The sequence below is a fragment of the Callospermophilus lateralis genome, chromosome 7, assembly GCF_048772815.1.
Source record: "Callospermophilus lateralis isolate mCalLat2 chromosome 7, mCalLat2.hap1, whole genome shotgun sequence".
Lineage (NCBI taxonomy): Eukaryota > Metazoa > Chordata > Mammalia > Rodentia > Sciuridae > Callospermophilus > Callospermophilus lateralis.
In genome coordinates this window covers 21,660,687-21,933,299 of record NC_135311.1, presented here as the reverse complement: position 1 = coordinate 21,933,299, position 272,613 = coordinate 21,660,687, and the positions used below count along the sequence as shown (strand labels likewise).

The window sequence follows — 272,613 nt, the reverse complement described above, 5'->3', positions numbered from 1 at the left end:
CAGAAAGAGTTGTCTTTTTATTTGGAAAAAAAGTATTTGAGGGTTTGGGGGCTGGGGCTGGGGTTGTGGCTCAGTAATAGCGCTTGGAGGCACTGGATCCTCAGCACCACATAAAATAAAAAATAAATAAATAAAGGTATTGAATCTGAAGGGAAAGGGAGGAATGAGAGACAGTTAAGTGAGAAATGAAAGCCCCAAACCAAGCAGAGATACACACCAGAGTTTATTTGTGAGACCTGACAAATAAAGGCCATCTCTCTATAGGAGAGAGAGGCAAAACAGGCTTGAGCTCTGGGACTTATGGGGCAGGCTCAGGAATCTATGGGTTGGGTTGGTATGAGGGAGAGACCTTGGGCGGGAGAGTGAAACTTTTTCCTTAAAATGGAGGGCTGTCACTTTAGATGGCCATCCAGATGCTAAGCAAGGACCTTATAGTGTACATCTACAAATTTTTTAAAGAAAAATTTTTAAGTATTTAGATGGGTTTATGCATTATAATGGCTGCTTTAGTATTAGGCTCATAAATTCTTAGTTTTTTGACAATATTCCCAAGAAACTTACCTGTATACTGATGTAAGTCTTTAAAATAAACCACATAAATGGTGACCCATGCCTGAAATACTGAGTCTGTAATTCGCAGACTCAGGAGGCTGAGGCAGGAAGACTGAAAGTTGAGAGACCATCCTTAGCAATTTAGGGAACCCTAGGCAGCTTAAGGAGACCCTGTCTCAAAATAAAAAATAAAACTGAGGGGCTGGAGCTATATAGCTCAGTGGCAGAGCACTTGCCTAGCATGTGTGAGGCACTGGGTTCCATACTCAGCACCACATAAAAAAATAAATAAAGGCATGATGTCCATTTACGACTATTAAAAAATAAATAAAATTTAAAAAAAAAAAAAAAAACGGAGGCTATGGCTCAGTGGTTAAAGGATTCTGGAGTACCAAAAAATAAACCATATGAAACTGTCCATGGTGGCATGGGTCTGTAATCCTAGCTACTTCGGAGGTAGAAGTAGAAGGATAAGTTAAAGGCCATCCTGCCCTATGGCTAAAAAAAGAGAAGAACATTTTTTACTCATTCAAAAACAAGTCTTGGGCTGGGGATGTGGCTCAAGCGGTAGCGCGCTCTCCTGGCATGTGTGCTGCCAGGGTTAGATCCTCAGCACCACATACAAACAAAGATGTTGTGTGTCCGCCGAAAACTAAAAAATAAATAAAATTCTCTCTCTCTCTCTCTCTCTCTAAAAAAAAAAAAAACAAGTGTTAACCTTGTTTTGTGTCAGACTTAGCTGAGATTACAGCAAGAACAAAACAAAGGAGCTCCCTGACTTAAAAGGAATTTACAAAGATGGGCAATGAGGGAGTAGTAAATGCTATGAAGGAAAAAATAAGAGTGAAAGGGATAGATGATTGAGGAATGTCTCTGTTGATTAGGTGAAGGACTCTGTCTTGCAGAAAATGTGTTCCAAGTAGGGGACCAGGTAGCAAGTGTAAAGGCCTGAGGCAAACAGTGATTCTTAGCTTGTTAGAAGAACAAGCAAGGAGTCATTGTGGCTGGAATGCCTTGAGCAAGGTTGAGGGTAGAAAGGCGTAAGATAAGAGAATTATTAAGGAGACCAGGCCAGATACAGAAGTGGTCTTTAATTTTTATAAAATTTTATGTCCATTAAAGAATTTTTGGAAAAAAACATTTTCTCTCCTCAGACATGTTCAGTTGACTCTACAGTTTTTCATAAGTTTAAACTAGTTGCAGTGTAATTTCTGACATTTTGTAATACATTTTTAAATTAAATCTAATGGAAAAATAGACACTAAATGAGTTTAATACCCTCATCCATTTTTTTTTTTCATTAGTAGCTATTGAACCCAAGACCTCCCACCGACTAGGCAAGCACTCTACCATGGAAAAGAAAGCGAGGAACCAGGAGACAGGGGAGCAAGAAATAAAAGAGACCAGGCAGATGGGGCAGGCTCAGGGATTAGAGCCAGGCGGATCCTAATGCAGGTGGTTAAGGATGGGGTGGTATGAGGGAGTGGTGAGCCTTTCTCAGAAAGGCCCATGGGTGGGAAAGTGAAACTTTCTCTTAAGATGGCCATCCAGATGCTAAGCATGAACCTTACATTCTCCCCTTTTTGTTGTTATTGGGCTCCTTAAAGGACAGGGGCATAGATCAATCTTCTATAACTTCTTTCTCCCTGGAAGGGGTGGCATCTGGACCCTTCTTAGGGGCAATGGTGATGGTAAGGACGTGCTGGGCAATGCTGACTCTGGATGGCCCAATTTTGGTGAGGGGTTAAAAGTCCTGTAATAGAAGCTGGTTTGGCTAGAGATCCTTTGAATCTGGTCTTGAATAAATCTAATGACACAGGGGGCGAACATTAGCAAAAGGCCTAAGCAGAGAGGTCAGGAAAGGAAATGCCCCTTGGAGAAGGGGGTTACTTAGCTGCCATCCTTCAGTTCCAATGGCAGTGGGAAGCATTGAGGCCTGAAGGAGACCGGAGATAAAAGGGGCATTAGTAATTGAGTTCTCTTGGAGGTGAGGAATCCACGCTCCTTCCAAATAGCAGAGTGGGAGAGAAGTATGTGGAAAGAGTATTTAGAGTCAGTATAGACATTGAGGGAGCCTCCCTTTGCCAAAGTGAAGGCTCTGATGAGGGCAACGAGTTCAGCTTGCTGATTAGATGTCTTATTGGGGAGAGGAGCCGCTTCCACAACAGAGGTTAGAGAGACTGTAGCTTGCACTGCCCGATGAACTCCCTCCTGAAGGAAGGAGGTGCTATCTGTGAATCATGTGTATGTTGCCTTCCCATTACCCCCTTCCAAGGGGGCTTCCTGTATGTGGGAGGGATATGGGAGAAACTTCTCCAAAGTTTCAGTTCATGAATGGGGAAGAGGAGAAGAGGTGGAAGAGTCCTGAGGAGCTGGGAGGAGAGTAGCAGGATTTAAAGGTGAGCACATATGGAAAGTAAGACTGGGATCTTCTGCCAGGAAAATGTGTAGAGATAAAAGGGGGTTAGGGTAAGGAATGTAAGCCCTTATAAAATGGAGGGGGTTTTTGAGATGAATGTGAATGAGCTCATGGTATAAGGCCCTTCTGGGGAGAAGGAAAGTGTAGCCCCCAACTTTGTGAGAATGTCCCTTCCCATAAGGGGAATAGGGCACTGTGGAATGACCAAAAAGGAGTGGGTGAAAACTGGAGAGCCAAAGGCACAAACAAAGCTAGATATTTGCAAGGGCTGGTAAGGTTTGCCCTCTACCCCAAAAATGGAGGTCATAGAATGAGTGGTAGACCTCCTTGAGGACTGAATATGTAGCCCCAGTGCCTAGGAGGAAGAGACAGGCCTACCTGAAATACACAGAGTTACCCTGGATTCCCACAGAGTGATGATAGTAGTCAGGTGATGGGGACCTGGGCCTTGTCAGTCCTCTGCAGCCAGTCCTAAGTGTTGGAAAGGGGAACCAGAAGGGCTGGATGGCCCGGGCTGCTATGGGTTCAGGGACATTCAGCATCACAGTGTCCCTTCTGATGGCATTTAGGACAAGGGCCCAGAGGCTTGCGAGGCTTAGGACATGTATGAGACCAGTGAACAATCTGACCACATTTAAAACAGGGTCCTAGTGGTCCCAAGGGACCCTTCCATGGGCCAATGGAACCAGGGATAGATGCTGAAGCCAGATGGATGGTTTGAGCAGATTACCTTCTAGTCTCTCCCATTAAAGGCAACTCCCAGAACCTCAGCTTGGAGAGTTAGGGGGCCCCCTCTCAGGGCACCTTAGTTTGGCCTTAATATTGGGGAAACTCTGGGAGAAAAAGTAGGTCATTAGTAGTTGTCTCCCATCTGGAGTCTCAGGGTCCAGATCAGTATATTGTAATAAAGCCTTGGTCAGGTGATCTAAAAATGCTAAGCATTTTCATTTTTATCTTGGATGACTTCCTGGAGCTTCTCATAATTGATAGTCTTATGAGGTACCTTTCTAAGTCCTGCCATGAGGCAAGTAATGAATTGGTTTCTACTAGTTACTCCTCCAGGCTAATTATAATTCCAGTTGGGGTTCCAATCAGGGCCTGCTCAGTGCCAATCAGATGGGGAGGGGAGGTCTGATGTACCACATCAGCATAATTTCTACCTTGCTCCCAAACTCACCTGTGCTCCTCAGGCAGGAGGGTGTTAGACAAGATCATACGGACATCATGGAAGGTCAAATCATATGATTGGGTCAGATACTGAAATTTTGGTGGGGCTTGAAGTATAGGACCCAAGCGGTTTTTCTATCTGTGAAAGATCTGACAAAGAGAAAGGCACATGAACCCAGATTACACCATCGACCCAGGCCACCTCGCATAGAGGACACAGAGATGTGGGTTGGGCAGCAGCAGCCCATGATCGTGTAGCAGGAGGAGAGAAGGGTGGAGGGGCTGAGGGGACATTTGCTGAGGTGGCCTCATCAGAAAGAGAACTGTGATATGGTGGAGGCTCATGAACTAGGTTGAAGAAGGAAGAGTCCTGGGTAGGATTTTTTGTCCCTTTGGAAACAGGCATAGGGGAGGTGAGAGCTAAGAGCACTTGTGCTGGAGAGCAAGAGTTGCAGAAAGAGGGCTTAGAACTAGAGAGGAGAAGGCCTGAATATGATATCCTTTTCATTTTCCCCAATGCTCATAATACTTGAAAAGATCTCTGATAATATTTGGATCTAAAGTGCCATTAAGCAGCCAGTTAGAGTCCAAAGGATATTAAGGGCAGATCTGGTTGCACAAACGGATAAGTTTTGGGGTTTTTAGGTCTGGGATGAGAGAGAGAGACTCTAGGTTAGCCAGGAGGCAACCTTACGGGACAGAATGGATGAGGAGCTGCCCTTGGTGAGATATAGGAGGTGAGTTTAGAGGTGGGGCTTCCCCCAGTCTCTAGTATCACCCAGTCCAGAGGACTGGTTACACTCAGGGGTTGTCACCACCACTGGGTAAGCATTGGGGGCAGGGCCCATAGAGGCACTTGGGTGCCCAGCTAGGACTACGTAGGGCAGAAGCCCGTAGAGATTGAACCAAGCCTGAGAGTTCTCACCAGGAACAATTCCCAATCCCCCCCTGTAGTTTTTCTCAAAACCCAAATAAAAGACCACCTATAGACCCGGTCAATAGTAGGGATCAGCCATAGCTGTGAAAGCTGTGGCTGGGAGTGCTCCCGACTACATGGTAACCCTGGGAGTGCCAGACAATCAATGGTCACTTCCCAGGACCCGTAGTTCATTTAGGTTGACTGGAGATGGGTCTTACTGAAATGTCCAGTGGTGGGTGCAGAGAGAGTGTTCAGCAGAATGGAGGGCCAGGTTCCACGATGGAATTCAGATCAGGACACTCAGAGACCCTCAAAAAGGGGAGTGGGCACACTGGGGAACCTGATCCTGGGTTTCAGCACCAATGAAAGGAAAGCGAGGAACTAGGAGACCAGCGAGTGAGAAATGAAAGGGACCAGGCAGGGATAAACATGAGAGTTTATTTGTCAGAGCTGACAAATAAAGGCCGTCTCTCCAGAGACAGAGGCAATACAGGCTTGGGTTCTGACTTTTGTGGGGCAGGCTCAGGTATTAGAGCCAGGTGGGTCCTAATGCAGGTGGTTAAGGGTTGGATTTGTACGAGGGAGTGGTGAGCCTTTCTCAGAAAGGCCCTTGGGAGGGAAAACAAAAATTTATCTTAAGATGGCAGTTTTCACTTAAGATGGCCATCCAGATGCTAAGTAAGGACCTGCAACCACTGATCTACATCTCCAGCCCTTTTTATTTTAAGACAGGGTCTCACTAAATTCCCCAGAATGGCCTAAGATTTTCGCTTCTCCTGCTTCTACCTGAGTTGTTGGGATTATAGGTGTGCACCAACTACCAGCTCATATCCCAGTTTTAAGACCCCTGAGTGAAGGGACTGGGGTTACAGCTCAGTAGTAAAGCACTCACCTAGCATTTACAAGGCCCTGGATTCCATCCACAGTACTGAAAAAAAAAAAAAAAAAAAAAAAAAAAGCAGAAGACCACTGAGTAAGATGTGAAACCCTGGATGGATTTTTTAGGAAAGACTCAAAGCAGAACTTGTCATCCTCCAGCCTCAGCTTCCCAAATTGCATGCACCACTGCACCCAGCTCAAAGCAGAATCTTGAAAAAAAAAAAAGTCAGTGTGGCTTCTTTCTAGAGAAATCATCTATAAAGGGTAAAAGTGGAAGAAGAAAGACCTGTTGTATTTCAAATACAATATTAATTCAGTTAAGGAATAATGGTTGATTAGACCAGGGTAGTATCTATTCAGGTGGTGAAAAATATGGAATATAAATAAATTTACTTTAAAAAATAAGGTTATTGCTATGTGCAGTGGTGCACACCTTTAATCCCAGCTACCAGTAGGCTGAGGCAAGAGGATTGCAAGTTCAGGGCCAGCCTTGGCAATTTAGGCCCTAAGCACCTTAAACCCTGTCTCAATAAATGATAATAATAATAAGGTTAATGGACTTAATTTTTCAGCCAAAAGTTTTTATTAACCTTTGGATACCTGCTGCTGTTTCCCTTTATTTGGGTTGGGGATATAGTTATAGTTCAGCTGGTAGGCACAAGGCCCCAGGTTCAATCTCCAGCACCAAAAAAAAAAAAAAAAAAAAGTGTGAGGGTGTTTTTAAAAATTATATAACTTGAGCCAGGTGCAGTGGCATATCCCTATAATCCCAGTGACTCAGAAGCTTAAGGCAGGAGGATCATAAGTTCAAGACCCGACTCAGCAACTTAGTCTCAAAATAAAAAATAAAAAGTATTGGGGATGTAGCTCAGAGGTAAAGTATCCCTGGGTTCAATTCTCAATACTCCCCCCAAAATTACATAACTTTAATAAGGAGGAAACAGCCCCTGGAGTACACGGGGTGCTTTGAGAAAGCAGTGCCTGGAATTTAACTGTCATGGAATATGTGTTGACACTAAAATATCTTTGATTTTCTCAAGTAAGATTTCTGGGGACCCAAAAATCTTACTTGAGAAAACATGAAATTCACAGAAGAGTCTGAGATGTGATGTAGAAACCTGTCTGGTAGAGAAACCAAATATCATAGAGGACCAAAATGCTAACTATGAAACCTAGTTTCCCCACCTACTACTGGCTTGCGATTTGGGGCAGCTTACTTAACTTGCTTCATTTCTCAGTTGTGAGAGGGTGTTTCCTCAGGATTGTTCGACAAATAGTGTTTATGGAGTATGAATAATGATACCTAGTGTATGATAAACATCGATATGAAAGTAGACCCAGAGTTCCCTGAAGGAGACAGAACTAGAGTGGGAAACAATCCTTTTCTTATGTGCTATTGAGAGAAAACATTAAGAAGCTAAATCATGCTGTGGGCCTATCCGAGCGGTATGTATAGGGAGAGGCTATGTCCAGCCATTCTCCTTACCTAGCTCATGACCCTCTCAACATGACATTGATAGGGTCTGCTGTGGAGAAAAACCTTCGGACATATCTGGTAGCCAGAAGTGGAATATTTCCAGTTATTCAAGAAAACAGCACTGGAGGTGAGTAGGTACAGAAGGCAGCAGTAAGGCAGTAGCCCAAAGGGTGTCATGAGGATTTGCAAAAGGATTTGCTGGTCTGTACCTCTGTGTGTGTGTGTGTGTGTGTGTGTGTGTGTGTGTGTGTGAGAGAGAGAGAGAGAGAGAGAGAGAGAGAGAGAGAGAGAGAGAATCTGTGTGATTTAACCCAGGGTCACTCTACTACTGAGTCACATCCCTAGGCCAACCCTCCTCCCCACTTTTTTTTTTTTTTTTTGAGTCAAAGTCTTGGTAAGCTTCTGAGGCTAGCCTGGAAACTGTGATCCTCCTACCTCAGCCTTCCAAGTTGCTGGGATTATAGCATACACCATCCACCCATCACACCTGACTTGGTCTATACCTCACAAACAGAGCAACTGTGGTCAATAGACGGTGCAGAACAGTGTCCGAGGATCAGCAGAGGGATGCTGAGCTGCAGTTGAGATTTGGGACATTTCTGTAAATATGCCAAACTTGCACTCACCAGTGGATAAGGTCAAGGGATAGAAAGGTGACATTTTATCATTTAAACTTCACTTCTCAGCATTTCATGATGCACATTTAACTTGCTCTATTATCTGAGTAACTATAAGAACCACTAAGGCCAAGAAAAGCAGGACAGATAGCAAAGTTCTGCAGCTAGTTACTACCTATTGACTTTTCTGTGTTTCAAAGGTCTTTCAGGGACACTTTGGTAATACCAGTAATAAACACATTTTAATAGTACTTTACAATTTACAAAGTGTTTTCATACAATTACATATAGTTCTTGAAATCATTAAGAGACATTCCAATTAGATAATACATAGATTTCATTATGTGGAGGTACTATAATATATTAGCCATAGATAATAAGATTAGATAATAAGGTGGTTTCCAATTTGTTATTAAAAACAATGATGAGGGCTGGGGATATAGCTCAGTTGGTAGAGTGCTTGCTTTGCATGCATAAGGTCCTGGGGACTGGGGTTGTGGCTCAGCAGGAGAACACTTGCCTAGCATGTGCAAGGCTCTGGGTTTGATCCTCAGCACCACATAAAAGTAAATAAATAAAATAAAGGTATTGTGTCCAACTACAACTAAAAAAATAAATATAAATGATGATGGGGCTGGGGTTGTAGCTCAGTGGCAGAGTGCTCGCCTAGCATGCGCAAGGCACTGAGTTCAATTCTCAGCACCACATAAATATAAAATAAAGATATTGTGTCCATCTAACACTGAAATATAAATTTTAAAAGATGAGAATTTTGATGAATGATTTTTGCATATCTATAATTATTTTTTCTGAAGAGTCCTTAAAATAGAAAGAATTGCTGATTCAGAAAGTATGCCCTTTGTAGAAGTTTTTAATGTATGATATAAATTCAAAGAAATCCCTATTGGATTATTAGATGAATTGTTTTGATGTATTTTTCTATTAAATTTATTTATAATGAAATTAACATGTAACTTTTTTTAAACAGATCTTTTTATTTAAATATCTCTGTCACATTCCACTCTTGCCAGGTTTCCACTCCCATCACTCTAACAAAACTACTCACCATGATTGTGGACTACTTCTATATTTTGATATACAATGGACATATTTTACCCCTAATCTTACTTGTCTTCTCCAGGGAACTTAACATTGTTGGCCATCCTCCCTTCTGGAATTACTTATTTCCTTGGCTTTCATGACACCATCCTCTCCCGATTTTCCTCCAACCCCTTGGACTGCTATTTCTAGTTTACAGACTGTGTCAGAGGTCCCCAGGCCCACCTTTAGGCTCAATGATTTGGTAGAGGAACTTATGTAAGTTTGAAAACTGTTATGGTTTATTGAAGTTAACAGACACGGATTTAAATCAGCAAAGGGAAAAGGCGTGGGGAGCAAAGACCAGAAGAAAACAAATCCGAATTTCCAGGTGTCCCCTCCTGTTGGAGTTGCATGAACATTAATTCTCCTAGCAATGATGGGTGACAACACATGTACAGTGTTGCCAAGTAGGGAAGCTCACCCAAGCCCTGATGTCAGAGTCACATGGGCAGGTAACGACTGGCAACTACTTAGACTTCATGCTCACAAGCCTCAGGCATACAAAAAAATATACTTATTGGGATATTCCAAGCACATAGAGGTTATTTCCCAGGAGGCCTTAAACTAAGCTTTTCTTTGGATTTTTTTTTTTTTTTTTTTTTAAAGAGAGAGAGAGAATTTTTTAATATCTATTTTTCAGTTCTCAGCGGACACAACGTCTTTGTTTGTATGTGGTGCTGAGGATTGAACCCGGGCCGCACGCATGCCAGGCGAGCGCGCTACCACTTGAGACACATCCCCAGCCCAGAATGTTCTTAATTTTAGTAATCAGGCCTAATAAGTTAACCCTTTTCTGCACAGGCTTATTAAATGCTGGGTTTTCTCAAATTCTGCCTAGATTTCCTTCTCTTGTCAATAATTTTTCCCTAAGCATCCATTCATGCCACCATCTATACAATGATAACTCTCACATTTTGTTTTGTTCTGTTTTGTTAACTTGCAAGTGGCTTTGTTGTTTTTTTCCCCCTTTATTTATTTATTGGTAGGTAATGGTGGGATTCATTGTTACATATTTGTATCTACACCAAATATAACAATGTAATTTGCCCAGTATCATACTCCAGTATTTCTGGTTTCCTTTTCTCTCCTTTTGGTCCTTTCCCTCTGCTGATCTCCCTTTAATTTTCATGAGATCCACCCCCACACCTTTCTTTTCCTCTTCCTCTCTAGTTTCCACATAAGAGAGAAAACATGTCTCCCTGACCATCTGAGTTTGGCTTATTTAACTTAACCTTCTCAACTTCCAACCCTTTGCCTGCAAATGATATAATTTCATAGTTCTTTATGGCTGAATAAAATTCTGTTGTACATACATACCACATTTTCTTTATCCATTCATCCACCGATGGACACCTAGGCTGGTTCCACAGTTTGGATATTGTGAATTGTGCTGCTATGAACATGACTTCCACGTTTGTATCTTCAGTTCAGATATATCCTTTGAGGTCCAGGCCCTTCTTGACAACAGCCTATTTAATTTTTCCACATGAATATCAAATTCAGCATATTCAAGACTTAATCTACCATGGCGCAGTGGTGCACACCTGTAATCCCCGTGGTTCAGGAGCCTGGAGCGGGAGGAGCAAAAGTTCAAAGCCAGCCTCAGCAATTTAGCAGGACTCTAAGTAACTTGGCGAGACCCTGTCTCAAAACAAAATAAAAAAATAAAATAAAATTTTAAAAAACTCAAGAATCTTCCCCCCAAATCTCTACATTTTCCATGTTTCCTATCTCAATATTATCATGTACTGAGTTATATTAGAAAGAGAGTTAGGGGCGGTGGTGCAAAATGATCATTCCAGCTAGAGAAGAGCATATGCAGAAAGCCCTGAGGAACAGGTAGCATGGCATAGTGAAGAAACCAAACCCAAGGCCAGTGTAGCAAGAATGCAGAAAGCCGGCAGAAACTAGGGCCTGCTGTGTCTACACTGGATTACCATGGCACATGCCTGCAACCCCAGCTGGGCACCATGGCACCGGCCTGTAATCCCAGAGACTGGGAAGGCTGAGACCAGAAGATCCAGAATTCAAAGCCAGTTTCAGCAACACCAGGCACTGAGCAATTCAGTGAGACCCTGTTTTTAAATAAAATACAAAATAGGTATGGGATGTGGCTCAGTGATCAAGTGCCCCTGAGTTCAATCCCTGGGACCCCTCAAAAAAGAAAGAAAGGAAGAAAGGAAGGAAGGAAGGAAGGAAGGAAGGAAGGAAGGAACTAATAATGATAGTTTGGATATCCTTAAAATCTGCAGTTTCTGACTCCTCATATCCAATCTATCACACAGTATTGTTGATTTAGCTTTCTAAATATTGGCCCAAATCCCTCTAATTGTCTCCATTTCCACTATCCTAAATTAATTCCCACCCCAAGACGCCACCCCGCTTAGCTCTGTGAGTTCTGACTCCCCTGCAATAATAGTGATCTTTTCTAAAGGGAGCTGATCCTTGCTCTTCCAAACAACATTCCTGTCTTCCTATTGATCCTAGAGTGAAGAATAAAATCCTTAAGAGCTTATAAACCTATAACATCTGAGCAGGACCGGCTCACTAGACACAACAGGCCCTAGTTTCCGCCGGCTTTCTGCATTCTTGCTACACTGGCCTTGGGTTTGGTTTCTTCACTATGCCATGCTACCTGTTCCTCAGGGCTTTCTGCATATGCTCTTCTCTAGCTGGAATGATCATTTTGCACCACCGCCCCTACAAACTTTACAGATTTAATACCTACCCGAACCTAGAGAAGTTCCCGTCTAGATCAAAACAATTTTTGTTAGATGTTCTTATATATCTCTGTTTCTTTCCTTTAGACTATTTCTAAGAAGCAGTATAGAATAGGAATGAAGAACACAGGCCTGACTGGATTTGAATTCCAGCTGTCACCTACTGTTTGTTTGACCTTGGATGACTTGATTAATCTTTCTCTGCCTGTTTCATCACATTCTCATATAAGCGAAGAAAATAGTTACATGTATTTTTACTGTAGTACATATAATAAATTATTTGATGGCTAAATTGATACATGGAAAGTATCTAGATCAAGGCCTAACACAGAAGAACATAATACTGGGGCTGGGGATGTGGCTCAAGCAGTAAACTCCATGAAAGGGATGATACCTGATTTTGCTTACCATTTTATTCAGATGGCAGATAGGTACTTATTATTACTATTCAGTGATATGCCAAAAAATTTTTCACTAATAACCACAGTTTTCCTGCTTCAGCAGTGCTTGGATGTAATCAAAATTTGGCCCCTAGCCCAGCGGACGCTCAGCTTCTCACAGCCCCTCCAACAGGCTCAATGACATGAATGTACTTAATGTACTGAACTTCAAAATGATTAGGGTTGGGGATGTAGTTCAGTGACAGAGAACTTGCCTAGCATGTGGGAGGCCCTGGGTTTGATCCCCAGCACCATAAATTGAAATAAAATGGTATATTTATTTTGGTACCAGGGACATTATTGAAACAGTTGGTAAAAGTTGAACAGGGTCTAAGGAATTAGGTGGTAGTAATGTATCAGTGTTAATCTACTGATTTTGATAGTAGTACTATGGCTAAATAGGAAAATCTCCTTGTTTGTTGGAAATACATCAACAAATTTCAAAAGTGATGGGGTATCATGTCTGCAGTTTGCTTCCAAATGGTCCAGGAAAAAAGGTTTTGTGCTGTACTTGTAACTCTTTAATAGAACTGAAATTGTTTGTGAACAAATTTTAAAACTAAAAAATAGGAATTATCACTCTGTTAAAACAGAACAAAAAAAGAAAAAAATGAATCTTGGTTAGTTGAAGCATCAGAATTTGAGCACAGACCTTCAGGACTACAACCTTGAATACTTTCCCCTACTATTTAGCCATAGTACTACTATCAAAATCAGTAGATTAACACTGATACATTACTACCACCTAATGCCATGTTAATACAATAACATTTCATTGTAGTATGCATTTTGGATATATAGGGGGTTATTTGCTAAAGATCGTCTTTTCTTACTTTCTAGCACCTTATTATGTAATGAATCACCATCCTCCAAAGTATCCCTAGCAAAGATAGCTATAACTTATTAATAAGATTTTTTAAAATGGGGCTGGGGTTGTGGCTCAGTGGTAGAGCACTTGCCTTGCATGTGTGAGGCACTGGGTTCGATTCTCAGCATCACATATAAATAAATGAATAAAATAAAGGTCCATCAACAACTGAAAAAAAAAAAAAAAAAAAGGAATGGAGGTCTGGGGATGTGGCTCAAGCGGTAGCGCGCTTGCCTGGCATGCATGTGACCTGGGTTCGATTCTCAGCACCACATACAAACAAAGATGTTGTGTCCGCTGAAAACTAAAAAATAAATATTAAAATTCTCTCTCTCTTTGTCTGTTTAAAAAAAATGGAATGGAAATAAGAAAGCAAGTCTGGTGTACAAAAATAATTGTATTCTGAAAATAACTACAAGTGATTTTTTCAAAATTTTGTGATATTGTTGCATTTGTCACAGAGATGTATGGATTTACTAGAGGATTCATTTATGTATGGATTTACTTTGTCACCTCCTTCAGTTGTAAATATACTGTACTATGGTCAAATAGGACTTGTTGTCTGCCCATTTTAAATTACATTTATTTTATTTTATTTTATTTTTTTGTGGTGCTGGGGATTGAACCCAGGGCCTTATGAATGCAAGGCAAGCACTCTACCAACTGAGCTATGTCCCCAGCCCTTATTTGATGTTAAAACTGCTGTGTTTTTATTGTGTAAGTATACAAATTAATCACTACAAAAAATAAAAACAAAAAGGACTGGGAATGTAGCTCAGTGGTAAAACACTCCTGTTAAATTCTCAGTACAAAAAAAGAAAAAAGATTTAGAGACATGTCACAATAATTTTAATAGATATCCATTTAATAATACAGTATATTTTCAAAAAATTTTTCTTTTCATCTGACTTATGCTTCACAAATAGTTCCATTTTATCATACAACTTGGACAACTTTGAAAAATGCCATTGCTAGCCAGGTACAGACCCCAGCAACTCAGGAGGCTGAGGCAGGAGGATCACAGATTCAAAATCAGCCTCAGGAACTTAAAGAGGCCCTAAGCAACTTATCGAGACCCTGTCTCTAGATGAAATATTTTTTTTAAAAAGGGTGGGTTGGGGATGTGACTAAGTGGTTAAGCACCCCTGGTTTCAATCCCCTTATACCACAAATAAAATAAAATAAAAAAGGCTGTGGATGTAGCTCAGTGGGAAAGTATCCCAGGTTCAATCTTCAGTATGAGGGGAAAAAGAGAAGAAAAATGTCATTGCTAACTCTTCAGATTCTTGTCCATTTACACATGTTTCATTCTAAGTAATACAGGAGATTGGCTCACTCAACCTTCTTTCTAAACAATTTTTTTGCGGGTCTTACTCCAACATAGAGAAGTGTGTTCTAGACTCTCTTTTAGCAAAGTGTGACCATGTGACTCAATTCTGGCTAATAAAACTTAAGTGGAAGTCATTTGCTCTTGCCTCTTCCTTTGTCTCCTTGTTTGGAATATGTATAATATTTCATCAATTAGCAAGAAAACGGCAGGAAGATGGAAACAGCCTGGTTTTCTCTGGTGGGGGAACAGGGTAGAGAGGCACTCTACCGCTAAGCCATAGTCTCAGCCTTTTCTATTTTGATTTTGTGTGTGTGTGTGTGTGTGTGTGTGTGTGTGTGTGTGTGTTACTAGGGATTGAGTCCAGGGCCTTGTGCATGCAAGGCAAGCACTGTACCAACTGAATTATATCCCCAGCCCTCTATTTTTATTTTGAAACAAGGTCACAATAAGATTCCCAGACTGGCCTCTAACTTGCAATCCTCCAGCCTCAGCCTCCAGAGTTGAGAAATAACCATGCCTCCCCCTTTTTTTTTTTTGGTACTGGGGATTGAACCCAGGGGGCACTTTATCGCTAAGTTACATCCCCATATCTTTTTATTTTTATTTTTTTAACTTTGAGATAAGTTCTCACTAATTTTCTGAGGCTGACCTCAAATTTTTGACCCTCCTACTTTTAGCCTCCCACATCCCTGGGATTGTAGACATGCACCATCATATCCAGCTGAAGCCTAGTTTTTTCTTTTTAGTTGTAGATGGACACAATATCTTTATTTAATTTATTTATTTATGAGGTCTGAGCATCAAACCCAGTGCCTCACACGTCCTAGGCAAACACTCCACCACTGAGCCACAATCCCAGATCTGAAGGCTGGTTCTTTGATTCCATCTTTCAAATCTTTTAACCAGTCATGGTCTATGTACTAATGACGTTTATAAATAAACTTCTGTGGAGAAAAGGCTGTGCCCTGCCCTGAGTTACCCCATTTTATGAGCAGCAGTTTGCTCAAAATCTGTTCCAACCAACCTGTGACAGGCTTTTTAATATTTTGCAGGTACCTCTTTAGGATCTCTGTATATTAAAGGGTTTACATCAGTAGGATCCTTTAAATCTAATTTTATCTCCTCTGGGGCTGTTATTGCTATCTCTCTTCTAACCTCCTGCTCTGTGGGGTACCATGGATCCCTGAAGACAAGCACCATTTTAGGGCATTTCTTTTTATTCTGTTCCTTATCTTCTTCCTAAAGCTATTTTTTTTTTTGGTTTCCTAGTTTTCTTGCCCACTCAAATAATTTCTTAGTATAATTCTGTTGTCCATCTTACAGAGGAATAATTGTAGATGTGTGAACTGAGGTTTGTTTCTCTTATTTTTGCTACTTTATATGTTTCTTTTTGTAAACCAGTTCTCATAACTGGCTTGAGTGCAGGCTTGAGTGCCTTCCAGGGCCCTAGTTGGGTTTCACCACAAATGGTTTGCCTTAGGTTGGCAGAACTTGGTATGGGTGCCAAAATTTATCTATATTGCCATTTTTACCTATATTTTTAATATTTTCAATTATTTTGCCACTGTTTGATCATTGGATTCCTTCTCTAAGGAATGGAATCCTGCCGACTATGCCAGTTGTGAGTGAGCTATGATGTTAACATAGGCCAGACACGTTTATGTCTTTCCACAATGTCAGAATTTATCAAATAACAATAGATTCACAGGGACCTCAGTGTCATTCACTTTATTTTATTTTATTTTATTTTTTTGATCCTAGGGATAGAACCCAGGGGTGCTCAACTACTGAGCCACATCCCTAGCCCTTTTTATTTATTTTTTTTATTTTGAGACAGGGTCTCACTAATTTGCTTAAGGCCTTGCTAAATTGATAAGGCTGACTTTTTTGGGGTGGGAGGTACCATGGATTGAACTCAGGGGCACTCGACCACTGAGCCACATCCCCAGCCCTATTTTGGTTCCACAGTCTTGCTATTGTGAATTGTGCTGCTATGAACATGGATGTAGCAGTGTCCCTATAGTGTGCTCTTTTTAGGTCTTTAGGGAATAGACCGAGTAGTGGAATAGCTGGATCAAATGGTGGTTCCATTCCGAGCTTTCCAAGAAATCTCCATACTGCTTTCCAAATTGGCCGCACCAATTTGCAGTCCCACCAGCAATGTACAAGAGTACCCTTTTCTCCACATCCTCGCCAGCACTTGTTGCTGTTTGACTTCCTAATGGCTGCCAATCTTACTGGAGTGAGATGGTATCTTAGGGTGGTTTTGATTTGCATTTCTCTGACTGCTAGAGATGGTGAGCATTTTTTCATATACTTGTTGATTGATTGTATGTCCTCCTCTGAGAAACCCAGCCCTATTTTGTATTTTGTTTAGAGACAAGGTCTCACTGAGTTGTTCAACGCCTTGATTTTGCTGAGGCTGGCTTTGGATTTATGATCCTTCTGCCTCAGAGGCTAGGATTGCTGAGCTGCGCCCTCTTGCCTGGCTCACAACACCCATATCATGGCATGGATTCATTCATGTGCCTCTGATTTAATTCAGTGTGTTCACAGGGACAGGTGGTAAACATTTTTTTTTGGTACAAATTATCAGTTTGTGCTTTATAGTTGTGCTGAGCATCTGGGGGTTGTTCCTATCCATAAATTCTGTGTGTATATCCAACCTCTAGTGGTTATCTATCTGCCCAGACAAGTTACCAAGTCATTCTGCCTTAGCGCTTGAACTCAAAATGGAGTTGCTCAGAGCAAAATCAAGAGTGACTGCACGCGCAGCCTGGTGGAATGGGAGAGAGTTCCCGGGGAGTGTGTGTGGAGAGCTGGTGGAGTTCGGGCAATAAAGTTTCCTGTTTGAACATACAAGTGCTTTGTGGCAGCTCGGTTATTTGTGCCCAGCCAGACTGCGGCAGAGACCCTGTCTCTAAATAAAATATAAAAAAGGGCTGGTTAAGTGGTTAAGCACCCCTAGGTTCAATTCCTGATACAAAAAAAAAAAAAGGAAAATATCATATTAAATAAAATTAGCCAAACTTAGAAACTCAAAAGTTGAATGCTTTCTCTCATATGCGGAAAATAGAGTAAAATAAATGAAAGGGGGAGGGAAGGATAAATTTTTACATAAAGCACCAATCAAATACAAAATAATAAACAAGCTAAAGGAAGTCTGGTAGAGTAGAGGGAGGAGAAGGGGAGAGGAGGATGAGGACGAGGAGAGGGAGTGATCATGAACTGAAATCATCCACCGTGTCTGAGTTTGTCAGGAGGAATCTAGCTACTATGTATAACCATGAAGATCTTTTTAAAAAATATACATTTTTTTTTTAGTTGTAGATGGACACGATACTTTTATTTTATTGATTTATTTTATTTTATTGATTTATTTTTATGCTGAGGACCAAACCCAGTGCCTAATAAGTGCTAACAAGTGTTCTACCACTGAGCTACACCCTTGGCCCCATAAAAATCTTAAAGGGGCAGGGAGGCATTGGGATACAGCTCAACAGTGAGGTGCCCCCTGAGTTCAATCCTCAGTACCTAATCAATCAATCAATCAAAGAACCCAGGTTGGCAGGCTCATCCCATGGAAAAACCAATGCCTAAGAGATGAGTGTCGGGGCCTGAGAAAGGCTTTATTCAGTAGCCAAAGTGTGGAAAAGAAGAAGGTTTGCTCCCAAATCACCTTCTCCGACTTCTGGAATAATGAGGAAGAGGAATAGGTTAATAAAGGGGAAGAACATTCATGTCCTTTCTGGGAATAGATGTAGATCTTGGGTGCCACGTCTCTTCATTACGTCTTGGTTTCCAATCATGGTGGCTGCAGGTGCCTTTAGCTTTAAAGTCTGGGTCAAATTAACTCTATTTTAAATTTTTTAAAAATATTTATTTATTTATTTATTTATTGTTAGATGTAGATGGACACAACACAATGCCTTTATTTTTATGTGGTGCTGAGGATCGAACCCGGGTCCCGCCTGTGCTAGGCAAGCGCTCTACCGCTGAGCCACAATCCCAGCCCCTCTATTTTTAATTTTGGACAAAACATTTCTCAAATGTTTAATAGGTCTATGGGCAGAGTTGAGTAGAATCTGATGGACAACACAGGAGACAGACACAATGTGAAGAGAGAGATGCCAAGCCTTTTCATCCCCTTTCAGTCAGGCACCCATCAAACTTGGGCAGGCCTACGTGAAGAGTCAGTGTTTTCAGCAAAGTGGCCTTCAGGTTCCTAAAGAGTAAACTAGGCAACCATTATCATGGTAATCCACACATCAGAGATGTTATCTAGAGGGAGATTAATAAGGGACCACCCGGGGTGGGGCTGTGGCTCAGTGGTAGAGCACTTGCCTAGCATGAGGGAGACACTGGGTTCCATAAACTCAATTTAGTTTTTGCCTTTTTTTTTTTTTTTAATGGGATGCTGAGAATTGAAGTTAAAGACCTGTACATGCACACTACCACTAAGCTATGTCCTATTCCCAGCCCAGTTTTCTTTTTTTTTCTCTCTTTCTTTTTTATTTAGTCAGGTCTCATTAATAACATGGTAGAAAGCAGCCAAATGTGGTGATACACACTTGTAATCCCAGCCACTTGGGAGGCCTTTCCAGGAAGATCACGACTTCACTGCCAGCCTCGGAAAATTGGTGAAACCCTGTCTCAAAAATAATAATAATAATAATAAAAAGATCTCAGGATATACCTCAATGTTAGAGTGCTTGCCTAGTATGTGTGAGGCCCTGGGTTCAATCCCCAGTACTGAAAAACAAATAAAGGAATAACCCCCCAAATCATGCCGTTCTTTTGTATATGTGTGTGTGTGTGGGTGTGTGTGTGGTGCTGGCGATTGAAACAGGGCCTTGTGCAGATGAGGCAAATATTCTACCAACTGAGCTGTGTCTCCAGCCCCCAAATCATGCTGTTTTGATTTTTGTTTTAAAAAACTTCCAAATCCAGCCAGGGTTGTGAAGCACACCTGTAATCCTGGCAATTTGGGAGGCTGAGGCAAGTTCCAGGCCAGCCAGGGCAATTTAGCAAGATCCTGCCTCAAAATAAGAAATGAAAAGGGCTGAGGATGTAGAGTTTAGTTATAAAGAACCCCTGGGTTCAGGGCTGGGGTTGTGGTTCAGTGGTAGAGCACTTGCCTCATATGTGTGAGGCACTAGGTTCAATTCTCAGCACCACATATAAATAAATTAATAAAATAAAGGGTCTATCAACAACTAAAAAAAAAAAAAAAAAAATTAAAAAAAAAAAGAACCTTTTCTGTACCAAAAAAAAAAAAAAGAAAGAAAGAAAGAAAGAAAAATGTTAATGGGTTTTTGTAGAGGTACGAGGGATTGAATTCAGGGGCACTCAACCACTGAGCCACATCCCCAGTCCTATTTTGTATTTTATTTAGAGACAGGGTCTCACTGAGTTGCTTAGCACCTGCCTCACTGTGGCTTTGAACTCTCGATTCTCCTGCCTCCGCCTCCCAAGACACTGGGATTACAGGTGTGCACCACCCACCCAGATATCTGTTATGGTTTTGATCTGGAATTCCCTCCAAAATGTCATGTCTTCAGAAGTGGAGCGTCTAGAAGATGATTGGATCATAAAGGTTCTGACTTCCTTAGTGGATTAATTTCCATTGTATGGATTAATCCATTAATAAATGAATGGAATACTGAGATGTGGGACCTAGATAAAGGTAGTAGGTCCCTAGGTGGGCCGGGGCTGGAAAAGTTCATCTTCCCGAGGCCCTTCCCCCTCCCTCCCCCCCTCCGCCCCCCTCCTTCTCTCTGTTTCCCAAGTGCCTTGAACTAAGCAGTTTTCCTCATTCCCTTCAGATATGATCTTCTGCCTTACCTCAAGCTCAAAGCATGGAGCCAGCAGATTGAATACTCTAAACAAAAAACACTAAACCAAAATAAATATTTCTTCCTAAATAAAAAAATATATATATTCAAATATTTATTTATTTATTTTTGGTGGTGCTGGGGATTGAACCCAGGGCCCTGTGCCTGCGAGGAAAGCACTCTACCAACTGAGCTATATCCCCAGCCCCTCTAAGTTGTTTTTGTCTGGTATTTTGGTCACAGCAATTAAAAAAAAAATGGTATTCTTTTTTTTTTTTTAAACTTGTGATTTCATAGTGATATTAAAAGAGAGAGAGAGAAGCAGATACCATTGATGCCATGTTCCAAATCCTCTCAACCCATCTGACTTCTGTTACAGCTGTCAACAGTTCCCAGTACCTAAGAGATTCCCATTCCAGCGCCTGTGTTTCTGTCCTTCTCCAACAGAGGTCTTTTTCAGAAATCTCCAGGAATGTATAATTGCTGAGCAACACAATCAGAGAGGTGGAAGTGAAGGGACTTAATATCTGTGGGGGAAGGCAGCCACCAACTAATGGGTGTTGGTGAATAAGAATATCAATGCTCAGTCTTATTCAAATGCAGAAAACACACCTGGAGGCTAACCCATAGACAAATTAATGAGCACCAGCAAGGCCTATTTCAATGTAAAAAACCTGTGGCTCTCCTGTCAACACCTCCGGTCAACCCCTTTGTCTCAGAGTTGGAAAACAGAAAGTAAGTGGAGGTGGGGTGTAGCTCAGCGATAGAGCACTTACCTAGTATGTGTGAGGCCCTCAGCACCACAATAAAAAACAAATAATAAAAATAAAAATAAACAAAATAAAGTATTTTGTCCATCTACAACTAAAAAATATTAATTATATATATATATATATCTCAGAAGGTAGGGGTGAACTCGGATGGAAGACAATAGGAAGGCTATAGCCTTGATACTATATATATATTTTTTTTCTTTTTTCTTTTAAGTTGTCAATGGACCTTTATTTATTTTTTTATATGTGGTGCTGAGAATCGAACCCAGTGCCTCACACATGCCAGGCAAGTGCTCTACCACTGAGCCACAACTCAGCCCTTGTTACTTTTTCAGTTTCTATTTAACATACATTTTGCTCCATGATCTCCCCAGAACTATATATAAACTCCTAAGCTGGCACACCAAAATGGAGTTTTTTGCTATCATGCCTCCTCCTATATGGTGGAAGTTCCATCTCTTTTCACTTAAAAAATCCTGCTCCGTTTCCTTTTCCTTGCATGACTGTCCATGGATTTTATTCTTCAAAAATTTGGGAGACAAGAACCCAGAGGAAACTGGTGACTGACGTGGGGAATCTCCTCTCAAACTCTCATCTCAAACATTGAAACTCCGGTTTCAGTGGCATCAGTGGAAGGATTCTGAGGCATTTCACGTGGTTTCTCAGCAGGACCCCAGCAAAACAAAGTCCCAGTTGCCCACAACAGAACTGTTCATCTATAGACACTTTGTTGGCTTTTTTCCTGCCATGTGCCACTCTCTCTGCTTCTCCATCCTTTCTGGTACCCTTTGCCATATAATCTACCTACACTCACAGTCCTAGTGATCAGGTCTGTTTTGGGGTTCATCAAAGCGAAAAGAGTTAAAATAGAGAAAGGGGAAAAAGTAAGCACCCTTACAGATACATGCTAGCTGAAGCCAGGGTGCAGTGGCACATGTCTGTTCATGCCAGTGACTCAGAGGATTGAAAGTTCAAGGCCAGTCTCAGCAACTTAAAGAGACCCTGTCTCAAAATGAGAAGTAAAGGGGCTGGGGTTGTAGCTCAGTGGTAGAGCACTTGCCTGGCATGAGTATGGCACTGGGTTCAATCCTCAGCACCTTGTAAAAATAAATAAAATAAAGATATTTTATTTTATTTATTATTTTATTTATTTTTTAAAAAATAAAATAAAGGTATTGTGTCCATCTACAACTAAAAATTTTTTAAAAAAGTAAAAAGGGCTTAGGGATGTAGCTCAGTGGTAGAGGGCCCTTAGGTTAAATCCCCAGTATTGCAAAAAAAAAAAAAAATCTATCAATCTCTATCTATCTATCTATCTATACTATTTAGGGTGGGGGTTTACTCAGTGATTCTACTACCCATGTTTAGCATATGTGATGTCCTGGGTTTAATCTCCAACATACAACACACACACACACACACACACACACACACACACACACATTTAAAACAAAAACCAAACAGAACAACTTATTCACAAACAAATTATTCATCATTTGTTTAATTCCTTGGCGCTTTGGTTGATAGATATGTCCTCCCCACCTCACACACACACACTCTTTTTGAGTAGTTTTACTTGCTTTCTTTTGGCCTGTGAGTGCATATTTCCTTGAGTGTGTTGGCGACTCTTTCTGGAAATGCCTATTGGAAAAAGATGAAAAGCCAGATCCTAGTCTTTGTTAACCCAGAAAAGTTTAAGGAGAGAGGAGGAGAGTAGCCCTAGGGTAGATATCCCCAGGTACTACAAAACCAATTAATCATACCTCCTCCCTTTCCTTTAAGTAGCAATTCAGAGTTTGAACCTCACTATCAAACCCTCCGGGAGAAGGACCACTGGGGGAAGCCCTCCCTGGATTGCCATCCACCAGCAGAGGGGATTTTTTGGTTAAAGAGGAGGAATAATGCCCGTAGCCAGTCCACCTCCACCTCCCCATTTTTCAACTCATCACTCTAGCAGGGTTTGGTGCTCTGATAAAGCCACCCCTGGCCCAGAGGTATTGGACTGCAGATATTTCTATAGTTGAGGCTGGCAATGATTATCCAATGCCAGGGAGCTGGAGAGGCAAGAAGAGGAAGGAAAATGAGCTGATTTTGACCAAATGACCCTTTTATAGCCAAGGCAATGCTCTGTGTCCCAGCGTGCAACCACCAGTCCAACTCCCCAGTGCACACGTACTAGTTCAAAACAACCTTATCTGCCCAGGAATTTCTTACAGTTTGTTTGTTATCTGGAAACAGGTAATTTCTTCACATTTGCACTTAGGAGAAGGAGCCAACAGCCTATTTCACCATATTGATCAAGAGAGGTCATTAAACACATTAGAATGACGCTCTAACAAAGAAGGGGAGTTGGAACTGAGGTATGGAGTTAAAACAGAATGAATGAGCCTGTAGTCCCAGCTACTCAGGAAGCTGAGGCAGGAAGATTCCAAGTTTGAGGCCAGCCTGAGCAACTTAGCAAGACCCGGTCTCCAAATAAAATTTTAAAAAGAGCTGAAGAGCAAGTCAATGTCACACACCTGTAATCCCCTGGACTCAGGAGGCTGAGAAGGAGGATCACAAGTAGAAGCAAGCCTCAGCAACTTAGCAAGACCCTATCTCAAGAAAATAATATAAAGGACTGGTTAAAAGGACTGGAGGGACTGGGGTTGTGGCTCAGTAGTTGCTTAGCATGTGTGAAGCACTGGGTTCGATTCTCAGCACCGCATTTAAATAAATAAAGGTCCATTGACAACTAAAATAAATAAATAAATAAAAGTAAAAGTAAAAAGGACTGGGGATGTAGCTCAATAGCTGTGTGGTAAAGTACCCCTGCATTCAGTCCCTAGTACCATTAAAAAAAAAAAAAAAAAAGCTGCAGATATGTCTTCATAGTAGAGTGTTTGCTCGCCTAATATGTGTGAAGTGTGAAGTCCTAGACTCAACTCCCTGTACCACAAGAAAAGAACGAATGAATAAATAAGTGAATTAAACAAGGAAGGGGACCTTATGTGGGACAAAAAGTCAAATAGCATCTAGGACTTTTGATAAGAAAGCAATTCCTTGGCATATCACATTCTACCCAGATTTCTTCAGTATCCAACCTTCAATACTTTTTTGTTGTTGTTGTTTTTGTTTTAGGTGGACACAATATCTTTATTTTGTTTGTTTGTGGTGCTGAGAATCGAACCCAGTGCCTCACGCATGCTCGGCGAGTGCGCCACCACTTGAGCCACATCCCCAGCCCAGCCTTCAATCCTTTCAATCCTTTCAATCCTTTGGGTATTTGTATTTCTAAACTCTGAGCTACACTTCCAGCTTTAAACCCTTCTTTCTTTCTTAAATGTTGTTGTTGTTATTATTATTATTTTGTGGTCCTGGGTGAAGGCTATGGAAATGACAACCCCCAACATAGTGTGGTTGAGCAGAGGAAGGAAGGAAGAAGGCAAAACATTGATAACATCGATCCTTTCCCAATACATCCTTTCCCAGTTACAGGACAATCCCTGGGAAGGAAGCAAACATCACCCAACGACAAGACAATCCCTGGAAAAGGGCAAGCATGGGTCCTTTCCCAACATGTCCTTCCTCAGTGACCGTACAATGGGCCCTCCGTTCTTGCCCAGTAAAAACAAGTTGCTAATTTTTGCAAAGTTTTTCCTGAATGCCCATGTCCTGTTGAAGTCTTCAATGGCTAAGTCACCTCCCAGTGTGTAACTTCTATAAACCCAGACCCCTCCTGTAATGGCAGCCATTTTCTCTCCAGAATGTGTGTCCGCTCGATGCCTGACTTTGCTGCTGAATAAAGGCTTTGATAAATTCATGAGGTGTGCACCTGTCTCCGTCATTTGGTGCTCACACTCGGGATTGAACTGAGGGATGCTTTATCACTGAGACACCCTGCTACCCAGTCTTTTTTTTTTTTTTTTTTTTTTTTTTTTTTGAGGCAGGGTTTTGCCAAGTTGCTAAGTCTGGCCTCAAACTTGTGATCCTCCCACCTCAGACTCCTGAGTGTCTAGAATTAATGCACCACCAGATCTGACTTCAAAATCCCATCAGTAACTTTGAACTTGTAATTTTGTATTATTCTTCTTTTCTTCCTTTCTCCCTTCCCTTCCTTCCTTTTTTTTCTAAGGGGCAAGGTCTTGCTAAATTGACTGGATTGGCCTCAAACTCTCAATCTTCTTGCCTCAGTCTCTTGAGTGGTAGGAACTACAGGTACATGCTATTACACCAGTCTTGCATTACTTTTCTTTTTTTAAAAAATATTTTTTTGTAGTTTAGATGAATACAATACCTTTATTTATCTTTATGTGGTGCTGAGGATCAAACCCAGGGCCTCACAGATGCTAGGCAAGTGCTCTATCACTGAGCTTCAACCCCAGCCTTGCATTACTTTTCTTAAAGAATGTCTCCCCAGTTGTATTTTTCAGGCGCTGCAAAACCTGAATTCACCCCTGACATCTACCTACTTTAGACAATGAAGACTTAGCTAACTTGTAGTCTTCCCCCGAACACACCATCACATGTCCCTTCTCCAATCTCCCCAAATATTAAGCTTTTTAAATTTTAGCTTATTTATCATATTTTAACTAAATTATCTTGTTCTTTACTTGTGGATGCAATATTTGATCTCTCTATTAATATCATAACATTTGTTTCATTTTGCTTTTCAGTTGGTTATTTTTTTTTAATCTAGTTTTTCTTTTTTAAAATGTTTTTGTAGTTGTAGATGGATAGAATACTTTTCTTTTTATTTGGTACCAGGGATTGAACTCAGGGGCACTCAACCACTAAGCCACATCCCATCCCTATTTTGTATTTTATTAGAGACAGGGTCTCACTGAGACTGAGTTGCTTAGCACCCTGCAATTGCTGAGGCTGGCTTTGAACTCGAGATTCTCCTCTCTCAGCCTCCCAAGCTGCTGGGATTACAGGTGTGTGCCACCATGCCTAGATTATTTGTTCATTTTTTTTTTAATGTTTTTTTTCTTTTTCTTTTTTTTTTTTTAATAATATTTATTTTTTAGTATTCGGTGGACACAAACAACATCTTTGTCTGTATGTGGTGCTGAGGATCGAACCCGGGCCGCACGCATGCCAGGCGAGCACGCTACCGCTTGAGACACATCCCCAGCCCTTTTTTAATGTTTTTAATATACATTTTTTAGTTGTAGGTGGACACAACTTTTTTAAAATTTTTGTGTGGTGCTAAGGATCGAACCCAATGCCTCAAGCATGCTAGGTGAGTGCTCTACCACTGAGCCACAACCCCAACCCTTATTTGTTTATGTGGTGCTGAGGATTGAACTCAGTACCACAGAAATGCTAGGGAAGCTCTCTACCACTGAGCTACAGCCTCAGGCTCTAATCTGGTTTTATTCCCTGAATTCTCTTTGGTTTTTCTAAGTTCTCTTTTCCTCCATGGTTTGTTTTGGCCTCTCTCTCTCTTATAGTGGAGACTTTCCTTAAATGGGTGGTAGTCTAGCCAGACACATGGTAACACACCTGTAATCCCACCATCTCAGGAGGCTGAGGCAGGAGGATCGCCTCAGCAATTTAGCAAAGCTCTGAGCAGTTAAGTGAGACCCTGTCTCAAAATAATAAATAAAATGGCTGGGAATGTGACTCAGTGGTTAGGTGCCTCCGAGTTCAATCACCAGTACCCCCCCCCAAAAAAAGAGTGGTAGTCTAATTATATTTAAGAATGATCCACTTATGGGCTGGGGATGTGGCTCAGTGGCAGAGTGTTTGCTGAGCATGCATGAGGCCCTGGGTTTAATCCCTAGGGATTGGGGGCTGGGAGCTGATCAAAATCCTCCAGAGGGGGGAGTTTCTAAGGGGTAGTTATGTTTTCTAAGTGGTGAGTGTCATGGGCAACCTTCTAAGATGGTTCCCAATGATCCTGACCTCTTGCTGTTCACCTGCTATTCATGCATGTGTAGTAAAGCACTAACCTTACCCAAAGAGGGGCCTGGCCCTTGCCCGCACCTCTGAGAGGTAATCTCTAAACTCTTGGAATGTTCTGCCTGATAAGAATGTCTTTGTTTACCTGGGGGCCTTAGGCCATGCCAGATAGTCTATGCTGACAATGTGGTTTATGGTGGGGGCTTTGAACCATGCAGTATCAGTTCAAGCTCTGGAGAGGCTGGAGGGTCAGCCACCTAGACAATCAGTGATGTCTACGTGACCAAGTCACAATAAAAATTCTGGACATCAAGGCTCAGGTGAGCTTCCCTGATTGGCAGTACTCCATGTACTTTGTCACACACCATTGCTGTGAGAAATGAAACCTGTCTGCAGACTCCACTGAGAGAGGACAGGTAGGTGTTCTACACCTAAAACTCTCCTGGACCCATCCTACGTGCCTCTTCCCTTGGGTGATTCTAGTCTGTAACATTTATTATTATTATTATTATTATTATTATTATTATTATTATTATACGTGTGTGTTTGTGTGTGTGACTAGGGTAGCTCTCTACCACTGAGCTACATACACCCCCAGCCCTTTTTGTTTATTTATTTATTTATTTTTTAAAAATTCATTTACTCGTTTATTTGGTATTAAGGATTGAACTCAGGGGCACTTTAACACTAAGCCACATCCTCAGCCCTCTTTATTTCTTATTTAGAGACAGGGTGTCGCTGAGTTGCTTAGGGCCTCGATAAATTGCTGGGGCTGGCTTTGAATTTGCAATCCTCCTGCCTCAGCCTCCCAACTAGCTGCGATTACACATGTGCACCCCCCCCACCTGGTTTAGATTTGTTGTTTAAAGCCATTGAGTTGTTGTTAGGTGACCTGGTGGACCTAGGGATGGAGTATTCACCAATGTTTTTAATCTGTTAAGTCTTTTCTCTAGGGTCAATTTCTTTGTAGAAGAATTCCGAGTCTCTCAGAGAGTATATTCCCAACTGCCTAAATTCAGGGTCCAGAGTTGAAGAAGAAAACCAAACTTTCATTGATTCCCTCCATTTTTAAGCCCCAAGTACAGGGTGTGCAAACACCTAAAGCCCAGCCCCTATCGCCTACCTGGACAGGTCTTTGCCTGGCTACACCAAGTGGAGAAGGGGCCAAGTAGTCTAAATGCTTTCCACATTGACTGTCAGCAATTTCCCATCTTCTGCCCAGAACCTTATTCTCACCTTTTAAAGTAACTAGTACCATTCATATAAATCAATTCCAAGGGCTGGGGATATAGCTTAATTGGTAGAGTGCTTGCCTCACATGCACAAGGCCCTGGGTTCAATCCCCAGCACCACAAAAAGAAAAAAAAAAAAAAAAATCAATTCCAGAAAATTGATCTATCAGAAAGACAAAACTAGGGCTTGATGTTAGTTAAGTAGTTAAGCACTTGCCTATCATATGTGTAGCCTTGGGTTCAATCTTCAGCACAAACCAAAGACAAAACTATAAAAATTTAGGTGATACCATATGCATTCATGACCTCTGGTTAAAGAAACTCTTTTTTCATTGTTCTGGGGATACAAGCCAGACAAGACTCTATTACTGAGGTACTGCTAACCCGTCGACAAAGGTGTCCTGATTTTCAAAAATTTTTATTATAGTCCTGGGATTGAACCCAGTACTGAGGCACTCTACCACTGAGCTACATCCCAACCCATTTTATTTATTTTTAAATTAAAAAAAAAAAAAAGTTTTTTGTAGTTGTAGATGGAAGAGTGCCTTTATTTTATTTGTTATGTGGTTCTAAGGTTCAAAGCCAGTGTCTCACACATGCTAGGCAAGCGCTCTACCAGGAGCCACAACCCTAGTCCCCAAACTCATTTTATTTTAATATACTTATTTTGTGGTGATGGGAATTAATCCCAGAGCCTCCAGCATGCCAGGCAAACTCACTACCACGGAGCTATGTAGTCAGCACTTTTTTTTTTTTTTTTTTTTTTTTTGAGACAGGATCTTGCTAAACTGACCAGGCTAGTCTTGAACTGTGATTCTCCTGTCCCAACATCCTGAGTCACTAGGATTACAGATATGTGCCACCTTACCCAGTTTATTTTTTATTTTGAGACAAGGTCTCGCTGTGTTGCCCTGGCTGGCCTGAAACTTAGCATTTGCCTCCCAAGACAAATATTTCTTTTTAATATTTATTTTTTAGTTCTCAGCGGACACAACATCTTTGTTTGTATGTGGTGCTGAGGATCGAACCCGGGCCGCACGCATGCCAGGCGTGCACGCTACCGCTTGAGCCACATCCCCAGCCCGACAAATATTTCTTAATTTAATTTCAAAAAGCATCAGTTGATTTGCATACATAAGACCCTGGGTTCCATCCACAGAAACACACACACACACACACACACACACACACACACACACAATCATCACTTGTAAAGAAAAAGAAAGATAAATTAGTCTATATTAAGCAGAACTTTTGTTCATCCAAAAATATCATCAAGATAATAGAAAGAGCCAAGTGCAGCGATGCATGCCTATAATACCAACTACTCAGGAGGCTGAGGCAGGAGGATCACAAGTTAGAGACCAGCCTGTGCAAATTAGCAAGACCCTGTCTCAAAATGAAAAATAAAAAGGACCGGAGGATGTATCTCAGAAGCAGAGCACCCCTGAGTTCAATCCTCAATACTTCCCTACCCCTGCACTAAGCTATCTTAAAAAAAACAAAACAAAACAAAACAAAACAAAACAAAAAAAAAAAAAAAAACAAGAAAACAAAAGCAACCTATTAGAAAAACGAGCAAAACACCCTGAACAGACAATTCAAACATTAGGGCATTTAAATAGGTAACAAATTCACGAAGGAGGGCTGGTGATCAGTGAAATGCAAAGGAAAACCTAAACGAGCTACAATTTCTCTATTTCATACAACGCCATTATTGGGATTTAGTAAATAGTTGTTATGCTCAGGCAACGGTTTATTATCCTACAAAGAAAACGAACAAACTGCCTACATGTGCAATATAATGGATGCATCTGAAACACATTTTTAAATAAAAGAAGATGGGGGGGGCGGGGGGTGTAGCTCAGCGCAAAGCACTTGCCCAGCATGCACCAGGCCCTGAGTTTGATTCTCAGAGCAGCGAAAAAATAAATAAGATACAAAAGAATAAATACAGTATGATTATAATATTTACAGAGTCCCAAAATAGGCAAGACTAGGAATCTATACATAGTTTGTCAAACTGTAAATTTTTTTAAAAAACCATATAATTAGCATGAAAGTCAGAATAGTAGTTATCTGTGTTGGAGATTATGATCAGGAAAGGAATGCTAGCAATGTTCCGTTTCCTGACTTGGGTAATACTTAATGAGCATGTGCTTTGCAACTATTGATTATTCTGTAATTCATATTTCATGTATTTTTCTGTGTGCCTGATGTGTTAAAAGGGAAGAAGATCAATTCTGTATTTTGTGTTTGCTTTCAATCTCTGTCTCTAAAGACTGATGCATTTGTTTTCAGTGCTGAGTATTAAACCCAGGGCTCTCTCTCATACTAGGAAAGAGCTCTACCGCTGAGCTATACCCCCAGTCCCCTGTTTGTTTTTTCTCATGATTATGTTTGCAATTCTACCTTTATATAATGCCCTCCCTGAGCACTTTTTTTCTAAAACAGTATTGCTTCCCTGCCATGGGCATCGTGGATGTGCATCCTCTTCCTCCTGTTTCCCCTCCCCTTTCTTGAGCCAATTTCAATCGGTAGCATTACCTGACTCAGGGCCTACCTTTATGTCATTCAATATGCTTATTCATCTCTTGCTTTTTTTGTCTCTGCTGTTGGGGACTGAACACAAGGTCTCTTGCAGGTTAAGCATGTGCTCCGTCACTGAGCTATGCCTTAACTCCACTGCCTACTTGATTTATCACACTTAAAAGATACCTTTTGATTCTGAACTATTGCAGACTTACTCTGTTTTCAAGTTACCTCCCCCTTCTCTCGGTTTTTTTTTTTTTTTTTTTTTGGTAATTCAAGTCTTCCTACAATGACAAAGTATGTAATATTGTGTAATATTGTGTCATCTTCATTCCCTTCATTTTTTTCTTCTCCCTAACTTGATTTTGGCATGCTAGTTTGAAAACTAGAATTCAAAACATTAAAATCTCCTGCCAGTCCTTTAAAGTTTGCCCACATTTTCTTGGCTGGCTATTGCTAATTTGCTAGTAGCTTTTTTTCTTTTTCTTTTTCTTTTCTTTCTTTCTTTTTTTTTTTTTTTTTTTTTTTTTTTTTGAGTACCAGGGATTGAACTCAGGGGCACTTGACCACTGAGCCACATCCCCAGCCCTATTTTGTATTTTATTTAGAGACAGGGTCTCATTGAGTTGCTTAGCTCCTCATTGTTACTGAGGCTGGCTTTGAACTGCAATCCTCCTGCCTCAGCCTCCTCACTACCCCCGGCAGTGCTAGTAGTTTCTTCAAGAAGCATGCATGCAATTAATATTCTCTTGAGTTATTGCTGGCTTAAATGTGTTTGTTTATAACCTTTATGTTTGAAAAAGCAGTATGACTGAATAAAAAATAATCTTTGCCCAGCGCTGTGGCACATGCCTGTAACCCCAGCAGCTCAGGAGGCAGAGGCAGGAGGATCACAAGTTCAAAGGCAGCCTCAGCAATTTAGGGAGGTGCTAAGCAACTCAGTGAGACTCTCTCTTAATAAAATACACAATAGGGCTGGGGACATGGCTCAGTGGTCAAGTGCCCCTGAGTTCAATCCTTGGTACTCCCCAACCCAAAAAAATAACAATCTTTTCCTCAGTTTTTTTCCTTAAGTATATTGTAGATGTTACTCTTGTTTTCTGGCATTCAATTTTGCTGTTGGGAAGTCTGTGCTGATCTGAATTTCTTTCCCTTTAAGTGAGCATACCTTTCTATCTAATTTACCAAATTATGCTTCCTTGAAATTTGGATATTTATTTTTTGTTTGAATTTATTTACTGATAATTGGTTCTAGTAACTCTTTTGAAAGTTATTCTGCTTCTTTTGTCCTGTATAGCCAAGAACAAAGACAGAGGCCAAAGACTTTCACACTGGCCCTCCTTTTTATTTTATTCTATTGATTTATTCAGTGCCGTGGCCTCACAGGTGCATAAGTGAGCACATTTGAAATGGACAATCTGGAGCCAGATGCAGTGTAATCCCAGCAGCTCAGGAGGCTGAGGCAAGAGGATCACCAATTCAAAGCCAGCCTTATCGAGGCCCTAAGCAATTTAAGGAGACCCTGTCTCTAAATAAAATATAAAAGGGCTGGGGACGTGACTCAGTGGTTGAGTGCAACTGGGTTCAATCCCCAGTACAATAATAATAATAATAATAACAATAAATAAAAATTAAAAAATAATAAAGTGGACTGTTTGGTGAATTTTGACACCTATGGTTTAAACATATATAGATTTGACGTATGAAAGAGTTGTAGATTTGGCTTCAAGACAAGGAATACTGTAATCCCGTTTATGGTTTGAATGTCTATATCGTCTCCAAAATAATGTTGAAATGTGATACTCAGTGCAGCCTCACTGCGAGGTGGGCCTTCAGAAGGTGATGAAGGTAAGGAGGTCTCTGCCCTGGGAAATGAGAACGGTATCTTACAAAAAGGCTGGAGCGAACTCACTAGGTCCCCTTTCTACCTTCATGGGGACAGAGCACTCAAAGCACCATCTTGGAAATTGACACTGAACCTGCTGGTGGCTTGATTTTGGATTTCCCAGCTTCCCAAACTTTGAAAAATAAATTTCTGTTATTTGTTTTTAAATTTTTTTTTAACATGTTGATGGATCTTTATTTTATTCATTTATTTATATGTGGTGCTGAGAATTGAACCCAGGGCCTCACACATGCTAGACAAGTGCTCCACCACTGAGCCACAACTCCAGCCCAAATTTCTGTTTTTTTTTTTTTTAATACCTTTCACTGGTATTTGTTTATAGCAGCACAAACAAGTTAAGAGAATCCCCCCTGACAGCCTCATTTGACAACAAACTTTCTGAGAAGAAAAAAGAAACACCAAATTTCCTTCAAAGAAAAACTGCAGAATACACACCACAGAACGCCTAGCATCTCAGCTACCATCTTCCAAATGCCACACACCTGGTACAACCTGTGTCTTTTAATTCAATTGTTATATTTAAATCATTGAGAAGTGAAAGAATTATTGATGTAGTAGGGTTTGTATCTACCATATCATCACCGCTTTCTATTCATTGCTTCAGTTATCTGTTCCTATTTTTTTTCACTCTTTTTTTTTTTTTTTTTTTTACTTTTTGTGGTTTTAATTGAGACTTTTATGTGATTCCATTTTCTCCCCTTTTTTTTTTTTAGCATATCAATTATATCACTTGCTTTCTGGTTTTTTGGCTTATTTTGTACTGGGGCTTGATCCCAGGAGCACTTACTTTAACACTTAGCTATATCCTCAGTCCTTTGTGGGTTTTTTTTTTTTTTTTTTTTTTTTGTTTGTTTGTTTGTTTGTTTTGAGACAGGGTCTCTCAGATTTACTTAGGGTCTAGTTAAGTTGTGAGGCCGGCCTCTAATTTGTGATCCTTCTGCCTTAGCTTCCTGATGATTTGCTGGGATTACAGCCCTGAGCTACTGTGCCCAGTTTCTTTCTTCTTCTTCTTTTTTTTTTTTTTCCCGTTACTTTATTTTTATTTTTAGTGTATTTATTTACTTTGTGGGGCTAGGGATTATTAGAATAGGGTTTTGCTTAAGCTACGCAAACATTGTAGTACTGAGCTACACCTCTAGCCCCTAGAGTTTTATTGGTATTGAGTCTTTGCATTTCGTCAGTTTCAGTCTAGGTTTTCCTAAACGAATACTTTTTCTCATGGAGATTTGAGCTCTAGTTGTATCCACCTGTCTGTCCAGTTTTGGGGACAGTTATTTGCCCTGTATCTTCACTTCTCTGACAGACCTAAGAAGGTGTTGGTGCCAGGGGGGGTGGCCCACGCCTGCAATCCCAGTGCCTGGAGAGCCTGAGGCAGGAGGATCGGAAGTTCCAAGCCAACCTCAGCAATTTAGCAAAGCCCTAAGCGACTTAGTGTGACCCTGTCTCAAAATAAAAAAGGACTGGGGATGTGGCTCAGTGTTCAAGCAATCCCCAGTAACAAAAAAAAAAAGAAAAAGAAAAAAAAATTGTTGATATTCTGGGTTTTTCCCCCAGCTGTTTCCTTGTTACAAAAGATAACTTGCAGCTCATTACACGCCATACTCTAAACCAGAAAGTGCAAAGCCATTGTTTTTAACCTTCTTTCTCTCTTTCTTCCTATTTGTTTATGCTGTTGGGGATCCAGCCCCACGCTAAAGTGAGCATGCTAAACACACAGCCTTTACCACGGTGCACACCCCCAACCCCCCAGCAAAGACATTTTAGAGAAACTTTTTAAGTTGCAGATGGACACAATACCTTTGTTTCATTCATTTATTCATATGTGGTGCTCAGAATCGAACCCAGGGCCTCACACATGCTAGGCCAGCACTCTACCACTGAGCCATATCCCAGCCCCCAAACCCAGTTTTGATGTAAGTTGGTGCCCTCTTCCTGCACATTCTTAGAACCACCGTTTTACTGGTACCTGGGAGTGTAGCTTTGTTCCCATTAGATTTCAAAAGATTTTTCTCTATATGCCCCTAATGGTTTCTTTTAACAAAGGTTGAGACTGTGTTGGGCTGGTTCCAAGAACTTTCTACACCAGCCCCAACACAAAGCTACTTTTCTTTCCATTTTTGCAGTGCTGGAGTTGCTATTTAGGGTCTTAAGCATCCTCTGCAGTGCACTACAAAACCAACATTCCCAGTTCACAAAGCTTCCTTTTCTCCTTTTTTGCATGTGTGTTTGAGATAGGGTTTCATTATGTTGCTTAGCCTGGCCTCAAACTCTGGACTAAAAAGATCCTCCTGCCTCAGCCTCTCAGCCTCCCACGTAGATAGGACTGCAGATGTATACCATCATGCCTGTTTCCTTGCTTTCTTTTTAAATTTGTTTTTGCAGTGCTGGGGACTGAACCTAGGACCTTGCACATGCCAGGCAAGCACTCTACCATTGAGCCACATCCTAGCCCCTTGCTTTTTTATATAAACACATGAAATAAAGAATTCAAAGGGGCCAGGGCTGTGGCTCAGTGATAGAGTACTTGCCTGGCATGTGTAAGGCCCTGGGTTCCATCCTCTGCACCACATAAAAATAAATAAAATAAAGGTATTGTGTCCATCTACAACTAAAAATAAATAAATAAATAAAAGAATTCAAGCCAGACCAGGCACAGTAGCACACACCTGAGATCCCAGCTACTTAGGAGGCTAAGGAAGGAGGATCTCAAGTTCCAGTTCAAGCAACTTAGTAAGACCCTGACTCAAAAAAGAAAAAGGCTTAGTGGTAGAGGCTTACCTACCATGTTTGAGGTTCAATCCCCAATACTATCAAAAAAAAAAAGAATTTGCCCAAAGAGAAGTTCTGGCCCTTGCCTTAGGCTTTGTGAAGATTCTCCTATCAGGCATTTGGAATGTTGCGCCTGACGGGAGAATCGTTGTCTGGGGGCATGTGTCTTACTGGGTACTCTAACAGTGTGACTTAGGGCCCTACCAGAAAGACCGACAATGTTACTTCACCCCTGGTGGGGGCTTTGGGTGGTATCAGGTGACCCGGAGACAGAGATCAACCCATCAACAACTCCTCTTATCTATGTAATTAAGTCCCAATAAAACCTGAACACTGGGCCCTGAGTGAGCTCTCTGCCTATACTCCCCGCATACTATCACACACCAGTGCTAAGGGGGAGTGTGTCCTGGCTCAGGAAGAGAGGACCAGAAAAATAGAAAGGAAGACCTTCAACAAAGGAAACCATCAACAGAGAAAACAGATAACTTGAGAAATGGAATGACATATTTTGAAACTAAACATCCCACAGGGATTAATTTCCAGAATATATTTAAGGAATTCGAGTAACTCAGCAGCAAAAAAAAATCTGATTAAAAAATAGACAGGTGTGATCGTGCGTACTTGTAACCCCAGCAACTTGGGAGGCTGAGGTAGGAGCATCGAATGCTCGAGGCCAGCCTCAAAAATTCAGTGAGGCCCTAAGCAACTGAGAGCCTGTCTCAAAATAGAAAATAAAAGGTGGGGAGAAGGGCTGGAATTGTGGCTCAAGGGGTAGAACCTTGCCTAGCACATGCAAGGCCCTGGGCTGGATCCTCAGCACCACATAAAAATAAATAAATAAAATAAAGGTATTGTGTCCAAATACAACTAATACACTAAATATTGAGAGGGAAAAAAAAAAAAGCGAGGGGAAGGCTGGGTATGTGCCTCTATGGTTAAGTGTCCCTGGGTTCAATCTCCAGTACCAAAAAAAAAAAAAAAAAAAAAAAGATAAATAGACATTTTGAAAAAAAAAAAAAAAACATACAGGGAGCTTGGGGTATAACTCAGTGGCAGAAGGTATGGTTAGCATGCTAGAGGCCCTGGGTTCAATCCTCAGCACCAAAAAACAAAAAGATAACTACACAAGAGCATATGATAAATGCTCAACATCACTAATCATTAGGGAAATGCGAATCAAAACCACAGTGAGACATCATCTTATCCCAGTCAGAAAAATGACTACATTAAAAAAAAAAAAAAAGTGAATAAATGCTGGTGAGGAGGCAGAGAAAGGAGAAATCCGAATACACTGATGGTGAGAATGTAAATTAGTACAGCTGTTATGGAAAACAGTACGGAGATTCCTCAAAATAGCTGGGTATAGTGGCACATACCTTTAGTCCCCATGACTTGGGAGGCTGAGGAGGGAGGATCACCTGAGTCCAGGAATTGGAGACCAGTTTGGGAAACATAAACAAGACTATCTCAAAAACAGAAAAGACACATGGTGGTGCAGGCCTGTAATCCCAGCTACTTAATGATATTCTGTCTCAAAATAAAAAATAAAAAGGACTGGGGATGGGGCTCAGTAGTAGAACTCCTCAGCACCACAAAACAACAACAAAGGGAAAATAAAATCCCCAAACAACCAAAAATAGAACTACCATAGGATTCGAGCTATCCCACCACTAGGTCTAAGTCCCGAAAATTGAAATAATGTCCAAGAGACACCTGCACGCCCATGTTTACTGCAGCACTATTTATTTATTTATTAGTTTTTTTAGGTGGACACAATATCTTTATTTTGTTTTTATGTGGTGCTGAGAATCGAACCCAGTGCCTCACGCATGCCAGGTGAGCACGCTACCACTTGAGCCACATCCTCAGCCCTGCAGCACTATTTATAATAGCTAAGGTATGGAATCAATCAAGGCGTCCATCAACAGATGAGTGGAAATGTGGTCCCTACACATCACGGAATACTCTTAGCCATAGAAATGAATGAAATTCTGTTATTTACGGCAACATGGATTGAACAGGACATCCTGTTAAGTGAAATAAGTCAGGCACAGAACGACAGATATTCAGGTTCTCACTTGTTTGTGAAGGCTTAAAAGTTGACCTCATGGAAGTAGAGAGTAGAGGCGAGGAAGGGGCCAGGGGAGAGGGCTTAGGGAGAGGTTAATTCATTCTAGTGTTCTCCAGCACAGTAGCTTGGCCGTAACTTACAGTTCATCGTGTATTTCAAATAACTAAAAGGGAAAAGTCTGAAGCTGCCCAATACATAGGAACAATTAGTGCTTGAAGAGACAGAAATGCTAATCACCCTGATTTGATCATTACACACTTCGTGTACAAATATTGAATTATCAAACTATACTCCACAAATATGCACAAATATTATGTGTCAATTAAAAAAAAAAAAACAACAGTATGCATCTGTGAAGAACATAAACCAGAGGGGGCGAAGTGTTGGGGAGCTGATATTAACCAAATTACATTGTTATGTTGTGCACAGGTATGAATATGTAATAACAAATCCCATTCATCATCAGGTGCAGCTAGAATGAACCAACAAAATATGTGGAGAAAAAAAGACAATGTGCTAATGTAGTAATAAACCCCATGACCCTCACCTGGTCTACATAATCAAACATTGATACGATAATATTTATGTAACTCTATAGCCCCCGAGCGTTCTAAAGGGTCCTATTACTGTTCTCATTTAACATGTTTCACTTCTCTATAATTTGCCTCACTTTCCTTCTTCCTTTGTTTTCTCCATGATGCCACTGAAAGCCCCACCAATGACGGTTAAAACACACACTTCAGCCACCCTCTTCCTCTCTCAATTCTACCACCTCAGCAGTTCGCGGGGTTCTGCTTGGGAAGCTGCTCAGGGTAGTGGTGGCGTGGTTTGAATGGATCCTCAGTTCTTCCGCTGACACCTGCTGAGAGCCATAGCCAAGTAGGAATGATGCATGGCATTTTTGGTTGAAAGGTGAGGCCAGCAAGCCATTGAGATGATATGATTATGTTAAGATCTGCATTCAAATGGATATTAGACCCCTGCTGTCCGCCTCAGCCTGCTACTTTGGAGCTCTAGCGGGACTCCCGGAGAGTTCCCATTGGTTGGGGAAGTGCGGTAGGAGGGATTTCCGGAGGAGGGATTTGTCTGTTGGTGTAGTGTGACCCGGGAGAATGCTGCTTGTGTGGTTTGGCATATTTCCCAGGAGAGTACGTGGCATTGGCGGGAGGTTCAGAAATAAAATTTGTTCCTGCTTCAGTGGCTCGTGATTTTGTGCCCAGCCAGACTGCGGCAGACACCAGTATCTAATCCAGCTATGTATCCCCGGCCTCGGGGTTCACTGGTTTTAATTTCTCCCATTGACAAGCCCAGTTAACTTGTCAAGAAGACATTAGGGACCTCAGGAACCCAGGCCCCTCTGGCAAGAGCTGATTTAAAACACCCAGACTAAACCAGGTCTGGAGGTACACATCTGTAATCCCAGTGACTGAGAAGGTTGAGCCTAGGGGATCACAAATTCAAGGCAGCCTCAGCAACTTAGAGGGACCCTGTCTCAAAAAAAAAAAAAAAAAAAAAATAGAAAGGGCTGAACGTGTCGCTTGGTGGTAGAGCTCCCCAGGTTCAATTTTTAGTACCATAATAAAATGAAATTTTAAAATCAACTAAAATACCCAGGAGAGAGTATTTTGGACCTCGTTCAATGTGTCCATTTTTCCAAACTACGGTGCCAAACCCCCTGAAGTCAAGGTCTGAGGGACACCAGCATTGAATTGGTACCTTTGGCACTTTAAGCTACAATATTCTTGTGATCTTCCTCTGAGGGTGTTCTGGGCACCTAGGAATCGTGCACTCTCTCTCTGCTCGAATTTTAGAAAAACTTCTTCCAAATTACTTCAGAAGCGAGGAGCTTCCAGCCAATTTCACTTCTTTTTTTATTAAAATTTGTTAACTTATTTTTTTCATCTTACATATAAAAACTTGAAAATCATATATCATTTATGGGTTACCATGTGATACTTTGATACCTGAATACCTTGTGCAATGTTTAACTCAAGTTAATCTGACAAACATCAATACTTCATGATGAAAAGCCTTCAAACTCCTTTCTTGTAGCTTTTTGAAATGCATGGCTGCTATCTAAGGCCATCTTGCTATGCAATAACAGAACTGTAATTCTTGCTCCAGTCTACCTATAACTTAGTACCCACTGATCAACCTGGCCCCATCTCTGCCTCCCCTCAGTTTCTCTTCTCATACCAGTCTGTGTAGTTATAAAAGGGTGATGAGGTTGTAATTAATCCAAAGACACCAACAGCCCAGCACGGTGGCACACACCTATAATCCCAAAGGCTCAGGAGCCTCAGCAACATAGTGAGACCTTGTCTCAAAAAGTAAAAAGGGCTGGGGATGTGACTCCATGGTTAAGCACCCCTGGGTTAAATCCCTAGAACCCAAAATTAAAATAAAAAATAAAAGGCACCAACAAAGTCAAGCAAGTAACGCGAGTCCCTTTAATGCAGGTAGATACACAAGAATTTTAATGACTTGAAGACAGTTGCCCGGAGCTGAAGACAGGATGCAGCAGCATACACAGGTACAGGGGACAGCTTCCCTGCCTCCGGGTTCCCCCCTGAGGACATCTGGCTTTTGCTGGATTTACCTGATTAGAGTAGATACCATCAGATCTTTCAAGAAGCTCTCTTGCCATTCTCTTAGGGTTATAAAAATTTCTGGTCCCTTCCTGCTCTAGACGTTGCAGCTATGTGCAAGTAATTGGCCATGACTCCAGCCTCTTCCTCAGTATTTAATGTGAGTTAAGAAAGGAAGGTTGATTTTTTTCAGGCATAACATCCTTCTTAAAAGCCCAAGCTTGAAGTTGACCTGAGGATTGTTTTTGCCATGGAGATAATGGAATTTGTGCAAAAAGGGCAAATAGCATCTTTTAAAAATTATTATTATTTTGAGACAGGATCTCGCTATGTTGCCCAGGCTGGCCTCAAACTCTTGGGCTCAAATGATTCTCTCCCCTCATCCTCCTGAGTACTGGGGATACAGGGGCATGTCACCATGCCCAGTCACATCTCTCTTTTTTTTTTCCTTTTCTGTGTTGGAGATTGAACCTAGGGCTTTGCACATGGTAAACAAGCATTCCACCACTGAGCCACACACACACCCTGATCTTTTGTGTGTGTGTGATGGGGGTGAGGGGTGGGTTACTGGGGATTGAACCCAGGGATGCTTTACCACTGAGCTACATTCCCAGAAATTTATTTTCACTTTAAGACAGGGTCTTGCTAAGTTGCTTAAAGCCCTGCTAAGTTGCCCAGGCTGGCTTCGAACTTGTGATCCTCCTGCCTTAGCTCTTGAGTGGCTGGGATTACAGCGGGTATGCCTTCATGCATGGCATGTGCTCATTTTTCAAACAAGGGAAAACAGACACAGAGAAGTAAATAAATTTGCCTGAGGTCACATACCACTCACATAACACTCAAAATTCACCTCCTGGTAGTTAGTATAACTTAACCACTGGCTTCACTATTGGCCTTTCTCTTACAAGCTTTGCATGCCAGACTAAGAAATATGTTTATTTTGTGGTACTGGGGGTAAAATCCAGGGCCTCACACAAGAGAGGCAAGCACTCTACAATTGAACTACACCTCTAGCCTCAGAAGTTTCAGATTTTATTATAGGTGTCAAAGGGCCTTATTAATTTTTCATGGAAATAACTTAGGTAGCAACTTTGAGGGTGAATTAACAGGAAAAGAAAGATTATAAGGAGAAGGTAAGAAGCTCTTCCTATCATTAAGGGATGAGGAGGACTGAACTCATGGCAAAGGGCAGTGAATACAGGGATCAGAGTTAATGTAGCATTTCCATAGTAAATGAATAGAATTTGGCGATCGATTGGCTGGATACAAGGATTAGGGAGGAGTACATTCCCATAGAGCTGACACTTGAGATACTCTTGGACTAAAGATGAATGAATCATCTACTTTATTGGGGGTCACTGAAGTCTATGGGGATGGATGGCTCAGATTAGCTGACCCAAGACAGAGCCGTAGGGAAGACCAGCATTCAAGCAAAGGGCAAATGAGAAGTAGCTCATAAAAGTCCAGAGAAAGACCGGTACAACAGGTAGAAAGATAATCAAAACACAAACAGAGAGCAATAAATACCATAAACGAGGTACAAACGGAGTAATGTGGGAGTTCAGAGGAAGATTACAACTTATTCTTTCTGAGTCTCTGTTAACTCATCTGTAAAATTAAATTGAAGTCCCTTTTGTTTCTAAATCTCTGAATCTATTCTAAGCCCACCATGTGCCCATTAATACGGCAGATGCCAAGGGAAGGTTCAAGGTACAATCTCTGCTCTAGAGGAACTTTCCATCTACTGAGGATCAGCGTCTGTACTCGCAGGACCCTGGAGAGATGGAGTTTTGTGGCACAGCCTGTGGTCTGCAGATCCAGAGAAGGCAGAGAGTAGAGTAATATGTTTACAGACGTCTCCTGGAGGAAGAGAATAGAGAGGGGCCAATTTAGGTAGAAGGCTAGTATGGGCAGAAATGAGGGTCTGAGTTTATTTATCTGGTTGAAATTGAAAATCTTAGATGGGAATTCATGGGAAGTAAGGTTCTACTATTTTTTTTAAAGCCAAATTTATTTTATTTTTTAAAAATATTTATTTTTTAGGGGTAAATGGACACAACATAATGTCTTTATTTTTTATGTGGTGCTGAGGATCCAACCTGGGTCTCGCCCGTGCTGGGCAAGCGCTCTACCGCTGAACCACAATCCCAGCCCAGGTTCTACTATTTTTTAAAAAATTTTGTGTTATTAGGGATTGAACCCAGGGGTATTCTATCAATAAGTTACATCCCCATTACTTTTATTCTTTTTTTTTTTTTTTTGGTATGGGGGATTGAATCCAGGAATCCTTAACCACTGAGTTACATCCCCAGTCCTTTTTGTTTTTTATTCTTTAATTTATTTATTTTGTGGTGTTGGGGATCGAACCCAGATCCTTCTACATGCGAGGCAAGCACTCTACCAACTGAGGTATATCCCCAGCCCCTTGCCCCTTGTTTTTTATTTTGAAACAGGGTCTCACTAAATTTCCCAGGCTGGACTTGAACTTGTGATTCTCCTGTCTCTTTGGGATCATAGGTGTGCACCACCAGTAGGGTATAAGGACTACTTTAGCAACCAACTCAAACGTATCTTCTTTTTCTTTTCTTCTGTATTGGGGATCAAACTCAAGGCCTTATCCATGCTAGGCAAGCACTCTAAACTGAGCTGTATCCCAAGCCCATATCTATCTTATAAGAATAAGGTATAGAATTGGCATAGACACAGTTGAGAGCTATTGTAGAGTCTTCTTTTTTTTTAAGTTGTTGATGACCTTTATTTTACTTATTTATTTATATGTGGTGCTGAGAATCGAACCCAGTGCCTCACATATGCCAGCAAGCACTCTACCACTGAACCACACCCCAGCCCACAACTGTAGATTGTGATATATTTATGGAACAATATATAGTTTTTTATTATGACTTTGGGGGTGATGCTGGGAATTGAACCTAGTGGCACTTAACCATTGAGCCACATTCCTAGTCTTTTTTATTTTCTATTTTGAGATAGTATCTTGCTAAGTTGTCTAGGACCTCACTAAGTTGCTGAGGCTGGCCTTGAACTTCTGATCCTCCTGCCTCAGCCTCCCAAACTGCTGGGATTGTAGGTGTGCACCACCACACCTGGTTTATTATGTACTGGGGATTGAATAGGGCTTCACACATGGTAAACATGACCTCTACCATGGAGCTACATCCCCAGTCAAGAATACAACTATTTTATTTTTGTACTTAAACAAGGTGTTTTTTTTTTTTTTTTTCAAATAGGGACAGTTATTCAATTTTTATATAAAAATGACAGATACTGTCCCCAACATATTTATCAGCATTTATTTGTATTCTCAATGGCTGCAATTCTAAAGATGTTGAATACACACACACACACACACACAAACAAGCTTGCACGTTTTCCTTTGTTAAGTGTTTAGTTCATTTGTCCATTTATTGATTTAAGTTATTTCTTCTTTTTTGGGGTTAAGTTTTTTGAATTCCAAATATGTTCTTTTTGTTGTTGTTGTTCTAATTAGTTATACATGACCCTATTCTATTTTGACACATCACACATAAATGGAGTGTAACTTCTCATTCTTCTGGTTGTGCTTGATGTCGAGTCACACTGGTCATGTATTCACATATGCACATAGGGTAATAAGGTCTGATTGATTTTACTATCCTTCCTACCTCCTCTCCCCTTCCTGAGTTCCTTGTGTGTTCTTGATATTGATCCCCTGTCAGAGGAGGAGTAGCTGGCAAAGATTTTTTTCCCCATTCCTTAGGCTCTGTGGTTTCCTTCACTGTGTAGAAGCTCTCCAATGCAATGCCATCCCATTTATTAATTTTTGGTATTATTCTCTGAGCTGTAGGAGTCCTATTGAGGAAGTTACTGTTTGAACCTATATTTTGGAATGTTGGCCCTATGTTTTCCTCTAGCAGTTGCAAAGTTTCTGATACATTTTTGTGTGTTTTTAATAGATTTAGCTTTATTATTATTATTATTATTATTATTGTTATTACTGTTGTTATTGTGCTGGATCTGGAATCCAGGACCTGACACATGCCAAGCAAGCTCTTGACCACTTAGCTACATCCCCAGTCATGGATTTTTTTTGTTTTTTTGTGTGATGCTGGGAATTGAACCCAGGGCCTGTGCAAGGCAAGCACTCTACCAACCGAGCTATATCCCCAGCCATGGCTATTTTTTTTTTTTTAATAACTTTATTTTATTTAATTTTATGTGGTGCTGAGGATCGAGCCCAGGGCCTTGCAGATGTGAGGTGAGCGCTCTACTGCTAAGCCTAACCCCTACCCCCATGGCTATTTTTAATGTACAAAATGTCTACTATTTTAATGCCTTTTCCATTGCCAATTTCACACTGTAACGGCTGTGGTAGGTGCTGCCCAGATCACTCACCTGAACGTCCAAAACATTTATGTCCTCAGCTTCTGGGAAGGTAGCCAGCTGGCACCTCTCAGCCAAGTCCCTCTCTGGGACTTGCCTCAGCTGAGGAGAGCCACCTTGCCCATCATCCAGCCACATTACTAGAAGCAGCCCACATTCAATGATTGATTGATGGGTTTTACAATGGCCCAGGTTTCCCACCCCAGTTCAAACTTTAAAGTGCCACTCCAGCTCCAAGGCTAGCTATAGGGTTGGCAGAGGGCTCTCTTGCAAAAGTGGCACAGTTCAACATCTCCTGGTCAATCATGCTTCCTTGGTTCTCCCACAAGTATTCATTCCAACCTGCTCCTTAATAAACTTCTTTAAAAAAATCTATATGTGTACACACATATATATGTTAGAGGTCAGGTTGGGAAATTTAATAAGATTCTTTCTCAAAATAATAATACATATATAATATAAATATTATATATATATATATATATAAAATATATATACATATATATGTGTATATATATTTGCACTTTACCAACCGAGCTATATCCCCAGCCCATATATACATATATATGTGTGTGTGTGTATATATATATATATGGATATATACACACACACATATAGATTTTTTTTTTTTTTTTAGTTGTAGGTAGACACAATACTTTTTTATTTTTATGTGGTGCTGAGGATTGAACCCAGTGCTTCATGCATGATGCTAGGCAAGTGCTCTAACCCTGAGCCACAAACCCAGCCTCCTAATAAACTTCTTGAATGCCAATTTCCATCTCAGAGTTTGTTTCTTGGGGAACCAAATGCAACCAAAATTTGTTGAGTCCTAGTTTTTGGTTTGAGCAATGTTCTTCAACAATTTTGACATCTATAATTTAGGACACTAAGATCTACCTTCTTCTTCTGTTTGTTTTGTTGTACTGGGGATAAAACCCAGGGCCTTATGCATGCTAGACAAATGTTCTACCAGTAGGTCTACCTTTTGTAACACCTGTAATGTCTAAGATTACCCCTTTTTGGCAAGATGCATCATTAAATTTGTTTGAAGAAAGTAGTAGCATAGCATTCATAATGAATACCAATCAAAAGGAAATATCTTGTTGGTAGAAACTATATCTTAGCAGGATATACTCTTGCCTAATGGAGCACATTGCTGAATACCTTGTATAGAATCCCTTGGAGACTACAGTTACTTACTCTACAGAGGTTGTTCATAGCTGGAAATTTTACTGAGTGCTGCTTGGGGTCACAAAGAAATTGTGACACCATTTGATTTTTTTTTTTTTTTTTTTTGCATTTTCCCAAAATATCTTGATTATATATGCTTTGCATCTAGTGCCACTTAAAAAAAAAAAAAAAATCACATATTGGGCTGGGGGAGTAGCTCAGCAGTAGAGTGCTCACCTAGCATATGTGAGGCCCTGGGTTCGATCCTCAACACCACATAAAAGTAAATAAAATAGGGCTGGGGATGTGGCTCAAGCGATAGCGCGCTCGCCTGGCATGCGTGCGGCCCAGGTTCGATCCTCAGCACCACATACAAAGATGTTGTGTCAGCCAAGAACTGGAAAAAAAAAAAAAAAAAAGTAAATAAAATAAAGGTATTGTGTCCAACTACAACTAAAAAATAAATATTTTTTTAAAAAATCACATACTATTTTTTTAAATCACATACTATAATACCACTATAATTCTCTCACCTAAGTCCCTTACTTTTAGTTTCAAAGTTCAGAAATTAAAACTTCAAATAAAAATGGACAACAAAACATTGTCATTCTGAATTTGGTAGTAGTAATGTGATCAGCAGTGTTGAAATGAGTACCTTCAAGTGTCTGTAGTATCATCAGTTTCTATGCAAAATATCTTGATAATACCATTGTCTGGTGTCTTTTCAGAGGGAAAGAAGTAGGGATTGAAAGGAGAAATAGGCCATCAGCTGGGTGTGGTGGCTCATGTCTGTAATCCCAGGGACTCAGGAGGTTGAGGCAGGAGGATCGCAAGTTTGAGGCCAGTCTCAGCAACTTAGTGAGGCCCCAAGAAATGAGTGAGACCCTTTCTCAAAATAAAAAATAAAGTGGACTGGGGATGTGGCTCAGTAGTTAAGTGCTCCTAGGTTCAATCCTGTTACCAAAAAAAAAAAAAAAAGAAAGAAAGAAAGAAAGAAAAGCCATCTATATTGCCAGTGGCCTATGTCACTTACTTCTGCCTTATTATTTAAAAATGTCCTTTCCTCAACAAGATGAGCAGATGCAATTGTAGAGACAAACAGCCTTCAGCCTTCACTAAAATTATCAGGTTTGTATCACCGAAGAGATGGGTTTACATTGCATTCTTTATATTACATACAAATTCTATAAAGGGAAACATGTATTGAAAGTGTTGGGTCTATAATTGACATATTGCCAAAGAATAAATTATATCCTGTGCTGTAATTATGTATTCAGCAATAATGAATACCAGGAGAAAATGGCAAAGTAGTAATTATACCAATTACAATTGATTAGTTGGTATTAACATAAAAAGATGTGCTTAATATATTTTGCTGGATGACACCACAGGAAGGCTCTGATGGATTAAGATATTTGATTCCTCTTTAAAAGTTCTTTTGTGTTTGTGTCCGGCACGGTGTACACACCTGTTTTCCTGGTTACTTGGGAAACTGAGGCAGGAGAATCACAAGCTAGAGGTCAGGTTGGGAAAATTCGTGAGATCTTTCCTTAAAGTAAAATTTTAAAAAGGGCTGGGGATGTAGCTCAATGCTTGCCCATGATGTGCAAGGCCTAGGTTCAACCCCCAATACTGAAAAAAAGAAAGAAAGAAAAGAAATCCCTCTATGTAATTTATTAAATTCAGTGAGTTTGGAAGGCTACCAGGAATTTGTATAAGTATGCACGATAAAGTTTTATTTAATTATGCTACAGTTTTCTTTTTAAAATTATTTTTTCAGCACTAGAGATGGAAATCGGGTGTACTCTACCACTGAGCTACATTCCCAGCCTTTTATTTCATTTTATTTTCTGGTACTAGGGATTTAACCCATGTTCCTTTTACCACTGGGCTACATTCCCAGCCATTTTTATTTTTTATTTTGAGACAGGGTCTCACTAAGTTGATTAGGGCCTCACTAAGTTGCTGAGGCTGACCTCATACCTCAGCCTCAGAGTTCCTGGAATTACTGGAATGTGCTACCATGCTCCATTTATGCTGTTTTCTTTGTTTTAAGCTACTGTAGTTTCTAATTTTCTAATCTATTTCCTCTAAATATTGAAATATTACCACTACATTTAAAAAAATAGAACAAAGTAACCCAGATGAACTATAGTAACTAGAGGACATCAATATCCAATGCCGTTTACTTTTTGTTAGAAATTTAAGCATAATTTAATTCAAGGTAATTGGCATTCAATATAAAGCAGAGTTCTGTTTCTCTGCAGATCTTCAAAGTGTGAATTTGACAGTTTAACAAAAGAAGTTGATAATCTTAGACTTTTTTTTTTTTTTTTTTTTTTTTTGGTACTGGGGATCTAACCCATGGATGCTTTACCATTGAGTTACATCCCCAGTCTTTTATTTTGTATTTTATTTAGAGAGGGTCTCACTGAGTTGCTTACCTCCTCGCAGTTGCTGAGGCTGGCTTTGAACTCTCCATCCTCCTGTCTCAACCTCCGGAGCTGCTGGGATTACAGGCATGTGCCACAGCACCCAGCTCCTCTTTATATTTTTAATAGAAAATGTAGTTCATGTGAGATTAGGTTTAAACTGAAAAAAAAAAAAATTGAATCCTCTAATATGTAAACAACAGAGTAAATTTAATTATTTCCATTTCCTCAAGTCATGAAATGGAGAGCAGATGGGTTTTATGAATTGCTGCCAAAATAATTGAATTTTTTTCCCCTTGGTGCTGGGGGTTGAAACCAGGGCCTTGCACATATTTAGCAAGTGTGTACCACGGAGCTATATCCTCAAGACCCAGTTTTATTTTGTTTTTAATTTTAATTTTTTTTTTAAGGAGTTCTTTGTTATGTTGCTAAGGCAGTCCCCAAACTCCTGGGCTCCTGCGGTCTTCTCACCTCAGCCTCCCAAGTAGCTGGGACACAGGTGCACCACCGAGCTGGCTATTTAACTTTTTTAATGACCTTCTGCCCTCTATGGTCAAACAAGAATACTACAAGAAATAAGCAGTCCTCTTAAAAATTAGAGCGTAATAATGTAGATCTGGAAGGGAGACCTTCAAATGTGAAAAGTACAGGATATAAAATAAGCCAAAGAGGGGCTGGGGATGTGGCTCAAGCGGTAGCGCGCTCGCCTGGCATGCGAGCGGCCCGGGTTCGATCCTCAGCACCACATACAAACAAAGATATTGTGTCCCCCGAAAACTAAAAAATAAATATTAAAAAGTTATCTCTCTCTCTTTAAAAAAATATTAAAAAAAAAAAAAAAAAAAGCCAAAGAGACAGGTATGGGGTACATGTCTGTAATTCCAGCTACTTGGGAGACTGAGGCAGGAGGATCTCAAGTTTGAGGCCAGCCTCGGCAATTTAGTGAGGCCCTCCCCCACCCCCAATCTCCAAATGAAAAATGAAAGAACTGGAAATGTAGTCCTGAGATCAATCCCCAGCACCATAACAAAATAAAAAAAGCCAAAGGACTTTGAAGTGTGGGTAAGTAGATGCTTTTCGGGCCAGATTTAGTGAGTGGTTATGATTCAATCTTAATTATAAGAAAAAAAACTTCTCATTTATGGTCATGAACTGAATTCAGTCTAAGACTAAGCATTAGGTGCATCAACAGTGTATTCCTTTGGAAGAATGTGCTTGTATGGTGTGGTGAAAGAAGGGAACACTTAGGTAAAAAGAAGCCGAGCTTTTTACTGCCTGAATTATGTCCAATTAAAGCCAATAATCAAATTATGTAACCAATTTTTTTTTGATCCATGTTAGGGTACTATGTTAATATCTCTCCTTCTCCTATTATACTTAAAGGATTTCTTTTCACTTGTTGAAATACAGTGAGACTTTTAGGGTGCCTTCCATTTCACTTCTAAGTTCTGCAAAGTGAAATTATGCATCCATGGGAACAAAATTCGATTATAACAAAATGTTGCCATCCCTTTTAAAGGTATTCCTATTTCTAATAAATTGCATATAAATTAATACCACTAGTGTATTTTTTTCTATTTTCTTCAACTGATTAGACATCCTCTTATAATAAATTATTTTGTTTAAGCTAGTGCAAAATCAGCTTTGAGAAAATCAAAGTTTAACTGCAGGTAACCCAAAACGCTAGTGTAAGCCAGGTATAGTGGTGAGCCTGAAGTCCCAGCTACTTAGGAGGCTGAGGCAAAAGGATCCCCTGAACTCAGGGGTTCAAAATCAGCCTGGACAACATAGCAAGACCACATCTTTAAAAAAAAAAAAAAAAAAAAAAATTGCTGGCTAAATTAGTGGATTTTGCAGTACCGTAAAATCTCATTTTAATAAATTTGGCTTTTTATTTGCATGTTTGCTTTGCAATCCTGGGGATTGACTCCAGGGTCGCTGTACCACTGAGCGATATCCCCTGCCTTTTTTGCTTTGTTTTGCTTTGTTTTGTTTTGTTTTGTCTTGTTTTGAGACAGGGTCTTGCTAAATTGCTGAGGCTGGCCTCTAACTTGTTATCCTTGTGTCTCAGCCTCCCTAATCATTGAGATTACAGGTATGAATCTCCATGCTTGGTTCATTGTAATGATTTTGAAATGCCGTGCAAATTCAGTATCTAAATCTCACCAAAATGGAAATTTGCTGCTCTTGTGCATAGATAGAATATTTCATCATTTGAGTAAAATAATATAAGCATAATGTTCCACCACTATCAGCACCGTATTCCTCCTTTTTTTCTTATCTGTACTTTTTCTTCTAATGTTGACTTGGTGGTAATTTGTAGATGACATGGGTAAGTCATCACTATCCAGGCATAAAAAATTCATGGTTAGGGCTGGAGGTGTGGCTCAGTGGCAGAGTGCTTGCCTAGCATGTGTGAGTCTCAGCACTGCATATAAATAAATAAAATAAAGGTCCATCAACAGCTAATAAAAATATTAAAAAAAAAAAGATCCATGGTTGATAAAATGTGGAAATTAAGGGTATAACCTTTGCTTCCTAGCTCACTGGACACAACCTAGTCACATACCATAAGTAAGTAGTTAGATAGGAAACTGGAAAATTCATTTTTAGCTGAGTGTTTATTTATGATCCCAATTAAAACTTCCATTATAGAAGGAAATAACATCAGGCCATAGTGGAGTGGGCTTGTTATCCAGTCACTTGGGAGGCTGAAGCAGGAGGATTCAAAGTTTGAGACTAGCCTTGGCAATTTAGACTCTGTGTTAAAATAAAAGAAATTTTTAACAAGGGGTGGAGATGTAACTCAATGGTAAAACACTTGCCTAGCATGCAGGAGGCCCTGGGTTCAATCTCCAGTACTCGGGGAACACAAAACAAACAGAAAGAGATAACGTATTAGATCATAACCAAGTAAGGTAGATATTATAGGAATAACCTTGAACCTGTGTATTTTTAAAAATAAAGTTATTAAAAACTGCAGATTTGGGTCTGTAGCTTAATGGTAGAACATTTTCTTGGCATGTGTGAGGGCCTGGGTTTGATCCCCAGTACTGGGGGGTGGGCAGAGAGGTGTAAGACCCCAACTGCAGATCTCAACTAACTCCAGTGAATTACTTAGGCAGGTATGGTGGTGCATGCCTATAATCCCAGCAGCTCAGGAGATGGACGCAGGAAGATAGCAAGCTTGGGGCCAGCCTCAGCAATTTAGTGAGGCTCTAAGCTACTTGTTGAGACTCTGTCTCAAAATAAAAAAAAATTAAAGGACTGGGAATGTGGCTCAGTGAATCCAGTGCCCCTGGATTCAATCCCCAGTACCAAAAAAAAAAAAAAAAAAAAAAAAAAAAGGTGGGGTGGTGGAGAATTATTTAACTCATTTTTTTTTTCAACGTATCATGACAACAAAATTTACAGTTTTTGACTTTTATGGTTGTTTTCTAGGGTAAACCACATAATAGACAAGTAATGATTCCAACTCTTCACCATTATAATTAGAGCATAATAAATAAAACACGTCTATTAAATTTTCCCTCAAACAAAACAAAATATAGGGAATAGATGGGCAAACTGCTTATCTTACTGGGCCAACTAAGTGAAAGGTCCAGGGTAGCCAGTGATGGTGGCTCACACCTGTAATCCCAGTGTCTTGGGAGGTTGAGGCAACAGGATTGTGGGTTCAAAGCCGGACTCAGCAAAAGCAAGGTGCTTAGCAACTCAGTGAGACTCTGTCTCTAAATAAAATACAAAAGCGGGCTGGAGATGGGCTCAGTTAAGCAACTGATGTTTAACATGTTTTACAATTCTGATGTTGCTCAATCCCAGGTAGCAAAAAAGTAAAAGAAAAGAAAAGGAAATGTCTGAACTCAGGGACTGAACTCAGGGGCACTCGACCACTGAGTCATCCCTAGCGTTTTTTTGTTTGTTTGTTTTTTTGTTTTTGTATTTTATTTAGAGACAGAGTCTCACTGAGTTGCTTAGCGCCTTGCTTTTTGCTGAGGCTGGCTTTGAACTCACGATCAAGGACATATTATCTTTATCTGCCTAACTTCTTTTCTGCCTGCTTCTTATAGAAGCACCATCTCCACCTTACTCTGGGGAAATAGAACTCCCATTCAATCAACTACCAACTGTAGTACTCTACCTCAAAGACCTAAAATCTTTTGAACAAAAAATTTCTTAGATGTTAATGGATTTTTATGTTATTCATTTATTTATATGTGGTGCTGAGAATTGAATCCAGTGCCTCGCACATGCTAGGCAAGCACTCTACCACTGAGCCACAACTCCAGCCCAAATTTTCTGAAATTTCACAAATGATATGTTTTGGAGTTGGTCTTCTTTCATTCATTGTGTTGGGACGTTTTGAATCTGCAAATTTTTGTTCTTGAGTTCTGGAGAATTTTGAACTATTTTGTTCACAGGTAGGTATGTGACTCAGGCTTGGCCAGTCACAGTTCTCAAGCCCCTGGCCATACCTCTGAATCCAAGGCCTGAACATAGTAGAATCCAGACCAGGTCAATCAGAACCATTCTCTGGAAATATGTATACTGGTAACACTTGCCTTCCTCTAAAATGGCTAACCTGGAATGGTGTAAGCCTGGAACCAGCTGTGATTTGGCTCTTATTGTATACTGAAAACCTACAAGTGGGTGGAGGCAACGAGGCCGGAAAAGGAGAATCAGAGGAAGAGGAAGATAAAAAACAGGATCCCAGAACCCCTGAATTTATTTTATCCTGCAGGCAGTCTCACCTTTGTTCTCACCAGTTAAATAAACCAATCAATCACCTTTTTTTTGTTTAAGGTAATTTAATAATTTTTCTGTCTCTGCAAATAGGAATTTTAAAAAATTTGTTCTTTTTAGTGCAAATAGAAGTTCTAACAGCAGAATTACATGCTAAGGATAGAGGGGATAAAGAGGATATAATGTAATAAATGCTTTCACTTAAAATAGAAAGCAAGGAAAACAAATATAAATTTTCATACATAAATAAGGGTACGGAGTGTCCCATTAGTCCATCTTATTTATTTTTGCAGTACTGGGATTAAATGGAGGACCTTGTACATGCTAGGCAAGTCTCTACCATTGAGCCATGCCCTAATCTTTTTTTAAATTTTAAGATACTGCCTCACCAAAATGCTGAAGCTGGCCTTGAATTTGTGATCCTCTTGTCTCGAGCTCCAGAGTAGCTGGATTACAGGTGTGCAATACCATGCCTGACTAAAACTGTCTTTATTCTACTACCCTCATGCTTGGCAAATAATTGGCCATGTATAGATCCCTAGGTTGGAAATAAATTTTCCTAAGAATTCTGAAGGCACCTCTCCATTGTCTTCTTTCTAGTTTTCGGAGTTGCTGTTGAGACATCTGAGGACATTTTTTCTTTCCACATTATTATTAGTTTTTTAAAAATTTATTTATTTATTTTTTAGTTGACACAACACCTTTATTTCACTTGTTTATTTTTGTATGTGGTGCTGAGAATCGAACCCAGGGTCTCGCAGGTGCGAGACAAGCGCTCTACCGCTGAGCCACAACCCCAGCCCTCCATATTATTTTTTATTGGTGCATTATAATTGTACATAGTGATGGGATTTGTTACATGTTCATGTATGCACACAATGTAACAATATGTTTGGCCAATATTACTCCCCAGCACTTCCCCCGCTCCCTCCAACATTCTGATTCTTGATCCTTATATGCAACAGGCTTCCCATTCCCTGGAAGCCTACAGAATCTTCTTTTTGTTTGATTTTCTGAAACTTCACAAATAATATGTTTTGGAGTTGGTCTTCTTTCATTCATTGTGTTGGAACATTTTGAATCTGAAAATCCTTATTCTTGAGTTCTGAAAAATTTTAAACTCTTTGTTAATGATTTCCTCCCTTCTCTTTTCACTATTCTCTTTTTATGGATCTCAAATTACATTTGGATATTGACATACCAGGCTGATCTTTTTTTTTTTTTTAACTATACAATTTATTTTTATTTTTTTTTAGTCATACATGACAGCAGAATGTATTTTGGCATATAATACATACATAGAATGTACATACATCAATCATATTGTCTATTCTATTCTGCTGCCCTTCCTATCCCCCCTACTCCTTCCCTCCTCTCCCATCCTTTCTCTCTATCCAATCTAATGTGACACACTTTTCTTTTTCTCATCACAACATCATATATGTATTCTGTATAACAATGAGGTTCTCCTTCCATCTTCCGTGCAACTCCCCTTCTCCCTCTTTTTCCCCTCCTACCTCTCTTCCCTATTTAGTGGTAGTCTTCTTCTCATGGTCTTCCTCCCTATTCCATTTTGAGTCACCCCCCTTATATCAAAGAAGACATTCGTCTTTTGTTTTTTAGGGATTGGCTAACTTCACTTAGCATAATCTGCTCTAATGCCATCCATTTGCCTGCAAATGCCATGATCTTGTTATTTTTTAGTGCTGAGTAATATTCCATAGTGTTTAAATGCCACATTTTTTTTTTTGATCCATTCATCTATTGAAGGGCATCTAGGTTGGTTCCACATTCTAGCTACTGTGAATTGTGCTGCTATAAACACTGATGTGGCTGTGCAGGCTGATCTTATTTTCCTATCTTTTCTCTGTTTTCCATATTTCTTTTTGGCTTTACTTTCTGGGAGAGCTTGTTTTGAACCTTTGTTTTATTTATTTATTCGTGGTGCTGAGGATCAAACCTAGTGCCTCACACATGCTAGGCAAGTGCTCTACCACTGAGCTACAGCCCCAGCCCCTGTGAGACATTTTTTGTTTGCCATTTTATTTTTATGCTTTATTTTTTTCTTCAAATGAGAAAAAAAAAAAAAAAAAAAAAAGCCCATAGGTAATTAGCCAGCTGAGGCTATTTATAAAATGTGCACATTGACCTGAGTAGGGAGAGATCCTTTCTTAAAAAACAAAAACAAATACACAAACACACATACATATATATACGCATACACATACACACATATTATCTGGGCTGGCTTTCAACTTCTGTTCTCAAGCAATTCTTCTGCCTCAGCCTCTTAAATGGCTGGTATTATAGGCATGTACCACCATGCCTAGCTGTCAACTTTAATTCCAACTCTTCTATTACATTTTGGTAAGTGCCTGTAATCCCAGCTACTTAGGAGGCTGAGGCTGGAGGACTTCAAGTCTGAGACTAGTCTGACCCTGTCTCAAAATTAAAAAAAAAAAAAACACAGGCTAGAGATATAGCTCAGTGACAGGGCATTGGTGCATGATAATTGTACATAATGAGTTCAATCCCCAGTATTAGGAAAAAAAAGAAGAAAGTTTCTTTCTCTTGCACCATCTGCTGTTTTCTCTATGGCTCCTCCTGGCCCCCACACCCCGTTGTTTGTATTGTTTTGTTTTTTGTCTTTCAGGATGGAGGCTTGTCTCAGCTATCTATCTGGTAATCCTCAATCTTCTGTTAAGATTTTAAAATGGAGAACTAAAATGAAGCTTTTTACGTGTGTAGGTGGAATCTGTTGAGCCTCATCGCTGGGTCATTTTTGGAAGACTCTCAATTTCAACAACTCTAGACCTTTTCTCTCAGGCTAGTCAGGTTGGCCAAAGGACTCTTACAAGTTTCCATCTGAGAGCGGGCAGAGGGTGGAGGATGAAAAAAGGATCACAATATGCCTTCACTGACATAATCCGATTTCAGTTCTGAAATGTGGCTCTCCCTAATGTACCTGTGTTAGTTTTGAGGGCTGCTGTAACAAAATACCACGAACTAGGTGTGCTAGTCAGCTTTGCATTCCGGTGACAAATACTAGAGAAAAACAACTTTAATGAAGGAAAGATTCATTTCACTGTTTCAGAGTTTTCAGTCCATGGTCCCCTGGCTCAAGGGAGACACATCCTGGTAGAAGGGCATGGTGGAGGAGAGCTGTTCAGCTCACAGCAGCTAGGAAGCAGAGAGAGTGAGGAAGGGCCAGGGACAAGATAATCCCGCTCAGGGCTTCCCCATGACCTACTTCCTCCAACCTCCCAATAATCCATTCAAATTAGTAATCCATCAAATGGATTAATTCATTCATTAATGAGGTTACAGCCCACATGATCCAGTCACTTCCAAAAGACTTACCTCTGGACATTGCTGCATTGGGGACCCAGCCTTTAATTGCAAGAGCCTTTCAGGGACACTAGAGATTTAAACCATAATCCTAGGTGACTTAAAACAATCAAATTCATTGTCTCACAGTTGGGTAGGCTCGGAGTCTGAAGTCAAGGTGTCTGCAGGGCCATGCTCTCTCTGAAGGTCATAGGAAGAATCTTCTATGCCTCTCTGCCAGGTGCTGGTGGTTGCCAACAATTCTTCTTCTTTTTTTTTTTTTTAAATAAATATTTTAGTTGTAGATGGACACAATACCTCTATTTTACTTGTTTATTTTCATTTATTTATTTTTTTTTTTAAAGAAAGAGTGAGAGAGAGTGAGAAAGAGGGAGAGAATTTTTTTAATATTTATTTTTTAGTATTTGGCGGACACAACATCTTTGTCTGTATGTGGTGCTGAGGATCGAACCCGGGCCGCACGCATGCCAGGCGAGCACGCTACCGCTTGAGCCACATCTCCAGCCCCTTACTTGTTTATTTTTATGTGGTGCTGGGGATCGAACCCAGTGTCTCACGCATGCTAGTCTAGTGCTCCACCACTGAGCCACAATCCGGCCCTGCCAACAATTCTTGGCATTCCTTGGCCTAGACTCACCACTCCAGTGTGTCTCCATGCGGTGTTCTTTCCCTGGTGTGTGTCTTCACATTGTCTTCCCTCTGGTGTGTGCCTACCCCACCTAAGAACTTTAGGATTCATCATTGGAGAGGGAGTAGGAGGGGTATTAAAATATGAACAAGTTAAACAAAAATAAAAAATAAATTTACAGATTCTTCCTATGTAAGGTGGAGTCTAATTCATTTCCCTTTGTATATGGGCTGGCCTTACCACCTTGTTTCTAAAAAATATAATGGAGAATTTAGCCATGTGCCTCCCAAGGCCAAGACATAGAAGGTGACATATCCTCTGCTGGACTCTTGACCTGTGCCTCTGAAATCCTGAGCTATCATGTAAGTCTGACTACCCTGAAGTCACCATGCTAGAGACAGCATGCAGTCAGGAGTGTCCCAGCATTCCCAACTGTTTCAGCCCCATTTTTATTCCCAGCTCAGGGGCAGATGAGTGGGGGAAATCTTTCAAGGATTCAAATCCCAAACACCACCTGACCTGATCACACTGTAGGAGAAACCTTGAGTGAGTGCTATCCTCCTGAGCCCAGGCAAGTCCCAGATCTATGAAAGATAATAACAAATCGTTTACTTTTTTTTTTTTTTTTTTTTTTTTTGAGAGAGAGAGAGAGAGAGAGAGAGAGAGAGAGAGAGAGGGAGAGAATTTTTCTTAATATTTATTTTTTAGTTCTTGGCGGACACAACATCTTTGTTTGTATGTGGTGCTGAGGATCGAACCTGGGCCGCACGCATTCCAGGCAAGCGCGCTACCACTTGAGCCACATCCCCAGCCCCAATCATTTACTTTTCTATACCACTAAGTTTGAAATGGCAATAACAGATGTTAGGGACAGAAGAATAGGAGAAGTGGAGAGAGAAGGGAAATGGGGCAGGTGAGGAAAAAGGCAAATGCTTTTTGTGTGTGTGCTGGGTGTCAGGGCCCCACACATATTGGGAAGTACGTGTCTTTGATAAAAATTAAAAACAAATTTAAGCTTGGCATGGTAGGTAGACTGAGGCAGGAGGACCTCAAGTTCGAGGCCAGTCTGGAAAAGTTAGTGAGACCTTGTCTCAAAATGAAAAATGAAAAGGGCTGGGGATGTGGCTCAGTGGTAAAGCCTGAGTTCAATCCCCAGTACAAAAATAAATAAACAAACAAATAAATAAATAAATTTAAACTATTTAAGACAAATTACAAACAATCCAGTGAATGTGGTTCTTTTCATGAGGGCGGAACAGCTTCATTTCTCTTGAAGTTGACAGATAAGAGGGACCACTTCCCTCTTCTCTCTTCCCAATATTTTCTCTTATGGATGTTCAGATCCAAGACCCCAAACCTGGGCTTGGTTGTAGCTCAGTGTTACGGTAGTTATCTAATGTGACTGAGGCCCTGAGTTCGATCCCAGAAAGCGAGGGAAAAAAAGATACCCACAAATGTATCTTCTGTACGAAAAACCTGGGTGTTTTATCTTGAGAAGGTTAGAATGGTTTATGTTGCAAGTGAGAGAACATCCAACTTCAAAGTGACTTAAACAGAACTGACAATTTATTGGCCACATATGGAAGATCCAATGGTCGGGCTGGCTAACCTGTTGCAGCAAACCATCCAATGTCACTGGATATGGTGACACACAAATGTAATTCCAGCTACTTGGGAGGCTGAGGCAGAAGGATTGCAAGTTGAGGCCAGTCTCTGCAATTTAGTGAGACCCTGTCTCAAACTAAAAAATAAAAAGGGCTGGCGATGTACCTCAGTGGTAGAGCACCCTGGTTTCAATCCGAAGTACTGCAAAAACAAACAAACAAAAGAACAAAATTCCACAAACTGTACAATTTTGCATAGGCTTATTTTTCTAAAGGCTTGTCGGGTTCACCTGCAAATCCATGTAGTTATTATGAACAAGAGAAATATCTTGATCAATATGACAAAATTTACAAACATGATCTGTTTAAAGACACTGAACTATTGGCTTTAGTGATATCATTTACTGGAACTTCCTGTGGAAAGCCTGAACCTAGTTAATACAAAAGTCACCTAGGCTAAGAAAATATGCAGCTTTGCAAAGTTCTTATATTATGCTACACTAGACTGGAGCTTACTGGCAAAACGGTATAACACAGTCAGGAGTACTTGAAGGAGTCTTGTTGGAGAAACAGAGGGTTTTGGTAAGAGATGAGGACTACTTAAATTCAGCCCCTCAGGAGGGGAAGGGCTGGAGGAGAAATATCTTGGGTTGAGCAGAAAGAGGGGACAACTGGACTAGATAATAATGAAATGAATCTTCCCATGGAGCAATAACATAACTTAAGAAATAAAAATCAAAAGAAAAAGAAAGAAGAGAGAAGAAAAAGAAAATAATTAAAAGATTGCAACAACAGGTCCTTGTGGCAGGTCACTTCAGATTAGGGTTATGATCCTAAACCAGCAACTCTCTATTCACAAGGTGGTATTCTCCCCTCCATTAAAAACTTGAGAGCTGGGCTGGGGATGTGGCTCAAGTGGTAGTGCGCTCCCCTGGCATGCGTGCAGCCCGGGTTCGATCCTCAGCACCACATACAAACAAAGATGTGTCTGCCGAGAACTAAAATGTAAATAAAATATTAAAAAAAAAAAAAGATTACAGCTCAGGGCTGAGAATATAGCTTAGTCAGTAGAGTGCTTATTAAAACAAACAAACAAAAAAAAACAAAACAAAACTTGAGAGCTGGGAGCTGGGTGTGGTGGTCAAGCCTGTAATCCCAGTGGCTCAGGAGGCTGAGGCAGGAGGATTGCGAGTTCAAAGCCAGCCTCAGCAACAGCAAGGTGCTAAGCAACTCAGTGAGACCCTGTCTTTAAATAAAATACAAAATAGGGTCAGGGATGTGGCTCAGTGCCTGAGTGTCCCTGAGTTGAATCCCTGATACAAAAAAAAAAAAATAAAAAAAAAATTGAGAAGCATTATTTTAATTCCATCTTATTTCCTCTTCCAAGAATGAGTTTTTAATCAAGAAAGACAGGGTTCAGTTAAGGCTGAATCTGGTGGAGGAAAAGAACAAGGGGTCACAAGATATGATGGAAGTTTGATCTATAAAGGGAGGGACAGTCTTAAATTATACTATTTTGAGAACCTGATAAAAATGATATTTCGTTAAAAATGCACACACAGACATTTTTACACACTTCTCAAAATAGTTCACATTCAAGCCAAATATGAATATTTAGTGTAAAAGCTTCCAGGTCCATGAGGGAAAGTTACTTCCTTCTCTAAGTAAATCCCTAAATAAGCTTAGAGGGCTGGGGATGTGGCTCAGTGGTGGATTGCTCACCTACTTGGGTGAGATGCTGGGTCTGATCACCAGCATTAAAAACAAACAAAAGAACACCTAAACAAATTCAGAAGAGTCAGAAGGAAAAATGTGGAGACAAGGATGGTTCTTTCTAGAAAGCTAGAACATAAAACAATCCTAAATTATAATCTTCCCCCCCAAGGTTGAAGATTGAATCCAGAGCATTGTGCATGCTGGGTAAGTGCTCTACCACTGAACTACACCTCCAGCCCCTGTAATTTTCCCCTCTACTATATATAATATGTAGTAAGCCTCATCTCCACCAACAATTCCAATATGCTATTAAATTCTCTCAGAATTTAGATCACTAAAATGGATTTTGGATGCTGACTCTAAGCCTTTAAAAATTTTTTACTTTGTCACTGTACCTCTTTGACCATTATATAAATAATTCTCTAATTTACATTCCTCTGTTAACTGTTAAACAGTTAACAGTTTAAGACCAAACCTTCAAAATGAGTCCAAAGATTTTCCCAGTTTTAGCATATCTCATATATTAATTTCCTAGTCATTTGTATTTAAAAAGGGAAATACACAAAAATATTCAATATATATTTTTGTACAAAAGATGGGCAAAACTGAACTCCTGGGTATGAACTCCACTTTATATAATGTGAGGTATTTGACAGCTCAAGAATAAAACTCCATACTAAATGTATACAGAAGGTATGGGAATATAAGTATGCAATGCTTAAAAAAGATAACTGTAAAAAAAATCCTAAATGGGGGTCACATTATACAAATTGCTCTGCAATTGAAACAACTTAAAAAGCACTGGCTGTTATCAATACCACAGGTCAAAAAGTCCTAGATTTATTTTGTAATATGAATGCTAAACATTTTTTTTTTTTTTTGATTTTCTGATAGGGTGTTCATCTCTCAGTACAAGGCCTTTGTACATCGATAGCCTTTGGCTGGGCATGGTGATGCACACCAGCTACTCAGGAGGCTCAGGCAGGAGGATGACAAGTTCAAGCTCCACCGGGGTACATTAGCAAGACCCTGTCTCAAAATAAAATTTAAGGCTGGGCATGGTGGCACATGCCTGTAATCCTAGCGGTTTGGGAGGCTGAGATAGGAGGATAGTGAGTTCAAAGCCAGTCTCAGCAATTTAGCGAGGTGCTAAGCAACTCAGTGAGATCCTGTCTCCAAATAAAAATACAAAATAGGGCTGAGGATGTGGCTCATGGTCAAGTGCCCCAAGTTCAATCCCTGGTACACCAAAATAAAATTTTAAAAAGCTGGAGATATAGCTTGGTGGTAGAGTGCTTGCCTAGTATGCATGAAGCCCTGGTTTTGATTCTTGGTAAAGCACGCATGCACGCACGCGCGCACACACACACACACACACACACACACACACACACAACTAGGTCTTTGCTATGCTGCAAATATTTTTTCTGTATTGGATAAAAAGAAGTAAAAACACCAATCAATTTTGGAGATGCACTACTGGATAAAAAAACATGGCTGACATGTTTTTCTTTTCTTTTGAAGTGCTGGGGATTGAACCCAGGGTCTTGTGTGTGATAGGTTGAGAGCTAAAACCCCAGCCCCAGCCCCCTGACACTTTCTAGTCATAAAATAATTGAGGGAAATTACTTAACTGGTGTCTATTAAACATCTGTATATGGGAACAACAATACCAACCTCTTGAGGTTTTTATGAGGATCAAATGATTTTCTTTTTCTTTTTTTTTTTTTTTTGAGATGGGTCTTGTTATGCTACCCAGGCTGAGTGAACTTATCCTGATCCTCCTGCCTCAGCCTCCCAAGCGCTGGGACCATAGACACATGTCACAATGCCCAGCTCAAATGATTTTTTTTTTTTTTTGTACCAGGGATTGAACTCAGGGGCACTTGATCATTGAGCCACATCCCCAGCCCTTTTTTGTATTTATTTAGAGACAGGGTCTCACTGAGTAGCTTAGCACCTTGCTAAATGGCCGAGGCTGCCTTTAAACTCATCCTCCTGCCTCAGTCTCCTGAGCTGCTGGGATTATGGACATGTGCCACTGCACTCAGGTTTGTTTGTTTTAGTTGTAGATGGACAAATAACTTTATTTTTATGTGGTGTTGAGGATCAAACCCAAGGCCCCGCACATGCTAGGCAAGCACTCTACTGCTGAACCACAACCTCAGCACCCTGTATTATTATTTGGGGTGGGTAATGGGGATTGAACCCAGGGGCTCTCAACCACTGAGTCACATCTCCAGTCCCTTTTATATTTTATTTAGAGACAGGATCTAAGTCGCTTAGTGCCTCACTTATGCTGAGGCTGGCTTTGAACTCGCAATCCTCCTGTCTCAGCCTCCAATCCAGCTCATCTCCCTAACAAGTTCAGAACAATGTTCAGCACCTATGAAGTCTGATGTAACTGTTACCTTTAATGACAATATCATATATGCAGTCACTTATTTCTGGTCATAGTCAGCTTTTGGTGTTAGTCAGCTTTCTGTTGCTGTGGCAAATAGGAGGTAAACTACCTATCAACAAGAAGAGAAAGGCTTATTTTGGCTCACAGTTTCCAAGGCTTCAGTACATGGCTGGCCCGGTTATCTTTGGGCCTGTGGTGAGACACTTCATCATGACAGTGGGAGTGTGTGGTGGAAGAGGCTACCCACATCATGGTGCCCAGGAAGCAAGAGAGAGGGGTCAGCTGAGGTGCCAGGATCTCCTTTAAGGGCATACCTCCAGTGACCTCACTTTCTTACAATAGGCTCCACCTCCTAAAGATTCTGTTACCTCTCAACAGCATCACAGGTTGGGGACCAATTTGTCAATATGTGGGCCTTTGAGGGAGGGTGTTGAAGGTCCATATTATAGAGTTCTGTACCTGGCCCCCAAAAGTTCAGGTCAATTTCACAATGCAAAAAAAGTCTCCAAAGTCTTAATTATTCCAACCTTGCTCAATAATCCAAAGTCTTGCTCAATAATCCAAAGTCTCCTTTGAGACTCAAAGCAAACTCTTAGCTTTGAATCTTTAAAACAAAAATCCTTTGCTTTATTTATTTATTTATTTACTTATTTTAGTCATAGAGAAACACAAGACCTTTATTTTTATGTGGTGCTGTGGATTGAACACATGTGCTAGGTAAGTGCTCTGCCATTAAGCACAACCTCAGCTCTTAAAAAAAAAAAAAAAATCCTAAAAACAAGTTACATACTCCCAAGATACAATGACATAGGGTAAACATTCCCATTCCCAAGAGAAGGAGTGAGGGCATGGACAGCATCAGACCAAGCAAGACTGAAACTTGGCAAACATTAAGTGCTATAGCTTCGTGCCCAGCATCCAGGGCACAGGGTGGTGATGTGACTACCGAACGGCTTGGAGAGTGCCACCCCTACAGCTTGCTGGCTGCAGTCACCATGGCCACTGTCTTCAGTTAGCTCTGCTTGCTGCTTCTGGATTCCCTCAGCAGGCATTCCTCATTCTGGCATCTTCGGCTTCCTGGGGTATCCACTGTAGCTTCGGCTTCACTCTGTGTTCTGCAGTAGGGGCTGCTTGCAGAAACTGACCCTGCCACACACTGCCTAGCCTCCCATGTTCTCCTTTGAAATCTCAGTGGAAGCTTCCAAGACCCCATGAGTTTTGCATTCTAGATGCCTGTAAAACCAGCATCCTGTGGATTATGTCAATGCCTGTTTCCAGCATGAGCTACACCAGGGCCCACTTCAACCAGGCTGCAGGGCCTCGAGGGTTCAACACAGGCAAATCCCAGGGAAACCATTCCCTAAATTGTTCTGTGCACCCTGGGCTCTCCTCAAAAGAACATAAGATTATACTCTGTAACTTTTGAGCCTGTGATAGGTGGAGTCTTGGAAGATTCTGTGATGTTCTCAAGGCATCTTTTTTATTGTTTTGGTGCAAAGAATCTGCTTTTTAAAAAACAGCCCTACCTGGCAACACCTTTAAACATGTTCCTTTTCTAAGGGGAATCGCAATTTTTTGGGGGTGGGTGTGTACCAGGGATTGAACTCAGGAGCACTTGACCACTGAGCCACCTCCCCAGCCCTATTTTATTTAGAGACAGTGTCTCCCTGAGTTGCTTAGCACCTCACTTTTGCTGAAGCTGGCTTTGAACTTGCAATCCTTCTGTCTCAGCCTCCTGAGTCACTTGGATTTTAGGCATGTGCCACCATGCTTGGTGAATCACAAGTTTAAAAAAAATTTTCCACTATTGTCTTATGCTACTGATTCTAACTGTAACTCTGGCTAAAAGTTGCCAGAAATAACCTGAATGTTCTGCTGCCTTAAAATTTACTGTCATGTTAGTCAGTTGGTTACCTTTAAACTCAGCCTTTCACAAAGCCTCAGGCATGGACAAAATGCATTCAAATCCCTTGCCACAGTGTAAAGTGAGTGGGTGGCCTTTAGTCCCAATATTGCTTATTTCCATCTAAAACCTGAGCTTAACCTTTAATATTCACATTTCTATCTATCAGCATTCTGATCTTCTAGGCCCTCAACAGAATCACCCATTAAGATCTGCTTACAACATTCTAAGCTTCAGGTAGTCTGCTTCTACAAACTTTTCCAAATTCCGACTGCAAACCAATTTTGAAAGCTTCTGAACTATATCATTAGTACACTCACAGCAATGACCTCACTTCTTGGCACCAATTTTCTAGGAATTTCTCGATGTAATCAAGCTGACAACCAAGATTAACCACCACATTTGGTAGTAAAAATTGAGTTTAGTACTACTTTTCTCCCCACCCCCCACCCCCGGCCTGGTACTGGGATCAGACCCAGAGGAACTCTACCACTGTGCTACATCCTAGCCTTTTTTATTTTAGCCTTCAATTTGCAATCCTCCTGCCTTGGCCTCTTGTATAACTACTTCTTTATTGTCAAAATCATTACCCCCCAAAAGCTCCCAACATCTTGTACCAGTTGAAAGCCTTGGTTACAAACATGGTCCAAGTAGCTCAAAATTAGTGCTAAGAAACAATACTATTCTAAGGCCATACTTATTTTGAAAGCCTGAAGTTTTTTCCCACAACTATAAAAGTACTACCAAGTTGAAAATCTTTATTTCATTAAGATATACAAATAGAGTTAATACAAAAGTCCACATCGTTTGTGGTTTCTAAACATTTGACCATCAATCGTTTCCACGAAAGGCTGTTCTTCATATTTCAGAGTAAGTTCAGATGTCTGACATTCTGTGAAAGCCCAACTTTTCTTCCTTTCTACCCATCAAATTAGTCTTTTCAGAAATCTTGCCGGATGTTTTCTTTGTTTGCCTCTCCATTTTGCTGCTTAATTTGAAAGATTTCATTTTCTAGTTGCACAATAGTCCGTTCAATTTCATAATTCTTACTGACCAGGGATACCCAACTAAAAAATGAAAGAAAAGAAAATGAAAATATTACTCAAAATAAGATTTCTCTTAGAAGATTTAATTTTAAATGTATGTACAATTTCATTCAGGGTTATAACACTTAACTTTTCATTTAAAAAAACTGAGACACAATTGTGAAAAAATAGGTGAGAGGTACAGAGACTTTCTCTGTATTATTTATTTTTTTGCAGTACTGGGGCCAAACCCAGAGTTCTGCATATGCCAGCCAAGCACTCCACCACTGGCCAGATACTTAGGCCTTTTTATTTTGAGACAGCGTCTCACCTCATCCAGGCTGTCTTTGAACTTCCAATCCTCCTGCTTCAACCTCCCGAGTGCCTCTATATTATTTTTTTTAATTGGCACTTTATAATAGTGAAATTCATTATGCCGTATTTGTATATGCACATAATTTGATCAATCTCATTCCCCCGTCCTGCTTGCTATACTCTACTGATCTCCCTTCTATTACTACTACTACTGTTTTAATTAGTATGTTATATTTGTAAGTGGGATTCATTGTGGTATATTCATACATGGACATAACATATTTGGTTGATTTCATTCCTCATTTATTATTTCTTACAATTTCAAGTGAATCTACAATTATTTCAAAATAAGAAGTATAATTAATAAAAAAGTAAGTAGAAACAAATAGCAAATCAATAAGACAGAAAAGACAAGAAAGTATTGAAAGACAGTATTGGGTTAGTAGAAGAGAAAATAGGGCAGAAGCAACAATTATAGAAAAATGGTGGAAACAATTCTAGAACTGATAAAAAATAAACTGCAGATTTAAGGAAGGTTCGCTTTCCCCTAAAAAAATCTCAAGGAGGCTATAATCTCAGCTACTTGGGAAGCTAAGGCAGGAGGATCACAAGTTTGAGGCCAGTGTGTGCAACTCAGCAAGACCTTGTCTCAAAATAAAATATAAGGTCTGGGAGTGTAGCACTTGTCTAGAATGTGCAAGGGCCTGGATTTAACCCCCAGTACCCCCCCACACACACACAAAGGGGGTGGGGTGGGGCTAGTCATGGTACAGAATGCCAGCTTAGCATGTGGGAGGCCTAGGGTTTAATTCTCAATGCTGACAAAAAGTAAACAATAAAACAATTAGAATACAAGTAGGTCTTATAAAGAGCCAGAAATACTGGACTAAAAACATGACAGGTACTCTAAGACCAGATCATTAGCTGTGGTCCAATTCTTATCTATCTATCTATCTATTTATTTTTTATTTTTAGTGGACACAATATCTTTCTTTTGTTTTTATGTGATACTGAGAATCGAACCCAGTGCTTCATGCACGCTAGGCGAGCACGCTACCATTTGAACCACATCCCCAGCCCCAAGTGGTCCAATTCTTGTTTGTAACTCTTTTTTGCTTTCTACACTCAGAAAGGTGCAGATTTTGAAATAGTGAAGGGCAGATTTAGAAACAGCATCTGCCACCTGTGGAATTCCATGTGAATACTGTTTGAATCTTACTGAATCCTGATCACAGAAAGGGATAAGCAGTTTGAAACATGATGGAATTATTGACACTCACTTTGACTCCATTTCTCTTAATTTAGATCCAGCTGTAAGCTGCATGTTCTTTCGTTGCCAGTTTAAGTCCTGAATATGTTTCCTGCAAAAAGTTATTTACACAACCCAACTACATTTTAACGTTAAGAGTAAAATAAACAGAAAAAGTAACAGTCAATGTGAAAATGTCTTTAATCTCTTTAGAATAGACACATACACAAATAGTCAACATAAGAATACCTTTAATGTCCTTAGAACAGATAGATACACAATCATGGACTAGTTTTAGGAGTGAGCTTTCTTCTAGTTAACATGTACACATAAATTACAAATCAGAAGTCCTTCCTCCCCTGCATTTCTCCCACTTCCTAGTAAATGCTGTTGAGTTTTTGGTGGGGGCAATGTTAAATATGGACTGTCCCCTCCAAAATTCATGTTGAAGTTTAACCTCCACTGTGCATTATCAACAGTCAAAAGTTAATTGAACTATGGTGGTTGGGGTGGGCCTTTGCAAGGTGAGAGATGATTAGGATTAGACAGTAACAGTGTGGAGCCCCAAATACTGAATACACCAGGTTTTTTAACAGTGAGAAAGGGACCTGAACACACACATGTGCCACTTCCCCGTCTCTTGCCATGTGATGTCCTGCACCACGCTGGGACTCTGCCAGCAAGGTTATAACCAGATGTACCCCTTGACCTTGGATTTCCAGAACTGTAAGCCAAAATAAACCTCTTTTCTTTAAAACATACCCAGAGTGAGGTATTATGCTGTTTGCAACAGGAAACAAAAAGACAGTGGGTGTCCTAGGTTCTTTCCTCTGTGCACACGTATGCAAAGACCGGTTTTTATATAAATCAGGTTACACGTTATTCTACAATGTTCCCCCTCTTTTAAAGTCCCTTTTCTATGCCTGCAGACTTGCAAGTTGTATGACCTGGTAGAAATGTTTTCAGATTTTAAGCCTATTTCCCTTCCTCTCAGGAAGGACAAATCCAGTGCTAGATGCTGGACAGACTGACCAGTGTTTACTGTCATATGGCTATAGTCTTATTGCTTTCTTTTTTCTTCCACTGTCTATTAAGGGTTTGCTTAAACTTTATTCTAAAACAACAGGAAGAACAATTTACCTTAACTTCTGAAGCTCTTTCTGTGCGTGTTCAATCATATGGACTAGATTTCTAAAGAAGGAGAAAAGGAAAATCAGATTAAGGAACATTAAGACCTCATGGTACCAGCTAAACTACCTAGGTTCACACAAAGTTACATTTTCCTACTACTAAACAATGAGATCTCTGTGCCCAATACATTAGATACTCCATAAACATTAACTAATTTTATTCTCACAGGAATTGAGATAGGGAATGATTTATTATTCCAGTTACACATGTGAATAAAACGAGGCTTACAAGGATCAAGTAACTTGATCAAGATAATACAGGTGTTAGACATTTCAGGTTGGTTATTTTGTTTTTTTCATATTAGGGACTGAACCTAGGGGCATTTCACTGAATTAAATCCCAGCCAGCCTTTTCTGTTTTATGTTGAGACAGGGTCTCATTAAGTTGCAGAGGCTAGCCTTGAATTTGTGATCCTCCTGTCTCAGCCTCCCAAGTTGCTGGGATTATAGGCGTACACTACCGTGCCTGGTTGGATTTCAGGTCTTTTAAATTCTAGAGCTAAGCAGCTTACAGATACTTTCATTTTGAGTACTTATGTCATTTCTTAAACTGTTATATGATTTTTTTTTCTTGGAGATAGGTCGACTATGCTTTCCAGGCTGGCCTTGAACTCCAGGGCTCAAATGATCCTCGTGTCTTCAGCCTCCTTGGATTACAGGCACTGAACACTTCTTCCTGGCTTATCATAACTTCTTTTCATCAAGAAGATGAAAAATATCTGATATACCTATTTTTCAATATGGAGCTTCTTGAGGATGGGAATCATGTTGTTCTCCTTGTGAAACAAGTTTTCTTAACTGACCTGTCTCTTAAATTTCTTCACCATCCAGATCTCATTCTCAATATTCTTTTATATCTCGATTTTCATATCTACATTAGTCTTGTCTTATTCAACTCTGGTTTCTACTAAAAACTGAAAAAGAAGCTGTAGTAGGAGGCTAGAGATTCAGGTATCAGTCCAGGTCACTTCTCACTAACATAGGGGAAAAGTTCAATAGAGTACCATGTGATCATTATTACTGGAAGTGATTTGATGGTAGACTTCAATAAACTTAAACAACAGCTTTACTGAGACATAATTCACAAGCCACTTGAACACCTCTGGCCTGATGGTACTGTTGCTCCAGACTAACACTGTTTCCTAGTTGTGCTGCAGGGCTGGGCATTGAACCGGAGCTTCCCACATGTGTTTCCTGATTTTCTAACTCAAATTTTCTGCTGTTGCCCTGAGTCAACTTCCTACCTCTACCGACTGGTTTTCTTGCACTAAATGCAATTCTCTCATGATTTGGTCTTCAAACAGCCTCTCCCTGAAAGGTTATTTGTTGTCTTCTTCCTGTTCCATCCTCCTTCTTAAATTTATTTTGACAAAATATAGTATTTTTGCATAGTATTCTTCCTCTGGAAAAGCTTCTATTGAGTTTGGAGGAGACAAAAAAAAAAAAAGCTTAGGACAATGTTCAACAGTGAGGAATACTATGTGATTAAAGGAAAAATGAGTAACGTCCACCATAGTTACCAAGAAGAGGCACAGAGTACGATAGGCAGAATTTCAATCAGGGAAGACAGGCAGACCGGAATCAATGTTCTCTTGAATTTAATGGTTCCTCCCCTGTACCTATGTTCTTCATTTTTGGACACCCAAATCGCCGATTACTGGTTCCTTGGCCTAGAATTTGTTTCCTTAACGATATACAGAGCTCCTTGAGGACAGGAATCATGCTGTTCTTCTTGTGAAACAAGTTTTCTTAACTGATCTCTCTCTTAAATTTCTTCATCATCCAGATCCTATTCTTTCTTTTGACCCTTCCTTTCTTTTATATATTCATAAAAGAAGCTGAAATGTTTGTCTTGTAGTTTCCCAAATTCTGGGTTTTGTCCATTGGATCACGATTTGGCAATAGAAACTTATAATTCTGAAGATCATACAAAAGGTATCTATTATGGCTTTATTTTATACAATTGTTTAAGGAAACAGTCTAACAGTTTTACATATACTCATGAAGCTCAAAGGAACCACAGAGATAATTTCTTTTTTCTTGTAGTATTGGGGATCAAACCTAGGACCGTATGCTTACGAGGCAAGCACTCTACCAGCTGAGTTATATCCCCAGCCCCTCACAGAGATAATCTAACTATTGAATTTTACAGACAAGAAAACTGAAGTCTAGATAGAGAATAAATACTAAAGCTAAAGCTCATTACTTGGAACAGAAATGAGAGCTCAATGGGTTGTTTTGCCAGCAAAATCCTTTCTGGTATTAGTTCTCTATTTATAGTTTGATTGTCATTATTAACAAACTCCATATTTTGAGTCTGTGTACCTACTTTATTTATAGCCCCCAAATTACTATTTGCAATGTTTTATAGTCATTCATGAATATCTGTACACCAGTGAAAACTCTTGAGATCCTAGGTATGCACATTCCCAGTTGAGGCTGAGCAAGGAGATGCTCTGCCTTTTTATTTTTGCTCTCATAAAGAGAAGCCCAGAGGACAGAGTTTACGTTTCAAGTTTGGCATCTATTAGCAAAGCGTCTTAAGCGTGATACTTTATACTTCTTAAGTTCATTTTCTCTCTTTTTTTTGGATACTGGGGATTGAACTCAGGGGCCTCAACCACTGAGCCACATCCCCAGCCGAATTTTTGTATTTTATTTAGAGATAGGGCCTGAGTTGCTAAGTGCCTCGCCATTGCCGAGGCCGGCTTTGAACTCATGATACACCTGCCAGGTGTGCACCACTGTGCCCAGTTTGTTTTCTCTTTTCTTTTTCTTAATTTGTTTTAATTAGTTACAATTAATTAATTAGTTACAATTAATTAATTAATTAATTAGTTTTTTATTAAAAAAATCCACTAGAATTAGTTGTTTCTAAAATAACTTATGTGAGATGTATGTGTGTATACATATAAATACTTCTAGAGATACGATATGGTATTTAATTCAGTGTTCACTGGGACTAATGAGAATCACTAATGAGAATCCCTAACATTAAGGATTACAGTCTGTCAGGTGATTTGTATACTGGCCCTCACAACCCATTTTCTTACATCATTCTACAGTAAATGTGGTAGTTAAAAGTCAGGCCTCATGAGCACTCTTAAATTTAGATGGGTCTCAAAGTACTGGCTTTTCATAGGGATTAGATCTAGGACACGATCCCAAGTCAAATCTAGTTTTATTATTTTTTTATCCCTTGTCTGTTACCCAGTCTCCCATACTTTTAAAAAATATTAAAGTTTTGGGTAGGATGGGTGAAAAGCAGCTTACTCATTATATACTTTCCAGGCATTACATCCATGCTGAGACATTAGTTCCAGATTCTCAATTCGAACTGCCTGATGCTCTAACTGGGCCATAGAATTGTTTACACATTCTTGCCATGCGGTAATGTCATTTTTCTGACCAGAGGAAGGGGCTGGAAGTTCGTATCTGAAATTAAACAACAAAATAAAATAAACCCACATTTACTGCCAAGTTTTTATGCTTCTTCCCAATAAAATGCCCCATGCATTCACGCACACTATATAAAACTACATAAGACTGAAGATGCAGACCTTACAAAAAAAGAAACCTATTAATCCTAAGACACAATCAATTTACAAATGAGATTTATTTATTTATTTTTAAAATATATCTTTATTTTATTTTATGTGGTGCTGAGGATCGAACTCAGGGCCTCGCACATGCTAGGCGAGTGCTCTACCACTGAGCCACAATCTCAGCTCCTACAAATGAGATTTAGCACCATTGTATATGGTAACAAACAAACAAAAAAAGTTTACATCAATGTAAAAATTTACATCAATGTAAATCAGTTAAGTAAACTATATCATATTCACATAAAGAACTACCATATTAGCTATTAAATGTGACTGGAAGTTCAGTCCAATCTCTCTTCATACTTGCAAGACCCTGTGCAGTAGTAGCTCAGGGGCACTGGACCACTGAGGCACATTCCCAGTCCTATTTTGCATTTTATTTATTTAGATAGGGTGTCATTGAGTTGCTTAGTGCCTAGCTGTTACTGAGGCTGGCTTTGAACTTGAGATCCTTCTGCCTCAGCCTCCTGAGCTGCTGGGATTACAAGCATGAGCCACCATACCTAGCTTCTGCCTCATCACCTTTTCTTTTTAAATTTTGTGGTGCTGGGGATTGAACCCAGGGCCTTGTGCATGCAAGGCAAGCACTGTATCAACTGAGCTACCTCCCCATGCCTTATCATCTTTAAAAAGAAAAATGTTTCTGAAAAAGTCTTAATATATAAAAGAAAAACCTAGGTTCCAAAAAATTTTGCTACCAGTTTTTGTAAATGATATCTGTTCTAGAGAAAAAAATTGGTAAGGAACATAATACTTGTTTGCGTTTAGAGCCTACTCTGTTCTCAGTATCTTTACACTGTCAATACAGCCAGCAAATACACTCTTCATAAATTTCAGCTCATTATTAATGAGTTACTACAAATAACTTCTAAATTTCCATTTTAACATTCTTACCGTTTCATACTGAGCAATTCAATTGGTTGTCGGGCAGCCAGTCTTTCAAATTCATTTCTCATTATGTCAGTCTAATATATAAATCAGAGAAAAAATTATTTCCAAATTCATACTGAAATTAATAATCAAACTGAAATTAATAATCACCAAATAATGAATTTAATCTACTCAGGTATTTATATTACCCATTATAATGGATCATTTTCCTTCTCCCAATTCTTCTTTTAGGTGCTGGGGACTGAACCCAGGGCCTAGCGCATGCTGAGTACATGCTCTCCCACTAAGCTACACCCCAGCCATCCCTAAATCCTTCTCTGGATTAAATGCTTTCCAGGCTGGGCATGGTGGCACACACCTATAGTTCCAGTGACCTGGGAGGCTGAGGTAGGAAGATTTCAAGTTTGGTTTGACAGCAGCCTGGGCAACTTAAGGAGATCCTGCCTCAAATAAAAAAAAATAAATAAAAAGGGCTGGGGGTACAGTTCAGTGGTAGAGCACCCCTGGATTCAATCCCCAGTACTGGGGAGAAATTCTTTTTAGGATCTGAACATACACATGCTTTAATCATACTCAGGCAGGAAAGGTGGTATATATAAAGAAGCCCACAAAAGAAAGGAATAATTCTTCTTCTTCTTCTTCTTTTTTTTTTTAAATAATTAAAGCTTTATCATTGTACATAGTAGCTGGGTTCATCCTGACAAACTCATAATAACATGCATGGAAATTAATTTCAGTTCATGATCCCCCCTTTTTCCCTCCCAACCTCCCTCATCTCTCCCATTCTTCTTCCTCTACTCTATTAGACTTCCCAAGAAAGGATTACTTAAAAAAAAAAATAGTGTTTCTGGGACTCTGCAAATAATTTTAATCCCAGTAATATCTCACCCCTGGACTGGGGAGATAGCTCAGTAGGTACACTGCTTGCCTCGCATGTACAAGGCCCTGAGTTCAATCCCCAGCACCACAAAACAAAAACAAAAAACCCCCAAACTCACCCCTCTTTTTCTTATTCCCATTTAATTGGTCTCAGGTGGAGCCTAGACATGATCCTACTTATTTTTGGTTCAGTACAGGGGACTGAACCCAGGGCCTTGTGCATGCTAGGCAAATGCTCTACTACTGAGCTACATCCCAGATCTTTCTTAAGTTTTGAGAGATGGTCTTGCTAAATTGCTGAGGCTGGCCTCAAACTTGGAATCTCCTGCCTCAGCATCCCAAGTAGCTGGGATTACAGGCGTGCACCACTGAGCTCAGTTGTATTATTTTTTTGGGGGTACCGGGGATTAAACTCAGATACACTTGACCACTGAGCCACATCCCCAGCCCTATTTTGTATTTTATTTGGAGACTGGGTCTCTCTGAGTTGCTTAGTGCTTCATGTTTGCTGAAGCTGGCTTTAAACTCACAATCCTCCTGCCTCAGCCTCCTGAGCCACTGGGATGACAGGTGTGTGCCACCATGCCTGGTCTTATTTTTGTTTTTAACATTAGTTGACTGTCAAGTGAAGCTGGGTTAAGAACTATCAACCTGAGCACTTTTTGACAGTGGAGGAAGAAGGGAGAGGACTTAAGGCATAAAATACTTTGCTTTAAGATTATGAGCCCAACTCTAAAATACTTATTTATAGTAATACTTAGGTCACTTCACACAATTTCAGTTGTCTGAGGGCTTCAACTATCCCAACAATCTCAGTAGAAGAAGTTAAAGAAGGCCTTCCAGAAACCCACATTTCTTTTGACAAATTTTACATTAAGCATTTCTTGTTGGAGAAAGCTGTTCTGGGGTTTGCTGAACTATACACAACTCTTAAGAAAAAAACATACGGTTATCTTGTTTTTTTTGCACAAAACCAGGGCTTTTTAGCTTCAAGATTATACACAATGACAAAGAATAACAACTAACAATTAGCTAAGAGAGAACCTACAAAAATGCAGGCAAGTTACAAAGGAGCCTTTTTCTAACTTACATGGCCAGTAAGCAAAAGATTTATCAAAACACAGAACAAAACAAAGCAGAAAACTCTAGGCATGTTGAACACATGGTAAGCATTCACGATATAAAACTGCCTTGGAAGCTGTTTACACATCCATTGATCATCATCTGGACCTACTGTGTGCCAGGCAATGAAGATGACAAAAAGGTTCCTGTTCAGGGGGGAGTTGTCACATTGCAGCTTAAAATTAAGGCCTCCCTCAACCACCCAATCTAGAGTAGTCAATCAGTCACTATCACATCACTATTTTAATTTTCTGTATAGCATTTATCAAGAATTTGGGATTTCCTGATTTGTCTGTCTCAATACTCTAGAATACAAGCTCTGTGAGGGTATGGGCCTTGCCTATCCTGTTCTCTAATACTCAGCACAGATATTAAAGGGAGAGTAGTTTTCAAGGCAGTTTGAAAAGCAATCAATGTCTTGGTGAATTAAGTTAGTTTTTCTAAACTTCAGTTTTACTATCTAAAAAATGGGATATAAATAGCTATCAGCCTGGAAGAGTAGTTTATGCCTCTAGTCTAGCTATGTGAAAGGATGAATCAGGAGGAATCTGAGCCTAGGGTTTGCAGCCAACCTGGGCAACAGAGCCAGACCCTGTTTCACTGAAAATGGTAAATAAGGAGTTATATAGTTCACAGGGCCATTCTGTAGACTAAGTGAGATAGTGAGTCCAGTATACTATTACCAAGTATAATTGAGAAAGGGTTAAATAATCATTATGCTAGTTACTAACACAGGAAGTATGTTATATTTAAGAGAGGGAGAGAAAATGATTAAACAAATTAAAGTATTAAAAAGTTTGTGATTGAGGGCTGGGGTTGTGGCTCAGTGGCAGACAGCTTGCCTAGCATGTGTGAGGCCCTGGGTTTGATCCTCAGCATCACATAAAAAATAAACAAACAAAGGTATTGTGTCCAACTACAACTAAAAAATAAATATTAAAAAAAGATTATGATTGAATGTTATTATCTGAAACCTCCAGAAATCAGAATAAGGAAGCAATGGTGGTATGATGGGGCATGATTGTACATGGCTACAATCACAGCTACACGGGAGAATGAGGCAGGAGGATCGAAAGTTCAAGTCTAGACAGGTGCAGTGGTGCACCTGTAATCCCAGCAGCTAAGGAGGCTCGGGCAGGAGGACTGAAATTCAAAGCCAGCCTCAGCAGGTTCGTGAGGAACTAAGCAACTCAAGAGAGATGCTGTTTCTAAATAAAATATCAGAAAAGGGCTGGGGATGTGGCTCAGTGGTTAAATAGCCCTGGGAGAAAAGAAAGAAAGGAAGGGAGGAAGGGAGGGAGGGAGGGAGGGGGGGAAGGGGGAGGGAGGGAGGGGGGAGGGAGGGGGGGAGGGAGGGGGGGAAGGAAGGAAGGAAGGAAGGAGGGAAGGAAGGAAGGAAGGAGGGAAGGAAGAAAAAGGCCAGTCGGCCTTGGAAGTTGCCCAGGGGTAGAGCACTTCACTACCATGCATGAGGACTTGGGTTTGATCCTTGGTACCACCAAAACAAACAACAACAAGTAATAATAATAATAGACAACTTAAAGAAAACATGGGAAAATAGCAATGATGGGCCACATATTCGAAGGTGACACCAAACGATTACAATGAAGCTGAAAAATATCTATGTCTAGTGTCATATTAATGTCATAGTGCAATACATGTGTTTGTGGAGATGCTGTGCAAACCTATGACACTGTCAGTCATTATTTAAGAATGACAGTATACAACTATGTTACTAGTTGAATGTATTTACTATACTTTTTTTTTTTTTTTTTAATGGTACTGGGGATTTAACCCAGGGCCTCCCACATGCTAGGTAAGCATTCTACTACTGAGCTGCACTCCTAACTTCTTTAACTTTTTATTTTGAGACACAGTCTTGCTCATTTATTGCCCAGGCTGGCCTTAAACTTGTTATTGTTAGCCTCTGGAATAGCTAGGACTATAGGCATGTGCCACCATGCCCAGGTATACTATGCTATTGTGTGTACTCCTATTTACTAATGACTTTATACCCCCTTATACCAGCAGCACCCTCATATATATGTTTCCTTCTCTACTGACTGCATCACCAGGTCATCTGAAGTGACTGACCTGTGGTATCTAGGATAGGATACTTGGTGCAACACGAAACAGACCAGCAAATAACTGGTACCTTGGGTGTTTGTGTGCTTGTGTGTGGTGATGGCCATTGGACCCCCAGCTTTGCCGGGTTCCACAAGTGCTCTATCATTAAGCTACAGCCCTAGCTCTGTACTACCTTTTGATAACACAATCCTTTCATAAATAAATGGTCACATATTTGGGGAAAATAAAACCTCTAAATATGTTGAAATGTTATCCAATAGTCCAGAAATGACATTTTACATTTTGGCTAGCTGATTAGATCCTAACTAGTATCTTGGGTGCACTTCTACGTTAAACATTTAAAATGGTATATACTTAGACGTGGTTTGTCCACTCATTCACACACATTTGGTAAATATCTAGGCTTTGATAAAAATGTCGCCCTCCAGTGGTTCTAAAGAGCATTGGCAATTAAGCCTACATATATTAAAAACCCTAGATTACTTGCTGCACAGTGGATCTGGAGGGAAGAGGATCCCTTTGAGAATATATCCAGAGATTTTTGCAATAGGAGCGTTCGAGGAGAGTTTCTGCATTAGGAGAGTTCCTTCTCCGGTTCTCAGATAAGAATCTCGGACAAGGATTAGCTATCTGCTGTTTTCAGAAGTAGCAGCTAAGAAAACAACAATTAAGCTGGACTTTAAAATTCACATTTACGTAGCTAAAGCTCTCAATCCAAAATAAAGATCCATGGGAATCCTCGTTCGTACGCAGGGCTGAAGCCTCACACTTACTTCAAATGCAGAATAATCCGGGGCTGTGAGGTAGCTCAAGTAGTTCTTGGTAGGTCGGTATCTGCGAGTTTCCTCCTCCACCAACGCTGCAGCCTAAAAAAAGCAGGGGCCAGGTTACAAGCGACAAATTATAACGCGCCTCCTCAGCCACCGGCCAGTGAGCGCTGTCAGCCACATGGGCAGCCCGCACTCACCGCTTCTCGCACGCCAGGCGCTTCATAACCTTGATCAAAATACGGAAGCGCGTCCACCACAACCTCGCCGGCCACTAGCCCCGTGCCCGCCATTCCAGAGACTTCAGGTTCTCCTGTGCTTTCTGAGTCTGCGCAGGCTCAGTCCCGTTTGATTACGCCTGCGCCCTGCGCTGATGTAATCCACGTCACCCGCGCAACGACTTTTAGCGCATGCCCAGTTGCTAAATCTGAAGGCAAGCTAGCTCTGCAGCTAGAAATCGTAGGGCTATGACGTTTGGGTCGGAAGTGACGTCATGCGCCGACGTCTCCGCGGAAGGACCCAATTTTCAGTCTTCGGTTTGCTGCGTTTTTTGTTGTGTGTGAACGGCAGCAGTCTAGTGGAGTTGGGACTTTTGTTACCTCCAGGAGGTCGATTCCTGTCAGGAGAGCCCCTTCAGATTTTTGGAGGAACTGGATGCAGGATATGGCAGGAAATGAGAAAGTGGTTTCCCAGCTCAGCTCGATTTACTCTAACCTCCTTCTCCCAAGCTTTTCACTCGTGTGCTGGGATTTTCGTGCACTTTGTTGCCCACTTTTTTTTTTTTTTTAATTAATTTATTTTTTAGTCTTTTCAGCGGACACAACATCTTTGTTTGTATGTGGTGCTGAGGATCCAACCCGGGCCGCACGCATGCCAGGCGAGCGCGCTTCCACTAGAGCCACATCCCCAGCCCTGTTGCCCACTTTTAAAAGCCCTGCCATTTTGTCTTTAGAGCACACAAAAAACCCAGTCATTTTGCCTTTAAGACTGGGCGCAGTGCAGCACCCCTGTAATTCCAGTGACTCAGGAGGGAGGCTGAGGCAGAAGGATCACAATTTCCAGGCCAGCCTCAACAAATTAGCTAGACCTGTCTCAAAAAGTAAAAAAAGCTCAGGATGTAGCTCTGTGGTAAAGGGCCCCCTGGGTTCAATCCCCAGTACCAACTGGGAAGGAAGACCTAGGGTAATAGAAAAGCACTCATTGCCTCCTAACCATTCAAGCTGCTTCCAAAGCCATATTCTTTGCTACTGGCCCCCAGATTAAGCTGCCTCCCTTTGACTAAGCAAGTAAAGGTCAAAGAAGATTCTCAGACTACATACCCTGTCCATTGTGTAAGCGACCCAGTCTTGTTTGCGAAGACCTTTGTAAATGTTGGCCACGGTATTTAAGACTGGTTAGTCTACGGTGGATTCGGATTATTATTTTTCTAATTTACCATTAAGTAAATGTGCTACCTGTAGATTTAAGTGAAGTAAAAACATCTTTACATCTTAAACAATTTTGTTTAAAATTCTTCGAGAGATTTGTGCGTTTTTTAAATGTTTTTATTCATTAAAAGAACATTTTATACAAATCTTGAGCAATTCTTTTACAAACGTATCCAGAATTCACAATACATTACGAAAACAAAATAAAACAGACCAAGGAAAGGAAGTGACTTTCAGATTGCAAGGATAACATAAGACTCATCCCTGAAGGAGAGTAAGACTCTCATCCCTGAAGCAAAGTCTCCCTGCAGAGGGATAACCAGGATCCACCACAGTAAACCTTTCTACCCCCATGGTATAAACACTCAATGACTAATTGTTCCCTCAGGCTTAAGAGTATAAGAAGAGATTAAATGGGGAGGAGTATGGTAAGCTGCTTAATCAAGATTTTAGAAGACACAGGCTAAGTTCTATTCCTGGACCCACATCTGTAGGAACTATACACAGCACCAGCCTTAAATGGCATCTACTCCAGATTCATTGAAGCACACCCAAATGGGTTACAATGACAATACTGTACAAGGATTTTAAAAGTATGAATAAATATTTTCTATGGCAGTTAAAACCATGAGCAAAAGTTAAAAAAAAAAAAAACTGACATTTTCTATAATATTATCAATGAAAATTGCACCATCACTGACAAATTCCTCTTTCCAATCACTTCTACTTTTGATATTAAAGATCTGGGTGACTAAGTTGTTATGCTCAGGAAATGTTTATATTCAGAGTCAAATTTAATTAGAGTTAAAAGCCCAATGATGTTAAGAGAATCAAAGAAGAGTCTTATGGTGGGGGTGTAGCCCAATGGTAGAACCACTGTGAGGGGCCCTGAGTTCTATCCCCAGCACCACAAAAACAAACCCTCTCTTGGCCCATGTACTTTAAAATCCCTTATCCTCAGAGCTGAATATTCACTCTAGTATGTTTAATGGAAAACTGTTTAAATAGCTATAATCCTAGAGAGTTCAAATTTCCATCTGTAGGACTAACAAATTTCTCTGTGTTCATAAAATAAAAGTTCTAGCATCAGCTCTGAATTGCATAACTTTGGCCAAATTATTATGCCTCTTTGAATTCCAGTTTCTTCATTAGCAAAATGGAGACACAAAATCAAAACTTTAAGACTTGCATAAGATGACATACATACATATGCTACAATGCATGGCAAATGGTGAACACACAAAAATGTCCTTGCAAGGACATTTCCATATTAGCTATAATTCCTCAAAATTTAATGCTGATACATGAGGTATAAGTTATTCAAGTGCCACACATTGTGGAGGAGAAGCTGCAAAATATTTACTTTTATAAAGAACTCAATTAACAGTACTGAAAAAATAGGGTTTCCACATAAAGTGAGGTTACCCTCGGGAAGGCATTAAACAAAAAAGCCTGGAGACAAATGATAAGTATATTCCAGTTTGTAAGCTCCAACATCCCATGGGTTTCAAGCTGCCATGATATTTCAGAGATGAGAATTACATGTATAAGGCTAATGTTTTCCATTTCAATCAGGCCTCTCTAGTACTTAAAACTCACCCTTTCTCTCATTACACTCATCTTTAAGCTATTGGATAAATGCAATACCAACAAGCCTTTCCCTTGCCTTCACAGACTAAGCACAAAACACAGAGAATGAGCCCATAAAAGGCCACAATAGAAAAGCTGGAGGCAGAGTAACGAGCATCAGTTCCAGATCACTCCCAACAGTTCTCCAGTAATTACTCAGCAGCAACAGGAGAGTCTTCTTCTTCAGAGCCTGACTTGCTCCTTAACCTTTTAAAATTTCAAGGATTTCGTAGAATATTTCAATGCCTCCTGCCCTTAGAAAAAATATTTTTTTGGCACTTTCTGTTCTATTTAGGATGGAGACATTCAAGTAAAGATTTCATTTCTTCTGTAGAAATTTCATTTTGCTTCCTAAAAGGCAAAAAAAAAAAAAGTTAACTCAATTTATTTTCACTTAAAGTAAATTATTTGAGGTAAGGGATTAATAATTCAACTATTCAAAACATCCCAAAAATTGAGCTTTCATCTCAAGTCCTATGGTTTGAATAAGCGTACCCCAAGGCTGAAGCAGTAAAGGTTTGTTCCCCAGCTTGTGGCACTATTATGAAGTGGCAGAACTTTTAAGAAGAAAGTCAGTCATGGGGGGCATGTCCTTGAGGGGATATTAGAACCCTGGCCCCTTTCTGTCTCTCTTTGCTTCTTCCATGAAGTAAGCGGCTTCCTCTCCCCTGCACTCCCACCATGCCCCAGGCCCCAAAGGAGTGGAGCCAACTGACCATGGATTGGAGCCAACCTCTAAATCTATGAGTCAAAATTAATCTTTCCTTTTTTAAAGTTGATTTTTTTGGGGTATTTTGTTATGATAATGAAAAGCTGACACACCAAGATATCAACTGATGTGTTTAACCATCAGAACATCCCTGTTTCTAACTGCAGAGATAGAAAAAAACTCAGACATAATCCAATTCAGTGATTTAGATTTAAAATCACCTAGCATACTCCCCAGAGATTTCATAGAACCTGAGGAAATTTCTTAGGCTCTCTGGAGATTAGTCTTTAGTGCATCTGAGAACCACTGATGTAATCTAATCCCATGGTATAAAGATGAAACAACAGCCCAAGGCATTATTTGTCTATGGTCTCTCAGCTAGTTAGGTACAAGATCAAATGTGGGACATACATTTTAAAGACCAGTATAAATATTATGCAATACAGGTTCTTCGCTGTTTTAGGGTAGCCCACCAATGTTCTTATACCATACTGGATAACTATTTGAAAAATCATAAATAACTGTTTCTTTATGAAGTGCATAATCTTTTGCCTCAGAGTTCCTCTAAATCAGGTGTTTTTATTTTTATTTTTTTGAGAATTTTAATATTTATTTTTTTAGTTATTGGCGGACACAACATCTTTGTTTTGTATGTGGTGCTGAGGATCGAACCCGGACCGCACGCATGCCAGGCGAGTGTGCTACCGCTTGAGCCACATCCCCAGCCCCCAAAATCAGGTGTTTTTAATCTGAAGTCTATGGATAGGCTTGGGGGAGTCCACAAACACCCTAAAATTATATGCACAATTTATTTGCATGGGAAAAGGGGCCACAGTTTTTATAAGATTATCCAAGAGACATAGCCTAAAAAGAATTAATAATCATGGTTTGGAAACTTATATCATAAAGGGACAGTTCAGGGAGCTTCATCAGAACAGGCTACTCTGATGGGGGTTCCAACCTTTGAGAGTTTTTCTCCCAAACACTTTGGAACTAGGGTCATGCTTTCTGCTCAAGTCTACTTGAGGTTACACTAATCTGATTATAAAGCCTTTGGGATGAGCTTTGCTTACTGGAGAGCATTTTTCCCCCCTTCAGCCACATTTCTCTTATAGTAAATCACAGCAACTCACCAAGACTCCGCAAAATTCTATTCACCCCACTGGGCTCAGACTCAGGAATTGTTTCCAAGTACTGGAGCGCCCGGACCTCAAACAAACCTATAAAGAAAACTCATGTTGGTAAACCCGTTCAATGCTCTGGAAATTAGTTAAATAAAACTTTATTCTTATTACCAGTATATTATTTCAATATTACAAAATAAATAATTCTCAAACTGAACAATTCCAAGTTTGAGCCCTTATAGCTTTACATTGTTTTTGGATTATATTATTATATTCACGCTATTTAAGCCATCACTAAATAAAGAGAACTCTAGGATTAAAACTGACCTTTAACTCCACTTTTCCGCAGCTCTCGGTCCTGGATGAATCCTGCAAACATCTGAGTCTCCATGAAAAGATCAAGAAAGTGGCGTACACTTCGGGATGTGTGAGATTTACGGAATGGTTCCCTTTGGAATACTCGCTCCCCACGCTCAGTGACAGTCATGTTCAAAGAATAATGTCCAACCAACTCCACAAAAAACCTGACAAATGCTTCAGACACCAGAGAATTGAGTGTCACATCTGCTGCAAAATGAAAGAAAAAGAAGAAAAGAGAAAAATCTCCTAAATGTTGAGTATCTGGGAACACGGGCTCTCGGGATGGAAGTCATACATTAAGAGATGGAGAATAAATTGAGGAATGCTCATTCTTAGCTTTCTTGCATGGTCCATGACCACCAAAAAGCAAAAATAGCTCATATTCTGACCTTCATTTTCCTCCCACACATACTCTTATTACATCTTTTTTTCCCCCCCTCGGGGTGGGGGGGGTAGGGGATAACCCGGGATTGAACCCAGGGGTGCTCGGCCACATCCCCAGCCCTATTTGTATTATTTTGAGACAGAGTCTTGGTCTCGCTGAGTTGCTTAGCACTTTGCCATTGCTGAGGCTGGCTTTGAACTCATGATCCTCCTGTCTCAGCCTCCTGAGCTGCTGGGATTACAGGCATGTGCCACCATGCCCGGCTCTTACTACATCTTGCTTTGGACATCTATGGTTTCATGGGTAACTGCTCTTTCAAAGGTTACCAGCGAGAACCAACCAAATCTAATCGACTTTTCTATTTTTACCCTTCTTTAAACTCTGTGCTTCATTCCTGCCCAGCACCATGTTTCTCTTCTCTCAACTTTATACTCTCCTGATTCCCTGATTCTTGTCTTGCCTTTAAGACCAAACATTTATTTTTCTTTACCTCTTCATCTTCTAAGTATGATCCTCAGAACACTTCTCTTCAACATTCCCTTTCTTAAAAAGCAAATTGGCACACAGAAAGAACTGGTTATTTTGGTGATACTCAGTCTTAGATCTCCAGCCTGGTTTTCAACCTGTGCATTTTCTGGCTATCTATGGGTGATCATTGTTTGGATGTCCCATTAGCACATAAATTCCATTTATTTAAAAATCACCATATCAGGTTCCTTTTGGAAATTGGCAGATTATGAATCAATTAAACAAAACACATTTAAACAAATAAAACACATCTAAAGCCAAATTTACTATATTTCCCACCAAATGTTTCCCTTTCAACTTTTCACCTCATATTTCACCATGATTATTCCATAAAAATAATTTACACACAATAAAGGGCTGGGCTGAGGGACAAATAGAAGTTTATTGCATTAGACAAAGAACAATGAAGGGAAGGGAGGGTGAATAGGAATAGGAAAGACAGTAGAATGAATTGGACATAACTTTCCTGTGTTTATTTATGAATACACCACCAGTGAAACTCCACATCATGTACAAATGCAAGAATGAGATTCTAATTAGAATAAGTTATACTCCATGTATGTATAATATGTCAAAATACACTCTACTGTCCTGTATATCTAAAATGAGCAAACAAAAAAGTAAAAAAATAATTTGTTGAGAGCTTAAGAAACACCAGGCATTATATTAAATGCTTTTAACAAACACAATAATGAGGTAGGTATTACTATATCTCTTTCATAGTTGAGGAAAATAAAGCTCCAATGGTCAAAGGAATTCTTCAGGGTCATGCTATCCAGGTAAGCAAAGATGCTGGACTCTCAAGTACCACGATTTTTTTTGTATTGAAGATTAAACCCAGGGTACTCTACCCCCACTAAGCCACACCCCAGCCCTTTTTATTTTGAGACAGGGTCTCAGTTGCTGAGGCTGGCCTTGAACTTGTGATCCTTCTGCCTCAACCTCCTGAGTAGCTAGGATTACAGGTATGCGTCACTGAGCCTGGCCAAATCAGGCGATTCTTTTAATTGTTTCTTAGTTGTAGATGGACACAATACCCTTATTTTGCTTATTTATTTTTTTTAATGTGGTGCTGAGGATCGGACCCAGTGCCTCACACATGAAAGGCAAACGCTCTACCACTGAGCCACAACCCCAGGCCCTGATTCTTTAACTACTATAATATACAGTTGCAATCTGTAGTATACTCTACCTCCAGATCCCAGGCTGAGATTTCATATTCATCTTAGAGGCCTCACTTTTCTTCCATCTGAATAGTCCTCCCACCCCCACCTTCATAATGTCTCCTTTATCTGGGTTTCACCCTGGATTGGGAATCAGGAACCTATGTATAGTCAGTTCTATCATATCATAGCTGTAAAATAGTGGGTACCCTCACTTTATCTCTCATGGCCTGCCCCTACCTGTATAGTGACGGGGTGCTGATTAGGTGACTTCATTTGTTCTTTCTTCCTTCCTTTCTTTTTGCAATACTGGAATTTGAACCCAGGGTCTCATGCATTCTAGGCAAGTGCTCTATCACTGAGATATACCCCAGTCCTTTAGATTACATTAATTAATTGATTTTGGGGGGGCAGTGCCAGGAAATGAACGGAGGGCCTCACTCACACTAGGCAAGTGCACCACCAGTGAGCTGCATCTCCAGCCCCTTTTATTTTATTTTGAGACAGGACTCCCTAAGTTGCCAAGGCTGGCCACAACCTTGCTATCCTCCTGCCTTAGCATACTGAGTTGCTTGGATTACAGGCATTTGCCACCATGCCTGGCTAGGTGATTTCTAATGTCTCTTTCTGCGTTACACAGTTTGATTCTAATCTAGGTTTTTATTTTGTCCAACGGACTTTCTTCTTATATCTCTTCTTCTGTGGTTGAGAATCCACGGGCCATTACTGCATTTATTGTCAACGTTTTGCCCCACTTTCCCATTCCTTCCAGTGACTGCCCCATTTCTCTTCCACTTCACAACAATGTTTCTTAGAAGAGTTGTCTATACATGTTGCTTCTGCCTTCTTATATCTAATTCCTTTTTTAAAATCTTATGTTGTTCTTTCTATAACTTTTATTCCATACCCTTCTACTCTTTAAAAAAATCTATTAATGTATTATAGTTAGATTTAATATTAAGGTTGATTTTTACATAATTATATAAGCATAAATCATAATTTGTTCCAATTCAGTCCACAGTACTTTGTTTATATTTTAAGGTATCTACTTTATACATTTTTTGCATGTATGAATATTTCATAAGATCAACAGTGGAATGAACACTCAAGAACTTACCACAAAGCTTAGAAAAAAAGACACAACATGTCTCCAAAGCTCCCTGGGTGACTCCCCTACTCTAATAGAGGATTACCATCATTTGTAATTTTGTATTTGTTATTCTCTTGCTTAACATGAGAGTTTCATTCCACATGTATACACTTCAACAACATGCTGTTAGGGTTTTTTTTAACGTCTTTGAACACTATATAAGACTATGTTCCTCTTCAACTTACTGTTTTATTCAATGTGTGTTTTAAACATTCATTTTTAATATTATATTTTTCTGTCAATGTGCATTTAGATTGTTTTTAGTTTTTACTATCACATACAGTTTCACTATAAAAAATTATTGTATTTGTTTCCTAGCGATCACATGTAATAGGTTCTCTAGGGTATGTATCTAAAAACTAATTTGTTAGCTTGTGGAATATGTATACCTTTAATTTACTTTTAACTGTATTAAGTTAGGCCAATTTGTTTTTCCAAAGTGATTGAACTAGTTTACACAATCTCACCAATACTTGAGATTGTCAGACTTTAACATTTTTGCCACTATAGTGAGTATAAATATGGTATTGCATTGCATTTGTTTTATTTTTTGGTACTGAGGATTGAACTCAGGAACACTCTACCACTGAGCTATATGCTCAGCCATTTTATTTTTTACTTTGAGACAGGGGCTCACTAAATTTCGAAGGTCGGCCTTGAACTTGAGATATTCCTGCCTCCCAAATTGCTGGGATTACAGGCAAGTTGCTGGGATGGCAATCAAGTGCCACCATGCCTGGGTGCACTGTGGTTTTAATTTATATTTTCCTGATCTTGATGAAGCTGCACACCTTTCCACATGTTTTTGGACCTTTCATATTTCCTTCTTTTCTTTTTTTTTTTTTTTTTTTGGTGCTGGGGATTGAACTCAGGATTTCACATATGCTAAGCATGTGCTCTTCCACTGAGCCACATCCCTAGCCCACGTTTCCTCTTCTACAATGTTAGTTGGTACATTTCCCTCATTTTAACATAGGATTGTTTATCCTTTTTTTTAATATTTATTTTTCAGTTTTCAGTGGACACAACATCTTTATTTTATTTTTATATGGTGCTGAGGATCAAACCCAGTTCCGCGTGCATGCCAGGCGAGCGCGTTACTGCTTGAGCCACATCCCCAGCCCTGTTTATCCTTTTCTTGTGGACTTATGGGAGTTTTTTTAAAAAATAAATTCTAGTCACACAATTCTTTTGTTAGACTTGTTGAAAATGTCTTCAGCTTTTTTTTGTTTTCAATTTCTTTTTCATGGTGTCCCTTGATGTTATTTCTGCGCCAAAACCAAACCATCTGAATTTCTATAACTTTATAATAGATTCTGATGCCTATTAGTACAAGCCCTTCAATTATGATCTTTTTCAAGAGTGTCTTAACTATTTCTGGCTTAAGAATGATTGTACTTTCATTTTACTTTTTTTTTTTTTTGTGGAGCTGGAGATTGAACCCAGAGCCTTGTGCATGTGAGGCAAGCACTCTACCAACTGAGCTATAGCCCCAGCCCTTCATTTTAAATTTACATATACTTCATATATGTATAACATGTTAGAATACACTCTGTCATATATATCTAAAAATAACAAATAAAAATAAATTTAAAAAAATGTCTTTTCTCTACACGTGGTTTTTTACACGTATATGCTCCTAGTTTTTCTATAGTTGTTCCTCTAAGTTTTCTTTGCTGGATCTTCCTCTTCTTTCCAACCTCCAAATATCATAACTCTAACATTATTGTCCATCAACCCAGGGCTCAAATCTTAAACCTCATCTGGTCCCATAGCTTTAAAATAACAATTTATTTTTTAAAAAAATATATATATTTATAGTTATCAATGGACCTTTATTTTATTTATTTATATGTGGTGCTGAGAAATGAACCCAGGGCCTCACATATGCTAGTCAAGCACTCTACCACTGAGCCACAACCCCAACCCCTAAAATAGCAATTTCTTTCTTTCTTTTTTTTTTTTTTTTGGTACCAGGGATTGAACTCAGGGGCACTCAACCACTGAGTCACATCCCTGGCCCTATTTTGAATTTTACTTAGAGACAGGGTCTCGCTGAGTTGCTTAGCACCTTGCTGCTGCTGAGACTGGCTTTGAATTTGAGATCCTCCTGCCTCAGCCTCCTGAGCTGCTGGGATTACAGGTGTGCGCCACTGCCCCAGGCTAAAATAGCATTTTTTTTCCTTTTTTAATTGTAGATGACAATACCTTTTATCTATCTATCTATCTATCTATCTATTTATTTATTTATATGTGGTGCTGAGGCTTGAACCCAGTTCCTCATACTTTCGAGGCAAGTGCTCTACTGCTGAGCTACAGCCCAAGCCCCATAAAATAGCAATTTCTTAATGCATGTCTCTAGCCCAAATTTTTTTCCTCTGAATCCCAAATTCACATATATGTGCATATATGTGCATATATATATATATATATATATATATATATAAATGCCTACCTAACATACATAAATGCCTATGTAATATCTCTAGTTGGATATCTGCAAGGTATTAGATGTCCAAATTAATACCTAAAACTTAAAAAAAAAAAAACTAGATTTTTTATTACTCCTCTAAATCTGTTTCTTCCTTAGTGTTCTCCATCAGTAAATAGCCTTAGCTTTCTCATCTGTGAAATAGGGATTACATAATGATACTTGCTTCCTAAGTGTATTAAAAGAATGAAATAAAATATATGCTAAATGCTTAGTATAATGCCTGGTACAGAGTAAGCACCCAGTAAATACTATTTGCCCATTTATTCAACAAGTGCTTATTAGATGGTGAAAAGAACCAATGGGGGGAATAAAAGAGGCAAGGAAAAGGCTAATGAGCTCTAGGAAAGTGGGTGAGAATTTTAAGCAGGATGTTCAGGAAGAACTCAGAGAGATAATGACATGAGCACGGACCTACAAGAAGAAATGGTAGGGGTCAGGTAGACATCTGGGGGAATAGCATTCTATAAATATAACGGAGCAAGCGCAAAGGCCCTGCAGTAGGAGGAGGCCTGGCATACACAGAATTAGCAAGGAAACTGATAAGAAGGCTTTCAAGGTTCAGGGAATCTAATAGAACTTTTGTACAACCTTTAACAACAGCGTTGAACTTTAGTATTTACTGCCTTAACTTTTAAGACTTTGGCCCATATATCTCCTACCTTGTGAAAAATTCTTCTCCTGAGCCAAGATTTCATTTCGATCTTCCAAAATCTGCATCAAGGCAGCTTGAAGTTTAGATGGTAGAATTTCATCCTCATCAGATACCTGAGGGGAAAAAAATGGAATTTCGTATGAGCTTTAAGGGAGGTCTCAAACAAGCACTAGTTAAGTCCCCAAAATTCCACAAGTAATTTTGTATAATCTTAGCTGAAGAATCAGCCTGAAGTTTCCTTCCTTCTATGGTGTAGAATCCGTGATATTCATGGTATATATATTTAAATTTTATTTTTAAAAAGCAAATAAATCTTATAAATTTTTCTGGCATGTTTCCATCAAATATCAGTCACGTACTAGTCTTATTCTATATCTCTAAGATTGTCCCCAGTTGAGTGCAGTAGTGCATGCCTGTAATCCCAGTGATTTGGGAGATTGAGACATCAATCACAAGTTTGAGGTCAGCCTCAGCAACTTAATGAGACCTTGTCTCAAACAAAAGCAACAACAACAACAACAACAACAAACCAAAAATATTTAAAATAATTCTCAGATAAATGTGATGAGCTAATTTTTTTTGGTGGGGGGGAGGTTACTAGGGATTGAACCGAGGGGCACGCTACCATTGAGCTACATCCCAAACCCTTTCTATTTTTTATTTTAACACAGGATCTAACTATGTTGCCCAGGCTGGTCTTGAACTTGTGATCCTCCTGCCTCAGCCTCCTAAACAATCGGGGTTATTGGTGTGTGCCACTACACCCAGCTGGAATTTTTATTTACATTTCTAAAACTTTACATATATGTATCCCCGCTTAGTCTCTAAGACCTGAGGACTCAAACTTGTCTTAGATATCTTTATATTCAAACTGCTTAACAGAGTATCTAGAACTAATCAGTGCTTAACAAAGGCTCTCTCTCTCTCTCTCTTTCATTTTTTGTGGTGCTGTTGAACACAGGCCTCATGAATATTAGTCAAGCACTCTAACGCCAAACTACATTCCCAGCCTAAAAGGTGCTTTTTAAATTTAATTAAATTAGAGCTTTCTGTCAACTCATCTGGAGTTGAAGGATGATTACTTCTTTTGAGAATGGCATTTATTATTTATTCTGTTTCCTCCTTCCTTCTTTGGGATAGATAGCTATAAACCTACACCAAAAATTTTCAGGTCAATCTTGTCTGAGTGGCCACAATGTCAATTCAAGTGTGGGTAGGAACTAAAACTTTTGGCTGAGTCATGTTCTCTAAGTACTTTCACATATTTTCTGTCTAATTATCTACAGAGAATTCTATATCCCAAACATGTAATCACCTCCTTGTCACTCACCTCCTGTAAGAACTTGTCTGCACAGAGATCAACTATCAGCACCTATGGAATAAAGGAGTCAGGCAAGTTTAACCAGAGACACATTCACAGGCAAATACATTAGGCACTGCTAGATCAGGAGGGGTGAGAACAATTTCAAACAGAATTGTCTTGAAGTTGTAGCCCATTTAAATTAATCCATCAAAACAACAGATTGCAAAACTATTAATAATAATGCATGCATATTTATAGACTAAAAGAGACTTAAAAAGGGTTAAGGCAACAGATTAGTAGGGTAAGAACAGTCTTTTCAATAAGTGGTACTGGCACAGGTGGTTATCCATACCAAGAGGGGGAAAAATGAAATGACCCTACCTTACATTGTATACAAAAAAGTAAAAATACCAGGTGGATTAGATGGGCACAGTGGCACACACCTGTAATCCCAGCAACTCAGAGGCCAAGGTAGGAGGATCACCAAGTTTGAGGCCAACCTCAGCAATTTAGCAGGACCCTAAGCAAATTAGCAAGACTCTGTCTCAAAAATGAAAACTAAAAAGGGCTGGGGATGTAGCTCAGTGGTAAAGCACTCCTGGGTTCAATCCCCAGTATGGGAACAGGGTCGAGGGATAAAAACAAAACAAAAAAGAAAACAAACAAAAAACACACATCATTTTGGAAAGTGAAAAGGCAAGCCTCAAAGATACTGGTTTCCAGAATATAAAAACACATCAAAGCTGGGGGTGTAGCTCACTGGTGGAGTGCCACTTAGCGTGTGTGCAGCCCTGGGTTCCATCCCTAGCACCACACATACAGCCACCTTACAAAAGCAGTAAGAGGATAAGTAATCCAGTGGAAAGATAGACAATACGTTTTATAAAAGTTGATATTCAGATAGCCAGTAAACATATCCTGAAAATAATCAAGGAATGTAAATTGAACTAAAATGAGAAGAATATTACCTACCCACCAGATAACATTAAATTATACAGACTGATGATAGTGTTGACAAGGACATGGAGCAATAGGAACTCTCATACACTATTGGAGGGAGTTTAAATTGGCAAATCTATTTTGGTAAACAGTTTTACTTTATTTATTGAAGCTGAAGATATGCTTACCATATCTTCAATTTCCAAGTAATTGAATTTCCAAGCATATACCCACATGACTGAATGCATGTGTGTGCCAAGGGTCATGTGTAAAAATGTCTATAGTAGGATTATTCATAATAACGTCAAGCGGAAAACAATTCAAATGTTCATCAACTATAGAATGGATAAGAAAATTGTGGTCAATTCACACAATAGAATACAATACACAATCTGAATGACCCAACTAATGTTAAACTCATTAATATGAATGAATCTGATACATAAAATATTGAGCAAAAGAAGCCAGACAAAAACTATACTATATGAATCCATTTATATCAAGATTAAAAATAAGCAAAGCTGTATTATACTGTTTAAGGATGCATGCCTATGAAAAAACCCAAGTAAATGAATACTATAAAAGTCAAGATCGTGGTGACCTTTTGTGTGGAATGGGGAAGGGATCAGAGATTAGAAGAAGGCATGCTGGAGATTTCTAGGGTGCTGACACTAACTCCATTACTAGAATGTGACATTCCGTTCCAATTCCATGTTATGGAAGTGTTCATTCACTCTGTGATAATTCACTGTGCTGTGTATTTTGTTTAGGGCACTTATAGATACATATATAATCAATCTTATTATATTTGAAACAATTTTTAAAGTTAACCAAGGGTAGTTTTTGTATTTGACTTAAATATGACAGCATAATATATTAATAATTCTACCATTTTTCAAGAGCACTTAGTTTCATTTGTCAGTGCTCTCAGATTTTTCACAGGTGCCACTTATTCCATCTTACCTCTTCAATGGGTAGATCCTGGAGCTGTGGTAAGGAGCAAGACAAGATTCCAATGAGGAATGGAGTGGGCGAGCACACAATGTCAATCATAGATGCTGGCAGGACCGGGATGTAGGTGTGCTGCCAGGTGAATGGATACAGTGTAGCAACCACAGCATGGCCACATTTCGACAGGGTGCTAGACAGAGGAGAAAGCAAATGTTGTTACACTCAGAGCAACCCAGGGAAGGTGTTCCAGACATTATGTTCAAGAATTACAAACAGAGGCTGGTTACAACTTGATGAATACTCATTAATTTTTGCCATTCTATTCAAAATTTTAATTTACTGAAAATATTTAATATCAACCTATTATGTTGATATTATATATCAATATCAATATCAATATATATATATATATAGATAGATAGATATTGATATTATATTATATAAATGTTCCCCCAAAATTATCAAGCTAAAAATTAGTGTGCAAATAGAAAAGCAATACTAATTTTTTTAAATTTTTGTAGTTGGTGTTTGAGAGTTGAGTCTTGCTATGTTGTCAAGGCTAGCCTTGAAGTCCTGGGCTCAAGTGATCCTCCTGCCTTACTTTCTCAAATAGATGAGAACCACAGGCAAGAACCAGACTGGTAATACAAATCTTTAATGACAGTTTAAGCAAAAATTCATTTTGAAAGGAAATCTATTAACCCAAAAATATCATTGTTATAGACTAATGTAAATGGCTATCTAGTTAGCATTTGGAATCATTCATGTCTCTACAGCATTAGGTAACTGAGAGGCTTATTTTAGATTTTTTTTTAATATGCCTAAGTTTTAAAATAGAAAGAACAACAGCAAAAAATGAAGAAATGTAAAAAAACAAAAGAACAAGCACCAAGGTAAACTAACATTTTTCATTTATTTCTTACCTTAGGCTGTTAGCAACAAATATTACCCTCCGCTCTAAGAGGAGAGAAGCACAGACTCGGATGAGATGACACACGCTCAGACACTTAAAAAGGCATTCAAAGTCCACATGTTCCAACCTTGAATCCAGTGGTCGGCAGAGTTCAATTGACTGAAATGCAAGAACTTGAATCAGGAAAGCTGATGTTGGAAAACAACCCATAATGGCAACACTAATAGATACTCTCATTCTTTTACAAGTTAAGTTCCAGAAAGAGGGTCTGCTACAAAGTGTTTGTGAAATTGTCTACACTAATCCTAAGATCCTATAGCTTTTTTTTTTTTTTGCTATAAATTTCTGGTCAAAACTTTATTCCATCTGAAAATAACATGGATAATCATCATTTATCGCACTGAAATTGTCACTACAGTGGGATCTAATCTAATCTAGGATTACTTTGGGTCTTGGGTTGAGGTTCAACTATTTCAAAACAATTGGATATTTTCCAGTGCTTTATGGGAATAAAAATATTATTTACAGTTTATGAAAAGGGGAAACTATTTCTTTAAGTTCCTGGAAACTCTCCCTATAGTACAAGGCCTGCTCTCTGTTAGCTATGAAATCTTTTCAAAATGAGCTAACTTACCCCATCTCCAGCTCCAGGGAGGTAGCTCTTAACTGTGATGGTACGTCCAGGAGCTGGGAAAGGAGCTTCCATGACACTTCGCATGAATGGATAAACAAGGGCAGGAGACATTTCTCTTCTCTTCTCTACTTCATCCAGAATCTATACATGTAATGTATGTTATTTTATTTTGAGCTCAGTTCAAAGATAAAAGAATCCTTCCTATTGTCGGAACTGCCAAACTTGGTGTATATATCTGAATTTACGATAGATAAGCTTCTGAAAGCAATAAAATTTCATTATAGCATCATATCTGTTGAGGGTTTTTTTACAATCCTAAGAAAATTTACTGACAAATCAGATTATTTTTAGAAGATGAGTCCCTTTTCATTTCACTAAGGAAAGGGCAAAGACGGTAACACTGAAAATGATATCCTGCAATTTGGGGTCTAGGAAAAACATGAGAGAAGAAAGGAGACGCTTCAGGCCATAGTCTTTAAAAATTGAGTTTTAGCAAACCAAAATGAGAATAATACAGCTACACCCACAGCCCCTATGGGGAACCTTTCTAAAATAATTTGTCAAAGTCTTAGTGTTTCTCAATGAAGTCATCAGCAACAAAACTTTCTTGGAGAGCAGAAAGGATATCAATTTTCAGAGAGTCCATTCTTCACTCACCTTTGAAAAAAGATTGAAGCAGCCTAGGCGACTAACCATGCAGTAGACCTCCGGGAGTCGCTTTCCTTTGCCTTCTGGCTAAAAGAAAAAGCAACAAAGACAACAAAAATCAAGCAGCACAAGTCTTTACTAATTCTCACTATTAATATTCTTTTTGTGACATGAGTCTTACTATTTCACCTAGGCTGGCCTCAAACTTCTAGGCTCAAGCAATGCTCCTGCCTCGGCCTCTCAAGCAGCTAGCCTACAGGCATGCACCACTGTGTCCAGCTTCTTTTAACTAAGTAAGTTCATACAGAGAAGGATCTAAGGGTCTTATCTTTAGTGAACACTGAAAGATAGGAAAAATGCCAAAAATGATAGCTTGATGTATTCTAAAAATGACAGCATAATTTACTCTAAGTTAAGTGTAAGCACTTATAAGAAAGCCCTCAAATGGCTGGTGAGTAACTCAAAGCTCCATTGATTGGCTCCTTGTACTCCATTCCTCAAATATATCCACACTGATATTCAGCCACTATGTTAGAAGTTACTTTATTATAAACAAATAAATTTTTTAATATCTTTATTTCTATTTATTTATTTTTATGTGGTGCTGAGGATCGAACCCAGGGCCTCATGTATGCAAGGCAAGCACTCTACCACTGAGCTACAACCCCAGCCCAACAAATAAATTTTTAAAAAAAATCCATACCCTTTCTATTCTATTCTTTCTATTCTAAAACTAACTAAACACATAAATTTTATTCATGGCTAATCTCCATCTTGCTGTTGTTATGTACACTTAATACAATTTCTTTTAAATACAGATCACTGAGTAGTCCTCAGACACATCTAGAGATAGTGTTTCTGAAGTCTATCTATTATTCTTTGACCAACTCACTAACACAAATCTGGTACTTACCAACAGCTTCTTACAGTAACCAAACCACCGACTTCCATCTTCACCAGTCAAGACAAAGGAAAATGTTTCACTGAAAAAATAGCCAATAGTTATTCTGAGATAAAAACAACTGCTTATGACATTCCTCATGGAACAAACAATTGAAAATTAGGGTTCAACAGCAGTCATTTGTGATATTAAAGGAAGCATTAATATTACATTTATTTCAAGTCACACTCCTCCTGAGGAATGTCCAGGCCTTGAGAATGTCTTGCCTTGTACTGGAGTAAGCAAATAGGTGTAGGATATGCTATTGGTGCTGTTGTCCCTTCTAATTTTTTATTTATGCAATCTAGCTATGAATCAATCCATTTTCATTTTACTAAATGTCCAATTTAGTCAAATATACAGGTAAGTGATAAAGGATTTCAATATGCCATTTCTCTCTTGCAAATTCTTCTATTTAGCTGTGAGAGGCTACATGGAACAGTAATAGAAAAAAAAAAATCCTTAATCCATACAAATTAATAGGAGAGTCTGGGGCTATAGCTCAGTGGCAGAGAGCTTGCCTAGCATATGTGAGGCACTGGGTTTGATCCTTAACACCACATAAAAATACAAAAACACATAAATAAAATAATTATTAAAAAATTAATATCAATTCCTCATTAGAAACATGGGCAAAAGACATACATAGATAATTTACAAAAAGAAAAGGACCCAAAGATGCCTAAGAAAGAAACTCAGTAATAATCAAGAGGTCCACGTTTAAATAATGAATATAGATTTACATATGGCCAAAAATAAAGATTAGAAAAGAATATGCCAAAGTATTATAGTGATTATTTCTCAGTAACCAGATTGACAGTGATTTCTAATTTCTTCTTTTTATTTACTCTTCCATATTTTCTAAACATTCTGGAATAAACATCTTAACCTAGGGGAAAAAGCCAGACCAATCTGAAAGAAACTGCTGTGTGGCTAGTGCTGCCACGGACAGCACTAGAGTACCGAAGCTTACGGCTGAGATAGAGAGCATAATCAGGCTAAACTGGCTATGAGAGCCCTGCCAAGTCTGGAGGCAGGGCAGGGCCACTTAGGTAACAGCTGAGACTATCATGTAGCAGGCCACTGGCATGTGACATGGCTCACTTAAGTATTTTCAACCTAAAAAGCACTGTTAATAGTTACAGGGTTCTTTTTTATGTGTTTTGGGGTTTTTTGATATGAGGTCTCACTACATTGCCCAGGCCAGTCTCAAAATCCAGGGTTCAAACAATTCTGCCTCAGCCTCCCAAGTATCTGGGACTATAGTTGCAGTCCCACCTGGCTTAATAATTAAAATTCTGAATAAGGCAGTTATATCTATTTATAAGCAGAATTCAGAGATGATAATGGTTTATTAATTAAAAATGATAATTTCTACCAGGCACAATGCACATGCCAATCCTAGTGATGATGCAGGAGGCTGAGGCAGGAGAATAGGAAGTTCAAGGCCAGTCTTGGCTGTCTAGTGAGACCCTATCTCAAATAATAATAATAATAATAATAATAATAATAATAATAATAATTGGGATGTAGTTCAGTGATAACAGCACACCTGAGTTCAACCCCAGTACCACCAAAGAAACCAACAAAAACATGCAATTTCCTCTTTAATTCTTCCCTTCTTAAATACACCCACACCTCACAAACTGTAGCCTCCCTCAATACAAGTTCCACAGGGGGGATGGTATAATCTAGGCTGTGGCTTTTTTATCCACTTGAAAAAGAAACAAGATGAGAACATTGTCTTTTTTATCTTTGTTTCTAGGACTAGAGTCCCAAAGACCAAGACTTTTCATTTCCTGTGCACTCTGGGCCATTCCTTATTGTATGTAAGGTAGAACTATTTTCTTCATCAAAACCAACAAACCAAAGAGACCTTCAAACTTGTTTTCTCTTTGACCCTGAAATTACTGTCTTCTTTTTTTTTTTAAAAAAAACTTCTTTTTAAAAATATTTTCAGTTGTATAAGAACACAATACCTTTATTTTATTTATTTATTTTGATGTACTGCAGAGGATCAAACCCAGTGCCTCACATGTGCTTGGCAAGCACTCTACCACTGGGCTACACACCCAGCCCCTGTTTTCCTTTTTCCTTTTCAAGTCCCATATAGGAAATGTTCTGATTCTGTTTCTTCCTTTCCTCCCACTGTATCCTTGGTCTGCCACAATGTTCACAAAGCTTTATCCCTAGTTCTACCCATTTCTCAAATACTCTGGTTCTGTTTTGGCAATCCCAACAAATAGAAATCAGATAAAGTATCCCATTCACCTCTTTAGTTCTGAGGTTGGTGCCCAGTCCTTCGAATCAGGAAAACAAAATTTTGGGATAACTTTGAGCCTCTCTTCAGTGTCTTTGGATTGCTTAAAGCCATGATCACCCTGAAAAAGATAATAACATAGGTGACATTATTCTATGAAAGTAGAGACTAGAAATAAAAACTCAGCCTGGTCTCAGGAAAAGAGATGTCTGATAAGCCTGAGCAAATGTCTCAGTGTGGTTTTGTGCTTAACAAAACAGGAAGGCCAAGACCGAGAATCACGGAAGATGCACTGAGAACAGTTACTAAGAATAAAGAATCCTATTTTTACACAGAAATGGTGCTTGTGGAGATCCTATAATCTAGTGTAAAAAAAGTGGTTACAAATAGTTTCTTATCTAGAAACAGACTCTTAATTCAGGATTCACACACTAGTAGAAACCCAGTATTTTTATGAGTCAGAGACTCATTCTCTAAAATTACTAATAGCAAAAACCTAGTCATCTCAAGACATCCTCTGATCAATCATCAAGGGTGCTTTGAGAAGGCAGATGAATGTTATTTAGAAAAATGCTATTTTTAGAATTCATCCCATATATAATCATTTCTCTTAGCATATAATCTTTGTTACCTAATTACTGGTTTGCAACTTCCTGTAAAATTTTACCATGGAAGTATCTTGTGTAAAAGTGGCATTGCATTTTAAAAGACAGTCTAAATTTAGTTAAACCAAAAGACATTTAGAAACTAGTACTACCTGTCCTCTATAAAAATAAGCACATAAGTCCAATTATCACATTACTTTTAGATTATTAATATCAAGCTCTTAAAAACAGAAAAACATCAGGGCTGGGAATGGAGTTCAGTGAGACAGCACTTGCCCAGTTTGTTCAAGACCCTGAGTTCTATTCCCAGCACCACAAAAAGGAAGGAAGGAAAGAAGGAACTAATAAAAATATAGTTGTATCATAACCTTTAATTTTTACATTGTTAAAATATGAACATACTTTCCACAATCATTATCATCCAAGATTTCCACAACAAAATCCAAAAGGATCAGGTCTTATAACTGGGAATGCCTACAGCACAAAGATGGTAAGTGACTTACTTAGAGTTAGAGATGTTCCTGAATCACTGCCAGAATTAACTGTGTCCTTATCTGGTTGAGTTTCTTAATTCACACTTAGCTTTCCCTTTCCAATTGTAAGACTAACTGAAACCAGGAAAAATAATTAAGCTCCTCTTAGTGGCAAACTTGATATCAAGCTATCTAGATAACCTTATTTTAGCCTATATATTATAGTGCATTTTATTAAACAATGCTATGACTTTGTGCTTTCAGGCTAAGTGAAGGAATTTTATGAGAAATTAAACTTATGAGAAATTATGGATTTATTCACTGTAGGGATATTGTTGAGGCATTTAAAAAATAAGAATCCATGCAGAAAAATAGTTCTTAGATTCCAGTACAGTTGTGTTTCACTAATTTTTTTAGTGAAACACGTAACTCAGGGTTATAAATCCAAAGTCTCAAAGAGAATCAGCAGATAAATGAGAAGTGGTGCAAGTAATAAGCTGGAGAGTCAGTAAATGTCCTTTTTAAAGGGATAACTTCTTCTTTTTTTTTGGTACTGGGAATTGAACTCACGGTTGCTTAACCACTGAGCCACATCCCCAACCCTTTCCTACTTTTTATTTTGAGACCCTCTGCTGGGTTTCCACCTTCGCCAGCAGCAGACCATGGGGCCACCATTTTAACCAAAAGCAGTTGGGCAACCCCCAGGGGTTACAGTCTCCATACTGGGATGTGCTTGGTACTTGGATACTTGGTACTTTCCACACTTGGAAAAGGCTTGCTTCCACTGATGTCATCCACTGAAGACATGTGGCCCTACCAGCCCAGGGCAAGGCAGGAAAAACTGCCCCCATGCTTTGCATAGAGATGCTGCAGAGGAATGCTTGCCTGAGCCCACCCTCCCCCATGCCTATGCTCAAGTCACTGCCAGGGACAGAAGAGGGCAGCAGTCACTCTACTGGGATGTAAAGGAAGTCAGACAGGATCCAGTAAACCCACCCCAGGAGGGCAACAGGAGGTGAGACCAAAGAACTGAAGCTTTAAGACCCTGGTACAAGCTGGGAACAGTGGCACACACCAGTAATTGAGGCTACTCAGGAGGCTGAGGTAAGAGGATCACAAGTTTGAGGCCAGCCTGGGATTCTTAGTAAGAAACTATCTCGGGCTGGGGATGTGGCTCAAGTGGTAGCGCGCTCGCCTGGCATGCGTGCGGCGCGGGTTCGATCCTCAGCACCACATACAAACAAAGATGTTGTGTCCACCGATAACTAAAAAATAAATATTAAAAATTCTCTCTCTCTCTCTCTCTCTCTCTCTCTCTCTCTCTCTCTCTCCTCTCTCGCTCTCTCTTTAAAAAAAAAAAAAGAAACTATCTCAAAAAAAAGAAAAAAATATATATATGTAAAGAGCTGAAGATGTAACTCAGTGGTAAAGGGGCCTTGGGTTCAATCCCCAGTACCTCAAAAAAACAAAAACAACAACAACAACAAAAAAACAAAATGTCCTTGGCACAAGTCCAACTGTCCTATCAGACTTCAATTAATAATAAACACAAATTCAAAGATAAAATTATTAAGCAATTCAAGATGGTGACTACAGAGCACTAAATCCCCCTCAGAGGGCCCTCCTGAGTGAGGGGCCTTATAGACTACACTGGCCCATGAAGTCTTGCTCTTTACTCGGTTTCAGTCAATTCCTGCCACTTTGGAATGCAGGCTTAGTGTTGCTACTTTTTCCAATTTACATAACAAGGCAGAAATACAGATTTGTATGTGAAATTTGATTTGGGTAGAGGCTGAGGTACATCTCTAGCCCCTGAAATTTGATTTTTTTTGAGCTACTAGAGATTAAACCCAGGGTCTCTCACATGCTAGGCAAGTGCTCTACCACTGAGCTATGCCCCCAGTCCTTTTTTTAAAAAACTTTTTAAAATATTTATTTTTTAGTTTTAGGTGGACACAAATGTCTTTATTTTATTTTTATGTGGCGCTGAGAATCGAACCCAGTGCCTCACACATGCTAGGCAAGCGCACTACCACTTAAGCCACATCCCCAGCCTGCCCCCAGTCCTTTAATTTATTTTATTTTGAGGCAGTTTCTTGCTAAGTTTCCAAGATGGCCTCAAACTTGCCATCCTCCTACCTCAGCCTCCTGAGTGGCTGGGCCACTGCATCCAACTGGAATATTTTTAAACACCTGCAACAAAAGTTGTTTGGGTTTTTTTTTTTTTTGTTGCTGTTATTGGGGATCAAATCCAGGGGTGCTTCACCACTGAGCTACAACCCCAGCCCTTTGTATTTTGAGACAGGGTCTCACTAAGTTGCTTAGGGCCTTGCTAAGTTGTTGAGGCTGGCTTTGAACTTGTGATCTCCCGCCTCAGCCTCTGAAGTCACTGGGATTACAAGCATGCACCACTGTGCTCAGCCACAAAAGTTATTGATATCATTTTTATAAAAATACTAAAAGAACCAGAAAGAAAGGAAAAAAAAAAAAAAAGGAAGGAAGGAAACACATGTGCTTGGGTTAATTTTCTCACAGGCTCAAAAGGCTCTCTGAGAGCACAGACTAAGAAAGCCTTTTTCAGTTGCACTCCCATCATCTAATCCTGGCAAACAGCAGGTACAATATTTAATTAAATGAATGAATTGGTTTTTTTTTAAAGTAGAGTGAACCAAATAATAGCTTTAATAACAGCTATCATCTATTAAGTACATTCTTTGTGTCAGGAACTGCACTAAGCACTTTACTTATATTATCTCATTAAATTCTTACTAATAATGGATAACAATATATAGAGTTCACTGCATGTCAGACACTGTTCTAAGTGCCTTATATAAATCAGCTCATTTAAACTTACTATATCTCAAAGGGGTAAATACCATTATGATTATGCCTACTTTACAAATGAAGAAACCAAGGCATGGAAAGGTTAAGAAACTGCTCAAAGGCATTGGGCTAACAGATGGCAAATACAGTGTTGGCTCAGAGTCCAAGCTATCAAGCAACACACTATTCTGCCTCTTATTAGAGATCAGAAAATTGAAGCTTTGTTACTAAATGGTGAAGCTAAAAATAAAAAATCTAACTTGGAGAAAGAACTAATTCTCCCCCAATTTCCATTTGCTTATAGTTTATGCCTGGTGAAAGATGTCATCAAAGTCGCTTACCAGATCCTATAAGTATGATAAAAGCTGGTCGAGATAACAATAAACAAAAAGAAAGGAAATAAATATACATGGCATGCAGGAACCTTCCTGAATGCTTCTTGGCCTCCTTGTACCTACCTTGCTAGGGAACTGCTGTATGACCTGGGGAATGTAGCTTATTCCTGATGCCTTCTTCTGTAGAGACACCACCACAAACAGTTCAAACAGCTGCTGTTCCTGCAATTCAATAAGATCCCGCTCCAAGGTTTGGTAGTGAGGATTCCTCTTGGAAGACTGCTGCAATTGTGCTAAGCGTTTGTGGCGATCTGTAATAAAACCACAGAGAAAGGGTTTTCCCCTGAGACCTTCTAGTCCCAAGGTCATGACCCACACAGGACCAATCTTCACAGGTTCACTGCTGAATGCACACTGACTAAACAATATGTGCCACACACAAACACACACACACCTACACCTATTAGGATTGACACATTCAGGGAAAAAGTGCAGACCCTTACAAGTGCCCAGGGACCCCACTCCACTTCCTGCCAGCAGAGAGAATGACATTGCATATCCCAACTGATATGCTATGTATGTCCAACACACACTATGCTATCGTAGGGCAGCACACCAGAATACATGGAAAACAATAGACGCCACTGCTGGGAATGCCCGGAAATCAAGGGGGAGGGGAATACCTGATGAAAGAACCAAGTCTTACAGAGCACAAGTACGAGGGATTAGTTTGATAAAATTGAAACAAGTTATTTTTCTTTCTTTTTTTTTTTAAACTTTAGTTTTTTATTTTTATTTTTTGAGAGAGAGAGAGAGAGAGAGAATTTTAATATTTATTTTTTAGTTCTCGGTGGACACAACATCTTTGTTTGTACGTAGTGCTGAGGATCGAACCTGGGCCGCACGCATGCCAGGCGAGCGCGCTACCGCTTGAGCCACATCCCCAGCCCCTGAAACAAGTTATTTTCACATTGAAGAAATGTCCTTTTCCCTTCTTTCCTTGGTACATGTTACTAATAATGGATATATTTTTATATCAATAAATGGTGTTAAATTCAAGAGGAAAATAATGAAGTGGAAGAATACATCCATATTAAAAAGCTATTCCTCAAAAGAATGAAATTTTGGAAGCATACTATTTAAATAGTACATGGCAAATAAATAGTATATACCACCCCAACTGGATAGAATCTATTTTCTATTCTCATTTATCTCTGAATTTTTAATAATTTGGGTGGTGCGTTTGCAGGAGAAAGAATCTGCACACTCCAGAAATTTGTTTCTGTGTCATTCTGAGTGACTGACCAAAGGACTTAGCCTCTAACTTGTCTTTTTGAGATATGATGCATTCTTCCCTAAAAGAAGTTACACTGTACAATCACAAAAAACCAAAGGCCCAATGTTCTCCCTGATATAGAGATGCTAACACAATAAGGGGGTGAAGGGAAGAACAGAAGTTCATTGGATTAGACAAAGAGGAATGAAGGGTGGTGGTGGATGGGAACAGGAAAGAAAGTAACTTTTCTATGTTCACATATGAATACATGACCAGTGTAACTCCATATCATGTACAACTGCAAGAATGGGAAGTTATACTCCATATATATATAATATGTCAAAAAATACTCTATTGTCATGTACATCTAAAAAGAACAAAATAAAAATAAGTTTAAAAAAGATAAAAAAGAAGTTACACTGTAGATTAAAATACTAAAGACATTTAAAAAGTACCACTAGAAATGGCTCCTTAGAATTAATTATCCAATACATTTAGTGTTCTAGGCAAAGCTTTATGTACCCCAAAGGTTTGAGTTCAAGTTAAGGCCAATTTTAGGTCCTGTTTCTCATTAGCAATAGCACTAAATTAGTCATCCTTACACACCAAGGTTGAATCTGATGATGCTTTAAGTTTCATCTTCAGTTAGGCTTCAGAATGAAATACCTGAAGCAATTCAGGAGAGTAGAAGGAGCATAAGACTATTAATCATAAGATTAGAGTATCAGACTTGGAACTACCCTGTACTCAGCTTTGATAATTTACATCTCTTATTCTTCTAAGCCCAAGTTTCAGGTAGTTAAACAGGAAGTAAAGAGCTTGCTTTGACAGTGCATTAAATGAAGACACAGAGTACCATGAAATGCTTGGACAAACAGTGCCAGGAATGCATCATGCATTCTGTACTCTAACATAAAGTAAACAGCATAATAATTTGGAATATAAGTGCCCATGAAAATAGATAAATGTGTCCTTTTTCAATGTCAGAGATATTAGAGTCACTTAATAAGTATACTTGAGTTACTATGAAAAAAGCAGATATTTGACACTAGGTATTTGTCTCAGCAGGTGACTCACATACTCTGTTTTGGCTGCCACGAAACTACTGTAGATATGTCTAGACATGCAGCTCTCTGCTGTTCCCCTAAGAATATTCCATCCTAAGAGCCATGTTGGTCTACTTCACTCCACTATGGGAGATTTCTAATGCTGTAAATGACCGATGGTGTACTGTTCAGTTCTCCAAATTGCAACAGGTTCTAAAAATGAAGAAATCACCTACAAAATAAAACTTCATGTGGGGAAAATCATGCTTAATCACAAAGGCAGGTGGTGCCACTCCACCCACAACCAGAATCATCACAAGAAAGGGAGCACCCCATTGACTCACTCACTCTTTGGCAGATATTCAGCATCACTTTCGTTCCCACTGGTTTCACCTGAAAAGAGAGGAAGCGATTCCATTTGTATTGTACAATAGTAGGAAGTACATGAGAATGAGAACAATATAAAACCTCCAGAAACCTGGGGACTTGAATTTTAGGAATAAGATGCTAAGCCTTTCTTTAAACCACTTAGTTATGTCACGTTAGGACAGTTGTCAAAAGAGAAACAGTAAAGCTGGGTTTAGTGGTACCTGCCTATTATCTCAGCCACTGGAAAGGCTGAGGTAGGAGGATCACAAGTTTGAGACCAGCCTCAGCAACTTAGAGACCCTGTCTCAAAATTAAAAATTTAACAAAGGACCGGGGATGTACCTCTGTGGCAAAGTGTCTGGGTTCAAATTTCAGTATCAAAAGAGAGAGAGAGAGAGAGAGAGAGAGAGAGAGAGAGAGAGAATGAATATGTAGTGGAGAATATAGTTGTTCCCCTTTATTTGCAGGGGATATGTTCCAAGACACCCCAGTGGATGTCTGAAATTGTGGACAATACTGAATCCTATATATATGTATTTTTTCCTGTACATACATTCTAAGAGAAAACTTAATCCATAGTAAGAAATTAACAATATACTATAATAAAAATGTGAATATACTATATAGCAATATATTATAATACATTGTAAGATGTAAGATGACACAATGTCTATGTGATGAGATGAAGTGAGGAGAATGAGGTAGGCGCTGTGATGTATCATTAGGCTACTACGTAAGGATGACTTAACATAAGCACTGTGATCCAAGGACAGTTGATCTCATAACCCAGAGGCTACTGATTGACTAACAGATGGGTAGTGTACCCAGAGTAGAGGGCTGGACAAACAGATGATTCACCTTGTGGGCAGGAAGGAGAGGGACAGCTTGAGATTTCACTACCTGCTTGGAATGGTGCTCAGTTTAAAACTTGTGAATTTTTTTTTCTTAGAATTTTCCACTTAATATTTTCCAACCTCAGTTGGTCAGTGGTTAAGTGAAGGGAATATCTTTTTTGTTTTTTTGGTGGTGCTGGGGTTTGAACCCAGGGCCTCGTGCATGCAAGGCAAGCACTCTACCAACTGAGCTACATCCCCAGCCCTATGAAGGGGATATCTTAAAAGGCTCAGAGAAGAAACTGCTGTATTACATCTTCCTTTGTTTCACTCCTCTGTTCCCTTCCTATCTCTAATTCTGGGCATTGACCACCTTTCTGATTAGTTTTGTTGTGGTACTTTTTTGGTGGTAGGGATTAAACCTAGATGTACTTTATCACTGAGATCCATCCTCTGCTCTTTTATTTTTTATTTTGAGACAGGGTTTCACTAAGTTGTTTAGGGCCTTGCTAAGTTGCTGAGGCTGGCCTCAAACTTGTGATCCTCCTGCCTCAGCCTCCTGAATTGCTGGGATTACAGGTTTTTGCTACCTCACCTGGCCTTTCTGACTAGTTTTAATAAGTTTAGTTCAGAGTGGATTCTAATTTTACATTCAACTCTTTATTTGTATATTCCAAATAAAGTATCAAAGGGAGAACAATACTGAGCTGTCTAAACAAAAATCTCAATACTAATCAATTATGAATTTAGAATAATAAAAAATGTGGGAGAGTTTTGAGAGAGAGATTACCAAGTTTAAGAAGTAACAGTCTACCTCTTTTATGAAGCCTCAACAACCTCTAGCCCATACAGATTTTCCCTTTACTCTGAATTCTTACGGTCCTCAAGCTGCTTTGAACTGTTCTTATTTTTCCCAATCATATTTTATGTATCTTGAGGATAAGGAGCTATGTTGCTTTCACAAGAAGTGTTGGTTGGGTTTTTTTGTTTGTTTGTTTGTTTTGCTTTTTGTTAATTTTTTGAGACAGGGTCGCCCTAAGTTGCTTAGGGCCTTGCTAAATTGCTGAGGCTGCCTTGGAATTTGAGACCCTCCTGCCTCAGCTTCCTGAGACACTGGGATTATAGCTGAGCCCAGCTTTTGTTTTGTTTTCTGTTATTTTCTTTTTCTTCTCTTGGTGCTGAGATTGAATGCAAGACTTCACACATGCTAAGCACGTGTTCCACCACTGAGCTACATCCTCAGCCAACAAGGCAGTGTTTTGTACCATAATTCAGGGCACACAGACAATTTATCAAAGGGAGGAGGGGAAAAAAGTTTAAAAGGGATGGGCATGTAGCTCAGTGATAAAGCACTTACTTAGTGTATGTGAGATCCTGGGTTTGATCCCAAAACTTGCAAAGAGGTGGGGCAGGGGGAATAAACAAAATCCTAGATTATGTGTAAAAAGCTAAAGCAAAATAAGAAAAATGCAAAGAAAGGGAAAACCTTTAAATGTATCAGGAAAAACAATGCTTAGGAATCAAAGACGAAAATATATGCAAGTTTGAGTATATACAATTGTAACATTTTTATCTAATCAAAAACCCATTAGTATACTAAAAAAAGAACAATAAACTGGAAAAATATTTATCAACATTGCAGATATAAAGCCAAGTTGTTACAAATTGAGAAGAAAAAGAATACAGGATAGGAATGGATAATTTGTAGAAGATTTATAAACAATTGATAAACAAGAAAACTGCCCAAATTTGAAATGAAGAAAGTAAATTAAAATGATAAATAAAACACAAAACTTCAAACATCTTATTAACAACAACAACAAAAAAGAAATCTTAAACAACTTAATCAGTATTGGTGAAGATTATGGGAAAAGAGGCATATTCAAATGCTATTCACAAAAACAGAAGCTGTTACAATCTGTTTGTGTGACAATCTGGCAGCAGCTATAGAAATTTTAGATCCATATTTTCTTTGAACAAGTAAGTCCACTACTTACCAGGGATTGAACCAGGGGCACTTAACCACTGCTACACATTCCCAGTCCAGGAACTTATTTTAAGATATATTCTTACAAATATACAAAAATATAAGCAAAAGGATGCACGTTGCAAATAGTGTTTGAAAACACACTCATATTAAGTATTTATATTAATTAAAATGTTAGGAACAACCAAAATATATACAGGTTAAATAAATATTTTTTCTTGTTTTCATGGTACTGGATATCAAACTGAGGGTCTCACTGAGTTATATCCCCAGCCCCAATAAAATTATTTTATACCTATATAGGAAAATACAGTACAACTATGATGATCTCTGTGTAGATGCTGAAAGACCTCTGGAATATACTAAATTTTTTTTTTTTTTAAGAAAGGCATATAAAGTCAGAACACTATAAGACTATTTGTGTAGAAAAGATGTTTGTATCCTTAGCACCGGGTACCTCTTAGGAACTTATAAAGCTTTTCAAAAGAAAGAAAAGAGGAAAGGAAGAAAAGGCAACATAGCTGGAAAAAGATCTTACAAAAGATCATTTAAGTGGGTCTAATATACTGATGTCTATGGGCTTTGCTGACATCATTTCAAAACAGTGAGTGAAGGTTAAGGGGATTATGAACCAAAAGGGAAATTTATAGGGATCAAAAAGTACCGGGTTGTCACTTTTTATCTGTGACTTCAACAAACAAAATTACAATGACAGAATTGAAGAAGGACAATAAATCATTTTGTAACACTAGAAAATTGAATGTTAAGAAATGTTTAGGTTGGAATGTACTGAGTAAACCCTAGCTTGTACTGACAGAGTTGGCATATATAATTAGCCAGTTCTATAGACATTGTTCATATGCAGACAAAAGATTAAGGAGGAAAATGAAAATTTGAGAACTGTGACCTTGGAGCCAGGAGATCCTCAGGCATGAGAAAAACTCCTCCAATCCCCTGAAGAAACTGGAGTTAGTCACAGATTCTGGGTAAATGCCCTTTTTTGCTGAGCTACACAAAGGCAAAACAACCTTTTAGGGAAGAATTATAATGTAGGGACTGCTCCTTTTTATTTTTTGGAGCTAGAATTTGGAAATTCAGGCGGTTGAATAATTTTTTTCTTCTTTTCAACAATGAGATAGTTTTTTTTTTTTTTTTTTTTTTTTTTTAAGGATTTGACTCTTCAAATTTTTCTTAAGCTAGGTGTGGTGGCACACATTTGTAGTCCCAGTTACTAGGGAGGCTGAGATAGGAAGATGGCTTGAGCCCAGAAGTTTGAGGTCAACCTGGGCAACAAAACAAGATCCAGATCTCAAAACAAAACTTGTCTTACAGTAAATTTACTAAACTTCTCATCCACAAGGGATAAAACACACATATAAAATAAAGGAAAATGATAATGTTTTACAAACACTTGGGTTGGCCCCTAGGATCTTGATATTTTGCATAATTTGTAATTTATAATTTCTTTCTTTATCCATTAAACAAAAATATGTATGACACAGGGTTAGAAAACTAATAATACATGGGAAGGGATTCAAAATAATATCTGGCAAGAGTTTCCATTTTGTGTATCTAGTTCTGAATTAAATAAAAACCTGTTGATAATATTCTTATTGAGAATAATGAAATACATGGAGAAGAGGTAGTTATTGAACTGCTAAAAATCAAAATTTATAACAAAAATTGAGAGTAACTAAGTTTGCTAAGAGAAGAGGATTAGTAGTTTGTAGAGCCATAGTTCTTGACTTAAATCTATGCTTCCTCCTCTGGCTCTGCTTCTCTGTACATTTAGATGGATCATCTCCAACTCCTAATACTAATGTTACAAAAGAGGGTAAAGTCTGTAAATAAACTATTACCTCATCCCATAAATGGTAACTATTATTAAAAAGCAACCAAAAGCATTTCTTCTCCAGAGAGGACTCAAACATGTTTTAATAAATGCTTCTGAAAATATGAAAACTCACACTAAAAACGGTAACCAGCTGATTTTGTTGTTGTTGCTGTTGTTTTATGTGCTGGGATATTTTTTCTTAATGTGCTGGGATTGAACCTAATCATTACAGAATAAGAATAGAGTCTTCAGTTGTAACACAGAGGATTTTGTCTCCAGAGAATTAGTTGTTGGAATGTAGAATAGTTTTTTAAGAACAATTTTAAAATTTCTATTTTTAAATGCCTACAAAAATAATCAACATTCTCCTCTGGTGTGACTTGGCTGCTATTTCTCACTTATGAATATTATAAACAAAATTACTAAATTCTATATATTTCTTGCCAGGCAACCAAGTTAAGAAACTCACATGAATTTTTCTTTATTGTGGTGCTAGGGATAAAACCCAAGACCTATACATGCTAGGCAAGTGCTCTATCACTACTTAGCCCTCATATGAGTTTTTATGAAAATTCTAATAACTCATCATAGATGTTCAAAGTTTTTTAATGAAAGCAATATAAGTGTTACTTAGGCATCTGTTGGATAAAACTACTGAATTTATGCAAAGACTACAAATTGAGTACCACATACCTTCAATCTATGATGTACATAATGTTTTCATTTCTCTACTTGTTCTATATTGATAAATAACTATAAATCAAAGGTCTACAAAATAATTATTTCAAATTGCCTGTGAAAGTTAATCACATTGTTTTATGATTTTTTTCATTTACTTATTCACCCAATACTTATTACTTGGTACAGAATTAAATAAAAGGGATTTTTTAAAAAAAATCCTCATTCTAAAGAAGTTTATAATTAAATTGGATATAAAGGAAAGTAAATCAAAAATCATGATACACATCAAATATTAAGTCATACAATAATTCTTCCTTCTTACATTGACAGCTATGGACAGCTGAAACAAATATAAATAATTCTTACCTTTTGAGGGAGGTACATCCTTTACATTGTAAGGATGTAACTTTACCTTCTTCTTCCCTCTCTTAGATTCAAAAATGTCATCGATTTTCAATACAAGCTAAGGAAAAAAAAAAAAGATTAGAAAAACACAAGTTAAAACTAACATCTTGGGGGGTTAAGGCTCAGTGGTAGAGTGCTTGTCTGGTTTGTGAGAGGCACTGGGTTCAATCCTCAGCACCAAATCAAATCAATCAATCAATCAATCAATAAAGGTATTGGGTTCATGTATAACTAAAAAGTATTAAAAAAACTAACACTTGTGAAGTATACATATTAATAATTAGTGATTCTCATTTAGAGAAAGATCCATTTTATAAATAAAAACCCTCTTCATATTTTCCAATTTTGAATCTAAAAAATGATCTTCAATTAGATGATACACTGTTCTAATACCAAGTCCGTATATCAAAGTAAGGGAAAGGTTATCTCCTTTCCAGATGAGCCCAGCTCAGTCCTCTTAAGAAATATTACTTAAAATCAAACCTAGAGCGCTTCTGTCAAAGGTACTCTTTGCTACTGGGAGTACTAACATCATAATTTATTTTGGAATTGTGTCATAAAAATCAGGAGACTCTCAAATATGTGTTCGAGTAAAAACTTCCCCCCATCATTCATTAATATACATCTCAAGCAAGTCCAATTCACATGTTTTTAAACTGTTATATAACTATTTCATATGCATTAGTAAGCTTTTTTAAAGTTGTAGATGGATAGCATGCCTTTATTTATTTATTATTTATTTATTAATATTAATTTATTTACTTCAATTAGGTATATATGACAGCAGAATGCACTTTGATTCATTGTACACAAGTGCAGTACAACTTTTCATTTCTCTGGTTGTATACTATATAGTGTCACACAGTATGTGCAGTCATACATGTACCTAGGGTAATTATGTCCATCTCATTCCAATATCTTTCCTGCCCCCATGCACCCTCCACTCTCCTCCCTCCCCTTTGCCCAGTCAAAGTTTCTCCATTTTTACCATGCCCCCTCCCCACTTTATGGATCAGCATCTACTTTTCAGAGAGAACATTCGCCTTCTGGTTTTTGGGGATTGGCTTACTTTGCTTAGCATGATATTCTCCAACTCCATCCATTTATCTGCAAATGCCATAATTTTATTTTCTTTTAATGCTGAGTAATATTACATTGTGTATATATACCACAATTTCTTTATCCACTCATTTACTGAAGGGCATAGAGGTTGCTTCCACAGTTTAGCTATTGTGAATTGAGCTGCTATAAACACTGATGTGGCTACGTCACTGTAGTATGTTGATTTAAGTCCTTTGGGTATAGACTGAAGAGTGGGATACCTGGGTCAAATGATGGTTCCATTCCAAGTTTTCTAAGGAATCTCCATACTGCTTTCCAGATTGGTTGCACCAATTTGTAGTCCCACCAACAATGTATGAATGTGCCTTTTCCCCCACATTCTTGCCAACACCTATTATTGTTTGTATTCTTGATAGTTGCCATTATTTTATTTATTTTTTTATGTGGTGCTAACCGAGTTGCCTCACATGTGTTAGGCCAGTGTTCTGCTACTGAGCTGCAGCCCCAGCCCAAGAATTCTTTTTTTTTTTTAAATACTTTTATTAGTTTTTGATGGACCTTTATTTATTTGTTTGTTTATATGTGGTGCTGAGAATCGAACCCAGTGCCTCACACATGCTAGGCAAGTGTTCTACCACTGAGCCACAACCCCAGCCCCCAAGAATTCTTTTTTTTTTTTTTTTTTTGTGTGTGTGTGTGTGTGTGTGTGGCGCTAGAGATTGAACCAAGGGCCTTGTGCAAGCTAGGTATGTGGTCTATCACTAAGCTACATCACCAGCCTAATAATAACTCCTTTGCTGCTGGAAAAGGGTGTGAGAGTGTGCGTGTGTGTGTGTGTGTGTGTGTGTGTAAGAGAGAGAGAGAGGTAGAGAGATTTGGATGAAAAAGAATAAAAGATGATCAATAGACACTTAAACTGAGGAACTGATTAATTTCCAAACTGGTTAGATTCTAAATGTCTAAATATTAATCCTGATTGAACATATTTAATGCCCAGAATTATAATTGTTAAGGACATTATATAATAGTCACAAAGTTGCTGGAGAAAAATGTTCTATTTTCTCTTTTGTCTTTGTTTCTCCAGCAGTTCTGGCAATTAAAAAGCAATGAATCAGACCAGTGCAAGAAAAAAACATATGAGAAACATGTGCTTCCAATGTGCAGATTATTCCCATATTTCTGGGTGAGTTGCTTCTCTTAAGATTTTTATTGTTGCCATTCAAGTAAAAAATTGCCTGTTTTTAAATAATACCATTATAAAAAAATAAGAGAAGCCAAAATAAAAAGATATCATTACAGGCTTCAGTAAAGATATATGGGAGTAAACATATTTTGGGGGCATAGAGACCAAAAATTACATAATTATTAGTGTGCATGTAAAAAGTGTAATCTAAAGTATACTCAAATATTACAAAGGAAAGGAAGCTAGTATTCTAGAAATATGAGATAATGTAACAAAAATTAAATTTTGGTTATGAGCTAGGGACAGGCACCTATATTTACCTTCTGGTTGGAGGAAATACTAAAGAATATTCTAAGAAATGACAGAATCTATACACACTTAACACAAACAATATCTAACAAACAGTCCCACAAAGGCTCCCACAGCAGGGAAAGAAAGGAAGGGTGGGGAAAAGGCATATGGACTAGATCAGTGATCTTCAAACTGTAAAAGCAGTTTCCTTTCCAGGGACAGCGGGAGTCATCAGAGGGGAAATAAATGAAAACTGCTTTTCTTATGGAATGTTGTTCCTGAAGACATTCCCCAAACAAACTGCCTGTGTGACATCCTGAAAAGATTTAATCCAAGGCAGGCCACAGGTAGAATACAAATAGTCTGTTTTGGCATGATAGTCAAGAATTCATCACCATTTTCTCTCTTCTTATTTTTCAAAAACCTCAGGAAATTCTAGTGAAGGAAGAGCTGGATCCTATCACCCATCATCAGACAGGGAATAGGCTTTGAGTACTTGAGATTAATAGTACATAAAAAGCTGAGGAATGAAATTGAAAGCAATGTAAAATCTCCTGTGGTGTCATTTAACTCTATACTACACAATTACTACCAAGATTTAGGAATCGTCCCTTAGGTGTTTGTATATTTCCCCTTATGAACCATGATCTGTTGTTTCTGGGCCATGCAGGAGGCTGCTTTGTTGTTCCAGCATGATCTACCAGGGGAGAGAGCTACTGCAGGACTTCTGGCAGTTCTTTAAACTTCTGATTTTTAAAGAGGAAAGGCAGGAAACAGATCAGAAGAATTAAAGTAATTGTGGAACAGAATATTTCCCAAGGAACCAATCTGAGTCACTAAGCCAAAAAACAGCTGTGACTTTTGTTTAAAATCAGGTACAAAAATTGTGTGCTAAACGAATACATGCAGCTAATTCAGACTGGATTAAGGAAAGGAATAATATTTAAAAGATCTGATTCTTCATTATTGAATATTTTCTGCATAGAATTTTGTCAATCTTGAAAACACCTTGAATGAATGAATGAAGTAACACAGAGAATTTAAAAATACATTCCTGTAATCTCTTATGTGTCTCTCCTAAAAGAAAATATATCTACAAGTAACCTCAATTTCATTTGCCTTTTCTCCTTTAAAGGAGAAGTAAGTCATTTCAGTCAGTATGGCTGCTGATACTTTTCAGTCCCAGGTAACCATTCATTTTTTTTCTCCTATGAATGGAAATTTTTGTCCCAAATGAATGGCATATCTTCATCATTACTCAAAAATTTGTAAATTCAGGCACAAAACTGAACTTACTTTGCATATGAGTGAGAACAACACTGAAACCAGCTTGATAGAATGTCCTTTTGTATGAGAGTTTGGTGCTTTCCTGAAACAGGCAGCTTTAACTAGAGCTAAAGCAACTGAAGAAAGCATTCCATGTAATTTGGGTTTTCCAAATCCATAGGGAAACCCTGGTAAAAGCCACTCATGTACTTTTCTTGCATGAGCAAAGAAGTTTATAACTTGTTTATTTTCATTTATGGAAATGTCAAAGTGAGATATGAAGAATGGAAATACTGGAGTCCTCACCCTTGGAAGATTTCTCCTTTTCCTGTTAGCAACTTCTCCAGCTCGGAAAAGTTTCCATTCAGTTAAAGTGACAGGCAAAGTGGTATCCTTTGTGAGCTTTGATCGTAAATAAGCTTGGGAGCTTTTCAGTTCCATAGTCTTCCGAAGGAACTGTGGTTTGGGAGGAAGCTAAAAAAGGAGAAGATGTACTGGTAAAGATAAAGATAAAGATCATCTAGGTAATGCCTGTGTTTTTTTTTTTTTTTTTTTTTTTAAAGTTGCTACAAGAAAGTTTATTAACCACTACATTCATTCATACTACATTTAGTAAACCATTATCAAATCTCTGCCATATGATGCCTGTGTTTTTCATGCAAAGGCAAAGCTATCCCCAAAACATATTTATCTTTCCTTTAAAATGAGGACAACATAATTTCTTCTGCATTACGGCAAAATGGCTCCTGGGGTTTCTAATCCGACATTTCTCCTGTTCCACTGTAATCAAAAACCCAGAGAACAAAGCTCTTAGTTTTCACTGAGTCATGGGTCTCAAATGCTTTCAGGCATCACACAGTTAATTTAGGTCACAGGCGGATGTGAGACTAATAGGGAGTTGTAGGAATAACAGTGAGCTGAAAAGTTTGTGGCCCATCTAAAGGCACTCATATTCTTGTTAGGTTTTGCTTTTTGGTTTTTTTTTTTTTGTTGTTGTTGTTGTTGTTTGTTTGTTTTTTCCTTTAATACTAGGGATTGAACCCAGAGGTGTTCAACTCCTGAGCTATATCCCTAGTTGTTAATTTTTAATTTTGAGACAGGGTCTTGCTAAATTGCTGAGGCTGGCCTAAAACTTGGAATCCTCCTGCCTCAGTCTCCTGAGTAGCTGGGAATACAGGTGTGCAACACCACAATGGCATATTCATTTTTTTTTTCACAAGTGCTAACATAATAACAACCAAACCAAGAAGACAAAGGAAAAAAAAATAAACCTTTATACTTAAAAAAAAAAAAAAATACCACCATCACCAACAAAACGTGTCAGTGTCTCTTAGTTTTGACCTCAAATAAACCATTTTAACTTTTCTGTAGAAATTCTAAGTGAGAGTCTAATATTTTCTGTGATTTTTTGGTTGTACCTTGGGTGCTCTGAAAGCACTTTTAGGGGGTGGTAGCTTCCATGATGAAGGCGATCTCCACATGGGTAAAGGCTGCACTGGTATATCTTCATATGGGTTTTCTTTGGTGGGATCTTGAAAAAATAACGAAAAAAATTGCTTAGAGGAACATAATTAAGTGGAAACAAAGGGACTGCAGCTAGCAAAAGAAATAAAAATAAAAGGGATACAGTCTCAAGATCAATGGCCCTTTAGTTTATAAACCCCTTGGGTGTTCAACCAATCTAAACAACTTCTCAAAATATTATACTGTAAACATTACTTCTGAACTGAGCAGTCTATTACACTAGATATAAAAATCATTCAAGAATAAAACAATTTATACACTAAAGGCTCCATATTACAAAGACAAACCTAGAAGGAGATATGTTTGATTATAAAAGAAAATACTATCCTACAGTTAAGGACATCACCAAATACATGCTTATTAAATTTAATTGAAAAGCTGTGGACACCTACATAAGATATCCTCATAGATATTATCCTCAGACTGCGTGTAATAAAGTGCTGAACCAGAATTTCTTCCAAGTTCTTCATGGATCTTCTGTGAGTTCCGATTTCGAAAGTGCTGAATATCCTCAAATTCAAAGGATTTCCTTAAGGAAGGAGATACATTTTATTTAAAGTCATATCTTTCAAAACTCTTATCTTCTTTAAATTGGTATGGGTAGACAGAAATTGGTAAGTAAAGGACTTGTGTGCAAAATTACAAAGGTGTTTTTATCAGAGATTTAAGAATAATAAACTAGCCTGGTGCCCTCTGCACATGAGAAAATTGGAGGATTTAACCAATCATATTCATGTTCTCTTTTAGGTTCTCTTATTAAGTTCACTCCCTAATTAAAAGTGGGGCTAAGGCCAGCATGCCCTAAATGAAGTACAAAAACATACTTGCTTTCCTACAATTCTTTTGCTTTCCTTTTTTTTCTTTTTGGTGTACTAGGAATTAAATCAAGCACTCTACCACTGAGTTCTACCTACTATCCCCCTACAGGGCCTCACACATGCTAGACAAATGCTCTACAACTGAGCTACACCCTTGGTGCTTTTTAATTTTATTGTGGGACAGGGTCTTGCTAAATTGTCCAGCCTGGCTTCTAACTATGTGATCCTCCTGTCTCAGCCTCCTGAGTAGCTGGGATTACAGGCATATACCACCCTACAAATTCTTAAAGATACAAATCGGAAGGTTTTCTGATGCTCTTATGTCAGCAGATTGTCTTAGATATTACCTAGCCTCCTACTTTGCCTTCTTATTTTCCTTTCATGTTAATCAATATTGGTACACTGAAATCAGTGACATAACCTAAGCTGGAAAATGGAAATTGGTTTAAAAGGGGGAAAAAGCTCAATAATTCTAAAAGGAAAATATTTACAAATCATTATCTATAGGCTAAATACATACCTTTTAGATCTACCTCTGATTTTTCCACCATATTTCTTTGGTTCAGGTTCCTGAGAAGAAGCCAAAGAAGATTCTGCACAAGAATTATTTTCACAGTATTTTTTGTCACAGTTTCTTTCTTTACACGGCATAACACCAGATTCAGATAAATATCTGAATGTCCTACGAGGTTTTGGCAAAGGATTTATAGAAGGTCCACATTCTTGCCCCTCAGGTTCAGAGTAAATATTTTCTAAGCTCTTGGTTATTCCATATGAACTATCCAGAACTCTGAAATTCAATTCTTTTTCTGAAGAGTCACAATGTTCTAAAGTCAAATTTAAGACTTTATCTGGGGGAATTGCTTCTAGTTTTTTCCACAATATCTGTGAGGTATAGAAATTTCCTGGAGGTAATGAAGTCTCTGGATCCAAAACAAGTTCTTTCCAGTTTTCAATCTGTTTGACCCTAGAACATACCCAGTTGGATTCCGATTCATTTTTAAAGCAGCGTGTGTCATCATATTCCTGATTCTCACTTTCATCCCCATTTTGATGGTGGCTTTTGGCATTTTCATTCGTATCTAAACCTACATTTTGAAAGTTGGTTAGACCCAACTTTTTGCTTTGACCTTCAGGAACACAATTTTTCTTAGGAAGAATCTGTTGGTGACAATTATTATATCTCACTCCAAAGTCTTTAGGACGCCATTTGGCTGGATTAGATATACCATTAGTCCTTCCTTCCCACTGAGAAATTTTTTGTTTTATGTTTTTGCAGTGGCTTCTTGACAGTGTCTGAACAGTGGAACGAGAAAAACCAACATCCATGTTCCCAGTTGGGTGCATGACAAGTGATGAATCTTACAAAGCTTCCATCACAAATAACCATGAAATATTATATTCTTTATACTGTCAAAATCAAAGTGATTCCAATATTTTTCTTTCATGTTGCACTTGAAAACGTCTCTTTAAAAAGAACAATTTTGATCACTGATCTTCATTGAAAATGGCTACAATTCTATCTTGAATATTCCTATTAAAATGAGACAAGAATATGTTAACACAGTTTAATAATTTCCTGATTTAAATCCCACTAAAACATTGCCCACCTTATCACTAAATAATTCACTTACATAACAAATGTAAAAATGTGCTTACAATTCAACTTCATGAAGGTATTCCAGATATGGTGACCTAATACTGAGAAAGCATTACTTGTGGTATTTCTCAAGTTGTCAGTCTTTATAATCAGGCATATTTAATTTCCTGAAGTTAAATACAATGAGATTTTATAAGAGATTACACACACACACACACACACACACACACACACAGGGTTGGGGTTGTAGCTCAGTGGTAGAGTGCTTGCCTCGCATGTGTGAGGCACTGGGTTCGATTCCCATAAAAATAAATGAAGATATAAAAAAACAAAGAGGTTACACAGAGGTATACAATATTATTTTACAATAAATCAATTCATTATGAACCCTCTCTTAATGAAACAAGGACAACTGGACTATTATAAAAAGGACACATATACAAAGATACATCAAGGAACAAAAAAGTTTATGTATACATCCAAAGCAAGAGCCAGTTAGTTTATAAACACACCAAATAATTAATTTATTCTTCCTTCCTTACGTTGATAGATAATGTCAGTCAATCATATATGCTTATATCAATTTTACTATTAGCAGCACAGGATTCCATACAGACAATGCGAAAGAGAATCCAAGGTGCCATGAACTATCATTCTTTTAAAATATAATAACCTATTTTGTCACTGACTGAACTTCCCACCTCTGCCACCACACCCTTGAATGAAATCAGCAAAAATACTTACAGTCACTGTCATGTTCTTTCCTTCTGTAAAGAGGTTTCACTCAGTCAGGCCCATAAACTGTTTCCTCAAATGTAAAACTTGGCAGAAAACTTTTCCTACCAACTGCACAAAGACCTGCTCTCAAGTTCTACTGTATGCTAGTTATATATAGCAATTGACTCAAAACTTCCTGAGGTAGGAGTCATCCTTCCTTGAGCTCTGTCTGTGTGGCCTTGATTAACAGGCAGGAAAATATCTTCGCCCAGCTCTGTCCGTCCAGCTGACCAAAACTGATACAAACACAACACACACACACACACACTTTTATTCTTGGCACAACAGCTGCTCTTCAGGACCTCAATCAACTTTCACTTAAACCATTCCCACAGTTGGTAGGAAAACCAGCCTTGCCAGCAAATAAACTTTGGGGATGACCTATGCAAAGAAAATCATTCTCAAAAACCTTAAATTAGTCGCTGGGCTGTGGCTCAGTGGCAGAGCGCTTGCCTAGCATGTGTGAGGCACTGGGTTCGATTCTCAGCACCACACATCAAAAAATAAATAAAATTAAGGTCTACTAACAACTAAAATATTTTTTTAAAAACCCTTAAATTAAACTCATGCAGACAAGGAAAACCATAACAAACAATATGAAATCCCACAGAACTCCTAATAAAAGTAATGCATAGAATGTGAAAATCCTATCTATTAAAACTCCCAAAATCCTTTTCTTGTTTCTAATGCTTATAGGGGATTCCTAAGGATTTCAAGGTGTCTTTAAGACTCATGTTTTCTTCACTAATGACCAGATAGGAGTTGTTATCTCTGGCTCCTGTAAGCCTTGAGGTTCCTATCCTTGTTAACCTTTTCTTTATTTTTCCATGGTCAACATGCTGTAAGTGTCAATAGGTCAAACTGAGGGGGAAAAAAAAAACCCATGAAGATTGTCAGGGTTATACAACATTTTTTTTTTAACTTGAAAATTGCTGGTAACAAATGGCTAAATCTATGGAATTCAAACACAAGTATAAATGCTGTGTATGAACTGATAATGTTTTAGTGGCAATAGAGTAGCACAGCAGCATAAGCCACTCCTCTCATCTGCAGGTATTACAGAGAAGGCCTACTTACACTTAATGTATGTACTAACTCCTTGCAACTTTCAAAAAATGAATAAACTATTTCAAATATAAAAAAGTGTTAATGCGTATTAACTACATCTATGACTGCATTTAAACATGGAAAATCTGTCTTTATAACTGATTTTATAGTTCTAATTTTTGCCAAATTAAATTTATTCCCTTTATAATATAACACACAAATCCTCACACACAAGTTGTGATATGGTCCCACCAAAAAATAAATAAATACATAAAAACCACTTGTTAAATAAAAGTTGCTTCAGACCCCTCTCATGTTCTGAGCCACCTTGCTTCCTAGCACTTCTTCCCCAGGCCCTGCCAGTTTTTTGTCTTGACAGCCACTATTGATAGACTTTCTACCCCTAAGTGCTGGCCTAATTTTCAAGTGCCACCTCTCTCCCAAGCTTCATCATTTGAAAACTTCCTAAATTTAGCTAACTTATTCATATGTACATGTGTCCCTGCAGATTGCTTTTTCACCCTTGCTTCAATAGTGCTAACTGAAACAGAGGTTGCAAAAATCAACTCTTTTAAGAAACGTTTTGTTTCTTTTCTTAATAGCACAAAATGAGTCAAAGACTTCTCCAGACTACTAAATCAAGCAGGACACACAAAAAAGAGCACAGGTAACTACAATGGATAATCTCCACAGAAGAGCAGGTAGAAGTCATTCAGTTTCTCAAGAGAACAGAAGAAGTATAAATAAGAAAAATCAAGTGCAACAAGTTTCTTGTTTGTTTGCATGATAGGCAAGCACTCTAAAGCTGAGCTACATCCCCAACCCAAGCATGCTTTTTAAAAGTATAATAAAACAAAATGCTTGAAGGTGATCCCCCACAGTCCTAGGGATTGAACCCAGGGGTACTCTACCACTGAGCTACATCCCCAGACCTTTATATTTTTTATTTTGAGACAGAGTCTCACTAAGTTGCCCAGCAGGTCTTGAATTTGTGATCCTCCCGCCTAGCCTCCCAAGTAGCTGGGATTATAGATGTACACCACCACGCCCAGGTGGTGATTCTAAATCATGTTCCTTTGTTTTTATTTTCTATTGCTCTTCTGGGTATTTACTTTCATCTAAGAAATACATCAAGTGTTTGCCAGTTTAAAATATAATCTATAACAACCTATCACATTTAGGATTTTGTTTTTACTATAGTAAAAGTAACCAATCTAAATCCATTCACATAAATGAAGTTCTCTTGGAGAACTTTTCACTGACTCAAGTCAAGTTTCTCCAAACCTTTCAAAATATTTTATTTGATTAGACATAAGTACCTGATATAAGAATTGAGAAGAATTTGGAACATTCTCAAAGCTGATTTACAAAATGAAGGAGCAAAATGATTAATTTCACAGTATGTAAATTTTAACCTCAAGTAAAAGAAAACTAATGAAAGGGACCAGAAAGACACTCACTTCTGGCCAAAACAGAATAACTGAACTAGAAACTAGACTAGACTTCCCCACATAAATAACTACAAAACTGGACAAATATATATAACAAATGTTTTCCTATCCTACATAACCAACATCACAGAGCTGTAGTCCCTGAAAGAAGGGAGACAAATGAGACAGACTCTAGCTTTCTCCTTGGAAAATCCACAAAGCAGGATTGAGAGGGGAACCCAAACAGTACACAGCAACCTTGCTAAATTGAGGATGAAGAGATTTGAGTTTGGAGAGACTGAAAGAGATAGAATTTTCATTTTCGAGGCAGATTATCAGAAAGGAAGGATTAGCACAGAGAAAAAGTTTCAGAAATTTACACAGGATCCCCTGAAACCTGGGGCCAAACACTAAGGTGCTATGCATAGGGTACTACTACTTAAGACCAGACAATAAACAACAGATGGGAAAAGAATAAGTACGTGGGAACCAATACCCAGAGTTCCCACAGTTGTGGGAAATAATCAAATTTCAACAGCAGAGCAATGACCTCAAACATACAGATAACTCAGTAGAGATGCCAGGAAGTTATGACTTACCAGTAGGACTAAACCAGAAAAGCCTAATTCAGAGCCACCCTAACAAGAATTAAGCTGACTCATAAGTAAGTTCTCACAAAATCCAAACTCAATAATTTTTATATGAAGAGAGCAACATTCAGACATGCAGCAAAGTAACCTTTATAAAACCAGCATTCAATCAAAATTACTAAACATGCTAAGAAAATGAGACCCAAACCAGCAGAAAAATCAGTCAACAGAAATACAATAAAAAATGAAAGACAAGAGGGAGTCAGCAGAAAAGAACTTCAAGTTGGCTGTTATAAATATATTCATAAATTTAAAAAGAAAGCACGGCATAGTGAAGAGAAAAATGGAAGTCTTTTTTTTTTTTTTTTTTTTTAAAGGGTGAGTTCAGCCCTCTCTTTTTTTTAGAGAGAGAGAATTTTAAAATTTATTTTTTAGTTATCGGCGGACACAACATCTTTGTTTGTATGTGGTGCTGAGGATCAAACCCGGGCCGCACACATGCCAGGCAAGCGCGCTACCGCTTGAGCCACATCCCCAGCCCATGGAAGTCATTTTAAAAAGACAATAAATGAAAAATTCATTACATGGGTTGAATGATCAATTTTTTAGATATTTCAGAAGAAATGACCAGTGAAGTTGAACAAGTAACAACAGCAACTATTAAAAAAAAAAAAAAAAAAAAAAACCTTCTGAAACACAGAAAGGCTAAAACAAAACAAAACAAAAACAAACAAACAAACAACAAAAAAACCCAAACCTCATTGAAACAATATCCAGTGATTTACCTTACATATAACTGGAGTCCCAGAAATGAAGAGGAGGGAATAAAAACTAAATATTTTGGGGCTGGGGTTGTGGTTCAGAGGTAGAGTGCTTGCCTAGCATGTGTGAGAGCACTGGGTTCAATCCTCAACACCACATAAAAATAAATTTTAAAAAATAAAGGTATTGTGTCCACCTACAACTGAAAAATAAATGTTAATTAAAAACCTAAATATTTCAAGTAATAATGCATGAAATTGTTCTAATTTGATGAAAACTCTAAACTCTTGAGATTCAAGAGACTCAACAAACCCCAAATGAGATAACCACAAAGAGAGCCACAAGGCAAATCATAAATAAAGTGCTAAAAAACAGTGATAGAAAGAAATTTTTTTAGAAGTGGCCAGAGGATACTCAGAAGTCTGAAGAAGGTAGGATGCAAGTTTCTGAGGTTAATCTGGATAAGTTAGCGAATCCCTGTCTCAAAATAAAATCATTTAAAAAAGGTTCTGGGGAGCTGGGGATGTGGCTCAAGCGGTAGCGCGCTCGCCTGGCATGCGTGCGGCCCGGGTTCGGTCCTCAGCACCACATACAAACAAAGATGTTGTGTCCGCCGATAACTAACAAATAAATATTAAAAAAAAAATTCTCTTCTCTCTCTCTCTCTCTTTAAAAAAAAAAAAAAAAAAGGTTCTGGGGATATAGCTTAGTGCTTGTCTAACATGTACAAGACCCTGAGTTCATTTCCTAGAGCGCACACACACACACAATTAAATAAACAGTAACCAGTGTAAAATATGCATAATTTCAGGGCTGGGATATAGCTCAGTTGGTAGAGTGCCTGCATCACATGCACAAGGCCCTGGGTTCAATCGCCAGCACCACACACACACATACACACCCACACACACAAAATATACATATACACACTCACATAATTTCCCATAAGGAAAATAAAGTAAGCCAGATAACTAAGTAAACATTTTAAGGTGCTGATGGAAAAACCATTGAATCTAGAATTCTAAACATATTCTTCAAAATGAAGGTAAAATAAACACACTTTTTATAAATTTTCATCAGTTTTTTCAGTCAAACAAAAGTTGTGAGAAACGGTCAATAGCAGACCTGCACTTAGGACAGTGACAATTCACAGGTCCAAGTGCAAATTACTAGTGTGAGGCTTTTTTTAAAAAGGCAGGGAAAGTGCCTCTATTTTTTTCTTTCTTTTTTTTCCCTCCTTCTGCAACCTCTCTTTCAACTTATTGTGTATATTTTATTTGATATTTAATGTTGTAAAAAAATATTATTAGCCTGAACTTTACAATTTATATATACATATGTATATATATGTATATATATCACAATGCCCATTTTAAATGCAACTATCAGTGCATTTAACTTGTATGAAGAATCAGTGAAAGTAAGTAATTAATATTTGGCTTATCCTGATGGTTGCCTCCAGTTGCCAGATGAAACAAACAAAAGCCATATTCACAGAGAGACAAAGTATCCCCAGGCATGGAGCCAGCCAAGAGAAGGTTCCCAGGCCTCGGGATAATTATGGGGTGAGTGCAATTCTTCATATGAACATGGGAGCCCAGCCCTATGCTGGGTCTAATGGCTACTGAAGTCCCCCTTCTGCCAGCTGCCAAATCAATATGCCATTGTGCTGGCTGGGGCAGAGTCCAAGGAAGTTCAATCAGGTGTCTGTCTCCCCATCCCATGGACCTGCTGTTCCAACCTATGATGAACAAAAGCCCTCCAAGATCTGTGAACCTCTGCCCAAGTGACGCTCAGTGTCTGGATGTCTAGAAAAGGGGATGGAGCCTCTGTAAAGCCAAAGTCCCCACCTGGTTGACCCCAGGATACACCTTGGTGCTGCCATCATGGGGCCAGACAGACACTGTCATGCCCTACCTGAGACATTAAGGGGCATGTGTGACCAACTTCAACCCTCCTACACCCAGGCTGCATGGTACAGTGACTGCAGGTTGGAGACAGAGAAGGCGAAATCAGGCAAGTGCAGGTCTGCCAGGAGGCTGGAGAAGGTAGTGGATAACCCACAAAGAGGAAGTGACAGGAGGTAGAACCATGCATGAATTGAGGCTCCACGGCCCTGGTGCATGCTCTATTGCCTCAACAAATTTCACTATAAACAGAAACTCCCAGTGCTAATCCTGCATAAAATGTATTACTGTTTTCAATATTATATTCTTCTATATATAGACAACAAGGAAATTTGAGTGCCATCATTCCATCTAAAAATAACTGAATTTAAAAAAAAAGTCAATGGTTTAATTCTCTTTTAAACTGGGAACGGTGGTACCTGCCTGTAATCCCAGTGACTTGGGAGGTTGAGGAGAAATATTGTAAGTTTGAGACCAGCCTCAGCAATTTAGAGGCCCTAAGAAATTTAGTGAGACCCTGTCTCAAAAATAAAAAGTTAAAAGGTCTAGGGATGTGGCTCAGTGGTAAAGCATCCCTGGGTTAAATCCCCAGTGCCAAAACCAAACAAACCCTACCTGATTATCTTAGTGGATGCAGAAAAAGGATTTGAAAAAATCATACTCATTTGTGATTGGGGGGCAGGGGAAGAGAAAAACCTCTAAAGCAAATCAGAAATAGAAGAGGATTTCCACTATCTGACAAAGGATGTTTAAGAAACCACTGCTAATATATTACGTGATTTCATTTAAAAACGGGAAAGAAGACAAGGACATCTTCTCTCACTATTTTTTTAAATATTTATTTCATTGTAGATGAATACACGGTATCTTTATTTATTTTTATGTGGTGCTGGGGACTGAACCCAGTGCCTCACACATACGAGGCAAGCACTTTACCACTGAGCTACATCCTCAGCCCATTCCCTCACTATTTTTATTTAACATTATATAAGAAAATGCAATGCAATATGGCAAGGGAAATTAAGGATCAGAAAAGAAGTAAAACTTTCCTTTTTTGCAAACAATGATTGGACATGTAGAAACACCAGCAATTACAAACTACCAGACTCCATTTAGCAAGTTCTCAGGTTACACAGTTAACATACAAGATTTAAATGTACTTCTACACACTAAGAATAATTAGAATACAAAATCTGAAATAACATGTAGCATAAAAACCATGAAATATTTACGAGTAAAGATTTGTACAATGAATGCTGAGGAAAAAAAATCAAAGAATAACTAAACAGAGAGATATTGTACATAAACGAACTAGAAGATTTCATTCTGTTAAGATATCAAATTCTGGGATGGGAATGTGGCTCAAGTGGTAACTCGCTCGCCTGGCTTGCGTGGGGCACTGGGTTCGATCCTTAGCACCACATAAAAATAAAGATGTTGTGTCCACCGAAAACTGAAAAATAAATACTAAAAAAAAAAAAGATATCAAATTCTCTCAAAATTGATCTATAGATGCAACATAATTCCAATGAAAATCATAGCAGGCTTTATTGTAGAGATCAATAAGTTGATTTTCAAATTTAAATGAAAATACAAAGGATTCTTCAAAAAGAAGAATAACGTTAGAGGGCATATACTACCTGACTACAACACATAAAGCTACAGTAATCACAACAACATATTTTTGTGATAGAATAGACAAATGGATCAGTAGAAGAGCACCGAGTTCAGAAACAGACCCACAGTTATACAGTCAATTGATTCCCACAAAGCTGGGGAAAGAATAATCTTTTCAATATGGCACTGGAACAAATGGATATCCATATGAAAAAAATGAAGTCCACCATTACCCACACCATTTACAAAAATTAACTTAATGTAGATCATAATCCTAAATATTAAGAACTAAAACTACAGATTTTCTGGGAGAAAAAATAGGAAAAAAAAATCTTTATTACTTTAAGGAAGAAAAAGACTTCTGGTATTGGGGACACACACACACAAACTGGTACCTGCGATTGAACCCAGGGGCACTTAACCAGGGAGCCACACCCCCAGCCCTTTTTATACTTTATTTTGAGACAGTGTCTCACTAAGTTGCTTAGGGCCTTGCTAATTTGATGAGGCTGGCCTTGAACTTGCAATCCTCCTACCTCAGCCTCCCACAACACTGTGCCACCACACCCAGCTATAAAATAAAACATGTCTGATGATAAAGAAAAAATAATTGATAAACTGTACTTCATCAAAATTAAAACCCATTTTGCATCTAAAGATGTTGGTTTAAAAATGAAATGGAAAGTCAAAGACTGGGAGAAAATATTTTGTATGTATATATATAATGTATACATATATATAGCTACTATATAGCTATATATGTAGATATATATTTGACAATGACTTATCTAGAAATATATTAATATATCCAGATATATTAATATTAAATCCAGATTGTATTAATTATTATGACTGCATAAGTCAAACACCACAATTAAAATATGAGTAAGGTGTGAGCGGGATACTTTACAAAAGAATTACGAGTAGCCAATAAGCACGATAAAACACATGAAAAGATGAACACCATACCTACCAGGATGGCTAAGACAGAAAGATAATGATAAGTGTTAATGAGCAGGTGGAGAAATGAGAACCATGGTTCACTGCTGACAGGAATGTCAAATTGGACAGTCACTACCATGGGGCCCAGGCTTTCAAATTTCTTTTGGGGATAATAAAACTATTTTAAGGGCTGGGGATACAGCTCATTTGGTAGAATGAATGCTTGCCTCCCATGCATAAGGCCCTGGGTTCAATCTCCAGCACCATCAAAAACAAAAAAAAAAAAAAAAAAAAAAGGCAGAAAGAAAGAAAGAAATTATTTAAAAGTAGTGGTGGTTAGAGAGCTCTCTGAATACACTACACCTACAGTCAAAGCCTAGTTTGCCAAAATATGAAAAGTTATAAAACAAAGCAAATTGTCAAATTAAAACCTGTTCCTACCAAAGTCCAAAAGACACTTGTTAGTCTGTTGTATGTTACTTTAAAACTTTATCAATAAGAAAAAGAATGCAGAGAAGACTAGTTTTACATATCCCATTAACATTTCTTTGTGTAGCTCAAAGTGATTTGACATCAGGATAAAATGTAAATATCTTCAAAGTCCACTTTGATATAGAATTCCATGACAACTTCTACATCATTAAAAAATTATCTTTTTCAAAAAAACATGCACACCATTATTAGTCATGAAAGAAATGAACATTAAAACATGAGATATCACTACACACCCACTAGAATGGCTAAAACTTAAAAAAATGATAATACAAAGTACTGAAGCATCTGGAATTCAAACATCACTGGATGCAATATGGTACCCAACTACTTTATTTTTTTTTCATTTTTTAATTTTAATTTGTTATATATGCAGCAGAATGCATTATAATTCATAATACTCATCTAGAGCACATTTTTCATGTCTCTGGTTGTATACAAAGTAGAGTCACACCATTCATGTCTTCATACATGTACTAAGGTAATGATGTCCATCTCATTCCACCATCTTTCCTACCACTGTGCTCTCTCCCTTCCCCTCCCGCCCTTCCCTTTCCCCCTTTGCCAGATCTAGAGTTCATCTCATCCTCCCATGCTCCCCTTCCCATTATGAATCGGCTGTCTTAAATCAGAGCCCAACTACTTTAGAAAATAGTTTGTCAGGGTGTTTTTGGTTTTGGTTTTTTTTTTGTTTTGTAGGACTAAGGATGAAACCCAGGTCCTCAAACACGGTAGACAAGTGCTTCTCCCATTAAGCTACTTTCCCTGACCTTTTATTATTTTTTTCTTTGATACAGGGTTTCACTAAGTTGTCCAGGTAGACCTGAACTTGTGATCCTCCTGCCTCAGCCTCCCAAGTAGCTGGGATTACAGACTTGCAATGCCACATCCACTCAGTAGTTTCTTTTAAAAGTAAACATGACTGCCATATAACATAGCAATTTCATTAATATTATACATGAAAGGAAAACATGTTCTTATAAATACCTTTACATGAATATTCATAGCTTTATTCATATTTGTAAACTAGAAATAACCCAAAGGTCATCAACAGATGTATGCATAAACAAACCATGATATATTTATACAATGGAATATTACTCAGCAATAAAAAGGAATAAATTAAAGATATATGCATGATAACATGGATATGTTTTAAAAACACGGAGAAACAAAAGAGTGCATATTTCATGATCCAGCTTATATGAAACTCTAGATGACATAAAATCACATTTAATGAAAGAAAGTTTGACCAGTTGCACAGGACCAGCAGGTGAGAATTAACTACAAAAGAGTATGAGGAAACTTTCTAAGGTGATGAAATATAAGCTGTAGAAGTGGTAGTTATGTAAGTAAACACAATTGCCAAAATTCATTGACAATACTCTTCAAATGGATGCACTTCACTGTATGAAATTATATCACAAAAGTGCTAATTTCAAAAGTGAAAAAAATGATGAAGGATAAAATAATATTGTCTTGAAATTTTTACTTTTAATATGAATGAGAAAAATCATCCTGATTTTTTTTCCCCCAATTCTGGGGGTTGAACCCAGGGATGCTCTACCACTGAGCTCTATCCCTACCCCTTTTTTAAATTTTTATTTTGAGACAGAATCTCACTAAATTGCCTGGGCTGTTCTGGAACTTGGAATCTTCCTGCCTTAGCCTCCCGAGACACTGGGGTTACTATCAGGCATCACCAAGCCTGAGGCATTCATTCTGACTTTTAAAAATATTTAAAATATGTTATTTACTTCATTCTTAATTTGCACAGTATTGTCAGTTATAAAGCAGTTTCAGTTAATATGCCTCTTTTCCTCTTCATAATAACTTCAATATATATTTTTATGCACATATTTATAGGTGAACATACATAAGCTCAAAGATAAATGTTATTACTAAGGTTAAAAATGCCAAGGTTTTTCTTTTACTTTAAAGCTGGTATTAAAAATGACAGTAACTATGGTTTGTTCTTCCTCTGCCAGAGTCAGAACCATTGAGTTCTCTGATTGTTTCCTAGGGGAAAAAAAAAAAAAAAAAAAAACAGCAATAGGATTTAATTTCTTGAATATGAGTGTTCTAAGGGAAAACACTGCCAGTATCAAATTTAAAAACAAATGGCCCAGTTTTTTTTTTTTTTCTTGTTTATTTTTGGTGGTGCCCATGGCCTTGTGCATGCGAGGCAAGCAGTCTACCAACTGAGTTATATCCCTAGCCCAACCAAATGGCCACTTTTGTTGAAGTTACTGTACCTCAAAGTAATCAGTACTGGTCTTCTGTATCCTTAATAATAAAATGGGAATCACTGAATTGAACAGTATTAATAAATGCATTACTGCAATAAGCAAAATCCAAATATGGTGAATTTCACTTTGGAGAGAATTTGACTAACTTTCATAAAACAATCATATTTTTAATTTTCACATTAGGCTTTCTGCTTTGGGAGCGAGGAAAAGGAAGCTCTGAACTTATTAACAAGGCCCTATATTTATGAAGAATTTCAGAATAACATTTGGAAGAAGTGAATGTATGCTGAATAAAGTTTGCTAATTACTCTAAACAAAAAATCACTATATTCAAGCAAAGATTCTATAGAACCAGTATTAGCTTCCTCTGAACAGATTTTGATGAAGAAATCCAAAATACTTCTAAAATAAATTGTCACACAACCATATTATTTCATTTTCTTTTCTTTTCTTTTTAGGTGCTGGGGGTTAAACCTAGGGCTTCTCACATGCTAAGCCCAAACTCTACCACTGAGCTATATCCTACCAAAACTATATTCTTAAACATCTGAATAATCAAAAATTTCTTTCTTAGAAATACATTCAACCCCGAAGGAATCTTATGTATGCTATTCATTGCCGTTTTACCCTGAGATTTCAGCTCTTTTTGTCCTGGGAAAGAGGGAAATTAGGTGCAAATGCCTATTTCTACAATACCAATTTCATGTTTAGTGCCAAAATGATTGTTCATTTGAGAAACAAATAATAGTTGCCAAAAGGATTCCAATCTACTTAGCTACTAGAAGGAACATAGTCCAATGGAAACAGAATTATTCTTGGTGTCATAAGGATGACTGATTTCAGGAAAGAGATGAGATACCCTTCTCTGGGAAAAATGGCCTTTCCAAAAAATTCTCCACTGATTAAAAAAGAGGAGGGCAGCATAATACAGTAGACAGAGGAGAAGAGAACTTCTCTATAATACGCAAGGTACTTTAACAAAGAGTACAACCCTCCCTCAACCACATAAAGTAGGTAATAATCCCTTTTTGACATATTTTTCATCTGAAAGATGGAGATAAATGACTTTCCCAAATAGTTCAAGGTCCCAATAGCTAGTGGAGCTGGGATTCAGATCTGAATATGATTACTCCATTTGCTTTTTCCACTCAATATGCTACACGGTTCCCCAAAGAGTAGTGGCCTAAAAATCAGAGGAAACAGAGTTTAGTCATAATCTTGCAACTCATTAGCTGTGTGACCTAAGAAAGTCACTTCTTCTTTCTGGATTTCAGTTTTCTTGTCTGTAAATCTTGATTATTCACTTATTAATGATGATATTTAATATATTTATAATCATCTTAAAGTCCTAGTTATTTAACTTCATGTTTCCTTATAATGACTCCATTTCCTCTTTTTTTATGGTTCACATTTTTCTGTTTCTTCTTTTGTCTTGTGATTTTATTTTATTTGGTGATAGGGATTGAATCCAAGGCTTGACACACATTCTACCACAGAGCTACACTGTCTTGTAATTTTAAACTATATTCTTAACACTGTCCAAAAAAGACCAATAGAGTATAAGGTGCACTTTTCATTTATTTGTTTTACTTATTCCTAAGACTTCAAGCCTTTCCTCTGGCAATTAGATTGAAGGGCTGATCATTCAGCTTTCTCCTTAGTCAAGTGGAGCTAAGTTTGGGTGACAGGACTTATTACAAGGAATTTTCCTGCAATTAGTCAAATCTCTAACCTCTTGAGTGACTGCTTTTAAATCTTGTCAGTGTTTGGCAGGAAAGAGCTCAGTTACAGTTTCAAATATTTATGATTGACCCTATTCAACTCTGACGAGGCACCACTGCACAAATACATGGGTCTATGGAATCTCTTCATGTCCTCCTGCAATGCTGCTTTCTTAGCAAAAACTGAGAGAAGGGTGACTCAGAAGACAATTCTTGGGCCAGTTGGTTTTATACTTGGAATTTTTCCAGATTCCAATCCACATTCCGATTCCCACAGTTGACACTGTTAATTAAGGCTTTACTGAACTTCCCGAATATGTCAGGGCTATTTGTATCCAGACCATGTATAAGTCTCCAGGTATAAGAGTTTTTGTGGCTCTCAGCCCACTTTTGAAGGGCTCATTTTACTTTGGAATTGTGTCCACTGCTATTCACTGGCTCCAGAGAAATATATTATTTTTATTTTGTCTATGTTTTTGTTACTATGGGAGCAAAAGTCTTTCAAATCTTTCTATATTCTAACTGAAAGTTTTTTAAATGTTTTCAATGAAATGAAATAGTGTAGAACAAAAAAAGTGGAGTATGCTTCATGTGAGTAAGAGTAATAAGTATAAGCCCAGGAATATTGGTTTCAGGTGTGTGTGCATCCATCCTATTGAAAATGTGTTTATTTTGAGGTGTGTTCAAAAAAATCTGGGAAGTCTCTGTTCTAGAAACATTAAAGTTCACTTCAGTGCTAAGCAAGAAGGTTAGAGAATAGATAGTAGGACACCAATCCTTAAAGAAAATAATAATCTGTTACTAGATCCAACACCTGCACTCAAGTTGTTTGGAAACCTAAAGGTAAATTTTACATATCAACATAGAACAAAATAAGTTCTTGGAAAGTATACAAAAACATAAATTGGGTTTGGGGATGTAGGATGTAGCTCAATAGGACAGTGCTTGCCCAGAGCCCACGAGGCCCTGGATTCAGTCTCAGCACTACAAAAACTAAAAACAAACAAAAACCCCATAAATTATCACAATAAGCAATGCTGTTAAGAGAAGAGTATAATGCATCCAGATATTGTAATAACAAATAGCCTTTGGGTTTTTATTAAAGTTTTGGTGTTTATTACTGTAATTCAATTTGTTACTTACTGATTGCTATTACTAGGTTGACAATACAAAGATTCTGAGGAGAAAATATGCTCCTTTTATGTTTGGACTCCTTACTAAAAATCTTTTTTAAGTTTTTTTTTTTTTTTTTTTTTTTTTTTAAGAGAGTGGGAAAGAGACAAGAAGATTCTCTGAATGTAAGAAATCTGTTCCTAGAGGAACAGAATCACTCAACTCAGCAGTTAGTGAGACCAACCACAGAAACAGGTACACTATAAAACTTAGGCAGAGACAATGGTATTGAGTTTATAAGGGAGGTATCATGATAATATAGTACAGGCTTTGGAGCTAGACACCTGAATTTAAATCTTCTGGATCTCACTTAGCCATATGGCTTTGTACTCAACCTCTCCAAAGCCTTAAAATCCTCATTTATAATAATGTAATATGACTCACCAGTGGAATTATTAGGAGGATAAATGAAACAATATGTAAAGTGTTTTGTACAAAGTAAGTGGTTATTAATGGTTATGACATTATTATCAAGTTTATTTAAATATTACCCATATGTGGATATCAGTACATATTCTAATCAATTTAACTTCCTGGATGTCTTTTCACTTCTATCCCCATTACGATGATGTTAGTGCTCCATAATCTGCAGAGGTGGTTAACAAAATATACTGCCAAGGGACCGCAGACTTTCAAGAACTTGACCAAGTTTTTGCTGTCAAAACATTATACTATTACCAGTTTCCAGAAAAAAAATCAATCTAGTGGACATAATTTCCTCAATATAGTTAGTTCTCTGCATCTGGAAGTTTTGCAATTGTGGATTTAACTAAATGAAGATTGAAAATCATCTGTCCTGAACATGCATGGACTGTTTTCTTGTCATCATTTCCTAAACAACAGAGTATGACAACCATGTGCACAGCAGTTACACTGTATTAGAAACTATAAGTAATCTACAGATGATTTAAAGCATATACAAGGATGTCTATAGGTTATATGCAAATATGATACTATTTCATATAAGGGAGCTGAGCATCTACATATTTTGGTATCCACAAGGGGCCCTGGAACAAATCCCATGGACATGAAGAGATGAATGTATTAAGTTTTTTCTACACAAATTTATCTTAATCATTTGACACTTACTACTATTTAGGATGCAAATCAATATTAACATACTGGTAAAACAAGCAAATGTACAAATATTAATGAAAAAAAAACTGAAAAAAGAAAACCACACAGACTTTTAAATCTTTTAAAAATGTCATGGGGGCAGGAAGGTATAGCTCAGCAGTATAGCACTTGACTAGCAGGTGTAAGATCCTGGGTTTGACCTCTAACATCACAAAAAATAAAAACAACAACAACAAAAAAATTCACCTGTAATTTTTATAGTGCATACACAAAATATGGTCAGAGTTTTACTACTTTTTAAAATGGTTTCTGGTTTAAAAGATAAAATCAAATATGCAAATATTTCATGGTATACAAGAGATAAGATAAAGTCCAAATTCCTTAAAATGACATAAGAGTCTTTCATCTTCTGGGGCTGTGGTTGTAGCTCAGGGGTAGAGTGCTTGCCTAGCACTGGGTTCAATCTTCATCACCACATTAAAAAAAATCAATAAAATAAAGGTATTGTGTTCATCTACAATTAAAAAAAAAAGTCGGGGCTGGGGCTGGAGCTCAGTGGTGAAGCACTTGCCTGTACATGTGAAGTACTGGGTTCAATCCTCAGCACCACATAAGAATAAATAAAATAAAAGTATTGTATCCATTTACAACTAAAAAATATATATTTTTAAAGTCTTTCATCTTCTGATTCCAGCTTTGACTCCTGCCATTTGCCTTGCTGACCTTCTACATATATTCCAATATTACCAAATAATTTGCAATTTCTAGCAGTCCAGAGATAGAACACTGGAATCACACAGAATTCAAATACCAGCAAATTTGATGCTTGGATATGAAACTTAGTCAAATTACTTAATTATTCTAAGCCTGATTCCTTATCTGTAGAATAATAATAATGATTATACTATAGATAATACTATGCAGCACTTACTATTAGGCAGATATAATTCCCACTTTATCAATATTAACTCATTCTTATAACAGCTCCATGAGCTAGATTCTACTAAAAACAGTTGAGGAAATGAGATATAAAGAGATTAAGTCTTAACATCCCAATATCTGTCATATCAGACACAGATATTTATTTTAAAAGGTGGTTTTCAGATTTAAATATGAGATATAAATACAGTATTTAAGGTAGTTTCTAGAATATAAAAACTACTGAATAAACGACAAGCAACTATTAATTTTTCTCTGAATGTACCATAAGACCAGTCTAAAGTGTTTCTGTGAAACCATCCTTAGCCCTTTCCCTTGAATCTGCATATTTCTATTATATGTTAGTATATTGCAATACCCTTCAAATACCCTTAAAACTAATACTTCTGTACACCTTTGCCATGACCTCAAGCCTTAAGACTCTGAAAAGAAAGGTGTGTGTGTGTGTGTGTGTGTGCATACCATGAAAATCAAAGGGAGATCAGTAGAGGAAAGAGCCTGGGGGATAGAAGGAGTGAAGGGAGAGGGGAAGTGCTGGGAGTAATACTGGCCAAATTATATCGTTATATGGTGTGCATGTACAAATATGTGACAGCAAATCTCTCATTATGTACAACTATAATGCACCGATAAAAAATGAGGAAAGAAGCTAGAAACTCAGGAGGCTAAGCAGGAAGATCATGAGTTCAAAGCCAGCCACTGCAACTTAGCGAGGCCCTAAGTAACTTAGTGAGATCCTGTCTCTAAATAAAATACACACACACACACATACACACACACACACACGGCTAGAAATGTGGCTCAGTGGTTAAGTGACCCTGGGTTCAATTCCCGCTACAAAAAAAAAAAAAAAAAAGTGGAAAGAGAAATAAAAGAATCTTAATGATTCTGAAGTCATTCTTACTGGGGATACTTAAAAAAAGAGAAAACTTCAAGGATGAGACTGAAAGGGGGTTAGCATAATTTGTCAGAATTGAGTAAACTCTTCAGTGCTGTCTGAGAAGACTGAAGTAAACCTAAACCTCAGAATGTCACTCCTGTACTAGTTATAGTAGAAGTAAGTTATGTCTCAGAGAAAAAGTAAACATAATAAAATCTACTCAAGTATGGGTGTGAAGCCAGATGTGGTGGCACATATCTGTAATCCCAGTGGTTTGGAGGCTGAGGCAGGAGGATCACAAGTTTGTGGCCAGCCTCATCAACTCAGCAAAGCCCTAAGCAACTTAACGAGACCCTGTCTCTAAATCAAAAAATATAAAAAAGGCTGTGGATGTGGCTCAGTGGCATCCCTGGGTTCAACCTCCAATACAAAAAAAAAAAAAGAATGTGGGAATTTCAATTGATTACATTATTTGCTTCTCTTTTCTATTAAGTATATTTATATTAAAATATTAACATATTATTTAAGTTGTAAAGCCTATGGGCAAATTTTTAATAAAAGCTATAGGAAAAATTTTTCTCGGAAATACTTAATTGACTTTAACTAAAAATATTTTAAGGCAAATGAGAAAGGACCAAACCAATGGAGGAAAAAAACAAGTGCCAAACTGGTTTCTACTTTTCGACCTTAATCATCTTGTTGACTGTTCCTTGTATAACAAATCTTCAAAGCAAGCACATACAGGATATCAGCATTTTATCTCACTCCTATCAGAGGAAACAGCCTTATTAAGTAAAAATGGTTCCCAAAATAGCAAAGAAAAATTTAAAAATCCTAATACTCGTAATATACAATATAAATTTCTCCAGCAGTTATTGTGCCTAATTGCAAAGCAAGAAACATGAAAGATTCTTCAAAAATAAATCTTTCACAGATCTATCAATCCTGTTGTGACATGCCATGGGATTTTTTTGAATTTTTTAAAACAAAGAATAAAAAAAGATAGTTGATATCATGCAAATTATATTTAGAATATAAATATGTAAGTCCTTGAGGCACATGCCAAGGACTTACAATAATGCTAACTTTGTTACTATGTTACATAGTTGGCTGTCCACATTACTCACAAAACTTTCCAAGTGACCACAATCCTCCTTCTTTGCTGCGCACTTACTTTAACAAGTACTACTGGAGGTTTTAATAGCCACAGCCATGTGACCCCCCCAGGACTTATCCCCAAAACTAACCAATGGTAATTAATACCTGGGGGCTCTACCTTTAAAATATAACTCTTGGCTGGGCATGAAGCATGCCTGTAATTCCTGCGGCTCGGGGAGCTGAGGCAGGAGTATAGTGAGTTCAAAGCCACCCTCAACAATTTAGCGAGGCTTTAAGCAACAGCGAGACAGTATCTCAACATAAAATTTTTTTAAAAGGGCTGGGGATGTGGCTCAGTGGTTTAGTCACCCTGTATTCCTTCCCAGTTCCAAAACAAATAAAACTCTCAAGCTGAATATTTTTTTATCTTCACTGGTAACATACTAATCTAAGCTAGCATCATGTCTCCTTTTTTGACTTCAATTTTAACTCAGTTTTCACCTTTCCTATCTATCCTGTCTAACCTAAATCTCCTTGCCAGCAGTGGTGGCGCAATCCCAGTGGCTTGGAAGGCTGAGGCAGGAGAACTGTGAGTTCATATACCAGCCTCAACAATTTAGGGAGGTCCTAAGCAAATTAGACCCTATTTCAAAATAAAAAATAAAAAGGACTGAGGACTTAGCTCAATGGTAAAGCACCGTTGGGTTCAATCCCCAGGATCAAAAATAAATAAAGCGGGCTCCGTGGCTCACGCCTATAATCCCAGCAGCTCGGAGGCTGAAACAGGAGAATTGCGAATTCAAAGCCAGCTTCAGCATAGGAAAGGCGCTAAGCACCTCGGTGAGGCCCTGTCTCTAAATAAAATACAAAATAGGGCTGGGGATGTGGCTCAGTGGTCAAGTGCCCCTGAGTTCAATCCCGGGTACCAAAAATATAAATAAATAAATAAATAAATAAACAAACAAACAAAGAATCCTTTCCCCACATGATTTTTTAAGTCTGTCTCCATAAGATTCTTTTTATTTTTTAAGTTGTAGATGGACACAATCTTTATTTTTATTGTCTATTTTTTTTGTGTGTGGTGCGGGGGATGGAACTCAGGGCCTAATGCATGTGAGGCAAACACTTTACCACTGAGTCACAACCCCAGCCCTCCACAGACTTTTTATTATCTGAGACTATATTTGTTTACTTTTTTGCCCCCCTCCATGTCTATTTTACCTATTATATTCCCAGCACCCAGAAGAGTATGAACAGTGTAGTAATCCCTCAGTAAATACTTGTTGATCAAATTAACAACATCCTGAATTACAGGAATGTTTTTTTTTTTTTTTTGAATTTTTTAATATTTATTTTTTAGTTTTCGGCGGGCACAACATCTTTGTTTGTATGTGGTGCTGAGGATCGAACCGGGGCCGCACGCATGCTAGGCGAGCGCGCTACCGCTTGAGCCACATCCCCAGCCCTACAGGAATGTTTAAAAAGAGTTTCATGAAAATTCTGTGATATCTATTACTTTAAGTATCTCTAAAGTTGCCTCATTTATAGAATTGAAAAACATCTGAAATATTTTAGGTATAAAATTAATAATGCTAACATACTTATTTAAATATTTAGCATCACAATAATAAAAATGTTTTTGTATATTTACTATTTGCCAGGCATTATATTCATGACCTCATTTGAGCCTCCCAACAATACTTACAGAAGGCATCTCCATTTTCTAGAAGAGGAACTGAGGCTAAACAAGATTAGATGACTCTCAAAGGTCATATACACACTATAATCAGGAAAGTCAGAGATTTTTCTCTCCCCCACCCCCTAGTGCTGGGGATTGAACCCAGGCCTCAAGTATACAAAGAATTTGCCACCAACACCTTAAACTTGGACTTGTTGTCAGAATATCAATTTCTATTGTTGAAGCCACCCAGCCTATGGTACTTTGTTTATGGCATCCCTAAAAACTAACACAAGGAACCACAGTGAGTAAACTACATAGAACCAGAATGCATAGAGCCAGTGAAAGAACTTCACTGAGGGGCCAGGTGCAGCTCAGTGGTAGAGCGCTTGCCGGGCACGCCGCACAAGGCCCTGGGTTCAGTCTCCGGCACCAAAAGAAAATAAAAGAACTTCACGGACTGAATCAAAATACTCATTTGTCAATTCTACTCACCTTAAGTTAAGTAGGTTGCTACATTTGACTAGTAAATTATATCTTCTGTAATGTTTATCAACTATAATTGGGTACCTGGTTTTTTTTATCGGTTTTTTGAAAACCTATCTCAAAATTAAATAAAAAGGGCTGGGAATGTAGTTCAATGTTAAAGCATTGCTGGGTTACATACTCAGTACCCAGTATTGGCAAGGGGCGGGGGTAGGTGTCAGTAGGTATGAATCCCCCTACCCAACTAGACACATACAGATGGCTCTATGTTGCAATAAGCTAAAAGTGAATAAATAGGTGAGGATGATGTCACTGCCAACTCCTTTTTATTGGGAAATGCCCGCTCTTCCCTTGAGATTTACTTCTTATGAGTATGACTCAGGGTGAAAGCATCAAGGTATAGCTGAATATTAAAAATTCAGTAATGCTTAATTCATTTTCAGATGCAAATTAATTTAAACAGCAATTCTAATTTTTTTTCACACCCTAATGTACCATCCTATGCACCCTTGGGAGATCACAGGTACAGCATAAGATATTCCAATACCAGATGGATTAGCCAGGCACAGTGACACACACCTTCAATTTCAGCAGCTCAGAAGGCTGAGGAAGCATTGCAAATTCAAGGCCAGTCTCAGCAATTTAGCAAGGCCCTAAGCAACTTAGTGAGAACTTGTCTCAAAAAAAACAAAACAAGGACTGGGTACATGGTTCAGTGGTTAAGCACCCCTGGGTTCAATCCCTTGTACAAAAAACAAACAAAAAACCAGGAGGAACAGAAGAGACGTTTGTATATTAATGATATTAAATGATAATAATTATTATTTGTTTCATCTTAAATGTGCCAGGCATTATGCTAAGCACCTACTTTCATTACTGCATGTAATTCTCTTGACAACCTTGACAGGTAGTTATTATGACCTTAAATAGTAGATAATTTTATTATACTGTGAACAAGGAAGCTGAGGCTGAACTGGGTAAGAAACAGCTTTACTCCAAGGCTGTTTACTTAACCAGTATGTATTACTTGTTCATGGGTAGACATAACAATAATATCAGCCAATATAACAGGATGTCAAATGCAACTTTTCCTGTCTTCTCTTGAGTTTTGGTAGGGTCCTCAAAGGCCAAAAATCAAAACAACAGGCATCAAATGCTCCACATCTAAGAGCTGTGCAAGTGTTCAAAGTGGGGTAGCCAAAAACCGGCTTTCCTGACATCAATTCATTACCCTTCTCAAAGCTATAAAGACAAGAATTGGTATTAGTTAATTGTGAGGATTATAAGGGACAATAGAGAGGACTTATTTAAAGAAACTAGGTGGGGGTAGGGGAGGTGTTTTCTTGCCTCCTAAGGGGAAAAGGCAAGATATGTCCTGCCCACCTGAAGCCAAGGGACTACCTCAAGGAAACCAACCAGAGTGTTTAGTGGGGATCCCCAGACGTATGGGAGTTTGAGGGACACAGGGACTGGTATCACAAGCTCAACTCAATTAGCTCATAGCTAGGTCTTAAAAATAACTTAGGTGAAACAGTCAAATGAAAATTCTGAATAGAAGGGGAAGTTTTTCAAACTGTCACAATATGGAATATTACATATAAAACTAACATGAATAAAACAAGCTTAAAATTTCATTATATTAATTCAATGATAGGAAAAAATTTGATCTAATTATTATTTTTAAAAAACTTCCTCTAAGGTAAGTAATAATTGTCCCAAACTAAAACTTTTCACTTATACAAATTATTTAAATTTTCATCTAATCTAGTTTCTAAATCACAAATTCATACTCAACTAGGTTTTTCTAAGAAAGCCACTGGAAAATAAAAGGCAGAAAAATCCTTAATTCCTAAAAAGTGTTCAAGGTTGGGAAAGTCTTCCCAGACACTATAAAAAAGCTTTACTCTTTAAACTTCCAAAAGTCATAAAGTAATACTAATTTTATTTTTAGAAATTTTGAAATAGAGAAAATAGGAAAAAATGCCTGTCTACCACCTCTAGCATAATCACTGGTATACTTTGGTATGTTTCCTCCATGTCATTTTCAGGAGCATATTTTTATATCATCACAATTATAGTATATTTATAATTATAGCCTACTTTTTTCATTTATAGGTATATACAATTTTCAAGGAGCTGAAACTATGGGCACAACAGCTCTCATAAAAACATAAGTTCATATTGAGTGTAAAATGTAACTTTCTCATTCTACAACTAAAAAATCTAGAAGATGAAATTTTCAAATTTTCAAATCACATCCCCAAATATACATTCTTTGTGTATTTCATTTCACTTGACAGTATAAAAAGAACACTACTAAAACTGCATTCATATGGTTATTAAACACATGTTTCAGTCCACAAAGTACCATTTAAAATACAGGGAGACTTTTGTATTCTCAGCTGCTCGGGAGGCTGAGGCAGGAGGATCTCCAGTTCAAAGCCAGCCTCAGCAATTAGTGACTCAGTGAGACCCTGTCTCTAAAATACAAAAATGGGTTTGTTCCCCTGTCTGGGCACAAAATAACTGAGCCGCCACAAAGCCTTGTAGGTTCAAACAGCAACTCTTTATTCCCGAACTCTCACTGGCACTCTACACATACTTCCCGGGAATACACTCCCTCCACCGGGCTCCGCGCGCCAGTTCCGCAAAAACTCAACGGGAACTCCAAAGTAGCGGGCGCCTCTACCGAGGCAGCAGGAGCCTCCCTATTCCCAGAGCAGGGTCACCTTTCAACCATTCCCTCTAGCAAAATGCCAGGCGTCATTCCGACTAAACTGTGGCTCTCAACAGGTTGGTGTGGCTGGTTGAGTGCCCCTGAGTTCAATCCCTGGTACCCACCCACCAAAATAAAATAAAAAATGAAAAACAACTCTTCCTCTTTCTAAACCATGCCTCATGCTAAGGAAGAAGGTAGGGAGAGCCTGTGTGGAGGAGGGTTGCCCTTATGAGCTGTCAAGGCCCAGAGAGAGGAGATGAGGTCCCCACCCCCAGGAGCAGCCCAGAGTAGGGTATTAGAGTGTGAGCAGGGAGGAAGACCTCATTAGATGCCACAGTATAGGTTATCAGAGGCAGAGCAGGGTAAGAATAGCTTCCTTCTAGGAGGCATACCCTAACACAGAGTACTGACAATACTCTGTACCAGTCTATGATTATTAAAAAAGATAAGGTTGAGATCTGTGTGCAGATACGCAAAGGTGTGTAAAACAGAAGTGGGGGGAAAGCCAGGCATAGTGGTGCATGCCCGTAATTCCAGCATCTAGGAGGCGAAGGCAGAAGGATACCAAATTTGAGGCCATCCTGGATAACTTAATGAGATCCTGTCTCAAAAGAAAAACTAAAAAGAGCTGGGGGTATAGCTCAGGGGTAAGGCACACTTGGGTTCAATCCCAGAATCAATTAAAAAAAGAAAAGGAGGGAAAACTTTTTCTTTAATATGATTCCCTTTTCTATAGACTTTAAAAAAAGTATATACATGCATCTATATTCTTACCCCCCATGCAAACACACTCATTGCCATAATATGATCTTGGACTTTACACACTGACTCCTATCCTCTCTCTAGTCCCTCTTCTCAAAGAAGTTGGTGTGGGCTAGTTCTCATTTTCCTCAAAGCAGAGGAAAGGAATACATAGGAAATGGTCATCTTGTGATCATCTGGACCTTCTCAGTTATGCTGTGGTCAGTTATGCTGTTTTATTATCTTCACATTGGTACTTTTTATCTTATTTTTATTAATTTTTTTTCAAATGTAGGTGGTAACGGAATTAGGGTTATATTTTTATCTTTTATATCTTATTTTTACACCATATTTTTAAAATACTATTTTTCATTATCCTTATAACAATATGACTCAATGTTTTTATAAGATTGAATTTTAGAGGCCCACTTACTGATTTATGGTGAGTGGCTACATAAGAAATTGTCAACAATATGGTACCAGTGAAAAGGATCTATTGTTAGGGGACCAAGTTTTCTATCTCCCATTTTATGACTTTTTATAATGGTTGAAATTTTTTACCAAGGTTATATATTTTTTCTTGTTTTTCAGTGTTATCAAATGATCTAGCTGGATGGAGAAATCATAAGACTTTAAAAATTATATTTGTTTTTCTATAGTAAATAAACCCTATTAAATTATTTTTTATATTAATATATAATGATGCAGAAATACCACTTCTAATAACTTATTCTAAGGAAATAATCAAATTCACAAAGATATATGTACAAGAATAGATTCAGAATATTATAAAATTGAAAATAAACTTCTAAACAGGAATTTAAATATACCATTGTAAATCCATACACTGAAATATTAGAAAGTTATAACATGCTCAAGTTCTCTTAAGTAAAAGAAGAACTTACAAAGACTGAGTAGTATAAGGTGATTTAAAAATCTATATGGGCTCTTTGTTGAGTGGGCTCCACCAGGCCGAAGTTTAGGCAACCAGGTAAGTCCTGCAGGTTGCCATTTAAAAATCTGGATCCTAAACTTCCTCTGTATGTTCTAGATTGAGGGCTGTCCCTTACACAACGCAGAAAGATGGTGGCGGCAAAGATAATGAAAAAGTCACTGGACTTGATTGACTCTAGGCTCCTGCTGGGGTAGTACAAGGGGACTCTGCAGATGATTAGACAAGGCAAAGTGAAACTGGTCATCTTCACCAACAACTGCCCAGCTTTGAGCAAATCTGAAACAGAGTACTGTGCCATGATGGCCAAAACAGATGTCCAGCCATCATTGCAGTGACAATAATATTGAATTGAGCTCACTGTGCAAAAAGTACTAGAGTGTGCACACTGGCGTCATTGAACCAAGCGATTCTAATATCATTATAAGCATGTCAGAACAGACAGGTGAAAAGTAAACCATGTGAATCTTTTCTTTAATAAAGCTTACCAGAGTTTGTTTGACTTCTTACATCTGTATACATAAATGCATAAAATCTGTAGTTAATATAGACATATATCAAAATGCTATTATAATGCTATCTGATCTCCAGATGATAGAAGTGTAGTGGAGTTTTCTTTTAGTTTATCTATATTTTTTAATTTTAAAAAACAAACAGATTGTTTGCATCATGCTTGCTTCAAAAAAAGATTACTTTTTAAAAGATTTATCAAGTACATTCTCAATACCCACTTCATCCATAGCACACTGAGAATAAAAACAGCAATAACAGCAGTTAAGCTTTATTAAATACTATGTGCCGGTCATTTCAATCATAGTATCTCAATGAATATTCATAGCACTCTTTGGAGTAGTATACCATTTAGGATTAGGTTTGGGTACATGTAATTGAAAGTGAAAATAGCAGGTGTATTAACCAATACAGGTTCCTATATTTCTGTTATGTTATCCTCAACACATGACTTCTATGTTCAAGACTCTTCATTGTCCACACTAACTACAGAACACCAGCTATTACACCCACATTCCTGGAAGTAGAAAGGAAAAAAGATAGCTATATTTATTCAGCCTTCCTGGAAGTCCCCTATAACACTGTGTTTATGGCTAACTGACCAGAGTTCAGTCATATAGACTAAATGGAAGCAAGGCCAGGAAGTATAATCTCTTATCCTGTAATGTGCTCAGCTAAAAAAACTGGGCTCTGTTACTTAGAAGAATGGACATCAGAGTAGCCCTTCCCACAAAGAAAGTCTCTGCCACAAACAGGTATGATCATCCTCATTTGCACACTAGAAACAGAGGTGCAGACTCAAATGGTTGAATTTTAAAGCAGTCTATGTACTTTTCACTATATATTCTGTATTCCATTAGAAAAACATTTGCACAAAAATAAAATACAAGCCCACTCACAGCATATTCACATATATGTTTACAAGGTAGTTTATTATTAAATGAGACTATTGATAGATGAGAAGGCACCTACTGAAGAGGCATTCCTGGCAAATTGAACACTAATAATAAGTATTTAAGAAACATCTAAGATGTACCAAAGATAACCTAAAGCCTGTAAAATTTTTAATGTAACTTAATAAAGCATATAAAGCCCACTAATCTAATATGAATAATTCAGAGACTAAGTGTATTTATAAAATCTTGTTTAACCATCACATAGTACCCCAAAAGGTTCTTTCATCTCCTTCCCAATCAATAAATATACCTCCAGGGGCTGGGGTTGTAGCTCAGTGGTAAAATGTTTGCCTAGCATGTGTGAGGCACTGGGTTTAATGCTCGGCACCATATAAAAATAAATACATAAAATAAAGGTATTGTGACCATCTACAACTAAAAAAATAAAAATAAATAAATAAATAAAAATAAACACAGCCCTGGAGGGAATCACCATTCTATCTTCTATCCAAGAATTATTTTTTCCTGTTCTTGAATTTCACTTAAACAAAAATAATATAGTATATATGTATGTGTACAGCTCATTTTGTATAAAATCTTTATGATTGATTCATTTTATTATGTAATAACAACTTTACTTTTTATTGCTCTATAGTATTCCATTTAATGAAAATACCAATATTTAGCCGGCATGGTGGCACACGCCTGTCATCCTACCAGCTTGGAGGATTTTTGAGTTCAAAGCCAGCCTCAGCAACTTAGCAAGGCCCTAGGTAACTCAGCGAGACACTGTTTCTAAATAAAATATATAAAAGGACTGGGGATGTGGCTCAGTGGTTAAACACCCCTGGTTCAATCCCCAGTACCAAAAAAAAAAAGAAAGAAAGAAAGAAAAGAAAAGACAATATTTATCCCATTCTCCCATTGATATATTTGTTGATTGTTTCAACATTTTGGCTATTGCGAATAAAACTGTTATAAACATTTAGGTTGGGTATTACCTAGGAATAGAACTGCTGGGGTACAGACTAGGTATATTTTTAACTTTAGTGGACATTGTCAAAAAGAGTTTTTCCAGAACAATTGTAGTAATTTACACTCTCACCAGCAATATATCAATTCTAGTTACTCCTCAGTCTTGCTACCACTTGGAATTGTTAGTCTTTTTAATATTAGCCATTCTGGTATGTAGTGGAATCTCATTGCTGTTTCCATGTAAACTTTTCAAATTCATTTATTTCATACCATACTACCATAGCTGCTTGATTATTATATAATCATAATTTATTTCTTTAAATTACTTTTCCCCCTAGTATTGGGGACTAAATCCAGAGACACTCTACCACTGAGCTATGTGCCCCTTTTTCTTATTCTGAGATATGGTATCACTAAACTGCCCAAGCTGGCCTTGAACTTGTAATACTCCAGCCTCAGCCTCCCATGTATCTGGGATTATAGGAGTGTGACACCATGCCCAGCTTTAAAAATGACGTTTATACATCAGCATGCTCTGATGAAATTAACCGCTCATCTAGAACTGGTCAGTTCTCAGGCATTCTAGATCAAATGGTAATTTAAGTCATAAAGGTAGACAAAAGATGGGAAAAATGCCAAAAATGTGTAGAACAATGGAAGCCAAAGCAAGAAGGTCTTTTAAGAAGAAAAGAGTGAGGGGCAGGGGCTGGGGGGTTAGCTTAGTGGTAAAGTACTTGCCTACCATGAGATGGTTCAATCCCCAGAACAATAACAACAAAAAAGAGAAAAAATTATATATATATATATGGTACAAATATAATGAAGTATACAATAAATGCAGACAAAAAAGGAGAAGAAAGTTGTCTCAAGTAAGAAAGATGCTGGGATTCCATGAGGATCTGAGAAGGATAGCAGTTCTTGTAGAAATAGAAGGAAGGTGAGAAGATACGTGCATAATGAGGACCAAGATCAAGTCAAGTGAACTTGCTCATACCTTGGGACCTTAATCTATTAAAATAAAAATAACCATGAATTAGAGAAAAAGTTTGGTAACTTGAGGATATAATCTTTAAGATCTGCTCAACAAAAATCTGGAGTTAATAGGAAACAAGAGAATATTCAATTGAAGGTGAATAGCATGATTCATACAGAGTCTGGTGTCCCTGTTGTCTTTCTTTCTTTCTCTCTCTCTCCTTCCCTTTTTCTCTATTTCAGTACTGGAGATTGAACTCAAAGGCACTCTACCACTGAGCTACATCCCCGGCATTTTTTATCTTTTAATTTGAGATAGGGTCTTGCTTAACTGCCCAGGTTCACCTTGAACTTGTGATCCTCCCTCTCCCAAGTAGCTGGAATTACAGGCATATGCTACCACACCTGGCCTTGCCTATGAGATTCTTGGGCCAAAGATAGTAAAATTAGTGATTATCCTCACTGGGGAAATTCCTTGATTCTCAATGTGCATACAGAAAGTTAATAGAGCCAAGTAACCCAGTGATATCAGGACAAAACTGAAGTCTGGGGCATTGGGGATAGAAGCGGGTGTTAGTGGAGAGAAACTCAATTTGAGGGAAGCAATAAGGAAGGAGGAACACATAATATTAAAAGGGCAAGAGACAGAGTGAGCAGTCACAATTTTTGAGGAGGTGGGATGGAAAATAAAAATTTTTCTAAGGACAGTAATAGCAGAATATATTAGTATGGTTTTATACAAAACCATACATGCGCGCGCATGCACACACACACACACACAAAAAAAATTCTAAGGATCTGGGTCACCTATTGCATAAAATCCTCCTACTCTTGAACTACAGATCAGTGTTTCATGAACCTTTTTGATCAAAATTCATGGTAAGAAATACATTTGGAACCTACAGAATGGGAGAAAATCTTTGCTAGCTTTTCTAACAGAGGATTAATATCTAGAATATATAAAGAACTCAAAAAACTTTACACTAAAATAACCCAATTAATAAATAGGCAAAACAGACATTTCTCAAAAGAAGAAATACAAATGGCCAACAAATATATTTAAAAAATGTTCAATATCATTAGTAATTAAGGAAATGCAAATCCTACACTGAAATTTCATCTTACACCAGTCAAAAGAATGGCAGTTACAAAGATACAAATAATTATAAATTCGGGCTAGGGATGTGGCTCAAGCGATAGCGTGCTCGCCTGGCATGCGTGCGGCCTGGGTTCAATCCTCAGCACCATATACAAACAAAGATGTTGTGTCCATGGTGGCATGGAACCATGATATGACCCAGCCATGCTACCGCTTGGTATTTATTCAGAAGAATTAAAGTCCTTTTACTATAGTATAATGCATATCTATGTTAATAGCAGTACAAGTCACAATAGCCAAACTATGGAACCAGCCTAGGAGTCCATCAATGGATGAATGAATAAAGAAAATGTGGTATATATACACAATGGAGTTTTATTCAACCAAAAAGAAAAATGAAATTATGTTATTTGCAGGAAAATAGATGGAACTAGAGATCATTATGTTGTCAAACTCAGAAAGGTTGTATATCTTCTTTCCTATGTGGAAGTGAGAGAGCTAAAAAGGAAAAGAAAGGTGGGGGTGGATCTCATAAAAATCAAAGGGAGATAGGTAGAGGAAGGAACCAGGGAGTGGAAGGCTGGGAGGGAGGGAGAGATGCTGAGTAGTGATACTGGCCAAATTATATTGTTATATTATGTGCATATGCAAATATGTAACAACAAATCCCATCATTATATACAACTACAATAGACCAATAAAAAATGTGGGGGGAAGAAATACATTTGGTATCAGAACACACAAACACAAAACTGAAACAGAAGTTTCATTAAAAAAAAATTACCCTTATCACATGACAATGTACAACATAAAGTTAAGATCAAATAATATTTTATCATTATTTAAATAAATTTCAAATTCTAAGATAAATAATATTAAAATAAAATAAAAGATTCAACTTCATTAAATAGTCTTTCCTGTTCATAAATTAAATCGAAGTCTGGAAACACAGGACAATGCCATATGCTTATCAGCTTCACTTAGGAGTCTGTTTTATTCTTTTCCTTTTAATTAGGTCAGGGTTGAAAATCCTAAATGGAACAATAAGCTGTTGTGGTTGGTAAAAATAACAGTGTACTCTACTTAGCAATGGAAATTCTTCAGCCTTAAAACAAAAATGATAATTGGCAATGTCACATAATCATTCTTGAGAATAAATGAAGAAAAGCTGCAAGATTAATTTTCCTTTTAGAATATACATTATTTCAATTACTGATGTGATGAGAGAGGTAAGACTAGTGGATCTTTTAGCCAAATCTTCTTGAAAATTTCAGTTTCTTTTCAGGAAAATAAAATGAAAAGACACAGAAATGAGATATAATGACATCTACACATTTTATTTTTTTTTGAACTTTCTTTACTAAAAATGCTGTCTTGGAGATGTAGAAATAATTTTGAAAGTTATAATGGCTAGATATTGACATAGTGGCAAGTCTGTCATGTCTAAACAGTAGGCTTCAACAATATAGCTTCAAAGTTAGTTAACCAGATTGTCAAAAATATTACGTAAATGTGGAAATTTTGTTAGTCAAAAACATTAGAGGGACTGGGGCTGGGGCTCAAGCGGTAGCGCGCTTGCCTGGCATGTGTGTGGCCCGGGTTCGATCCTCAGCACCACATACAAAGATGTTGTGTCCGCTGAAAACTGAAAAATAAAGATTAAAAATTCTTAAAAAAAAAAAAACAAAAAACAAAAAACATTAGAGCCAGGTGTGGTGGCACACACCTGTAATCCCAGCAGCTTGGGAGGCTGAGGCAAGAGGACTATCCGTTCAAAGCCAGCCTCAGCAAAAAAGCTAGGCACCAAGCAATTCAGTAAGACCCTGTCTCTAAATAAAATAGGGCTGGGGATGTGACTCAGTGGTCTAGTGCCCCTGAGTTCAATCCCTGGTATAAAAAAAAAAAGAAAGAAAGAAAGAAAGAAAACGTTTGCCAAATGAGCCTTTCAACTAGAAAAATTCTGGATTCTTACTACCTACTTAGCTCCCTCTCTCAACAGCTATTAAACTTTGATCCAAGATGGTAAATAGGTATGATTAGCTCTGAATAAAATATTCAACATGTCCATGAAATTCAGAGGTTTTCTGTGTGTACTAAAGCTTTGCAATATATAAAACAACAATTTCAAACAGCACTCTAAGCCCTTAAAACAAATGGGATGGAAAGAACCCAGCAATGACTTGCTGGGCAGTACATTCACCTATGTCCAGACTATAGTTTACTCTGGAGAAAGCTCCAAATAGTCCAGTGGTCCTGCTGTCCTGGACATTCAGCAGAGAGCAAGAAGATGTCTATACTGTCAGCTGTATTGCTTTAACCATCCACTGTACCTCTGTTCCCCTCACTGTAACTCCTTGCCTCTCCCTGGGCACTGGTAGGTGCTTTGAGGAGGTAGTCATTAAAATGTAAGCATGAGCCTTGGGGAAAAAAAACAAATCTGTTATCAGCAGCTTCAAACAATGCTTAAAATATCTGCCTTAATTTTCTGATCATATTTGCTATTCTATTAACTATACTTATTTAAAAACTTTTTCTACAGGGGTTGGGGATGTAGCTCCCTGAGATGTAGCACTTGCCAAGCATGTGCAAGGCCAGTTCCATTCCCAGCAATGAAAAACAAAACAAATTCCCGCACCCTGGTTAATTTATGAAGATCAACAACTCACTTTTAAAATTCTGTAAATATCCCCATACATGAAGCTAAACATGTAGTTAAGAAGATGTAGTCAACAACACAAGAAAATCCTCCTTATTAATTATCTTCACCAACTAAAATCATAATGCAGTTTCTGATTTCAGTGATCCCATCAATGTAGACTGTAAAATCTGCACCAGACTGTAGCTGCTCCACAAGCACTGCTGAAATGTTCCATAATGGCACAGAATAAAGGTATGCCATCATTAAGAAGGATTTTTTGTTTTGCTTTCTTTTCTTTTTGCAGAGGTGGGGATCAAACCCAGGGCCTCACACATAATAGCCAAGTGGTCTACCGCTGAGCTACACCCTAAGTCCAGAAGGCCAATTTTTAATTTTCGTCTGATTTATCATCAAAAATCATAAAAACAAAATTCATGCATTCTAAATGAACACTTCTCTGTACAAAAAAGATACGTTGCCATTTTTCTTTTCTGCCAGTGATATGCAACTATTTAGGACATACGGAATCTTTCTCAAGAATGGTGTTTGAATAAATAGGAAATTGTGGTAAACTTATTTTTTGTTTTTCTTTGAAAGTATCTAAAAGGTCTTATTTAAAAAGTTTAGGGGTTTGGTGTGTCACTCAGTGTAGAGTGCATGAGGTCCTGGATTTGATCTCCAATGTACTGACAGCCCCCTCCCAAAAAACTGAAAAGAAAAAAGAAGAATCCAGTATGCTGTATTTCCAATAATCCTTATCATTTTAAAGATTTTTAGTTTTGTTTGCAACATTATTACAAATTCAGGGAGGCTGTCATTTTAGTCAAGTTTTTCCATTTGATAAAACTGGATTTTAAATAATCTTCACTAAAAGTCTTACACTTGTTCTCAAGTCATCCATTTCCTCAACATTTTTTTTACTTCCAAAATCCAACTACTGAACATGCCTCTGTATTTTTTAACTCATGCCCTTTTTCTTCTAATAATAAAATAATACATTTTAAAGGCAAATTGATCAAATTTGCTTTTAAAATTACAGTTAGTGTCAAACTCTTGAAAATGCATTAAAATAGAAAAATGTCTTTAAAGTTCAAAAATAAAACTTGTTTGAACACATCACCATTTTTACTAACAGTAGATAAAATTCTCCCACATTCTGCTTGACCTTGAACTATGTTAATATAAATTAACTTTGTAATGATAACCATGGAATTACAGTGGTGATCAAGTTAACCATTACTCTAATCCTCATAATTATTTTGTTCCATATTATCTTTATAGTTTAAATAGGAACCAGAGAAAAGGTGATTTTCAGTAAATACTGTTGTGGAACAGGCTGTGTCATTTCCTCCCAGCAGGCCCCATTATTACAGTCTAAACAGACCCTTATTTAATAAGAACATCAAAAAGTACAGATGAATATTTAAATACAAAATTAAGCCTCAGATTGCTAAGTAACCAATTCAAACATATCCCACACAGCTTGGGGGTTTTGTTTTTTTATTCTAATGGAGAAAAAAGAAAAGAGAGGAAGAAAAAGAGAATAGCTTTTAAGATGCAGCAAAAAATAATGCACACACATATATTCACCAAACTGCCCAAAATTTTAACTTTCATACAGGAAAAATTCATAAATATATAATTTCTAGGAATTCAAACTTCATAGGAAATTAATAAATTCCCTCCATGTCAACTGATGTAAACATTTATTTCTGCTTTGAAAATTATGAAAAGTCAGAAAATTTAACTTTAAAAAAACGGAGCACAAATAATAATCTTTAAAATAAATGGATTAATATGGTCTGAACTGGATGTTAAATTTTTTTTCAAGCTGCTAACCAGGAGTCTAAGATATACATAAGGAAAAAAAAAATCTTGAATTTCTTCCTCGAAAACCTTGAAACAACTAGGATAGCTAGATGTAAAAATAAATAAATAGGGCTGGGGATGTGGCTCAAGCGGTAGCGCGCTCGCCTGGCAAGCGTGCGGCCCGGGTTCGAACCTCAGCACCACATACAAACAAAGATGTTGTGTCCGCCAAAAACTAAAAAATAAGTATTAAAATTCTCTCTCTTAAAAAAAAAAAAAAAAAGATTCTAAAAATAAAAAATAAATAAATAAATAAATAATAGGTCCTTTAAATTTTTGAAGAATCATGATTTTTTTAAGTGAATTTAAAAATCCAAATATTTTGAAGAACATTCCTTAAGACAGGGTCAGTATGACCTGCCTGTGGATTAACTCTGGCTGCCTTTGTAAGGCCTCTGAGTTAAAAGTGGTTTTTATGTTTTTAAAAGGCTGGAGGAAAAAAAGTAAAAGTATAACATTTGTGATATGAATACTATATAAAATTGAGGTTTTAGTGTCGGCAAAGTTTTATAAAAATGCAGACCATGCTTATTTATTTAAGTGTTGTCTTTTCAGCTGCTTGTTTTTATTTATTTTTGTTTTGTTTAATATTGGTTTGGTTTTAGTAGTTGTGAAAGAGGCTAAAATGTTTACTATCTAGTCCTTTGTAGAAAAAGTTTGGTTCCTCTACCTTGAAGACTATATGCTTATTCTAATGATACTACAATTGAGGAAAATATTCTGAAACACTGCTTCTGAAAATGCCTTCAAAATAGTAATATTCTTTTGGTCACCTCAGTGGTAGCAAACCTTCATTTGAAGATGAATAAGACTTCTAGAAATGACTAAGCCATTTGGAGCCAAGACTCAGTAATTCTGGTTATCAAGATGGATCAACAGCAAATATTCATTGACAATCTAAATTTACAGGAGAAAAAGGTTTTTTAAAGCTGTCTTTCTGACTTTTAAGGGCTAATAATCAAGTGATCAGATAGAGAACTGAAAGTACAGACAAGGAAAAATATTTTTGTAATAAACTAGAAGATATACTTTCCCATGGGACTGTGAATTTGCTAAAAAAAGTTTTTTCCAAAGCAGGACTCCAAAGATACTTCATATAATACACTTCTGGAATAAATGAATGTATCCCTAATTAAATTTTAAAAGAACAGGAACCACATGAGTGCAAAAGTTGTTTAACTTTCAATGAAAACTCATTTCATTGCTTTAACAAGTTTTAAGACAATTAGCATAAACAAATAAATAATCAATTACTTCCATTTACATAAAGCAAATCACTGATCCTTGGTACTCTTCTAATTCTGTATGTTTTCTTCCTGAGTAACTTAGTCTGCTGTTCCTGCTTCAATCATACTTGTGAAAATAACTGTGAAATCTGAATCACCACTCTCAGCCTTGCTTCTAGACCTAAATACTTCCTTGACATCTCTACCTGAATATTCCACAGACATTTCAAACCCAACATGTTCAAAACTGAAAAAAAAAAATCTTTCCTCACATTAAAATAAAACAAGAACTTTTTTTTTCATCTTTCATACATTTGATTCATGTAAGTTATGCTTTTCCATTTTTACCCCAAATACAAATTGCAGAATCACATCAGTTATACATTCACAATGTTTACATAATGCCATATTAGTGACTGTTGTATTCTGCTGTCTTTCCTATCCCCTACTATCCCCCCTCCTCTCCCCTCCCATCTTCCCTCTCTACCTCATCTGTTGTTGTTCCATTCTCTCCCTCACAAAAAACAAGAACATTTAACCATATATTTTCTCCCCCCTTCCTCTATCCATGTATTTTCTAAGCTAAGAAACAAAGTCACTTTTCTGTTTCTTCAGAGCCAATTGATTTTTAAGCCCTGCCAATTCCACATCTTCATCTCCCCTATTCTCTCTACCATTACTAGTTTCCTACTCCAGTCCCTTATCTGTTCTTATCTGAACTATTTCATTGGCAATAGTCTTATCTCCCTACCCTTTGTCTCTTTTTTCCAACCCAGCATCCACACTATATCATCACCATGTTATCTTTTCTAATCACTTAATATATTCTTCTCTGGCTCTCCATTGTCTTTAGAATCAAGTCCAAAGTCCTTAGCATGATGCACAGGCTTTTCAATACCTGGTACCCCCTTCTTTTTATGAGTCATAATGTTTTATTTACCTCACCAGACATTATTTTATAATATATTCCCTATTGAAAAGTATTAAAAGTGCCAGGTGCAGTGTCTCAGGCCTGTAATCCCAGTGGTTCTGGAGGCTGAGGCAGGAGGATCATGAATTCAAAGCCAGCCTTAGCAAAAACGAGGTGCTAAGCAACTCAATGAGACCCTGTCTCTAAATAAACTACAAAACAGTGCTGGAGATGTGGCTCAGTTGTCAAGTGCCTCTAAGTTCAATCCCTGGTACTCTCCCCCCAAAAAAGTATTAAAAGTGCCAATAACCCTATATTCTATAATAAAAGATTTTGCCCACTTGGACTAATCACTCACTTCATTATTCCAAATGAGGGGAACTGAACCCCACACCTTAACCATCAATTGCAGTGATCCTAAAGTGATCAGCAACCAAGCTCAGCAATTTTCTCTTTCCTGCTTATTTCCAAGCATTGTCCCCTTCAGTCCAAGCACCTGACTTTATAGAAAACCATGTGACTCTATACACTCTGACCTTCAGTGATAACAAACCACAACACTTTCCTCAAACACACCATGTACTTTCACATTTATCCCTGGTTTTCATTCATATCTTCTGTTTCTTTTCCCAACTCAGCACACTCCTATTCATCCTTCAAAGCCAAATTCAAACACAGAATCTCTTCTAGAATCTTCTAGAATCTTCCTCCCTACCACAGGTAGAATAATTTTCCCTCATCAGTGTTTCCAATTAAACTCCATCTGTACCTCCAGTATCACACTGAAATTGTAATAAACTGGACTTGTGCACATCTGGTTATAAGCTTCTATCAGACAGGGAAACATTTTCCTTTCTTGAATCTAACATTTAACACATGGGTTTGAGAACATATATATTAAACTTCTTACTAAAAAATAAACACTTGCTTATATTGCTAAAATAATGCCATAATTGTAGCTACTGAGTGAAAATTTAGAAAAAAAGAAAGAATCCAATATCACTCACCAGCCCCCCCCCCCAAAAAAGTTTCTATATACAAAGTATAATTATATTGTAGCTTGGACCTGCCTTTATCTATATCTTGCAATACCAGTTTGTTCCCTTCTGTCTCTCTCCTTTTTTTAAGTGTGTGTGTGTATGTGTGTGTGTGTGTGTGTGTGTGTGTGTTTATTGCTGGGGATTGAACTCAGGCCTCAATTCATGCTAAGCAAGCACTCCACCTCTGGGAGCTACCCCCCACTCCTCCCTTTTGAAGAAGTTCCTCATAGAACTCTCTTTTAACTACCCATTGGATTTCATTTGTATCTCATTCACAGATTTGAAACTCAGCATAGTGCAGAGGTTTAAAATCAGGGTGTTTGGAGCCTGCCTGTCTGATCTGATCCCAGGCAAGTTACTCAACCTCCTCTATATGACTCCCAAGGAGGAGATCATAATAATGGCACCCCTCATGGGGCTCTAATACATGTAAATAAGCTAATACATGCAAAGCATATAAAACACTGCCTGGCACAGTGTAGGTCCCAATAACTGTGAATTGATGTTCTTATAATCAGCCTTTTCAGTACTTATTTTAGCCTACATGGCAGAGTGTAATCTCCTAGATGGAAAGAATTATATCATACGTGAATACAACATTAAGTGCTAAAACTGCACCTTGAGATAGGTGCTCAATAATGAATGTGAATATAAGGCTTCAGATCTATAATATCAACAAATTATAAATTCACAGCAAAACTTATCATAGAGGGCACGGTTAAAATTGGTGTATTAAAGTAGTTTCAAAACACCCAGTAAGCACATTAGTGCATGCCTGTTATACTAGTGGCTGGGAAGGCTGAGGCAAGAGGATCCCAACGTGAAAGCCAGCCTCAACAACTCAGCGAGGGCCTAAACAACTTAGTAAGATTCAGTTTCAAAATTAAAAATAAAAAGGGGTAGGGATGTGACTCACTGATTAAGTGCCCCTGGGTTCAATCCCCAGTATTAAAAAAAAAAAAAAAAAGATCCGCTGAATTTTTGAAATATGTTCAATAAAACCTCTACTCCACTTAATTTTAGACAGTGGTCTAAAATTCTTTTTATAAGACTCACTATAGATCATTTAAAAGTAATATAACTTGCAGTTTTAGAAAACTGTCTATTTTTTTAAAAAACTGCCTATTATTAACCAGAAAAACATTGATATTCCTTTATTATTTCTGCATTTAAAAAATCTATTGCCTTCATCTCAAGGTGGCCCACATCTGTAATCCCAGCTACTTTGGAAGAGTGTACAGTTCAGTAGCAGAGCATCTGCCTAGCATCTGCAAGGGCTGGAGTTCAATCCCCAGTGTGGTGCAAAAATAAATAAATAAAAATCTATTGCCACATTCAAAACACACAAACACACACACACACAAATCCAATGAAAGACCAAGAGATACAACTACTACATTTCCTGGTTTCTGCCTGGGAAATTACTCACAAACACTCCTGTAAGTATTCCCAGAAGAAGACTGCACGTTAATAACTACTATTCCCTTTCGTATTTCCCATCTCACCCCTAAAATTCTGGACACATAGAACCATAGTAAAGAACACAAACGTCTGTAATAAAGGCTGCACAAGCCAGGTGCAATGGCACACACCTGTAATCCCAGCGGCTAGGGAGGCTGAGGCAGGAGGCTGAGGCAGGAGGCTGAGGCAGGAGACTGAGGCAGGAGACTGAGGTAGGAGACTGAGGCAGGAGACTGAGGCAGGAAGATGGGGAGTTCAAAGCTAGCCTCAGCACAAGTGATGCACTAAGCAACTCAGTGAGACCCTGCCTCTAAATAAAATACAAAAAAGGGCTGGGGGCTGGGGATGTGGCTAATGTGGTCGAGCGCTCCTGAGTTCAATCCCCAGTACCAAAAAAAAAAAAAAAAAAAAGGCTGCACAAAACATACAGCTATATATTAACTATTAACTTGACTTTAGATAACATAAATCTTCCCAAAAGCAGCCCATCAATTTACAAAAACAAATGAAAGTCTTAGTCTAAAACAATTCTCCCATTTCACTTTATCACATATCAAACTACAACTATTTACCCTTTAAGGCAAAGAAGTAAATTATTTGATTGCTACCGAACTTCATGGTGAATCAGCCACAGTAGATATGTGCAATTCTTGAAAACTTCAGGAGAATCAATTAAAAATAGACCACAATTCCAACAATAACAATTTTGAGGAACAACAGCTTGAACAACTTATTTACCCTGTAAACACATTTAGCATTTTATCTAAAGCACTGTAGGTGAATCATTGGCTTTAGGGTAAAGGTTTACATAGAGGCAACTTAGTTGCTTTGTGAACTATGCATGCTCCAGGTGCGTGGTCAAACAATAATACCTGACATTTGTGGAATACTCTCACTCATCTCATGTGACCCTGAGAATACCCACAGTCGTGTTTCCGAGTTTTACAGTTAGGGAAACGGAGGCCCAGAAAAGTTAATCTGGCGGAGGCGTGACATCTGGTTTGCAAATCGGGCTCAGACTCAAAGTCTTTTGACTCATAATCTAATCATCTGCTATGTGAAGTTACTCAAATGCTCTTGAGCGTTCCAATGAGAGATTTTAAAATTAAAATCCTAGTCGACGGCTTTCACTATTGTGCTTGTCAGATTCTATTAAGAACCAAAACATTTTTAAAAATTTCAAGTCCGTCGTCTTTGCGCGTCGAAGTTCAAGCTCGCTGGCGAAGCCTGAAGAAAACCGGCGTTTCCTCCCGGCTTCAGGGCGCTCCCGGTCCCCTCGGGACGGCCTAGCGCCACTCAGCCGTGGGGTCCCGAGCGACCGAGAGGACCGAGAGGTGAGGAATCCCCAAGCCCCGCTCCGCCGCCACAGCCCTCGGCGGACTCTGCCAGACAGGGTCCCGACCGACCGCAGCCCGCGCGGGACAGCCGGGAGTGGTCGAAGCCCTGGCGGCCTCAGACTCCTCCCCGGATCAAGACGCTCTTACCTGCTTGGGCCTCGAAACTGCCTCCTCGGCGGGCCTGCGACGTTCCGGGCCTCCCGCGAGGCGCGAGTCTCCGGGTGCCACTCGGGTCTACTCCGCCCGGCCCCCGGCAGGCTCGCTCGGGCCCAGCCGGACCGAGAGCCCCGCCCCTCCCACCAAAGCCCGTTTCCGATTGGCTCCTGTTCCCACCCTCGTGCTCGGCCCGCCCGCGGCCCCGCCCCGCACCCCCTGAGGGGACTCTCCCGCCTCGAGTCCGCGCACCAGCCAAAACTTTGCCCAGCGCCTCGGTCGCCGCGACGCTAGGGCCCCAATAGGCAGGCAGTCGGCGCCACCCGCGTCCGGCGGAGGCCTCCAGCCAAAGCTCCCTCGCCCACGCCGTGCCTGCCGTCAGACAGGCCCCACGCGACGGACCTGAACTCTACGTGACGCTTGACTCAGCTACCAGCGAGATTAAGCCCGGTTTAAGAGCGGCATCATCTCACTCAAGGAAACTATAGAAATTGTCGCCTGCCCAGTGCTCAGGAGGCTTGCAGTCTCTAGGGACTAAACTATAGCACCGGTTTTTTTGTTTATTTGTTTTTTGCTTTTTGTGGTTGTTGTTTGTTTCTGGCCGAACTCAAAGAGCAAATATTTCTCAGGCAGTTGCAAGACAGCGCCGACTTGAAACGTAGGGAGATGCAAATGGCGCTCCGAGCACTTGAGACTCCAAGTCCCAGATCAGGGCTGCTTTTGGTATTCACTCCCAGAGATCAGCTGCCACGCCCTGTTGAGACACACACGCAGAAGCCTCGCCTGCAACACTCTCTTGTTCAGGTATGTGCATGGCACTGTGCCTGCTGCAAGCGTAGCCCAGTTTCACTTAGGCTGCGAGACTTGGATGAGTGGAGCTGTTTCCCAGGCCCTGGATCAACGCCCAGCCCCACTCCGCCCCGCCCCATTCCACCCAGCCGGTCCCACCCCGCCCCACCCAACCAGAGCTTCTTGAGTCTAGTGACCAAACTCTCCCCCCATTTGTTCACATAGAGGTACCAAAATAGAAGATGGCCAGAAAGAGAGGTGTTTGGTTACACTTCACAGATGACTGTCACAAGCCAACTTCGCAAAGCAATAAAGGCAGCAGATCCCAAACTGTTGTGAAGCTATGAGCTGTGGACAATAAGACAGGAATAACATTTTATAATGGGGGAAGGGAGTGACAACATTTTTTTAAAAGTCATGTCCCAGTGAGGAAAGAAATGTGAATGTTGTTTGTAATAAATTTTGAACACTGATCTTTATGAATTGCTCATCCCTTATCTAATATATTTAGAAAGCACCCAAGGTAGTCGTCCAAGATGAGATTTTGAACTTAAAATAGTATGGTTTTGAAATTTATTTTTTGAACTTTGCACTTAGGAAGATAACTGGGCAAAATGAGGCAGATTGAATTCCAAGTACCAGATATGAAACCAAATGCGGGTTGTGTGGATGTAATAAATTAATTCACATGCATGTATTCTACTGCCCTCTTAAGGATAAGAAGAAGGTAACCCTGTAAGTCTGAGAATTGAGTGTTTAATTTAGCAGTTTGTATTATTTTGATGAGTAGGAGGCCAATTAAAATAAAACCAGGTTCTTGAAGGGACTTACAAATACTCAGTAAACAGACCTTCAACTTCAGAAACCAGGAAGAAGAGTCTTCTTAAACCAGAGCTAGTACAAACATGCCGTCAGGGTCACACCTATGCTTTTGGCTACCTGTACAGAATGTGGAAATAATGCAGGAATTTGCTTTCATTTTTTTTGCACTTGAAACATCATTGTTTTCTGAAATGTTTCACACAACTCTATCACATTTGTAGTCCTACACGCCATAGTTCAGTGCTGTGAACCATTTGAGGATAGAAATGAAATCTTATTATTTATAACATTAGTGTCTAAAATAGTATCTGATACTTTAGATGTTGGACCAATAATTGCTTATTGAATAAGCTGAATGAAATATCAGCCCAGTCACCAGATGGCAACAAGGTTGTGTGTATAGAAAACGTGGTATTCATCTGGCTAACTGGAATTCTACCTGACCTTGAGTAACATGCATGTTTCTGAAAGGTTAAATGTATATCTTACCTTGGTAAGCTAAGAATCCTCTTGTAAGATAAATTATCCCAGAGTATAATAACTTATATAAGTACTAATTTTTTATATTAGAGCATATCTGCTCTGGTTTTGTCTAAGAAAGCCACTGTTTACTTGAATGCTATCAAAGGACTTTTTAAAATATTTATTTTGGGGGTATAGATGGACACAACACAATACCTTTATTTTTATGTGGTGCTGAGGATCAAACCCGGACCCCACCAGGTGCTAGGCAAGCGCTCTACTGCTGAGCCACAATCCCAGCCCCTCAAAGGACTTTTTTTAAAAAATTGTTCTAATTAGTTATACATGACAGAAGAATTCATTTTGACACATTGTACACAAATGGAGCACAACTCTTCATTTTTCTGGCTGTACATGGTGCAGAGTCACAGGGGTAGTGTACATGTACACAGGGTAGTAATGTCTGTGTCATTTCAAAGGACTTTTTAAGGGTTCTAAAAGCCTTAACCAGGCTTAATTCTATAAAAGCAAAAGTCTGTATTCTCCCAATATCAAGTCATTTGCTTGTTTTTTTGTTTTGTTTTATTGTGTAGCTTTAGTAACTGTTTTGCCTGAAACTCATGAAAACTCTGGAGTAAGACAAATCTAGGTCTCCACTGCTATACCTCACTAGGTGTATCCTTGGCAGATTATTAATCTTTTTAGTTGCTGTTGTTCTAATTAGTTATACATGACAGCAGAATGCATTTCAGTTCATTGTACACAGACGGAGCACAGCTTTTTCTCTCTCTCTGGTAGTATACTATGTAGAGTTGCACCATATGTACAGTCATACATGTACCTAGGGTAATAATGTTCGGCTCATTCAACCATCTTTCCTACCCCCATGTCGGTTATTAATTTTATTAACATTCCCCAAATGTAGATAATATCTGCCTTTTGAAGTTGTGAAAAAGATTAAATGAAATAAAACCAGTGGAACATCTGATACAGTCTTTCATGTAGTAGGAACTCAATAACTGGTACTATTATTATTTAAACTCTACAACAAAAATCTCACTCATATTAGTATTGGTTTATTTATTTTATTCTGTTGATTTAAGACCCTCAGCAATTAAATTGAGCTCATAACACCAGGTTTCATAACGATAGGCCATGCGGATTTGGGCTACATTTGTCTTCCGGATATCATTTCCACTAGGGCCTTCCTCAAGGTAATTGTTGCCCAGAAACTTTGCTTTCTCCTATAAAAGAAAAGGAAGCAGAATGTTGTCTCTTCCCCTTGCCACCACCTCTGTTATAAACAATAACCGAATCTCCCACAAAAATTTATTCCTTTATGTTGGCCACAGGCGAAAAAAAAAAAAAAAAAAAAAGAAACCATTACAAGCACTCACTAGTGCTTCAATGTGCATAATCTCCTAAGAAATTGTGAGCAATTTTGTTTCCCTTACCCAAGGTATGGCCAGAGAGATAGAATAATCTTTTCTAGTTCCTGTTTCTATCCACAGCAAATGCATATGGTTTGTGGATGGAAAAATTTGGGGGGGGATGCAAGGGATTTAACCCAGGGTTGCTTTACCACTGAGCCACATTCTCAGCCCTTTTTATTTTCATTTATTTATTTTTGAGACAGTGTCTTGCTAAGTTGCTGAGGCTGGCCTCCTACTGTAGCCTCCCAAGTCACCACATCACCACTTCTGGTTTGGAAAATTTTTTCTACATGTGTTTCTCTAATATTTGAACATTCAAGTTACCAGACCCTTTACTCAGAAGGGTAGCCAATCAAAGATAGTTCTACCTCATGAGAAATTCCACACTGCAGAACACTGTTTCTTGCTACTTCACACATATCACAAGTACTCAGCTTGAAGACTTGTGCAGCAATAGCATATTCTTCCATCAGGGGCTCCTGCAGTTTATTTACATGAAGTAAAAGAAAATGAGAGAGAGAGAGAAGAATACATTATTAAAAGAAATAATATGCATCTTGCACAAAGAGAATAACGAAGCACCTTGATTGACTTTCAAGTTTTGGGTGGGAAATAACCATTGAGAAAAATGTTCTTGTATTGCTCAACATTCCACTTGTGTACCTTGGTGAAGTGGAATTGCATCGGGTCATCCGTAGATAGTGAGATCATTAGCCCTTTCTGGAGGAAATCTAAAAAAGGATTTTTTGCATACTCGAGAAATAGGCTGTTGTTACTTAGTGGTGACATAGCAATGGGAATCTGGGCTAAGAAAAACAAGTACTGTAACACAGGACTCTGAAAAAAAAAAGATAAAAAACAAGTTTAAGGAGAGTGAAAGAGGAATAGAAACTAGAAACTTTAAAATCTCTTGTTCTATGTGGAACTTCAGCTTCCAACAGAATTATCACCTGCTCTTTAAACTCTTAGTAAAGAAGGATTCTAGTGTTTCAATGTAAGTACTATCCAACATAAATATGTTTTGGATTGTACATTTTCAGAAGCATTGAGTCAAACCAAGTTGTTTATTTGAACTTTAATTGCTTAAGTAAGATGGTCTTAGGCAATTAAAGCTCAAAAGACTTCGCCCTGAAACCTACTTTTCCCTAGCCACACGGAAGTTCTGACTCTCACAAGAAACATTTTAAAGCATGCTACAACAAGAAATCTGGCAAAAAGTAACTCAAGGTAAGCCAAACCACCCCTGAATTATCCCTTTTCAGTGTTGTAAACCAGAAGTCAGGAGGTCTGCATTAACTCATCTCTGATGGCAACTAGGTAGGTAATCATGTGAGTCCCTTTGCTTCTCTCTATAGAATAAATCACACTCAATAATCTCAAAAATCTTTTATGCTCTCTTGAATTTGATTCCAGTGCTGGAATCAAATATGGTAGGGAGAAAAAAGACACCTCTGTATCCATGATAAAAATTAATATTAAGAACAGTCTCCAACTTACCTTTTTTAAATTCAGGCCATGAGAGATATTGTCTGCTATCATGAATGCTGTCATGAGGTGGGTGATAGCTCCAGCTTCCCCACAGTGAGGACGGAACAGAAATGTATTCATGCCTCGTTCCCTATGGAAATAAAATTGCCAAAGAAGTTGTAGGTTCCAGGCAGACTGGTTTACAAGAAAATTCAGTAGAAATGCTCTGGAAGAGAGCAGCCATCCAAAGGATTCAGCAAAACTGGCAATCCCAATTCAACTTCTTAATTCTTCCTAAATACAAACTTTTTAAAAAAGAGGTAGCAAAGGATATGGAAGTCAGGAGGTAACTAATAGTTGAACTGAAACATCTTCAGTCTCAACAGGAGATGTACCAGCACCACCATCTCAGCATTTCTGGTGCTTACACTTTAGGGGAAATGGTTCCAAAGAACTCCATTAGGGACTGGGACTATAACTCAGTGGTAGAGCACATACATGCTTAGCATGTGTAAGGTCCTGGGTTCAATCCCCAGCACCATACACAATCCATTATAGTCCTCCTCTACTCCTTATCCAGAGACAACAGGAAAGGTAAAAATAAGGAGTTTTATAATAAATTGCACAATGATAAGCATAAATTCCTAAACTTCTAATGAAAAGGAACTGTGAAAGTTAACTGAAGTCACCAAAAATGTCTAATTTTGTCCCTAAATAAATAAAGAAATGGAAGAACCAGTTAAAGAAAAGAAACTCTGATTTGGGTCAGTGGGACACACTGGAGTTGGAATCTGTGGAGGACCTTGGAGGGCTGATGCATGAGGACAGAGCTATAACAGACAGGCCCTTTCTTTAGCAGTTTTATTTCCCTCCCTCCTCCCCTACCCCTTGCTCTCTCTTTCTTTCTTTTGGGGTGCTGGGGATCAAACCCAGGGCTTCACTGCATGCAGGGCAAGTACTCTGCCACTGAACCACACCCCCAGCCCCAGTCCTGGCTCTCTGGTACTTACTTTCTCAGGCTGTTGAGCACCATGATGTTTGCATACATGTAATAAGAATAATAAGTGTAAGATGGATTCTTTTCCATTGTCCACTCCTGAGGTTTGGGACTCTTGAAGGAAAACATGTGACCACTGTGTTTGGACTCATCATCCACACTGTCGAAGCCAGTAATCTGTCAGGAAAAGTGAGCCATGCAATGGGTTCAGTCCAACTGCAGGGTCCCTGTCTTCAGGTAAACTTTCAGTTCCAAAGACAAGGACCAAACGTAAAGAGATAAGCACCAAGAATTATTCTTGGCCAGGCCGGGGGACTGGTTCATGAACAGCAGTATGAAGGCCTGAAAGGTCATACTTACGTGCTTGAGGAAGACACTGAGGTCTGGGTGAGCCTGGGGGTTGATGGTGGCTTCAAACACCGGCAGGAAAATATTCTCCAGCATCTTTCCAAAGTGTGGGAGGAAATTCTTAGATCGGAACACATCACTGGAGGCAAGAATAAAGAGAAATTAGAAGGAAAGGAGAAGATTTTTTTAGAATTGATGCCCCCCCTATGAGAGAATCAGAGGATCAAATACCATGTACAGAAAAAAGAACTGGAATGTTCACCCCACATCCACTCCCATATATTTTTCTTGCTTACCCATAAAGAGGGGTTCAGTTTGGGATAGGCAGAGGAAGTATTTCTAGACTATGTGCCATCTCTTCTAGACCTTCTCTTCTACAAACCCCCTATGGTAAGAAAACTAAGCCTTCACAGTTACATCCAGATAGAGAATGAGCAAAGTTTCAGTTATTTATACAAGTACATTGTATACAAGTTGGTGAGCATGAAACGGTGATCAAGAATATCTCTGATCTGGGTTGGGGTTGTGACTGGGGTTGTGACTCAGTGGTAGAACATTTGCCTATCATGTGTGAGGCACTGGGTTCGATCCTCAGCACCACATATAAATAAATGAATAAAATAAAGGTCCATCAACAACTACAAAATAAATTTTTAAAAAAAGAATATCTCTGATCTGTGGTACTACACAATGTAATATTACTCAGCCACAAAGAAGAATAAAATTATGGCATTTGGAAGTGGACACTAGTATGCTAAGTGAAATAAGCCAATCCCCAAAAAACCAAAGGCCAAATGTTCTCTTTGATATGCTGATCCTGACTCACAATGGGGGATAATGGAGTTTCCAGGGATAGAACAAGAGGAAAGAGGGGGAAGGGAGGAGAGATGGGAATGGGAAAGATAGTAGAATGAACTGGACATAAATTTCCTTCGTTCCTGTATGAATACACAACCAGTGTAACTCCACATTACATGCAACCACAAGAATGGGAAGTTATACTCCGTGTATGTATGACATTTTACTGTCATATATAATTAAAAAGAACAAATTTTTAAAAATTTAAAAAGAATCTCTCTGATCCATGGTAACAACAGACAATAGCACTTTTTATATGCCAGCTGCTGTTCTAAGAAGTGACCAGAAATATCAGTTAATTCAATCTTCATAAAAATGTTAGGTGCCATTTTTACTCCTTTTGAGAGACAATGAAACAAAGGCACAGAGAAGTTCATGTAACTTGCCCAAGTCACACAGCTAGTAAGTGGTAGAACCAGCATTTAAGCACAGCCAGTCTGGAGCCAGAGTGCGTACTCCTCATCACCATACTCTACTGCCTGGATACCTTAATGGTATTAGATGGAAAGTGCTACCCCTGTCAAAAATCTACTTTTTTTGGCCTAAGAGACAGGATAAAACTCTTGCATTGCCACAGGGCACACAGAGCACCTGGGCGGTTGCCAGAGAACACATAAACAAGTAAGTTAGATAAAACATCAATGATACTGAACCTACTGAGAGAGAAACTATCCCTGAAGGCAGTGAGTGATGATGTGTGGCCTGAACGGCCACTTCCTCCGTGGTACCAGTTTGGGGACTCCTGAAGGAAAACATGTGATCATGGAGAACTTGAGCACGTTCACATGTGGGTGGGACAATCAGCAGACCCTGGTCACAGTACTGATACAAGACAGCTACATCCCAGTACAGATGAATATGGGAAAGAATGAACTGGACACAGAGGAGACCAGGAGAAAGAAAGTATCCACTGAAATGTACACAGTTCTTCTTTTAGCTTGGTGCTTATTTAGATTCTGGTTCCAATATTGAACTTGAAATGCTCTTTCTAATTCCTGTATGTGGTCAACAGTGCTGTACCCAGAGTGGACAAAACCAAGCATGCAGGGCCCTGTACTGAGGTGCTGCTTCAACAAAGCTGATTTCTGTCTACAAGGTCTGCATGTTGCTTGTTCAAGCAGGGCCACTGAGGCAGGTCATGGGAACAGGCTATAGGCTTCCCATGGGCAGGTACATACTAGATCCTAGGGACCTGGATCATCCATGTCATGTTGGGGCAGTAGATACGGTTGCTGACAAACCAGGAGGAGAGTTTGTTCCACTCTTCAGGGCTGCGGCCATAGATGGACAGGCGGGGCTCTGCATGCTGGTACTTGGCCTCCACCAGGTCTGCACCTACCTCCTGCAAAGCCAAAACAGGAATCCAAAGCCAGAGAGTCCCACCAGCCCCTCAGGGGCCTAAGCCCATGGGATCTAGGGAGAGGAGATGGTTACTAAGAAGAATGGAGGGAATGTTAAAAACAAACAAACAAACATAAAAGGAAAAATATTTTGGAAAATATTTCTCAGTGAAGATCTAATGGCTCTCAGAATTCAGGAGGAGAATTCAGTGAAGATAAAGAACTCGTAGAACCTGACTAGAACCTGACAGAGAGCTGAGAGAAAAAAGTCAGACTGAAGATGATGAGATATCTGAGGTGCCCACAAAAGAAATGCAGCTCTTCATATTTCCTCTCCCCGCAAAACACACTGCTCCCAACTCCACGTGCTCCCTAAGACACAGACATCGTGAGGATGAGTATGGATTCCCACCCAGCTCTTCCTGAATTTGCATCCAGAGCCTGGGAAAAGCCAGGTCCTTAATCCCCAAGCCACACCCTTAACTTTAATAGAGGTTTATTAAAATTATTAGAATGGCTGCTTCAGAAGAAATACTTGCATTCTTTTGGGTAGGGCTCGACTCCAGAGATGAGGAACCACATCTTCCCTTCCTTCTGTCCTTCTTCCCTCCCTCCTTCCTCAAGAGCCATGCCAGTTTCCATAGATCCTGTTGGTTCATCCCCTACACCCCACTGCCCCCCAAAGATCCAGCTGGTTCATCCCCTACACCCCTTCCTTCCCCCAAAAAGATTCAGTTGGTTCTTCCTCACCTTGATGATAGTGGCAAAATATTCTCCGTTAATGTAATTATCTGTCTTCAGGTACAGGTCCCTTAGCTCGCTGGCTCCCACAGGATTGTATTTGTCATTGAATTTATCAAAACGCTGGAATGTCTGGCGACCCTGGATCAAGAAACAGGAGTAGAACCGTAAGATTATCAGCTGCCTGGACACAGAGTGCTAGGGAATGGCCAAGGGGAACAGGGAGCTGATAACAGGGGAAGGGGTTGGGCTCTGAGAATGAAATCTGGGACAAATGACAGACAGTGAGTGAACTTCAAAAGTGGCTTTCTGTAAGGGTGGTAAATCAACATAATTGAGAGGACAGTGAGAAGCAGAGTCATAGGAGAAAGATATGTGGGGTTTTGAGATAGGTTCACTTACAGCGTGAACATCCAGAGAATCAACAGTCAGGTCGTATGGGTGCATTTTTAATTTAGTAAAGAGTTCCTTCAGTGTCAGAGTCTTCTCATTGGTGCTGTAGACCACTCTGTCAGCATCAATGTGGTAAGATTTCTTAATAAAACGCAGCAGATGTTTCTGATTCATGCAGGCAGCTGCATGGATGTGGGTGTCCACCTGTGTGCATATTCAGAGAAAGAAAAACCAGCAATCAGCTTTAGATATACTAGTACTCTGTTAGAGGCTACGGTGCCTGCAAATCCCACTGTGGCAGAAGAATGGAATAAATATTGGTGGTAGGAACTGACAGCTGGTGGAGGTGAGCCAGCAATAAAGAACCCATTTTCACCCTTTCTGTGCCTGTGCAAGGATGTATAAGATTTGACTAGATGCAGTCATAGTGCTTGCTTCTCTTGTGCATGCGTACATCCAATATACTTCCACATTTGACCCACACAGAGTTCCTGGGGACCATTCTCCACCCCGGAAATACAGTTAGAAGTAATGTAGCTACCATAGCTTTCCTCCCCAAAGAAGACAGGGTTGAAATGATGAGGCTATGGCACAGTGATAATGTTTCTGAGATAGATATTTTTATAAGTATGATTTTATAAGATGAAATGTTTGGGGTTTGTTTTATTTTGTTGGTATTGGGAATTGAACCCAGAGGTGATTTAACACTGAGATACATCCCTAAGTCTTTTTATTTTTTTTCTGTTTTGAGACAGGGTCTCAGTTCCTGAGGGTCTTGCTAGTTGCTGAAGCTGACTTAGAACTTGGCAATCCTCCTGCCTCAGTTTCCCAAGTCACTGGGATCACAGGATTATAAACTAGGCCACTGTACCCAGTTTATAAAATGATGTTTTGACAGATTATTTATTTGTCCAAAATTAGACATAAAGCTGAGCTAAGATTTGGGCCTAAATTTTTGTTCAGATGTTCCCTATTCCTACTTTCTGCCAATCATTTAACTTGCCAGAACACATACTGGAAGTGTTTCTAATTGATTGATTTTCACAGTCATTAACTCATTGGGTATTCACAATTTCACAGAGCTGTCTTGAGCAGATATATTTCCCAATTTTACAAATGAGGACACTGGAACTCAAAAACTATTATTTAATTACTTCCCCCAAAGTTTTAACTCAGGAAACAGAAGAAAAATAACTAGAAGGAAGATCTTGTAAATCCTAGAATTTTAATTTATGAAGTTTTGTTTGTTTTTCTTATTTTTGTTTTTGATGATAAGTGCGGTGCTGAGGATCAAACCCAGGGTCCTGCCCATGTTAAGTAGAATGCTTCCCTCAAGGGTGTGAAGCCCTGAGTTTGACTTTGACCCCCAGCACTACACAAACACACACACACTTATAATTTTTTATGCTAAGAGTTTGGTATATCTTTCTCTGGAACAAATAGTAATTTAGACATAGTCTCTCTGCTTTCACTAAAAATCCACAAAACCTGAGAAAATTTTGATTAATTAGAAAATAGTGTTTTTCTTGCCTTTTCAAGAAATCATTGGATTAATGTTTTTGCCAGGAATTATCTCTGAGTATCTAAACTTTTTACCTTCCTGCAGTTATAAAAATCTCGGTGGGGATTGTTTTTCAACTCCTTAAGCTCATCCATCTCATTGAGCATCTGATGGACTTGGAACTTGGAAGAGAGGAACTTCAGGCGACGGTGGGTATAGGTCTTACTGTGAAAAATAAAAATCACGTAATTCTAAAACAGTCCGAACATTAAAGGAAAAGAAAACAATCACAATTTCAAAATCATCAGAACCCTTATCAACCAAAGGAAACAAATATTAGAACAAATGTTTCAGGCTTCTGTATAGTTAATCTCACTGAAAAGTACTGGCACATGCCTGTAATCCCAGCTACTTGGGAGGCTGAGGCAGGAGGATCACAAGTTCAAGGCCATCCTGGAGAACTTCAGCAGACCCTGACTCAAAATGAAGTTTTATTATTTTAAAGAGAGAGTGAGAGAGAGAATTTTTAATATTTATTTTTTAGTTATCAGCGGACACAACATCTTTGTTTGTATATGGTGCTGAGGATCGAACCCGGGCCGCACGCATGCCAGGTGAGCGCGCTACCGCTTGAGCCACATCCCCAGCCCCCTCAAAATGAAGTTTTAAAAGGGGCTGGGGATGTAGCTCAGTGGCAGAGTATTTGCCAAGCTTGTGTAAGACCCTGGGTTCAATTCCCAGTACTACCAAGAGAAAAAAAAAAAAGCATTGAGCTCCAGTTTTTCATCGAAGTTGGACATAATCACAAGGGAGGACTTGGGAAGGCATTTTAATATCAATGGTGACAGTGTTGTCCAAAGTTAATGGTCCCAGCTGAGCACAGGGCAGACACTTGTAATACCAGCCTCAGCAATTAAGTGAGACTCTGTCTCAAAGTAAAAAGGTCTGGGGATGTAGTTCAGGGATAAACTCAGGGAATGTAAACCCTGGGTTTGATCCCCAGTATCAAGAAAAAAAAAAAAAAGTTGAGAGCCCTGGCTTTGCAGTCAGCAGATTTGGGCTCAGATCCCTTTTCAGTCATCTGCCTGACTTTGGATAAGTTACTTAACTCTACAAAGTTTCAGCATATAAAACTATAAAAATGCCTCATAGAGCATTTGTGAAAAATCAAAGAAATAAGGTAACCAATGGTTTAATATAGTATTTGAACAGAGTGAGCATTTGATAAAAATGTATTCTTATAATTAATAATAGTAGCACTGGTTGTTAATCAGGTCTCACTAAAAAACTTACACAGGTCCTTGGGCAATTAAAGCAAGCAGAAAGTTCATATCATCTAAGAAGTCAGCCAGATTTGGGTAAGGATATGGCTTGGGTTCATCCTTGCTGGCTGCTGCCTCGTTAGGATAGATGTAAACCACACCGTCTTTCATTTTGAGGTGGTAGCCCAGATTTGCTGGAAGGTCATCTGCTCGGAAGGGGTCTTCTCCCTTCTTCGGAGGAGGGGTAAAGACTTTTTCAATAAAACAGAGTAATATATCAGCACATAGGATGAATGACCATGTAAAAGTAACCAAAATATGAAAAACTACAATATATCATTAGTTTGGCATCCCATACTTCATAAGTTATAATTATCCAACTATATTTAATTTATCCAGTAAATAATTTTTTTTTCACATTATGTTTTCAAAGATGATTAAGTTCATAGTATAAAATGGCTATAATAATAATGTTTTATCTAGTATAAGAATAATTTTTGAATTATTTAGAAGTTTATATAAAGTAATTGATATACAACTTAAATAATTTTAATTTTTTACTGAAGTTGGTCATTATAGGCTTCCTGTTTAGAGCATTTTGTTGGGGGGGAGGTACCAGGGATTGAACTCAGGGGCTCTTGACCACTGAGCCACATCCCCAGGACTATTTTGTATTTTATTTAAAGACAGGGTCTCACTGAGTTGCTTAATGCTTTGCTTTTGCTGAGGCTGGCTTTGAATTTATGATCTTCCTGCTTCAGCCTCCCGAGCTGCTGGGATTACAGGCATGTGCCACCGCACCTGGCCTGTTTAGAGCATTTTATTATCCTGTTAAATAATTGCAAAGAGCTGGACACAGTGATATATGCCTGTAGTCCCACTGCTTAGGAGGCTGAAGCAGGAGGATTGCTTGAGCCCAGGAGTTCAAGACCAGTCTGTGCAATACAATGAGTGAAACTCCATCTCAAATAAATAAATAAATGATAAAATAAAAGAATTGCATAAAAGCAAAGGTAAAACCACAGTTAAGAAAGAGTTTGGATGGTTACCTTTGAACCCAGGGGTACTCTACCACTGAGCTACGACTAAGCCCTTTTTTTTGTTTGCTTGGTACTGGTGATTGAACTCAGAGGCACTGGACCACTGAGCCACATCCCCAATCCTATTTTGTATTTTTTATTTAGAGACAGGGTCTTATTGAGTTGCCTAGCGCCTCACTAAGTTGCTGAGGCTGGCTTTGAAATTGTAAACCTCCTGCCTCAGCCTCCCAAGCCACTGGGATTACAGGCATGCCCCACCACATCTGGCATTCCTAGCCCTTTGGAATTTTTATTTTGAGACAGGGTCTTGCTAAATTGCTGAAGCTGGCCTTTAACTTATGATCCTCCTATTTCAGCCTCCTGAGTTCCTGGGATTCCAGGCATGTGCTACCATGTCTGACTTAGATTGTATTTTTTATTTAATAATTTTTTTAGGAGCAGCTTTAGGTAAGCAGAAAAATTGAGTGGAAAGTACAGTTTTCATATATCCCCAACCCTCATCCTACATGGCCAGCCTCCCCCACTACTGGCATCCTGCATTAGAGATTAGGTAACAAGTGTTATAATTGACAGGCCTACACTGACTTGTCATTATGACACAGTTTTCATTAGGAGTTATTCTTGGTTTGGTACACCCCATGAATTTTGACAAAGGTACAATGACATGTATCAATCTTTATAGTATCATACAGAATAGTTTCCTAAAGTTGTTTTAATATAAAGGGAGAAATAAAATCAATTTTTATTATAGGAATTATAATTTTAATTATGTTTACCACCTTTTAAAGCACATATAATTTCTGCTAAAGGAACTTAGAAAAGAGGAAGTGGGTAGGGGCTGGGGATGTGGCTCAAGCAGTATCGCGCTCGCCTGGCATGCCTGGGGCCCAGGTTCGATACTCAGCACCACATACAAACAAAGATGTTGTGTGCACCGAAAACTAAAAAAAATAAATATTAAAATTCTCTCTCTCTCTCTCCCCTTAAAAAAAAAAAAATAAGAGGAAGTGGGTAAATGTTGCCTTCTTTCCACTACTGACAATTTCAGCCTAAGAAGGCCGGGATACATTCCACACTGGCACAATTTTTAAGCACTCACTCCTTTATTTTCAACAAATATGGTAATTCATGCTTGTGTAATGCTGTGCCCAAGGAAGGCGTCACAAAAATCTCCTCTTTGCAAGTGACGACTAAAGTAGTCCGAGTGACAAAAATAATAAAGCCTAGCATGATTAGCCAGGCATGGTGGCACTTGCCTGTAATCCCACCGATTTCGGAGGTTGAGGCAAATTTGAGGTCAGCTTCAGCAATTTAGCAAGACCCTGGTGACTTAGCAGGACCCGGTCTCAAAATAAAAAATAAAAAGGGCTGGGGATATAGCTCAATGGTAAAGTACCAGGTTCAATGGGAGGGGGAGAGGGAGGGGAGGGGAGGGGAGGGAAAGGGGAGGGGAGGGGAGGGAGAGGAGAGGGGGAGAGAGAAGAAGGGAGCTGAGGGCAGGGAGGAGGAGGAAGAAGTTTGAATATTTCCTATTCAAAACTGGGAGATAAGGCTGGGATATTGGCTCAGTGGGGGCCTGGGTTTGATCCTCAGCACCACATAGAAATAAATAAATTACTAAAGGTATAAAAAAAAGTTTAAAAAAAGAAAAAAAAAAAAAAACTGGGAGAGGGGCTGGGGATGTGGCTCAAGTGGTAGCGCCTGGGTTCCATCCTCAGCACCACATACAAACAAAGATGTTGTGTCTGCCGAAAAATTTTAAAAAAATTAAAATAAAAAAAGATTTAAAAAAAAACTGGGAGATAAGAAACACCAAAGAAGGGAAACAATATGTGGCCATATTAAATAACAATTTTATAGTTTTTATATTTAAGTATATTAGAGAAATTACACAGGCAAGATAACCATTCTAAAGGTCAATATTGTAGAGGATTGGCAAACTAATATTATGAGTCACCGAAGTGGACAAATGTTTAACATGATTACAGAGATGAGCTCATAGAACTTGAGATCTTTGATAATATGACGATTTGAAAGGTCAAAAAAATCCAACATACTTGCCTCTCTAGAAATTTCATTTCTAGAGTATAATCCTAAAGACAGTTTCTCAAAGATATTCATTGTAGCCTTGTTGGAAATAAGTTTTTAAAAATCAGAAATATAAATGCCTGAAAGTAGAAATTGGTTAAATCAAGTATGGTACAGGTAGTAGCACAATAGAAATCTAAAATTATCAAAGGCTGGCTATTAAAAAAAAATCTGTATTTAACTTATATAAAAGGTAGAAAGTTAAAACTGAGATACACAAATAAAATGCTATAGAAAGTCAGAACACAGAGTTCACTTCTATCCAAAGGTCAGAGGCAGGTAAGAAATGAAGTATTTGGGCTGTGTCTTGAAAGATTAGGTTGGAGCTACACACTGGGACACAGGGTCAATTAGCAAGGGGTAGGGCCCTCTGGAGACAGGGAACAGCCCAGCTGTCCAGGAGCAAGAAAGTCTTGAGCTACACGAAGATCAGGCAGTACTTCCAACTATAAAGAAGAGTGCATAGGGTACAGTAGGACAATAAGTTTAGAGATAGGTTGAGCAGGCAAGTCCAAAAAGAAATAAATAAAATGCAGTTAGGCAGCCAGATGGCCACAGGCCTGGAGTGCCAGGCTCAAGACTGGACTTACTTTGAAGTTAACAGGAGCAGCTGAAGGTTTCTGTCAGGAAGAGGAAGTGCTCACCTCTGTGTATGGTTCCCCCCACCGGCAGTACTGGGATTGGACCCAGGGATGCTCTACCACTAAGCCTCACGCCCAGTCGTTTTGATTTTTTATTTTGAGACAGAGTTTCAAAAGTGAGGATGAACTGAAAGAATGTGAGATTAAAAGGTAGCGGAGTAATTTGGAAGCTACCACAATAAACAAGGAGAAATATAGACCTAAATTAGGTAAGAAAGAACAGGTTTAAAGAGATGCGGTACAAACTGAATCAAGTGATTTTGGACATGTGGGGAGCAGGCGGAATGGAGCCAGAGAGGACTATGATATTTTTAGACTGGATTACTTGCAATCTAGGGGCATAGTTTAAGTGTACTATTTAGTAGTTAAATCAAAGAATATATCTTTATTCATTTTATTTATTTATTTATTTTTGGTACAGGGGACTGAACTCAGGGGTGCTTAGCCACTGAGCCACATCCCCAGCCCTCTTTTATATTTTATTTAGAGTCTTGCTGAGTTGCTTAGGGCCTCTCTAAGTTGCTGAGATTGCTCCTGTCTCAGCCTCCCAAGCCACTGAGATTACAGGCATGCACCACTGTGCCCGGCTTCCTTTTCATTTTATAAGAAAATAAGTTACCTGGATAGAAGCTTTCATTGGCTACCCAAGCTTCACCATCAATGTTCCTCAAGTACTTGGAAGGGGTTTTCGGGAACCGCTGAAATGACTTCTGCATGTATTTCTCCCGTATACACAATGCCCGATACAGACCCTTACAAACCACTTCAAAATCTTCAACTGTTACCTGCCAAGAAAATGTCAGAGCATCAGAGTCCTGTAAAAATCTAAATGGTGGGTGGAGCTTATCTCTGGCCCCTCCCGGCTCGCCTGTGTATTGGAGGCCATGATGAGCCTCACCTTCCTTCCCCCTGTATTTGAATAGATTTGGATTCTGGGTCCACTCCAGGAGCAGGTCTGGGAGTTTTTCTAACTCGTCTCCACCAAAACATACCAGTCCTGTGAGTCTTTCCCTTATAGTCTTATATTTGTTTTTTGTTTTTTGGGGGGGCCATGCTGGGAATCAAATCCAGGGCCTTGCCATGCTAGGCAAATGCTCCACCTTGAGAATGTTCTAATTTCTTTCTCAACCCCAGATCCCCTGTTTTGGTTTTTGACTTTTGCTACATCACAATGCTTATCCAACAAATATGATTAAAAGAACTCATTCTAACATGGTATATATTTATTTCCTTCCATGGTATATACTTTTTCCTTCAGATTGACTTCTGAAGACAATCTCTCAACTGAAAGACAATGCAATTCTAATCGTGAGAATTTGAACCACTTGTTCAGTCAGGGAAATATTTTGGGGTAAATACAGTGTCTTAAGTCCCTCAGACCCTATCACTCAAGTACTGCCTTCTGCAACGACGGATGGATCAGAACATCATCCTGTAACAAGTTATTCCTGTGGATAATTTGAAAAAGAACCTTACCTCTGGCTGAAACTAGAGAACTTCCAAAGTAAAGCTTTGTTAGAACCACTGGAAATTTCCTAACCTGTTCCATTTTCCTTCCCCACCCCTAACCCATGGCTGGGCCAGCCCTGCCCAGGCAGTATAATTGGAAATCATTGAATGATCATAATTGGAGTCCAAAGACTTTTTCTCCTGGGACAAACAAAAGCTTGTTCCCTATGGTTTGAGATACAGGAATGGATCCTAATCAGTTCAAGTATTTTTAAAGATGTGCTGAAGAATCTGGCCCAGTTGCTAGGTCTGGGGGTCTGCTCCCAATGGTATACTTGTTCCATTGCCACCGAAGAGCCCTCCAGACTGTCAGGTCCTCCGGGACAGAGCTGGTTCTTATTCACTTTTCTATCCTCACGTACCACACAATGCCCAGCACTGAGAGGCTGCTGAATGAAGACGAATTAAATTGAATCAATCAAAATAAATGGATAAATAAATAAATCGAATCAATTGTTTATCAGGGATTAAGGCCTTAGGTCTTTAACCCTGATTCCCCCTTTACCTCTCTGCATTCCAAGGATGAAGACTGGTGTAGGTACAGCCCACAGCCAGGGGGAGTTGTTCAGTGGCTTAGCTATATTCAGCCACCAAGTAGAACATGTCCTACAAGACTGCAAGCCAAGTTTCAGGTGCCCTCTAGCTTTCAAAGGAGGAGCAGTTACTCCCTGATATCTGTGTGTCTTGTCCTTCCTTCCATCTTTCTTTTAATCATCCCATCTTTCTTTTTATTTCTGCTTTCATTTCTGCTAAACTCATGGGTATCAAGTTTGTCTTGTAATTTGAGAACTCTGGAGTTCTCAAACTGTGTTTCACATGTACTTAACACTATTAAATGTTTCACTTAAGTTCTTTAGTGTCCCAAACCCTGCCATTTGCAGATCATCTTATGTTATACAAAAAAATAAATAAAAATAAACAAGAACGGTTTGCATTTCATTGCTGCGTCACTTCTTAGTATCTTAGGACTTAGCCTGTCTGGGTCAGTTACATGAGAAGGGGGCTCAGGACTGGTCATTAAAGCTATATTTGGAGCACAGACCCATGGCTAAATAACAGTTTTGCCAATATGACACTTATACTGCAAGTCTGTGCACAAGAGATTTATTAATTGACCAACTGTTCTGGATAGGACAAACAGGTCAAGTTGTTATTAACATGCACTTACTATTCCTGTTCCAAGCGTAATCTACTGTGTAAGCATTTGCCATGAAACTGGAGAATTTAGTTGGTCCAAAAAACAAAAAAACAGTCCCTTAGAATGTTCTAATTTCTTTCTCATCTTTCTTTCTTTTTTTTTTTTTCTGACCTCTCCTTCATTTGTCCCTTTCTCCTGATCTGTTTCCTTTGTTGGTTTATGTATATGCTGCCTGCTCCATTCTAGGTTTCCCTTGGGTTCGTCTTTCCCCTAGAGCTCCCGGTGCCTCCCTGAGGTTCCCTTTCCTGTTTTAGGGAGTCATCAGCGAGACTTGACCATCTCTCCTTGCTGCTCTTTGGTCCTGCTGTCAAAATCTGTCCAGTGTATTCTGGGACACATGCACTGCCCATGTTCTCCACACAAGCAAAGGACACAGAGGAGAAACCATGTGGGATGATAAAAGTAATACAGGAACAGAAAACATATCACATTAGTACGGAAGTGCTACCTCGAAGTAGAACAAAGGACAGATGAGAGGACACCTTCTTTAACAGGAAGTGGGAGAAGGTGAGAAACTAAGAGCCCAGCTGAGCGGCTTCCCAGTAGCTTTGTCTGAGGGGCAAGGACAACTCACCCCAGAGGCATAGTCACCCGTGATCTGCACTCTCTGAAAATCGGGCACGGTCTCGTAGGTTGGAGATGAAGAAATGCATTCATCAATGTGGGACAGTTTGGTGGAAGATGTCTCACTTATTGGAATTGACAAATTAACGGTCTTCCGTCCTTGGAAACGTTTTTTCCTGGGTTCAAAAATTTAAAAATAAGAGGACTTAGAGTGAAGTCTTCATCAGGATTTTCATTGTAATAGATGAATGTTTCATTATGCCATTTCATTTTGAGGACAAAAAATGAAAATTAGAAATTGGATTAGGTGTCAGAAATAGAATACAAGTATAGAGGGAGAAGATGTCACTGAAGACACCTGACAAGGGCTCCTTTTGGTGTTTCTCAGAACAGTGGCCCTTAGGGAACATGACACCATTCCTCCAGCAGAAGAGGGAGTCTAAGTGCTGCCATGAGCACAGGCTAACAGTTACTAATTGTGTCACTTTGCTCATGTTTCTTAAATTCTGCGAGCTTCCATCTCCCCTCTGGAAAAAAAAAAAAAAAGTGGTGCAGTAATAGCTACCTTAGAGAATTTCTGTGAGATTGATTTACTATTTAAAAATATTTTTTCGTAGTTGTATATGGACAAAATGCCTTTGTTTTATTTTTATGTGGTGCTAAGGATTGAACCCAGTGCCTCACACATGCTAGGCAAATGCTCTGTCACTGAGCTACAGCCCCAGCCCCTCTGTGAGATGGATGTATATAAAATCCCTAGCACAGTACCTGGATCAATATTATTTCCTCAAATCAACAAATACTTATTGAGTTTTTAATTTAACACAAGCCTTGTGTGAGGTTCTTTGGGTGATGCCAGAGGAGGTGGTTTGTTGATTTTTTCCTAAGAGACATAAGACCAGAGGATAGGGCTGTGGGATGAGGGAAGGGCTGAACAGTGGGAATTCCAGCTAAGTGGTCAGTGTAGGTTTGAGGACTAAAGTGTGGCAGGTAGTCACAGCGAATCCTAGGGTAGTTCAAGTAAAAGAAAATAAGACTTTGTCAAGAGGGATCTCTGAAGACTACTCGGGAGAGGCAATAAATATGCATTACGAACTCAGGATGGGCAGGGCAGAGGGCAGGAAGGGAGAGAGGCATCCCTAAGGCCAAGAAGCTGTCAGACTGGCTGGAGGCAAGACTCAGGTCAGGAAACACAACACTTAGGTTGGCTAGGGACACAGCTAGAAGATGTAGCCTCGTGAGTTCCGGTTTATGTGGCAACTGCATATAGGCCAAGTAAATTCAGGACCGCTGTTGGCCCACTTTGGTTTGGAACAACTGCATAGGTAGCTTGAGGCTTCGACTCAGGGAGATGTGGGTGAGGGTCTGGGGCTCACTGCTTTCTCCTTTCTCTGTCATTGGTTCTCACCCTAAAATACAGTGAATGGGGTGGGGGAGAGTTTCTAATTCTGGCAGAGTTCTTTCTCTGAGTTGAACCATCATTCAGACTGAGCTATATCTGCCCCATCAAGTCCAATTCCTTGTGCTCAGGTACTAAGCAGCCCCCCCACGCCACTTACCTCCTGCCCTCTGTAGAGGTGGCCAGAGTCTCCATGTGGAATATGTGTGCTTGCATCTCGTGAAAAGAAATCGGACAAATCTCATCCACGTCAAAGGGAGAGATCTCATGACGGCCTCCCTCATCTTTGACTTCAGAGGCAAACACTTTTTCAGCAAAACTACGCATCGCGTCATCGATTTCTAAAAGAGGTTTTTATATATATATATATATATATATATATATATATATATATATATATATGAGGGTTCAAGTCTCTTTTCTCAAAAAATCTGAGAGTTTCTGCTAGGTGCGAGGCACAAGACTGTACTGAGTGCATGGCTTCCCTGCTCCCCAACCTGGGTTGCTGAAACACAGCACAGTTTGGGCCTCAGTCTCCATTAGTGCATCTCTCTGTGCGTGCAGCTTAGAAATCTGCTTTCAGATACATGGGTCAGATTCTCATAGCACATTTCTGGAGGGTCCTAAAGATGGGACTGTGCTCTTGTAGTTCCAACACTTAATGGAAAATTGCCTGTTGCTGTCAGGGCTAGATTGGATTTTATAGTAACCAAGTGGCAGTTGTTCCCATGAGGCTAGTGGTCTTACAGGTGGTTTTGAAGATGTGGATATGGTTGTTGGTCCTTTAGGGATTTTCCTAAGAAGAATCAATGACCCCAGCAATCACTGGGAAATCTGTTAGTCCCAAGAAATAAATGTCATCTTCTTCGTTTTGGTGCTGGGCATTAAATTCAGGACCTCACTCTTGCTAGGCAAGTGCTCTATCGGTGAGCTACATTCCCAGCAGGATTTTCACCTTCTTAAGACAGAGATTGTGTTTCTCTCACATATCAAATCTCATTTTTTTCCCCCAAATCCTAACAATTTGGTGACATGCTGCTGTGTGGGAGAGGGGAGCCACCAAAATTTATTACCATATATTCGGACTTCCCTTCCTTGTGGCCATGGCCTTCCATAATGAATGACCTTTGGAAAACCAATTTGCTTTTACATGCCTTACTTTTCCCTTTCTTAAAATCAGGGGAGAGGGTGGCTCTCAGCCTGGCACTGGATGACTCTAAAACCTTTAGAATATAAGAGAACCAGCTTCGTCATTCAGAGTAGTGAGGATCATCAAGTATCTGCTTCACTGCTAAATTCCGCTGTTAAATTCTCTCCAGATCCCAATTGTTTACATTTGACTTGTCATCACTTGTAATGCTGGTAAAAGCCTCTTGGTATTTCCAAAAAGAGCTGGTAAGGAGTCATGAGAATGGTAAACCATTAACTATTTGAGGCAATAGTAGAAGACAGAAACATTACTCATCTGATGGCAAGAGAAAGATCTCGCCAGGCCACCAATGTCTATGAGGCCACCAGTGTCTACGAGGCCACCAATGTCTACGAGGCCACCTATGTCTACGCAGGCCTCCAAAAGGCAACATTTCCAATTCTGACTTAAGTAAATGTAATCAATTCAAGGCTCTGCTCTGCACTTACCAACTCCTCTGCCTTCCTCTGTTTCAGTTTCCTTATCTGTCAAGTAGGGACACTAATACCTACTGAACCTCCCTTGCACAGCTGTTGTGACACCAAGTAAGTTAATGAATGTGGAAATACTTTAAGGAAAATAAAGCACCTGATTAAATTGAATGATGTAATTTGGTGACCTTGGTCAAACACACATTCGGTATTTAGGGTTAGCTTTGGGCTATTAAGGAAATGGCAAATGATATGACTTTGTTTAGAATGAAGCCTTCTTTAGAAACGATGGTAACTCACTCATAACTTCGGCACCACTGTCAGGTTAGCGAGTTTTAAAATCCTGATTTGTCACAGCAGAGTTAACAGAGAAGCTCACTCTGTTGGCTGAACTTCATGCATCTCTTTGCCTCACTAAACTCAAACACTTCCTGAAACTGAAAAGCATCTTTGGAAGCTGTTAGTATTTCTTTGGCAAGCATCATGATCCACGAAGAAACAAATGGTGCCCTAAGTAAGTATATCTGATGGCTGAGAATGCCTCACTGCCAGTTGATCCCCAGAAATAGCATCATTCTTTCCTAAGCATCACAATTAGGCATGTGCACCTCACAGATGAGTGGCAAGCAGGAGTTAGAAGAGGCTTCATGCACCATGAAGGGCAAATGGAAACAGACCAGTCAGTTATGATGATGAGGATGAGGATGATGATGCAACCAGCTTGTCATGCAGGGTCTGTGGTGATGCTGCTAATAACCTACGGAAGGATGGTATGGAACCAATGCCTGGAGACCAGATCCAATTTGCTGATGTCTGGCTCTTCCAGAACAAGTATTCATTATCTGAGACGGCACATATCCATTTGTTTCATATCTTTTTTTATAGCAGGGATTGAACCCAGGGGCACTTTACCACTGAACTACATTTCTAGCCCTTCTTATTTTTTTTATTTTGAGACAGAATATCATTAAGTTGTTTAGGCCCTCACTAAATTGCTGGGGCTGGCCTTGAACCCACAATCCTCCTGCCTCAGCCTCCCAAGTTGTTGCGATTATAGGTGTGCATCACATCCCCAACAGGTTCAGATCTTTAAATATTATTGTTTTTACTAAGATTATGGCTCCCTAAACCACTACAGGCAGTTGAAAAGTAGAAATTCTATTCTCGAGTAGTTTACATGATGACCCCAAATTAGATGGTTGCTATTTCCTTCCACTGAATCAACTAGTTGTTTTGACGACTTCACACAACCACAGCTGAAATTTAATCCCTAACTCAAGAGCTCTCCCATCAAAAATACTTCTGGGAGTGGTGGCAGTTGTGGGAAGGAAAGAGTGAAACTGATATTTCAAAAGATAAGCAGATAAGATTTAATGACAACTTGAATTCAGGAAGTAAAGGAGAAATAATTCCCTCAGGTTTGTATGGATAATTACTGACTTCTTTTTGAGCATGTTGTTAGAGATAATAAGATAATAGAACATCCAAGTAGCAGTGTCTTTTTATTTTTTTGGTACTGGCGCTTAACCACTGAATCACACCCTGAGCCCTTTTTATTTTTGATTTTGCTACAGAATCTCATTAAGTTGCTTAGGCCTTCACTAAGTTGCTGAGTCTGGCCTTGACTTTGCAATCCTCCTGCCCCGGCCTCCCTAGTCTGGGATTTCAGGCTTGCATCACCACACCCAGACTGAGTGACGATGTCTTGACAGATACATCTGGATTAAGAGCAGACAAGAGAATAGGGAAAAAAAAAATAGTACAATGGTGAAGCAGAAAGAATACTGGATTAGGAATAAGAAAATTGACTGTGACAGCTGGGTGGCCTTGGCAAACCAAAAGATCACTGGGAGCCTCAGTGTTCATCATCATAAAAGGAGAATGTTAATAACAATAATATCCACTTCGGAGAGTTGTTGTCAAGATTAAACAAGAAACACTTTAAAAGCTACACAGTGCCATCCAGAAATTGGAGATCATTATTATTAACACAGGGAGTGCAAGACTCTTGAGAAAAGGAATGTCATGCTTGCGCTCCACCCACCAGATTCAGAAAAACATGTATATTTCTCAGCAGTGCCTTATTCACGTGTGGGAGACGAGGTACTAGATCTTTCATCCGCCACATGTTATCTCCCAGAGGAACCCAGAGGCAGACCCACTATCAGTCAGCAAAAGGACAAGAGTCATAGGAGATGGAGGGCAACATCCAATCGAGGTTATGATTTTATCTAAAATGAGTTTGTATTTTAATTAATCACAAAAATTCACAAAAAAAATTTTCTGCATTGGGGTTGACTCAATAGGTCCCTTTGGCTAATCTGTGTCTTTTATTTTCTTATTTATTTAATTTTTTAATTGGTTGTCTTTTATTTTAAAACATCAAATAAGTGCCCAGTGAAGTTTTCTTTGAAAAATATCGGAGTTTTTGTTTTGTTTTTGGGATCCAGAAAATCCAAGAGTTCATTTGCTACTTTTTGGAATATCTGTGGTCATTATTTATCTTTATTGACTTTCGAGGGAATCATTTAATAAACACTGCTGAAAAATAACCATGTTTATGAATTAAGGAATAGTATCACATTTTTAAATTGATACTCTGGCAAAATAGCAGGAGAAACAGTCCAAGATACTCACGTTTTCCTTCCGCTGTATGAAGTAAAATAAAACAAGATACATTATATGAACAACTGACAGAAATAATAGTAGCTATTAACCAGTACTTTGGAAAACACTGGTTGGCACAGGAACAAGGTGATAGGAGTTATGCCAGCTCAGTCTTTTAGCCTACTTGAAGTTTGCTGCCTTAGGAAATGCTGGGAAGATGGTTATCATATAGCTCTTCATTTCCTTTTCTACTCTTCTCTTCTCTCTCTCTCTCTCTCTCTTTCTTTTGTGGTACTGGGGATGGAACCAAGGGACTTGCACATACTAGGCAAGTGCTCTGCCACTGAGCTCTTCCCCAACTCTTTTTATTTTTATTTTTAAAAAGGGTCTTGCTAAGTTTATGAGGCTCAACTGGAACTTGTGATCCTCCTGCCTCAGCCTCCTGAGTTGCTGAGATTACAGGTGTGCACCACCACGCCTGGCTTCTAATATGTCTTTAAATACTTGTGTATAATCTTAAAAAGCTTTCTGTTTGTTTGTTTGGTGGTGCTGTGGATTGAATACAGGGTCTCATGAATTTAATGCTCCACCAAGGAGTCACATCTCCAGCCCAAAAAAGTACTTCTTGTAAAACGTGAATTAAAAAATATTCTCATATGATGCTGGTAGAAGGTAAACTAAAACAGTTCTTTTGGGAAACAATTTAGTAACACCTACCAAACAGTCATTTCTGAGAAGCAATCCAGTGAAAATTCTCATTTAACACAGAAAAAACTTTAGGTACAATTATTGTCAGAGCACATTTTTACTTACCCAAAACTATAAAGAATCTAAGAGATTAGCTAAAAAAATTAGAATATTATACAGCCATGTAAAATGGTGTTATGGAAGAGTTTGAAATACCATAGTAAAAATGGTTAAGTTATAACAGTACACCAAAGCATTATCCTGCCAAACAAAGGACTAAAAAAATTACAAACATAATATAAAGACCACTGTGTTTTTAAAAAGGTTCTCTAATTTTGCATGGGAAATAGATTGAAAAGAAAAACACTAAAATGTTAAGAGCATATTTTTGGGGTAATGGGACTGTGGTGATATTTTTCTTGTTACTACTTTCTAATTTTTGTAAATGAGTGTTTATGACTTTTATTTATCCATATAATTTTATCTTTATTTCATATGAAACATGCATTGCTTTTATAATGAAATACTTACAACATTATTAGTTTTTAAATTACTCTGTGTATAAACCCGGAATGTGAACCATCAGAATAAACAGATTGGGTTGAAATTCACATCGTGCTCATGATTTTTAGTTAGAAATGTTGTGTAGGACCCTTCCCAGAACTGGACTGTACAGATTTTGTTTAGACTAGCAGAGTAGATATCAACTATCTCACAGTTTTCTAAGGGATCCTCAAAGATGCCATTTTAGAAAATTACCCTCCTCCCCAAACTAAAAACAAACAAAGCTTGAAAACATCCTGCCTCTTTCTGACATGTATTGTTAAAGCTATTGGGAATCTTAAATAAAGGATCATCAAAGCTGATGTGATAGTTAAAGGAAGGGTTGCAAATGAATAAAATAAAATAAAATGAGTTCTCAGAACATTTTTGCACACCTACCTGGAAGTTTGAACAGAGGCATTGTTGCTGGATCCTCGATTCTAGGATAGCACAGTAGAAAGGAAGAGATGTGGGGATGGCTGGCTGACACTGTAAAACACCCTGACACACACTTTATTATTTTGCTTTACCCCTGTAATCTGACCTTCTCTGCTAAAAGGAGAGAGATGAGCTTCAGACCTATTTATATCTTTAGGCAATTGACAGTGAAAAACAGGTGAAGCCTTCAGTCTTTATGTGGGGATTTTAGAAAAGATATCTGCAGGGGGATTGCTTTGGAATTCATTTCCGCATCTTCCTGCAGATTGGATTTTCATCAAGTGTATTCCCCCCCACCCCCGCCCCATGAAGCTCATTCTTTTATTTTTTGGAGTGTAGTTTTCTTAGATGATGTGACCATGGATGGTTATTTTCTACTGAAACACAATGAAGTCTTCCAGTTTTCTGAAAAGTCAAGATCCCCAGGATTTCCCATAAAGAGGACAGTTTTCTGTGGTTGGTGAATATGCCACAACGTTCATCAAGTCCTTGGAAATAACACACACATTTTACATACTGCCATACTAGTGTCTATTGTATTCTGCTGCATGTAGAAAAGTGGATGTGTAACCAATGTGAATCTGCAATATGTATACGGGGTAAAAATGGGAGTGCATGAATCAAATGTATGAAATATGATATGTCAAGAGCTTTGTAATGTTTTGAACAACTAATAATAAAAAAATTAAAAAATTAAAAAAAGGAAATAACACACACAAGCATGTTCACACAACTTTTGAAAACCTAACCTAGGATAATTTCAGGTGATGATGTACAGACTTTCTTGTCATTATTTCCTAAACACTATAGAATAGGGACTATTTGAATAGCATTTACATCATATTAAGTATTATGAAGAATACAAAACAAGGTGATTTCTAGTGATCGAAGAGAATGTTCAGCTTTCGGTAACTGAGCACAGGAGTAGCTCTCAGAACTGTTCAGCAGCAGCTGGGTGTGGTGGCGCATGCCTGTAATCCCACTGCTGAGAAGCATCCTCAGCAATTTGTCCTGGTACCAAACAAAACAGAACTGTTTAGGAGTATAGATTTCAGAGTGGAGAGAACAGTTCTGGAGTGAACCTAACTACTTCATGTTTTTAATCCTCCAAAACACACAAACCCATCCATTTCAGGTTCTAAACCTTACCTTTTGTTTTTTGGTGGTGCTAGGGATTGAACCCAGGACTCTGTGGAGGGTAGGCAAGGACTCTACCAACTGAGCTATATTCCCAGACCCTCTCAAACCTTACCTCTTAATGAGATTAGCTCAGGTTGTTGTGCCGAAGGACAGAGTTTGAGAAGGTGCATGCCAAGACACAGGGAAGAAAGGCAGAAATCAGACCATGCAAAGGATTTTTGAATTTAATCATTATAGCATTATAATTATCATCAGGGACCTACTGAAGTGCTTTAGTTTTTTGTTTCTTTGTTTTTCTTTGCCCAGTGCTGAGGATCAAACCAAGGGCCTCATGCATACTAGACAAGTGCATCCCTAGCTGCCCCACTGATGTGTTTTTTTTTTTTAAAAAATGGAATAACAATAATAATACAGTTGGCTCTCCATATCCATGAGTTCTGCCCCCACAGCTCAACAAACCATGATGGAAAATATTTTTTAAAAATTGTCTCTGGCCAGGCATCATGCTCATCCCTGTAATCCCAGTGATTAGAAGGCTGAAATAGGAAGATCTCATATTTGGGGCCAACCTCAATAAGTTAGCGAGGCCCTCAGCCACTTAGCAAGACCCCGTCTCAAAATAAAAATTAATAAAGGCTGGGATGTAGCACAGTGGTTAAGCATTCCTGGGTTCAATCCCCAGTACCCCCCCACAAATGTGTGCATACTGAACATGTACAGACTTTCTTGCCATTATTTCCTAAACAATATAGGATAATGACTATCTGAATAGCATTTACATCATATAAGTAATCTAGAAATTCAAGTACAGGAAGACATACCAGGGTTATATAAGAGACTTGTGCATCTTCTGTTTTGGAATCTGCAAAGGTACCCGGAACCAACCCCCTGCAGATATCAAAGGACAATTGTATTAATAATGAAAAAAAACCCCCACATTTTAGCTATACAATTTGTACCAAGCACCTTTCATTTATTATTATCATTATTAGGTATTGGGGATTGAACTCGGGGGCACTTGACCACTGAGCCATATTCCCGACCCTATTTTGTATTTTATTTAGAGAGGGTCTCACCGAGTTGCTTAACACCTCACTTTTGCTGAGGCTGGCTTTGAACTTGAAATATTTCTGTCTCAGCCTCCCAAGCTACTGGGATTACAGGTGTGCGCTAGCTTCATTTATTACTTAGTCTCACAACAATTCCATATTGGCAGATACTATCTTTCTTTTATTTTTTGCAGGGCTGGGGATTGAACCTAGGGCCTCACACCATACTAAGTGCATGGTCTCTACCACTGAGCTACATCCCAGCCCCTATTTATATTCATTTTCTCAAATGAGGTATCTGAGGCTCAAAAATATTAACTGACTGGCCACATTCATGCAATTAATTAGCAACAGTCAGGATTTGAACCTAAATTCATTTTAAGCTAAAGCCTGTGTTCTTTACTTCTGCATGACACTGCCTGTAACGTGCTCCATTTGCATCTTAGGAAGACCCCTTTGGTCATAATAAGTTAGGAAGGGAGGAAGGCTAGAGGAAGGCAGACCACTTAGGAGATTATTTTTAAAAGCTTTTTTTTTTTTTTTTTTTTTTAATGGGGAATTAAACCCAGGGGCACTTTACCATTGAGCTACATCTTATTTTTTGCTTAGCATCTCACTAAATTGCTGAGTGCTCACCGAATTGCTGGTGGAGTGCTTGCCTAGCATGTTTGAGGCACTGGGTTCAATTCTCAGCACCAAATATAAATAAAATAAACTTTGGATTCTCCTGCCTCAGACTCCCAAATCACTGGGATTACAGGTGTGTGCCAATACACCCACTTATTTTGACCTTATGAAAGATGATGAAGGCTTAAACTGAGGCTATTGCTTATAGATTTGGAGTTGAAGTGATAGATTCCATATATTTTCAAATATCTTTGTTTATTAATTTATTTTTATGGGGTACTGAGGCAAGTGCTCTACCTCTGAGCTACGGCCCCAGTCCCAGAAGCTATATATTTTGAAGACAGGATCACAAATGAAAAATGAGATAAGGCATGTAATGGAAAAGGAGTTTTGAGGTGAAGTCCCAAATCTCCTTGTGGGTGGTCTATAGGAGAGTGGTGCCAGTCACTTAAGACAGAGGAACTTTATAAGACTAAGGCAAAAACCAATGCATTTGGCTCTAATTCATCAAAGTGGAAATTTTCAGCAGGCAACTATATACTGCTCTGAAGCTCTAGGATGAATCCTGAACTGGAGACAGATTTGAGAGTTATCAGCAATGATACTGGTTAAAACATTGATCATCAGTTACATCCCTTTGAGAGAATGAATGGAGAGAAAAGAATAAAGGACCACAGGTCAATTCTAAAGGATAACCAATATCTAAGTGTTGATTATAGAAGGAAAAACCCATTTAAAGGGAAAAAAAAAGATAAGATGAAGAGGGAGGAAGGAGACGAACTGGGAAATATTGGATCATGGAGACTATTGTGGGAAAAAGTCTGAAACAGATGGTTTAAATGTCACAAAGCTTCAAGAGATGACAGAAAACAATGTCTAAACTTTGACAATAGAAAGGTTGGTGATCCTTGTTGGCTCAGTTCAGATCCTCCAGGAAGAAGATGCCCACACAAGACATGCAAGAGATTTATTGCTTGTGAAGGATAAAGGCGAAGAGAGCAAGAGTAGACAGAGAGGACCTTCAGATAGGCTGCAATTCAGGTTTGACACTTGTGAGAGGAGAGAAGGAAGGAAGGAAAGAAGACTAAGTAAAAAGAGCTCAGGGGCTGGGGTTGTAGCTCAGTGGTGGAGTGCTTGCCTGTGTGAGGCACTGGGTTCAATTCTCAGCACCACATAGAAATAAAATAAAGCTCCATCCACAATTAAAAAAAAAAAAAAAGTGCCTCAGACTGTAGTCGGAGGTTCCCAGCGAGACCAATGAGCAAAGATTGCCCATGAAAGGAGTCCTGCATAGAGCAGACTTGGTCCAACTCTAATGTCTCTCCATGTTCATCATTTGTTGTGGGGTGGGGAGGGCCAGGACTGTGCATGGGTTCAAGATCACAGATGAAGACTTGCGTGGTGGTGCGTGCCTGTAATTCCAGTGGCTGGGTAGAATGAGGCAGGAGGATCATGAGTTCAAAGCTAGCCTCAGCAACCAGGAGGAGCTAAGCAACTCAGTGAGACCCTGTCTCTAAATAAAATACAAAATAGGGCTGGGGATGTGGCTCAGTGGTCGAGTGCCCCTGAGTTCAATCCCCAGTATACCACCACCACCTGACCCCCGCCAAAAAAAAAAAAAAAAAAAAAAAAAAAATCACAGATCAAAAGGAAGGTGAGGCAACTGGAGGCTGTCAGCCAGCTACGCTCCTCAAAACAATCTAAGGGCATCTTCTCCCACCGTTACGGCTACCACCATTGAAGAAATTTTGGAGATCTTATGTGAGTGGAGGTTTGATGGTTGTTAGCTAAAGAGTGGAAAGAGAATGGGGAAGTGTAAACTCTTCTTTGATAATGATGTTGTCAGAAAATGGAAGGAGAAAAAGAGAGTGATAGAGAAGCAAGATTGAGGGAGCATAATTATAGGATTTGAGGGACAGAGAAAAGTAGATAGGGAACATAGACACATAAAGAGTGTAGAAACTAGTGGAGAGAACACGTTTTCGGTCCTAGAGGATACAGGAGGAGAAGGAGGAGGAGCAAGACCCAGGTGAAGAGAGGGGAGACCTCTTCTCCCTGAGTCTGGAGTGGAGGAGGGGAGAAGGATGCAGAAGCACCTGGGAACGTGGGGGTAGTAAATTGGAGGTGTTCAAGCCCTGTATTATTTTTTAAATTTTGGATTCATTGATTAAATATATGAATGAATATAAAGTTGTTAGCATGCAGAGATACCCAGAAAAAAAAAGTTGATAGTTTTAAACAACAAGGGAAAGTACACAACAAAGTTTAAGTCCTTACTATCAAATTAAGAATGAGAAGATCTCAAGAGACTGGCCGTCTCTTTTTGTGAATTCTACCTGAGGCAGGTTGAAAAAAAGTGATCATAGTACAAAAAGTTGCTAAAACTTTATATATTCCAATACCTATTTTTTTTTTCTTTTTGTTTTGGGTACTGGGGATTGAATCCAGGGGTGCTTTACTATTGCTCTCTATCCTTGGTCCTTTTTGTTTTTTATTTCAAGACAGGATCTTGGGCTGGGGTTGTGGCTCCGTGGTAGAGCACTTGCTTAGCATGGATTTGATCCTCAGAACCATGTAAAGATAAATAGATAAAGTAAAAAAAATTATGTCCATCTACAACTAAAATAATTAAATTTAAAAAAAAAGACAGGATCCTGCTAAGTTGTTGAGAGTCTTGCAAATTTGCTGAGGCTGGTCTTAAACTTATTATGATCCTCCTGTCTCAGCCTCCCTGGTCACTGAGATTATAGGCATGTGACACCATGCTCTGCTCTCTTAGTGTTTTTAAATGATTCAGTTTATCTACTTTTATTTTCCCATATAATTAGAAGCGAACTTGATTATTAAGAAAAATTTCTTAGTGTTTAGCATATAGAGAGTCACTTTTATATGTGGTTGGTGTAAGATTTTAGCTTTTCTGGAAGGAAATTTGGCAATGTATTTATCACAAACCTTAAAGAATGTGCATATTCATTGATCTAATAATTTCATTGTATTACCTTTATTTTATTTTATTTTATTTGTACTGGGGCACTCTAACACTGAGCTCTATCCCCAGAGCTTTATTTATTTATGTATTTATTTAATTTGAGACAGGTTTTCACTAAATTGCTTTTGGATCTTGCTATGTTGCTGAGTCTGGCCTCAAACTTGCCTCAGACTCCAGAGTTGCTGGTAATATAGGCCTGAACCATGATATCTGCTATTCTTTTTTTTTTTTTTTTAATTTTAGCTTATTAGCATTTTTGAGTGTGCTTTCTTTTATGGGGTCGGGGGAACCAAAAAAACAATCACACTGTATTTAAAGCAAACAGGACAGATCCCAGTCCTACCATCATCTGTAGTCTTTAAGAGAAAATACCCAGAAATTCCCTTCAATGGGACAGGTCTATATCTAATTATCCATTTTCTTTCATTAAACCTGCTTTTCTTCAAGCACCAGTATATAAGATAAACTCATCTTCTTTAATTTTATTTTTGCTTTAACTTTGTTGTTCTTCTTTGCTTATTTGTTTTTGTGGTGCTGGGAATGAAGGCCAGGGCCCTGCATAACCAGGTAAGTGTTCTACTATAGAGCACTGCTTTAGCTTTTGGCCAAAGTATTATTTTCTATGACTTTAAAAACTTGCTGGTGTGAAATATTTCAGCTACATTATGGACTAACTACATTGGCTGAGCTAATTTGGGAACCTAACCATCATTTACAACATTATTCCAGTGGAAAACAGATTCTGAGATCCAAATAATAAATTCATGAACATCTTTTCTAAATAGATTCCTTGTGTGTTCATTAAGTTAGAGATAACTGTATGTAACCTGAGGCTCCAGGTGAAGTAGATGACACTTTACCTGTACAGACTATGCACAGATTACTACTACCTCTTTTCTGTTCAGAAAGTCCTTCTGTCTAGTCTGCTGTAGTAGGTCTTCCTCCCGCTGTGGAAGTTAGTGGGGTTCCTTCATCTTTCCTACCTGCCTTGATTCCCACAGTGACTCATGGTTCAGACAGTAACACACCAAAGGGCACTTTGGGGCTCAGTCTTACTTATATGATTTATACCCCAAAAGTTTATGTGCTGCAAGCTTGGCCCCCAATATAGTGATATTGAGAGATAGTGGAACCCTTGAGAGGTAAGGCCTAATGGGAGACATGTAGGTCATGGGGATACCATCCCGTAGGGCTTAATGCCCATCTTGAGTGAGTTGGTTAGTTCTCAAGGGACTGGATTAGTTACTTCAGGAGTGGGTTGTTTGGGTCTGGGGCTATGGCTCAGTGACAGAGCACTTGCCTTGCATGTGTGAGGCACTGGGTTGGATCCTTAGCACCACATAAAAACAAACAAACAAAAAATAAAGGCATCCTGCCCATCTACAACTACAAAATAATAATAATAATAATAATAATAATAATAATAATAATAATAATAATTGAGTGGGTTGTTGGGGCTGGGGTTGGGGCTCAGTATTAAAGTGCTCGCCTAGCACATGTGAGACAATGGGTTCCATACTCAGCACCACATAAAAATAAATAAAATAAAGGTTTTTTTTTTTAAAGAGTGGGTTGTTATAATGAGAGTTCACCCCACATCTTTGGCCTCTTCTGCCATGTGATGCCAACCTCCATGTTTAGATACATAAGGCCCTCACCAAAATGCCTGATTTTGGAGTTTTCAGACTCCAAAACTATGAGTCGAAAGAAACTTCTTTATAAATTACCCAGTAAGAGATATTTTGTTGCAGCAACAGAAAACAGACTAAGGCAGTTACCTTCAGTTAAGTTTTCAGACCAGTTTAACCCTTCATTACATTGCTTTAGCGGGAACAGTTCTGAGTTCTTTACCCCTTCTGCCATCAGAAACTATGAACTTTCTTTGTCACTCTGTTAGAGGTAAAGACAATGACATTATTCCTAAGGAATGTGTGTTGGTTTGGAGCACAACAAACCAACCTAGGTAAGCATTCTACTACAGAGCTTCTTCTCAGCAAAAGAAACAATCAGTGAGGTGAATAGAGAGCCTGCAGAATGGGAGCAAATTTCTACCACATGCACATCGGGTACAGCACTAATCTCTAGGATATATAAAGAACTAAAAAAACTTAACATCAAAAACCAAACAACCCAATCAAACCTGTGTGACAGTGAGGAATTTTATGGTATTTTACTACATTTAGTCTCATTTTCCTGTCAGTAATAATTCCCATACATGTCTAAAAATAAAGAAATCAAATTATAAGACTCATCTTTTTTCCAGAAACAAACTGACTTTATTTCCTGCCTCTTGAATGGAACTGAAATTCAACGACTTGCTTTTAACAAAATAATCTGAACTTCAACATAAAGGACCAAGGAGGCAGGCTAGGGGGTCCATGTGATAGTACCAATGGGAGGCCCTGTTAGAATTGTTTTGTTTTATACATAATAACTCATTTAATTTTCAAAATAATCTTTCGAGGAATTACTTTACCTTCATTTTCAGTTGAAATTCAGGTACAGAGAGGTTGACTTGCCCAAGGTCACACAGCTCATAGGTGGTGACGTTGGGATTTAAGCCATTATTCTGTCTCAAGTGGATATTCTTCAAAATCATGTTGTATTTGGTCTCACTATTGCTTGGTTGTGCAATAAGCATGACAGATCTAGAGAATACTAGGTCCTGGGCTGGACATAAGGATGTGACCTACTATATTCCCAGATAAACGTTGGTAGGAGTTGATTTGGGAAATCAAATGGCTTTATAATATTACTTGTGAAATCTTCAAATTAAATCTTGAATGGAAGCCTAAAACAAAAGATAGATGAAAGTAGAACTGCTCCTTTTGAGGTGAGGTGATAAGGGAAGAACAAGGCCTCACCCAGCCAGTCTCTCTGAAGTCTCCCTCATGATGGTCCAAGAGCTTTGAGCAGCATATTTGTTTTGGGGGGGGAGGGCACCAGGGGTTGAATTCAGGGGCACTCGATCACTGAGCAACAACCCCAGCCCTTTTTAATATTTTACTTATGAACAGGGTCTCCCTGAGTTGCCCAGCACCTTGCTGCTGCTGAGGCTGGCTTTGAACTCGCCATCCTCCTGCCTCAGCCTCCTGAGCTGCTGGGATTACAGGTGTGCTGTTTTGTTTTTGTTTTTGTTTTTTGGTTCTGGGATGCTTTACCACAAAACCATGTCCCCAGTCTCCCCCTTACCCCTGTCCCGTTTTTTACTTTGAAACTGAGTTTTGCTAAGTCGCTGAGGCTGGCCTCTGAGTTGTGGTCCTCCTGCCTCAGCCTCCTCAGTCACTGGCATTACAGGTATGTGCCACTGTGCCCGGCTGAACAGCATGGTTTGAAAATGACTAGTAAACAAATAAACAAACAAATGAAGCAGATTCTAGAATGAGGAGCGATACCTAGGTTAACTTTTAGGAAAAAAATACAACCATTTTTAGGGTTTCGGGATTCCTTATCAGTAAAATGGAGATCATTCCTGTTTTACATGGTTGTGGATGATCAGAGGAGATGAGGGATGCAAGAGCACTTGAGATTTTAAAGCCATAGATAAACAGAAGTCTCTCTTCCTATAGAGCCTGGATTTGAAAAGTGGTAATGAGTTATGAGTCAATATTTGGTGCATCTTGGATAGTCTTAAATGTTCTCAGGAAAATCAGGGAAGGGAGGGGAGGGCTGTGAGGGGAGGCAGTATCCAAAGCATGGTGGCTAGGTAATTTGTGTCCTTTGCCTTTGAAACAATAACCAACTTGCAATCAAGAAATTTTGCTTTATAGATTTATTCCCAGTAAAGTATTAACAAGGAGCCAATATATACCCAGAGCAGCATAGGCCTAGGCATATAATAGGTGATCAATAAAAACCTACTAAATGAAAGTTGTAAAGAAAATGTACAGCCAGGCATGGTAGGTGCACACCTGTAATCCCAGCAGTTTGGGAGACTGAGGCAGGAGGATTGTGAGTTCAAAGCCAGCCTCAGCAAAAGCAAGGCTCTAAGAAACTCATTGAGGCCCTGTCTCTAAATAAAATACAAAATAGGGCTGAGAATGTGGCTCAGTGGTAGAGTGCTCCTGAGAGTTCAATCCCCAATACCAAAAAAAAAGAAAGAAATTCAGGACTATCCTCAGCAACTTAGTGAGACCCTGTCTCAAAGTTAAAAAAAAAAAAAAATTAGAAGGGCTGTGTGGGAATGTAGCTCAGTAGTAAAACTCTTGGTTCACTTCCCAGAACCTAAATAAATAAATAAAGGGAGGAAAAAAGAAAGGAAAAGGAAAAGAAAAGAAAATGATCATGCCAGGTTAGGCCCTGACTTCCTTAATAAGACTCCTATAGCTCAAGAAATAAAATCAAGAATCAATAATGGGATAGATTCAAACTAAAAAGCTTCTTCTCAGCAAAAGAAACAATCAGTGAGGTGAATAGAGAGCCTACAGAATGGGAGCAAGTTTTTACCACATGCACATCAGGTACAGCACTAAACTCTAGGATATATAAAGAACTAAAAAAAACTTAATACCAAAAAACAAACAACCCAATCAATAAATGGTCTAAGAAGCTGAATAGACTCTTCTCAGAAGATATACATTTGATCAAATATATGAAAAAATGTTCAACTTCTCTTGCAATTAGAGAAATGCAAATCAAAACTATTCTAAGACTTCATCTCACTCCAGTCAGAATGGCAGCTATTAGAAAGACACATTCATACGTTGCTGGTGGGACTGCAAATTGGTGCAACCAATATGGAAAGAAGTCTGGAGATTCTTTGGAAAACTTGGAATGGAATCACCATTTGCCCCAGCTATCCTACTCCTCAGTCTATCCCCAAAGGACTTAAAAACAGAACATACAGGGACACAGCCACATCAATGTTTATAGCAGCACAATTCACAATAGCTAAACTATGGAACCAACCTAGATGCCCTTCAGTAGATGAACGGACAAAGAAAATGTGATATTTATACACAATGGAATATTAATAATAATAAACAATATTATTCAGCATTAAAAGAGAATAAAAATCATGGCATGTGCAGGTAAATGGGTGGAGCTGGAGAATAATAATGCTAAGTGAAATTAGCCAGTCCCCCAAAACCAAATGCTAAATGAGTTCTCTGGTTTAAGGATGCTGATTCATAATATGCTGCTGGGGGGTGGAGGTGGGGATGGGAGGAATGGAGGAACTTTAGATAGGGGAAAGGAGAGGGAGGGAACAGATGGTGGAAGGAGATGGACTTCATTACCCCAAATACATGTATGAAGACACGAATGGTGTGCTCTACTTTGCGTATACCAGATACGTGAAATGTTGTGCTCTATATGTGTACTATGAATTGAAATGCATTCTGCTGTCATGTATAACAAATTAGAATAAATAAGTAAAAAGAAAAAACCCCAATGCAACAAAAACATTTTGATAGGGCTTATGGCTACAACCAGGGGATATCAAACATGCTAGAATTGCATTTGGGGCTTTAATATTAAATGTCAAACACCTCAAATTTTACAGGCAAAACAAGCATCAATGTATAAGATCTCTTGATTTAATTTTCAAAATGTCTTTCTTAAACTACATATTAGTGGTTTAATGAAACATTCCTATCAGGCATGTTTGGCCACAGATGTAAACGTGGAGAACTGATTTATACAAAGATATTTAAAATTATGTGCAAGGTTTCTTTCAGACTTAAATAGTATACATAATTCATGCATCAATAGAACCAATTTTATCACTTCCACAGTAGCCATTCTAGAAGATTGCTTTTCCTAACTTGGATAATATTTCAGGCTCCTGCATTTAAAAGGTCTGGTAGGCAACTGCAAGTTTCCAACCTTGTCCTCCCCCATCAGACATGTGGCAGCCTCTATCTTTAGAAACATTTAATAGCACTTTAACTTCCAACATTGCAGGTGCTACCCATTTTTACTTTATATGATTCCTATAAATTGATGACAATCAGAATTCATGCTAATTAAGAGACTGAGTTTATTCTCTTAGGCTGGAAAATAACCCCTTCTCCCTTACCACACACCAGTAGTTAATAAACGATTTTGGTGCAAATGTGAAGTAAATCATGTGTAGGATATAGTCTCCAAAGAAGAATGATCAGTTCACTAGTTTCTGAATCTGAACCATTTTAAGCTCCTATCAGCACTAGAAAGAGCATTTGTTATTTCTATTTTGTGTGTCCCTATAATTCCAGTTTTATTTTATTAAGGAAAAAAACTCACATTCAGGGGGATATGGTAAGGCATAACTATAATCTGTGACTTGTGAAGCAGAGGCAGGAAGATGACAAGTTAAAGGCCAGCCTGGACAACTTAGACCCTATCTCAAAACAAAAAATTTAAAAAGTGCTGGAGATGTAGCTCAGTGGTGGAGCACCCGCCTAGCAATGAGCAAGTTCAATAGTACTACAAACAAACAAACGAAACCTCACCACCAAAACCAAAACAAAACAATAACAAACAAAAAACAAACTACCACATTTCATCGCCCAGTTATTTTAAAGCATTGCAAAATATTCTCAGGCAGTTTGCAAAATGATCACTAGCAAAGCCTCTTGGCCCCCTTTTCATGTATTTATGGATATCAAATAACTCATGCAACTATGTTGGCCTTTTAATGACCTTGAATATTGCTTGTTAGGAGAAATGAAAGCTAAATAGCAATGATGCATAGGAGGTCCCCTCAGGGTCCAAATAAGCTTCTTTGGGTTTTTTTCAGTGTTTTCTACTATCTAGAAAACAATATTTTGCCACTTAAATTTACTTTTCTCAAGCTGAATTCAAATATTTAATAACCCCTCTCCATATCTACTTTAAAGAAAGAGCATTATGTACTTGGTAGAAGAAACCAAATTTCCATAATCACCATATTCCAGAATTTATGCTAATGGAAGATTAGATTTGAAATCATTCTATCTTCTTAGGACTGGAAAATCTGAGATATCCTAACTGACCCCTCCCAATTTTGTAAATGAAGAAAGTATGAGTTGTAGTAGTAAAATTATAGTTGGAACCCAGGTTCTGTAGTTCCTAGACCAAAGCTTTTCCAACTATGCCAAGACTGCTAGATGAAGCAGTAATACAAAGATACATTAAATATTTCAATGATAGTTTTAAAGTGCTTTATATTTCTCTGAGAATCTGACAAACAGCTATGAATCATCCCCAAGGTAATAGTTTAAAACAAGCCTTGACATATTTTATATGTTTCCTTGTGGGATACATTCTCAGGTCCCCAGTGGATGCCTAAAAACTGCAGATAGTACTATACAAGCATTATATTTCTACCTTATGTATATTTTCCTATACATACACATCTGTGGTAATTTATTAATTAGGCACAGTAAGAGATTTAAATGAATAATCACTAACAATACATAAGCATCACTACTCTTATACTTTGGGACCAATAGCAGATAAAGGGTTACTGGAATTAACTACTGTGATATCTTTATAGATGATCTGATAACAGAGACAGATAATAATTGACTATAGAGCAGGTAGTATATAGAGTGTGGAAACACTGGACAAAGGAATGATTCACATCCTGGTTGGGATGGATTGGGTAGTGTGAGATTTCACTGTATACTCAGAAGAGGGTGTCATTTAAAACTTAGGAATTGTTTCTGGAATTTTCCATTTGATATTTTAGGACTCTGGAGTAACTAAAACCACAGAAAGTGAAATAAAATGAGGAATTCAACTCTTCTAATATTGTCCAAATGCCACATCCAAAAGTCTAAAATTAATATTAGCTTTCTATAAAGACACTTCAGTAGGAAAAAAGAAATAATGACAAAGCAAAGAACTTCCAGTTTTTATTTTTTTAAACATTATTTAACAAGAAAAATATTCAACCAAATTTTAAAAAATTAGGATGGATTAATTTACAATAAAATAATCAACTTAAAATAGCCCTTTTATTTAGGGCCAAAGAGGCCAATAGTTTCCATTTAAACAGCAGAATTGCACAACTGATATTGTAACCTATATTTGATGGCACAGAAATAAAAAGTCACACAAATTTCATTGGTACCCACCCTACACTCCAGAGTGGAGTTCAAATACTTGCTTGTCAGGTCAATACTCAGACTTAAAAATCAGTAATATTTTGACATATATCTACAACTAATCTGATGAGAACACTTTAAAAATAATTCTTATAGAAAAAAGAACCTTAAAATAATTTCATGGCACATTAGACTGCTTAAAGAAACAGCAAAGATGAAAAAAAAATACAAGATATTTTAGTCCCTTCTTTACAGAAACTACCCAAATAAAAATATTTTCCCTAATTAGTTACCCTTGCTTCTTATAATTTATTAGCAGAGATGAATTATAAGAAGTAGAATGCACCAGTTTGGGGTTCTTGGTTGTAGCTGCCAGCTTAAGAGTGCATGACTGCGAATATAAAGCAAAATATGATTATGATCACGAATTCTAGATTGGGAAAAACTCAAAATCTTCTTAAAGTTTTCCTTTATCCTTGCTTTCAAGTCATGAAAAAATTCACAGCAGTTTAAAGGATGATGAAAGACTAAACAGGGGGCCCACCAAAAAAAAAAAAAAAAAAAAAGAGAGAGAGCGAGAGAGAGATTAATTTTACCTATTACATTCCTAAAGAATAACTAAGTGTACTGTATTACCAAGTTAACATTCTATAGTAAGCTCCTGGAGCAGATACAGCATTTAACAGATTCATTTACAGATTAGGTATGGTAGCTTTAGGCAGAACATCTTATTTTCACACTCTCCAATGTGCAATCTTTAAAAACAAAACAAAACCATAATGGAATATGTAATTTATGACAGCTGGCCAGGCACTTAAATTGGGGAAAGTGACCTTGAGAATTTGAGGTAAAACAATTATTTTCAGCAATTACATATTCTAAAAACTGTTTTATACTACACTAACTGAACTTTTCAGCTTTTAACTCTTAAGCATGTCATTCTGTCACGCCAAAATTCACACCGAAGTGCAACTTCTTAAGAAGCTATTAAAGAACATTTTCAAGTCTGAATTTTGGCCCCATTTCTGTACTTCTGTGCTTACAACATATCTAAGAAAACTATAGATACATACATACAAGGGCTAAGGCCACTACAGCCCAAAAGGAGTAACTATTTTTCTCCCTAATTTGACATTAAATTTAAAAAACTCTTTAGGTTCACATTGCTATCACATACACACACACACATAAGAGTTCAAGTGAGGTGGTAAGTCTCAATCTAGCCTCAGGAAAATGACAGAGCAAAAGGGGCAGACACAAAGCAGCACAGAGTTTCATTTGTAGGTGACAACCCTACTGTGAATGCTCCCAGCAATAGCACTAAGGAGCACAACTCTTGAATTTATTATAATCTGGGCATAGTATATGTTTCTTCTACTGTTCTTGAACTCATTTCCGGATAATGTGGAGTTTGCTTAATAAATGAAAATTCATATTAGAAAACAAAAACCTCAGTAAATGTTCAGACATTAGAACATTAAGTGTTCATTCTGGAATTAGGCCTTTATCAAAAGTTATCCAAATCTACTTTTCATTAGAATTCCTGGGGCTGGCTATGTAGCTCATGGTTAGCACATGTAAGGCCCTGGGTTTGATCCCCATGCCACCAAAAAAGAAAGGAAAATTACCCAAGGCATTACCTATAAATGGAAATATCATTCCTCCGCATACTCCTAATTATATTTCTATTCTTTCCTCAGCAATCTCAACCCAAAGGCTATTTTATGTTTTGAACAAATTCATCAGCTTTTTTTTTTTTGTCTACTATGCAGACTAATTTATCACCATCTATTTAAAACCCCTCAGAGAATATTATAAATTAAAAACAATTTTTTGAGGCACCCTCATTCTCAAAAAATGAGAAAAAAATATTGGCTTAGTTTCCAAGTTGAAGAGGGGGGAGGTTGAAAGATAAAAACTTCTAAGCTGAATCTCCTTAGAATACCAAACTTTTCTAGTCATGGTAGAGGATTCATGCTTATTAACCTCTTCTTTCCTTGCAGGGTTAACAGCAGGCATCTAACAGAACTACTGGCTAGAGTTACTGGTGCAGGGAGCAAATGTGGAATTTTTCTCTGCGTGATGCTACCTGGCTTGTTCAAGTTTTGAAACTGTGACCCCGGTCCATTAGCACCATGCTTTACTCAACTGAAATAATTAATCAAGCCCCTATTGCTGTGGGGTGAGGGGCAGAGAGTAGAGTGAGAAGGGGATTGAGGGCAGTTACATACATCACTAAGAGACTATGATATGCAGTGAAAATGTAATCTGTTAACATACTATATTTGAGGTTTGAAAATCACTGATTATAGCTATAAAATAACATCACACCAAATTGTTATAATATTTGAATAACTGCAAATGTAGAGCTTTCTGGTATGACCCAAATATGAATATGAATGGAAGTTCATTGAACATGATATTATCAATAAGCTAAAAGAAACAAATTACATACATTTATAGGTAGTAACCTACCAAAAAAGTGGAGACAAGATAAAAATTAAGTGAAATTATCCATAATTGCTTCCAGTTTCATTTTTCCCCAGGGAAAGCTCCAAAATAGGCTTCTGGAAAACCATCTTCACATACATAAACAATGGCATCTGCTATTGTATATCTTTTCCTTAAAGGTAGATGGATCATATATATTCATTTTCAGGTATAATGGTTTTTGACACATCTATTCCAGTGAAGTATTATAAAGAAAGTCTACAAATCACTTCTAGGAAAAAGGCACTTTGTTGTGAAAGGTGGATTTAATTTCATGAAAGTTGAGAAGACTAGGATCGACTCAAAAGTTAGCATTCGCTTTAGTATTTATGAATACAGTGCAGATGCCAGTTTATAGACTACAATTGATAACGTTACAAATAAACCAATCTGCAACATTAATTATATTCTTGGCAAAACATTAATTCATGACATTTCTCCAAAAGCTAAAATAGGTCCAAGTTCAACAGTAAAAAGAAATAAGAAAAAAAAAAAAAATCACCAGCAGTTGCTACTTTAGCGCTCAAGGAACTGTTTTCAACAGAATTTCATGTCTAGTTTGGTTCTCTGTTTCAGAGCATGAATTGGCTTTCGATGAAAAACATGGGTGGTGGAGGTGTGTTTGTTTCTACATGGGAGAACCCAGGGTGGAAAACTATTAGGGAATAAAAAGAGATGCATTTCTCTGGTCAGACAACCAAGTGAGGAGGTAGTTATTCTGAGAAATTCTCAAGCAGAGACTGCTGTGTTCATCTACTGAGAGTTGGGGAAGTAGCAGGAGCTTCTCTGAGATGAAGAGAGCAACAGGGATACTTCTCCTCCAGGGAAGTCAGGACCAGGGTATCAGTGCAGCTGAAATAAAAATGGAATGTGGGTAAGTGGCACACACAGTACGAGAAAAACAAGTTTAGGAACTCAATGTGAATGAAAATACATTTCCAAACTTGTCCTACCTTGAAAGTGGCTCTTTTTTTGATGACAGAACTTTGTAAATAACTATTAAAAAAAAGAACACACACCATGTCATTATCACTGAGTTTCTATACAGTGATTCTTCAAACTCCTGGCTTAAGAACATGGTATATGTTTCTTCTAATTTCTAATATTATCAAAAATAGAAAGCTATCTGTATAATAATTACATGTTTTAAAAACAGGTTAAACTTCAGTCCTCTCAGAAGGGTACCATCAGGAAAATATTTGATAGTTATAATTACACAGAAATTCTCAGTTAAATAACAACAGAGTCAGCCAGGCACTGTGGCGCATGCCTGTAAATCCAGTGACTTGGGAGGCTGAGGCAGGTGGATTGTAAGTTCAAAGCCAGCCTCAGCAACTTAGTGAGTGAGGCCCTAAACAACTTAGTGAGATGCTTTCAGAAGATAAAAAAATAAAATAAAATAAAGGGCTGGGGATGTAGCTCAGTGGTAAAAGCAGCACCATTGGGTTAAATTCTTAGTAACAAAAACAAAAGAATACCAAACAATAGAATCAGTAACACTAACACTCCTCCAAACTGCCTAATGCTAAAAAATAACATTTATAATTATGTCAAAGTTATATGTCAGATCAGATCACACACTCACCTTGTTACATCACCACACATGGCAACCCCATACAACCTTGAGTTCCATCATCACTGCTGTTGAGTTTTTTCATTCGGTACTGGCGTATTTCTCTTACCAGTGTGTAAAAAGCATCTTCAACACCCTATGGAAAGAAAGAAGAAAGAAAATCTAAGGACAGCTCAACTAACACAATGCAGGTTATAAGTTTTCTCATTTATACTTCTTTAAGAGGGATGTAAATTCCAATTACTGGGCTGAGGTTGTGACTCAGCAGTATAGCACTCGCCTAGCACATGCGAGATGCTGGGTTTGATCCTCAGCACCACATAAAAATAGATAAATAAAAAGATATTGTGTCCAACTACAACTAAAAAAACATTAAAAAAAAATTCCAATTACCAATTCACAGGTGATAAAATAGGGTGAGTTACAGGACACCAAGTTTAGTACATTCACAGGCTGATATACAAATAGCATATTTTGTAAAAACAGATTCCAGCAAAGGAAAAAGGGTAACATTGAGACACAGAGAAAACTACCAGATCTAATGATTCCATTCAGGAGGGCTTAAGCCCTAACAGTGATTGGTGCTGATGGGAAAAGGGCTAATGTTCATAAATATTTTAAATCAAGGGTCTTCACTAGAAATATGTGTGCCTGTTAATGCAGGAATAAAAATGCCATACTAGAACATTAGGTAAATTCATTTTGGGTTTAAACTGAAAATTAACAACACAAAAGGATATAATTAGAAATCTAAAACAAGGAATGTGAATCACATCTTAACAAATTCTTGCAAAGATGCTCAAAGCCCTACCATACCTGTCTGGTCTTGGCTGAGGTTTCAATGAACGGAATTCCATAACTCTTGGCCAATTCATGGGCTTGTTTTGTGTCAACTGTTCTTGTTGGCAAATCACACTTGTTTCCTACCAGCACCATAGGTACATCGTCTGAGTCTTTTACGCGCTTAATCTGCTCCCTAAAACAGGGAATATGTCATAACAACGTAAGAAAAACAAACTTTCAAGAAGGAATAGAATGGTAAGGCAAAAGAGAAATTGGCAAGTTCTATATGGCCCTATTAGCTTCTAGTATTGAATTTCACATTTTTTTGATCACTTATACAAGACCTTGTATATCAAGGAGATTGGTTTAGACTTGGTGCAGCAGCCATAGGGAAGTTGTAAATCTAGTTCATATTCTAATAGAAATGGATGGCTATTCTATGTGTATCCTGATGTACATCCTAGTTTGGCTCATGGATTCTCCAAAGACACTGACTCTGGATTGTCACTAGAAATCATACTTTAGATTAAGGTTTGAAGTATAAAAAAATAAAGCCACTAAATTTTTTGACATTCCCTGGGGAATGACAAGATTTAACGAATAGATAATCCACTTTCAAGACAGGAGGCACCCAAATCGTTTTCTCAAACAAATTTATAGTTTCAAATCTAAGATATGAATGAGAAAACACCAGACTGATCCTAATAAAGGGGTTGGGGGACTGAAGAAATCTGGAACTCCCAAAGATAGCAAGCACTCTCTTCAGTGACAATGCTAAGACCTACCACATAGCAGTTTGGAAGTTATTGCTCCAGATTCTCTCCACCAACACTGCCCAATAAAACTTTTTTGTGCTGTTGGAAATGGTCTATTTATACTGTTAAACATGGTAGTCACCAGTCATATGTAGCTATTGAGCACTTTATCTCATTTTCTAATGCAACCAAGAAGCTAATTTTCAAATTTTACTTCATTTTAATTTGAATATAAACTGCCACATTTTGCTGTGGCTACCATACTGCACCACTGCTCTAAACTCTAGCTTGGATTACAAAATCTTGTACCTAAACTGCATTCCACTGGCTGTCTGGAGAACTATTTATAGGTGTGATGGTAGTAGCTTATGTTAAGAGATATTACAGGACAACCTAAAGTACCTGGAACATGTCACTGTGTCAGGTTACTACTCTTCTTTACATTAAACCACACTCTTTGAAGATCAGAGCAATTTCTTTTTCTGGTGTCAGTATAATTTTGCTTCTTCTGAGCAACTGATTTGTTTTCAGCAGATCCTGCATCTTTTAGCTTCTCTTTTCACAACAGCTGTCAAATTTGTAGTCTAACTCTTCAAGATCACTGGGCTTCAAATACAGTTACAAAATAAGCTCATCCCTAACTCCTCTTTATTTTCTCTTTGCCTCACTTAAGCCCGTTTCATTAGTTTATCTTCCTATACAGGCATTTTTACAAGATGCTTTAAATACTCTTTAAATACTAGGGCAGGGCACAGATAGAAAAATGTAAGGTAGAAGAAAATTCTAAGGAAAAAGAAAATGACTTCTAGAAATTCAATGAATATTTATTAGATGCTTGCCAAAAGTTGGGCACTTTTTAAGTGCAGTCATCCCTTGATATTCATGGGAAACTAGTTCCAGGATACAACCACAATTTATACCAAAATCTCATGATGCTCATCTCTTATATAAAATGGTATAGTATTTGCATATAATCTATGTACATCTTTCATCTATACTTAAGTCATCTCTAAACTACTGATAAAAATACAATATAAATGCTATTTAAAATATTTGTTTATATTGTTTAGGAATGACAATATGAAAACAAGTCTATAGATGTTCTGTACAGAAGCTATTTTTTCCAAGGTTGGTTGAATCTGAGGATGTGGAACATTCAGATACAGAGAGCTGAGGATACTAAGAGTACTTCCAGAGAAAAGGAAAATGGGAAGTAAAGAAGGTCTAGGAAAAAACAAAACAAAACACTGAATTCAGTTGTGGATCAGTTTGCTTCTGAGAGCAAATATCTTCACAAATTGGGGGAAAAAAGCCAGGACTCAAGGCAGACCACTTACAAGGTATTTACTATGGGCCAAGTACTCTTCTGAGTGATTTACATACTTTTTTTGTCGGGGGTGGTGGGTACTGGGGATTGAACTCAGGAGCACTTTACCACTGAGCCACATCCCCGGCCCTATTTTGTATTTTATTTAGAGACAGGGTCTCACTGAGTCACTTAGCACCTTGCTTTTGCTGAGACTGGCTTTGAACTTGCGATCCCCTGCCTCAGCCTCCCAAGCCGCTTGGATTACAGGCATTTGCCACAGTGCCCAGTGATTTACATACTTTTTAATTTGTTTAATCTTCACAACTTTAACAGGTAGATACAATTATCTCATTATAGATAAGAAAACAGGACACACAGATTCAGTAGTGGGCCCCAAAGTCACATACTTAATAATTGATGAAGCTCGATTTCAACCTATTCAGAGTCCATATTCTTAACCACTATATTTTCTGCCTAAATATTGAGCTAAGAAAAAGGAGCCCTGGATTTTTGGGCCTGGGTCTACTAACAGTGCAACTCCAAAAACCCAATAAACCACTTCCTGAATTCTTTAATTTTGTAAAATAAGAACGTTGCACTAGAAATTTTTATAATCCAATTTAGCTTTGAAATTTTATGGTTCTAGAGAGAAAGTCCATCTTTATGCTCCTTTGCCTTTCTTCCATTTTTGATCTATACCCTATTTGTTTCTTCCTATCATTTTGTCTATTTCTTCCAAAAAGACACTTCTCTGAAATTCCTTTATGATCTCTAGTTGAATGGTCTCATTTATGTATTGTGAAACAGTAGCAAGTCTCATTTATGTATTACCAAACACTATAGTAACAGTATACTATACAGAATTCCAGTATTTCAGTAAAAACCCCAGAATCTTAATGTCAAACGACCTAAAACCAACTCTTCCCATAATTAAAAAGCTGTATCTTCCCTAAGTAAAGTATCCTCATTCTCCCACAAAACTTCAGAAGAACATACTTTCAGAAAAAATAATGTTCCTAGTACCTGTAGAGGTTAATATCTGCAAATGATTTGCTATTATTGATGGCAAATACACAGAGGAAGCCTTCGCCTGTCCTCATGTATTGGTCTCTCATGGCACTGTACTCCTCTTGTCCAGCTGTATCCAGTATGTCCAATAGACAGGTTTCACCATCTATTACCACCTGTTTTCGGTAAGAATCCTGGGAGTATGGAGGGTTGGGATGCAGGGAGAGAGGTAAATTCAATTTTTATTAAAAACCACAGGGCATGCAATGTTACTGTCAAGGATAAATAAGCCAACTATTCAAAACCATTTCTGTTTATCTGAATTGTCCCTCAAACTGTTAATATATAATCACAAATGTATTAATATCACCTTAGGAAAAAGCTCCAAATCTTAAACAGAAAACGAGGCCAGTCTGTTTCTAGAAAAGATAGAGAAAAAAGTGTGTCTCTGTGTGTGTGTGTGTGTCTATATATATATATATATATATATATATATATATATATATCTGTGTGTGTGTCTATATACATATATAGTTTATATTTATAATTTATTACATATATTTACTTATATCTATATATGTATGATGAAATATATAATACATCTATATATGTACACAGATGTAATATACAAGTATATGTACATAGATATAATATATAAAGAAGTTCAAATGACAGCTGTATTGCAGTTAGGAAAACTACAGAGATTAAGTTCATTCATACTGTATTTTACTAAACTATGAACTAGATGGTTTTACTTGAGCTGTTTATTTTGCTTTTAAGATTCTAAACATAACTAACCTAACCCTGGATAATGAATCATTTGTGTTATGACTAAATATACAAATACCTTTTGTTGCAGGGAGATTACAATACCACAAATGTTTTTCTCATCATAACAGACTGTACCTTTGGGAAATATTCCTGAATCAAATTCCTAGTTTCCAAACAAGGTACAATTAATTTCTCAGGAAGAAAGACATATATATATATATATATATATATATATATATAATCATATAAAAAAATACTTCTAGGGGGGGTGTGGTAGTGCACACCTGTGATCCCAGCTACTAGGGAGGTTGAGACAGGAGGACTGCAAATTTAAGGTCAGCCTCAGCAACTTAGTGAGACCCTGTCTCAAAATGAAGGGCTGGAGTATAGCTCAGTGGTAGAGCACTTGCCTAGCATGCACCAGGCTCTGGGTTCAGTCCCCATTACTGAAAAAAGCAAAATGTGAAAAACTTCCAATTTGGCTTTATGGCAATATTTTGTGATTCAATAATGTCACACTTGGAAGAACTATTCTATGGTACTGGGAACATTCTATATTGTTATTTGAGTGGTGGTTACATGGGTGTATACAAATATAACCTGAGCTGCACACACATGAGATTTATGTATGTAAGTAAATTACCCCTCAATAAATAAAACTCTGGAAAATATTTCAGCCAATTTTTAATAGTGAATATATCAGAATTAGTTTGCATTAAACATTCAGTAGCCAGCTGGCAGATGGGGCCACGGCAGGATCATTTAGACATTTTTAAGTTGCACAACTACAAAATCTTTCATTTAAAGAGTCTTAAATGTCACTTATTGAACCCAATCTGTAACATGAACTCCCAAGATAACAAAAGAATCCTGAAGTACATACTAATAAGCGATGCTTTACCATTCACAAATAATTTAAACATTTATCTGATTTTTCACAATATTCCTGTGTGGTAGGCAGGACAAAGTTCATGGCACTTTAATACATGCAGAAAATTAGGTTAAGAGATGTCCTTAATATCACAAAACTAAATAACCTTTAAACGGGGACTGCAATCCTAGGCACAGTGACTCAAAATCTCAAGTTGTTTCTACTCCAATTCAAATCTGACTTTCAGTAGCCTCTCCTAGCAAAGAAATGAGAATTGAAAAATATCCAGATCTGTGAATTCTTTATCCCCATCCTCTTTCTTCTACAAAATCAATCTATTTACCTGTGGTAAGCTTTTCTATTTAATCCCCGGGACCCCCTCACCCCTATCACACACACTGTGAGACAGGTCTTGCTATGTAGCCCGCACTGGCTGAGAGCCTGTGATACTCCTGTCTCAGCCTCCCAAGTGGCTGGGGTGGGCTATAATGCCTTTCTATTTAACAGAGCTGCCATATACAAAGAAACTTAATAAATTCAACACTGAGAACTGATGTAAACTAAATTTTTAAAGAAAACCTTCAGCAGCTAATAAACTCAATAAAGTTTTACTTTATTGCATCACTGAATGCAGTATCTAAAATTACTTTTTGTTCTGATTTACTTACAAAGGATAAAGGAAATGGGTAAGGGGGAAACTGATTATGAGAGCTAGAGTCACTTGGTAGACTACCATTGGGCCTCACCTCTATGGTGGGATCATATTCATCCACAAAATGGTTCTGGATTAGCTGAATTGTCAGTGCGCTTTTCCCAACACCACCTGCTCCAACCACCACCAGTTTGTACTCGGTCATTTCACACCAGCAAGAACCTGTAGGAAACCGGCAACTGAGATTAAGTGGCAAGCCAATTCTGCAGTACTTCAAAGCTTGTAAAATCAACAGTAACTAAAACAAGACTTTGAAGTGTATTAGTTCCATACATGTTCCCTTCCACTTAACTTCACAAAGTGATTCAGGGACACAAAAATACTTGCAGATTAGTGTGGGCTTCGGATTTCTGGCTTCTTGCTACTCCCACCCGAGTCTAGTTTTCCACTGTGCTTGGGTTCCGCCCTTAGCTTAAGGTAAAGGAAACCCCCGCTTTCTACTGCTTGTGTACTTCTCAGCCCTGGGGCGGTCTCCGGCCGCGACCCCTTCCCATCGTTTCCACAGAACGCCCCACGTAAGGCCCCAAAGGAGGCACCCGCCCAAGGCCTTTGTCTTCGGTTCCTTGATTCCGTTCCATACCGGGCATGAACGGGAAGCCTGAATGCTCCAAAGCCCAACGCCCTGAACGTCAGAGGCCTACCTCAAGCTCCGCTGCCCCCGCTTCACACGGATTTAGGACGTCCACCGGGAAAAATGCTAGAGACCCCGGAACCGCCATGAACAGCCCCCACCAGGGAGCGGCACTTCCGGCCCCGCCCGCTACGCAATCAGTATGCGCCTCGGGCGCCCAAGCCCCGCCCCAGCCACGTGGGCATGCGACCCAGGAGTCACGCGGCAGGCCGCACCCAGACCCGCCCCTCCCACGCAGGACGTTTCAATAATGAAAGCGCTAGGTGCTAGTGTCTCAAAAATCAGTAAAACTTTATTCGCTTCCATTCTTTCGCCATTAACAGAAAACTGGAGAAAGCAAAATGTTTTGTGTTTACAAAGATAAATGGCCTCTTTACCCAGAGATCAAAACCTCAAACGACAACGGGGAAGATAAAAGCGCCCTCCCCCACATCCCCTGAGCTGACCCTTGTCATCTTAGACAAAGCCTTCAGTCCACTGGCCAGGGACCCTGAATATGGCCAATTTAAGATGAGGGCCAAGAAATCAGACCAATCCATTCCCGTGATATAAAGTTGAACAGAAGCTACACCAAGGATCAAGTGCCTGTATTCTACAGGACACAGGAACCAGGCGGCTACTTATAAAAAAAACAAGATTCATTTCAGGCACAACTTTTTTATTTTTTTTTTCTCGTTTTGTTTTTAAATCAGTAAAAGAAACTGGGTCCTAGAAGCTGCAGTGATCTAAGCAGCAGCAAGTTTGTGCATTCGTCCTTTTTTTTGTTTGTTTTAAATATGTTCAAATTATCACACTGCTGGCACACTTCATTTGCACGAAATTCTGCACCATATATACTAATTGTAGTAAAGTTATTTGCCCCCCATCCCAGGAAAAAAAACTACTCTGGAAGATAATTTTCACTGAAATCTAACCAAACTTTGTTAAGTGGATTGTGACAAGATTATAAATGATATGAAAAATAACATTTTAACATTTGGCCATCAACTTAAGAAAATGGTTTGCCTATACAAATTTTTGTAATTTTTAAAAGGTAATATATCCTACCCTCATATGGTCCTCAGAATTAAAGCATAATGAACAGGAAAGAAAAGGAAAAGAATGCAACTGAGTGCTAAGGCAGAACATCTTGCCAGAAGTAATGAAGGTAGAGTATATACTAAATATCAAGTGCAGAATTTCATAGGGCCAACAAGATAACAGTCTGTATTTTTCACTTACACAGGCGAAGTGGATTTTGCAATTACCAGTTGCGTTAAATGCACCAAATAAAGCTCCTAAAATTGATACTATAAGGCGCCACCTTAAGTTTTCCAGGCTGCAACTGTGCATAATTTTAAAATGGTTTCTTAAATTTATTTATTTTTTTAAACATAACACGAGGAAGGTGTTAAAACTGGTGTAATAGCTCAATAGAATAAGTATTCCAGATTTTGGGAGGGATGAAGAGGGAGATATTCAGAACCCTTCACCAGAATCCCCCCAACTTGATCATAGTGGGTTAATGATGTGCTTTATGGATGTGGTTAGTCAATGACACCAGCTTGACGAATCTTTCTTTCTGCACCAAATCCCTGTGAAAAAATAAAAATTGCCATTAATAACTTTGGTGCACCAAAATAAGTACATTCACAACTTGCACTACTTAAGTATTATTTTTAATCACTTTAACCATTACCAATTCTTTATTAGAGGAGGAAAATCCATTTTTAAGTGCTCTTGACCATTATCCAAGCTATGTAGAAAGTATCAAGAAAAGCAAGAACTGTGCTTCTTGATTAGGGGCTAAACCAACATGTAGAGAATCCAAACTAGTTAAAAGCAATACTGAAGCTTCTTGCTTCATTAAGTTCTCTAACCTATGTTGAAATAAGATTTCAAATAGTATGTTGGTCTGTCAGTTGTCCTCCCTCAAGCCTTTTGTGGAACCATACCATTGAGTTATCTGGTCCCCTTGGCTGACGAAGAACCATTAGGCGAGGAGCACTAGCATCATCCAGGGTGATGTTCTTCAAGCGATTGACCAACCGATCAGGTCGAGGAGCTGCAACGGCCTTGGGGCCCTCACTGTAAGGTGAGAACAATCAACACTTGGTAGGAAGAAAGTATTTGGAGAGGAGTGTGTTTCCTACTTAATTGCTTAAATGACTCACTTTTAATGGGGACTGTTGCCTCATCTAGAATGCTGGCAATACAAGACAGACCAGTTAGTGTGTGTGCATCCCCCCTCCCCCCATTCAAGTAGTTCCAACTATGTATGATCTGGAAGAATCATTTCAGTGACAGTCAATCCTACACTTGTTAGTTCCATAGATGCATAAAACAAACCAGCTGATGTAGAAAACCTTAGAAAAGTGAGATAGGAACTAAGAGTTTTAGAGAATCCCAGTTCCGACAATGGTGAAATCATTGAGATTTAAAAAAAAAAAAAAAAAAAAGAGAATCAGGATGAGAAAGATTTGAAAATTAGAATTTCAAGCACCATATATCCTGGAAATGTCCTGATGGAAGAAATAAGCAAATAAGCAGAATTCTTTTAAGAACAAGGACTACATAAACTTTTTATATTTAACATCTACCATATATAATGCTAGCATAGCATAATACTTAAGTGTTTCAACTGGCCCAGGTTTATGAATGTTAAGTCCAGGAAATGAAAACTAGAGGAAAAGAAGATAATACTACAGGTAAAAAGCATGAATAGATAATCAAAAATGGCAAAAAGGGCAGGGAATAAAACCAGAATGGCAAAGTTAAAAAAAAAAAAAGTGATAAAAGGATAGACAACAGAAATTATGAGAACCCTGGGTGATTACTAATCCAACTACAATAAAAAAAAACTCACCAGACTCGCCAAACATTACAGGCACTGCACTTGCCAGTACGCTGATTAAGAATCACTGAGAACTCCACTTCATCTCCTGCCTGTAGCTCAATGCCATCTTGAACTTCTTTCACATGGAAAAAGAGCTTCTTGCTATCTCCTACTTCGTAGTTAATGAAGCCAAACTGGGGAGGGAGGGGCGGGGGGGGGGTAGGAAGGGAAAAAAACTCACAATCACTGCCATTCTGAAATAAATCTTTTGTCTGAAACAAAGGTTGCCTTGTTTCTTCATATATTATTATCAACTAATTTTTTGAATTAGTAAAATCACTAGGGAGCCCCTTACTTAAACCTATAACTCATTTTGATCCCTTCTAGATTTAATCAGTTAGGTTTATGGATATTAGCCATGAAAACTGTTATATTCACTGTACTGATGTTGAAAAATGTTTCCTCTAAGAATTCTAAGGGATGAACCAAAGGTCTCAGTAATAGGACTAGTTTTGTTTCTCCTAAGCTTATTTATTTTTTGGTACTGGGGATTGAATCCACAGGTGCTTAACTGCTGAGCCACATTCAAAGCCCTTTTAATTTTTTGAGATAGGTTTAAGTTGCTTAGGGCCTACTAAGGCCCTAAATTACCGAGGCTGGCCTCAAACTTGTGATCCTCCTGCCTCATCTTCACAAGGTGCCAGGATTATAGGTGTGTATCACCACACCCAACTCCCCTAAGCTTATTTCATAAATACTCTAAACACAATTTCTTTGGGTGGTTTGCAAAAGAAGCTCAGAGCGTTAAGTGTACAAAAATCTCATAATTCTGGGGGATGAACTTGATTAACTTTATGTGCATGTATGAATATAGATATTGAACCCTATTATTATATATAAAATACTAAGAAGAAATAAATTTCAAAAACTCTTATAGCTCCTTTACTCTGGAGCTCTTCAAGTTTACTTTCCGCAATATACAGTATTAGTTATGAATAATCACTCTTATTTTCTCTTTACTAATATAGTCACTTTCTTTTGATTTTTCTTCCTATTTTTATAAGCTACCCCGAATTAGTAAAAAGAAAATAAAATCAAAATCAAATCAAATAAATGTCAAGGTTTTAGTTCAGAGGTTCAAATTCATATCCAGAGATGCTGTACTTACCTGATCTTTCACACACTCTACTGTGGCCCTGCGCAGGGGCGTGATGTTATAGGCCATAGTCTGTGCATTTTGGCCCAGGACACACAATTGGAACTTGACACTCTCCCCTTTCTGCAGGCAATCCCCTTTATTGGCCATTCCGACTATGCCAAATGGATACACCTCACCTTTCATATCCCCTGTAGAGAAACAGGCACAAAGTCTAAAAGCTAATACTTTATAATAGTACTATGGATCTCTTCTAAATATAGGTGCTGGAAAATGTGTCATGAGAAAGTTTACTTTTAAGCTTAAAAGGAACTCCAAATGTTAAATACTATACGAAAAATCAAATGAGAACTTGATCACTTATTAGTACTTTACTAGCTAACGAACACTTTTAAAATGCATTCATGAACTTAAAAATATAGCAAACTTGAAATCTTATTAGCTGGATTTAAGCATTATTCTCTTCCAGTGTACAATATGAACCAAATAGACAAAATATTGCTGCCCCATACCCAATCAGAAAGTAAACCAGTTAGACATAGGCAAACAATGCAGAACAGAAAACCCTTCTTTGACAGTCCACCTCCTAAGCTTATAAGACATCCTGTCTATCACAACTACCCAACAGTGCCGCTGTAGTGATATAGCAATCAAAGAAAATATGTAAACAAACAAATGCTATTTTTTTCAAGAAAACTACAAAAACATGCTATCTTTTTTCCCCTCCTTGAGTTCTGCCCTACAACAGTAAAAAATTTTCTAGAGGTTAGTGCAGGATACAGATAATAATTGAACCAATGAGTTTGGGTGCATATCAATTTAGCACCCAGATAAATCCAATGAACTAATAAAGAAGAGAAAAATAGGCAAGAAATGGAAGCTTTGGAACTGAAAACACTTTTTGGCGGGGGGTAGGGTGAGGGAGAGTGTTTGCTGGGGACTGAACTCAGTGGCATTCAACCAGCCCTATTTTATGTTTTACTTAGAGACAGGGTCCTCACTGAGTTGCTTAGCACCTCGCTTTTGATGAGGCTGGCTTGGATCTTGAGATCCTCCTGCCTCAGCCTCCTGAGATGCTGGGATGGAAACATTTTTATCATCCTGTTAACACACAGAAGTAAAGATTTAAAAAATAAAAATATGGGCTGGGGTTGTGGCTCAGTGGTAGAGCGCTCACCTAGAACGTGTGAGGCACTGGGTTGGATCCTGAGCACCCCATAAAGAAATACACAAAATAAAGATATTGTGTCCATCTACAACTAAAAAAGAAATCTTAAAAACAAACAAACAAAACACCCAAAAAACCCAAAAAACATGCAGGAACCCAAAATGTGAAGATAATTCTAACAAATCAAGTCATACATAACAGTGATTACAGATATAATTACCATTTTATTAAGCACTCATTTCTTTTTTGCAGTATTAAAGATCAAACCTAAGAACTCAATGGGGCTGGGGCTATGGCTCAGTGGTAGAGCGCGCTCACCTGCACGCATGAGGCACTGGGTTTGATCCTCAGCACATAAAAATAAAATAAAGGTACCGTGTCCACCTACAACTAAAAAAATACATTAAAAAAAAAAAAAAAAAAGGCTGGGGCTGTGAGACTCAGTTGCAAAGCGCTTGCCTTGCACATGTGAAGCACTAGCACCACACGAAAATAAATAAAATTAAAAAAACAAACAAAACCAAAAACAAAAACAAACACTTAAGGCCTCAAACATGCTAGGCAAGCACCCTACACTGAATAACATCCCTCGCCCCACAAGTATTCATATTGATTCACACCTAATCTTTATAAAATATTTTGAAGTTGAATACCCTCATTTTAAAGATGAAGAAACTGAATAAAGGAAGATTTAAGTGATTTGTTTAAGGTTATATAACTAGGACATGGTGTTCAATGTTGCTCAACTCCAAAGTCTTATATTGTGTGAGTTTTAGTTGTGTTCCTGAATAAAAAAAGAGCTGTCCTTACAAGTAAATGGGAAAATGTGATCTGTCTAGCCCTAGAAAATTCTAGGCTTAGAGATGTCCCATAATATCCTTGCACAGTTAGTGATGAAGAATAAATGGACTGGGAGATAAGCAGCTTTTAATTTCTTTTGCATCTCTTATGTAGGGGCAGTGGGGAGAAGGGCAATTTAATATTTTTCCCAAGTTAAAATTAGAGAGTAGCCCATACTCCCATGGTCTTTTTAGAGTATTGTGTCATCATAGCATTAGTTTAAAAGACTTTCTATAAAGTCAACTCATGTTTGGGGTGGGGAGTGTTCGTGAGGGGAGGGGGAGGAAGGAAGAGAAAGAGGGTTTTATGTAAAATAAAAATTCCTCAGGACTTCATGTGATAAAAAGTAACAGGTTCAAAGACCTTTTCTTCCCCACTTTGGTTCTGACTTATAGATGATAAAAGGATTTATTTTTGGTTAAAATATCAAACCAATTCATCCACTCTAACCACTATGTATGTCTGCTGTCCTAGTCATCCAGTTTCCTCCTACTTCTATTGTATTTATTTAATGTACGCAGACCATACAAAGTTGGTCTTACAGGTGGTGACAAAAGGCGATTATCAGAACTCCAGGAGTTCTTGAAAACGGAGAGAAAAAATGTAAAGGTAGAAAATGATGAGAATCTTGGCCTAGAGATAAAAAGCAGAATTTTCATGGAACTCTAACTATTAAGGCCTTGACAGATGGATAAACTTTTGCAGGATATAAATATACTTATAAAAGGTGAGTAACAATAACAAGTGACTAGAGTGTTTGATCACCATTCAACATTAAATAATCTTTTTTTTTACTGTGAAAATTTGTCCTGAGTCTCAAATAAGTCAGTTATTTAAGCACAAATTGACCATGTGCTAACATAGCAATCATGTGTTCATAATTTAAATCCAGGATGACCTAATTTCCAAGAGTATAAAATAAAAATCAAGCATGAGGTGAGGGAATGAGGAAGAGTCCCTTCTCCTGAATTCATATTTTAAGAAAATTAAAAACAACTACAACAAATCCCATCTATTTTAAAATCCTGAAAACGTCCATGAGGACCCAGGAGGTTGATGTAGGAGAATTCTAGGTTCGAGGACAGCTTGTGCAATTTATCAAAACCCTGTCTCACAATTAAGAAATAATAAAAAGGGGATGTAGTTCAGTGATAGAGCACCTTAGGTTCAATCTCCAACACACACACATACCAAAAATTAAAAATAAGTGTTCACCAGAAGGTATGAAAATTTCATTCCATCTGATAGAAATGTGCTTACCCTCATCCACGATCTCAATCATTCCTTGATACTCAATCTGTGTTGGATCAACACCTCTGAGGGGGCGAATGACTTTACCAGAATAGATAGTGGGATCAGCTTCTTCAGTAATGCCATTCACTACAAAATAAAAACAAATGCATGTACATGTTTCACTTGACAATTTTAATTCCACTCAAAAGTGGGGCCAAAAAAAAAAAAAGAGGGGGGGCAGAAACCAACCTAAATGTTAATGCAGGTGGGCTGTGTCACAGTCTGCTATTCTTTAAGTGGTATGGCACACCTAAAACCAAGCTCTATTTCTAGAATAGATGCTTCAATACTTCTAATCTGACTTTGCTAAATAAACTCAATTTAAGGAATTAACAAGTACTGGCATTTAAAATGTGGCTCTCTCCCCTTTTCAGATGACTAATATCACCTTTTTAGTGAGGGCTTTCCTGGTCTCTAATATGGGATACTACTTATATACTTTCTGATTTACCTTTAAATATGTTTTATTATCTTTCTAAACCTATTATATACAAATGTTTAACTCCTTGTCTGTCCATGGTTTCCACCAAAAAATAAGCTCAATGAAGGCTGGGATTTGTCTGGTTTTTCCCTTCAGTATCCCCAGTGTCTAAAACATTATATACTTAACATATTTATGTCATTGAAATTAATGGTCTCAGTTATCATTTTGGGGAGTTTAGATGGAAAGCCAAAACTCAGTTTGCAGGTCTTTTAAAAGTCAGAGATCCCAAACAGAAGTGATTTTCATAATTTCCCATTATTTTTCACATTTAGACTTTTACTTCAAAAATAAGTCTTCTAAAAAGATCACCTCTCTGGGCTTGTGGGTTTTTAAAAAGAGATTTAATACAAATTAACTAAAATATCTAGAACATTGCTTCTCAAGCTTTAGTGTATACCAGAGTCACTTGAAAAACTTAATAAAAACAGATTGCCTATCCCCAGAATTGTACAGCAGGCCTGAAGTGAGGTCAGAAAATTTGCATTTCTAATGAGGAGCCAAATTATATTACTGATCTGGGGACCACATGTGAGAATGACAGAGGTAGAACAACTAACTGGGTCATGTCTTCCTTTCCCACCCTATGCCTTATCTTCCACCCAAAGCACATGCTGAAAACAGTATATGTCACAACTCATTACCTGAGTGAGTTTTGTTTACTTTTTCAGCACTGACTTTGTTGCCTTTGCCTTTGGACAAGCTGTATTCGACCATGTCCCCCAGCTCCAGGCTATCGACATCACCAGAGAACTCACTAAAGGGAAAAGTGACATTTAAATAAGCCATTACCAGAAACATCAACAGTAGCAAGTAGACTTTCTTCTATAAAACATTCATGGCATACTTACTTATGTTGAATACTTTTAAATACTATGAAGTGGGTACCATTAATCCCACCTTCCAGATAATAAAATACCAAGAAGTTAATTCATTTGATAAAAGTTACATAGATGGTTAAGTGACAGAGCTTGGATCCATATATGAATTCTCTGGTGCTGGTTCTAAGAGCCCACATCCTTAAACATTATGCTATACTATATGTCAGATGTACAACTCTCTGCTACCAATATGTAAAACAAAATATTCTGTCACTGGAGTAGAAAGGCTCTCCACTGTTCAAGAAGACAAAGGTTTGTCCATATCTTTTGGTCATATGTTCTCTATGTAGAAGTTAGTATATATCTTAAAAATATTGTGCCAAAATGGAATCTGAGATTCAAGAAATATAACCAACAATAAAAACAGCAGTTAATATTTAATGTTTTATGGCTAAAGCAAGATAACAAGCTGTAAGTTCCTAAAAGACATTCCTTACCTGTAATGGAAAAAGATTTCCTTATCATGATTGGCTGTTTCAATAAACCCAAAATTATCTTTCAGAGTTGCCACATAACCCAAGAGCCTCTTGTTGGAATTACGACCTAAAAGTCGCACACAAGTTGCAATCTGCTGTCCAGGCCTCTGTTTGTCACTAATACTAAATTCAACCTGTGAAAAATGAGCATGATCATTAATACTGTTCAATGTCAAGTTTCTTAACTCTGAAAATGAGACCTAAAAATCCTCCAGATCATGCTCCCCACTCCAAATATTCTTTGTAATTACTTGGATGAAATGAGTTTTCACAAACACTTCTATGTCTCATATCATTTTTCACCAAGAATTAAGTTTTACTGATCTTCAGTTATGTATTTCTTAGTCTTATTTTCTCTATGGGACTGCTATCCAAAACCCAGAGATAGGTATGAGAAAAAGATAAATGACATTGTAACGTATTTGATATTTTATTTTGGTAATATTTGAAATGGATTTATGTGTACCTTCCCTAATGCTTAAAGAGAGAATTCTCAAAAAGATTGAACAAAGAGCTTTCTAGACTGGGTATATTAATTAAATGAGCTGCTTTTACATATGAAGATAATCATGGGGCTGGGGTTGTAGTCAAGTGGTAGAGTGCCTACCTAGGCACTGCGTGTGAGGCACTGAAAATAAATTAAAAAAAAAAAAAGTCCATCAACAAAAAAATATTTTTAAAAAGATAATCACATATTTAACTTTTTAAGTACAAAAAATATTTTGGCAAAATTTTAAAGAAAAAAAATTTAAAGAAACCATCCTTTAGGATCTATGATCAAGATGACAACCCTAAACCCTTCTCTCAAATAAAGATTATCTTGCCTTATCTCCTATTTGAGGAGAAGTAGATCCTTCCACATCCTTGGCTTGAAAAGCAATGGTCAGTTTCACCCCACAATCATCGTAAGCAATAATGCCATCCTCAGCCTCCTAAAAAGAAACAGGGTCAGAATACAATGAAAATAGCCCCAAGGGAAAAAAAAAACACACACACAACGCAGGTATTGTTTCGTAGCCTTAATCCTAGCTATTTGGTAGGCTAAGGTAAGCCAATCCCAAGTTCAAGGCCAGCCTCAGCATCTCGGCAAGACCTTAACCCAAAATAAAAAGAGCTCTCAATATAGCTCCGTAGTAGTACAAGGTCCCTGGGTTTAATCCCCAGTCCAGGAAACCAACCAACCAACAATATAAGCAACTATAGTTGTTAAGAGATCCTTGAGCTAAAAGAATTGGCAGAGCCATAGAAACTTCTAATTGTACTGTTTTTCTTTCTTTTTGGTATTGAGGATTTAACCCAGGGGTGATTTACCACTGAGCTACAACCCCATTCTCTTTAATTTTAATCTCTCTTATTAAGTTCCTGAGGCTGGCCTTGAACTTGTGATCCTCCTGCCTCAGTCTCCCAAGTCACTGGGCTTTACTTTCTAACAGTAACAGATTACTTCTGTGAATAAAAAGGTGGTCTTGCCAAAATCTAAGACAGGACCAACCTGCTGCCATTGGGTGTTTCAGTCTTAAGAACCTAATTTGTATTGTTGAAGAGGGAAAATTTTTGAAAATCTTGAACATGCTTTTATTCTCTACCACTCACAGCCAACCAGGAAACAAACCGGACATGTTATTTCTAACCAAGTGAAAATTCTAAACAGCAAGATAAAGAGAAATCATTATTACCTCCTAACGAAGCTCAAGTATCCTTTGTTATCTAATAGTACACCACAGTGTTTTGGATACATTGTCAATCAATACATTTATCAATGCAGGAGAATTTAATTTGATATAATGCACAGTTCACACCATTTGATATGAAGTAGGTGATTAAGTTATGATATACCAATATTTCTACAATAAAAATTTTAAAATTTCAGGTATGTCATACAGAATCACACAGGAAGTAATTACATTGTATCAGCAATTACATAAATTATACATTGTATGGTTTCAACATCATTTCTATTTGAATAAAGCTCACATCACTAATCTTGCTGTTCTCCTTCGTAAGTTTTATAACCTCATTACCAACTATTACATATTCAAAACCAATTAATATTTACCTTCTACCATTTATATTTTTCCTATAACTGTTTATTTTTATGACAATTTTTAAATTACCATATATTTAAAATATACCAGGCATTTTCTATCTTCAAATTTGTTATGACAAAACCATCTCCATATAGTTAACTCTTCTCCACACTTTGCAAATTGGAAAAGTCTTGGGAAAATAAACCTGACCAAGTACAAAGCCAGTACAATGGCTCGTTGGTATTTTTAAATTCCTTGGCATATCTTTTTTTTTTTTCCTTCCAATTTTGAAAATGTTATTTTTTTATATACATGAGAGTAGAGTGTATTTTGACATACATATATGAAAAAGCTTATTCTAGGGGCAGGGGATATAACCTGGGCCCTGGGTTCAATCCCCAGAACATGCACAAGGCCCTGGGTTCAATCCCCAGAACCCCCCCCCCCCCCCCCCCCCGCACAAAAACAATCACTTATTCTAATTAGGATCTCATTCTGTGGTTGTATATGATGTGGAGTTTCACTGGTGTTGTATTCATATATGAACATAGAAAAGTTTTGTCCAGTCTTCCTTTCATGTACCTTCTCTGTGTATATCAATAAATTATATTAGCTATAATTTCCTGTACCTAATCTTCCTCTTTTGACTTTCTCCACCTGCACCTTTGTTTGACTAATGCCATTATCTGCCCCAAACACACACCTGATACTACTTTCTAACAAAGATTTTTCTTGAAATGCAGCACATCGCTATTCTTAAGTAGCAACCAACACCCTCCCAATTTAGCTGTGTCCTTATTTTTCACCCTTTATTTATCCTATCTTCCCTCATCCAAAACAAAACACAAACCACATCTTCCTGTCAAACATCTTACTCACTGATTAAGAAACCCTGAAATTTTATTATCTGCACCTCTTTTGAGAAATTCTCTTTCCTATCTCTACCCTTTAAATATCAATACTTTAGTGTGACCACCCCACATTTTGCCAGTTACAATTCATTTTTGTCCGAACACTCTCATGGAATGTTAATAGTAATATTTTGGATTCTGTATGAATTACTTATTTTGACTAACACCACTCAATTCGTTATTTAGTTGTGAGTAGAAGCTAACTTACATTTTCTTTTAATTTACTACTCAATGGATTTTTCAATAATTTGAGTCCAAATGCATGAATAGAAATCTACCTATGAGTTTTAAACTACTTAAAAGGCAAGTATTAGTATTTTTGATGAGTGGATCCCAACTGGGGATGATTTTGCCTCTCAAAGGATGCCTGGAAATTTATAGTGAAATTTCTTGCTGTCACAAGAGATCGTACTCCCCACAGCAAAAATTATCCATCCCAAAATGTTAATAATGGTGATGCTAAGAAATCTTGCTGTGATTATATCACCATTAATATTCACCAGAATTCTTGCTAGGCGTGGTGATGTTATGCCTACAATCCCAGTTGACTTGGGAGAGCAGGAGGATCTCAAATTCAGGGCTAGCCTCAGCATCTTAGACCCTGTCTCACAAACAAAAAGGAACCACTCGGTGGTAAAGTGCCCTTGAGTTCAATCCCCAGTACCCAAAAGGTACAGATGTAGATCAGTGGTACAGAGCCCTGAGATCTCCCATCTAAAGAAATAATACTCCATTACTATGTGCCTGTAACAGAAGAGGAACAAAGAGCTATACAAACCATTCTGATTATGTAAAACTTACCTTCTCTTTGCCTTTATTTGGGCTAGTGGTTTTAGGATTGGAAAAAGTGGCTTCTTTCTCTACAGTGCCCAGAAAACGATGATCTGAATGGGAATGGAATGAAACCGTGCCCTTGGGAAGTTTTTTAATCCTAATAGCATGATTTCTTTGGGCAGAGAGCATATCCTATAAATGATAAAACAAAATTAACTTTAAACTGACAAAGGAGGCATTAGAAACCCCACCCCCATACCTTTCTCAAACACTACTCACAGGAACCACAGTAAACTCTACTTCATCTGCAATATGGAGCTGGTTCCCATCCAGAATTTCACTGAAGTGGAAGAACATACGAGCATCACGATCCACACACTTGATGAAACCAAAACCATCTCTCATGGCAGCAATCACACCCTGAAACCCAAGTACAGTTTCACTGGTTGTGAAGCTTTTCAAGTAAGGTAACATTCAAGTCTGCAGCATCATCAAGTTAAATTCACTAGGAATATTTACTATTAATAACCTGAATACTGTGTCTCCATTTTTTCCTCTTTAATATAAACTCATACCTCTTTTTATTTTTCATATTAAGACAGGGTCTCACCAAGTCACTGAGGCTGTGAACTTTTGATCCTCCTTCTTAGCATCCCAAGTTGCTGGGATTACAAAGTTATACCACTGCATCCAGCAAACTCATTGTTTTCAAACAAGTAATTTAAAATCAACAATTCTGAGATCTCTGAATGTGACTTCTTAGCAAATATTTATTTATTTACCTGCCAGGGATTAAACCCAGGGGTGCTTTACCACTAAGCCCTTTTAATTTGATATAGGGTCTAAGCTGTGGAGGCTGGCTTCAAACTTGCCATCCTCCTGCCTCAGCTTCCAAGTCTGGGATTACAGGAATAAACCACTGTACTTAGCTTCTTGGCAAATACTAGAAAAAGTGATATATCCTACTTGAATGTAAACACACATAACTCATTTCATAAAAGCCTAAACCTAATAACAATATAACCTCCAAAAATTTCAAAACTTTACCAATTGGCACTTCAAAAGTTGACAAAAAAGGCAATTCTTTAAACTCTACCTCAAATTTTTTTTTGGTGAGTTTACACAAAGGAAGAATTTAAGCTTAAGTCTGAAAAATAAAATGCAAAAAATCCTTTCCATATTTTTTCTTCTTTTACTAAATTATCAGCTTTTTGAGGGTACTGTATCTTGAATTTGAAACATGGTAGTAATCAAATGTTTACCAAAATAACATAAATTATCACCAAATTGCCAATGAATTACATACTGCATGTTTATTAATGCAGAGGTAATTATTTTATAACAAAGATATGATCTAAATAATATTCTGGCATTTAATTGTTGCTAAGCTACACACTCTATACTGTAAAGCAAAACAGATCCTGAGAAATTTTCTTTAAAATCTCACATTCAGGCCATGCATGGTGGTACATGTCCGTAATCCCAGGGACTTGGAAGGCTGAGGCAGGACACCAAGTTCCAAGCCAGCCTCAGCAACTTGGTGAGACCCTGTCTCAAAATAAATAAAAAGGGCTGGAGATATATGGCTCAGCATTAAGCTCCTATGGGTTCAATTTCTGGTACATAAAAAGAGGGGTGTATGAGGGCTGCAAATATAATTCAGTGGGAAAGCACCCCTGGGTTCAATCCCCAGTACTAGTACCAAAATAAAAAAATTAATAAATCAAAAGCTCAGACCGCCAAATTAAAAAAATATATAACATATATAATATGTATGTACATATTATACAAGATCAGTTCTCCAAATGTATATAAAATCAATTCTCCAAAATCAAAGGTTAAAAATGGGTCAAGAAAGTTAAAACTTCACTGACAACACTAACATACTATAAATAAAATGATCCCAACAAATACAAATTCTGTCTGAGAAAGCTCACAAAAACGAAGTTTGTAAAACATTTGGGAAACAATTCTGGTACACACCACTTCTGGACATTTACCCATTTAAAAGAATTTTCAATGTTCTGCCAAAAAAAAAAAAAAAAAAAAAAAAAGTAAGGAAAAGAAAACTAAAGAAAAAAAGACCTATTTGATTTTACTTAATCTAATACTTACTAAATTTCTTGGGCAACAGTTTGGGAAAAAAAGTAACTCTACAACTATGAGCTTGAATCTTTCTGCTCTTCATATTTAAGGGTCAAAGAATTAATGGCCCTCAAAGAATTAATGGCCCTCAAAATACAATAATCCTGTCCAGATTTCTGTTCTAGAACTTTTTCACATAGACTTTCAGGGTAACTGGCAGAGATAAACTTTGACTAACTCAAAAGTCTGTGATTGTTAATTACCTTAAAAAAGGTAATGCTTTTTACCCCCGTGTGGTAAAAAACTTACAAGAACTTTTAATTTAGTAGTACAAAGTTTAAGATAAAGTTGGCCCTTCCATGTTAGATACAGATCCAATAATATTCAATACTTACCATTTCTCTGGCTTCATTAGTGAACTGAAATGTATTTGATAGAACTTCTATGTTAGTTGCTCGTTCTAATTTGTCACGTCGGTCTGTTGAAATATTAAACCTAACATGGTCACCTTCCAATAGGGTCACCTTGGATTTTGTATCTTTGTCTCCAAAGGGAAGTTCTTTAGGAATCACAAAGTCAACTTTGATTCGTCCTGGCAATGGGTCATTCTGATGAGAAGGAAAAACGATTTTAGCTGGAGATTTCTCATCCTTCCTAGTTCTAAGTCAAACAAGAAGAACACACAGCAAACCCATGTTATTTATAATATAGTTCCCTAAAGGGGAAAAAAGGTGTTGACAACATAAGTCCTATTTGAAAGTTTCATGTTCTACAGTCACATGGCATAACCATAAATCACAACATCGCAGTTAAGACTCTGTACTCTGATACAAGAGATTTTACTTAAGAATTTTTAGTCCTTAATAATTCACATTTCTTCCACAATGACATCATTTATCTCCTTGCCACTCCCCATTAAAAAAAAAAAAAAAAGGGGGGAGGGAGTGATTGGAGAGCAGGAAACAAATGCACATCCAAATTGCAGACCAGGCCAGTAAGAATTTTCCCCAATTAACCTCTTACCAGTGAAAAAAAATACATATTCACAGACATATCAGAAGTTTCTCATTTGGTTTAATTACATACATATGAAAAGATACTTGTGTTATACCCTCAACACAATTACATTAATCTAATGGAATAAAAATTTCAGTATACGACACCCTATTATTTATTCAATATTAACGGGGCAAAAGAGAACTCTCCCCCAAAAGATAACTTGCCTGGTTTTTACTGGGTACTTTTGGGATAACTTTGGTTACAGTTCCTTCAAAATGTTCAATGCTGATGTCTTCAAAAATGACTGTTCCTTGAGGCAAAAGTCTGACATCTGTTGCAACTTCTTTACCCTAAATCAAAAGGGGTTGGGAAAAGAGCAAGGGAAATCATATATTAAGTGTTTCCTAAAGATGTAATCCACTACTAATCTTAAAAGATCAAAGATCAAGTCAGGCAACTATCTTACATTTCTGTCCTTGATTGTGAATTCCACATCATCTCCAGGCTGTAAGGTTTCTAGGTCACCTTTAAATTCACTATAGTGAAAGAATATCTCTTTTACAACATCACCTCTTTCAATAAAGCCAAACGCCTCCTAAAGTAAAAATAAAAAAAACCCAAGAACATTTATAAATGTGTGATTATGACTTAAAACTCAATATGCCTCTTCACAATATTATTATAGTCAAAACAATATGGATTGATACAAACTCTAATATGAGCAATGAAAAGACCCCATTTTGAAGGACATAATTGAATCAGCAACCAAGGAATTTTAAGAGATTAGTTTTAGGTTAACAGTTAAGATATTTTCTTTAAAACAGAAGCTGGGGGGGTGGTGGCGGGTTTGGGTTTGAAATATGAGAATTATGATAGTCAAAGAAAAAATTCAAATTTTTCAAATTTGTTCACACTTACCTTCATGGCACAAACTACTCCCTGACAGCGGGCTTGTTTCTTTTTCAACAGCATAATGTTACGAGCACTTACAGCACCAGTACTAAAAAGCAATAGTGAAGAATTAAAGAGGGGTTAAAAATGAATTGGTATGGTTAAATATGATGAGTCTAGAAAAACAAATTAGTTTTCTGGGCTTCAAAAATTCTGTTATCAGTAAGAACAAATGTTATGATATCTGATCCTTTTTATATGGCTTCAAAGGCACAGGATTTTTGCATAAATTCCTTATGCTTCTAAATTTGGCATATATGTGGATTATTTTTCTCTAAAAGATTTGTGCTTTAACTTGGGTGCATAATGTTCTACTCTGTTTTACTATTCCAACAACAGATCTGAATTTCAAAGTTGGGGAACACTAAGATTTTAAAAATTAGGAACAAATATTTAAACATATTATGTGTTGCCAACTAAGGTACTATTGATGATGATCAATAAGAGCAATTTATGATTAATGAGTAGTAAATGTAATAGCCATTCATTCATTTTTTCAGTTCTGGATGGAGACTGAAACCAGGAATGCTCTGAGTTTTTTTTTTTTTTTTTTTTTTTTTTTTTTTAACTGCAGCCCTTTTTAAATTTAATTTTGAGATATGGTCTTGCTAAGTTGCCCAGGCTGCTGCTGTTATTATTATTATTATTGTATTGAGGCTTGAACCCAAGGACTCTCTACTACAAAGTTACATCCCCAGCCTTTTTTTACTTTTTATTTTGAGACAGAGTCAGTTGCCAAGGCTGACCTCCCCTGCCTCAGTTTCCCAAGTAGCTGGAATTATAGCCACATACCACAATGCCCAGATTAATTATTTTTTACTCCAGAGTCATAAAAGAAAGTTGAATAAATGCACTGATTTTAGGAGAATTTGCCTTGGATTTAAAACTGACATTAATGGGCTACAGATGTAGCTAGTGGTGGAGAACTTAGCCTCATATGCACAAAGCCCTTGGTTCCATCCCCAGTATTGGAGTTGGGGGAAGGAATTCTTGTGGGGCATAGTGGTGCATGTATACCTGTAAACTCAGACTCAGGAAGCTGAGGCAGGAGGATTCCAAGTTCAAGGCCAGCCTAGGCAACTTAGTGAAACCCTGTCTTAAAAAAGAAAAGGGGTTGGGGATGTGACTAGTGGTAGAGAGCACCCCTGGGTTCAACTGCCAATACTGGGGGGCAGAGGAGGCGGGGAAGGCATTCTGGCATTCTCCTCATTGGAGAACTGAAACCAGTCAGTCACAGACACCCCATGTTACTACATACTGCACCCACCTTTAAACACCAGCAATGTAAATTCAATTTTGTTTTAACGATAATAGACTGCTGGGTGTTGGGGTGCATGCCTATAACCCCAGGATCTCAGGAGGCTGAGGCAGGAGGATTGCAAGTTCGATAACAGATTTGGCAATTTAATAAGATCCTGTCCCAAAATAAAAAACCAAAAAGGGCTGGGCTGGGGATGTGATCCAGTGCCCCTGGGTTCAATCCCCAGTAAAAAACAAACAAAAAAGCAGCCCATAAAATACAGTGGTATTGTTAATATGGCTGATTTAAGAGAGGAACAACAGCTGTGCATCACTTGTACATGCCTGTAATCCTAGCAGCTTGGGAAGCTGAGGCCCTAAGCAACTCAGTGAGATCCTATCTCCAAATAAAATACAAAAAAGGATTGGGAGTGTGGCTCAGTAGTTAAGCTCAATCCCTGTAACAAAAAAAAAAAAAAAAAAAAAAAAAAGAACAATAAACCAAGCAATTATTTTCTCCTTAATTCTTCATGGACAACTGTCCTTTTAATTTAAAGAAATTTGACCAAAGACACCAGAAAAATCTGTGACTTATTGCAGATTTAAATGTTTGCTACTTAAAAGATGTGAATCTAGACTACTAATTTTGCAAGAATATATCCCTCATTTTACAGATGAAAAGCTCATCAGAAAAGTCTATAGTGATGGGCTGGGGATGTGGCTCAAGCGGTAGCGCGCTTGCCTGGCATGCGTGCGGCCCGGGTTCGATCCTCAGCACCACATACGAACAAAGATGTTTTGTACACCAAAAACTAAAAAATAAATATTAAAAAAACTCTCTCTCTCTCTCTTAAAAAAAAAAAAGTCTATAGTGAGGATAAAAGAACTCTTATATAAAGTATACAGTACAAGTGCTTGGCTCTTTCAGTGTCTCCTTCCTCAAACTTAATCCTTTCTCCCGATTTCCTATTTCAGATTAAACTGTGGCCCTCAGATTGGAACTAAGAATATCTATACCCACAAGTCAATCTGATTCCTTCCAGCTTTGCAAGAGATTCAAGGCAAATGATTTTGCACACTTTTGAACTTTTCCTTTCACATGGTGTTAAAAAGTGCATTCCTTGCATTTTCCAATTTCTTATTTTTAACTTCCTTCCCTGCGTGCATGTCTTGTCTTTTTTTTCACCCTAACGAACTCTACAGTTACATTTCCTGCGCATTACTAGCTTCTAAGTCTCAGGGATATACATGCAACTGTATATTTGATATCCACCTAGATATACCACAGATATTTTAAATTCTAACTGCCAAAATAAGTATACTTCTTTTTCCATTATTTTGATTTTATCTTCCCAATGTGAAGTTTTTTCCTGAATGTGATTTTACTTCGACTCTACTATCCCAGGCCTATCTGTATTATGTCCTCAATAGTTCAACTCCTGACATAGCTAACTCTAGTCTAGAGCATTTCTAGTCTCCAAAAGTTCACCATCTCTACCACTTCCAAAGATCTAAACCATCATCTCCTTGAAAACCTGACCATGTTTTCAGCATTTCCTATTGTCACCTTGATAGTGCCTGCCATAGAATATTCAGCTGATAAGTAAAAAAATTAAGGTCAAAACTATCTAGATTTGTTAGGTTTTTAACTTGCTTCAAATTTCTTAATGTAAAACCAACAAAGAATCATGAACGTGGGGAAATTCTGAAAATAACTTACTGTTTATTGTTATCAATTACAAAATTTATTTTATCTCCGGTTTCCAGCTGAACATTCCCTTCAACATCTTCAGGGGTGTATGTCAGATAAAACACTTCCTGTGAAGTGATAAATTATTATTACTATCTTGGCAGGGCACATATTCACTCACTGTATACTATAATTTACTTAAATACTTCTTATACTGGCATTTTCAAGCCAAATTTCTTAAAAATTATGCTTTATGACAAGTTGTTTTATTCATATAAACACACATTTTTTCCCCCTCCATGGTGCTGATGACTTCTGCGAGTGCACAGCTGAGCAGCAATCCAACTTCAAAAAGTTTACACACGTGGAAGCATTTGCCCAGAGACTAGTTACATTTCAAAAAGACAATTTTTATGTAAGGCATTCCAAACAAAAAAGCTGGAGTTAGTGCTTAAAAGGAACCAGAAAAAGTAACCCCCCCATACCACCCCCCAAAAAAGCGTTTAAAGGAGCATTTTACCTTAAGATTCTAACTAAGGTCATACTTGGGCAAGCTAAGACACTTGGAAGTCCTATGGATTTTTTCTTTTTAAATTTTTTTGATTATGCTGCACTTGAAGCCTCTTAGAAATCAAATTTAAAACTGATTTTAGCAACTAGCTTACGTTTTCTACTTTGAATTTTAAAGTACGCTTATAGATCACATGGTGGATCAGGCAAAGGTTTAAGAAAAATACACAAGTTTACCCCATTACGTTCGTAGCATACACTCCCTGTTGGACTCTGACCCGGGGCAGCTGGAGATTTACTCTCTAAGTTGTGAGGAACAGCGCACACAACCTACCAGTCAAAAAAAAAAAAATTTCCATTGCTAATCATTTCAGGAGCAGCACTGTGCAATATAAACTGAATTTTAATATCCTCTATACTATACACAAGGATGCATTTTAATATGATCCACAAGAGGATGTCATGCTGCCAAATTTCAAACTTACAGTATATAAATTGACTGTAAGTATAGACTTAGGGTTATATATAAAACCCAAATTGAGTCTTGACCATGTTTTTATGTCAGGTCAAGATATGCCAGTGCTTCTGATATAATTTTAAAATAGTAATCTTTATATACTATAGCTCTCTTTCGTGCAAACTGAGGAGATGGGGAGTATCTTCCTTTTCTAATGTGAAAGATATGCAAATGCAGGGCCCTAAGAAAATACAAAGCATCAAAGTCACTAACTTGTCCATTCATTCGTTCTTCAGGATGGATTTCTGGTTTAATCTTCACCAATTTAATAGCAATGGGTTTCCCAGTCCGCCGGTCAGATGATACTTCAAATTCAACATCATCTAAAATAAAGAATGTGTTATGTTTGTTGGACTAATGTTTGCAAAATGGTGTCTCACCTCTGAGTTCTACTTAAGGTAGCATTTGAGCCACCTTAAGCCAGTGGTTCTCAAAGTGTGGTCCCTGGACCAGCAGCATCAACATTACCTGGGAGTTCAGTACAAATGCAAATTCTTGGGCCTCACTCCAGACCTATGCAAAGACAAACTCTGGGATCAAGTATAACAACTGCTTTAACAAGCCTTCCAGGTAATTCTGATACACACTAATGTTTCAGAACCACTGCCTTAGACTAAGCCACATACTAAGTCTTAGTTTTCATGGCATTTACACATATTACAAAAGAAACGATACACAAATCATCACCTTTGACAAGGTTATCTTTTAACCTTTCTGTACTTCAGATTCCTTATTGCAAAATGAGAATAATTTCTAAAAAATCAGATTATTGTGAGGGTTAACCAAAAACAATGCTTAATAGCATGTACCTAGAGCATTTGGTATATCAAATACTCATGTTAGCCATTGTTCTGATTTTCTCAGAATAAAGGCACAGAACCTCATAACTTCAGTCCTTTATGTCCTCTAAGCATTCACCATAAAAATACTCAAAAGTATCTCTTGAGTCAACCAGTCTTTTATCCCTCATAGACACAACCACAACAGATTATGATTCTGCTACATATGTCAGTAATTTGGTACCAAAAAAAAAAAAAAAAAAAAAAGCCAAAACTTTCATTCCTTTTTTTTTTTTAAACTTAAAACATTTTTAAAAAGCACTCTCATGAATAAGCTGACACTAAAGAGAAATGTAAAAATTGGCAGATTACCTCCTACTTTTAAGTCCTGCAGGTTGCCATTATATTGTGAACAGTGGAAGAAAAGTCTAGCTTGACGTTCTGAACACTGAATAAATCCATAAGAGGTTAATAGTTTTTCAATAACCCCAGTTTCACGCAGTGCTGCTGAAGTACCATTGGGGTACCCATTGTGTCCATTGTTGTGGAGAAGGTTTGGATCAAAGCTCATCTGTTTTGAAAAAGAAAAAGAACTCAATACATACAGATCTGTATATAATCTCCATAGCATACTAAATAACTAAATTTTCTATACAAAAAGGCAAAGAAAATAAAGGTAAAAAACATAAAGGGAGAATTATGGACTTTTATTACTGAAATAATTTAGCTAACAAGACATTTCAGAAGAAATATTTAAGGGAACTACCCTCATTTATGGGGGAATTTTCACTAACCATATGAAATACAATTTCTGGAATTTGATATTGAAGTAAAGCAACTACATTAGCAAAAGCTACCTTTACATTAAATAACAATTTAAGAACAAAGGATCCAAAACTATGAAGACTTTAAGAGATTGTTTACACATTTGCAAACTTAAATAGACATCTTAGTACAACTTTGTAAGCCATGCATCTTGAAGGCATATTTAAAGTTAGTAGAGATTAACACAATAGGGCTGGGGATATGGCTCAAGCGATAGTACGCTCGCCTGGCGAGGCGCTGGGTTCGATCCTCAACACCACATAAAAATAAAAATAGTGTCCGCCTAAAACTAAAAAATATTAAAAATAAAACAAACTTTCTATGCAATACTTTATTTAAAAGAGAATATTTTGGAGTAATGCATGCTTAGGCCCTTTAAAAGACACACCAAAATAATGAGTTAGAAAACTTAAGGCAAGATGACAAAATTCTTTTATTCTAATATTGTTCGATCATTTCTTGCGTAAATTTAAAGAAATCTTTTCACCTGCATGAACCTTTCACTTTTTAGACACTCTAGTGGCCTTTTGTTTTTATGATTAAATAAAGAAAAAAAATATTCTTTATTGAAAAGGAGCTACTTAAATGCAATATAATGGAATCTATTCAGGTCATTAAATACTATCACTTTGTATATTTCACTGGCTATTTTAATTTACTTTTAGTACACCTGTATAAATTTTTAAATGAGATGTAAAACAGCAAACTCTCTAACAAGGCTACATGTAAAATTTACTACAGCAGCAACATCTTTAAGTCTTTAATTATTTTTAGATCCTTGCATTAAAATTTGATTCATAAGAACTTTAAGTGAAATGTTGGGTATTATTAATAAAATGGATACACTTTCACTAGGAAAAAGAGGATGATTAAAATTCTAGAAAGATAAAGTCTAAGCAATTAAACAGTATGTGGGTTGGTCAAATTAAATCAAAGCCACCATACTTGTAAGCAGTTAAGTTCTTCCATGCTAGCCACTTTTCTGTTTGACATGTATTAACTTGATTTTGACAAAAGTCCATGAGAAAGTAATATTATATTATCTTTACTTTACCAGTGAGGAAACAGATGCAGAGAACTTAAATGACTTGCCAAAATCAAATGGTAAATGTTTCAAACTAAGAAGGTCTACCTCCACAGCATGGGTTCTAAACAAGGCTTGGCAATCTTGTTAAAATACAAAAATAGATTCAGTAGGGATTTGAGGTATTCCATTTCTAACAAAATCCAAGGTGATACTAATGTTTCTGAATCTTGGACATGGCAGCAGTTATCTTTCCAGATTCTAGGTGAAAATACTTAGGGAAGTTAGTGAGTTTAAGGCCATTACAACCATACTGAGTGGCCCACCTGAGTCATGCTCTTAACAAAAAGCAGACAAGCTGCAACTGCTTCTTTCCTGACTTACAGATCTCTGATACACGGGGGTCCTCTTTTGTTTTTTAGTCCCAGATGAGGTAGAAGATGAAGATAAAGGTAAAGAAAGTAAAGGAGGAGCTGCAGGAGGGGGATGAGGATCTGATGACATAGTAAATACATTCTCCATCTCAAATGCTGTGATGACATAAGATAATGTTTATAACTATGATTAATAACAATAATACACATTTGACATTCAATTTTTTTACACTTATTGGGCTAGTTCAGTAGAATATACTTATTCATATTGTAATAAACAACATTAAAAGATCAAATTAAAATGTACTTTCAAAGCCCCTAAAACAATCTCTATCTCACATTATCTACAATTTTTAAATATCATTAAGAACTTTGTAGCTGGGCATGGTGGCTCTCCTCTAATCCCAGCAATTCAGAAGGCTGAGGCCAACCTCAGCAATTTAATGAGACCCTGTCTCAAAAAATGAAAAGGGCTGTGGCTCAGTGGTTAAGTGCCCCTGCGTTTAATACCCAGTACAAAACCAAAAACAAACCCATTTTCTAGCCAGGCACTAGGCGCACACCTGTAATCACTATGACTAGGGAGACTGAAACAGGATGATTTCAAGTTCAATACTAATTAGTGGACCCTGTCTCAAAATAAAAGATAAAAAAGACTGGGGATGTAGTTCAGACTGAGCTTTAAAGCTCAGTCTCTGGAAAACAACAAAAAAACCCAGAACAGAACTTTCTGGTGATTGCTGGAGACTATTCAATCCAATTTAACATCCAGTAACTTTGTTATTATTGTTAATTTGAAGTACTGGGGATTGAACCCAGGGGTGCTCTTATCACTGCACTACATTCTCCGGCCCTAGTTATTCTGAGGAAAAAGCTTTTAGAAGAGTCCATAACACGGTGACAATGAAGTTCTCATTCATTTGTTCTTGGCACATTACAGTTTCAATATGCCAAAAGGAGTGAGCATACGAATTTAGTTACCAAGCTTGCAAATGGAAAAATAGCTGAAAAATATTTCTGCAAAAGAACCTTAGATAAAAGATAAGGCAAGCACAGGCAAAGAGCATAGGAGTTGACAGCTCTATTTCTTATACTAGTTATTCAACCTTCATGTGATGGAAGAAATGACTTTATTATGATACTGGGGATTAAAACCAGGGCACTTCACCACTGAGATATATCTCTAATCCCTTTTAAGATAGGGTCTTACGAAGGTGCCCTTGTGGGCCTTGAACTTGTGATCCTCTTGCCTAAGCCTGAGTAGTTAGGATTATAGGATGCATCACCATGCCAGGGATGGGGGGCAGGGGAGACTTTCTAAATAATATATGACAAGTGTGCCAAAAAGTTAAAATCAAGACTGCTATGGAGTTGGGATTGTAGCTCTGTGGTAGAGCACTAGCCTAGCACATGTGAGGCACTGAGTTCAATCCTCAGCACCACATAAAAATACATAAGATATTGTTGTGTCCATCTACAACTAAAAATATTTTCTAAAAAAGATTATGCTATGGGCTGGGGTTGTGACTCAGCAGTAGAGTGCTCGCCTAGCACGTGAAAGGTCCTGGGTTCAATCCTCAGCACCACATATAAATAAATAAAATAAAGGTATTGTGCCCAACTACAATAAATATTTTTAAAAAGACTATGCTATACACATCAATTGTAATAAAACATAACACATGTAGATTGTCCCCGAGATATAAATTCAGGAGAGGATAGTTCTTTTAAAACTAAATATTTAAAAACCTAAGCATCTGGAACATGGCATACCTAGTGAATATGAAATATTTCTGCACTCTTAACAGGCAAACTACTTTCAGTATACTGCTTATTTCTTATTTATGCTCTTTATTTGGACCACTATGTTTTACAAAACAAACATAGTTATACAACTTACAAATATAGACAATACATGTTTTTAACAAACACCATAAAAGTAATTAAAGAATCATTTTTCTCCATCACTGATTGAGATCATGACTTTCAAACAGTGCATCTTTCATGTTTAAACTATAGTTCTTTTATACAAATAGGAAAATATTGGTAAGATCTGTAACATCAAAATCAGAAAGTTGGCAAAAAACACATTCTCAGGTCCTCTTATAGGTAAGAGAATGTAATCCTGTTTTTTTTTCTCTTTTCTTTTTTTTAAAGAGAGAGTGAGAGAGGAGAGTGAGAGAGAGAGAGAGAGAGAATTTTTTAATATTTATTTTTTAATTATCGGCGGACACAACATCTTTGTTTGTACGTGGTGCTGAGAATCGAACCCAGGCCGCACACATGCAAGGCGAGCGCGCTACCACTTGAGCCACATCCCCAGCCCCTGAGCCACACCCCCAGCCCCCCTGTTTTTCTCAACAGGGAAAAATCAACCAGAGTAAGAAAAGATCAGGGCTAGCATTTCCTTCTAAAGACTTGTTTCCCAAAAAGGCATTAAAATCTAGGATGTAATCTTATCCCTCAATGTACCAAAATACAGTTGAAAAAGAATTTCCCCCTTCTCCTAGAGTCTTTTGTTAACTCAAACTGTCTTTCCCTAGTCTTTGTCCATTTGGAAGTTTCTATTTTTCTTTCAAAGGGAAAGACTATACGACTCAAAACAATTTTAGATACAACATGTTTTCAAAGAATACCTAGTAATTTGGCTGAACTATATTTTTATGGCATTATAAACTATTTCTTCACCAGGACCACCACCAAAAGCCTTTTAAGAAGTACTATTACACAAAATGAAAGTTACTACAAAAACATATACATCAAAGTAGAAGGCCAATGGACAAAGTAGACAGCTTAGTAACAGATCCTTATTTATAAAACATTAAGATAAAGGCACTCAGCTGGGTGTGGTGGTACATGCCTATAATCCCAGCAACTTGGTAGGCTGAGGCAGGAGAACTGTAAATATGAGCCCAGCTTCAGCAACTAAGCAAGATCCCGTCTCAAAATAAATAAATAAAAATAAAAGGGCTGGGTATGCGGCTCAGTAGCAAACTGCCCCTGGTTTCAATGCCTAGTACAATAATTAATGATAAAGACACTCAAAAAAGGGGGGTTGGTACCATCTACAGTGGCACACGCCAGTAATCTCAGTGACTACAGGCCGAGGCAGGAGGATTTAAGTTTGAGGCCAGCCTCAGCAATTTACTGAAGCCCTATGCAACTTAATGAGACCCTGTCTCAAAAAAGGAGGGGGAGAGGCAGAGTTTGGGATGTAACTCAATGGCAAGGCATCCCTGGGTTCAAACATACCAGTACCCAAACATACACACATACACACATAAAGGGCTTGAAATTCAACTCAGTGGTAAAGTGTCACTGGGTTTAATCCCCAGTATTTCTTTCTTCTTCTTCTTTTTTTTTTTTTTTAATTCACTGGCTTCTGGATTTGTGCTAGGAATAGATAGCAAGCTCCATAGTTCTGTTAACTGAAAAATCAGGACATTTATAGCTTCTGGTCACAGGGCTCTATTAACTATTATCATATCCTAGCAACTAGCAAATTACCCTGTTCTCTGACGCTTCAATGTTGAAGAAACTAGTTTCTCTGCAGAAGAAAGCTAGAAGCATAACAGTATTTCCTCGTTTTGCTTTCCTTTGGTCAACTTTAGACTATTTTGATCAAATCCCTCACCAATTCATGCCTACATTCATATACCAAACAAACTTCAATAAGTCTTTATTATTCTTTCTTGCCAGTTAGGGCTAATTCCACTCATATATTCATTCCTTCCTAATTATGTACTACTTTTAATAATTTTACAAAAATATCCTTTAAAATCTGGGGTTCTAGGGGCTGGGGATGTGGCTCAAGCAGTAGCGCACATGCCTGGCATGCGTGTGGCCCAGGTTCGATCCTCAGCACCACATACAAAGATGTTGTGTCTGCCGATAACTAAAAATTAAATATATATAAAAAAATTCTCTCTCAAAAAAAAAAAAAATCTGGGGTTCTATTACATTGTCAAATCTGTTTCCTTAGCTACATTCATTTCAACTAAAGTATGTTTTGGGGTCAGCCCCCTACTTTGATTGCAAGCGATGGGTGCATATGGTATATTTATACATTAAACATGTTCATGTGCCAAAATAATATTCAGAATACAAAGATTAGGCTAAACAAAAATCATTTCTAACTATGGGAGCCTTAGTTTCTAGTCTCTTACCCTTTTGAAATACAAATATAAAACTGTACAGTTTCAATCTGCACTATCTTCCTCACCTAACCCAACAGATTCAACTGAAATCACTTTTTTTTGGCGGGGTAGGGTGGGGGGTACTGGGGATTGAACTCAGGGTGCTTAGCCACTGAGCCACATCCCCAGCCCCTTTTAAATTTTTATTTAGAGACAACGTCTCACTGAGCTGCTATGGCCTTGTTAAATTGTGGAGGCTGGCTTTGAACATGTGATCCTCCTGCTTCAGTCTACTGAGCCATTGGGACTACAGGCATGCACCACTGTGCCCAGCATGTCTTAAATATTATTTTTTAAAAATCAGATGAGATAGAAATGAACAAAAACTAAATAATGATAAGTATTCTCTTAAAATGCGTTGTCTGTTTATGAAAATAATTTCAATTAATTGCTACTATTGGTTGTTTTCAGCTGTTTGTTAAAAGAGTAATGCTGGTCCACAATAAGATCTTTAATACTATGACACAACCTTTGGACATAAATTAGACATAAAAGTTAAATTTTCAAGAGGTGCTCAGGCCTTTATGAGAGTAATCTTTACAGTTTTCATTCATTGACCTCTGCAGCATTTTTATCAAGAACTTCTCCTTGAAATTATATTCTTTGGTGCTTCTCTCTTCACTACTATTTTTAATGTTCTCTTCATAGTACTCCTTCCTTTACCACCTATAAACTGATGACTCCTTTCTGAATTCCAAGCCTTTATTTCTACCCATTTCAGAAAATCTATAAACTTGATTTTAAAAAAAATTGCTCTCCACAAGCCTACCCTTGAAAGATAATCATTCTTTAACATTTAGGCCTTACATATTTTCTTCAACTTCAGATAACAATCTAATGAAAACAATAGATTTTCACAATATATTTATTTTTTGATACTTGTGACTGAACCTGCTAGGCAAGTGCTCTACCATTGAAGTACATCCCTATTCCATTTTATTTTTAAACAGGGCCTTGCTAAGTTGCTCAGGCTGACTTCAAACTTGCCATTCTCCTACCTCAGCCTCTTAAGTCACTAAGATTACAGGCATGTGCCACCATGCCTGGTTTCACAATACATTTCTAATTTCAAAAAGGTCCCAACTAAATGTTCCTATTCCTATGAACAACATGTGGCCAACAGGATTCTCTATAGGCTTATCTTCACATTTAAATGGTACCAAAAGTTTACTTTTACCATTAAAAACATCTAATGCTTGTTTCTCCATTTATACACCAGCTTTTATCTTTTGTAGTCTTCTCAATCTTTAACCTATCCCTCAAGTGAATACATTATTTTCAAATCTAAAGTAATAAAGCTATCTCACTTCTGAAAAACAAAATCCATTAAGCCCTTGTGATGCCTCTCCTACAGAAGAATGTCACACACCCTGAACCCTTCAGAACCTGACTCCAAGAAGGCTCCTCTTCCAGTTACTCTCTCCATGCCATAAAACTGCATTTTCTACTCTGTTCATTACTGGACTATTCAATATACACTATGTGCTTTCAGATCTCCCTGAATCTATTAATTTTGTTACCTCTATAAGACACCCTATTAATAAAGTGTTACTCATCTTCAAATGTCTTTCCCTCTTGAGAAAACTGCTCCAATTATTCTCTTCACATTTTCTCTCTTTAGCCTACATTAACTGACACTTTGTAATAAATTGCTCTAAATCATAAGTCTATTATTGTCTTGTTCATTCATTGTATTTTGGTGGTACTGGGGATTGAACCTAGAGCTCCATGCCTGCTAGGCAAGCGCTCTACCACTAAGTTACATCCCCAGTCCCTATTCATTATCATATTCCAGCATCAGCAATACCTAACAATATAGTAAGCATGATAATCATTCATTCATAAATATGTACTAAATATGTAGCTAGTGGCAGCATTAAGTATTGGATGCAAAACAAGTTTCATTCTTCATGAAGTTAACATTTTAAAGGATGGGGAGAAGGAAATGGAGATGCTAATACCAAATATCACCTAAGTTCCAAAGACCCCTATATAAAGAATACAATGGACATTTCTACTTGAAGCCTTCTGGGTATCATTTAAACATAAAGATAAGCCTATAGATAATGGACTTAGTCTATCCAGTTGACCAACCTTTGTTGTTCACAAGAATAGAAACATTTAGTTGGGACCTTTTGAAATTAGAAATGTATTGTGAAAACAGGGGTAACTAGGTATTGAACCCAAGGGCGCTTAACCACTGAACCACATTCCCAGCACTTTTTTGGAGACAGGGTCTCACTAGGTTGCTTATAGCCTAGCTTAGTTTTTGAGGCTGGCTTTGAACCTGTGAGCCTCCTGCCTCAGCCTCCCAAGCCACTGGGATTACAGGTGTGCACCACCATGACTGATGAAAAGTTTTAAAGTAGTACATGTGGAACTTCTCTATGAGACAAATAAGTCAAGAGTTGAGCATGTATCAATATAATCATTTGTACCAAATCAGTTTTGGTCATAAATACTGTCCTGGCCTAATAAGAGACCATAAATAAATGTTACTATTTTCATACTAGATAAATTAGAAAATATTAAATTCTAAAAATACTCACAAAATAAGTTTTACAAAGAAATTAAGATTTTGTATTTGGGCTGGACACATTGGCACATGCCCAGTGATTTGGGAGCCTGAGGCAAGAGGATCTCAAGTTCAAGTCCAACTGGGCAACTGAGCAAGACCCTGTGTCAAAATAATAAATAAAAAGGGTGGCGGCTGTAGCTCAGTAGTGGGGTGTCCCTGGATTTAATCCACAATACTATAAAAAGACACATGTATTGTTTTGAACAATAATTACAGAATCCAGAATTACAGAATTGATTCTTAAAACTACAAACCTACCTCGCAGTGATAATCAAATATTGCACTTTCAGTAGTATTTGCTGATTCTTCTTTTTCAGCACACGTTTCAAAGGATGAAAGTTGCTAGTATTAAAAAAAAGAGCGAGAGAAAATGATCTACCAAGCTAATAAAGAATACAACTGCTGCTGCACCGGGCAATCTCACAGTACAGCACTGAAGAAAACAAAGACTACTAGCAGCGTTGGGAAGTGCTCTTTCAAAGCTGTTGAGTAGGCACAAACTTCTTGTTTCAGATCAAGTGTTGTGTCTTCAACTTAAGTGTACTCTTCTTTGGTCTTGTTGGTTGTTACGAGGTTTGTTCCTTGCCTGATCTGAACTTGAAGCAGCAGTTTCAGGTGGTAAAGTCTGTTCTGTTACACTTCATACTAGAGGCAAAAAAATGAAGGCTTTCAGTATAATATACACAAAAGGATCAGTAACAGAACAGGAAGCAAGGCAAATCTCATTAACATAGAATCACTGGTCAAGCAAATAATTTAGGAAACTTGAAATTGTTCAAATAATGATTACTTCCTTCTCTGGCATCATATACCCAAGATGTCAAGTTATTCCACAGTCTGTCCTTAACTTCCCACTCCCATGTAAGCTGGAAGTTACATAGCATAATATTTAATTTAATACAGATCATTTTATAAGCAACTAGCACTGTATTAGGTTTTCTGAAAAATACAAAAGAACTTCCTCCCATTAGAGCCTATAATCTTGCTGAGAAGAGCCAGAATACAGGATTAAAATACCCAAAATTATTTTGCTTATCTAATATTTGGGTACCTACATATCATATACTATACTAAAAATAGTTTGTTCACAACTGTGTGAGCATCAAAACAACATGGTGAGCATAAAGAAGGCATAAAATTTGAACTGAACTTGGAAAACCAAGCAGAATTCTAGGAGAATAAACAGCTGAGTATTCTAGGGACAAAATACCACATATGCCAATCCAGAATATGCCACTAAATTCTAAGTTCCTTGAGAGCAGGGGCAATGTGCTAAATTATTATTATTATTATTATTATTTTTTAAAGACTGGTACTAAGTAAAGTTTTCTTCTTTTTTCTACAGCAACAAGTATGGCTTGTTTCAGAGGAAATTAATAGACTAGTTGGGCTAGAACAGTGGATTGGGTCAAAGTGAAATAGATATGTTGTGTGACAGGTATAGTCAAGTCAGAATATAAAACATTTCAACTTGATATTAACAAGAAACAGCCTTAGTTCTTTGTAAAAGTGGTAATAAGTGTTGAACTCCTACTACACATGATTTATTGAAGGAAGCAAATCTCAGATCTAAGTTGTTGCAGTAAGTAGATGAGAAATGTTCACAAAAAAATATAATTGTAAGTAAAAACCACCAAATTCTGCTTTGTGATATTTATAAAATTATGATTATTTTGCACCGACTCTTAGTGTTAACAGTTCCGTTAACTGGAAAAAAAAAAAGTTTTTTTTTTTTTTTTTTTTGGTTTGGGGATTAGATCCAGGGGCACTTAACCACTGAGCCATATCCCCAACTCTTTTTATTTTGAGACACAATCTTGCTAAGTTGCTGAGGCTGGTCTTGAACTTGCAATCCTCCTGCCTAGCTTCTCAAATTGCTGGGATTACAGGCATGGGCCAAAAGAGTTCGGAAAAAAATTTGTTTTAAACGTTGCCAGGCTGGACTAAAACTCCTAAATTCAAATGATCCTCCAGCCACTTGAGCCTCCCAAGTAGCTGGGATTACAGGTGTGGGCCACCAAGCCCAGCAACTAAATTGATTTACACAGGAAGAAGAAAAAGGTGGACATGCTGAGAGATGGATATCATATCGTTTTAAAAACCAGAAATAAGAATGGCTATTAGGAGGCTGGATATGGTGGTTCACACCAAGGTGTGTCTTACACCTTTCCCTTTTTCTTTGAGACAGGGCCTGAGTAGCTAAGGCTGACCTGGAACTTGGGATCCTCTTGCCTTAGCCTCCTGAGTTGCGGAGATTACAGACACGTGCCATAATAACCAGCTTCCATTTTAACTTTCTGCTGTTTTCCAGTTCTCTTAGATAGGTTCATTTTTTCCCCCAATCCTTAAACACAACTATTGAAATATTCCTGAACTTTTTCTTTACTCATATGTATCTTTCCATAAAGAACATAATTTTGCCATCTTCAAGATGACAAGACCTTTCTTGACATTCCAGCACAGACTCATTACCTTCTTTCTTAACTCTTACTAAGAGAGACAGCAATATGCAGTGCCTACATCAATTTTTTGGTACCAAATCATTTCTACACTTTATTTCAAGTTTATGTACCTTGTTCAGATTACTGGGCTCGCACTTACTAGGCATGTGCTCTAATACTCAACATCTCTAACTCTTATATTTCAAATTTCTGAGAGGCAAACCGAAGCTTATTTCTCTATCACTGATTCTTTTAGTGTATAACCCACTGCTACACAACAGAAACTAATAAAGTAAAAAGGCAATTAACCCATAATAGGACAAAGGACACACAATGTAAATAGTTCTATCAGTGTTAAATGAAGTCTTAATTATCCAATCAAGAAATAATCTCAGGGCTGGGGTTGCGGCTCAGTGGTAGAACATTTGCCTACCATGTGTGAGGCACTGGGCTGGATCCTCAGCACCACATTAAAAAGTAAACTATTAAAAAAAAAAAAAAAGAAAGAAAGAAAGCAAAAGCATCTCAGCCGGATGTGGTGGTACATTCCAGCAACTAAGGAGGCTGAGAAAGGAGGAAGGCAAGTTTCAGGTTAATTCTCAGCAACTTAACCAGAACCTCTCTCTTAAAAAAACAAACGAAACAAAACAAAACAAACCATAAGGCTGGGGACATAGCTCAGTGATGGAGTGCCCTAGATTCAATCCCCAATACCAAACAAAACAAATAATCTCTTCTTTTAAAAATGTAGGCCTGATATAGAGATTTTATCTTAATACCTTAGTTTCCAAGGAACTATTTAAGACAAGACTGGGTGTATTACAGGAAAAAAATGTCAAAAGAAATAATTTGTCAGGCATGGTAGCACAAGCCTATAAATCCAGCAAGTCAGGAGACCATTGCAGGAGGAACACAATTTGAGGCCAGCTTAGCAATTTGGCAAAACCCTAAGTAACCTAATGAGACTCTCTCTGATAAAAAAATAAAAATAAAATAAAAAGGGCTGGGTACCATGGTGCATGCTTGTATTCCTAGTGACTCAGGAGGCTACAGCAGGAGGATTGGCAATTCAAGGCTGGCCCCAGTAATTTAGCAAGAACCTTCAGCTACTGTCTGAAAATTAAAAACAAACAACAACAAAAAAAAAAGTGCTGGGAGTGTAGTTAGTGGTAAAGCACCCTGGATTCAACTAATACAAAGGGGGGAATCATTTAAGACTTGAACTGAGGTTGGGGATATAGCTCAGTGGTCCTGAGTTCAATTTTCAGCACCCGCCCACCCCCTAAAAAACCCTTGAACTGCATTAACCCAATCTAGAGTGCTGTATATTAAACTATCAAGCTTGTCATCTAGTAACACAAATAAGAAACTTGTTGAGCCTAAAACGTGCAGGGCCAATCACCAATAATTGAGTGCTAAATTAATATCTTTACAGCCATAAGATTTCTTTATGGGGAAGAAACAATATTAGGAATGGAACCCAGTGATGTTTATCTCTGAGCTATAGCTCCTGCTCATTTTATTTTGAGACTGATTTCACTAAATTGCTTAGGTTGGCTGAGAACTTGCAACCTCCTATCCTAGTCTCTGGAGTAGTTGGGATTATAGGCATGTGTCATCACACGGGAAATAGCTATGAGATTTTTATAGTTCACTAAATGTTCTTCAATCAAATTAACATTGAAGAACTTCAAGGTATTGGTAAAGGCCTTTAAATAAAATTGGTAACCACTCATATCAAATTATTAACTTTTAGCAGGGTGTGGTGGCAGACACCTGTAATCTCAGCGGCCTGGGAGGCTGAAGCAGGAGGATCGTGAAGTGAGTTCAAAGCCAGCCTCAGCAAAGGCAAGGCACTAAGCAACTCAGTGAGACTGTGTCTCTAAATAAAATACAAAACAGGGCTGGGGATATGGCTCAGTGGTCAAGTGCCCCCGAGTTCAATATGAAACAAACAAAGAAACAACAACAAAAAAAACCCCTTCTACTAGCGGTATACTGACAACTTCCTTTGCCTTCATACTCTAAACATAAATGGATCGCCCTTCATACCCTCCAAAGTTAGACATTGAAAAGTAGGGAATAACCTTACATAGTGGCCAGTAGCCTGTAATTCCAGCTACGTGGGAGGCTGAGGCATAAGATTTCAAGTTTGAAGTCAGCCTGGGAAAAACAGTGAGACCCTGCCTCAAAACAAACACCACCAAACAAAAATCAGAAAGCACACAGAAATACCAGGGAACAACTGAAGAGTCTTCCTGATTGCTAAGCAGTTAACTCCTTTTCCCTTTGCTTAACATGGATCATTATTATCAATGTCACATTATTTCAGGAGGTAAAGCTAATTTCTTAATCTTAATCCAAATGATTATTTTGTATGGCACCTGGCTTAAAATTATCACCACCTGTTTTTTATTTACCAGCTTCCTTAGCTGGTTTATTTCAAAGGCCTAGCAGAAACTAGGGATTATAGCAGGCACGAATACATGATGAGTGAATATATTCATGTATTAGGAAATCCATCTAAAATATATTACACAGGTGCGGTGAAGCACACCAGTAATCCAGTGACTCTGGAGGCTGAGGCAGAAGCATAAGTTCAAGGCCAACCTCAGCACCCGAGGGAGGCCTGGTCTCAAAATAATAAAAAGCGGTGGAGATGTAGTGGTAAAGAATCCCTGAGTTCCACCCTCAATACCAGGGGTCAGAGGGAAGTATTACACTATCACATACATCATTTTAGCAAATTATTCTAAAGACATGACAGTACTCACTTGTGGGGGCTGTTAATGAAAGGCTGAACTAGACTACAAATCTCCCCACCTAACCCATTTGAGTATCTTCTTCTTTTGTAAGAAATGCAAAGGCCCAAGTAGGTCAAGTTCTCCCTTGACTGGCATTTCACTGAGCACCATATTTATATTTTTCAGATGGACACAGAGATATATGCCTCTAATCCCAGCAACTCAGGAGGTTGAGGCAGAAGAATCAAAAGTTCAAGGCCAGCCTAAGCAGATTAGTGAGAACCTGTCTCAAAAAAAAAAAAAAAAAAAAAAAAAAAAAAAAAAAATAGGGCTGGGGATGTAGGTCATTGGTAGGGAGCCCCTGTGTATAATATACACACACACACACACACACACACACACACACACACACAAATTTAATGGTGGGGGGGGTTATAACTTAATACTCTTGCCTTGATAGTTCATATTTCTTGATGCATTAACCTCCATCACATCAAGCATAACACTTAATAGGTTTTAATTCATTTCTACTTTGGAATCTAAGGTATACAATTTAGCCAATTAAAACAATCTAGAGGCTGGAGTTGTGGCTCAGCGTTAGAGTGCTTGCCTTGCACGTTCAAGACCCTGGGTCCGATCCTCAGCACCACATAAAAATGAATAAGTGAAATAAAGGTATTGTGTCCAACAACAAAATAAATATATAAAAAAAACCAATCTAAGTTGTCATCCACTGAGTGAAAATATACAAATCAAATCAATGCAGAGCTAGCCTATGGTATACATTTAGTAGTAATGACCATAGTGAATTATTACCTGAAGAGATATTAAGATTTAAAATAATGTATCTATCACTTAACTACTGTTATATTCAGTATGCCTGAAGTAGGACAAATGCCAGTGGAGTTCTTGAAGCTTAAGAAATGCTCCACATTAGAAAACAATGTGTTGGCCAAGCACAGTGGTGCATGTCTGTAATCCCAGCAACTCAGAAGGCTGAGGCAGGAGGATTCTAAGTTTGAGACCAACCTCAGCAACTTAGTGAGGCCCTAGGGAGACCCTGTCTTTAAAAGGTCTAGGGATGTGGCTCAGTGGTTAAGCACCCCTGGGTTCAATCCAGGTACAAAAAACAAAAACAAACAAACCAATGTGTTGTCTAACAAAAATTTATTGCAAGTTACACTCAACTTTTAAAATTTTTCTGGTAGCCATATTAAAGTCAAAATAAACAGATGAAACTAATTTTAAGTGGGACGCAGTGGTGTACACCTGTAATCTCAGCAACTTGTAAGACTGGGGAAGAAGGACCACAATTAGAGGCCAGCTTAGCAACTTAAGAAGATCCTGTCTTAAAAAAAAAAAAGTGGGGGTGGGGGAACGCAGAGCCGCTGGAGATGTAGCTCAGCAGAAGTATCCTCTGGATTCAATTCTCAAAACAATAATCATAAATAATTATAATTAAATGTCTTATTTAACCAATTATATCCAAAGTGCTATCACTGTCCATGTGTACTCAATTTAAGAAACAGATTTTCATTCCTTGAAATCTGTTATTTTAAACTACAGCATACTTCCATTCTGACAAATCATATTTTAAGTGATTGATATGCACTAACCTGAGGATTATTAAAAAAAAAAAAAAAAAAAAACCAAAAGCATGCTGCATTAGCAAAAGTAAGGCTATGAGGCCAAGATTTTCTGTAGTAAAAAGACAATATTGGTCACAGGAGCTAGTAGTTAACTAAACTGGGGAAGCAGAAATGCAAATAACTAACTGGTTATGTACTGGCTATAGGTGAAAATAAAAGGATAGTATGTCTGTGCAAAGTGAAAAAGAAAAACTGCTGATCAATTTATTTTCAACTTCCCGTTAACATTTTACCTCAGCATAAAGGTCATATTTTTAATTTTTTGTATTTTATTTTTAACCAGGTATTCACATGCAAGTAGAAAACATTCTGGTGCATGCCTATAATCCCAGGGGCTCAAAAGGTTGAGTGTCCCTACTTTCAATCCCTGGAACCCCATCCCCAATAAGAAAACATTCTAATTATTAAGATAAAGGAATTACTTAAATCCTGATTGGACAAAAAGGAATTTAACATCAATGATGGGATTCAAGAAAAAACAAAAACTTCCACAAGTTTCATTTCCACATTCCACACTTGAGACATTCTAGTTAGGAAATCTTATGAAAGTTTTTCTAGCTGTAGTAATTTTCTTTTTGGGACGGGGGGGGGGGGCTTAGAGTTTACCCAGGATTTAACTTGGGGGCACTCACTCAGCCACATCCCCAGCCCTATTTTTTTTAATGACTTATTTTATATCTTTATTTATTTATTTATTTTTATGTGGTGCTGAGGATTGAACCCAGGGCCTCACATGTGCTAGAGAGCACTCTATGGCTGAACCACAATCCCAGCCCAGCCCAGCCCTATTTTTAAAGACAGGGTCTCACTGAGTTGCTTAGACCTTCTCTTGTGCTAAGGCTGACTTTGAACTCATGATCCTCCTGCCTCAGCCTCCAGAGCTGCTGGGATTACTAGTGAGGGCAGCCTCCACTAGCAGCTGTGTTAATTCTTTACCACAACATTCTAAATGTTAAGAACTTTCCTTAAGACAGTTTGAGTTAAAAATCTCAAAAGTGGTTTTCCCCCTTGTTTTTGGAAGACAAAGCTAAGAAGGCACATCAAATCTTTGTATATTTAATAAGATCAAGGTTTTTAAAATTTTTCATTTGTCAATATAGTCCCCAAACTCCAACTCCTCAAAAATTCATCATCAGGAGGCTGAGGTAGGAGAATTGCCATGCAGCTCAGCAATTTAGGGAGATTGTCTCAAAATGGAAAAAAGAAAAAAAAAAAAGTCCCCAAAGTGCAGAGGATGTGGTTCAGGTAAATCTCCCCCTGGTTCAATACTCAGCACCAAAAAACAAAACAAAACAACCTATCCAAAAGGAATTTCTGTGTTTCAACTACCTTGCATGGCCTTCATTGCCATGAGAATATACTCAATGCCACTGAACTGCGCACTTAAAAGTGATGAAAACAGTAAATGTATATCTAACCACAAATTAAACAGAAAAAGTATACTTCTGTGAGGTGTCTTTAGGTGGGAGGAAGGGGAAATGGGTGGGATAAAACAAAAACACATCAGCTTTCACACAATTTTCATTCGCCAGGAAATTACCAGAATTTTCAACCACACTCTTTAAAGGTCACACTTGGTAAGTCAGACCTTATTTACAAAAGAAGAAAACCTATCTTCTGTGTCTCAAATACTTTACTTTTCAACTCAGCTGCTATAAATACTCATCTCCACGGTAAACATCCAGAGCAGCTGCAAAACCGAACTACTACCATCTCTTTCATTTCAGTTCTAGAACTAAAAGATTAGTTATCTATATTTTATAACTCTGGTATATGTGTACAAGTATATAAATCCTCTACTTATCCACACCAGCATATTAAATCACCCCTCAATGTACTGAGGATGCACCTTCTTGTAATTCAAAATGAAAATCAGCATTTTGCAGAGTAGCTTGTATTAGTGGTTATAATTTGGAATCTACATTTTAAAAAAGTAGGTTGGTAGCCCTGGCTGCAAACAGCCAGTTCACATCAGCCTAATAAAATTTTAGTTTCTCCAAAGAAATAGATTTAACAACCACAGAACCTTTGGACAATCTCCCTCCCTCTCTGCCTTCTCCAAGCTGTTTAAAAGACCACCACATTCTTTCAAACATTTTAGATACAAAAAAGGAAATTAACTCGCCCAAAAACGTTCATTCTTTTTTTGCAGTGAGAAGTCTGTTTTAGGAAGCTTTACCTGTCTCACTTGTGAGTCAAACAAGACAGCAGCCATCTGGGTGTTTCTAAAGGAAACCTTTAAAGCAAAGCAAAACAAAACAAAAACCGCCCTACCAAGATTTCGTATTGATAAAACATCAGATGGCAAAAACTTCGCATGGGTCTCCAACTGCGGCTGTGAAAAAAACCAACTCTACATAGAATGACGAAGCCAAGCGGTTCATTGCACAATGTGGGCCAGCGCTTGCAACATATGAGCCAGAGGAGGTGGTAGTGAAAACACCACCAAACTTAGGGCCCATGCCGTTTCCCCAAAGATAGAGGGGTGAGAGCCACGAGCCTAAAAGAGTAGGGGCTGGTTCTCTTCCTCAAGAAGCCAAAGGGGAGCCGAATAGAGGGGGGCTGGATGTTGAGACCCATCTCTAGGTGACTGAAGGAGGGATGTCAATTCTGCGGCGCTACAGTGTCAGCTGTGAGGGAAGATTTCCCTAAGCACTTCCCCTAGATGGAGTGGGGTCTCAGTCCACACACACAAAGAAGGCGCCACTGCCGCACTGCGCTCTGGTACTCGTAGTCAGATCCCCAAACAGGTGACGGGGAAAAAAACCCCACACAATCCACAGACAAGAGTAGGCCCCTCTCCACTGCCTCTGCTCTTCCACCCTCACACAAAGGACCGCGCCACCACCCCCACGCCCCGCCCGCCGGGACTTGTAGTTCCCGTTTCCCCGGCCAAGCCGCAGAGGGAAGTGGGCCGACTACAGCTCCCAACAGCCTCCGCGCCCGAGCCCCGCACCCTCTGCCTCCATCTTGGCTGCGGTCGGAGCCTCCATTTTCGCTCCCTCCCCCCACTTTAATCACCACCACCACTACCTCCACGCGCGCCCCTCAGGCCTCAACTCCTCGCTACGACTCTGTGGCCTGACAAGAAGTCTAGACGGTTGGACGAGGGAAGAATTGAAAAGCCTGGGGTAGAAACTCAGGGTGAGATCTTCTCTACTCGGAGCTCTAGAGATGCCCACCTTGACTCAGAAGTCTCTCCCGTTAGTCTTCGTCTCCTCATCCGCCCTTAACCTGGCTTCCTGCTACCCCTAATTAGACCCTGAGGTCGTACTCACCCCAACAGCTCAGCGCCCCCTCTCCAGCGCCGCCATAAGCAGCACGGCCCGGTACGTAGGAATAAATCTCGCTTCTCTCGCGAGAGTTGCAGGCTCCGAGCGCGTGCACGGGAAGGTGGTGAGGGGGGAGCGTACTACTAGTACGCTTGCGCACAGGAGCCGAGTGACGCCAACCAGGGCACTGAGTTTAGCCACAACCAAGATGGTAGCTACGTTCTCCTACATCCCCTCCCAGTGTACTGCGGGGAGCAATCTCGGTGTTTACTGACTCCGCTGGGAGGCTAGGGGTAGAGGTAAGGTAGCAGGTGACTTTAGGCGTCTCTAGCCTTTGCAAGGCTGAATATGTTCTAGGCAGCGAGACTGGCGTATACCTTAAGGGCGAACAATTTTTGAGGGTATATCCTGGAATGTCATAAAAAAGGATTTCTCTAACCAGCGATAATCCAGAAGTCCTCAAAACACGAGTTTGTCTTCACTCACTGGGGAAGCAAGCATTCCTTGTCTTCTACATTAGAGTACAATTTGTTTAGTTTAGAGTCAGAATTATGGTAAAGTAATTTGGGAGTTTGAGACCTTTGTCTTCCAGAGATTAGGTTGCTTGCAACAGAGTGAGCAAGGCTGCATAATCACTTAAAAACAAAACAAAGAAACCCAAAACTCCTTCAACTGACCTTCCTAGCTACCGCAAGTTTTTCTCATATATCAGGTAATCAAAAGTAATTGAAAGATTTAAGTCAGAGCAAAGGAATTACTCATCCGGAGAAAGAAAAGGGAGATGGTTAACTCTGGTCACCGAAAAGTTCAATGGTTTATCAAACAATAAATGCTTGTCTGATGAGAGGAATGCTTTCTCAGATCCACTGTCTCTCTGGCTGTACTGGGCGGTATTAAATAATGAGAGTCACTCCCCTGAAGAATTTTCCCACTCACTGCTTTTGTTTAAAGAGTAAAATTCCCCGCGGCCAGATAACTTCCTAGGCATATTTGAAGTTTGTTATTCGGGGAAACTTCAGACTTCTGGCAGGCATATCTCTGAAGGAAAAAATTGCATCAATCTACAAGTTGTAGAGTAAGCCACCAATGCAAACAGAGGTTTTCTTTCCTTATCTGATCAGGAAAGATCTTTTCTGAGAAAGAAGAGATAAGAGATCTGACACCTGATCCAGGCAAAGATTACCACTGATCTTCTGAGGGCTGCTACCTGAGAAACTGCTTATAAGATAGCCTTTGATTGCCACGAAGGTCCTCTCTTGAATCTCCCATAGTTTATGTTGCTACCTCTTCCCTCTAGATAAGAAGTCTAGACGGTTGGACGAGTGGGCCCCAGCCTACTACTCCTTTGTGTATTGTGAGATATTATATAAATATGTACAACTGTGTCTTTTATTATCTTATTAATCATCTGTCAATAGACTAAAATTTCCAGAATTTCTGAGGGAAAGAGGAAATTTACAACTTCCCTACACTTTTATCACATATATACAGCATTTGGTATGTGTAACTGCTAAGAAGTATACAGTAGTAAAGAAAACCGAACATGATCCTGAAATAGGATAGAACAAATAAACAGGTAAAAGGAAACTTAAAGGAAGTTTTAAGACCCACATGCTTTTCTAGGACTGTCACTCAGAAAATAAATTAGTTATTCTTCCAGGCTTGTTACTACCAAATTCTGTGAAATCAATCTTTCTGTCTGAAAGATTGAACCCAGGGCACTCTATCACTGAGTTATATCTCCAGCCTCCTTTTATTTTTTGGTATTGGAGATTGAACCCCAGGTTGCTTAATCTTTGAGCTACATACCCAACCCTTTTTTGTAATGTTTTTATTTTGAGACAGAGTCTTGCTAAGTCTTTAGGGCCTTTGCTGAAGGTAGTCTTGAATGTGCAATTCTCCTGCCTCAGCCCCCTGAGTCTCTGGGATTACAGGTGTGAGCCACCATACCGACCTATTCCCTTTCTTATGTTTTATTTTGAGATAGGGTCTCGATAAATTGCTGGGACTTTCATGGAACTTGTGATTCTCAGCCTCCAGAGTCACTGGGATTACAGTTTTGCACCATCAAACCTAGTTCTAAATTTCTGTGAAATCTGTAAATTTTAGAGGTGCCATAAATTCACTCGCTTGTGAAATACCTCATACTATAATTAACCCATCAGTAAATAGATAAACTGACTAAGGAATCTGAGACAGGAGGCTAATGAGTTCAAAGCTAGCCTCAGCAACCTAGTGAGATCCTGTCTCAAAAAAAAAAAAAAAAAAAAAAAAAGGCTGGGCGTGTGGCTCAGTGGTTAAGTGCCCCTGGGCTCAATCCCTGGTACCAAAAAAAAAAAAAGAATATTTTAAGAAACCTATGATTTAGGGAACTTCCACACTTATTGATTGATCAGATAATTAACCACATCAGAATTATCAAACCACCACAAACTGTCTTGTGATCACCAATCTGATGTCATTCTCACATACATTCCCTTTCCCACCTCTCACCAAGTTTCCTTTAGAAGAGGATTCAGGAATCCCCAAAGCATGCTTTACTCTAAAGATGGCCTGCATTCTCACTTGAATGTGTATTCAATGCTTTAACCCCAGCATATGTCTCTCTTGAGATAGCCCACATTCTCCCTTGAAAGTCTATCTGCTTTCTTCTTTTTTTTCTTTCCAAATTTTTTTCCTTTGGTGCATAGTTGTATATAATAATGGGATTTATTTTTACATATTCATACATACACACAATATAATATAATTTGGTCAATTTCATTCCCCAGCACTTGCCCCCTGCCTCCCTACTGTGTATCTGCTTTCTTAAATAAATCTCTGTGTCTCTGACATGTGTAATATATGCCAAGGACCCCACCTGTCTGGAGTCATTCCCCGTCTCCAGGAACTCTTTAGAACTTTTTCCAGTATCAGTCCTTACTAAAGGAATTTTTAGTCTAGCCTCATTAACTGATCACAAAAATGAATTAAAACATGAATGTTGGAATAAGTGGAACAAAGGAAAGATGCATAGTATTAAGAGAGTACAAGATCCAGTTCTGAGCAAATCATCTTGAATTTTATAAGAGGCAGAATCCTATTTCTATTCAAAGATTTCTTCTCCATATTCAATCCCATGTTTAACATTTCAATTCTGCCTCTTCTCTCTTCCCATGCTTTCTTAAGCACAGATATTGCTTTACTTTCAATGATGTCATAGCTTAACTTATTATTAATACCAGATAGTGGTACTTTTGGACAGAGCATCTGACATTCATTTTTGCATCCCTTGTTCCTGATAGTGACTGGCCAACTCTCAAAAGCTTCTTGAATGAATAGCACTAGATGATAGCATGAGAAAGTGTTGATACTGGAATGTTCTTTTGGGTATGGTGATGCATGCCTGTAATACCAGTGAACCAGGAAGCAGGAGGATCTCAAGTTCCAGGCCAACCACAGCAACTCAGATCCTGTCTGAAAATAAAAAATAAGCATGGAAAGAAAAATAAAAATAAAAAAGGACTGGGCATGCCGCTCAGTGGTAGAGTACCCCTGGGTTCAATCCCCTGTACTGGAGGGCAGGGGGACTGGAATGTTCTGCTGGGAAACTACAAAATAGAAACATTTCAAATTAGTTGTTTTGTTTCCTTTGTTTATTTTATAAATATAGATCTCCCTTTCCTAGTAATAGATTGAGTCTGAATATTCTAATCTAATGTTGCAGAAAATTTCCTTGGGCTCTTGTACTAGATACAAGGTCACGTGAAACTGGTCTAAACATAGAATTAGGTCCAGGAGGCACACACATGTTCAAATATCACAGCAAAGGGAAAGTAAAACATAACTCACCATATTCTTTCAGTACAATTCCTATTAATAAAAAAGGATAAAGACTTGATTTCCACTGTTTCACATAACTTCTTATTTTGGCGCAGAGGGTTAAACCCAGGGGTGCTTAACCACAGAGCCATATCCCCAACCCTTTTTATTTTTTGAGACAAGGTCTCACTAAGTTGCCCAGACTGGCCTGGAACTTGGGATTATTCTACCTCAGATTCCCTAGTCACTGTGATTACAGGTGTGTACCACTGCACCTGGCCCATTATACATAACTTTATAAAGACCTTAAACAGTATGTCCATTTCATCATCATTCTGAATATGGCCCAACTGCCTTTAAAGTTGATCCAAAATTAATATCAACTCATATTTAATACAAAATGTAAATATATATAAATCCAGAGATATAAATTGTAGCTTTTAATGCATTAAAGAAGGTAACATGTGGGAGAATTTGATTTAAATCAGTACTTAAAATTACTTCTACAGGGCTGGGGTTGTGGCTTAGCAGTAGAGGCCTAGCACGTGCGAGGCCCTGGGTTCAATGCTCAGCACCACATAAAAATAAAACAAATAAAATAAAGGTATTGTGTCCAACTACAACTAAAAAATAAAATGAAAAAAAAATTTCTAAAGTTATAACACATAAATAGAGGCAAGTTTTGTATTTAGATCACTAAATTTTCAGGTAATGATTTTTTATATGAATTTTCAAGTCAATAAACTGAAAAATGGGGCTGGGGATCTGGCTCAAGCGGTAGCGCACTCGCCTGGCATGTGTGCAGCCCAGGTTCGATCCTCAGCACCACATACAAAGATGTTGTGTCCGCCGAAAACTAAAAAATAAATATTAAAAAAAATATCTCTCTCCCTCCCTCTCTCTCACTCTCTCTTTAAAAAAATAAAATAAAAAATAAACTGAAAAATGTAGTTATCTTTTTAATTAATATATTTTTTTTCTTAAAAACAAAACAAAAGGTTCAGGTTGTGGCTTAGCAATAGAGTATGTGCCATGCCTAGCACGTGTGAGGCCCTGGGTTTGAGCCTCAGCATCACATAAAAATGAATAAGTAAAATAAAGGTATTATGTCCAACTACAACTAAAATAAAAAATATATATCTCTATATATTGATATATATATAGATATAGATAGATAGATAGATATAGATATAGTTAAAGCTGAAATTTGTGAAAGTACTTGGAAAACCATCTCCTATTCAATAGGTCAGTCATGGATTTGGGAAGAAATATTTAGTTTATTAGGAAGAAACCATCAAAAAAATTAAATACTTATTTTTGGTGACTTATTTTTCTGCTCTAAAATACTGAGACAATGAAATTGATTATGGCTGTTTTTTTCTACAGTTATCAATAAGCATATTATATCTGAAGCCATTCACACACACACACACACACACACACACACACACACAAAGAGGAATCCCTTACATGTTTATAAGGTTTTCTTGAGGAATGGTAAATGAGAAAAATTAGATCAATGTAGAGGCTTTAAGAGGGCTAATTTTTTTTTTTTTTAAGAGGGCTAAATTTATTCGAGATTTGAAGGACTGCTTTTGTTCTTGACATTATGCCTTTCCTACTTAGGAGATTTAAAGGGGGATTTCTTTTATAAAATTATGTAATAGGGGATTATAAAGGGGTCTACATGCAAGATTTCAGAAGAGGAAAATACATCTGGAACAAAAATTTTCATTAAAAATAATTATTTCTGGGGGCAGGGGTTGTGGCTCAGTGGTAGAGTACTCACCCAGCATATGTGAGGCCCTGGGTTCGATCCTCAGCACCACATAAAAACAAATAAATAAAATAAAGGTATTGTGTCCAACTACATATTTAAAAAAATAATTATTTCTGTAATGGTTAGTATAAATAATATTTGGTGCTAGTACCTTACATTCCAAAGCTTTTGGATTAGCCCCTGAGACAGTTACAATGCATTAATAAATACAAAAGAAAAACACTAATACAATTTAAATAATATTATATAACAAAAAATGTCAAAACTTTGCACAATGCTTCCCATTAAACTATCAATGTTGCACTTCAGGGAAGACATGGCTGTGCTACACTGTTTCACCTAAAGTAATCACTGTAACATTGTAGCTTTGGGAGTCTGTCAACCAGTTGGAATGGTAATGCAAAATAATTAATTAATTAATTAATTTTTTGGTGCTGGAGATTGAATCCAGGGTCTTGTGCATGCTAACCAAACCATACATTCTACCAGTGAGCTACACCTATAGCCCAAGAATTTTTTTCTTTTTTTGAATTAGGTTCTTGCCATGTTGCCAAGGCTGGCCTTCCACACTTGGGCTTAAGTGATTCTTCTGCTTTAGCCTCCTGAGTAATTAGGACTATAGGATTTGCCCTGCCTTGCCTCTACCTCTGAGCTACAAACCTACTAAACCCCTTTTTAGAAACTTTGTTTTCAGTTGGGCAGTGTCACACCTATAATCCCCATGACTCAGGTGGTTGAAACTGAAGGATTGCAAATTCCTGACCAGCCTAGGCAATTTACACCCTCTCTCAAAAGATAAAAAGGACTGGTGCTGTAACTAAATGGTAGAGCACCCCAGGTTTAATTCCCATGACCAAAACAAAAAAAAGTATTTTGAGACTAGCCCAGGCTGGTGGTCCTGAACTTGCAATCCTCAGTCTCTTAAGTAGCAGAGATTATTACAGCCATGGGCCACTGTGCCTACCCAAGAATATTTTCAATTTAACTTAAATTAGATCCTGATGAAAACCATTTGTACTTGCTATTAGTTCAAACTCTTTTATTATGGTCTATAAGGCCCTAAATGATCTTGTCCTCGTCTAATTTTCTAGCCCCTGGTTCACTGCAATTCAGTTTCACTACCATTTTGGTTCCTCCAGCACTGTAAATTTGCTCCTACTTTGATATCCTTGAGGACTAGGGGTATAGCTCAGTGGCAGAGCATGTGCATAGTATGTATAGAGGCCCTGGGTTCCATCCCCAGCATTGCAAAACAAAACAAAACAAAAAAACCAAAAAACAATTTCAACAACAATAACAACAAAAAGACCTTTGGGCTGGGGCTGGGACTCAGAGGTAAAGCACTTGCCTAGCACATGTGAGGCACTGGGTTCCATCCCCAGCACCACATAAATAAATAAAAAAAAGGTATTGTGTCCATCCACAGTTGTTTTTTTTTTTTTTTTTTTTTTTTTTTCAATTGGAAAAAAAAAAAGACCTTTGAAGCTGGGTGTCGTGGCACAGCCTATAATCCCAGTGGCTCAGGAGGCTGAGGCAGGAGGATCTTGAGTTCAAAGTCAGCCTCAGCAACTCAGTGAGACCCTGCCTCTAAATAAAATACAAAAAGGGTTGGGGATATGACTCAGTGGTTAAGCGCCCCTGGATTCACTCCCCAGTACCAAAAAATAAATAAAAATAAAAAACTTTGAATTTACTGTTACCTCTGCCTGAAATGCCTTCTTCCTGAAATCACCACATAACTAGCACTGTCTCATCATTCAGGTTTCAGTTAGAATGTCACTGACTTATAAAGGCTTTTTCTGAAGTAAAAGCACCTACTAGCTCTATCAACTTTCCATAATATTAGCTTTTTTATTGTCTCATTATATATATATTGGTATTCAAGATTAACACATTATGAATAAATTGTTTATTTTCCAGTTCCCTGAACTATAACATAAGACTTGATTTTCTATTTGGTTCATCATAGCTAGGCCCCTCATAGATAGGTAATTACAGATGCAATAGATACTTAACAAATATACATTGAGTGACCTTATTTATAGAATCTAAGGTAGCATTGATTATGTAATACATCATTATTTATGGACTATCAACAAGAAAATATATTGCATTTTCATTTATTTTGGGACAGTATCTTGCTTATATTGCTCAAGCTGGTCTCAAACTTTTGACCTCCAGCAATCTTCCTGCCCCAACCTCTTGTATAAATGGAACTACAGGCATATGCCACTTCACCTGTCTAGAATTTTTGTATTTATTAAAAATGCCTATTTTTAAACATATGTGGACACAGATATTTGTCATGTGTCACTCGTATATGTACATAAAGCAAAATAAATTGGTAAAGATATTCCTAAAACATCTTGCAAAGTCTAACTCTTCTGAATATTTCTTTTTGTTATTTTTTGGTACTAGGGATTGAACTCAGGGGACGCTTTACCACTGAACTATGTCCCCAGCCTGTTTTCTTTTAAATTTTGAGATAGGGTATAACTAATTTGCTTAGGGCTTCGCTAAATTGCTGAGGCTAGTTTCAACCTTGTGATCCTCCTGCCTCGGCTTCATGAATCATTGGGATTACAGGCATGTGCCACCATGCCCAATGGAATCATTTTAGGAATATGTATGACCATATGTTTTAAATTCCAGCCATCCAAAGCAGCGTAAGTTTCTAAAAATGAAGAGATTAGAATATATATTTACACAAAACTATAAAAAACTATATAAAATATATAAATAAATATATAAAACTGTATTAGATCATGAATACATAATAAATTAATCCATATTAATAGGAATAAAGCCAAACAAAAGCAAAATGGAGAAAAGACTTGAATGTTCATATTAAAGGAACAAACAACTAGGTAGGCAAATAAAGCACCTGAGATTATGCTCAGCCTCATTTATCAGGAAAATGTATATTTGTCTTGAGAAAATTTTAGACATACAGAAGCATTAGAAAAATATACAGAAATTTCTTATCCACACTTCAACCAGTTTCCTCTGTGTTAACTTTTAAAATATATATATATATTAGTCGTAGTTAGACACAATACCTTTATTTTATTTATTTTTATTTTTAGGTGATGCCAAGGATAGAACCTAGCACCTCACACATTTCATGCGAGCACTCTACTGCTGAGCCACAACCCCAGGTCCCCCACCTGTGTTAACTTTATATAACAAAGAACATTTTCAGAATGAGGAAATTGACATAACAATTGTACATAAACTATAAATTAATTTGGATTTCACCAGCTTTTCTTCCAAAGCCCATTTTCTTTCTAAGGATGAAATCTAGACTACCACACTACGTTTACTTGTTATACCTCCTTAGTCTCCAGTCTTTGACAGTTCCTCAGTCTTTATCTTTCATGTGCTTAATACTTTGGAACAATGTTGGTCAATTATTTTATAAATGTACCTCAATTTAGTCTTTCTGATGTTTTCTCTTGATTAGATTGAGGTCATGCTACACAACCATGTGCTGCAAAATGATCTTTCAGTCAGTATTTGGCTGCATAGATAAAAGTGGTCCTATATTATAATAGACCTGAAAAATTCCTATCATCTAGTGATGTTGTAGCCATGATAAAGTTGTAGTACAGTGCATTACTCATGTGTTTATGGTGATCTGTAGACACTACTCCACTATTACCAGTCCTATAAAAGTATAGCATGTACAATTATGTACAGCACATAGTTGATAATATATGATTATGTTACTGGTTTTTGTATGTACTATTTTTGTGGTGGGGAGGCATTAAACCCAGGGGTACTCTAACAATGGGCCACACTCCCAGTGTTTCCTAGGCTGGCCTTGAATTTGTGATCCTTCAGCCTCAGCCTCCTGAGCTGCTGGGATTTCAGGCGTGGGCCATCACACCAGGCCATTTTTCTTTCTTTCTTTTTTGTACTGGATATTGAACCCAGAGAGTTTTGCCACTGAGCTGAGCTATACCCCCAGCCCTTTTTATTTTGAGAGAGGATTTTGCTAAAAATTTCTTAGGGTCTTGCCAAATTGCTGAAGCTGGCCTCAAATTTGTGATTTTCCTGCCTCAGTCTCCTGAGTTGCTGGGATTACAAGTGTGTGTTACCATGCATTTTTGACTTGGCCCCAGCATTTTTTGACTTTTTGAGAAAGGGTCTCACTTAGTTGCTGGGGCTGCCCTGGAACTTGGGATCCTCCCACCTCAGTTTCCTGAGTCCCTGTGACTATAAGCACGTGCCACTATGCCAGGACTACTAGGCACTATTCTAAAATGGTAATCAAGCTTCCCATTGCTTGGTGTATATGCCTTATATTATCCTCTCTCTCTTCTTTTTTAAAATTCAACACAAATTTATGAACCAGGGTTAAAAGGTTTTGATACTCAGAGCATGTTTTAGAATACACACACACACACACACACACATACACAAGGATGGCTTTTATCCATTGCTAGAAATAATCACTGCCTCCCCTGACACTAGTTCAAATAACCTACTATTCATGTTCTTCTGTGCTCAAGTTTAGGATGACACTTGGTCATCTGAAGATGAGGGAATGCAAAACTGAGGCTTTCCTATTTTTAGGATTTCCCTATAATGTGGAATAACCTAATATAAGTAAGGACTATTTGTTCCATATTGAAGACTATTAAGGGCAATCTCACTCTATTGACAATAACAACCTTTGACAACCAAAAAGTCTTAGTTATATCTCACTATTCAAAATGTAGCCAAAACTGCCATTATATAAATTGGGTTTTATAACCTGTAACTGCTCATGGGAACAATGACATTGGAATAACTATGATTCACTTGTATTTTCATTCAACATTCAGACTGTGTGTCTTTCATGTACCTAACATTGTGCTGTTGCTTTATTCTTTTTGCAGTCCTGGGGAATGAACCCAGGGGTGCTTTACATCCCCAGCCCTTATTTTTAACAGGGTCTAGCTAAATTCCTGAGACTGGCCCTGAACTTATGATCCTCCTGTCTCAGCCTCCAGAGTTGCTGGGATTACAGGCATGTGCCCAATAGGACCCAATCTGTTTAGCCTTCTTGGAGAGTGACAAAAGAAAAAGCAGTGGTCTTTTTTCCACTGCATTACTGGATAACATTCCTTCATTCATTCTGAAAGTGCCATGACACAAACCAATGAAATAAATGCAAAATATGAAATATGACTGCTTCTCATTAAATGAGATCAATATAAATTAGATAGTTCGAGGGGGAATTAAAAATAAGCCAGATATTAGTACAGATTTTGAAAAAAATGTATTTTATTATTATTGTTTTTTTTCCTCATTCTTTTTCTTTTAAGTGCTGGGGATTGAACTCAGTGCCTTGTACATGCTAGGCATGCACTCTACCACTGAGCTGTATCTCCAACCCATATATATGTATTTCTTAACAATACACTGCATAATCATACAATGAAATATACATCAATGAAAATGAATGATAGCAATATACAACAAAATGTGTGCATCTCAGAAACAATGAAAAAATCCTTAGATTACATATAGTATGATACAATTTCTATAAAGTTCAAAAAGGAAGAAAACTAATAAGTCACTTTAGGGATGCATATATTTAAGACATTTTACCTGTGATTAAAATTATTAAAGAGACGGAGTACAGGATGGGGAGAGAGAAGAACTCAAACAGATAAATGCAAAGCACTGGTAATGTTTTATTTTCATTTTGTTTTGTGATGCTGGGGATGAAACCTATAGCCTCATGCACATTAGGCAAGCTCTCTACCACTTAGCTATACCCTCAGCCCCAGCATTAGTAATGTTTTAATTTAGGCAGTGAATTCTTATGATTGATAAATTACTTTCATGCTTAATTTACCCTTTTCTTGGAGGGGGTACTAAGATTGAACCCAAGGGCACTTACCTGAGTCATATATTCCCAGCCCTTTTTATTTTGAAATAGGGTCTCATTAAATTGCTGAGGCTGGCCTAGAACTTTTGATCCTCCTGCCTCAGCCTCTGAGGGATTACAGGTATGTGCCACCACTCCCAGCCTTTTTCTAAATTTTGAGACATGATCTCCATAAATTGCTAAGGACCTTGCCAAAATGCTGAGGCTGGCCTTGAACTTTCAAACCTCCTTCTTTTAAACTTCTAGAATCACTGGGATTATATGTATGCCAGTGCAATTGGCTTACATTTACTTTTTTTTTTAATATTTATTTTTTAGTTTTAGATGGACACAATACCTTTATTTTATTTTTAGGTGGTGCTGAAAATTGAACCCAGTGTCTCACACATGCTAGGGGAGCGTTCTGCCTCTGAGTCACAACTCCAGACCCACATTTACTCTTTAATGCGTCAAATACATTAAAATATAAATGCAAGTGGGGAGTAGTGGTACATGCCCATAATCCCACCAGCTCTGGAGGCTGAGGCAGGAGGATCGAATAGGGCTGGGGATGTGACTTAGTGGTAGAGTGCCCCTGAGTTCAATCTCCCGTGCTGACCCCTCAATAATTTATTTATATATATAAAATATGAAATAATTTATAAAGTATCAATCAAAACCACATGTGCATAGTTGTTTTTAAAACTTCATTTTTTATATCAGTCAGTATTCTTATTTATAGGCAAATTTGGGTCAATTTTAACAAAAAATAATTTTATTAAAAGTAATTCTTAAGATCTTTAGTCTGAGGTTAGAGATTTAGCTCAGTGGCAGAGCACTTGCTTGCCTAGCAAGCGCCAGGTCCTGAGTTCAGTCCTCGGCCCTGGGAGAGAGAAAAAAAGTGAGGAAGATCTCTAGGCCAATCAGGAAACCAGAATTGGAAGTTATAGTCTCCAGTGATATCTGAGAATTGCTTCAGTGAACTCTAGTCTCCACTGTTAGGCAGACACTGCAGATTACAGTACCAATCTGTTGACACTAGATATTGAGTTTTTGTCCCTGAAGAAAAAACAATCTTGCTGCTCTTCTGTGGAGCTAATGTAATAGCCATTGTTGTTGGTCAACATTTTCTGCCATAATTTCCTGTTTCACTGTACCACTAACTTTAAAGTTTAAGGTAGATATTACCTACCTGTAAAGTAGGCCGTGAAAACATATATCTGACACTTTCAAATTCTCTACCTCATTTGGTGAGGGATTCCCTAAACATAGAGTTAGGATATTAGGCAGCCAAGATGGAAATGACAGATGTTTGCCACAGCCCATTCTTTTGGATATTTAACATCAATACATTCCTTTAACTAATACTTGAAAGGACCTGACAACGTGAAAGGCATTATTTTCTCAATATAATTTCTGTTAATGGAATAGTCTCTTTTTTTGAGGGGGGTATTGGAGATTGAATTCAAGAGCTCTTGACCACTGAGCCACATTCCCTATTTTGTATTTTATCTAGAGACAGGGTCTCACTGAGTTGCTTAGTGCCTTGCTTTTGCTGAGGCTGGCTTTGAACTCACAATTGTCCTACTTCAGGTTCCCAAAACCACTGAGATTATAGGTCGGCGCTGCTGGAATACTCATTTTACTTGGGCCAGCCACGTACCCATTCTCCTTTGCAGTTAGAAATAGCCATTTAACAGGCCAGGCAAATATGGCAATGGGAAATCCTTTGGAATTTCTGGAAGACCTTTGTTTTTCTCATAAAAGGGGATATATACATAGGTAATACCAGCCATTTTCTGTAGTTTTCTCCTGTCTTGAACATGGGCATGACATCTGCTACAGCAGCAACTTTCTAACAACTACAAGAAAATAGCACAAAGGATGAAAAGCAACAAAACAGAGGCAGATTGGAAAGACAGAGTTGCACCCTTCCTGTATGTGGTAAGAACCACCAATTAAGCATTGATCCTTTCAGTTACAAGCACAGGTACTCTCAACTATGCCATTCTGGAAAACAGATAATAGTTGTATCTCTTTAGTTGACTCCATTTATTGAATTAATGGTATTTTCTAATGTATAAGCAGTTGAGTTTCTTTTGCCCTATTAATAAAAATTGATTTTGCTAATCAAGAACCATGAACTGGGCCGGGGATGTGGCTCTGTGGTAGAGCGCTTGCCTAGCATGTGTCAGGCCCTGGGTTCAATCAATAATAAAACAAATAAAAAATAAAGGTATTGTATCCATCTACAACTAAAAAAAAAAGAGGACCACGACTGTACAATATTTGGCACTTAAAGGCACCTTAACTTGGTGGTTAAGAATGTATTTGAGTAAAACAAAGAAATGTATTTAAGAGTAAGTGCCTAGGCTGCATCTTGGTTCCAATCTAGATAAATAATAAGTTCCTTGTACCTGAGTAGCTGTAAAGTGGGGTACAGTTTACGTGGAGATTATATATCAGTACTGGACACACAATAAAGCATTCAATAAATGGTAATCATTATTGGCAGTACCATCTATACTTTGCTTCTGTGACACCAAGGTTTTCTGGTTCTCCTCCTAGCCATTTGTTGTCTCAAGTTTAAATAGTCTTTCCTGTTTCCTATACATATTTATATGGATTTTTAATGTTGCATTATATGACCCTTGCTTTTTTCCCCTTACCATTCATCAGAAAATGTCAAGGCCTTTTTCAACTCACAACTTCTAATGCTTTGCATACAGTCTACATATTCTTAAACTTGTATCCTTAGAGGTTACTCTGGATGATTATTAAAATACAAATTCCTGGATCCTATCCTCAAATTTCTATTTTAACAAGTCAGTGAACCACATGTTGAGGAATACTGAAATATACCTTCAATATTTGAATATGCATAAGGAACTGCTGTAATTAACACCTTATTAATATAAGATACTATTTGTAGAGTTACCTTGTTGAATATATTATGTTAATTATAGGACATTTATGGTCCCCCCCCCATATTGGGGACTGAACCCAGTGGCCCCCTACTACTGAGCAACATCCCAAGCCCTTTTTATTTTTTGAGATAGAGTGTCACTAAGTTGCCCAGCCTGACCTTAAACTTGTGATCCTCCTGCTTCAGGCTCCTGAGTCCCTGAGATTACAGGAGTACACCACCACTCCTGGCTAATTACAAACTATTAAAACTGGCTAATATTCTCAAATAGGTTTTCACTAGAAATAATAATTTTATACTGAAATTTTGCAAACCAGTCAAGTTCCTCCATCTACAGCAAGACATTAATATTCACTGAAAGTGAAGAAGAGCATTCCTTCTCCATTTAATTTTCTAACTATACATTACCTTTGTAACATTACCACCAGCCAGAATTTATATGTAGGGCACTGAAAACTCTTCACTCATAATACAAGCTTTTTTTTTTTTTTTTTTTTTTTTCCCTTTTTTGGGGGGTTGGGGCAGGAGGATTGCTAGGGATTAAATCCAGGGGCATCTTACCACTGAGCTACATACCTAGCCCTTTTTATTTTAAGACAGGTTTTCGCTAAGTTACTTAGGGCCTCAAACTTGCAATCCTCCCACCTCAGCCTCCTGAGTCACTGGACATCAAGATTTTGATTTCCTAAGAGAAAAGGTTAACATATAGATTTACCCTGAAATCTGTGATGTAAAGAATTTCATAAACTGCTCTAAAAGAACAAAAGGCAAAGAATGCTATATTATATCTTAATGAACTACTTGATAACTTTATCATTTTCAAGAAAACTTTGGCATGGCAGCTAAAAAAGGTATAGGATACCTGCTTCCCAAATGGAGTTGTGACACATACTTAGGGCTTACTTCAAGGCAAATAGCTGGACTAAAAGTTCACTTACTCTTGGAAAATGAAATAAAAATGCACACACTTGCGGGGTAGAAGTGTTTTCCATTTAAATTCTCTGCAGGACAGTGAAAAGAAATTTGACAAATTCTAAAATGACATATAACTGTTCATTAATACCCAGTAATCTAAGTAGTACATTGTCATTACTGGAATCAGATGCCTTTAAGACATTTTGGGGAGCTTTTGTTTGTTTTATCTGGAGTTCTTTAAAGCAGTACAAAAGAAACTTTACATCACACAGAGCACTAGCAAATAACTCTTCAATATCATGTCTCTCCCATGCAGTACTAGGATGTCTAAGGATACTAGAAAATATTGACAGGTTTATTTGAACAATTATTGGAAAAACTTAAATGGCTAGTATAACAAAGTAATTAGAGATCTGAAATGTGACTGAACTGAAACGGGAATGAGTTAATGAGTGAACCTGGCTGACTACCCAGAATTTGAATCTCAAAGTTGCTTTGTTGTTGCCTATACAGCATTATAAATGTAATGACTTTCCTTAAGTAATAAAAATACATTGATGTAAAAAAAATATATGTCAAAAGAGCCAAAAACCAGTGCTAATAATGACATCCAAGTAGATGGTGGTTCTTAACTATAAAATAAAATTTATATAAATTAAATATAGTATCTAGAACTATGATATGGATAAATACATGATATGCTCTTTACCCTAGGTAAACTACCTAAGTTGAAGGTTTCCTAGCAGGACAAAATTGAAAACTGACTACTTATACTTAATTAAATAAATAAATTACTTTTGGCATTTGAACAAAGTACTCATGTGAGTACACATACACAGGACAGATTCCTCAGCATTCGTTGAATGATATGATGACTATACTACTACTGGGGAGAAAATAGTTGGCTTATTTAGTTTCAAGTACAAATTTCCTGGGATTTAGCAGTAAGTTCTCTCAAATTAAGAGTAAAGACACCCAACCACAAAGTGCCAACTCCTAGCACCAGAGAGAATCAAAACTTCACAGGTGAATGACATTACAAATCAGAGAATCTGCCAATCTAGTTCTGTGAAATCATGTTACTTCTGTCAAATGGAAAAAAAAAAAAAAATTCAGGTTTATGCCAAAAAGATGTAAAAAGTTAAATCTCTTAAAAATCTTTAGCAATGTATCTTAGGATCCTCTATAAAATAAGAGAACTGGCTTATAATAAAATGCTCAAAGTTTCAGAGATATGAAAACAAAAAAGAACAGAAAACAGTTTATATAAATTGAGGTCCCAGAAATGAAAATTAAAGGTAGTCTTACAGAGGAAGGAATGGTGAAACTCAGTGTATATTCTCACACTATACCCCAAAACTATTTTGTGGACACCAACATTGACTGGGAATTCTAAACTGCTGCCTGATATCTATAATCAACACTAAATCAAGTCTGAGGCAAGACACTGGATGGATAATACTTAGATGGAAAGATAAATTCCTTCCTAGATAATCTTCAGCCATCACTTGGAAGTTCAGTTATTTGATGGGTTGGGAAGCAGTGTCCACTGAATTTTCCTTTCTGACCTGAAGAGACTCACTGCTGATGGACAATAATTCTCGAAGTTCTTTATTTTCAAGCTGGGGAAAAAAAAAAAAAAGGCGGATTTATCCTATTTCCTGTATTTTTATTGTCAAACTGTGTCAGAACACATTGTTTGGGGCCAGAAACAGAAAACATTTTAGTTTTAAGAAAACAAATCACTACATAAGAATTTCCTAAATACTAGTTATTTACTCATTTAAAATTTGTGGAGTAATTTTTATATACCAAGTGTTAGGACTACATAGAAGGAACAACACAAGGTTCTTTTTCACTTGAGGAATTTACTGTTTGTCATACTCTTCTTGGTTCCCACAAGTTTTACTACTATTTTTCAAATTCTTAATGATCTCTTCACTCTTGATTAATTTCCTTTCCTAGATATCCAATAGTTTTAGAAAATGGATAAAAAGGGAAAGACGAAACCACTTACTGAGCTGTACCTAGATACCATGTCAGTGCATTATATATGTTATTTCCTAACAATCTTTGGGGTAGATATCATTGCCTACATGCATATTTTATTTAAGATGAAGATACTGGGGCTCACAAAGCTCCTAAAACGTGTCCACATTCAGACAACTTGGATGTAGTACTTTTGGGGCCATGTTTTTTCCACTGGAATTATTAAGTAAAACTTGTCCCACATTTCCTTAGGGCTGTTTCTTTAACTGAGACAAATCAGGGATAATAAAAAGAAGTTCGCTCTATTAACTAACTCCTAATTCCTACTTGGGACCTGTTACTCCCTTTGATTTCCAGATGGAGTTTCATCATTATTTTCTCTGCAGGAATTCTGGTAAACCATAGTATTTCTGGGTTTGCCAAAGAGGTCAGAGCCCATGGTCAATAAATCTTTGAGACCACATAAAGATACTTTGGTATGTTCTTCTGGCACTTAAATACATTTCATATTATGTAAATACTAGTCTTGTTCTTTCCACTGGACTTTGGACTTTTTTCTCTAGTATTTCTTTTTTGTTTGTTTTTCAGACTTGATCTCTCTATGTTGCCCAGGCTGGCTTAGAACTCCAGATCCTTCTGCCTTAGCATCCTGGCTTTCTGCTATTTCTCAAAGGGCCCATAATAACTCCTTGCAGCAAGCACCAAACCATCTACTAACATGTTTTTTGGGCACACTATTACACTAGGTATTTCTTTTGTAATATATTTCTATTTTAATCAAAATATTACATGGAAATAGCTTTAAAAAGTTAAATCTATAAAATAAATAGAAGTTTCTTGGCTTTGTTCACCATTAACTCTTTTTAATCTATTTTTATTTTTATTTCCATAATTCTAAATAATGTGGGTATACTGCCACTTCCCCTGCTCCCCCACCCCCCCACTCCCCCTTACTGGTTCTGGGAAGTAAACCCAGGGACTTATGGATGCTTAGCATGTGCCATGCCACTCAACTACATCCCTTGCCCTACCATTCCCTCAATTAAATAAGATCATTATTTATTTGATTACTTATCATTAATCAAATAAGACATGATTTGACTTATTATAGTAAATGAGGGATTTCAGCTCACATGTAACCTGTTCCTTCCACTCTCTACTCTCCCAATGTGATAATATCTCAACTTCCAGTTAATACATAGTTGATATTTTCATTGACTATAGTTTACTGCGTTTCCTTTCCTGTAAAGAGTATGAAGGAAGAATTTTAAATTGTGAGCACACACAGAAAACATGAATATATTGCCATGACAGGTTAATGTCTAGACTCTACAAAAACTGCGAAAAATTGTGAACCTAAAAAAGCAATAATCTTACCTCCAATTGTGCTAGTTTTTCTTGAATTTTACAAAACTGATCATCATCCACCTGAACTGCTTTCCTCATCACTTCTCCCATTTCACATATTCTGTCAATCTGACTTTCAATTTCCTGTGAAAATATTAAGGGAAAAAGTGAAAAAGTGATATTTCCTATACATATGAAGAACAGGATCGTATGAACTGATTTTTAAAAGTTCATTTAAAAAAAACAGTTCGGGCCGGCATTGTGGCTCAGTAGTAGAGCACTTGCCTAGCATGTGTGAGGCACTGGGTTCGATCCTTACCATCACATAAAAATAAAAACAAATAAAATAAAAATATTTTGTCCATCTACAACTAAAAAAAAAAAAGGAAAACCAAACCAGTTACCTTGAAATATATAAATGTGTTAATAGGAAAAACAAAAACCTTCATTCAATCTATGCCACAGAAGTTGCACCAGAATTAACCAATAATCTGAGCCATAATAAAGTGAGTTTGTGGTATTCACACTCAACAGATCAGTTGTAGTCTAACTACCCACTGGAAGTTGGACTTTAGGTAGCTATTTAACTCAAGTTTGAATACTTTTATTGGAAGGAAGTTTATCATAGTATGAGGTTCCTTTATCTTTGGCTATATCTCTTAGAAAGTATTTGCATATGAGTTAAATTCTTATCTTTTTAAAGTTTTCTCTGGACCACAGAAAATAATTTTTTTTCTTCCAGATGAAAGATACTCAAATATCTAATATCCCTGTTCCCTAAAATTTTGAAAATGCGTTCAATGAACATCTTTCAGTACACTTCCCCTGAAGCAAATAGTGAGGTTCCAATCTATTATTCCAGGATTAAATGATATAGTACATGTGAATGTACAATGGCAACTATGAAAAACTGTACAAATAGAACAATAATACTGGAGGGGGGGGCGCTGTTAAGTAGCTCAGTTGGTAGAGTGCCTGCCTCACATGCACAAGACCCTGGGTTTAATCCTCAGTACCACCAGGGGGAAAAAAAAAAAAAAAGCACAATTCTGTGCTCAAATTAAATCGGCACTGACGTAATGTATAAAAACTGTCATTTAAGACAAAACAAAACATTTCTCTCAAGTAACATAGTATGATTAGTTTAACACAGCTTTACTGACTGCCTGATATGTGCCAGAAACTAGGTTAAGGAAAAAATACGAATGTATGCTCCCCTAAACCATGAAGCTCACAATTCAGTCAAATGTACCAATTACAACCAACCAAGTGTTTACTGAGCACCTTCAACACCAACTTGCCTTATAGTTCATGGAAAAGCTAACATCTTGAAAAAGAGATCTTGTTGAGGGCAAAGGGGAACATAGTCCCACTCAAAAGGACTTGAGCAGCCTCTTCTCCCCTTCTTTTTAGCCATATCTTTACAAAGCCACAACAAAATAAACAATGAATATGTACTTTCTTTTCTCCAAAACAAGTATACAAAGTGAAACAGTCTCAAAATTTCAATTCAGTTCATTTATAATTCATTTATCAGATTTCTTACTGCAGAGTGAGACTGATGAGCTTTCAGAACTGGTTCAGCATCCACTGCTTTTTTTGCAACCATTAACTGTAACATCTGTTTCCGGTATTTGCTCATGATGAGTTCCAAAGCATCCTGATGTTCCTCCAAAGAAACCCACAGTTCTAACAAAAAAATAAAATACCTTGGTAGTGATGTCTGACAGATAGGTCCCAAGGTTAAAGTCTTAACAGAATTTTACCATACTCCATGAGATATTATTAATTCAAAGTGAAAAAATTATATTTCCTACATATATGAAGAACATGATCACATGCATTATGATTTTTAAAAGTTCATTTTAAAAAGTTATCTTGAAAAACATAAAACATGTCAACAGGGAAAACAAAAGCTCATTCAATCTATGCACAGAAATTGCACTACAATGTGAACCATAATATAGTAAGATCAGATTTAGTGTTTAAGTCTACAAAATTGAACAGCTACAGTCTACATAAAAAATAACTTTCTAGGCTGAGTGTATTGCCCCACACCTGTAGTCCCAGTGACTTGGGAGGCTGAGGAAGGAGAATCAAAAATCTGAAGCCAACCTGAACAACTTAATGAGGTTCTGTTTCAAAATAAATAAAAAAGGTTGGGGATGTGGCTCAGTAGTAGAGTACCCCTGGAATCAATTGCAAAAAACAAAAAACAAAAACTTTGTAGGCATAGGCAGCATAGTCTGGTAGAAATAACACGGGATGTGTAATCAGAAGACAGGGTTTGATTTCTGTGACTTAGTTCCTTAGTACTCATAAGCCAATTGTTTAACATCTCTGAAGCTCTTTCTTAACTGCATTATGAATCTTAACTTCAGTGTTTATTCTAATAAATACTTAAGTATTAAATTTTAAGGCTCTGAAAATATAAACTCTTTTTAAATGCAAGTCTCCGTTTGGTATACCTTAAAGGAATATAATTCAACCGTGTAAGCATTTCTTTGATAAGCTGCTAATACACATTCAAAGAAAAAAAAATCAGTAGATGACCTTAAAAAGGGTAATCTGGAAAACTTTATTGTTAGTAATTAAATCTCCTAATAAGAGCACTGACCTGTAAATAAACATAGGATATGCACTTTTATGAACTTCTACTGGGTATGAAAAATATCTTAAATACACAAAAGACCCTACTAACCTCTGTTTTCCTGCTGCAAGTCTCTAATCTGTGTGTTCTCTTGAGACAGCAGAATGTGAGGCTTGTATCTTGACATGTCCTTCACGTCGGACGCATCTTCTTGATACTGGACAAACAGACATACTAAGCGCACGATAAACAGTACAGTGGCAGATGCAACTGAAAGCAGTAGTCAGGGCTCCAGTGCAGGGATCCTGAGCCCGATCCCGCAACAGTTCTCACCACAACCCTCTGAAATCGGGAATAAACTCCAAGCCGAGACCCCATTTCACATCTCTCCTCCCTTCCAGTGCCTAGAACCCGAGGGCCCAGGACCTCTACCCTCTGCCTGACCTGGTCCGGAAGCGCTGTCCCCGCCTCCCGCATAGCGGCCACTCGTCGGTGCAGCGCGGCCGACTGATCCACCAGAGACTCGGCGGCCGCATCGTGCTCCCGCAGCCTCTCCAGCAGTGTCTTGGCGTCTGTCAGGATCTTCTCGATGGTGCAGTTCATAGCGGTAGGAATACCCCGGACCCTGCCCTGCTCACCTAGGCGATACGCACTAGTAGTTCCCGGACCTGTCTCAGCGTTACAAGCGTCACTTCCGGGCACGTTTCAAAGGCTCCTGGCA

General features: G+C 38.2%; 6 protein-coding genes, 1 non-coding gene and 1 pseudogene across 13 annotated transcripts; 1 reads left to right on the top strand and 7 right to left on the bottom strand.

Moving 5' to 3' along the window:
• Positions 1 to 65,149: 65,149 nt before the first annotated feature.
• Bcas2 (BCAS2 pre-mRNA processing factor) lies at positions 65,150 to 77,874 on the bottom strand. Of its 2 annotated transcripts, XM_076861551.1 has the most exons (7): positions 77,740 to 77,874; positions 77,546 to 77,638; positions 72,687 to 72,757; positions 71,461 to 71,622; positions 68,138 to 68,188; positions 67,029 to 67,109; positions 65,150 to 65,475 (listed from the first exon to the last, which is right to left on the bottom strand). In XM_076861551.1, exons 1-7 carry the CDS (start codon positions 77,830 to 77,832, stop codon positions 65,349 to 65,351), a joined length of 678 nt encoding a protein of 225 aa, XP_076717666.1. In that variant the 5' UTR covers positions 77,833 to 77,874; the 3' UTR covers positions 65,150 to 65,348. The 2 variants fall into 2 exon arrangements, with proteins under 2 accessions (XP_076717666.1, XP_076717667.1); XM_076861552.1 differs by lacking the exon at positions 67,029 to 67,109.
• A 1,270-nt stretch (positions 77,875 to 79,144) lies between these two features.
• Positions 79,145 to 158,627, bottom strand: Dennd2c (DENN domain containing 2C). 2 transcript variants are annotated; one of them, XM_076862897.1, is made up of 19 exons: positions 158,517 to 158,627; positions 117,080 to 118,093; positions 116,134 to 116,270; positions 115,636 to 115,748; positions 114,524 to 114,691; positions 110,377 to 110,473; positions 104,655 to 104,699; positions 102,108 to 102,295; positions 97,760 to 97,869; positions 95,462 to 95,531; positions 94,558 to 94,635; positions 93,901 to 94,041; positions 93,277 to 93,425; positions 92,366 to 92,543; positions 90,491 to 90,532; positions 89,168 to 89,273; positions 82,756 to 82,995; positions 82,438 to 82,524; positions 79,145 to 80,946 (listed from the first exon to the last, which is right to left on the bottom strand). In XM_076862897.1, exons 2-19 carry the CDS (start codon positions 117,904 to 117,906, stop codon positions 80,915 to 80,917), a joined length of 2,808 nt encoding a protein of 935 aa, XP_076719012.1. In that variant the 5' UTR covers positions 117,907 to 118,093; positions 158,517 to 158,627; the 3' UTR covers positions 79,145 to 80,914. The 2 variants fall into 2 exon arrangements, with proteins under 2 accessions (XP_076719012.1, XP_076719013.1); XM_076862898.1 differs by having other exon boundaries at positions 82,756 to 82,992.
• Positions 105,697 to 105,769, bottom strand: Trnaa-ugc (transfer RNA alanine (anticodon UGC)). The gene has a single exon. It is a non-coding gene; the product is annotated as a tRNA-Ala (tRNA).
• LOC143403243 (large ribosomal subunit protein eL30 pseudogene) lies at positions 143,568 to 143,892 on the top strand (annotated as a pseudogene).
• Positions 158,628 to 161,660: 3,033 nt separating the features above from the next.
• Positions 161,661 to 185,341, bottom strand: Ampd1 (adenosine monophosphate deaminase 1). 2 transcript variants are annotated; one of them, XM_076861550.1, is made up of 16 exons: positions 185,231 to 185,267; positions 183,632 to 183,643; positions 179,535 to 179,715; positions 177,986 to 178,151; positions 175,324 to 175,489; positions 170,967 to 171,186; positions 169,769 to 169,898; positions 168,182 to 168,376; positions 167,789 to 167,920; positions 166,877 to 167,040; positions 164,853 to 164,979; positions 164,506 to 164,669; positions 163,526 to 163,646; positions 162,692 to 162,865; positions 162,397 to 162,507; positions 161,661 to 161,839 (listed from the first exon to the last, which is right to left on the bottom strand). In XM_076861550.1, the coding sequence occupies exons 1-16, from the start codon at positions 185,250 to 185,252 to the stop codon at positions 161,681 to 161,683; spliced, it is 2,244 nt and encodes a 747-aa protein (XP_076717665.1). In that variant the 5' UTR covers positions 185,253 to 185,267; the 3' UTR covers positions 161,661 to 161,680. The 2 variants fall into 2 exon arrangements, with proteins under 2 accessions (XP_076717665.1, XP_076717664.1); XM_076861549.1 differs by lacking the exon at positions 183,632 to 183,643 and having other exon boundaries at positions 185,231 to 185,341.
• Positions 185,342 to 198,891: 13,550 nt separating this feature from the next.
• Positions 198,892 to 210,114, bottom strand: Nras (NRAS proto-oncogene, GTPase). Of its 2 annotated transcripts, XM_076862895.1 has the most exons (7): positions 210,000 to 210,114; positions 209,393 to 209,520; positions 207,020 to 207,198; positions 203,966 to 204,125; positions 203,162 to 203,285; positions 202,530 to 202,572; positions 198,892 to 202,428 (listed from the first exon to the last, which is right to left on the bottom strand). In XM_076862895.1, the coding sequence occupies exons 2-5, from the start codon at positions 209,501 to 209,503 to the stop codon at positions 203,166 to 203,168; spliced, it is 570 nt and encodes a 189-aa protein (XP_076719010.1). In that variant the 5' UTR covers positions 209,504 to 209,520; positions 210,000 to 210,114; the 3' UTR covers positions 198,892 to 202,428; positions 202,530 to 202,572; positions 203,162 to 203,165. The 2 variants fall into 2 exon arrangements, with proteins under 2 accessions (XP_076719010.1, XP_076719011.1); XM_076862896.1 differs by lacking the exon at positions 202,530 to 202,572.
• Positions 210,115 to 210,263: 149 nt separating this feature from the next.
• Csde1 (cold shock domain containing E1) lies at positions 210,264 to 250,798 on the bottom strand. Of its 3 annotated transcripts, XM_076862892.1 has the most exons (21): positions 250,691 to 250,798; positions 240,837 to 241,223; positions 233,815 to 233,960; positions 231,954 to 232,152; positions 231,016 to 231,125; positions 230,523 to 230,615; positions 229,806 to 229,903; positions 226,814 to 226,895; positions 226,362 to 226,490; positions 226,120 to 226,245; positions 225,292 to 225,504; positions 223,091 to 223,231; positions 222,839 to 223,003; positions 219,924 to 220,031; positions 219,061 to 219,233; positions 218,387 to 218,499; positions 217,229 to 217,348; positions 213,973 to 214,151; positions 212,835 to 212,998; positions 211,924 to 212,056; positions 210,264 to 211,563 (listed from the first exon to the last, which is right to left on the bottom strand). In XM_076862892.1, exons 3-21 carry the CDS (start codon positions 233,950 to 233,952, stop codon positions 211,516 to 211,518), a joined length of 2,532 nt encoding a protein of 843 aa, XP_076719007.1. In that variant the 5' UTR covers positions 233,953 to 233,960; positions 240,837 to 241,223; positions 250,691 to 250,798; the 3' UTR covers positions 210,264 to 211,515. The 3 variants fall into 3 exon arrangements, with proteins under 3 accessions (XP_076719007.1, XP_076719008.1, XP_076719009.1); XM_076862893.1 differs by lacking the exon at positions 230,523 to 230,615; XM_076862894.1 differs by lacking the exon at positions 233,815 to 233,960.
• A 16,599-nt stretch (positions 250,799 to 267,397) lies between these two features.
• Sike1 (suppressor of IKBKE 1) lies at positions 267,398 to 272,562 on the bottom strand. Its single transcript, XM_076862883.1, has 5 exons — positions 272,337 to 272,562; positions 272,004 to 272,109; positions 270,849 to 270,991; positions 269,333 to 269,446; positions 267,398 to 267,588 (listed from the first exon to the last, which is right to left on the bottom strand). The coding sequence occupies exons 1-5, from the start codon at positions 272,493 to 272,495 to the stop codon at positions 267,487 to 267,489; spliced, it is 624 nt and encodes a 207-aa protein (XP_076718998.1). The 5' UTR covers positions 272,496 to 272,562; the 3' UTR covers positions 267,398 to 267,486.
• Between the last annotated feature and the right edge of the window lie 51 nt (positions 272,563 to 272,613).

Bases quoted from the DNA above. Each gene is read 5' to 3' on its own strand.
- Nras (XM_076862895.1), bottom strand. From the start codon at position 209,503: ATGACCGAGTACAAACTGGTGGTGGTTGGAGCAGGTGGTGTTGGGAAA. The intron at 207,199-209,392 runs GTGAGGCCCAAT...CCATACTCCCAG, and splicing joins AATATGATCCCACCATAGAG to GATTCTTACCGAAAACAGGT. The intron at 203,286-203,965 runs GTATGGTAGGGC...TTCTTTCCATAG, and splicing joins CCTCAGCCAAGACCAGACAG to GGTGTTGAAGATGCTTTTTA.
- Csde1 (XM_076862892.1), bottom strand. From the start codon at position 233,952: ATGGAGAATGTATTTACTATGTCATCAGATCCTCATCCCCCTCCTGCA. The intron at 223,004-223,090 runs GTGAGTAGTGTT...TATCATTTATAG, and splicing joins TAGAGTTTACTGTGGTTCCT to GATATGCTCTCTGCCCAAAG. The intron at 219,234-219,923 runs GCAAGATAATCT...CATTTTTCACAG, and splicing joins CTCCTCAAATAGGAGATAAG to GTTGAATTTAGTATTAGTGA.
- Bcas2 (XM_076861551.1), bottom strand. From the start codon at position 77,832: ATGGCGGGCACGGGGCTAGTGGCCGGCGAGGTTGTGGTGGACGCGCTT. The intron at 72,758-77,545 runs GTAAGTGTGAGG...TTTATATATTAG, and splicing joins CGGATTATTCTGCATTTGAA to ACTGACATAATGAGAAATGA. The intron at 65,476-67,028 runs GTGAGTGTCAAT...TTCATTTTTTAG, and splicing joins TTAAGAGAAATGGAGTCAAA to TTGGGTATCCCTGGTCAGTA.
- Sike1 (XM_076862883.1), bottom strand. From the start codon at position 272,495: ATGAACTGCACCATCGAGAAGATCCTGACAGACGCCAAGACACTGCTG. The intron at 269,447-270,848 runs GTAAGAAATCTG...ATATTTTCACAG, and splicing joins CTCATCAGTCTCACTCTGCA to GAAATTGAAAGTCAGATTGA. The intron at 267,589-269,332 runs GTAAGATTATTG...TTTTTTCCCCAG, and splicing joins AAAAACTAGCACAATTGGAG to CTTGAAAATAAAGAACTTCG.
- Dennd2c (XM_076862897.1), bottom strand. From the start codon at position 117,906: ATGCACCCAACTGGGAACATGGATGTTGGTTTTTCTCGTTCCACTGTT. The intron at 110,474-114,523 runs GTGAGGACTCCA...TTTTTTCCTTAG, and splicing joins AAAGGAGAAATCTTCCAAGG to CTTGTATTGAAAATCGATGA. The intron at 94,636-95,461 runs GTAAGTACCAGA...TTTTTCTTTTAG, and splicing joins GTTACTGTAAGAAGCTGTTG to CCAGAAGGCAAAGGAAAGCG.
- Ampd1 (XM_076861550.1), bottom strand. From the start codon at position 185,252: ATGCCTCTGTTCAAACTTCCAG. The intron at 167,921-168,181 runs GTAAGTGAACCT...TTCTTGATCCAG, and splicing joins ATTCTCTGGATGTTCACGCT to GGTCGCCAGACATTCCAGCG. The intron at 161,840-162,396 runs GTAGAACTATCT...TTTCTTTTATAG, and splicing joins AGTGTGGAATTTCTCATGAG to GAGAAAGCAAAGTTTCTGGG.